The 288,358-nt window shown below is 34.6% G+C and overlaps 26 protein-coding genes and 4 long non-coding RNA genes across 31 annotated transcripts in view; 14 read left to right on the forward strand and 16 right to left on the reverse strand.

The window, feature by feature from the left end:
• Positions 1 to 56,224: 56,224 nt before the first annotated feature.
• Positions 56,225 to 57,433, reverse strand: LOC122590811 (thioredoxin domain-containing protein 2-like). Its single transcript, XM_043762980.1, has 2 exons — positions 56,823 to 57,433; positions 56,225 to 56,426 (listed from the first exon to the last, which is right to left on the reverse strand). Exons 1-2 carry the CDS (start codon positions 57,431 to 57,433, stop codon positions 56,225 to 56,227), a joined length of 813 nt encoding a protein of 270 aa, XP_043618915.1.
• A 7,819-nt stretch (positions 57,434 to 65,252) lies between these two features.
• On the forward strand, positions 65,253 to 66,706 carry LOC122590814. The gene is made up of 3 exons (XM_043762983.1): positions 65,253 to 65,684; positions 65,988 to 66,599; positions 66,647 to 66,706. Exons 1-3 carry the CDS (start codon positions 65,253 to 65,255, stop codon positions 66,704 to 66,706), a joined length of 1,104 nt encoding a protein of 367 aa, XP_043618918.1.
• A 21,681-nt stretch (positions 66,707 to 88,387) lies between these two features.
• Positions 88,388 to 89,173, forward strand: LOC122590815. Its single transcript, XM_043762984.1, has one exon. The coding sequence runs from the start codon at positions 88,388 to 88,390 to the stop codon at positions 89,171 to 89,173; it is 786 nt and encodes a 261-aa protein (XP_043618919.1).
• Positions 89,174 to 98,979: 9,806 nt separating this feature from the next.
• Positions 98,980 to 109,763, forward strand: LOC122590817. Its single transcript, XM_043762986.1, has 10 exons — positions 98,980 to 101,701; positions 101,781 to 102,203; positions 102,298 to 102,618; positions 102,783 to 103,340; positions 107,638 to 107,783; positions 107,988 to 108,510; positions 108,657 to 108,935; positions 109,088 to 109,136; positions 109,246 to 109,622; positions 109,725 to 109,763. The coding sequence occupies exons 1-10, from the start codon at positions 98,993 to 98,995 to the stop codon at positions 109,740 to 109,742; spliced, it is 5,403 nt and encodes a 1,800-aa protein (XP_043618921.1). The 5' UTR covers positions 98,980 to 98,992; the 3' UTR covers positions 109,743 to 109,763.
• A 1,556-nt stretch (positions 109,764 to 111,319) lies between these two features.
• LOC122593846 (proteasome subunit alpha type-2-A) lies at positions 111,320 to 118,250 on the reverse strand. The gene is made up of 12 exons (XM_043766294.1): positions 118,076 to 118,250; positions 117,760 to 117,825; positions 117,084 to 117,160; positions 116,787 to 116,851; positions 115,970 to 116,016; positions 115,716 to 115,791; positions 115,003 to 115,070; positions 114,639 to 114,708; positions 114,040 to 114,125; positions 113,578 to 113,640; positions 111,660 to 111,725; positions 111,320 to 111,549 (listed from the first exon to the last, which is right to left on the reverse strand). Exons 2-12 carry the CDS (start codon positions 117,798 to 117,800, stop codon positions 111,501 to 111,503), a joined length of 708 nt encoding a protein of 235 aa, XP_043622229.1. The 5' UTR covers positions 117,801 to 117,825; positions 118,076 to 118,250; the 3' UTR covers positions 111,320 to 111,500.
• A 5,254-nt stretch (positions 118,251 to 123,504) lies between these two features.
• LOC122590818 (glutathione S-transferase T3-like) lies at positions 123,505 to 124,140 on the reverse strand. Its single transcript, XM_043762987.1, has one exon. It carries the CDS (start codon positions 124,138 to 124,140, stop codon positions 123,505 to 123,507), a length of 636 nt encoding a protein of 211 aa, XP_043618922.1.
• A 599-nt stretch (positions 124,141 to 124,739) lies between these two features.
• LOC122592819 (thiosulfate/3-mercaptopyruvate sulfurtransferase 1, mitochondrial-like) lies at positions 124,740 to 130,144 on the forward strand. Its single transcript, XM_043765134.1, has 12 exons — positions 124,740 to 124,986; positions 125,488 to 125,676; positions 126,666 to 126,725; positions 126,864 to 126,926; positions 127,421 to 127,545; positions 127,625 to 127,787; positions 127,923 to 127,982; positions 128,896 to 128,954; positions 129,083 to 129,164; positions 129,343 to 129,406; positions 129,627 to 129,694; positions 129,802 to 130,144. Exons 1-12 carry the CDS (start codon positions 124,888 to 124,890, stop codon positions 129,907 to 129,909), a joined length of 1,140 nt encoding a protein of 379 aa, XP_043621069.1. The 5' UTR covers positions 124,740 to 124,887; the 3' UTR covers positions 129,910 to 130,144.
• Positions 130,145 to 132,221: 2,077 nt separating this feature from the next.
• On the reverse strand, positions 132,222 to 135,596 carry LOC122592818 (phosphoglycerate kinase, cytosolic). Its single transcript, XM_043765133.1, has 7 exons — positions 135,497 to 135,596; positions 135,181 to 135,404; positions 134,398 to 134,475; positions 134,049 to 134,309; positions 133,285 to 133,602; positions 132,763 to 132,921; positions 132,222 to 132,662 (listed from the first exon to the last, which is right to left on the reverse strand). Exons 2-7 carry the CDS (start codon positions 135,373 to 135,375, stop codon positions 132,468 to 132,470), a joined length of 1,206 nt encoding a protein of 401 aa, XP_043621068.1. The 5' UTR covers positions 135,376 to 135,404; positions 135,497 to 135,596; the 3' UTR covers positions 132,222 to 132,467.
• Positions 135,597 to 143,271: 7,675 nt separating this feature from the next.
• On the forward strand, positions 143,272 to 150,962 carry LOC122592802 (nuclear cap-binding protein subunit 1). Of its 2 annotated transcripts, XM_043765117.1 has the most exons (19): positions 143,273 to 143,452; positions 143,553 to 143,612; positions 144,067 to 144,123; positions 144,215 to 144,286; positions 144,433 to 144,495; positions 144,615 to 144,791; positions 146,294 to 146,425; positions 146,532 to 146,598; positions 146,743 to 146,942; positions 147,042 to 147,112; positions 147,205 to 147,289; positions 147,385 to 147,453; positions 147,543 to 147,661; positions 147,739 to 147,877; positions 148,248 to 148,742; positions 148,839 to 149,138; positions 150,060 to 150,229; positions 150,325 to 150,409; positions 150,560 to 150,962. In XM_043765117.1, exons 1-19 carry the CDS (start codon positions 143,369 to 143,371, stop codon positions 150,668 to 150,670), a joined length of 2,556 nt encoding a protein of 851 aa, XP_043621052.1. In that variant the 5' UTR covers positions 143,273 to 143,368; the 3' UTR covers positions 150,671 to 150,962. The 2 variants fall into 2 exon arrangements, with proteins under 2 accessions (XP_043621051.1, XP_043621052.1); XM_043765116.1 differs by having other exon boundaries at positions 143,272 to 143,452; positions 146,743 to 147,112.
• Positions 150,963 to 153,494: 2,532 nt separating this feature from the next.
• On the forward strand, positions 153,495 to 155,287 carry LOC122594101 (GRAS family protein RAD1-like). The gene has a single exon (XM_043766573.1). It carries the CDS (start codon positions 153,597 to 153,599, stop codon positions 155,190 to 155,192), a length of 1,596 nt encoding a protein of 531 aa, XP_043622508.1. The 5' UTR covers positions 153,495 to 153,596; the 3' UTR covers positions 155,193 to 155,287.
• Positions 155,288 to 156,207: 920 nt separating this feature from the next.
• LOC122590819 lies at positions 156,208 to 162,066 on the reverse strand. Its single transcript, XM_043762988.1, has 7 exons — positions 161,934 to 162,066; positions 161,576 to 161,694; positions 158,577 to 158,831; positions 157,943 to 158,088; positions 157,600 to 157,669; positions 157,051 to 157,149; positions 156,208 to 156,927 (listed from the first exon to the last, which is right to left on the reverse strand). Exons 1-7 carry the CDS (start codon positions 162,064 to 162,066, stop codon positions 156,880 to 156,882), a joined length of 870 nt encoding a protein of 289 aa, XP_043618923.1. The 3' UTR covers positions 156,208 to 156,879.
• Positions 162,067 to 164,778: 2,712 nt separating this feature from the next.
• Positions 164,779 to 165,724, reverse strand: LOC122594344. Its single transcript, XR_006322969.1, has 2 exons — positions 165,419 to 165,724; positions 164,779 to 165,251 (listed from the first exon to the last, which is right to left on the reverse strand). It is a non-coding gene; the product is annotated as an uncharacterized LOC122594344 (long non-coding RNA).
• A 17,785-nt stretch (positions 165,725 to 183,509) lies between these two features.
• On the forward strand, positions 183,510 to 185,383 carry LOC122590821 (LRR receptor-like serine/threonine-protein kinase EFR). Its single transcript, XM_043762990.1, has 2 exons — positions 183,510 to 184,225; positions 184,549 to 185,383. Exons 1-2 carry the CDS (start codon positions 183,510 to 183,512, stop codon positions 185,381 to 185,383), a joined length of 1,551 nt encoding a protein of 516 aa, XP_043618925.1.
• Positions 185,384 to 185,569: 186 nt separating this feature from the next.
• LOC122590826 (probable LRR receptor-like serine/threonine-protein kinase At3g47570) lies at positions 185,570 to 186,559 on the forward strand. The gene is made up of 2 exons (XM_043762996.1): positions 185,570 to 186,170; positions 186,321 to 186,559. The coding sequence occupies exons 1-2, from the start codon at positions 185,570 to 185,572 to the stop codon at positions 186,557 to 186,559; spliced, it is 840 nt and encodes a 279-aa protein (XP_043618931.1).
• A 1,045-nt stretch (positions 186,560 to 187,604) lies between these two features.
• On the reverse strand, positions 187,605 to 194,798 carry LOC122591025. Its single transcript, XM_043763213.1, has 9 exons — positions 194,671 to 194,798; positions 191,583 to 193,955; positions 191,125 to 191,196; positions 190,763 to 190,915; positions 189,789 to 189,952; positions 189,256 to 189,403; positions 189,045 to 189,167; positions 188,862 to 188,949; positions 187,605 to 188,007 (listed from the first exon to the last, which is right to left on the reverse strand). The coding sequence occupies exons 2-9, from the start codon at positions 193,728 to 193,730 to the stop codon at positions 187,820 to 187,822; spliced, it is 3,084 nt and encodes a 1,027-aa protein (XP_043619148.1). The 5' UTR covers positions 193,731 to 193,955; positions 194,671 to 194,798; the 3' UTR covers positions 187,605 to 187,819.
• A 16,408-nt stretch (positions 194,799 to 211,206) lies between these two features.
• LOC122592468 (glyceraldehyde-3-phosphate dehydrogenase GAPCP1, chloroplastic) lies at positions 211,207 to 216,605 on the forward strand. Its single transcript, XM_043764705.1, has 12 exons — positions 211,207 to 211,217; positions 212,707 to 212,732; positions 213,113 to 213,213; positions 214,424 to 214,536; positions 214,642 to 214,741; positions 214,837 to 214,983; positions 215,093 to 215,153; positions 215,257 to 215,354; positions 215,443 to 215,585; positions 215,671 to 215,754; positions 215,853 to 215,942; positions 216,393 to 216,605. Exons 1-12 carry the CDS (start codon positions 211,207 to 211,209, stop codon positions 216,445 to 216,447), a joined length of 1,029 nt encoding a protein of 342 aa, XP_043620640.1. The 3' UTR covers positions 216,448 to 216,605.
• Positions 216,606 to 218,919: 2,314 nt separating this feature from the next.
• LOC122592467 (glyceraldehyde-3-phosphate dehydrogenase GAPCP1, chloroplastic-like) lies at positions 218,920 to 222,910 on the forward strand. Its single transcript, XM_043764704.1, has 14 exons — positions 218,920 to 219,247; positions 219,739 to 219,797; positions 219,924 to 219,991; positions 220,107 to 220,145; positions 220,294 to 220,394; positions 220,764 to 220,876; positions 220,964 to 221,063; positions 221,150 to 221,296; positions 221,445 to 221,505; positions 221,606 to 221,703; positions 221,817 to 221,959; positions 222,050 to 222,133; positions 222,547 to 222,636; positions 222,716 to 222,910. Exons 1-14 carry the CDS (start codon positions 219,158 to 219,160, stop codon positions 222,768 to 222,770), a joined length of 1,248 nt encoding a protein of 415 aa, XP_043620639.1. The 5' UTR covers positions 218,920 to 219,157; the 3' UTR covers positions 222,771 to 222,910.
• Positions 222,911 to 223,583: 673 nt separating this feature from the next.
• Positions 223,584 to 227,883, reverse strand: LOC122592555 (DCN1-like protein 1). Its single transcript, XM_043764815.1, has 11 exons — positions 227,744 to 227,883; positions 227,010 to 227,071; positions 226,496 to 226,635; positions 226,241 to 226,299; positions 226,083 to 226,106; positions 225,662 to 225,744; positions 225,500 to 225,564; positions 225,249 to 225,298; positions 224,758 to 224,859; positions 224,604 to 224,663; positions 223,584 to 223,944 (listed from the first exon to the last, which is right to left on the reverse strand). The coding sequence occupies exons 1-11, from the start codon at positions 227,744 to 227,746 to the stop codon at positions 223,810 to 223,812; spliced, it is 783 nt and encodes a 260-aa protein (XP_043620750.1). The 5' UTR covers positions 227,747 to 227,883; the 3' UTR covers positions 223,584 to 223,809.
• A 4,691-nt stretch (positions 227,884 to 232,574) lies between these two features.
• On the forward strand, positions 232,575 to 236,309 carry LOC122590828 (metal tolerance protein 9-like). Its single transcript, XM_043762999.1, has 6 exons — positions 232,575 to 232,740; positions 233,644 to 233,756; positions 234,160 to 234,405; positions 235,158 to 235,238; positions 235,352 to 235,582; positions 235,965 to 236,309. Exons 1-6 carry the CDS (start codon positions 232,575 to 232,577, stop codon positions 236,307 to 236,309), a joined length of 1,182 nt encoding a protein of 393 aa, XP_043618934.1.
• Positions 236,310 to 241,549: 5,240 nt separating this feature from the next.
• LOC122594310 (metal tolerance protein 10-like) lies at positions 241,550 to 243,058 on the forward strand. Its single transcript, XM_043766786.1, has 5 exons — positions 241,550 to 241,612; positions 241,816 to 242,061; positions 242,199 to 242,279; positions 242,392 to 242,622; positions 242,714 to 243,058. Exons 1-5 carry the CDS (start codon positions 241,565 to 241,567, stop codon positions 243,056 to 243,058), a joined length of 951 nt encoding a protein of 316 aa, XP_043622721.1. The 5' UTR covers positions 241,550 to 241,564.
• Positions 243,059 to 245,165: 2,107 nt separating this feature from the next.
• On the forward strand, positions 245,166 to 246,642 carry LOC122592537. Its single transcript, XM_043764788.1, has 2 exons — positions 245,166 to 245,638; positions 246,026 to 246,642. The coding sequence occupies exons 1-2, from the start codon at positions 245,322 to 245,324 to the stop codon at positions 246,531 to 246,533; spliced, it is 825 nt and encodes a 274-aa protein (XP_043620723.1). The 5' UTR covers positions 245,166 to 245,321; the 3' UTR covers positions 246,534 to 246,642.
• A 1,031-nt stretch (positions 246,643 to 247,673) lies between these two features.
• Positions 247,674 to 248,234, reverse strand: LOC122590667. The gene is made up of 3 exons (XR_006322581.1): positions 248,149 to 248,234; positions 247,996 to 248,041; positions 247,674 to 247,917 (listed from the first exon to the last, which is right to left on the reverse strand). It is a non-coding gene; the product is annotated as an uncharacterized LOC122590667 (long non-coding RNA).
• Positions 248,235 to 248,538: 304 nt separating this feature from the next.
• Positions 248,539 to 249,367, reverse strand: LOC122590831. The gene is made up of 5 exons (XM_043763002.1): positions 249,284 to 249,367; positions 249,151 to 249,199; positions 248,968 to 249,061; positions 248,829 to 248,862; positions 248,539 to 248,725 (listed from the first exon to the last, which is right to left on the reverse strand). Exons 1-5 carry the CDS (start codon positions 249,365 to 249,367, stop codon positions 248,630 to 248,632), a joined length of 357 nt encoding a protein of 118 aa, XP_043618937.1. The 3' UTR covers positions 248,539 to 248,629.
• Positions 249,368 to 249,599: 232 nt separating this feature from the next.
• Positions 249,600 to 249,964, reverse strand: LOC122591039. Its single transcript, XR_006322661.1, has 3 exons — positions 249,939 to 249,964; positions 249,773 to 249,808; positions 249,600 to 249,638 (listed from the first exon to the last, which is right to left on the reverse strand). It is a non-coding gene; the product is annotated as an uncharacterized LOC122591039 (long non-coding RNA).
• Positions 249,965 to 249,992: 28 nt separating this feature from the next.
• LOC122591127 lies at positions 249,993 to 250,251 on the reverse strand. Its single transcript, XR_006322676.1, has 3 exons — positions 250,220 to 250,251; positions 250,093 to 250,138; positions 249,993 to 250,013 (listed from the first exon to the last, which is right to left on the reverse strand). It is a non-coding gene; the product is annotated as an uncharacterized LOC122591127 (long non-coding RNA).
• Positions 250,252 to 257,350: 7,099 nt separating this feature from the next.
• Positions 257,351 to 263,684, reverse strand: LOC122593920 (putative cyclin-B3-1). The gene is made up of 22 exons (XM_043766382.1): positions 263,609 to 263,684; positions 263,410 to 263,446; positions 263,277 to 263,331; positions 263,112 to 263,193; positions 262,002 to 262,056; positions 261,823 to 261,871; positions 261,651 to 261,744; positions 261,455 to 261,490; positions 261,251 to 261,328; positions 261,117 to 261,149; positions 260,999 to 261,032; positions 260,839 to 260,884; positions 260,656 to 260,749; positions 260,480 to 260,537; positions 260,126 to 260,380; positions 259,922 to 260,044; positions 259,035 to 259,124; positions 258,767 to 258,928; positions 258,378 to 258,437; positions 258,061 to 258,159; positions 257,790 to 257,968; positions 257,351 to 257,697 (listed from the first exon to the last, which is right to left on the reverse strand). Exons 2-22 carry the CDS (start codon positions 263,422 to 263,424, stop codon positions 257,559 to 257,561), a joined length of 1,836 nt encoding a protein of 611 aa, XP_043622317.1. The 5' UTR covers positions 263,425 to 263,446; positions 263,609 to 263,684; the 3' UTR covers positions 257,351 to 257,558.
• Positions 263,685 to 269,182: 5,498 nt separating this feature from the next.
• LOC122593311 (pentatricopeptide repeat-containing protein At1g79490, mitochondrial) lies at positions 269,183 to 271,776 on the reverse strand. Its single transcript, XM_043765704.1, has one exon. The coding sequence runs from the start codon at positions 271,682 to 271,684 to the stop codon at positions 269,234 to 269,236; it is 2,451 nt and encodes an 816-aa protein (XP_043621639.1). The 5' UTR covers positions 271,685 to 271,776; the 3' UTR covers positions 269,183 to 269,233.
• Positions 271,777 to 274,835: 3,059 nt separating this feature from the next.
• On the forward strand, positions 274,836 to 276,210 carry LOC122590835 (extensin). The gene is made up of 2 exons (XM_043763006.1): positions 274,836 to 275,958; positions 276,037 to 276,210. The coding sequence occupies exons 1-2, from the start codon at positions 274,836 to 274,838 to the stop codon at positions 276,066 to 276,068; spliced, it is 1,155 nt and encodes a 384-aa protein (XP_043618941.1). The 3' UTR covers positions 276,069 to 276,210.
• Positions 276,211 to 276,309: 99 nt separating this feature from the next.
• On the reverse strand, positions 276,310 to 279,112 carry LOC122594015 (ALA-interacting subunit 3-like). The gene is made up of 8 exons (XM_043766490.1): positions 278,835 to 279,112; positions 278,149 to 278,207; positions 277,983 to 278,057; positions 277,777 to 277,887; positions 277,591 to 277,661; positions 277,208 to 277,508; positions 276,798 to 277,087; positions 276,310 to 276,603 (listed from the first exon to the last, which is right to left on the reverse strand). Exons 1-8 carry the CDS (start codon positions 278,956 to 278,958, stop codon positions 276,549 to 276,551), a joined length of 1,086 nt encoding a protein of 361 aa, XP_043622425.1. The 5' UTR covers positions 278,959 to 279,112; the 3' UTR covers positions 276,310 to 276,548.
• A 7,949-nt stretch (positions 279,113 to 287,061) lies between these two features.
• The window catches only part of LOC122590836, an 11,202-nt gene continuing 9,905 nt past the window's right edge, over positions 287,062 to 288,358 (reverse strand). Inside the window, exons 2-4 of the mRNA XM_043763007.1 lie at positions 288,058 to 288,358; positions 287,586 to 287,981; positions 287,062 to 287,274 (exon numbers count right to left, since the gene is read on the reverse strand). The exon at positions 288,058 to 288,358 is cut by the window's right edge and continues 530 nt beyond it. Of these exons, the coding sequence (XP_043618942.1) occupies positions 287,062 to 287,274; positions 287,586 to 287,981; positions 288,058 to 288,358 (910 nt within the window). The remainder of the gene's footprint in view (positions 287,275 to 287,585; positions 287,982 to 288,057) is intronic.

Below are 288,358 nucleotides of genomic sequence, written 5' to 3' on the forward strand. Positions count from 1 at the left end.
CGGTTCAATGACTTAGCACCAAAATTCCACTTGAAAATCAAAGTGTTTAGAAATGTGTTTAACCAATTTTGTTAACCTTAGTATGTTAATATAAGACCAATAAACAAGTTTTGGATCATTAAAAGTCGACCGATAACCGAACGAAAAAGTTGGGGAAGGAACAGAAATACTGCGGCCGCTCGCACGGTCGGCCGTGTGAGCATCTGTATTATGGGAAAACTGCAGCCACAAGCACTGAGCGTCTGTCTGTGCGGCCGTGCTCCTACTGGCAGATTTTTGACTCCAAAATCGACTAAGGAAGCTCCAAAACACATTTTTATGCATAAATCACCATATTTTAACATCATTGAACATAACCCACATCATAATTTCAATCCATAACATCAAATCCTTGCTCAAATCCATTTTGACCCATTTCGAAACCCTAATTGAACCCTAATTCGTTTTTGAACCCGAAATTGACCAAGAACTCATGGGTTTGTTTTAGAAACATGATTATTAACATAAAATGATGAATTTGAGATGAGTTAACTTACCAAATCTTCTCCCAAGTGTCAAAAACCCGTTTTTGAGCTATGATGGAAGGTTTCTTGCACTTTAAATTCCAAATATTTTTGATATGTTGAAGAAATGATGATAATGATGATGATTCTTGTATAAATCTTGCTAAAACAACACTAATTGAAGAAGAAATTTAGAGATTGAGAGAGATGAGTATGTGTGTGTGTTCTTGGGTGTGTTTAGAGAGAAAGAGTGAAAGAGAAATGAATGGATGGGGAAAGATAAGAGTATGGTGAGTTGGGTAGGTCATGGGTTGGGTGAAACCCATGGAGGATCCATTTCAAGTTTCTAACTAGATTAAATGTCGTCTAACACCGAAAAGCCAATTAATCTAAACGTCATCTCAAGATGTAAATTTGATTAGCATGACTAATGACCTCAACTAGAACATAAGTCCCGAGTTGAACGATAAATTGATCTATATGAACACATTGCACTTAAATGAACTCCAAAAGACTTAAATTATATTACTAACTAAATTGTTAGCCAAGTTGCACAAATAGTCAACGGGTCAAAAGTCACGGTTGTTACAATACCCAAGCCAAGCCTTCATAGGAAGACTTCCTATGTACTTCCTAAGTCTTGAACCCAAGACCTCTTGCTTGTAAGGCAAGTGCTCAACCATTTGAGCTAACTAGGAAGTATTCATCCGCTTTGTTATCTAACTTCTATCTCACTTTCTTTACAAAATACAAATATTTTGTTAACTTCTAAAATTCCCCTTCTTTGAATTAGAGCCCAACCAATTCCGTGTTTGCTAATATTTACAATCATATTCTTCAACTTCTCATTCTGGTATTTTATTATTACAATTCTTGCACTCCTCTCCTTCCATATCCTTTTTATTGAAATGCATGGCTGGTGTTTGATAAAATGTTTGTGAGAAATTTCTTATTGATTTAACTGTATTTGGGTTACTGGGAAGGGCTTATAACTTTGATTGAATTACCTTTTTGCACTGATGATTGTTTTGTATATTTGTATTTTGAATCTTTATACATCTTAATGTAGGACTCATTCATTAATCCTGCAAATGTTTCTATGTGATATTTAGAAGACGTAATCGGGGAATGTATTGGAAGATTTTATATGTCTTCCATATAGTAGTCTGGATTTGTCCTCAAATCTGCAATATGAAAATCAAGGAGAGAATGAGGTATGCTTTCTTGGTCCTATTCTTAAATGAAACCAGTTACAAGAGGTGGCAAATTGGATGGATCAGATTGTTTGGTTAATGTGTAAAAATGGGCCGGATGGTTGAACCCGAATATTTTTCAAAGTAACTATAAGTAGGTAGTTTGTCAAATATGACCACAATTATTTAATTTTAACAATAGTTTTGATTTTTCTATAAAAATTTTTAGGAGATTGTATGCATTAACAGTACACCTAAGTCCTTGGTGAAAGTTCCCTTGCCACCGGATCTACGAGATTAGATAACTAATGTTTGAGTGTGGAAAATCTCAAACACTAGCAATCAACAATATTCGGTAAACCAAATACACGAACAATGAACAATATACGAATGATAAAAACGAAGCCTTGTATTAATTCGTTAATAACGATTACAATTAACACACGAGCTCACAAAATACCGAAAAACGAACTAGATAGATTAACCCTTAAGCATAAGGTTTAATCTCCTATTTATACTAATCTAATATGGACCGAACCTATACCTCAAGACACGAATCCATGAATATTTCGGCCCATTGAGGTCTAGCTAGACCTCCAAGGTCGACCTAGACCAATCCTAGATCATCCTAGACCGTTCTAGTTACCGATTACGAATAACTTGGTCGTTCATGACTTTATTACATATACAAATGACTCAAAATAAACTTCTATAATGATGTTGTCACCAGAAAATGCACCAACAAACTCCCTCTTGACATCAACATTTAGAATTTTTATCGATCTTCAAAGTCTTCACTTGTAATGCATAAGCAATAGTAACAGAAATGCACAAACGGACACCCCTTGACTATTGCCACCAATTCTGACAATCATTAGTTAAAAAATCTGCATCAACAGACTTCCATTTACCAATGATATCAGGCCTCTCTTTTTTCCGGTAGGACTTGATCTTCATGCGCTGCACACTAATCTTCAAACTGCAAAATTTTTGTATCCTTATGACAACTAACAAATCCAATACACAAATTGTAACTCTCCCCCTCAACGGTAACCTCCTCCAAATTAAGCTCCAAGCAATATTATCATGCCAAATATCATTACTTCAAAGTAATCCATAAATCATTGCTTCCAAGCAATCCAGATATCAACGATTCCCTGAGCAATAACAAATATCATGCAAGACAACATAGCTCAATCCATTTGATCTTCAAGCTTAACCGACATATGACAGAGAAGTTGAATCTCCAACAATCAGTATGGAATTTAATCAGCTCCCACAAAGATAAGAAATTTTGTAATCTGAATTTCAGATATGCAACACTCACAAGATTTGTCTTCAACCCATAGTGCCTGACTTTGTCTTGTAACTTCACGAATTCACCAATCACCTGACGTCTTTTGTATCAAATCTCCCCATCGAGGTAAGCAACTCCAAAATACATAGAGAACCACATAATCTACAACCCCTTCACTAGTTACCAGATTAATCATCTCTACATCATTGGCATAAAATAAAGGTTTGATCATCAACTACTTGGCTACATATGATTAATTTCATCCCAAAAGTTCTAAGACAAAATCCCAAACACAAGCTCAGCAAAGATCATCTACAGTTTAATCGACTTTCAACCCTAGTCTTCAATCTTCATCTGATTTGTTTGAATCACCTAATCTATAATTAGGCGCCTTTGATCCAAAAATTAGGTCAGACACAAGTAACACGAATTCAAAACAAGAAAGATATATATCATGATTGAATTCTGTCAAAACTTCATGATCTTCTTTATTTCAAGCAATGGAAGTATATAAATTTTATCCCCCTATTTTCTATACAAAATTCTTATAACAACCAGTATGTTTGTTTTTGGTTTCAGCTGATCTCTCATTCTTATCTTCCTCCCATGGTTGTTCACATATGTAATCAAGAGGTAACCCAGTAACTCCTTGTCAGAACAACCTTTTTGGCCTGATCTTGAATTTTCTCTAAGATTTCCCAGAATCTTCTATTCAAGATAGACCCCGAGCCATCAATGATTTAAAAGGATAAGTTTAGAACCTAAACTTGACCAAGCTTACAAGTCCCAAACTCGAATACAAAGTTTCAAACCAAAACTCAAATGAGTTTTCAAGTTTAAAACTCAAACAAGTTAGACCTAAGCTTAACCAAGATTACAAGTTCAATTCAAGGATAATTTCAGAACCTAATGATTGTTCAAGTTTACATGTCCAAAACTTGAAAGACACATTTCAAACCTTAACTCATGTGAGTTTACGAGTTCAAAAAAATAGTCGGAGAATTTCAGACCTAAACTTGAGCAAAACCGAAAGATTCATTAGCCAATTAAACCGATCTAGACCTTGGTCAAGCTAGACCTCGGTCTAGCTAGACCTCGGTCTAGCTAGACCTCGGTCGAATATACCATAAAAACCGAAACACAAAAAACCGTAACGTTGTAAGAACTTAAGATTGTTTAAGTACACAAGTTCAAAATTCGAAAGACGAAGCTTCAAATCCGAACTCAAGAAAGTTTCAAATTTGAAAACCAAGTCTAAGAGTTTCAAAGTTTTAACTTAAACCGAACCTTCTAAATCCTTACAAATGAGTCGAGCTAGACCTTGGTTGAGCTAGACCTAGCACGAGCTAGACCTTGGTTAAGCTAGACCTTCGTCGACCTTGACCTCGAACGAGCTAGACCTTGAACTAGCTAGACCTTGAACGAGCTGGAGCTTGAACTAGCTAGACCATGAACGAGCTAAATCGCCAAAAAAAACTTGAAGAATCGAACCCAAAAAGCGGCTTACTATTGTTGAAAACTCTAACCCTGAACCAATACACGATCCAAAGCTCTGATACCAATTGAAAGTCCCCTTGCCACCGGATCTACGAGATTAGATAACTAATGTTTGAGTGCAGAAAATCTCGAACACTAGCAATCAACAATATTCGGTAAACCGAATACACGAACAATGAACAATATACAAATGATAAAAACGAAGCCTTGTATTAATTCGGTAATAACGATTACAATTAACACACGAGCTCACAAAATACCGAAAAACGAACTAGAGAGATTAACCCTTAAGCATAAGGTTTAATCTCCTATTTATACTGTTCTAATATGGACAGAACCTATACCTCAAGACACGAATCCATGAATATTTTGGCCCATTGAGGTCTAGCTAGACCTCCAAGGTCGACCTAGACCAATCCTAGATCATCCTAGACCGATCTAGTTACCGATTACGAATAACTTGGTCGTTCATGACCTTATTACATATACAAATGACTCAAGATAAACTTCTATAATGATGTTGTCACCAGAAAATGCACCAACACTTGGGATTTAGACCAATTGGACATTTAATGCCCTTATGTTTTTCAGCCAAATGTTGGTCACGGGTTCGAAATCTTTGAAATGCATATTGGGAAGTCCTTGCCAATTAGGTGGGGCATGAGGGTTTTTTCTAACATAATGGTAAGGGACACGGGGAACCAGGTGAAATCACAAGTTTCTTCTGTTTCAGGTTTTATAACTTTTAACTAGATATAGAATTAATTAGTATTTTCCTTATATTAAAAACTAGAAGGGTACCCGCGCGATGCGGCGGTGATGGCGTGCGGCGGTAGGGGTGGCGGTGGCGGCGGCGGCGAGTAGTGTAGGGTATTGATGTAATGTGGTTTTGATGAATTCTTGAAACTTAAAATTCAACAAAAATGAGTTTTGCTTTATAATATAAGTATAGATTGCATTATTCAGAGATGATTAAGTTTCCATGTTCCTTATTGCAAGAAGTACCTTTCTTACCTTTTGGTCAATGCCTTGATTATATGGAATTATGATATAATTGCTGGAATGGTGTTAAGTGTTAATCCCTTTACTCCATTGAAGGGGATCTCTCTTCTTTCAATTCCCATTATTTCTCGGCTTATGTTTGCTGTAAGTTGAAAACATCAGTATCTCAGTAAGACATTTTCAGATTGACCACATGACGTACAATGCTACATTTTTGAAAGCATTGTGTCTCTCAAACTACTAATTTTTTGCAAAAATAAATGGACTTGTTGAATCACCATTACTGTTTCTTTAATCTCTTTGACACTTCATTTCCAGATTGAGAACATCAACATGGTTCCAAAAAGTTCCATACTGTTCCTGGATCTCATGTCTGCTGATACATCTTATGTTCTTCATTGTTTGACTGCATTTACAGGCTGGATAATGGCAACCGTATACATTTAGTCTCTTTCTGATGAACTACAAAGCTTATTTACTACTGTTTTGCTTGTCATTGATGATATGTGTATGCTTTATATGATTTTAATTGTTTATGTTATGGTATAAACGATTATCACTAAGTTATGGTATGATAGTGAACGGAATAATAATAAGAAGAATTAATCTGTTAAATGACTTCGTAAGTCAACTAGACAATTATTATTTACATAGTCAAACAAACTAATTGGTTAGGGAACTATAGGTGGATAGGGTATAAGGATGGAACCCACACTTGTAGCTAATCGGTTAGGGGATTTGGGTAGGAGACACGGATTTGTTAGAGGTAAGGGTGGTACCCACGTGACTGAGTCTAGTGACTTATTTGGATCTCAATTATTGTATTGATCAATGCAACCTAAACCTATCATGAATGATCTGATTCGAAGTAGATCTTGTCATTGTTGTGGGTATTTTAAGCGTCATATTATATCAGAAATGAAATTTACTTTCTGTTCCATTACGTGTAGAATCCATTCTATACTTTATTATGGCAGAAGGATTAGATGCTAAACATGCCTTCCTAATGAAAATCGGTGCAAGGGTTCTTGCAGCCCTTTCGATTCTCACAACTGGCTATCATCGTTATATTAGACAACACTTTACGCTTGATTGCAACGACTACCATTTGTTGGAGCTTTATTAACCGAATATGTCTGGATTTCTTGAATTCTATTCTCATTAAAGATTCTTTTCGCATCTATACAGGGCATCTTATTTTACTTGATCACCACCAACTTGTTCTCCATTGTATTTGGACTAAGTAAGTTACTCTATATATCTAAGAAATTGCTTATAATTGTTTATTTATGTTGTTTCTATGCATAACAATTTGTTTGGTTATTTTGAATGGACTTCAAGAAGTTCATATGCACACCCATCTCCAAACTTATTGTGAAAATTTGCTCATCTTTCTAGTTAACATTGATTTTCTTGCTACACGAGCTATGCAAGAAATAGCATGGGACCCAAAGCCTCGAATATGTTATACGGGAGATAGAGCTTTTTATGGAACATTTTGAAAAAAGAAATAATTTAAATCTTGAAAGGCATATCGCAACTAAACAGGACCGTGAAACTGAAATGAAGCAGATCGCAACAGCTTCAAATCAAAAACAGAGGCAACTTAACCTTCAAAAACCGAAACAAACTTTATCCAAATCCTTTCAATGGACCGAAACGAAACTCAAAACAGAACCAGACACACCACAACAACAGTTGTATCTCGTAAATCAATCTAGCAAAAAGTCGTGGAAGCAAAATACGGATTACTGCCTATATTGACCTAAACCGTACAAACCATACCTCAAAAATGGAGCACTTAAATTACTTTTTATATTACTATCTGGTAATTGTTAATCTTTGTCAGTTTTATTTTTTATTATTATTACTTGGTATTTCCATAATTTGTTACAGAGACTCAATGGTGAATCTTGCACATGTTTCAGTGTGCTTTTTGGAAGTGACATATGCGAGGAACAAATTGGGCAATTTTATGTCTTCCATATAGTAGGCCGGACTTGAAGAGAAGGGACACTTTCCTAAAATCTGTAATATGAGAATCAACGAGAGGATGAGGTATGCATTCTTACTCCTATTCTTAAACAAAAACTGTTACAAGAGGTGACATAATGGGTGGATCAGATTGTTTGGTTAATGGGTCAATCCGGTCAGGTAGAGGTGGTTGAACCAAAATGTTTTTATATAAAGTTACTATAAGTAAGTAGTCTTTCAAATATCATCACAATTATTTTAATTTCACCAATAGTTTTGATTTTTCTATAAAAATAATTAGGAGATTGTATGCATTAACGCACCTTCAGTGACTTTTGACATGTTTGACAATTCGACCTATGTGGACTGTTTCCCTGTTAGTTATATTTTCTATATTGGACAATGAACATAAAACATACCCCGAATTGACCACATCTTGTTAATTACCTATGTTACACACTATTGCCTACAATTACCTATTGTTATGTACATTAATCAAAACTGCTAATTTTTTCAAAAATAACTTCACTCCTTGAATCATCATTACCGTTTTATTAATCTCTATGACCCTTCATTTGCAGATTGAGAACATGGTGCAAAAAGTTCCGTATTGGTCCCTGGATTTGATGACTGTTGATACTTTCTATGTTCTTCCTTGCTTTACTAATTTACGCTCCAAGGTTAGCCGGATGATAACCTATGTTTTTAGTTAACACATCAATTACTTATCAATTTGGACTATAATAAGTTTGCAGTCCACCAAACCAGGCTCATATCTATTTGCACTGATGATTGTTTTGTATATTTGTATTGCGAATCTTTATAATTGCTAGGCCTCTTTCCATTGTTTTATTATATTAATAAGATTTTACGTTTGAGTTGCTTTTCCGTAGTTTGTTACAGTTTGACTCAACTATTAATTCTGCAAATGTTTCAGTGTGCTTTTTGAAAGGCGTATTAGAGGAATGTATTGGACGATTTTATATGTCTTCCATATAGTAGTGTGGAATTGAAGAGGAGGGACAGTGTCCTGAAATATGCAAATTGAAAATCGAGAGGATGAGGTATGCATTCTTTCTCCTATTCTTAAAAAGAAAACAGTTACAAGAGGTGGTAAATTGGGTGGATCAGATATATTGTTTGGTTATTGGGTCAAAATGGGCATGGTGGTTGAACCCCAATGTTTTTTCAAGTTACTATAAGTAACTAGTCCGTCATACATGCTTCATGAGTATTTAACTTTAACAATACTTTCGATTTTTCTATACAAAAATTAGGAGATTGTATGCATTGACAGCACACCTTAAGCGACTGTTGACATGTTTGAAATTTTGACCCATGTGAACTGTTTCCCTGTTAGTTATAGTATCTTAATTAGAGATAAAGTATAACCCGAATGACCATGAATAAGTACATGGGTATTACCATATCTTGTTAATTACCTGTACTACATCAGTTTATTAGCTGTTCTTTTAATGTAAGGGAATACAAAATCTCATAACAGATCTGAAAAACTGCCTCCCACAAAAATGTTATATGAAGGTCCCATTTATTATTAGCTGTTCTTTTATTGTAAACGATAAATGTATGAAGGTCCCATTTATAGTATAATGGGTAAGGGGTACAGCCATAAGCGGCAGCAGGTGAAATCACAAGTTTCTGCTGTTTCAAGTTTTATACTGTAATTTGTAACCAGATATAGAATTATTATTTTTCTTATATAAAAAGTTGTGTTACTACAAAAATGAAATTGACCATGTGAAGTTTATTGTTTATGGTTTAGATAGGTGTCATATCTTTGAAATTGAGATTTGACCCTGTGAGAAATAATTCATGTTAATATGAACACGAAAAATGAAAATAATAAATGTTATGTTTAACCATATATCTTTTCAAATGACAATCTAATCGATCTATAACCCATTTATACTATTCTTAATATTAAAGGTGCTCATTTATACCTTGCTTCCTTGTTGAAGGTGTTCTAGATCAAAGGTATGTTTAATATAAGTTAATTATATTTAGTCTTTTAATCACGCATTCATCTCCAATGGCTTTACCAAAGTATATGCGACTTCAGAAGATAAGCATTTTCCCCGCCTTCATTATTACTCTCTTTCTATATATATACTGTAAACAATTTTTACACAATTACACTCACACATTCACACGTTTACATATTCAATCAGTTGACAACATAATAAGCATTTTCTTTGTCACCTCCGGTAGCCTCAACGTTATAAGACCCACAATTTGATTATTGGACTGCAGCAAACTCCTTCCTTCCCAGCTAAGGTATTAATTCACCCCTGAATTTTCTGTTTCTCGAGGTAAATTTCGTTGTTCATATATCCAACATCATGATATATATTCTTTTTGGTTGCAAGATGTTATTTATATAAATATATATGCTGCAAATTTTTACATAGCCAATGCTTATTACTTATTTTTAGTTAGGCTTGGTTAGTGGTCCGAACCCTAGTAGTGACATCCAAGTTGTAATATGATTTATGCAATTTATATATACTCCGTAATGATCACTAGTTAAAAAGGCATGGCATATTTACTATTATTATTTATTTTTTTTGAACATTTATCAAAGAGTAAGACGACAGTCTATTAAAAAATATATATGCATTTTTGTGGTTAGGGGAAAACGGGAACTTATGAACGGAAAAATATCATACCATAAAAGTCGACATCAAGACACGAATCAATGATCATCAAAAATAAAAGAATATAGCCAAAACACGCTAAGACTTAAGTTCATGCATTGCTGAGTGAGAGTAGGAGTGACCTTAATAATTTTTTCTTTTCTTTGCCTTATTTCTCTTGAATCAAGATAGGCAGCCTGACTCTCCTCCAAGGTTTTTAATCTCTTTGTAAAGAACTGCTCCTCATCCTTTTTAAGCGCTGCCAAACCTAACCTTCGTGTTTCTTCATCAGCGCCTTGTAATTCCTCATTAACAATTTGCTCACTGATGAATTTAGCTGAAAGCTCCTCTTCTTTCTTTTTGCTCAATATATCATGTCGACGAACGACTTCTTCAGGAGAGAGTTCAGTGGAAGCAGTTGTTGATTTTGGAAAGGCTCCAATCATCAATTTGTCTTGCTGACGAGGTTTGGGTGGCTTGCTTTGAGAAACCATAACTGTTTTACCTTTATCAGTGAATCTCTTTTCAAGAGCAGCATGGAACTCAGGAGTTGGCTTGAATGTAGACACATTTATAGGCCTCACTGGCACAACCTCAGCGGGCTTTGGAACAACTCTAGTAAGACCAGCTGGCACATTCTCAGCTGTCTTCTCAGCAACTTCTTTATCAGCTTGCTCCCCCTCAACATTAGCTGTGGGTTCATCAACCTTATCAGCTTTATCATCTTGACTTTTTTTAGTTTGCGCCCCCTCAACATTAACTTCAACATTTTTGGGAGCAAGGGGAGCAGCATTTTCAACCTTTTTAGCTGGTTCATTTTCTTGTGTTTCATTTGTTGGAACCTCCTCAGCATTTTTCTCCCCCTTGGAAGTAGTTGAGGCATCAGCAACTTCCATTTTAGATTTGAGGAGGCCCAACATTTCATTCATCATTACCTTAAGATCGCCAACCTCTCTTTCAAGCTTTTGGGTCTTTTCATCAGAGGTGGCAGCAATAGCAGAAAAAGATTGTGGTTTCAACAAGGAAGAGATTTCCTTGGTAAAAGTGGTAAGAAAATCATCTTGATGTTTTGAGAAGGTGGAGACAGTGTGATTTAGTTGGTTTAGATGGGCGGTGAAGAGAATGTTCGATTGAGAGTTGTTGTAGAGATGAGACAAGACCAGACACCTCAGTGGCCAAGTTAGATTTCGAAAATTCATTCTTTAAGTGTTTGAAATACTAACCCTTTTCATGCTGGCATCCAATACGGTTTTATTTCGTCGAAGAAGGTGCTCATGGGTTAGCTCGCTTGCACGATGAGTCTTCTTGATGCCAAATATGTTATCTTTAAGTTCAGCTAGCTCATCTTGCAATGTATCGTTCCCAGCGACCAACTCGCCAAACTTTTCCCGTGCTCCCAAATTGAGCTCAGCCACTTTGTCAATCAACCATGCATATAAGTAACCATGTCTATTCCCTTGACTTTGGCATACTTGCACCCTTCTCAAGATTTTTTGCAACTGGTAGGTGATGGTCCACGAATGCACAACTTATGTTTTATTTAAATTAGACAAGAAAGTAAATAAGCAAGTAAATAACAAGAACAATATTAAGTTCAATTGTAGTACATCAATGCAAGGATTATCATATGTATCATTGATTAAACGATGAATACATGGTTGATCTTACACACTTGACTTACAAGAATACAAAAGAACAATGGTAATTGCTAAGCCTAGACACACTAAAAACTTAAACAATTACAAGTGATACACACTTTTAAGGTGACTAACACACTCGATACAATGTGGCTGTGTTGCTTTATATAGAGGAAGAATTGGGGCAACACAGCCTTCTTTGATTGTGACTTGATGGTAGTTGTCGACTTCCAATTGGCTCATGGTACTTGAATCATGTGCCCTTGTCTTCTATACCAAATCGGGTATGAGAGAGAGAACCCTTGCTTTGGTCCCAACATGTCTCTTTGCCATTCAAGGCACATTACAGTTGGTTAACCACCATGTGACTTTTTGTCTTCAGTTGATTTGAATTCTTCCCGCTATGACCAATATGTTGGAGTATTCAACTTGCTGAAGACGTTACTTCACCTGCTGATGACTTACTAAAGACTTGCTAACGACATACGTCAGCGAGCAAGTCTTCTTCAGCGAATCTCAGACTTAACAATCTCCCCCTATTTGCTGAGGAGACTTGCTGGATGAAAATTACTTAAAAGACATAGAGATAGGGGAAGAGAAAGGATCTTTATTTCATATGAAAGTAATGTTACATCATTTACAATTTACATATGAAAAGTACTCGAGGACGCCATAGCAGCTTCAATTTCAAATGCTTCTTCTTGCTTAGCTATCCTCAGCACTGGATCACTCAACCTGTGGGGCTTCATTAGCTCTTCTTCTATTCTGCTGACTACTAGTCTGGCACTTGCCATTTTCACAAATCTTTTTCTTAATCCAACCACAGATCCAGTAGAGACCCTTTCGATTTCATCAAGGCGAAAGAAGAGTTGATCATTTGCAAAATTGTTGAAGAAGATGCCAGCAGGTTGCTCCAACACCCTTCCTTCTTCAAAATAAGCTCTCGGAGGAAGCCTTAGGTTCAAGCCAGCATCGGTGGGAATTGGAGGGAGGTCAGCAGACAGAGGTCTGCTAGAGTGCTTTCTTTTTGGTGCCCTTCTGCCTGATGTCTAAGAAACAGCCGCTGGAGTACCGAAGATAGTTCTCAGAAGAGGGAGGTCTTCCTTGAATTTTGTTTCATACTCCAGTATCCTTTCAAAAAATTTCTTAAGCATGTCTTGAAGGTGATCATAGCTAGCAGCCTTCTTATCTTTAATTAACATATAGACTTCAAACCATTCAGACACCCCAAGGTTCTTTAGCTTCACATTCATTAGTTTTATTGGAGTGGCAAGACCTTCCCTTCTGAACTTTAGATTTGTTTGTGTTCCCATAGCAGCTTTTCTGACCTCCACAGCAACAATCTTTTCAGGCCTTTTCCTTTCTTCCATAATGCCCAACCATCTGGCTTTTTCCCTTTCAAAATTTTCCCTCTTTTCCTTGACCTGCTGTTCAACATCGGCTTGTTTTTGCCTGTACAAAGCCTCAGGCCCACCAGTGAGTAGTAGCATTCTCTGCTCACCATCCATCTCACCCCTTTCAGCAAGGGCCATCCTGGCAATGAGCTCCAAGTTTTTCTTCTCATTTTCTTTGTTCACCTTTCTTCTATCGAGCTCCTCCAGTGCCTCTTGTTGAGTTTTTCCCTCAGCAGTTAGAGCAAGAATGTCAATCACTTGGAATTGATTGCCTGCTGGGGAGTGGATGGAGAGATTTTCAGCATTGAGGTAATATTCTGGTCTCCTACTGGTTGGAACCCTTGTTGCTGCAGCCCCCATTCTTTCTAACATTTGTTGTCTGGCAGCTTCCTGACCTGCTGCAATTGTGCGAGGGCTGAGCATTTCTTCAGCAACTGTATCATCTTGGGGAGCATCAATCACCATTAATTGTTGCTCCCCCTCAGCACCAGCAGGGGGAACAACATCACTTTCCATCTCTTGTACAGCCACTATTGCTCTTTCATCATTGGTAGTTTCGGTGGCTGTACCAATATTGTCATCTTCATCGATGATCTTGTCAGCAGCTTCTTCAATGAAATCATTTGTAGCCTTTGTAACTGCTTCAGAGACAAGATCATAGAGAGCAGCATCAAGTTTCTCCCCCTTGGAGGTAGTATCATTGATAACTACCTCCATTACTGCTGTGGGAGCATCCTTTTTGTTAAGAAGTTGGGTCAGCAGGTTCTTTATTTCAGCAACCTCTGTTTCCAACTTTTGCTGGCACTTACGATCTTCCTCAGTGAATGATACTTGAGGAGGAGGAAGACTAGCCACATGAGTATCCAAGGCGCGGATGACCTTGGTGTTGTCTTCCACTTGGGAGATAAGTGGAGAGACCAAGTCAGCAAGCTTTTTGACTTCAGCAGCTGCTGAAGTGCTGCTTGTAGATGCCATCATTGCCAGTACCTTGGTGGCATTTCCAGATTTGCACAGCGATCGACTTGTCCCCAAAATAATCTGCTGATCTTTTTTGATAGAGGAGAGAAAAGTGCGTAGTTTTTCTTGATCAGCAGCTAGGGAGATGGATTTTTCTTTAATGCTTTCGATTCTGGCATTGTTTTCCTGCTGCCTGACATACCAGATTTTTATGTACGTACCAAGGCGTCATCTTCATGATCTTTGATTTCGATAGCTAGATGAGCAGCCTTGGATATGTCATTCAAAGTTTCTTCAATCCTGGCAAGCCTTTCAGAAGAATGGGTATTGTAAGCAAGGCCCAGTTCTTTGGCAGTCAAGGGAATATCAGCAGACTTACCAGCAGGTTGACATTCAAACATGCTGGGGAAGAAAGAGGGCATGCTGAAGGAAGGCATTCCCAGCGCAGGCACATTGTCAAGTGCAATCACTACTGGTGTTGCCCTACCAGCAGGTGCATCAACCATAACCTCTGTGCTAATTTCAGCAGCTGCTACTGTTTGAGCTTCTATAGGGGTTGTTGCATTGTTATCAGCAGCAGCCAGTTCAGAAGAGACAACTACTGCATTATCATTAGCAGCAGCAGCAGTGTCCTCATCAGCGTCCTCCTCCATGTCACTTGCAAGTTGTTCATCAGCATGGGTGGAGGAGTCCAGCTGGAATTCATCGATGGTGAACTCTTCCAGCTCGAAATCACTTTCCTCATCATCAAACATCTCATCATCTGCCACATCAAACCCAGCACCTTCTACATCAAACCCTTCACCCTCATCCATATAGTCATTGGTGCCTTCAGGGACTTCACCAGCATTAGTTTCTTCATTATTTGTACCAACAACTCCACCTTCACCTTCAACAACATTCTCAGTATGTGCTTCAACTTCAACACCACCCTCACCTTCAACCAACCTTGCTTCAATAGAGAAATTTAAGGGGTTAGGGGAAACGGGTGCCTCAGAGTCAGTGTGTTGTTGCACCAACTCATCATCGGCCGTAGAATTTGCTGACTCTAGCAACACCTGTGATCTGGCTGTTGTCAGTGACTCAGAACGTTGAGAAGAGGGAGGAATTATAGAAGTGGTTGACTCAACTCTAGTGGGTTGGGTTGACCCAATATCTACACCAACCTCGCCTATAGAAGTTTGAGGTGGCTGTTCACTGTTTCTCATATTCTCGTCAGCAGTCTGTGTCAGCAGTCTGTTGGAGACTGCTGATGTCCTTGGGCCGTGAGGACTTCCTAACCTTAGTGGTTGGGCCCTTTGGTACTCGCTGCTGCTGTGTTGGGACAGCAGCAGGAGGTGAAGTGGAAGAGAGTTTTTGCAATTTCTTTTTGGTTTTCTTGGGAGCTTTGGAGGCTGCTGGGGGGATCACCAGCACACCAGCTCCAGCAGGGTTAGGGGTATACTGCTCAGGATAGACAGTGAGTAGTACCTGATACATTGCAGGAGTGAGCTCAACATATATTGCTTCAAATAGCTCCGGGTCGCATGCTGGAGTCTTGTAAACAGTGTTGGCGATCCTTGGAGAGTTGATGCAGTTGGCTCCAGTGAGGATATATTCATTTCCCAACTCACTTTTGAAGATTAGTGAGAGAAATCGAGCAAAAGGCACTGAACTCGATCTGTTTTTGATAGTGACTTTGCCTTTTAGATCTTCAAAGATGACTGCAGCAAAGTCCAAGAAACGTCCATGTGCCAGTGCATAGATAATCTGCATCTGGTCAGCAATGGCTTGATCGAATGAGCCACTGTTCCCACCGAGACATTGTATGACATGGGTGAACAGCAACCTCCATATCCCCGGCAGAAACTTCTTTTGAGGATTGTTGTGCACAGCTTGTACTGGCTCTATATTTGTACCATATCCAATGGAGGCTAGCCAATCCTTCCACACTTGGTTTGGAACACCACCAACAAATGGACGCTCTTCAGATTGCTGAGGGAGGCGAAGAGCCCTCCTCAGTGAGTTGACAGTGATGTCAATACTGTACTTTCTCTTCAGTACAGTGCCAGTAATAGTATTATTCACCTTATCATATGTGCACGTCCACCAATACTCCCTTAAAAGATGAAGAGGCATCTCACCAGGGTCTCTGTACAGAGCCTTCCTAACATTACACCCCATGATGAAGTCCATCATAGAGTAGTACCCTTCTACGTTCTTGGGTACTCCTTGAGATCCAAGATAATTATTAGCTTTCACTGTCAACTTAGATTCTTGAAAAGAAACAAGAGGAGAAGATGAAATCCCTTCAGGATCATATACTTTTGAAGTGAGATAGGCAGGAATACTTTCAGATTCAACATTTTCAACACGTGGAGATTGTGCATATGGAGAAGCCATTTGAGATGTTACAAAAGAAGATTTGAGAAGAATGATTAATTGATATTGGAGAAGTTTGTTTGTTTTAGAGAGATTTGAAAGATTTGAAGAACTTTGAGGAGTTTAGAGAGATTTGAGAAGTTTAGAGAGAATGAAACGTAAAAGATTGGATATAGATGTGATTGGAAATATATATGGTATGGAAGTGGACCCTACGCCTGCAAAACTGAACTGTCACTTTTTCTCTCACATACGTAGTATGAGGATATTTGATGTATTAAAATATTTAAAATAAGAAATAATGCTTATATTGTACTCATGGTAGTGCACATAAACATTTTTATTTATTAAAATATTAATCAAAAATACGTACGTGAGTAACGTAAATAAGTAGTTTGATGAGACATGTACCAATACGCCGAATACACTCGAGTGTATACGGCTGTACAGTGTACAAGTAGCCCATTTGGGAGAAAATCAAGGCAACTGTTCCAAATTTAATAATAAAATATTGTTGAAGTAGGTTCAGTGGATATACACTCATAGAGATAAGAATTAGTGTAAATATCCTCTCAAGGTTTCAAAACATGAAAATTAGTAAGATAACCATCAGCGACTACATATAGCATACTTACTGATGAACCTTGGACAATTTTTGGCAAACTGTCTAGCCATCAACGGATTTTAGAAGTCTTTACCAGCAGCCGTTTGCTGCTGGACTAGATAGGGACTTTCAGCACCCTATTACTTTTGTTATGCTTTTTCCCAAAGCATCAGGGATCAACGGATTTTAGAAGTCTTTACCAGCAGCCGTTTGCTGCTAGACTAGATAGGGACTTTCAGCACCCTATTACTTTTGTTATGCTTTTTCCCAAAACATCAGGGATCAACGGATTTTATGTGTCGTTACCACAGCCGTTTGCTGTGGACTGGATGGAAACTTTTGGCTTTCCATTGCCTTTATTTTGCTTTTTCCCAAAGCAACAGGGATCAGCGAGTAAAATGGAAGAGCTCGCTGATGACTGTGACTTAAGAAGTCGCTGCTCATCTTCATAAAAGGAATATGGGCAGCAAAACATGAGTGATCATGTTGTTGAATTTGTAGAATCACCATTTAACATTCCCAACCTGCTGACGAGATCCTTGAATCTTTTTTCATCTAAAGGTTTAGTGAAGATGTCAGGAAGTTGGTCATCAGTGGGAATGAAGTAAATTTCAACATCCCCCTTCATGACATGATCACGAATGAAGTGATACCTAATGTCAATATGCTTAGTTTTGGAATGCTGAACAGGATTATGTGTGATAGCAATAGCACTAGTGTTATCACACATGATGGGGATCTTGGAAAAATTTAGGTCATAGTCAACAAGTTGGTTTTTCATCCAAAGGACTTGTGCACAACAACTTGCTGCAGACACATACTCTGCTTCAGCAGTGGAGATGGAAACTGTATGCTGTTTCTTACTAGACCAACTAGTTAGCCTTCCCCCCAACAGTTGACATCCACCACTGGTACTTTTCTTATCTAACATGCAACCAGCATAGTCAGAATCAAAGTATGCAACTAAATCAAAGTTAGAATCCTTGGGATACCAGAGACCTAGAGAGGAAGTCCCTTTGAGATATTTGAAGATACGCTTGACAGAGAGAAGGTGAGACTCCCTGGGTGATGCTTGATACCTTGCACAAAGGCAAGTAGCAAACATAATGTCAGGACGACTCGCTGTGAGATCCATCAGTGAGCCAATCATTCCACGATAGAAGGTGGGGTTCACATGCTTACCATCAGGGTCAGCATGGAGATTGTTTGGAGGAGACATGGGAGTAGGCTTTGTGGTGATATTAGACATATCAAATTTGGCCAGCATGTCTCGTATATACTTTTCTTGGTTTATAAAGATGCCATCAGTGAGCTGATGAATTTGTAGACCAAGGAAGAAGGTTAGCTCACCCATCATACTCATTTCAAAATGAGAAGACATTAGTGAGCTAAATTTATTGCAAAGTTTCTTACTGGAGGATCCAAATATGATATCATCGACATATAGATAAAGAGGGTGCTATCTGTAGATCCTCGCTGAAACTCATGAGAAAGAAGAAATTCAGAGAGAGTGTCATACCAAGCTCTGGGAGCTTGTTTAAGACCATATAATGCTTTATAAATACGATAGACTTGGTTTGGCTTGGTTAGATCTTCAAAACCAGGGGGCTGCTCCACATAAACTTCTTCTTCGAGTTTTCCATTTAGGAAAGCACTCTTGACATCCATTTGATATACAGTGAAGTTTCGATAAACAGCATGTGCCAGGAATAAGCGTATTGCTTCAAGTCTAGCCACTGGAGCAAAGGTTTCGTCATAGTCGACACCTTCTTCTTGAAGGTAGCCTTGAGCTACTAACCTAGCCTTATTGCATATAACAACACCATCTTCGTCCATCTTATTTCTATAAACCCATTTAGTTCCAATGGGTTCTTTGCCAGGAGGAAGAGGAACTAAGAACCAGACATGCTGTCTTTGGAATTGAGTTAGTTCTTCTTGCATGGCAGCAACCCACGATGGGTCAACCATGGCCACTCCAATATTTTTAGGAGTGATCATTGACAAGAAGTTAACATATAGACATGTGTTTCTAGTCGCTGATCTAGTCACAATGCCCTGCTGAGGATCACCAATAATTTGGTGAGCAGGATGACTTGAAGTCCATTTAAGTGATGGGACACTTGATGAACCTAGAGTGGCAGCGGAAGATATTTGCATGGGATAAGTAGGAGAAGAATAAGAGGAGAAATCAATGGTAATGGAAGGATCAAGAGGTGTTTGATCAGTGGAGCCATTCGACTGATTTGAGTTATCAATGATGGGGTCATCAGCAGACACCATGTCTTTAGTGTTAGCTGAAGCATCATGAAACTCATCATCAGCAAAGTCATCAACTTGCACATCATCAGCCAGTGATCTAGGTTTGGCTGATGCTGCATGGATTGACCTTAAGATAGGCTCAACTGGCTCAATGGTATAGATATGAGCAGCAACTTGCTCCAGCTCAGGGTCTGCTGAACTATCCTCAGTGAGTTGCTGATCAAGAGGAGGTGAGCAAGAAGAATCAACAAATGAGTCAGCATCCTCCATAGGAGGGTTAGTGAACTCATTGAAGATCTCTTTAGTAGAAGATGGCTGGATATCTTTAAGAGCAGATGAGCTTTCATCAAAAGTGACATGAATGGATTCATCCACTTTTTGAGGTCGAGTATTGAATACTCTAAAAGCTTTGCTAATGGAAGAGTATCTAACAAAGTAACCATCATCAGCTTTAGGATCAAATTTCCCTAAATGATCCTTATTATTAAGAATAAAGACAAGACAGCCAAATACATGAAAGTATTTGATTTGAGGTTTCTTTCCTCTTAAAACTTCATATGTTGTTTTGTCATGTCTTTTGACAATGAGACATCGATTTTGAGTGTGACAAGCAGTGTTGACTGCTTCAGCCCAAAACCTACTGTTAAGAGAGGACTCACTGAGCATAGTACGTGTTGCCTCTATAAGAGTTCTATTTCTCCTTTCAGCAACACCATTTTTCTCAGGAATTCTAGTGGAAGAGAAGTTTTGTGAGATCCCTTGATCAGCACAAAAAGTTTCAAGAGTGTGGTTTCTAAACTCAGTGCCATGATCACTTCTGAGTTCTTTGACCCTTATGCTGTTGAGATTTTCCATTTTCTTAATGAATTTGATAATTTCATCAGCAGCATCACTCTTAGAATTAAGAAAAATTGTCCAAGTATATCGTGAATATTCATCCACAATTACTAAAGTGTATCTGCTACCCTTTAGACTTTGGACATTCACTGGTCCAAAAAGGTCCATGTGTAGAAGGTGAAAGCAACCCTTAACAGAGTTGGCTTGTTTAGTTTTGAAAGTAGCTCTATGGTATTTGCCTTTTTCACAAGCACCACAAAGCCTATCTTTTTCAAAGAACAGAGGAGGAAGGCCACGAACAAGGTTCTTTTTGGCCAGTGAGTTTATGGTTTTGAAATTCACATGTGACATACGCTTGTGCCATAACCAATTCAACTCGGATGCTGACTTAGCAAAGAAACAAGTCTCACTATCAGTCTTGATAGGAGTGAAGTCTACAAGATATACATCTCTTTTTCTTGGTGCAACCAAGACGACTTCCTTGTTGATGTTCACTACAGTGCCTTGATGTTTATCAAGGATTACCTTGTAGTCAGCATCACATAGTTGACTTATGCTGATGAGATTATGCTTTAATCCATTTACATAAGCAACTTTTGAGAATTTTATGAGGCCATTAGAAAGAAGGCCATACCCTTCAGTCTATCTAGTGGAGTTATCACCAAACACCACTGTAGGACCAGGTGCCTCAGTATAGTCATCCAGCAGGGACTTAGATCCTGTCATGTGTTTTGAACAACCGCTGTCCAAATACCACACTCCTTTACCTAGCGAGCCCTGCATGGATGAAAAGAAAGGATTTAAGGTTCACTTTGTTCATCCAATTCTATGTCAGCAGGATTGTCTGAAGGTACTTCAGCGGAGGATGTTGGTTCTACAGAGAGAGCCTCCTCAAGAGTAATGTGATCTCCCACAGAGACAGGGGTAGTGTTATCTTCATTGGTGGGCAATATGCTGGTTTCATTACTATGAAGATATGCATAGCTGCACACTACATCAGGAGCGTTGTACTCAACCAGCATTGAGGGTTGTCCCCAAGCATTTGAAATAACCCTTTGAGAATGGGGAATTTCAAAGCGCTGAGCAGCAATGTATTCAGCAATGCTTGCATTTGTGACAGAGGAGGTGCCACAAATAACAGGTTCAGTAGAGAGGTTCTCACTGATCCGTGTAGAGGAGGATGTTTCAGCAGCTGTAGAGATGTTCGGTTGAAATACAACCGCTGGAGCATCTCTTGGGCTGTATAAAACACATTCAGAGGCAACATATCCTCTGCTGCTACAAAGATAGCATTTTTTGTCGGAGGTATTGCCTTGATTTTGAATAAGAAAGTCCCTCAGCTGAGAGGAAAGATCATTTACTCGCTGAGTAAGTTCATTTATTTGAGGAGTAGAGGAAGAGGAAGCTTTGCTCTTTTGCTTAGACTTGGACTTATTCCTTCGTCTAAGTTTAGGCGGGGGCAATTGAGGAACAGGACCAAGGATGGATTCACCATGATAATTTTGAGGATTCTGATGTCCTCTAATCATGGTCCATGCTTGCTTTCCAGCAGGATAAAAAGAAGAGGAACCCTGCTGAGACTGATTCTCATGGATAGGAGTTGTGGATCTGACTTCTTGTTTTGGAGTGACTGACCTCATTTGCCTATGAGTTAGATACTCCCTGTTGGACACTAAGGATTGACTGTGCTGAGAGGGCACTTGTCCTCTTTGTGGAGTAATAGGTCTCATTTGCTGATGTGGCAAATGTCCTCGCTGAGGAGTGGCAGATCTATTTTGAGAAGGCAGTCTTCCTCTTTTAGGAGTAACATGCCTTAGATTTGATTTTGAAGGCATTGATTGAGATACTGTATTAGTTTGAGCATCAGCATGTACAGCTTTTGTAGGAAGTACTTGCTGGTGTCTTACATCAGCGAACCTAACCCTTCTGTTCATTTGATGATCAGACATTGAAATTGTATGGGTAGGTTCCAGCTGAGATGAAGATTGAGCACTAGAGTGTTGCTGAACGACATGATTGACCCGCTGAGGGGTACCATAGTCATAGGGAGCAGCAATAGTGCTTCTTTTAAAAGGCTCTGCAACTTTTGTAGAAAGACGCTGAGGAGCAATGGGAACATACCCATCATTTAAGATATCCCCTTTAAAAGTTCTTGGAGGAGAATGTTAAATTCTCCCTTCATGTGGCATCATGCCAACTATGGGAAGATGGGAGAACATGTCAAAAGTACTGGTTGAGGTACTGGTACTTTTAGCATTTGAGGAAGGGGGAACACTGGTGGATGCTGTAGCCTTAGAATCCATCTCAGCATGGTAGTCATTTTGTCCCCTGACAAAATACCACTTTTTCATTTCTTCTTGAGAGATGGAAGATGAACAGGGTGGAGGAATGGAGATTTCAGGCTTTACATCATCATTAAAAGAGTCAACGATAGAGGCAGCAACATCAAAATTGCCACCAATTACTGCCTGTACTTGAGCAGGAACTTGCTCGCTCAAGCATTGATGATGAAATTTAGAAGCCTTTGACCAGGAGGTCACAATCTTCTCTAGATTAGAAACTTCAGCCTTGAGAGTTTCATTCTCAAGTTGAAGTTTCTAAGTCATCAACTCATGAGATTGAAGTTCAACATGAACATTTTTCAATTTCACAAGTTTTTTAGATTTTTCCCCTCCAGCAGAGTTAAGTTTAGATTGAAGTTCAGCACGTAGACTTTCTACGAACTGAAGATCACAAGACAAGGACTCAATAATTTTGGTCTTGTCTTGATTAGAAGAGGAAGAAAGAAGAGAGTGTACCTTTTTAACAGTGACGTTCACCCACTGACTAGAGGATACTTGATCCTTTGTTAAAGCATCACTGTCAGCAAGTGCCATAAGGCACATGGCATCAACATAATTGTCATCATCAGAATCATCTGAGTCAGCCCAATCATGTTCTTCAGCAATTAGACTTTTTGCTGGAACTTTGACATCCTCTGTTTCAGCCACCTTAGCCTTCAGTTGATAGTATTTGTTCCTATATTTATCAGCAGATTTGGAAGGATTAGTTTCGGGAGCAGCAGGATTGGGTAAGGAGACTTTGCACTCCATCTGGTAGTGGCCTTTTCTGCCACACCTCCAGCACTCTTCCTGTGATTTATCAACAGGAGGTTTGAGGGGAGTAACCGTTTTGCGATTATTCCACCTTCTGGAGTATCTTCTACCAGCAACCAGGGCAAAGCCCATGAAGTCATTAAACAAATCTTGTTTTTCTTCATCATCCAGCTCATCAATAAGGGTCTGAATGGATGCTGGAAGATTAAAGGTACTGGCACCATCATAGAGATCGATGGGCTCAATAGAAACAAGAGCGATAGGATCAGAAATAGGATGAGAGGAGATGCTGACAGAAGAAGAAGAAGAAGAAGAAGGTCCAGCATGTCTTTTGGCATCAGCAGAGGCTCGAATATTTTGAGCCAATGCTCTTTCTTCAAATTGAAGAGTGCCAAAAAGTTCTTCAAGATCAAAATCTTGGATTTTCTTCGTAGTACGAAGAGTTTGTCTTAAGTTTTGCCACTTAAAAGGAAGAGAGTCGATGAATTTATGACATACCTCAAAGTTATCATGGGTAATGCCAACATTTTTCATATCATTGAGCAACCCTTTAAAGCGAGTATAGGTGCTCTCAAGACTTTCATCAGGAAGAGAGAAGCAGTTTTCATAAGCTCTTTTCAAATCAATTTTCTTGATTTTGATGAGGTCAGCAGATCCTTCATAGGTGCTGACAAGTCTGTCTCATACTTCCTTTAAAGAGGGATACTTGATGACTAGTTTCATGATTTCAGTGGGAAGAGTAACGATAATCATGTTTTTCAATCTAGCATCAAGATTTACCAGCTTTCTTTCTTCATCTGTCTATTGAACCTCTGGTTTAACCAGGTCAGTGACTATCTCAGGAGCTTCAGGTGTAGCTCCTGGAGTCCTTTGGACATACATCGGTACGTATGGACCCTCAGTTAATATGGTCATTAAATAGGGTTCCACACCAGAGATGTGAAGAAGCATCCTCTCCTTCCAAGACCCAAAATCTTTGGGCTCGAACTTAGGAGGTGTCGACACGTAGCCAAGGTCACGTGTGTTCACTAGGCTGGGAACAGAAGACATGTTCTTGTTTTAGAAAGAGAAGGTTTCAAGAAGAATTAAAGAACAGAAGTTTTAAATATAAGGAGGCAAACAGATCTTGTTCCAATGATTTAGGAACGGTGGCTCTGATACCACATGATGGTCCACGAATGCACAACTTATGTTTTATTTAAATTAGACAAGAAAGTAAATAAGCAAGTAAATAACAAGAACACTATTAAGTTCAATTGTAGTACATCAATGCAAGGATAATCATATGTATCATTGATTAAACGATGAATACATGGTTGATCTTACACACTTGACTTACAAGAATACAAAAGAACAGTGGTAATTGCTAAGCCTAAACACACTAAAAACTTAAACAATTACAAGTGATGCACACTTTTAAGGTGACTAACACACTCGATACAATGTGGCTGTGTTGCTTTATATAGAGGAAGAATTGGGGCAACACAGCCTTCTTTGATTGTGACTTGTTGGTGGTTGTCGACTTCCAATTGGCTCATGGTACTTGAATCATGTGCCCTTGTCTTCTATACCAAATCGGGTATGAGAGAGAGAACCCTTGCTTTGGTCCCAACATGTCTCTTTGCCATTCAAGGCACATTACAGTTGGTTAACCACCATGTGACTTTTTGTCTTCATTTGATTGGAATTCTTCCCGCCATGACCAATATGTTGGAGTATTCAACTTGCTGAAGACGTTACTTCACCTGCTGATGACTTGCCAAAGACTTGCTGACGATATATGTCAGCGAGCAAGTCTTCTTCAACGAATCTCAGACTTAATAGTAGGTCTCCACATAATCCAAACCAGGCAAGTTAACAGCGGTGAAGGCAGTGGTCGCTTCTTTGGGAGAAGGCACTTTCAAGTCCTTTAGCGACACTGGGTATTTACAACATGGAAGACCAAAGAAGTCTGGATGGTGAAGTGGTGGCACTTCCATGATGATTTCATCATCTAATTCTTCAACCTCAACATAGATTGCTGGCTTTATTTTTGTCAACTTGCAAAGCATAACCCTTTTTTGAAGCTCAACATCATCTAGTTCAACTTCAAATTCTCCAAAATGGCCATCAAGCTCAAAATCAACAGTAGGCTTTGGAGAGAATCTGGGAGGAGAAGGCGTATCACCAAGAGATTCGAGGACATCATCAAATTGAGTTTGAGGATAAGAAATCAACACATATCCCAAATCTTCAGGCAAGAATCCACCAACATTCACATCTTCTTCGCTCTCTTCAGCAGCAACGAGTGTTATTACATCATCATCTTCCAAGGGGTCAAACTCGCTGCCTGCTTCTTCATCAGTTAGATTGCCAAATAAGTTTGTCTGAGTCTCTGCAAAAGCAGTTTCCAAGATAGAGATAGAAGGAGGGTTAATGGAACCTGGTGCCTCAGTCTTAGTGTGTTGTTGCACCAAGACATCATCGGCCGTAGAATGTGTTGACTCTAGCATCACTTGTGATCTGGTTGCTATCAACGACTCAGAGGGTATTTGAGAAGAAGAAGGAATATGTTGATGCACGTTGATGTGACAACAGCAACTTAGATTTGATCTGTCTTTTAGATTAAGACATTATGTTATTTTATGTCGTATCTATATATATGTAATTGATAGATTATGGACTTTATGTTTTGGTAATGATCGATTACATGTTTTGGTGTTATATATATATGTTATGTATGATGTTTGTTGTGTGTTATACAAATACAAACATAATATGTGTTAAGATTCCTTAAGATGAAACACTTAGGAATATAACCAAGTATTACATCTAACGAAGATAAGGAATATCTTCGTTAGAGGCAAACGAAGATAAACTTCGTTTGGTAGAAACGAAGATTAACTTCGTTACATGGGCTGGGCAGCTAAGTTCGTAAGAACAAAGCCCAGCAAGCCCAGTTCAATCTGAAACATATATATACGAATGAATACCCTAAATTGAGTTATCACATTCGATATACACGTACACCAGACCACTAAGTTCGTTCTATAGCTTATAGAAACGAATATAGCATCATACGGCTGATTAGTTACTTGATAATTAGCGATATACACGTTAACTAATCAAACTAGTTATCTCGTGAGGATTCCGCACTCACGACATAATAATAGACGATCTCGAGAGCGATCTGTAGCTATCGAGGGACTCACAAGTGGTATCAAAGCCAATCGATATCTTATCGAAGGTTCGAGATCGTTTGTTTGATTATTTTCTCTCAAAACAACCTCCCGATACCCTAACTGTCGCTAAGTTCGTTTTCTCAAACGAATTTAGCAAACGAACTTAACCTCATCTTCGTTTCAATCTCTTCAAATGTATTTAGCTTTATTTTCGTTAAGTTCCTTCAAACAAATTTAAAGTTATCTTCGTTCATTATCACCTTACGAATTTAGCCCTATCTTCATTTCTTTCCTTCAAACGAACTCAATTCTATTTTCGTTAAGTTGCAGCAAACGAATTTAAACAATGGCTTCCTCGTCAACCAACACTGCTGTTGCACAATACCTGAATTCTCTTGTCTATCATGATCATCTCGTTGGACGTACTAATTCTCCACCGAAGTTAGTTTCATTGGCTGACTTTTGGGCGTGGAGAGGCCGATTTGAAGATTATCTTCAACGAGAAGATTTGAACATGTGGATAATGATCACCGAAGGATATGAATGGCCAACTCTTACTGTAAACGATGTTACAACTAATTACAAGGTAGGAGAGTTAAAAGGAGAAGAAAAATCTTTGTATGCTGTTGAAGTTAAGGCTCTTTCTACTCTTCGGATGTGCATTCCTCAAGAATTAGTGCACCTGTTTCCTAAACAGGAGTACAAGACTTCAAAGCAATTGTTCGATGCTATTGAAGCTCATTGTGAAGGTGATCCATTATTGAAGCAAAATAGAATTAAGATGCTTAAGAAACAATTTGATTGCTTTAATGCTACCAAGAACGAACTAGTTGAGGATCTTATCTTGAGATTTCAACATCTTCTTGCTGAGTTAGCCTATTTGGATCTTAAGTACACTCCTACTGAGATAGTGGATAAATTCTTGGATGGTTTGCCGAAAGCTTATAAAGAGTTTCGTCATGGATTGCAAGAAAGATCTGATTATGCATCTCTTCGTATAGATGGTGTTATATCCACATTAAGAAACAGAGAAATGAAGGATAAGGCAAAGGATCTCCAAGACAACTTCACACAAGATCCATCTCTTTATCATGCCACTATGAAAAATCCAACAGCTGATGTTAATGCATTCTTTTCTGGGGTTGGTACCTCTGGCACGAAAGAGAGTTCTAATTGTGTTATGGATGGAGATGATTCTGCTGGTTTCATGGCTTCTGATGCTGGTTACAAGGCTTGAAAGACTAATGAGAGTGCAAAGCCAGGAAATATGACGTTTGGTAACATTTCATCTACTTCTGCTGGTTACAAGTCTATGCCCATGGATATGAAATCTGCTGAGGGAAGGATGAATGTATTTGCCGCAATGTGTGCTGCACATGAAGCTTTTGTTGCAGGAAGGATCACAGATCCAACACTCATTGATGAAGATTATGACCAAATAGATGCAAATGATGTTGAAGAAATGGATCTGAAATGGAATTTGGCAATGATCACTAGAAGAGTGCAAAGGTTTATGCAACGAACAGGTAGAAAGCTTATTGGGGGTACTCAGGGCTTTGACAAGTCAAAGGTTAAGTGTTACAACTGCGATGGCTTTGGACATTTTGCCAAAGAATATCAACGACCAAAGAGAGCTCTCTTGTTGACTGATGATACTACTGGAAATGGCAATGACAAGGCTATCGTAGCTGCTCAATCTGATGGTTCTTATGTTTGGAATCTTCCACAGGATGAGACCAATAATGCTTATTTGGCCGAAATAGTTGATGATATGGCTCAGATAGTAGATTCTGTTGAGGATTTCTTGGACACCACAGTTTACCACAATGATGAACATTTGTATGAAAATGTTCAAAGCTCGAACATGGAATCTTCTGCTCAGGTATATGACACTGATTCTGAGTCTGATGAAGAGGTTGAGGTTGATGATATGAAAGATTCTGGAGAGGTGAATGCTGCTGAGAACAAAGATGATTCTGCTACTGAAAAGGTTGAAAAGACAATTGAAGAGCAGATGAAGGAGTATGAAAGTCCAGCAGGCATGAGTGTGGATGACTTTGTTGCTTACATGGCAGACTGCAAAGAAGCAGATCAACAGGTATCTTACTCTCTACATACTATTGTTCATGTTTGCAACATTGTTAATCGAATGTTTGATGAAATTGAACAAAAGAATGAACAACTTAAACAATTAGAATCTGTTGTCAATGCTGCTCATGAGGAAATAGATAAGTTGATTAAAAGAGATCTAACTGTTACTGATAGAGAAAAATTCTTAAAAGATAGGATTAGATCTTTAGAGTCTGACATTAGTGCTATGAAAGACAAAGTTAAACATGTTGTGGCTGTAGAAAGAGTAGGTGGTGAAGCTTATGCATTGTTAGCTAAAAAGTGTGCTACAATTGAGAAAGAACTTGCTGATGCTAGAATAGAAATAGTGGAATTACAAGCTAAGGTTGATTCTGCTAGACATGATGATATTTTAATACATATGAAAAAGTTTGAGGATTTTCCATCTAAGAGTTCTGACATTGCTAAGGTTTCTTACAATAGCATGCGTCCTCCTTTCAATAATAACTATACTCCTGTAGAACCCAATATTCCTGAAGTCCTACTTCAACCTAGTGTTGATGTTGGAAAATCGAAAGACTCGACTCCTAAGCCTAATTTGACTAAGGAGACAGCAGAGTCTAAAGGAGTTTCTTCTCAACCTACCAAGGAAGAGAAATTGAAAGGTGTTGTCCTAGATACGTCCACTTCTTATGGTCAAAAAGACAGTATTACTCACTTTACACTTCGAAAGAGTAGTAGGGTCTACACTGAGTTAGAATTTCCATTAGCATCAATTGACCCTAAGAGGATTGATAAAGTCTGGGATGTTGATATTAAGGATATGAAGCGATTAAGTCAGTTGCGTCAAACTCCTTTACCTAAGCAGTCTAGGGATAGCAAATCTGAAGATGAATTAGTTGTTAATGTCGAAGCAACTAAGGTTTTGAAGCATATTTTAATGCATGCACGAAAGAAGTCCCCAAGTAAGTCTAGGATATCACCGACCAAACGAGACCATGAGGATTCTAGAAAAACAAGTAAGTCAGTGGACACTAGTGAATCTGTAAGTACCAATAATAAGGTAGATACAAAGAAAAAGACTAAGGTCCTCTCTTGCTTTGCTTGTCATGAAAAAGGTCATGTTTACAGTGTATGTCCTAATCGACCTCGGAGATCGGGTTCTCCTTCAAAGGTTTCCACCTCGGAAGGAAAAAGGGGGTTGGGTAATGATAAACAAGTTCATGAGACTAAAGTTCAATCTTCTACAAAACCGTTTACTATACCTCATCGACGTGAATCTCCACCAAAAGGTTCATCCCCTAAGGAACAAAGATTCACTACCCCCAGTGAGAGTTCGAGTCGGTCACAAACACCTCCAAGTCGTAATTCATTTTATGACCGAATTCACTCAAGTGTTAGACCTTCTTTTGGCCCTCATTCCCCAAGACCTTTTCCGACGAGAGGTCAGAAGTCTTCTCCAGTGAGAAGACAAGTTGAGAATCAAGTCACACCCACGGCTTCTAGCAATGGATATTGGACTGAACTGATTCTCAAGGATGAGAAGGGATGACCCAAACCTATGAAGGTTTGGGTCTCCAATGAAAACTAATTTTTCTCATTTTATGTGCAGGGAGTTCCTAGGAAACCAATTCATTTGTGGTACCTTGACAGTGGATGCTCCAGGCACATGACGGGGGACAAGAAGCTTTTGTCCAATTATACTGGTATAAATGGGTCGTATGTTAGTTTTGCTGGATCCAAGGGCGGCAACATCACCGGTCAAGGAGATGTCGTCAATGGACAACTAACTCTAGAAAGAGTTAACTATGTGGAACAACTTACTCACAATCTAATGAGTGTCTCACAAATCTGTGATAAGGGCAACAATGTTCATTTCACAGAAAAGGAGGCATACATCTTGAAGCCGGGGTTCGTTATTCCAGAAGAATGGATAATGCTCAAAGCTCCTAAGAAGAGAGACATCTATGGCTTACTTTTAGGTGTTGATAATCCAAAGGAGCCCCTTTGTTTGTTGAGCAAGGCAAATGAATCTGAATCTCTCCTATGGCATCGTAGAATGGGACATATCAACTTTCGGAAGATGAATGAACTTATTAGTCTTGGGTTAGTTGACGGTGTGCCAGTTAAGAAGTTTGGGATGGAAGATAAGTGTGTAGCGTGTTTGAAAGGAAAGCAACATAAGCATCCTCATAAATCCAAAGTACTCAACTCTATTTCCAAACCATTCGAATTACTTCATATGGATCTCTTTGGTCCTGTGAACAAAAGAAGCATTGGAGGGATGTCTTACTTTTTGGTGATCACTGATGATTACTCGAGGTACTCATGGGTATTCTTTCTGAAGACCAAGGATGAGACCGCAGAACGATTTATGGATTTTATCAAGCAAGTTGAAAATGTCCATGGAGTCAAAGTTAAGAGAATCAGGAGTGACAATGGTACTGAGTTCAAGAATAATACTATTACTGTATTTTGCTTGACCAAAGGAATTCAACATCAGTACAGTGCACCATATGAGCCACAACAGAATGGCGTGGCTGAAAGGAAGAACAGGACATTGATTGAGACAGCCAGGACGATGCTTGCTAATTCAGGGCTTCCTATTACTTTCTGGGGAGAGGCAATGAATACAGCTTGTCACATTCTGAATCGGGTTTTGACAGTTAAACGGTTTAAGAAAACTAGTTATGAACTGTTGCACAACAAAAAGCCTAATTTGCAGAATGTTGAGCCTTTCGGTGTTCCTTGCACTTTTCTTAAAACTCTTCCTCAAGGGAAATTTGAACCTAAATCTGAGGAGGGTTTCTTTCTGGGTTATGTCCCAAGTACACCGATTAGGCGTGTGTACAATCAGAAGACTGGCAAAGTAGATCTTGGTACAAATGTCGTAATTGTCAGTCATAAACCTGTTGTACACATCGGTCCTGCTAATAATTTTGATTATGATGGTGTCTTCACTTTTTTTCGTGGTCCTGTTTCTTTTGCAGGTGTTCCAACTGTGGAGGATGTCGTTACTCTCCATGATCCTCTGGATGGTGGACCGGTTTCTGGTTCTTCTTCTGTTTCCTCACCAATAGTTTAGCCTACTTCTGAATCTGGAGAATCTCGTGGGACAAAAGTAGCAGATTCTACCTTAGAGCCTGCTCCTATAGTCCCTACTGATCCTTTGCATGTACCTCTACCTGATTCTCCTTTCTATGATACTGATGACACGGAAGGTGAAACTCAGGAGGAGCCTCAAACTCCAGATTATAAAACTCCAGAGCAACATGTGTAGACAAATTTGGGAGATGATCTTTCAGTCGATAAGGTTCCTCAAACTAGGGTCAACAAGGATCATCCAGTCGAGCAAATCATTGGTGATGCTTCTGCCTCTGTTCGCACGAGGAATCAATCTAAGAAACCGTCTTGTATGTTTGCTGAAGTTAAGGATACTGGGGCAACTTCTTGGTACTTGTATTATTGCTTTATCTCTCAGGTTGAGCCTAAAAATGTTGGAATGGCTCTTAAGGAACCGTCATGGGTTGAGGCGATGCAAGAAGAATTGGCTCAGTTTCGAAAGCTTGAAGTATGGACGTTAGTTGACCTACCTCCGGGTGAATCTCCTTTAACAACGTGTTAGGTTTTTCGTTGTAAAAGAGATGACAGAGGTGTCGTCACTCGCAATAAGGCAAGATTGGTGGTTAGAGGATTTGAGCAACAAGAAGGCTTTGATTACGATGAGACATTTGCACCTGTAGCTAGACTTGAAGCTATTCGATTATTTCTGGCATATGCTAGTTATAAAGGTATTAAGGTGTATCAGCTTGATGTAAAGAGTGCCTTTTTGTATGGAGACATTAAAGAAGAAGTGTATGTAGAACAACCTGCCAGGTTTGAGATCCAGACTTTCCTAATAGAGTATATCGTCTCGATAAGGCTTTATATGGTTTACATCAGGCTCCTCGATCGTGGTATGAAAAATTGTCAACACATTTGAAGGAAAGTGGTTTTATCAGAGGTTCTATAGACAACACGTTGTTTATTAAATGGAAAGGGAAGGACTACTTGCTTGTACAGGTTTACGTCGATGACATCATTTTTGGTTCATCTGATGATAATATGTGCAAGGAATTTGAACAGAGCATGAAGGCTAAGTTTGAGATGAGTGCTATGGGGGAATTAACCTTCTTCCTTGGACTACAGGTGGATCAACTGAAAGATGGCTTCTTTATACATCAGACCAAGTATGTCAAAGATCTTCTTACTAGGTTTCGAATGTCTGATGCTAAGGATGCTGTTACTCCCATTAAGACTAATCATGGGTTGTGTCCTGATAAGCCTAATGATCCATACGTCGATGCCACTCAATATCGAGCTATCATTGGATCCTTGATGTATCTGACAGCCTCACGTCCAGATATTACCTTTGTTGTTTCTATGTGTGCTAGATATCAGGCTAATCCGAAAGAGTCTCACTTGAAAGCTGCGAAAAGGATTCTTCGTTATGTGAAAGCCAAGCCTCGTCTAGGTCTTTGGTATCCCATGTATGGTTTTTTTGACTTCGTAGCTTATACTGATTCGGATTATGGTGGTGACAATTCGGATAGGAAATCAACGTCAGGTGGATGTCAGATTTTAGGGGGGAGAATTATATCGTGGCAGTGCAAAAAGCAGACATCTGTTGCACAGTCTTCCTGTGAAGCAGAGTACATTGCTGTTGGATATTGCTGTTCTCAGGTGCTTTGGATACAGCAACAATTGCGCGATTATGGTATGAATATCTCAAATACTCCTATTTGTATTGATAATAAGTCTGCCATAGATATTACCAAGAATCCGAAAAACTTTAAAGTCACCAAGCACATAGATATAAAATATGATTTCATACGTGACTATTTTGAGAAAAAGCTTATTCATTTAGAAAAGGTTATTACTGATGATAATCTTGCTGATCTATACACTAAAGCTCTTGATGGACCTCGTCTTGAGTTGTTATTTCAACTCAATGGTATGAAGAATGCCGAGTAGTTTATCTCAAAGAACTTAAATTTATTTTTCGTGTCTTTGTAGTGTAAGTCGTACATAGATAGAGTTATAAAATACAAAAAGAGTTGTCTTAGTATAAGTTTGTATATATCTAGTGTCAGAAAAATACAAAAACATTGAAAAATCAAAAATCCAAAAAAAAAAAAAATGAATAAAGTAAGGTTACTGCGCTAAATGAAGAGAAGTGACGATACTTTAGCTTTTAAGCCTGCTTAATCGTAATATAACTGATTAGTTCAGTGATTACAATTTGGGATATATCGGTAGACACAAAGTACCAAGGTTTCCTTCAATCTAAACTTAAATTATACAATGTTCTTGTGGGAAACATATTCAGATATATGGCTGAGATTGCTTGCTTTTCAGTAATGAATTGATCTAGTCCTTAAATTTTGTGAAAGATCTAGCATTACTATAAGATTTGTTCAATGTATAGGCAAGAACCTCTACCAATCATGAGCATGAAAGTAAATGTGATACTGCTATGCAAATCAAATGAATGCAAATTAAGGGGCTAATATGGTCTTTGAGATTCGGACAAGTATGTCCTCGGGGTGTCTTTGTATACCTAGCCTACTTAAAACTTCAAACTTGGGATAGGTTGTCAGAAAGTTCGCTACATGGATCTCATAAAAAATCACGGGTTCCTTATAAATCATAAAATGCAGAAGCAAATATGTGAAATCACAAAGTAATTAAATTCAGTTATCTATAAAGTGTCTCATGATTTGGTAAGGATGTTTTTGAATATATTGAGTATTTGTTATCTTAGTGCTTGTATCGATTACGGAAGTATATCTGAATGTGGGTTACATAAGTTCGCAAACTATTCAAATGGCATATTAGGCTACTCCGGTTACATGGTGACTGTCCTTGGCCAGGGTATGTCGAAAGTGTCATAACTCAAAGGAGACTGGAAGTACCGAGTGTTTAAGAGGACAAACATACCGGTAATCGCTGTTGGGTCACGGTTCAGAACTTATAATAAGAGAATTATTTCTCACCCGCAGGCTTATGTAACATGCTAAACTGATCTAATCAGCAGTAATCAAGCATAATGTGAATAATGTATAAAGTCAAGTTAATTAGAATTTAGATTAGTTTATTTTTCTGCAATTTTTATTCTGTGTTATTTTTCTTTTTATTGAGTCAAAATAGTATTTTTATAAGTTCTTATTGCACGAGAAACCCTATTCAAATTCTGAGTATATGTTTTGCTGAATTCCTTCATGTGAATTTTTAATGAGGTTGTGTGGTTTGTTTACAAAGAAGATTTTCTAATATGGACATTAATTTGTTTAAATTTAGAAAATGATCTTTCAAGTGTTATGTGAAATGTCAAAGTTCTTTGAAATCTCACAATTTTGATTTCTAACAAGTTAAGAATTTGATTAATAACTTGGTGACATTTTAGGGTTTGACAAGAAATGACCTCCCTTGATCTTTTGTTAGATTTTAGTTATTTCATATTTGTTAACCCTGATTGAGTGTGATTGTAACTTGAATTTTTTGCATTATACTGTTTTGTTCTCAATGCGTTAATGAGTTCTGTAGTAAGTGTGCAGTGTTCAGGTTAAGAAGATAAAATTGGAGTGCTGATTTCTGTTACTACATTGTTATTTACACGGATGATATCATGACGATAAGATCCTTGGTGTGTAGTGATAATATTTGAAATGCAGATTTGAGCATGTGAAGGATGAATACATGAACTTGTTTTTGGAATAGTTATTTATTTTATGATTCATGTATTTAATGAAAATAATCAAATTTGATATTTGTTTTCTTTGAATTTCATGCTGTAATTTATGACATCTTTTTGGAAACTTTACTAAGTTCTTCAGTGAATTTTTGTTGGATAGTTCATTGTTTGTTAGTTTTGTAGACGACATCTAGTATGGGACTTAAGTGTTTCAAGATGGTTTGCCGTCACGCATATCCATGATCAAAGGAAGTTCTCGGTAATGAGGTTCATATATAAATTGATTATTTTCAGGTTTGTTGATGGTTAGTGTTTAAACCATGGGTTTTTATTCAAGATTATAATGTTCGGTTATATACTTACATTATGATGATGAATTTGGGTGATAAGCACGTTTTAGTACAAGGCATGAACAGGTTGCTTTCTAACGAGTTTTTGCTATGTACAGATTGCGATGAAGGGTCGCGTTTTGGAAGATCGCTTTGATGAAAATCTGAAAAAATTTCAGAAACTTAGCTGAAATCTGGAATATTTTCTAACTTCAATTTGTTCTTACGAAGATAACTGTTATCTTTGTTCTGATAGTTAGAAATTATTTGTCCAAACGAAGGCTATCTTCGTTTGGATAACTTCGTTCGTGGATTTTAGCCTAACCCATAGTTAGCCCATTTTTACTTCACTATATAAAGGGGTTTTTCTTCGTTTCTTTTTCACAAACGAAAATTACTCTCATTTTCAAGCAAAACCCTAAACCCCAAAAACTTTTCTTTTCTCTCTATCTACTTCGTTTTCTTGATTTGTTTTGCAAACCGTGATCTAAGTAAGTGTTTGATCTTATTTTCATCCACGAAAATGATCTAGGTTCTCTATGTATCTTCGATTTGCTTCGTTTTGATTATATATCTATATTTTTGAAATCATTAACTGGTTTATCCAAATGAAGTTAGACTTGTACAAACGAACTTAGACATTAGTTCAAACGAATTTAGATTTGTGAACATGAACTTAGCTTTTAGTTCGAACGAAGTTAAATATGGTAGAAACGAAGTTAACTTTCAATTATGCCTTACGAACTTATAATTTAGTTGATAAGGAACGAACTTAGCAAGGCTTAACAAATTTAGTTTCTTAGCAATGCTTACGAACTTAGTTTCTGTCCAAACGAATTTAGATTTCGTTTATTAGTTACGAACTTAGAATATAAGTTATAACTTACGAACTTGCATGTTCAGTTTAGACCTTACGAATTTAAATTTCGTTAGGTGAAAATTTCTGTTTAGTTCTTACGAATTTAGAATTTATCTTCGTTCCTTTATAGCTTACGAATTTAGATTCCATCTTCGTTTCTGTATACTTAATGAATTTAGTGCCTATTTTCGTACAATTTGAATAATTTTGTGCAGTTTTACTTTGCGAAATTATTGATTAGGTTTTTCAATTCTGCAATTCATTTACCGTGCTTATTTATATTTGTTTCGATATTGTGATTTGTTTTGCAGTAATGGCTCTAGCTCCTCGTCAGTTTGTGAAGAAACATAATCTTGCACTGAATCTTAATCCAAATCAGCATAATAGCGACCATTTTCATGAAATGTTTAACTACATTGCTCGCTCGAGATTATTTTTTGCTTTTTGTGATTCGCCTAGACTTGTCAGGCAGTATATCGATTCCTTTTGGTCAACTGCTCATGAAGTCATGGTTGAAGAACAGAGTTTTGTACGTGCTACTGTTGAAGGAATCACATTTGATTTCAATGCTGAATCGCTTCGTACTATTTTGCATCTAGGAGTAGAACCGGAAGTAGCAGAAGAGGAAGACGTAGAGATGACTTATGAGTTTGAACTTCTTCTTCGATGTTTTCAGAGAATGGGATTTGTTGGCCAGGTCAAACTTCCTTTTGACAAGAGTGGTTTTCAGGGAAGATGGAGATATCTGGCGTATGCATTGCTCGTTTGTTTGAGCAATCGCAAGGCTGGTTTTGATCAACTGTCTGCTCAGATTGCGTCGTAGATGGTTGCATTAGTATATAATCGACCTTATCCTTTCTCAAGATACTTTTATCAGGAGTTTATTGATCAGCTTAATGCTAGGGGGAGGAAGAGATTTCTTTTATATCCTCGGTTTGTTATGGCCATAGTTAGACACTTTTGTCCTAACTTAGTGTATGACCAAGGTCCTCACTATGTTCTTCATGCTTGGCCTTCGCGTCTTTTTGCTGATCTTGAAGCAAATACAAGTAATGTGGCTGGTCTTCATGATCCACCACTTTTTGGTCACTTGATTAATCCAAACTATCAATCTCGTCTTGAGAATGATATGTTTGTGGATGATGATGATGAAGATTCTGATTCTGATGATTCAGAAAGTTCTGTTGATGGTTCTGGTGATGCTTCAAGGGATGAGTCTGATGGTTCGGATGATGGAAATGATGGCGGTGAAGTTGATAGTTCTGACGGTTCTGCTGCTCCAAATGAGACAGACACTGATGAATCTGCTGCTGCTGAACGTCGAACTAAGTTGATTCATGATATCTCGGCTGCTTCTGAAAGCGATCATTCGCATTAGTCGTTTGATCAAGAAGGTGTTGCGTTCCATCGAGAGCGTAGAAGTAAGGCTTGTCATGCTATTCCAGCTGTTTCAGATTCAGCTAACTCCATTCCTGATGCTGCTCAGATTGATCCTGATGTTGCTGCTCAGCATGATTCTGAACTGCGTGAAATTTTTGAAGATATGGAAGATCTGGTGAACAGAGCCAGTTCGGTTAGTCCGGTAAAATGGAAAGGGAGTGTTGATCTTCAGTATACAAGAACTAAGTGTAGACGTGTTGCTGAAGCTTCTTCTGTAGCATTTCCTGATCCTCCAAGACCAACTGCTGTTGTTGTTCCTGTTGTTTCACAAGCACAAGTCTTACGTCCTCTGGTGGCTCCTTCCTTATCGTACAGACTTCCTTCCGAATCCTCGCTGGGTCGTCGTGTTGATCTTCTGGAGACTCGAGTTCGTACTTTGGAGTCTGATCTCACCGATACTCGAGTCGCCTTGACATTTTTGATCAACTGGGTCAAGAATCAAGGGGGAGAAGTTCCTGAAGAGGTTTGTAGATTGTCAGCGGTTCAACTAAGACGTCAGAATGACGATGATGATGCTGAGAATGCTGGTGATAGGAATGATTCTCGCCCAGTTGAAGATAAAGGAAAGGGTGCAGAGACTGAGGGGGAGACAGGAGGTGATTCTTCTCATGCTAGTCCTTCTGATGTTGGTGCTGGTCCTTCTGATGTTGGTGCTGGTCCTTCTGGTGGTGCTCCTCGTGATTCAGGTTTCTGATGTTTCTGATTTTGATTATGATAAAGATTTTTAGATAGAATGTATATTCGATTGTATGTAATAAGTTATGACATTTTGTGTAATGTAAATGTAATCTATCTTATTTCAATACAATTACATTTCATCTTTATTATAATTATCATGATTATTCTTTCTATTCTGGTGTTCATTTTGTGTAAATTTTAATAGATGATCCAGATAATACAGATTTATTCTTTGATGGTGATGAGCTCGAGGAAGGTGAATTTGTTCCTGAACCAAATCTAAACATATTCAAGAAGCCTTATGGGTTTGATGAAGTATGGGACTCAATTCCTGAAGATCCATCGATTGAAGAGAGTAGAGTGTTGGATCAGAAGAGATCAGATGTTCGGGAAAGAATGCTTCAAGTTCCATTCAGTAGCCAAATTTAAGTCTTACATTTTGTTGTGTATGCTAGGAATGGTGATGCATTGATTCCGTCTGATTATGAGATTAACGTGACAAGACCATTCAATCCAAATGATTTTCCAGTTTCTCTCAGAGATGATGATTCATTACATATGGTTGATCGACATGTTCCCGAGAGAAGAGTTAATGAATGGATAGTACATAGGGAAACGTGGAAACCAAATTTGTATTGGACTCATATCTCAGACAAAGATGCTGCAAAGTACAAGACAATCATCTGGAGTTGGTTTTATGATGATGAACTGAAGTTATTTGTTCTTAAAAGACCAGAAGGTTGTCAGTACTTAGCTTGGTGTGAGAGACATTTCAGGAGTTTGTGTGAAGAAGATTTACATGAACATGGAAATAATTGGATTATCAATCCAAGTGATGATGGTTTAGCTGATGTTGTCGGTAAAAATCTTCGTTATGATTTCTGGTTGAGAAAGAATATGAAAGATTCAGACAAACCAAAGTTTAAGATTGAACCAAGATCGAAGAAAAGAGTGGTCAAGCCAGATAAAACAGTTTAGTATGTTGTTTGATGCATGATCAGATTTTGAAGACTGAAGAAATCGAAGGTGCTGCTGTCAAGGGGGAGTTTGTTGATGCACGTTGATGTGACAACAGCAACTTAGATTTGATCTCGTCTTTTAGATTAAGACATTATGTTATTTTATGTCGTATCTATATATATGTAATTGATAGATTATGGACTTTATGTTTTGGTAATGATCGATTACATGTTTTGGTGTTATATATATATGTTATGTATGATGTTTGTTGTGTGTTATACAAATACAAACATAATATGTGTTAAGATTCCTTAAGATGAAACACTTAGGAATATAACCAAGTATTACATCTAACGAAGATAAGGAATATCTTCGTTAGAGGCAAACGAAGATAAACTTCGTTTGGTATAAACGAAGATTAACTTCGTTACATGGGCTGGGCAGCTAAGTTCGTAAGAACAAAGCCCAGCAAGCCCAGTTCGATCTGAAACATATATATACGAATGAATACCCTAAAATGAGTTATCACATTCGACATACACGTACACCAGACCACTAAGTTCGTTCTATAGCTTATAGAAACGAATATAGCATCATACGGCTGATTAGTTACTTGATAATTAGCGATATACACGTTAACTAATCAAACTAGTTATCTCGTGAGGATTCCGCACTCACGACATAATAATAGACGATCTCGAGAGCGATCTGTAGCTATCGAGGGACTCACAGAATATTTTCTTGGGGTGGAGTTGGACTTAGACCTCTAGTGGGTTGGGGTGACCCAATATCTTCACCAACCTCTCCTACAGAAATTTGAGGAGGCTGCATGCTGTTCCCGTTTAACTCGTCAACAACCTGTTGGGAGGTTGCTGATAGGGTGGCTTGGGTACTAATGTCCTTGGGCGTTGAGGACATCCTAACCTTTGGGTTGCCCTTTGGATTACTCCGCTTTCGTTTTGGGACGACAGCGGAGGGTGAAGATTGAATATTTTGAGTTGGGGATGCTGCCTTAGATTTTCTTTTGGCTTGTTTGGAGGCTTTGGAGGTCGCTGGGAGGTTTTCCAGCGAGCCAGCCTCTAAAGGCATTTCGGCATCCACAGCGACCGTAGCAGCCACTTCATCAGAAAGAAGTGCTGCCTCCCGGTCGCTACAACTATTTGTGTACATTATACCTAGGTATTTTGTTACACCTCTGGGACTAGGACTATACACTTTCCCATGTTGAAAAACATTGCGATTGTCGAGTGTGATAGGCTCGTGAATGTGTGGAGTCTAAAAAATGTATATCTCTAATGATTGTATCATCCATGGATTTGAAGCAGTTGAAAGTATAATGATATCTAAATGTGCCAATTTTGGAAATTTATTCACGCCTATCAAAGCCAACTTTTACTTAGAAGCACTTCAAGAAATTGATATTTTTTATTGGTCTTTTGACATCAGCCCAGTGCAACAGGTATGCTTTGTCAACCCATATTCAATAAAATAAATAAACTTGATATGATTGCAAATTAATTATGCTTGTTGTTGGCATATGTGCAGAATAACGCAATATCCAGGAATATTGCGTTCTCATCTCATCTCATTCATAAATTCCATCAACTTCGTACACTTACTTTAGGAAATGATAGAGAAGCAGTGGTGTTTGACATAGAGAGTGCAAGTAGTGGAAAATTGTCTTTGAGTTATATGCATAGCATGAGTCATGTGTGGAAGTGCAATTGGAATCAATTCTTCATATTTCAACAACCAAAGTCCTTATGTCAAAACCTCACAAATATAACTTTAAGGAATTGCAGGAGCATTAAGTATTTGTTTTCACCCCTTATGTTCAAATTTCTCTCCAGCTTAAAGCATGTCGAAATACAAAATTGTGAAGTTATGGAAGAAATTGTTTCAAATCGAGATGACAAAGATGAACAAATAAGATTTTTTCCATCTATAGTACTTGACATGCTCCAATTCGATTACCTAAAGAATTTACAACATATTGGTGGCAATGGCGATAGGTGCAGTTCCATCTATCATGAATTACAGGTAACATATATTGATTATATTCATTGTATGTTTAATTTTTTATTTACTTTATCTAGTTGGAAGTGTTCCTTCAATCCTAACCTAAATCCCAAAACTAATCTTTGTTGCCCAATTAAAAACATATTTAACTTCACTTTCGATTTCAGGATGTCATAAATACTTTTACTAAATCTTATAATAAAAGGAAAAGATATAAAATTAAAATAGATGATTCTTTTAATTTACTAAATAACCTTCTCTAATCATGTAAAATATATATCTAATCTTGAATTAAGAAATGTTAGACTTCTTTTCTTTGAACAAATGCATATTAAACTGTAAAACTTAAAAACAAGAAATTTTGATATTCCACTAGTTACGTTCTGCTAAATTTTATCAATGAATATATTGATTAATTAAATACGTCAATTGACATAGATATAGAATTTTATAAAGTTACCTCCATCCCAATTTAAATGTCATAATTTGACATTTTCGGTTTTTTATGGTTAACTTTAACCGTCTATAATTCTATTTATGTTATGTAATACTTGATGTAATATATGAATCGATTAAGTTTTCAATGTATTTTATAATGATATAACTTTCGTCAAGTATTATAAAACACAAAGAATAATATTAATGGTCAAAGTTGTGAAAGAAAGACTTTGATAGTCAAACTTAGACATTTAAATTGGGACGGAGGGAGTAATAAACATAACAGTCGTCATACATCATATATATGGGGGAAATGAAACCGTTGCTTGTCAAATAATTTATAAAAGTTAAATCATTATTTATAACTAGTTACACTATTTATAATAATAATAATAATAATAATAATAATAATAATAATAATAATACAACTAAATATTAGTATAATAAACATATAATATTCATAGAAAATAAGAATAATACAAGGGTTTGGTATAATTCCTTTTGATATATTTATAGTATTGTGCGATAAATAAAATGAATTATTGTATCTTGTAGTAGATATATTAAAGATAATGGTAGCAATATTACTAAGATATGAGATTGAGACTATTTCCTCTTCGGCTTGGCTCCGTCTTACTGTTGAGAACTTTTACAAGGGTTAAGCCCTAAGGAAGACTTCTTTCGGAAGCAGTCTCTCTACTTTCGCGTAGGGGTAAGGTTGTCTACATCATACCTCCCTCAAACCCGACTGTTGTCGGATTGAGTACCATTGTTGTTGTTGTAATATAATATCATAGTAAAAAAATTATCAGTATTTAAAAATAATTAAACATTAAACGAAGGTGTTAATGTAAGGGTTTTTTCTCCCTTTAATGCCTTATGCCTTTGTTAATGTAAAATGAAAAAAGGAAAAATACTGAGTATTTCTCTAATATAGTGTAATGGGTAAAACTAATTTAACAAATTAATATAGTTTCAAATATATTTATCATTATGGTTAAAGCCCTAATTTCACATTATATATATATTACATTTTAAAAAAGAAAAAACCTAAAAAAATAATCTTATCACATGAAGAAAGCATTAATGCGCTTGAATTTGATTTCCAACTATTAAAGACGAAAGCATTTCTTAAGAATGTCATGATAATTTTAAAAATTTACGAAATACTGCATAGAACACCCAATATCATTAATATGATTGTGCTCTAGCAAATTCTTAGTGATTTAGTTTATTTTATTTATATTTATTTTCATAAAATTTTTTTGATATCACGTTTCATCCCTATTTACAAGTAAATATTTATTAAACAACAGCCATATATTGTGCGGGTTAAAAAATCTAGTATATATATATATACACAAATTAGTTATAACATGGAAAATAAGGTACAATGAGATTATCTTTTTTGGAAAATTAATAAATATAATGTTAACAAGTATTTTTACCTCCCGCGCGTTGCCGCGGAAAACACTAATTATCATATTTAACACTATTAATGTAAGAATAAACATAAGCATAAGCTGGTTATTAGTGAGAATTACAAATTTTGCAATATAAACATATACACTCATAATACCTTAATTTTACCTATTTATCTAAAGTTAAAACTGAGTTAAAAATAATTATAAATAAAAAGGAAAAAAAATTGTAAAATAAACAATGAAACTAAAAAAAAAAAAAAAAAAAGCGATAGAGTAACGAGCACTCTACGCGCTACAGTGCCCGCTACATTGATATTTGAGTGGGGGGCACCCCACGTGTTTTGTTTCATATATGATTTAGGTTTAACGCATAATGGTAAATATTTTTAAACTTATACTAATTTGATAAATAACTATACCACCTACACTAATTTGATTAACCAACTGGTTGGAGCCTTTGCCTCTAAAGACAGAGGTTATGGCTTTGATTTTTTATGTTCAGGCTGGAAGTCTTTTTCTACCTTTGGTAGATTCGGAAGCAACCTCTCTATCCTTAAAAGGAGTAAGACGGTTTACATCTTAACTTAACCTTCCCATATTGAAACTCAAAACATTTGAGAAATTTGACTTTTGTTGACTTAACTTAACAAAACCTTCCCATACTTTTGTAACATTCGAGAAATTTGACTTTTTTTGACCCGTTAGTTTTGTGTACATTTGATTAATGATGATCATTTACTCTATATATGATCGAGTTTGGCTATGATTTAATTGTATTCAAGGTGTTTTATGAGATCGAATGGTCGTTAATGTAACGGTCGATTGCTAACTTGTGGTGTAACTAGATTGATTAAGTAAATGAACTATCCATGGGTCAACCCATATCCTAGACCCATACCCATGACCCAACAAAGTCTTACACCCCTCTCCCACTCATTCATTTATTTTCCTTATCTCTTTCTCTCTCTTAAATGCAAGAGCATTTAACTCTCTTGCACTCTCCTCTTTCTCTCTAAAATTAATACATCAAATTAAATGTTCCAAACAAGATTTTGTTAGGGTTATTCATCTATATCATCATCTTATCAACGTATCAAAAATTTGGGTTTATAAGTGCAAGAAATCATCCAATTCGGGTCAATTTCGGGTTTGACATTTTGGTGGAAGATTTGGTAAGTAAAACTATCTCATATTCACCATTTCATGTTTATAATCATGTTTCTAGTCATATTTAAGTGTTTTTGGGTCAAGAATCAAGTCAAAAATGAATTTGGGTCAAACTAGGGTTCCATTAGGGTTGAAATGGGTTAAGGATCGATTTGAGCAAGGTTTGGTGTTACCAATCGAATTTATATAGTGGGTTATGTTTGTCTATGTTCAATTTCGTCTATTCAAGCTTGAAAATCAGTTTTGGGTCAATTTTAGTGTCAAAACCCGTTTTGAGCAAGAACATGCCCAGGTGTGGCACATTGGGTATGCATGTGCCACAGTTTTTGTGTAAATTCCGAACAGGGTCAAATATGTGCCACATGCATGTGTGCATGTGCCACATAATTGACAAAAATCCGAAATAGTTAAATATGTGCCACATGCAGTAATGCATGTGCCACAATTTTTGTGTAAAGTCTCAACAGAGTCAAACATGCACCACATACATGTATGCATGTGCCACATATTTGCCCAAAATTCTGAAAAAGCCAAATATGTGCCACATGCATTTCCTGCTTGCCACATATTTGCTAATTATGGATATTTTGTGTTCTAAATCCATCTTATAAACCATTCTTGGGGTGGTGGCCTAGTGTAGGATATAATGTGACGATAAGATGTTGATGTAATAAGTTTGTGATTGTTGTGCTCCCCGCTCACCTGCTTAAGCTCATTCTAACAACTTCTAAAGCTAAGGTGAGTTCGTAGCCCCTTTTCTCTATATGATTTTGGGGTGGAAATTGTACAACGTGTTTACTCGTTTTGTTGATCGTTATGTGTTCGTTTAATTGTGAATCAAGGTTGCATGAATGATTGGCTATTTTATCAAGGTTATGTGTTTGTTTGTTTTATGAATCGAGGTTGTATGAATGTTTGGCTAGTTATCAAGGTTATGTGTTTGTTTGCTTTGTGAATCAAGGCCGTATGATTGTTTGGCTAGTTTATCAAGGTTAGGTGCTCGTTTGGATTGTGAATCAAGGTTATGTGATTGTATATGTTCGTATCAAGGTTATGAGGTTCATTAAATGATCCAATCAAGGTTTCAAGGCTTGGTGATCGTTTAACGATCCCAATTATGAGATCATTTAATGACCCAATCAAGGTTTCAAGGTGTGTGATCGTTTATCGATCCAAATCAAGGTTCCAAGGTTTTATGATCATTTAATGATCTAATTATGTTCGTATCAAGGTTAAACGGTTGTTATCCCGACACTTGGCTCTTATAATCAAAACCTACGAACTCACCAACTTTATGTTGACGCATTTTAGTACACTTTTCAGGTAATCAAGTGAATCAAAGACGTGATGGATGATTGCATTGCATGTGATAGGATTGAGCTTGGACTTTTATGGATCCGTGATTTATTGCACCCGTTCATGGGTTATGCCTAGGATCGTTAGCCATCATTGAACTATCTTTTGTAAACTATTGATGGTGTTGTGCTCCTTGTGCATTATTTGATCCGAAACTTGTAATCGTATCTGAATTATGTATGGATTGCTCTAATCCTTGAATGCATTTAGTCGTCTCTACTTAATTTCCATGTCGTGCTGAGCTTTTCTATTAATGCCCCATGTTTCCGCCTAGTTGGGGTGTTACAACTTTTTACTTTTTATTAGTTTAGAAAGAAAAAAAACTAAAAAAAAAAAAACACATCCACTTATTTTATTTAATTTTTTCCCCTAAATTATGGAGTATGATGTGATGTGTAGCAAGCTGTTGCTCTTCGGTGGTCTTTCTGCAAATACTCCAGACATATCCAGATAGTTGGTTGCGGTGGGCTCTCATGTGCGATTCCATCATATGCATTAGCCCATATGCAACATCTCCAAGAATTGGAAATATGGAGGTGTGATTCAATGAAAGATGTGTTCGAAATAAAAAGAAGAGTGGTGGTTAATGATGTCAGAACGGGGAAAGAAGTGGCGATAACAATAATAATAATAATAATAATAATAATAGTGGTGGTGGAGTCGTATCATCATCGTTAACATTAACAAATCCTACTTGTTGGGGAAATTCGAGATAACAAACAGACGGATATAAACAATCTTTGAAGGCACATGATCGCTTTCAGATTGAATCAATTTGATGGTTCACCCAAACTATTCAACCGGATACAATCAAAGATTAAAAATTTTCTGTGTGTATGTATTTGAGAGAAAGAACTAAAAAGAAGAAGAAAAAGATTGATCAATATGTGTTACGGGATTTTGTTTTATCAACAAAAACGGCAGTTATTGCAAGGTTTCGAAATTGCCATTTTTACTATAACAATTTTTACTATAGCTCGACCCCAGCCAGGGGCTCTGCCCCTTGGACCCCGCTCCCAGGGGCGCTGCCCCCGGACCCCTGTACCTTAGGGGCTTCGCCCCTAAGGTCATAATAAATTCAAATAGGCGTGCACTCCACACCACCAATCCTATATGATGTATTATTATGACAATACTGATCAAACAAATTAACCCAATTACACTAAAATATCCAACAATCCTCCCCTATTTTAGTGTAATCCATGATTAACTAACAACCTGATGGTCCACGAATGCACAACTTATGTTATATTTAAATTAGATAAGTAAATAAGCAAGTAAATAACAAGAACAATATCAAGTTCAATTGTAGTACATCAATGCAAGGATAATCATATGTATCATTGATTAAACGATGAATACATGGTTGATCTTACACACTTGACTTACAAGAATACAAAAGTACAGAGGTAATTGCTAAGTCTAGACACACTAAAAACTTACACAATTACAAGTGACACACACTTTCAAGGTGACTAACACACTTGATACAATGCGGCTGTCTTGCTTTATATAGAGGAAGAATTAAGGCAACACAACCTTCCTTTGATAGAGATAGATGGTGGTTGTCGACATTCCATTGGCTCCTTGTACTTCCAGGCAAGAGCCTTTGTCTTCTTTACCAAAATGGGTATGAAAGAGAAGACCCAAGTTTTGGTCCCAACAAGTACCTTTTCCAGTTAAGGTATGTTATAGTTGGAAGAACCACCATGTGACTCTTGTCTTCATATGGTTTGAATACTTCCCGCCATGATAAACATTTGGTCAGCATACAACCCGCTGAAGAGAGTCACTGGACTCACTGAAGACTTGCTGACTATACATGTCAGCGAGTAAGTCTTATCAACGAATCCAGGTCTCAACAATCTCCCCCTATTCGCTGAAGAGACTTGCTGAGTAAGTAAAAAGAATGTAATATGAAGAAAAGATGTCTTTTATATCATCAAAGTGAATTACAAGATGAAGCATAAAGCTTTTACAAAGTTAAGACATCTAAAAATTAGCAGCTTCTATCTCCCAAGCGTCTTCCTGCTTGGAAATTCTCAGCACTGGATCTTCTCTTCTCGCTGGCTTCATCAATTCTTCATCAATCTTGCTGATTACAGATCTAGCACTAATCATCTTTGCAAATCTTCTTCTGATGCTGATCAGGAAACTAGTAGATGCTTGTTCAATTTCTGTCATTCTAAAGAAGAGTTGATCGTTTCTGAAATTTTGGAAGAATATGCCAGCAGGGTCTTCAAGTATTCTCCCTTCTTCAAAAGAACACCTGGGAGGAAGCCTCAAATTCAATCCAGCATCACTAGAGATAGGAGGAAGGTCAGCAGGCAAGGGTTGCATAGCTCGCTTTCTTTTCAGGACACGCTTGCCTGCTAAAGAGGAGAAAGATGCTGGAGATCCAAAGACTGCCCTCAGTATGGGGAGGTCTGCCTTGAACTTAGTTTCAAACTTCAGTGCCTTTTCAAAGTAATTTTTCAGCATCCCCTGAAGTTGTTCATAGCTGGCAGCCTTTTTATCTTTGATAATCATATAGATTTCATACCACTCTGAAGCCCCCAAGTTGGTCAGCTTTACATCTTCAATTTTGGTTGGGGCGCTGTGTCCTTCCCTTAGGAACTTCATATTGGTTTTTGTCCCCATGGCAACTTTATGAGCTTCAACTGCTGTGATTCTCTCAGGCCTCTTCCTATCTTTCATGATCTTCAACCACTTGGCCTTCTCCACTTCAAATTTTTCTCTCTTTTCCTTCAGTAGCTACTCTACATCAACTTGCTTTTGCCTATAGAGAGCTTCAGGCCCACAAGTGGTCAGCAACATTCTTTGCTCTCCATCCATCTCATCTTTCTCCAAGAGGGCCAGCTGCTTGATATACTCAAGATTTTTCTTTTCATTTTCTTTATTTGCTTTCAGCCTATCCAACTCCTCCAGGGCCTCTTCTTGAGTTTTTCCCTCAGCAGTAATTGATAAGATGTCAATGACTTGGAATTGATTACCTGCTGGGGACATGATGGATACATTTTGAGCAGCCAGAGGCGAGGGTCTCTTGAAAAAGCCAGTATCAATCAGCTGCTTTCTTTGTGCTGCTGTTATCTTAGAGACTTCAGCATTTCCAACAAAGCGAGGATGGAAAATATTGAGTACTTCCCTGGATCTATCCCTAGCCATTTCTTGAGCAAATCCGGCTTCCCAAGCTACTCTGACTGCACGAGGACTCATTTCCTCTTCTTCTTCATCTCGGGGAGCTTCAACAACTATCAATTGTTGCTCCCCCTCAGCACTTGCTTCTTCAACTGTCTCCCCCTCAACACCAACTGGGGGAGCATTAGTGATCTCCCCTTCAGCACCAGCAAGGGGAGCTTCGTCAGCATTTACTACAGCCACCATTTGTATGTCTTCGTTTTCAGTTTCGGTGACTGCAGCAGTATCATCTTTTTCTTCAAGAACCAGGTCAGCAGAGGACTTGTAGATATCATCAACCACTTTGTTTACCGCCTCAGTGACAAGGTTTATTATTTCAGCATCTACTTTCTCCCCCCTTGGAGGTTGTATTATTAATAACAACCTCCACTGTTGCTGCTGGGGCTGCCTGCTGCTGAAGAAGTTGGGACAGCATCTGCTTAATGTCCCCAACTTCTTGCTTCAACTTTTGTTGGCACTTACGATCTTCTTCAGTAAATGAAACTTGAGGAGGAGGAAGACTGGCCACTGTGGTTTCTAAGGCATTGATAGCCATGGTGTTGTTTTCAACCTAGGTGGTAAGACGAGAAACCAAGTCAGCAACCCTTTTCGCTTCAGCAGCAGCAGATTCACTGCTGTTGGATGCTTTCTTTGCTGAGACCCTTACAGCAGTTCCAATTTTGCACAGCGATCGTGAGAACCTTTGAATGGCCTGCTGATCCCTTTTGATAGCATTTGTATAAGTGCGCAACTTTTCTTGATCAACAGCCATAGAAACAGATTTTTCTTTAAGAGTCTCGATGCTGGCAGTGTTTTCGTTCTGCTTGCTGTACCAGCTCTCTAAGATCTTCACCAATCTGTCATCTTCATGATTTTTAAGTTGAACAGCGAGTGTGACAGCCTTGGTGAGATCATTTAATTGGGGTTCCACTCTGGCCAACCTGTGAGAAGAGATATCCAACTCTTTGACAATTTGAGAATCGACAGGTTTGGCAGAAGGAGTCAGCACCTCAGTTTCTACAGGATTAGCTGATGCATTGTCATCACCAGCAGCTTCTTCAACATTTTCATTGTCGGCTGCTGCAATTTCATCGGCAGCAACAGCTTCAACATTTTCATTGATGGCTGCTGCATTTTCATCAGCAGTAGCAGCCTCTTCATCAACCTCCATTTCACTTGCCTCAATTTCATCAGCCTGGATGGAGGAATCCAACTGGAATTTATCAGCAACAAACTCTCCTAACTCCAGATCACTTTCCTCATCATCATCATCTTCTTCAACAACAACATTTCCTTCATTCTCAACATTTCCAACCGCAACCTCCATCCTTTCATCCATAGAGAAATTTAGAGGGGTAGGGGAACCGGGTGCCTTAGCTTCAGTGTGTTGTATCACCAAAGCATCATCGGCCGTAGACTTTGTTGTCTCTAGCATCACCTGTGATATGGCTGCTGACAATGACTCAGAGGATTGAGAAGAAGAGGAGGGAATAATTTGTTCGGTGGACTCAACTCTAATGGGCTGGGGTGGCCCTTGATCTTCACCAACCTCGCCTACAGAATTTTGAGGTGGCTGCTTGCAGTTACCCTTTTTCTCGTCAGCAGCCTCAAAAAGGCTACTGATGGGCTGGCTGGGTCTCTATTGTCCGTGGGCAGTGAGGACTTCTTAACCTTAGTAGTTATGCCCTTTGGTACTCGCTGCTGCTGTATTGGGACAGCAGCAGGAGGTGAAGTGGAAGAAGATGCAAGTGTTTTGGTTTTCTTGGGAGCTTTGGAGGTTGCTGGGGGGATTATCAGCATACCAGCTCCAGCAGGGTTAGGTCTATAGACTTCGGGATATACAGAATAAAGTACCTGTTTCATCGTTGGAGTGAGCACAACATACTTTGAATCGAACTGCTCGGGGTCGCAAGCAGGAATCTTATAAACAGAGCTTCCAACCCTTGGGAAGAGAATGAATTGAGCCCCTTTAGGGAGATATTTTTCCTTCAGCTCCTTTTTAAAGATCAATGAGAGAAAGCGTGTAAAGGGCACTGAGCTTGATCTGTTCTTTATTGTGACCTTCCCCTTCAGGTCTTCAAAAATTACGTTGGCAAAGTCAATGTTGCGACCATTTGCCAGCGCATATATCATCTGCATTTGTGCAGCAGTGGCTTGATCAAAAGAGCCTCTGTTGCCACCCAGACATTGGATTACATGGATGAACAGCAACCTCCATACTCCTGGCAGATATTTCTTCTGAGGGTTGTTGTGCACAGGTTGTGCTGGTTCCATGTTGGTCCCATACCCAATGGTTAACAACCATTCCTTCCATACTCCAATGGGGACCAACTCCACATATGGATGCTCTTTTGATTGTTTAGGAAGACGAAGAGCATCTCTCAATGAGTCTACTGAGATGGAGATAGTGTGTTCTCCTTTAAGTACAGTTCCAGTGAAGGTGCTACTGGCAACCTTATAATCACATGTCCACCAAAACTCCCTCAAGAGATGGACACACATTTCCTTGGGATCAGAATAAATAGCCTTTCTGGCAGGACATCCCATGATGAAATCTAACATAGAGAAGTATCCTTTGGTTTTAGATGGGATCTCTTCAGATCCCAGATAGTTGTTGGCCTTGATGACCAGTTTTGAAGCTTGGAAAGATACTTGATTAGAAGGATTAATGCCTTTATTATCATATACCTTAGAGTTGAGATAAGAAAGATTTTGTTGTTCAGGAGCAGATGAAGAAGCCATTTTAGATGAGAGTGGAGATAAAAGAAGATTAGAAAGATGAATGTTTTTAAGGGAATATGAAAGATTTGAGAGAATATGAGAGATTTTGGAGTTTAGAGAGAAAGAAATGAACGTAAAAGAAGGTGAAAAGGAAGAGATTTGCATATATATGGCATGGATATGGGTCCCATGAGTGCAAAAAGTGAGTCATCATGTGTACTCTCTTTCATACGTGGCAAAGAAAAAATTATATTAAATTGTGAGACACTATTTATATGTACGTATGAGAGAAGTATGATGTGACTATATGGACCACGATTTCAACTGTACTCGAGTTCATATGGCGCGTACAGTGTACAAGTTGCCCATTTGGGAGAAAATCGAGGTAACCGTTTGAGATATATATAATAAAATATTAACAAAAATACGTAGTGGAATACACTCAGATAAATTGAGGTATCCACTGAAGAGTTTATATAATTTTAAAGAAATAATGGTTACCAAGTTTTAATCAGCATCACAAAGACAGAAAGAATGGATGCTGATGAGTATCAAACAATTTTTGGCAAATTGTCAGCCATCAATGGATTTTAGAAGTCTTTACCAGCAACCGTTTGCTGCTGGACTAGATAGGGACTTTCAGCACCTTATTACTTTTGGTATGCTTTTTCCGAAAGCATCAGGGATCAACGGATTTTAGATGTCTTTACCAACAGCCGTTTGTTGCTGGATTAGATAGGAACTTTCAGCACCCTATTACTTTTGTCATGCTTTTTCCCAAACCATCAGGGATCAACGGATTTTATGTGTCGTTACCACAGCCGTTTGCTGTGGACTGGATGGAAACTTTTGGCTTTCCATTGCCTTCATTTTTCTTTTTCCCAAAGCAACAGGGATCAGCGAGTAAAAAGGAGGAGCTCGCTGATGACTTTGACTTAAAAAGTCGCTGCTCATCTTCATAAGAGGAATATGGGCAGCAAAACATGAGTGATCATGTTGCTGAACTTGTAGAATCACCATTTAACATTCCCAACCTGCTGACGAGATCCTTGAATCTTTTTTCATCTAAAGGTTTAGTGAAGATGTCAGCAAGTTGGTCATCAGTGGGAATGAAGTAAATTTCAACATCCCCCTTCATGACATGATCACGAATGAAGTGATACCTAATGTCAATATGCTTAGTTTTGGAATGCTGAACAGGATTATGTGTGATAGCTATAGCACTAGTGTTATCACACATGATGGGGATCTTTGAAAAATTTAGGTCATAGTCAGCAAGTTGGTTTTTCATCCAAAGGACTTGTGCACAACAACTTGCTGCTGACACATACTCTGCTTCAGCAGTGGAGATGGAAACTGTATGCTGTTTCTTACTAGACCAACTAGTCAGCCTTTCCCCCAACAGTTGACATCCACCACTGGTACTTTTCCTATCTAACATGCAACCAGCATAGTCAGAATCAGAGTATGCAACTAAGTCAAAGTTAGAATCCTTGGGATACCAAAGACCTAGAGAGGAAGTTCCTTTGAGATATTTAAAGATACGCTTGACAGCGAGAAGATGAGATTCCCTGGGTGATGCTTGATACCTTGCACAAAGACAAGTAGCAAACATAATGTCTAGACGACTCGCTGTGAGATACATCAGTGAGCCAATCATCCCACGATAGAAGGTTCGGTTCACATGCTTACCATCAAGGTCAGCATGGAGATTGTTTGGAGGAGACATGGGAGTAGGCTTCGTGATGATATTAGACATATCAAATTTGGCCAGCATGTCTCGTATATATTTTCTTGGTTTATAAAGATGCCATCAGTAAGCTGACGATTTTGTAGACCAAGGAAGAAGGTTAGGTCACCCATCATACTCATTTCAAAGTGAGAAGACATTAGTGAGCTAAATTTATTGCAAAGTTTCTTGCTGGAGGATCCATATATGATGTCATCGACATATATTTGCACATAGAGAACATGAGCACCCTTTCTATAGATAAAGAGGGTGCTATCTATAGATCCTCGCTGAAACTCATGAAAGAGAAGAAATTCAGAGAGAGTGTCATACCAAGCTCTAGGAACTTGTTTAAGACCATATAATGCTTTATACAGACGATAGACGTGGTTTGGCTTGGTTAGATCTTCAAAACCAGGTAGCTGCTCCACATAAACTTCTTCATCGAGTTTTCCATTTAGGAAAGCACTCTTGACATCCATTTGATATACAGTGAAGTTTCGATAAACAGCATGTGCCAGGAATAAGCGTAATGCTTCAAGTCTAGCCACTGGAGCAAAGGTTTCGTTATAGTCGACACCTTCTTCTTGAAGGTAACCTTGAGCCACTAACCTAGCCTTATTGCGTATAACAACACCATCTTCGTCCATCTTATTCCTATAAACCCATTTAGTTCCAATGGGTTCTTTGCCAGGAGGAAGAGGAACTAAGAACCAGACATGCTGTCTTTGGAATTGTGTTAGTTCTTCTTGCATGGCTGCAACCCAAGATGGGTCAACCATGGCCTCTCCAATATTCTTAGGAGTAATCATTGACAGGAAATTGACATATAGACATGTGTTTCTAGTCGTTGATCTAGTCACAATGCCCTGCTGAGGATCACCAATAATTTGGTGAGCAGGATGACTTGATGTCCATTTAAGTGATGGGACACTTGATGAACCTAGAGTGGCAGCGAAAGACAGTTGTATGGGATCAGCAGGAGACGAATAAGAGGAGAAATTATTAGTAATTGAAGGATCAAGAGGAGTTTGATCAGTGGAGCCATTTGACTGATTTGTGTTATCAATGATGGGGTCATCAGCAGACTCCATGTCTTCAGTGTTAGCAGAAGCATCATGAAACTCATCATCAGCAGAGTCATCAACTTGCACATCATCAGCCAGTGATCTAGGCTTGGCTGATGCAGCATGGATTGACCTTAAGATAGGCTCAACTGGCTCAATCGTATAGATATGAGCAGCAACTTGCTCCAGCTCAGGATCTGCTGAACTGTTCTCAGCATGTTGGGAGACGAGCAAGAAGCATCAACAAATGAGTCAGCATGTTCTGTAGGAGGATTAGTGAACTCATTGAAGATCTCCTCAGTAGAAGATGGCTAGATATCTTTAAGAACGGATGAGCTTTCATCAAAAGTGACATGAATGGATTCATCTACTTTTTGAAGTCGAGTATTAAATACTCTAAAAGCTTTGCTAATGGAAGAGTATCCAACAAAGTAACCATCATCAGCTTTAGGATCAAATTTGCCTAAATGATCCTTATTATTAAGAATAAAGACAGGACCGCCAAATACGTGGAAGTATTTGATTTGAGGTTTCTTTCCTCTTAACACTTCATCTACTGTCTTGTCATGTCTTTTAACAATGAGACATCGATTTTGAGTGTGACAAGCCGTGTTGACTGCTTCAGCCCAAAATCTACTGGGAAGAGAGGACTCACTCAGCATAATACGTGCTGCCTCTATAAGAGTTTTATTTCTCCTTTCAGCAACACCATTTTGCTCAGGAGTTCTAGTGGAAGAGAAGTTTTGTGAGATCCCTTGATCAGCACAAAAAGTTTCAAGAGTGTGGTTTCTAAACTCAGTGTCATGATCACTTCTGAGTTATTTGACCCTTATGCTGTTGAGATTTTCCATTTTCTTAATGAATTTGATAATTTCATCAACAGCATCACTCTTAGAATTAAGAAAAATTGTCCAAGTGTATCGTGAATATTCATCCACAATTACTAAAGTGTATCTGCTACCCTTTAGACTTTGGACATTCACTGGTCCAAAAAGGTCCATTTGAAGAAGGAGAAAGCAACCCTTAACAGAGTTTGCTTGTTTAGTTTTGAAAGTGGCTCTATGGCATTTGCCTTTTTCACAAGCACCACAAAGTCTATCTTTTTCAAAGGACAGAGGAGGAAGGCCACGAACAAGGTTTTTTTGGCCAGTGAGTTTATGGTTTTGAAGTTCACATGCGACATACGCTTGTGCCATAACCATCTTAACTCGGATGCTGACTTAGCAAAGAAACAAGTTTCACTATCAGTCTTGATAGGAGTAAAGTCTACAAGATATACATCTCGTTTTCTTGGTGCAACCAAAACGACTTCCTTGTTGATGTTTACTACAGTGCCTTGATGTTTATCAAGGATTACCTTGTAGTTAGCATCACATAGTTGACTTATGCTGATGAGATTATGTTTTAATCCATTTACATAAGCAACTTTTGAGAATTTTATGAGGCCATTTGAAAGAAGACCATACCCTTCAGTCTGTCCAGTGGAGTTATCACCAAACACCACTGTAGGACCAGGTGCCTCAGTATAGTTATCCAGCAGGGACTTAGAGCCTGTCATGTGTTTTGAACAACCGCTGTCCAGATACCACACTTCTTTACCTAGCGAGCCCTGCATGGATGAAAAGAAAGAATTTAGGGTTCACTTTGTTCATCCGTTGCTATGTCAGCAAGATTAACTGAAGGTACTTCAGCAATGCTTGCATTTGTGACAGAGGAGGTGTCACTGATAACAGGCTCAGTAGAGAGGTTCTCACTGATCCGTGTATAGGAAGAAGATGTTCCAGTAGCTGTAGAGATGTCTGGTTGAAATACAACCGTTGGAGCATCTCTTGGGCTGAATAAAACACATTCAGAGGCAACATGTCCTCTGCTACTACAAAGATAGCATTTTTTGTCAGAGGGGTTGCCATGATTCTGAATGAGAAAGTCCCTCAGCTGAAAGGAAAGATCATTTACTCGCTAAGTAAGTTCATTTATTTGAGGAGTAGAGGAAGACGAAGCCTTGCTCTTTTGCTTAGACTTGGACTTATTCCTTTGTCTATGTTTTGGAGGGGGTAATTGAGGAACAGGACCAAGGATGGATTCACCATGATGATTTTTGGGATTTTGATGTCCTCTAATCATGGTCTATGCTTGCTTTCCAGCAGGATAGGAAGAAGAGGAACCCTGCTGAGACTGATTCACATGGTTAGGAGTTGTGGATCTGACTTGACGTTTTGGAGTGACTGACCTCATTTGCCTAGGTAAGTACACCTTGTTGGACACTAAGGATTGACTATGCTGAGAGGGTACTTGTCCTCTTTGTGGAGTAGTAGGTCTCATTTGCTGATTTGGCAAATGTCCTCGCTGAGGAGTTATAGGCCTTACCTGATGATGAGGAAAGTGTCCTCGCTGAGGAGTGGTAGATCTGTTTTGAGAAGGTAGTCTTCCTCTTTTAGGAGTAACATGCCTTAGATTTGATTTTGAAGGCATAGATTGAGATCTGTTTTGAGAAGGTAGTCTTCCTCTTTTAGGAGTAGCATGTACAGCCTTTGAGAAAAGTACTTGCTGGTGTCTTGCATTGGCGAACCTAACCCTTCTGTTCATTAGATGATCAGACATTGAATTTGCATGGGTAGGTTCCAGCTGAGAGGAAGATTGGGCACTAGAGTGTTGCTGAACGACATGATTGACCCGCTGAGGAGTACCATAGTCATAGGGAGCAGCAATAGTGCTTCTTTTAAAGGGCTCAGCACCTTTTGCAGATAGACGCTGAGGAGCAATGGGTACATACCCATCACTTGAGATATCCCCTTTAAAGGTTCTGGGAGGAGAATGTTGTATTCTCCCTTCATGTGGCATCATGCCAACAATGGGAAGATGTGAGAACATGTCAAAAGTACTGGTTGAGGAACTGGTACTTTTAACATTTGAGGAAGAGGGCACACTGGTGGATGCTGTAGCCTTAGGATCCATCTCAGCATGGTAGTCATTTTGTCCCTTGACAAAATACCACTTTTTCATCTCTTCTTGAGAGATGTAGGATGAACAGGGTGTAGGAATAGAGATTTCAGGCTTTACATCATCATTAAAAGAGTCAGCGATAGAGGCAGCAGCATCAAAATTGCCACCAATCACTTCTTGTACTTGAGCAAGGACTTGCTCGCTCAAGCATTGATGATGAAATTTGGAAGCCTTTGACTAGGAGGTCACAATCTTCTTTAGATTAGAAACTTCAGCCTTGAGAGTTTCATTCTCAAGCTGGAGTTTCTGAGTCATCAACTCATGAGATTGAAGTTCAACATGAACATTTTTCAATTTCACAAGTTTTTCAGATTTTTCACTTAACTCTACTCCAGCAGAGTTAAGTTTGGATTGAAGTTCAACACGTAGACTTTCTACGAACTGAAGATCACAAGACAAGGACTCAATAATTTTGGTCTTGTCATGATTAGAAGAGGAAGAAAGAAGAGAGTGTACCTTTTTAACAGTGACGTTCACCCACTGACTAGAGGAGACTTGATCCTTTGTCAGAGCATCACTGTCAGCAAGTGCCATGAGGCACATGGCATCAACATAATCGTCATCATCAGAATCATCTGAGTCAGCCCAATCATGTTCTTCAGCAATTAGACCTTTTGCTGGAACTTTGGCATCCTCTGTTTCAGCCACCTTAGCCTTCAGCTGATAGTATTTGTTCCTATATTCATCAGCAGATTTGGAAGGATTAGTTTTGGGAGCAGCAGGATTGGGAATAGAGACTCTGCACTCCTTCTGGTAGTGGCCTTTTTTGCCACACTTCCAGCACTCTTTCTTGTGATTTATCAACAGAAGGTTTGAGGGGAGTAACCGTTTTGCGATTGTTCCACCTTCTAGAGTATCTTCTACCAGCAACAAGGGCAAAGCCGATGAAGTCATTGAACAAATCTTATTTTTCTTCATTATCCAGCTCATCAATGAGGGTCTGAATGGGTGCTGGAAGATTAGAAGCACTGGCACCATCATAGAGATCGATGGGCTCAGTAGAAACAAGAGCGACAGGGTCAGAAATAGGATGAGAGGAGATGCTGACAGAAGAAGAAGAAGAAGGGCCAGCATGTCTTTTGGCATCAGCAGAGGCTCGAATATTTTGAGCCAATGCTCTTTCTTCAAATTGAAGAGTGCCAAAAAGTTCTTTAAGATCAAAATCTTGGATTTTCTTCGTTGTACGAAGAGTTTGTCTTAAGTTTTGCCACTTAAGAGGAAGAGAGTCGATGAATTTATGACATACTTCAAAGTTATCATGAGTAATGCCAACATTTGTCATATCATTGAGCAAACCTTTGAAGCGAGTATAGGTGCTCTCAAGACTTTCATCAGGAAGAGAGAAGAAGTTTTCATAAGCTCTTTTCAAATCAATTTTCTTGATTTTGATGAGGTCAGCAGATCCTTCATAGGTGCTGACAAGTCTGTCCCATACTTCCCTTTGAAGAGGGATACTTAATGACTAGTTTCATGATTTCAGTGGGAAGAGTAACGATAATCATGTTTTTCAATCTAGCATCAAGATTTACCAGCTTTCTTTCTTCATCTGTCCATTGAACCTCTGGTTTAACCAGGTCAGTGACTATCTCAGGAGCTTCAGGTGTAGCTCCTGGAGTCCTTTGGACATACATCGGTACGTATGGACCCCCAGTTAATATGGTCATTAAATAGGGTTCCACACCAGAGATGTGAAGAAGCATCCTCTCCTTCCAAGACCCAAAATCTTTGGGCTCGAACTTAGGAGGTGTCGACACGTAGCCAAAGTCACGTGTGTTCACTAGGCTGGGAACAGAAAACATGTTCTTGTTTTAGAAAGAGAAGGTTTCAAGAAGAATTAAAGAACAGAAGTTTTAAATATAAGGAGGCAAACAGATCTTGTTCCAATGATTTAGGAACGGTGGCTCTGATACCACATGATGGTCCACGAATGCACAACTTATGTTATATTTAAATTAGATAAGTAAATAAGCAAGTAAATAACAAGAACAATATCAAGTTCAATTGTAGTACATCAATGCAAGGATAATCATATGTATCATTAATTAAACGATGAATACATGGTTGATCTTACACACTTGACTTACAAGAATACAAAAGAACGGAGGTAATTGCTAAGTCTAGACACACTAAAAACTTAAACAATTACAAGTGACACACACTTTCAAGGTGACTAACACACTTGATACAATGCGGCTGTGTTGCTTTATATAGAGGAAGAATTAGGGCAACACAGCCTTCCTTTGATAGAGATAGATGGTGGTTGTCGACATTCCATTGGCTCCTTGTACTTCCAGGCAAGAGCCTTTGTCTTCTTTACCAAAATGGGTATGAAAGAGAAGACCCAAGTTTTGGTCCCAACAAGTACCTTTTCCAGTTAAGGTATGTTACAGTTGGAAGAACCACCATGTGACTCTTGTCTTCATATGGTTTGAATACTTCCCGCCATGATAAACATTTGGTCAGCATACAACCCGCTGAAGAGAGTCACTGGACTCACTGAAGACTTGCTGACTATACATGTCAGCGAGTAAGTCTTATCAACGAATCCAGGTCTCATCACAACCATCTCAAACATTCAAACTTTTGCATAAATGAAATGTCGTAACGATTGAATTTCACATTAGTACATTACACATTCCAAATATTCGAATTTCATGGTGTCGTAACGATTGAACCATGGGAATTCTATTGAATACACGAAGATAATGTACACAAAAGTTTATACACATAGTAGTTCTATCTTGACATATGTTTTACTAGCCTATGTCCCTATCCTTCATAATCATGTCAAAGCCAAGTCCCAGCTTCTTGAAGCGGCTAAACTTCATGCTCACGTAGGTATCTCCTTTAATCTTGCACATACATATGTAATTTGTCAAAAGAGCTATTAAGAATATAACCATTCAACCTCCTTATCTTGTAGGTCCGAACACATACCTTGGGATGAATCTTTAAATGTGTTCCAATCTCTAAACATTAAGCCTTCCACATTGAATTCAGCATCTAGCGTCATACTAGATGGGAATTGGTATCTCAATGCTCAGAGATTTCTGACGGACTTTAATCCCACCCCTATAGTTGACTTATTCACGAGATCTCTATTCAACGCTTTGGTTAAATGGTCGGCTAGATTGTGTTGTATCTTCACAAACACCACAGATATCACACCATCAGTGATTAACTCACATACCATGCTGTGTCTAACACCTAAGTGTCTAGACTTTCCATTATATACTTGACTGTATGCCTTAGCCAACGTGGCTGCATTATCACATCTGATAGATATGGGTGATATCGGTTTAGGCCACAATGGAATTTCATATATCAAATTCCTTAGCCATTCAGCTTCTTTACCAGCTGCTGCTAATGCCACAAACTCAGATTCCATTGTCGAATTAGTGATGCAAGTTTGTTTCTTTGATGCCCAACATATAGCACCACCACCAAGAAGGAATACCCAGCCACTTGTGGAAGAGTGATCTTCCAAATTAGTAATCCAACTTGCATCTGAATAACCTTCAAGAACAGAATGAAATCCAGTATAAGTCAAACCAAAATCCTTGGTTCCTTTCATGTATCTAAATACTCGATTAATCGCTTGCCAATGAATTAAACCAGGATTGTGAGTGTACCTACTCAGCTTTCGAACAACAAAGGCTATATCAGGCCTAGTACTAACCATGGCATACATGAGAGATCCAATAGCCTTTGAATATTCAAGTGGATTCACTGCAACTCCCTTGTTAGGTACGAGTTTTAGAGTAAGATCCATAGGAGTACTCATTGGAGAACTATCTTTGTGATTGAATTTATCCAATATCTTCTCAATGTAATGAGATTGAGAGATAGTAATACCATGTTCTCCACGTATGATCTTAATTCCAAGAATCACATCAGCCTCCCCCATGTCTTTCATATCAAACTTTGATGACAGGAATTCCTTAGTTTTATCAACTTGATCTTGGTGAGTACCAAAAATCAACATGTCATCAACATACAAGCAAATGATCACTCCTTTACCAGAAGTGTCAACTTTGCTATAGACACACTTGTCTACTTGGTTTAATGCAAAACCATTAGACAACACCACCTCATCAAACTTCTGATGCCATTGCTTAGGGGCTTGCTTCAGACCATAAAGAGATTTCACTAACTTACAAACCTTATGTTCATTACAAGGCATGACAAATCCTTCAGGTTGTTTCATGTAAATCTCTTCATCCAATTCACCATTTAGAAAGGCAGTCTTAACATCCATTTGGTGAATTACAAGATTATGTATAGCAGCAAGTGCTAACAATAACCTAATGGTGGTAATCTTAGCAACAGGAGCATAGGTGTCAAAGTAATCAATACCTGCCTTTTGTCTAAAGCCTTGGATCACCAATCTAGCTTTATACTTGTCTATGCTTCCATCCACCTTCATCTTCCTTTTGAAGATCCATTTACTACCTAAAGGCTTACACCCAGGTGGTAAATCAGCCAATTTCCAAGTGTTATTGTGCATAATAGAGTCAATCTCATCTTGGATTGCCTCTTTCCAAAATGCAGCATCCCTTGAAGCCATAGCTTCACTGTAGGTCTTAGGATCATCATCAACATTAAAGCAATATTGATATTGAAAGTCAATTCCATTCCTTGATCCTTCCACCAAATACAATTGGAAATCATCCCCATATGACTTGGGTTTTCGCGCTCTTTCACTCCTCCTAGGCTCAGGAGGTGCTTCAGTCACTTGTTCATTTCCACCAGTGCCACTAGAGCTTGCCACTGTGTCTCCAGGTCTAGGTAAAGATTTGAACCTATCCTCATTCCCAAAATCAGCATCCCTTGACTCAACAATAGAGTGCACGGATACATAGTCATTAGGTTCTATGACATAGAACCTCTATGACATAGAACCTATAACAAACAGAATTTTCAGGATAACCAATGAAGATACAATCTATACCTCTTTGACCAATGGTAAGAATTTTAGGGTCAGTCAATCTCACCACTGCTCTACAGCCCCAAACTCTAAGATAACTTAGATTTAGGATCTTTTTATGCCAAAGTTCATAAGGGGTTACCTTGCTGTTCTTGTTAGGAACTTTATTCAATAAATGACAGGCTGTCAACATAGCCTCACCCCAAAAACCTTCACTAAGGCCAGAATAGCATAACATGGAGTTAACCATTTCTTTTAATGTCCTATTCTTCCTTTCGGATATACCATTTTGCTGTGGAGTGTAAGGAGCTGTGGTCTGATGTACAATTCCAGCGGACTGAAAATACACTAGATCATAGTACTTGCCTCCCTTATCAGTGCGAAGGGTTTCAATCTTCACACCATGATAAAGCTCTACCTCCTCTTTGTAAATTTTAAATTTATCAAGAGCTTCATCTTTTGAGTGACACAAATAAACATAGCAATATCTAGTAGCATCATCAATAAAAGTAACCACATACTTTTTATTACCAAGTGATGGAGTAGAATGGAAATAACACAAGTCACTATGAACGAGTTCTAATACCTTTGTATCTCTAGTGACGTTTTTAGTGAAAGTTTGTCTAGTAATCTTAGTCAACATGCAAGTTTTACACCTTTCATTATTAACATCAAAAGAAGGTATTAGACTCATTTTCGACATGTCAACTAATCTCTTGTAATGTACATGTCCAAGTCTAGCATGCCATAATTCTGATTTGCTAAAATTATTGCTAGAGATGGTAGAAGTCATGCAAATAGAATTATCAAAAGAAGAAACATCCAAATTTAATTTAAACATTCCATTCAAATATCCAAATCCAATAAAGGTTCCATGTTTTGACAAGATATACTTGTCACTTTCAATGAGCTGCTTGTATCCACAATTATTCAATACAATACCAGATACTAAGTTCTTACGAATTCCAGGTACATATAGAACATTATGTAAGAGTAAAGAGTTTCCAGAAGTAAATATTAATAGAACAGATCCTATTCCTTTAACAGGTTCAGTAGCAACATTGCCCATCTTCAATAAAGATCCATCTTCAATTGGTTTTTAAGTCCTTGAACCATCGAAGATCCTTGCACACATGACATGTTGCTCCTGAATCTGTTCACCACGAAGTGTCATCATCCTGCACATAAAATGCTTCAGATATTACAGATATATAATAAATCTGAACAGAATGATCACATGGCACCAAAAACGAACCTGCTTGTTTTTCTGGATCCTTGGATCCGCTTGAACCAGCCTCGTTTTTTCCTTTTCCTTTACCCTTACCAGACCTGCATTCACGTTTCAAGTGTCCAGGTTTCCCACACTTCCAACAGGCCAACTTTGGTTTCTCATCAGACCCTTTATTGTTATTGCCTTGAGATTTTCGTTTCCCTTTACCAGCCTTGGAGGTTTCACCCTCCTCCATCATGTTCACAGAAGAACCAGCCATGGCTTTAGTACCACCATCAGATGCCTTTTCCATATCACGTATGGATTGTTCAATTTGGAGACAACCTCCAAGTTGAACCATATTCATATCATATTTCTTATGTTTCAGATTATTTTTAAAATCTTTCCAAGAGGGGGGCAGTTTATCAATCACACTACAAACGGAAATAGATTCATCCATTTTCATACCATATAGTGCCAACTGTCCTAGCATCCTTTGCAATTCATGATATTGTTCCATGACAGGCCTAGTATCTACCATCTTATAATTAATAAAATTACTAACAATAAATTTCTTACTAGACACATCTTCTGCCATGTATTTGGCTTCAAGGGAATCCCATAATTCTTTTGCAGTCTCTACGTTTTGATAGACATCAAACAAGGAATCAGACATACCGTTAAGAATATGACCGCGACAGATGTAGTCAGAATTTTCCCACTTTGAACGAGCGCGAGTTTGTTCCAGGGTTTCATTCTCAACGGCCTCAGGGCATGGGGTACTCAGAACATATACCACTTTCAAATTCGTCAGATAGAAGTGCATCTTTTTCTGCCATTGACGAAACTCCCGCCCAGTAAACTGCTTCAACTTCTCAAAAGGTTTCATCATATCCTTCCCAGAATCATTGTTCGTCATCTTCAGAAATTGATTCAATCTTTGTTGGGGAAATTCGAGATAACAAACAGATAACCGGATATAAACAATCTTTGAAGACACGTGATCGCTTTTAGATTGAATCAATTTGGCGGTTCACCCAAACTATTCAACCGGATACAATCAAAGATTAAGAATTTTCTGTGTGTATGTATTTGAGAGAAATAACCAGAAAAGAAAAAGAATGATCAGAATGTGTTAAGGGATTTTGTTTTATCAACAAAAACGACAGTTATTGCAAGATTTTAAAATTGCCATTTTTACTATAGAAATTTTTACTATAGCTCGACCCCAGCCAGGGGCTCTGCCCCTTGGACCCCGCCAGGGGCTGCCGCCCCTTGGACCCCGCTCCTAGGGGCGCTGCCCCTGGACCCCCATACCTTAGGGGCTGGTCATAATAAATTCAAATAGGCGTACACTCCGCACTACCAATCCTATATGATGTATTATTATTACAATACTGATCAAACAAGTTAACCCAATTACACTAAAATATCCAACACTACTACTACTAGTATTAGGATTCTTCTTGATTTGCGTAATCTAAAGAGGGTGTATATCTCTGATTGTCCACTTTTGAGAGATGTATTCCCTTTTTCCACTCTTCAAAGCCTCACCAAAACTCCAACATTTAGAAATATGGTCATGTGATAGTATCGGAGTGATTGTCAAGGAGGATGAAGATGGAAACCACACATCATCATCTTCTGATCATCATCAAGTACCTGTGGTCTTCGCGTCCCTCAAGTCTGTGAAATTATCATATCTACGTAATCTTGAAGGGTTTTTCTTGGGTACGAATAACTTTCGATGGCCTGTATTGGATGATGTTGTGATACTGAAATGCCCAAAAATAAGAATGTTTACAAAAGGTCACTCAGATACTCCGTTGCTCAAATATGTAACTTCACACATAGGAGAACATAGTGTGGAATGTGGCCAAATCGACAACTTGTTCCATCATCATCCTACTACTACTACTACCACTGGTGCTTTCTTGCAACAAGAAGAAGAGGTATTTTTTTATATTTTTTTTTATGATAGTAATACTTCTTTTTTTCAAAATACTTTATTAGTAAATCTGTCAAATGTATGTGTCTTCAAAATACTGGTGCCTTTTTGCAAAATACTTTTTTTCTTTTTTTACTATTAAACTTTATTAGCAATTCTGTCAAATGTATGTGTCTTCAAAATACTGGTGCCTTTTTGCAAAATACTTTTTTTCTTTTTACTAGTAAACTTTATTAGTAATCCTGTCAAATGTGTGTCGACCTTTATGTGTTTTACTAATTTTTTTGATCATATATGTATCTTCCAGGTTCCATATGATCCAAGTTTAGATGGTTCAACCACCTCACTCCTCCCTATTTCACCAAGGAGGATGCCCTGGTTCTACAATCACTTGATCAAAGTTTATGTGACTTCAAGGCGGAATCAGAGATTTATAATTGGAAACAATGAGTTGCAGCATATGCTAAAGATTGAAAAACTAAAAATAGCATTTTGTTCAAGGGTAAAGGAGATATTCGAAACACTTGAAATGGATTATGGATTGAACCAATCAACTCACTCTGTTCTGGAAGTAAGAAAGATGGATTTCCGGCATTTGAAACATATCAAGTGTTTATGGAAGAGCAAACAGTGGGCGTTATTGAAGTTTCCAAACCTAACAAGGCTGTCTATTGACAATTGTCACTATTTAAAGCATGTATTTACTATTTCCATGGTTGGTAGTTTATTGCAACTCCAAGAGCTACATATAAGCGGGTGCCTAAGAATGGAAGTAATCGTGGTGGAAGATGAAAAAGAAGATGAAAATGAAAAAGAACAAAACGACAACATAAAAGAAGATGAAGATGATGATGAAAGAAGAGGGAACAAGGATGACGGAAAAGATAAAGAAGACGATGATGACAAAAGAGAGAACAAGGTAGAGTTTCGTTGTCTAAGATCGCTAACCCTTTCTGTTCTTGACAGTCTCAAGGGCTTTTGCTTAGGGATGGAGACTATTCATTTGCCATCGTTAGATACCCTTGAAATAAAAAAGTGTCCAAAAATAACAACTTTTACCCGTGGACAATCTACTACTCCAAAGCTTCGGTTGATAGATACAAGTTTTGGGTTGTGTGATGCAACGGAAGACGTCAACTCCTTTATACGGACAAAAATTGAAGAGGTTAGTGGTGTTCAGCTCTCTATATTGTTTTAATGTATTCTTGAAATGCTCTTAAAAGTTCGGTCTTTTTTAATGAAACAAATTCTTGAAACTTGTTACAGGGATATGAATTCGGTGAGGTGTATGAATTCGCTCGCTGGGAGGAATGAAGTCATTAGTGTGTACTTTTAAAGTCATTTCTCAATTGAATAAAGTAATTTCTGATAAAAATCTTAGACACCACATTACATCCATTCTTACAAAAAGTAAACTCTAGCACAGCAACCTGGATTTACAAATTGAGTATAGCTCTTTGGCATTACCCAGATGCTAAATCCGCTCACTTTTCTTGTGTAAAGGCTGAATTCCGATATTCACTCTCATTTTTGTTGGCTTCTCAAACCAAAAACGTTATACTCTAGATTACCATAGACAAGGATGAACTTGAATTACATATAAAGAACAGACTCGCGTGAAGATCCATCTATTTTGAAGTATTAGTTGAATCTTAAAACACATGATGATTCATCAGCTAAGGGGGCAGATCCAGATTCATTTAGGATATCAATGTGCTTGGTTGATCAGGGTCTATGCTTGTTGATGGCATGTTGTCTCAATTGTTCTTCAAATATTGAGAAAATATTTGGCTACTTGAAAAAGTATATCTTACTCGTCACTTACAACTATTCCATCATGTGAACTATTTTATCACCTAATGTAAGCATCAAAGTGGCCAAAATCATTTAACATGGGGACTAAAACCACTATCTGGATGGCAAAACACACACAAAACCACACTAAAACCGTATTGTGGTTTTAGTCCCCTTGTTAAATAATTTTGGCTACGCTTACATTATGTGAAAAAAAAAAAAGTTCACGTGAAGGAATAGTCAGTGATCGATAAATAAGATACCTTTTCGAGTAATAAACCTTAAAAAAAAAAATATGGGCTGATGTGGTTAGTTCAGAGGCTACAAATCCATTCCCTACGTAAAAGCTCGACAATCTACTCCATATGAGCTCATCTGTGTTGGACGACATCATGTATGGATTAGTTAAATTTATCGTAATTGTTACTAGAACATAAACATATATGTAGGTTGGCACAAGATGTGTAGTAGGGACTGATTTAGGTTTTTTTTTTAGAACAGCAACTGATTTAGGTTACTTGCACGAGTTCATATATATAAGTTGTCTACTTATTGTATAGTAAGCATCTTTAGATTAAACGGTATTAGGGATTCGGTTTATAAAACAGCCGTCCTTCAACCTTACTAAGGAGTAATGGAGACAGTTAACCAAGTGATTTGCAAGTCTTTTCTTAAACTTATACCTTAATGTGCAAAACAGATAATATGAGCTCATAGACAATTCTTTTAGCTCCTTCGCTCTACTTCAGTGCTAACCCATAGCCATTTTTGGCAGATTTTGCACTGGTTTGAGATTGTTTTGCTGCTTCAAGGACCAGTTTGTAAGAAACAATTGCTTTACCCAAGCACAATGTGGCTGTTGTTTGGCAGTAAAATGGCGCGTCATTTTAGTTGTTTCTGAACTTCTTGGACTAAGTTTTGATTTCCAGTAGAGGCATAAATAATGCAATAGTAGTCATTTGTATTGGGACAAAGAAATTTCTGGTTTAAAGTAATTCTAGACAGTGTATATATCTGCAAAAGTTTAATTTTAATGCAACTGATACAACTATATAGATTGTTTTCTATTCAACTGCCTTCATATTATTGTAATTGCATGCTAATCAAGAGAAAACTTCATAGACCACTAGTTTATTAGCTCTTTCAGCACATATTGGTTCATTATCTTTCCATTGTATAGTCACGTGCAACCGTGACTTAAATGTTCAGATATTCCAATCCAAGTTATGTTATTGCAATATGCAACTAACCATAACTTGTTTTTATATCCCTGCAAAGGTTTGTATGATAGTTGAAATACTTGTAAACTATTCCAAGAAGTCAAGTTCAGATTACGGATTCTTTCACACAACACATTAATACTGATTTACTAATGAAGAGATCGACTTGGGTTGTCTTTTATGCCAATCAAGGTGAAAGTCACCCAAAGTTCATTTTAACGCAACTGGCCTCCCAGATATATTCAATGTCTTCATAAATCATAACAATCCACAATACCACCTTTAGTTCCTCGCAAAGAAGCTATGCTGTGGGCCTTTGTCATCATATCCAGCAACAAGAAGAGAAGCACCAAAAGGTCTTACACCACTACACAAAGAAATGAAAGTAACGTTTATGAACAAGTCTCTTTGTTGCAAGGTGGTGGTACAAGCATAGAAAGCTAAAGAGCAAAAAAGATCAGCAAACTACACTAAAAAATCAAACCCTTAGTTATCGCTAATGAAAAAAGAACTTTGACCCGTGTTTTATTAACTGTAAATGTAATTATTATGAGCACAAGCAACTAATACTATATACAATACAATTATATAAATAACTGGGAGCAGACAACAGAAATATAAAACAATCAGCCAAAACAAAAGGGTCAACCAAAACTCTTGCATAACCAAGAAATTTATTCAGTTAAGAGCTTCTGATAAACATCAATATTCAGTCAAGAGCTTCTAATAAACTTGCCTGAACTTTCTGTCGGCTTCGATAACACCAATCTCGATGTTTTTGCCAGAAATTTGTCCTGATACACGTGATGAACATTATAGACACTCGAATTGTGCCGCGCATGTAAATTGATTCAAATTACATGGAAAAAAAAAAAAACTAAAATGCAAGATTAATCCTCATGTTGATAAAATTAGACTTATAATAGGCAGGTTAATTAAGGGTCAACAAAGGTTCATGTAGGGTTGTTTGACCCACCGATCTATTTCATTTTCTATAGAACTGCATTATAAGTTTATAACCAATATAATAGATGCAATTTTATAATTTATTATATATATATATACATGGTTACCATTACAAAGAGAAAAAAATAAATTTATCATTTAATCTTGATCATTGAAATTCAAAGTTAAATTAATCTTAACCATTAAAATTGAAGTCAAACTTTTTTTTTTAAACATGGTAACTAACTTATTTTTATTTAGTTTATAGTTTATATTAATGGTAACATAACAATTAGTCAATTTCTACGCTTGTTGTCTTCGTAAAAAGCATGCAAAGTCTTTATGTTATATGCATCTATTTTCAACCAAATTCATATATACATAAAACTTCAATTTTATCCATGTACAAAAATGAAAATAACAAAATCCCCCGAAACAACAAACGATTAATTATGAAGTTGGTGTAGTTATATCACTATCTAATAAAATTTCTTTTAACTTTTTTATTTATTATAAAAAATAAAAATTAAGTTTTAAATTTTAGTTTATAAATTAGCATTAGTTCATTAATATATAATAATAATAATAATAATAATAATAATAATAATAATAATAATAGTTTGATAATTATAGCCTTTTGCTATCGATAAGATGCAATAAAGTATGATAGTTGAAAATTTATATATTATATATCTGATACAGTTATTTTTATGTATAATATTTTACCCAGACCTATAAATAAGTTCTATTAGGATCGGGTTGACACGTTGAAAAGTTTCTGACCTGAACCAAAGTTGAGTCGGCCCAATCGTCTCGATTAATACATGGGTTGACATGTCAAACGAGTTGTTTTAGGTCAAATGAGTTATTTTCGTTGACATGTCAAATTGGTTGGTTTTGGATCCAATGAATTGTTTTGAGTAATGTGGGTTGATCGGTCGAATGTGTGATACCCATGTAAACTTTTTTTATTTGGTCATCCAATGTGTAAAAAGTGAGGTTTGCTCTTTAAGTTTAAGTCAAATGGATTGTAGGTTGTTGGATCAAATGAGTTGATGGGTCGATGTACTATCAACATTGTATAAAATTTAAATATTTTTGGGTTGACGGGTTAACTTACTGACCCAAAAGGTCAAACCGACCCAAAAAATCAAGTAGATGGGTTCACGCGTCTAGATATCACAACTCTGAACTGACTATATATATTATATTATAAAAAATTGTACAAAGTTGAAGATAATTTATTTTTTCTTTTTTGTTATGGGAACCATATATTTATATAATATACTAAAGGATTTAGTACGCGAGAATGAAACAAACTATGCCCAAAAATTTATAGCGTGCACGAACTAACGTTTTTTTTATTGTATGCATAAACTTAGTAAAATATTCAAATCATACAATGTGTATACGTGACATCTCATATAAGCTATCACGTGAAAAAAAAAAATTGAACATGCCACGTGTAAGGTTTTGATTGGTCGGTCACAAAAAGTTACATGATTTAAACTTTTTTATTAAGTTTATGCATACAATAAAAAAAACGTTAGTTCTTGTACACTATAACTTTTTGGGCATAGTTAGTTGCATTCCGGCGCACTAAACCCTATATTAAACCGACAATAAGTTATTATTTTTGGGTAAAAAACTTTTAAATTACTTGGTAACCAGTCGGTCATGCAATAATGAAAATATATATATATATATACACATTCAAGCTTTGATCTCCATTTAGGGTAAATGCCTATGAACCCTTTAGACCCATAGATAAATTTTTTCTCTTAAGCTATCTAAAGTAATACATAAAACAATCATAGCCTTTAAAATTAAAAGTCAAACTTTTGGTAAATAAGGTAATTTTTTAATGTTATATAAATACATTTTCTAATTACGACATGTATTTAATTTTTTTAATTTAAATTTAAATATTTTACATAGCCAACGAAATTAAAATGGTGTTAGACTTGAAGAACCAGTAAAAAGGAAAGAACTTAAAACAGCGTAAAGTAATTTTCATCTAAAAATCTTTGTGTCAAGTGTAAATTAGTTTTGTTGCGTGGGATGATCGGTTGAGACATATAGAAAGAAAGAAAGGCTTCATAAAATGAGGTTTTAAACTTATAATTTCAAATCAAAAGTAAAAATAGTTTAAGTCATATATGCATTGTTATTATTATACTAAAAGGGTACCCGTGCAATACAGCATAGGTGACGGGTGGCAACGGTGGCGTCGTGACGGATGGCAGCGGTGGCGATAGCGTTCTTAGGCATGAGCATGGGTCAAAACCCGACCAGATCCGTAAAAAACCCGACACCCGACAATGTAACAAAATTCAACCCGTCATTATCCTATTAGATATATGTTATGCCTTTTACTAATAAAAGTTGGATATTTACACTTTTGTTGATTTATTTAATTTTTTAATATAAAGTTCAACACGTTTCGTGTACTCTTAAATATATATATATATATATATATAGTTTTTGGGGTGGGTTATTTTAGGACCACCTCTTAGTTTAGGACCATTTAGGACATGTGTTTTTTGTAACTTATACACCACCATTATCATCTACTACGATATACAAGACTTTTTTTGTAAAAACACTAAGACTTCCCGGCGACTCTATGGTCGGAAAATCATGGTGGTCGGAGATGATCATGGTGGTATGTAAGTTACAAAAAACACATGTCTTAAGATTGGTCCTAAAATAAGCGGTCATAAAATAACTTGCATCAATAGTTTATAACATATATATATATATATATATATATAGTTTCTAACCCGGTCAACGACCGAGTATAAATCTAGTTACTAAAAGATCAGCGTATCCTATGTTCCATATATAATTCTAAACCAGACTTTTGGTGAACAACTTCAACCGGGTTTGATGGTCACATGGTCAAAATAAACTAGACTAACTTTATGTTCTTATTTACATGTTAACAAAGTCTAGCAGTAGTTTTATTATTCCGTATTTTATGTTTAGTTTTAAAGTAGTAGGATGAGTCAGTTTTGGATTTAAGTTTTTATTTCAAGTTGATGTATTATCTTTTATGAGAAGTAATATGAAAATGAAAAACCACAAAGAACCCTCTCTGTAACTTTATTTCCTGTTCTTGTTTTCTGTATTATATGGCTTGTTGTTGGTTACTAATTTATCAATTCATGAAAGTGTCGATATATGTATATAAATTAAGGGGTCTAAAGTGTCAAGAAAAAAAGTCTACAACCGAATGGTAGTCTCCAACCCGTGACCCGTGAATGCTTAAAAAATGTGACCCATGACCCGGCCCGTTAGGGCTTCGGGCGGGTCAGTTTCGAGTCAGGCACGGGTCTCCGCGTCTTTTGCTCATCCCTACTAAGGGATGTTTGGTTCACGAAATCCACATGTATTCATAGGAATTTAGATTTTAACCTTTACCATATAAGGCTGGGAGAAAGAATGAAATCGAATTGTAAACTTTTTCTCAAATTCTTTAAATTATTGTATTCAAAATTTCATCATAAAATAGATGAAAAGTTTAACATCCAATTAAATGTTTGTAAATTTACTAAAAAATCTTTAAATATATAATATATATTATTACTTATGTTAGTATTATTACTACGAGTATTATAATTAAAAATTAATATTATTATAATTATATTATTTTATATCGTTATTTATATTATATTATATTATATTTTCAATTATTATAACCTAATTAAATATATTTGGGTGAATAGTTAACTTTAAGTTTCTCATAATTTACTCATCATAGTTTTGATATTAATAATTTGGCCACTAAATAGTTTCAACAATCATCATCATAATTAACCTTTGATCATTTATAACTTGGACACCGAAGTTTGATTTTTTAAATTTTGGCCACCAAATAGTTTTATCACCAAACTTTTATCATGTTTTTATTTCCAATTTAGTCTTGGGTGTTTTATAATTTCACCACCAACTTTTACTATGTTTTGTTTTTGTTTTTAACTACTGATTTCTTGTTTCAATTATTATTAACTTTATTAACACTAGTTTAATATAGTTCTTATATTATTATTATTATTATTATTATTATTATTATTATTATTATTTATTGTTATTATATTAAGAAATATAGTTCTTATATTATTATAATTATAATTATTTATAGAATATTACTTATAATTATTATATTATTCATACTTTTGTTATTTATATGTTATTATTATTTTATATAATATTTTTATGCTTTATATTATTAAATATAATAGTTATTACTATTCATATTTATTGTTACTTATATATGTTATTATTATTATGTATATTATTATGCTTAAAAATGTCATTATCTTTCTTTGTCATTATTTGTATATTGTTATTTATATTTATTATTTTTATTAATTATAAAAGTAATTATATTAAAAATAATACAATCTGTTATTCTTAATATTATGTATATTAAAATTAATAATAATTATTGTTATTCACGTTTTTTTAGAACGACAGAATATTATTTATATTTTCATATTTTTATTATTTAAATTTTATTATGATTAAATATAATTATAACTATTTATATCTATTATTATTTATATTTGTTGTTATTATTATATATACTATATATTATTATTATTATTTTATTTGCTATTATTATTATATATATTATTATGGTTATTACTATCATTATTTTTCTTTATTATTGTTTTTATATTTTTATTATTTATAATTATTATTTTATTAATAAAAAAGTAACTTTTGTTAATAATATTTTTAGTAATAATAAAATTAATTATAGTAATAGTTTTTATTTTTATGTTTATAGTTTTATTTATTCCTATTAATTATTACTTTAATTATTTTATATTTAAGTTTATATTGATTTATTTATTACTATTTATTTGACGTTTTCCATAATTAAAGTTCAAATTTTTTTACCATCAAATTCTGTCGACAATAAACATGACAGGTTTTACAACTTTCAAATTATAATTAGTTTGACAAATTCCAATTTTTTTTAAATATATTCTGTGAACCAAACAACCTTTAAAAATAGATAAGTTAAAATTGTAATTTTAAAAGATTGAAACTCAAAACAAGCAAAAGAAAAAGAAAAAACAAGAGAGAGATAAAGAGAGAGAGAGAGCCTCAAACATAGTTCCAAAGATATCATTGGTTATGAAAGTGTGGCATATATATATATATATATATATGCGCTGTTAGTGAGCTTTTGGTATTTTTAATTACCAATTTCTGGTTATGAAAGTGTGGCATATATGGGGTAGTTATTTAATCCTAATTGTTAGTAGAGCCATTTTTGACAGATTTTGCATCGACATCAAGTGGTGTTGCAGTTCGAAACAATCGCTATCTGCAAGTTCAACGTGGTTGTTGTTTGGCAGTAAAATGGGGTGTCATTTTAGTTGTTTTGGGAAGTTCTTGGAAAACTTCGGCTTTCCTTTAGAGGTGCAAACAATGTAAATGCAATAGTTTGCAAAAGTCTAATTTTATTGCATACTGTAGAAATAATTTCATTCAATAGCCTTAATATTAATTATTGTAACATTATTGTTGTTGTAATTGCAGCCCATTCAAGAGAATTCTTGGTTTATTACCTCTTTGAGCACACATTCGAATATATCTTTCCAATATGCTGAAAAAGTAAGTTTAGGTGTTTGTATGAAAATGCTTATGATCTTTTCTAAGTAGAGAAATACTTTATCAATCTCAAACACCACATTAATCATGGACGACCAAAAACTATTCCCCAGGATGTCAACCTTTATCAGAAATGACGATCAAAAACTTTTAAACCATTTGCAAGTGCAAAAGGTGCAGATGCAAGAGCAAGTAAAAGTTCATAATCTTTGAATTAGTAAATACTAAATAGTAATGCTGATATTTTGCTACTTCATAACTTTAAAACCCAATTAAGTAGTGAAATACTGATGTTACACTCCCATATTTTAACGACAAAATAAGAAGCTAACTTTACACGTAGCTCCAACATGAGCAGAGCCCGCTTGTAGAAAGTAAAGCATATATTTCCACCAAACGCATACACATTTACGATACGCCTGTAAGTTATGACAACATTCGTCAGGTGGCATCACTTCCGGATCCACGAATGGTATTATACATGGCTCAAACAACGAGAAATCGCAGTAAGAACCCGCCCCCTCCACTGACTTTGGTTTTCCAAATAAAATTATTGCCATGATCATCATTATTGCATAGGAATTAATAGGACAAGTGATTTTGCTCATCCTTCAACACAAACCTAGCTACAAGAATGCTATGTGGAGGGCGAGTCCATGGGATCGAGGTGTGTGTATATATATATATATCATATATGGTGTGTAAAATGAAACTAATTCAGTATCATATTTTGAAAATTAATTGTGAAATCTCCTTAATTAAATTACAGTTAGTTACTTACCTTAACTATAGATTAGTTGAATTTAATGTTTAATGTAAAATGAATTTAACGATAGCCATTTCTAATTCTAGGGAGATCTCTATCGCGGACCCGGTTAAAACAACGTATGTTAGAATTCTCGCTGTCAAATCGTGACATGAAGTTTCAAGCGAATTCACCTTTCAAAAAAAATTATAATTATTACTATAGTATTTTGCTATGATGCACCGAAACTTCAAAAAAGTAGCCGTATCCGTTTCGGAAACTCTATGGAAACGTTTCCACGTACGAAACGCGTATGAAACTTTTCCTTCAATTTTCAATAGATACCGAAACATTTCTGTAAAGTTTTCATACTCTCTAATTAAAATCAGGGTTTTAATGGACTTTTTTAACTCCGGAACCGACTGACATCTTAGTGATTATACATATCCTCATATTAAGGAAGTTACTTAATATATGTTATTAGATATATATATATATATGTGTTTATCTTCTATTTATTTAATAATGTTTAGCTTGGAGAACAAGTTGTAATTGGCTATTTAAAGCCCTTATTGCATCAATAATAGATTATTAAATTCATTGTTCCATATGGTAATCAGAGCCTAAACCTGCTCCACCGAGCCGATCAAAATCCAAAAAATAAATAAATAAATAAATAAAAAACCCCAACAATACATCATTCTTTTTTTGTTTGACTATGTTCTTGCCCACATAGATAATTGAAAGAAAGCAAATTTGCTTTCATTGTTTCTTTCCTTCACTCAGATACATAAGACAAAAATCCAAAGTAAGATTTTGTTTTCCTCATTCACATATAATACTCAAATCTATATAGATTTGAGTTTCTGTTTCAGTCGATTAAAGCAACAACAACAAACCTATATACGAGAAATTTTTTTTTCCTTCTTTCCTTGTTCTTGATCCTCGGTTTCTATCATGGCTGAATCCTCCACTCCCACCATCCTTAAACTCAAAGCCACCTCACACTTTCCAATCAAACTAACATCGACGAATTTTCCGGTATGGCGAAAACAGGTTGTTTCCACACACATTCGTCTCGATCTATATAAGTTTATTGACGACACTCACCCTGCCCCATCTGAGTTTCTTACCAATGCATCTAATACCGATAAAGATAAAGCAACCGATCCACACAAAACCCCAAATCCCGAATATACCCTCTGGTTTCGTCAAGACCAGATGCTCCTCAGCGCTTTGCTTGGGAGCTGTGAAGATAAAATTCAGCCCATTGTATCTTCCGCTAGTACATCCCAGGAAGCTTGGACCAGATTATCAGCAAGCTATGCTAGTTCATCACGCTCGCGGATTATCTCGCTCAAAACGAAGTTGTCCAATAACCCCCGCGGCACTCGTAACATCACCGATTATCTACTTGACATGAGGTCGATTGCAGATGATCTCGCGTTATCCCAGAGTCCTGTTCAAGATGAAGACCTTCTGGTACATATCCTAAATCAACTCGGTGATGACTATAAATCTACCACTGCTGCTCTCAAAGCTAGGGAAACAAGCATTACGTTTCCCGAGTTATTTGATGTTCTCCTTGAGGTTGAACGCTCACTCACACCATCTGAACCAACAACAATACCTCACCTTACCACCGTAAACTACACCACCAGGACCAACAATAATTACCAAACTAATAACTCTAATCGTAACTTTAGCAACTCCAACAACAATCGCAACAGTAGTCAGTGGAATAATCGTCAACAACAATGTCCATCCAATAACTTCCAAAATCGTCAACATCAGAATCTCAACAATGCAAGGAACTCCCGTCAATCTTTATACTGTAACTATTGTCGTCTTGTAGGTCATGATACAAAAGAATGCAGAGCTCTTGCTCGTTTTCTTCGAGACAACCAGATCATGATTGCAAATTCTATGGCTAATAATACTTCAACGTCAGCAAGTTCCATGGCCAATAACACAATACATCATCGTCAGCAACCTATCGCACCATGGATTATGGACTCAGCAGCCACAAATCATTTCTCTGGGGATGGTTCGAGTTTACATCAGCTCAGTGACTATGGTGGCCCGGACAAAATCATCCTTGGTAATGATGCTACTCTCAAAATCACTCACTCTGGCACTACTATTTTATCCAACTATTTACGACCACTTACTCTTGAATCCGTCTTGTGTTCTCCTTTTTTGAAACGTAATCTTATTTCCGTTGCTAAGCTTTGTCGTACTAACTCTGTCTCTGTTGAATTCTTTCTGTTTCACTTTCTTGTTAAGGATCTTCGTACAGGGGCGCCTTTAATGCAAGGAACCAACAACAATGATGTCTATACTCTTGCTCGATCACCACCTGTTGAAGTCAATGCAAACCACATCTCCTTTAGAGCTTCATCATAAATTAGGACATCCATCTGTTTTTGTTTTGAATTCTATTATTCGCAAGTTAGGTCTTAAAGTTCATGTTAACCGTTCTACTTTTCATTGTACTTCTTGCTCCTTAAATAAAAGTCATAAACTTCCATTTAATAATACTTCTTTTCATACCACAAAACCTTTACAGCTTGTGTATACCGATGTGTGGGGGCCAACTACAAAATCCATAGATGGCTTCTCCTATTATGTTATCTTCGTTGATTATCACACCAAATTTGTATGGCTCTACCCACTCAAACGTAAGTCTGATGTATCTATTCTCTTTCCACAATTCAAAGCTTTGGTGGAAAAATATTTCCAACATCCTCTTGTCTCTATCTTTTCTGACAATGGAGGAGAATACATTGCCCTTACACCTTTACTTCAATCTCTTGGAATTTCTCACTTTACCACACCTCCTCATACGCCTGAACAAAACGGCACGGCTGAACGTCGTCACCGTCATGTGGTTGAAACTGGTCTAGCTCTCTTGCACTATTCTGGCCTCCCTACTCATTTTTGGCCACATGCCTTTCAAACTGCTGTCTATCTGATCAAACCCTTTGGCTGTGAGTGTTACCCATGGCTCAAACCTTATGCTCCGTCTAAGCTAGCACCTCGATCTATCAGGTGTGTTTTTCTAGGCTACTCCAACTCCAAATCAGCATACAAATGTCTTGATCCCACCACAAACCGTCTATATCACTCTCGTCATGTTCAGTTTATTGAACACAAATTTCCCTTCCATCACTTAACCAATAATAGCCTTCCAACCTCTTTACCCTTACTCTCAACCTCACAACAATCATCCAACTTATCTAGCCAAATGCCTACCCCTATTATTCACATTCCTAGTGTTACACCGCCTCCACCTATTCCTCCTCCATCAACCTCAACAAGCATACCTACCTCTTCTGAACCCGGTACATCACTACCGATTCATACTGCCTCTCTCCTTGGTCCTCCTTCCAACACTGAATTAGCAACTGTCCTTGTTCCTCCCCCCAACTCCGGTTCAATATCTACTACTACTGAACCTGTCACTTCTTCTCGTACCCGCAAACCAAATACTCGTTGTTACAATGAGTCTTTTGTCAACTCAACCACAACTCATCCAATCCCACCCTCCCTTGAGCCGCGTACAGTATCACAAGCTGTTCAAGATCCTTTATGGCGTCAAGCCATGGATGCTGAGTACAACGCGCTCATTGCTAATGGCACATGGGAACTTACTCCACCTTCTTCTCACCCACCTATTGGCTGCAAGTGGATCTTTCGAATTAAACGCAAACCCGATGGATCCATTGATAAATATAAAGCTCGTCTTGTTGCAAAAGGTTTTCACCAATAATATGGGAAAGATTATTTTGACACTTTTAGCCCAGTTACCAAACCCACTATCATTCGTCTCTTCTGTCTCAACACCGTCACATAGATGATCTTTTGTGTGATGTTAACATGGACGGTGCTAAGGATGTTACTACTCCACTTGGGTCCTCTGAAGTGTTATCTCCATCTGATGGTTCTCCTACGGCTGATATCACTCTATACCGCAAGATCGTGGGTTCACTTCAATATCTTGCATTTACTCGTCCCGACATCTCTTTTGCAGTCAATCGTTTGTCACAGTTCATGCATTCACCGTCTCGGAACCATTTTCAAGCTTTAAAAAGGGTTTTGCGTTACCTCAAAGGTACCATTTATCATGGTCTATTTCTCAGTCGTGGTTCATCTATGTCACTCTCTGCTTTTGCTGACTCAGACTGGGGTGGCATAACTGATGGGGGGCGATCTACCTCAGCTTACTTAGTTTATCTGGGCTCCAACATTATCTCATGGAGATCTTCTCGCCAGAGGTCAGTTTCACGGTCATCCACAGAAGCAGAGTATAAAGCTCTTGCCAATGCAGCAGCCGAAGTTACTTGGATTAAACAATTACTTACAGAACTTGCTGTGCCTCTCTCATCTGCTCCCCGACTTTTTTGTGATAATACTGGCGCCACTTACTTGTGTGCTAATCCAGTCTATCACTCTCGGATGAAACATATAGCACTTGATTATCACTTTGTGCGTGAGCAAGTAACTGCCGGTAAATTGAAAGTTCTTCACATTCACTCTGCTGATCAACCAGCTGATGCACTGACGAAACCTCTTGCCAAAGGTCCATTTCTCAAGTTTAGATCCAAGCTGGGCGTGACTGATGGGTCCGCCATCTTGCGGGAGCGTATTAAGGAAGTTACTTAATATATGTTATTAGATATATATATGTGTGTGTTTATCTTCTATTTATTTAATAATGTTTAGCTTAGAGAACAAGTTGTAATTGGCTATTTAAAGCCCTTATTGCATCAATAATAGATTATTAAATTCATTGTTCCATACCTCAAACCCAAACAGACTATATAATATATACAATTTGATCAACATTAAATTTTTTCTATTCCAAAACCAACTATTAAACACTAAACATTCGATTTCGATAAGTAATCACTGATCAAGCAATATTATACAATTATACATATACAATAATACATAATCTCTCAAGTCTCTCTCTACAAAATATCAATATAATTAATATTTTGTATTTTTTTATTGCCGTACCCGTTTCTTAAAATTTTTAGTTTGCCGTCTCCCGTTCCCGTATTGTTCCCGTACCTTTTGCCGTACCCGTTTCGGTGCTACATATTTTGATATTTTAAAAGATAAAAGCTTTATTCACTCTTCTGTATTGTAATTTTTTTTTTCCTATGCAAATAGAAGATTAGGATGGAACACTACACTTTTATATTGCTACACGTATGAATTTATTTGAAGTGCAAATGAATTTGTTTCATAAAATGTTTCAGAGAAATTTTTATTCAAGTGCATGACTGTTGTTTGATAAAATGTTTGAGAGAAAGTTTTATTGAAGTGCATGGTGTTTGATAAAATGCTTCAGAGAAATTTTTTATTGATTGATGGAGTGAATTTGGGTTAGCTGGGAAGGGCTTATAACTTTGAATCAAAATAACATTTGATGCTTGCCATATAGTATAATTTTTTAAGGCCGTCAACTTACTCATTCGTGTCCGCACATATTTTGTTTTTTACTGAATTCTTTTCATTTGATTTTTTTTAACTTCTTCTTGTTACTATCTGATGACCGCTGATACTTTCTATATATGTTCTTCCTTGTTTGACTGATTTTACGCTCCAAGGTTAGCCGAATGATAACCTATATTTTTTTAGTTTGGACTAAAATAAGTTTGCAGTCCACCAAACCAGGCTAATATCTTTTTGCACTGATGATTGTTTCGTATATTTGTATTTCGAATCTTTATACATCTTAAGTTAGGACTCATTTATTAATCCTGCAAATGTTTCAATGTGCTATTTGGAAGACGTATTAGAGGAATGTATCGGACGATTTTTTATGTCTTCCATATAGTATTGTGGAATTGAAGAGGAGGAACAGTGTCCTGAAATCTGGAAATTGGAAAATCGAGAGGATGAGGTATGCATTGTTGCTCCTATTCTTAAATGAAAACAGTTACAAGAGGTGACAAATTGGGTGGATCAGATTGTTTGGTTAATGGGTCTAAATGGGCAGGGTGGTTGAACCCCAATGTTTTCTCCAAGCTAGTTACTATAAGTAACTAGTCTGTAAGATATGATCGCAAGTATTTTTTTTATAAAAAATACTTTCGATTTTTCTATACAAAAATTAGGAGATTGTATGCATTGACAGCACACCTTAAGCGACATTTGACATGTTTGAAAGTTCGACCCAAGTGAACTGTTTCCCTGTTAGTTATAGTATCTAAACTTTTATGATATCATAAGTTAGACAAATATTTAACCAGATAAGAATTAAACCACTAAAAAACATGAAGTTTCATTAGTGATCATTTAAATTCTGGTTAACAGAGATAGTTAAAAAATAGATACATCATCTATTAGAGGTCTGCCTAAGTAAGGTTTTCATTTCTTTTGATGTCTTTCAATCATCCAGATATGTCTGCATTGTCATTGTACTTATGCTTAAACGTTTTGATCGAATAATTTAGTTATACACTAAAATTACTAAGCAATTTAATTATCAATCTATATCTCGCATGTTGTATTAATCTAACTTAAAATTATGCATAATATCACTGCAATTTTCATACAGTTATTTTTCTGATATATAATTGTGATAGCTTACTATAGACTCCATATTTATTCTTTAGTTCTTTATTAAAAAGGCCGATTGACATCCGATCCGGTTTTCAAAACATTGATTTAATAAAAACATTATATAATAAAAATCCTACACATAAACCCCTATAACCAAACTATATTCGTTATATGATAAAAAAAATCCTATTCAAAAATATAATTTAATAAAAAAGTATTACGTTAAAAAAGAAACTTTTATTGTAAATAAAGTTAAAAATAATTTTAAAGATAAAAAATAATGTAAAATATTAGTTTATATAATTATAAACATTAGTTATTAATGTCTACAAACTTAAATAAGGAAATAATAATAATTTAAATTTATTAAAATACAATTAAATCTAAAAAAGTTAAATAAGGTATATTACATCATCATTTTGATATAACGACTCTAATTACAAGTTGAAAATCATGTAAGGGTCCAAACATTCCCAATTATGAATTAAAGTTTCTCTTTATATATACTTGGAGATTAGAGATAAAGTATAACCCGAATTGACCAAGAATAAGTACCTGGGTATTACCATATCTTGTTAATTACCTATGCTAGATCAATTATTAGCTATTCTTTTATTGTAAAGGAGTACAAAAATCAACCTCATAACAGATCTGAAAATTGCCTTCCACAAAAATGTTATATGAAGGTCACATTTATTATTAGCTAAAAAACTGTCTAGTTATTAACTGTTCTTTTATTGTAAAGGATATATGTATGAAGGTCCCATTTATAGCATAATGGGTAAGGGGTACAGCCATAAGAGGCAGCAGGTGAAATCACAAGTTTCTGTTGTTTCAAGTTTTATACTATAATTTGTAACTACTGGGTTAAACCCCAGTGGTCAGGGGTGTTTTACTAAACCTGCTATGCGGGGCCCTAGGGAAGTTTACTCCAAGGTGGTCTCGAGTTCGAATCTTGGTAGGTTCTCCTCGACGGTATTTTTCAATAAAGGGGGTGGTATGGTGAGAAAGGCTATTTAAGATCCGCTTAGTGTGAGACCCTTTCGTTGTGCGATCAGCACACATCATACGCGTCTGAGGTAAAATTCACTTGTCAAAAAAAAAAAATATAGAATTATTATTTTTCTTATATAAAAAGTTGTGTTCATTACTACAAATATGAGATTGACCCTATGAAGTTTATTCTTTATGGTTTAGATATAGGTGTCATATCTTTGGTACACATACACAATGCCGATGTACAGGCTTTGGTACCGGCTCAAGCGGACGACGCTCATGGGCATCGGCATGAATTTTAAATTCCGTCTTTTAAGTATTAAGTAAAAATTTTTGTTAAAACAAGTATAAAATTAATAATGTGAACAATTTTTTCTAACAACTTGAAGTTGGTCTAATGGTTGTAAAGCATGCAAAGTACCGAAGTATACCTTATGGGCTTATAGCATTATCTTCTTTTAAGCCACAAATTTCGTTACGAACCTTTTGGCCTGCCGATTATTTTCTTCATTTTTATGGTCCTTTTACAACAAATTCTTCCTTATAGGCTTATAGCATTATCTCCTTTTAAGCAGTTAATATAGAAATCTTTCAAATCACACGCTATGACTATAAATTTTTATGTCTTGTATCTATTTATTGTTGGTTTAAATGTATAGTAAACACGCTATTATTTATTTTTAAACAATTTTTACATGTGTTGTCCTAAAAATCAAAACCATAGAAATGTGCTATTAACAAAATGTTATTTATAAATGTGATGCATGCGCGTTCATTTGTTTGAACGTGAATCAAGAACCTGGTAACATTAACATATTATTTGTATTCTAACAATGGGTAATTCATTATTTTGCCGATAGAAAAACTAGACGGGTAATCGTTAGCGGAGGTAATGGAGGTAGCGCCGATGGAGTTGACGGGTGGTGGTGGTGGTGGCATTGTCAGTGCGGTTATTAATATAAAAGTGATTGATATAAATAAAGGTAATGTAGTTTTTTTATGGGAGATGATCTGTATACCACCAAATATGCTCTAAAGTGTTATACAGTACAATGCTATATAGCATGTTTAGTGGTGTACGGTCAAAATCTAGTGGTGCACATGTTACTTCCCTTTTTTTAAGGGTTGAGTAATATATGTTGTAAATAATTTCAATACTATATTATAATTATATTAGATGGAGATATTTAAATTATTGAATATAAAAAAGGGTAAGTTAGGTACATTAAAGTTTGAAAGTTTGAAAAAAAGGAATGCTAGTTTGTTTTATATATAGACGAGATGAGTACTCGCGCAATGCAGCGGCGGTGGCGGTAACGGGTGGTGGTATTGGTGGTGGTGGTAACGATGTGGTTATTAATCAAAAAGTAATAGACGTAAATAGTAGTGTAGTTATTTCCATGTTTAGAGGATGTAAGGAAAAGAACTTTATTAAGAATATTATAGATATATTAGGTGAAAATATTTAAAGTAATTGATAAATGAGATAGATGGTTTGGATAAATATGAGTGTAAAATATTTTGAGGATATATTGGGTAGATTTAGTGTGTGAGTTAAAAATGTGTTGAAAATTAATGGTATTTTGGGTATTTTAAAGGTATATAGTTGAAAAAAGAGAGGATATTTTGTTTATTAATATAGTATAGATATAGATATAGATATATAAAAAGTAAAAATAATTCATATTAAAATAAATACGAAAAATGAAAATAATAAATGTTATGTTTAACCATATATCTTTTCAAATTACAATCTAATCTATAACCCATTTATACTTTTCTTAATATTAAAGGTGCTCATTTATACCATCCTTATTGAAGGTATTGGAATCAAGCATTCATCTCTCATGGCTTTACCAAAGTATATGTGACTTCAGAAGATACATTATTCCTTACCTCCATTATTACTCTCCATATATAGCTTAAACAATTTTTACACAATTACACTCACACATTCACACAGTTACATATTCCATCAATTGACAACATAATAAGCATTTTCTTTGTCACCTCTGGTAGCCTGAGCTCAAAGTAATAAGCAAACTCCTCCCATCCCAGCTAAGGTATTAATTCACCCCTGAATATTTTGTTTCTCTAGCTAAATTTCATTGTTCATATGTATATATCCAACATGATGATATATTCCTTTCGGTTGGAAAATGTTATTTAAATATATGTGCTGCAAATTTTTACATACCCAATACTAACTATTGTGATTTTTGTAGTATGATTTATGTAATCTATTAAAATATATATATGCATTTTTGTTATTGCATTTCAACGAAAACCAGGTTAGTGAAAAATGGGAACTTGTGAACGAACAAATATCATATCATAAAAGTCGACATCAAAAGTTCAAAATTTAACAAAGACAAATTGAACACTGACAGTTATTAAGTTATGGTGATGATGATGATGATTAGACTATACGGAATGAGACACCACCACATTGGAGCGTCTTCCGCCATGTGGTAGTGTCTGTTCCAAGGAAATGCCCCTTTTATTTTGTGGGAGTGAGACATCTTTGGTCATTTTTTGTACATACATTTATATATTTGTATATATCTATACCTATATGTGTATGTGTGTGTGTGAAGAAAGTGTTTGGACGAGCAGAAGAAATCTTCCGTGAAGGAAGAGAGAAAAAGAATTCTTAAAAGAAGATGCCCTTTGTGGCAATGTAGCTGGCGGCAAAGAGCAGTAACGGGGCATCGTCGGGGCAAAGGGAGCCTCACTCTCCTTGGTTTTAAGTATTCATCGAAAAGGTTATGGTTAAATAATAAAGCCCATAGGATAAACTGTTTTTTTTTTCTAACAACAAAATTTAAATATTATATCAATGCCATCAAAGCAACCAAAAACTAATACACAATGGCCAAAAGACGGATGTTCAACTTTAAAAGGAGACCGATAATCATAAAATGGCTTATCACTTCTAAAGTATAAAACTTGTCCTTTTTTATTTTTTATAATTCTGAACCAAAAACCGCTTAAAAGGAACTAAAAATCACCATTTGGTTTTGGCATGCGATGCATCATGCCATGTAGGTTGACGCTAGAGTGCGTTTCCTGCCTCGTTGTCACGCCACGTGGGATAAAGTGTCACATCAGCTTCCAGAAAACATCATCTTTTCTGGCAAACGTCAATATGTCATTCCATCTTTCTCGACGAACACCCTCTTTTTACGACTTTTTACCCAAAATTGTGTAAATGGAAAAGATATTTACCAAAAAAGTGTAGTCTAAACAATATTTACGGAAGTTGTGTTTTCTAAAAAAATATTTATCAAAATAGTATTTATATCATTTTTGTAGCATTTTAACTAAACATTATATTATACTTGTTAATCAAATCTACTAAATTATTAAAACAAAAGTACATTACATTTTTCGTGTCTAAAGATGACACCTTTTTCACTTCCAATATATAAATTTTAAAAATATTAATTTTTACTTTAAAGTTGGCAAAATTTTGCATCATGGTCCCTCCTTTAGACGGGTTGATTTTTGCCCGTAAATATATACATACATAGAAAGTGGGTATTATAAAATAACTATTATGGTAAAACAAATAAGATAATAATTTAGCTTTTAGATCAAGTAGATCAAGATTCTGATTAATTAATTGTTTTAAAATTAAAAAAAAATTATAACTAAGGACATATCTATCATTTGCTTCAAATTGTCTACTTTCTTTATTCCTGAACTTTTGGCCGTTTCTCTTTCGTTATTCATTTTACTATTTCTTCTCCAAGATTAAAACTGTACATAAATTTTAAAAACAACAAATGTTGGATTCACAAAAAACCAAATGATGCACAACACAATCGTTGTGATTCACATTTGTGAAATAACACAATCTTGATGCACAACACAATCGTTGATAACAAAAAAAATGATGCACAATGGAAAAAAAAATGATGACTCACTTTTATTATGAAAAACAAAATAGCAAAAAACTGATGCACATCGTTGATAACAAAACCGATGCACATCGTTGATACAATCAAATTAAACTATAAACAGATTGAAGAAGATATAATCGGTTTTCAGAGATCCATAAGTTGAAAACACCGTATCTCTACACGATGATTGGTTTTCATATCCAAGAAGAGATAGAAAGAGAATGATGCGGACCACAGGGCGGTGGCATACAACGGCCTCGGAGCAATGTCATATGGTGGTGGTGGGGCATCGGAAACGAAGAAGGGTTGGTGGCAGTGGAGATTGAGAGTGGCGTGTGGCGGTGGCTTGCAGCTTGAAAAATAGAGTCGTTTGACGATGGCTGAAGAAAAAAGGCGACGGTGGCCGGAGAAAGTGGCGGCGGCTGGAGAAGGAAAGGATTTGTTGTAGAGAGATTGTGTTTGAAGAATGGTTGTCAATGTTGGGAATGATATATGTGGGGGACAAATAAGTATAAGAGTAGTCAGACTCGTCCCTGTTCGTTCTCGAGCTCGTTCACTGATCGGGGACGAGTGCACACGATTAGGTGTGACTCGTCCTCAGCCTCGTTCTTGGTAGTCTGTTCCCACAAAGACGAGAGAGATAAGCGTTAGATATTATTATTATTTTTTTAAATGCAACGGTCAAATCCTAAAACTTTTCAAAAAATGACACAATTTATCTATATATATAACATCTTTAGATCTATAGTTTTATACACAAAAACATACTTTTATAAACATAAAAGACACACTCAATATCTAAAATCATCATATCTTTCCATTTCCGTCGAGTGCTAACACGTACACTCGACTGGAGTTGTTTGGGAATAACTCTGACGATGAAGAACTTATCACTATAATGGGTGATTTTATCGATTTGGTCAAAAATGGGGAATCTTCTACCCCTCTCACTCGTGTTCATATTCCCAGAGATCAACTTGGTGCAGGACAACAGTTGCTAAATGATTACTTTGTAGAAAACGCAAAGTATCCTCCACACTTCTTTAGGCGGCGTTTTCGAATGCGAAAACAGTTGTTCATGCGTATAGCTAACGATATAGCTTCTTTCTCCCCAGTTGGTGATGAGCCTGTTCCTCGTTATTTTGTTGAGTTCCAAAACCAGCGTGTAGATGAAAGAGGTAAACTCGGTTTTTCTACAATTCAAAAGTGTACATCCGCAATACGTCAGCTGGCGTGTGGCAACGTGGCCGATTCACTTGATGAGTATCTACAGATGGGTGAACAAACTTCTAGAGACGCGCTTGATGCTTTTTGTAAGTGTGTCTTTGACCTTTACAGAGAAGAGTACTTACGAAGACCAACAACAGATGATATACAACGTCTCTCCCAGAAACACGCACACCTTCATGGTTTTCCAGGGATACTTGGGAGCATCGACTGTATGAATTGGCCCTGGAAAAGGTATCCAAAAGCATGGCAAGGCCAGTTCACTCGAGGTAATAAAGGGGTACCAACCATCATGCTTGAAGCTGTTGCATCGTACGATTTATGGATTCGGCATGCATTTTTTTGGAATGACAGGTTCGACATAAACGTCCTTAATCAATCACATTTGTTTAGGGAAATCATTGAGGATACGGCTCCGGATACTTCATTTACGGTTACCAGAAGGAATATTATCTAGCCGACGGTTTTTATAATGAGTAGGCGACATTCGTCAAGGCTTTTTCATGCCCACAAGACCCGAAAAAAATCAAGAAGTATCAAGAAAGTGCGCACGGACCAATAAGGCGGTCCCCACATGGACCAAAAAGGAGCTTCGAGACGAGGGGTTCACCATGGTCTTCGTTACGATCTTGTCGAGCATATTTGGCGTCTCCCGTGATCCATTATTGTTTGTCTTAGTAATAATAAAATGTTTTTAATTGTGAAACTATGTAGTTGTTTTTAATTAATAATGTGTTATTTTTTTTAGTATTGTATTTTATGATTTTTTTATTTAATGGAATTTTTAAGCGTGTTTTTATTAAAAAATTGAAGTTGTATAAGTTAGAAGGGTTAAAAGTATATAATTAAATAGATGGTAGAATATTGGGTTGAAAAAGTAAACTTAAATAAATAGTGGCTCCTAACCTAGTTCGGACATTGTGGGTGTTTTGGAAGATTAGTCATTGGTTAGTCCTTGGGTTGATGTGGAGCTGGTGTCGTGCTGACAAGGACTAGTCCTTGGAGAATGAGTGTCTAGCACTGTGAGTGCTCTTATGGCTAAAACACCCTCAAACCTGAATTTTATTTTGTTAAACTCTCATGCCACATGTTAATTTTATATGGTGCCTTACCTATTTTATGTTAACGAGAATGGTACTCGCACGTTGCGGCGGCCATTGAGTTAGCGACGGTGAGATGGTGGGGTGATAATTTATAGAGTGTGATAGGTCATAGGAGGTGATACGTCATAGAGTATGATAGCAAAATGCCTTAGTCATACGGGTTCCGCCCTCAGATTTATAAATTCGTCGAAAGTATATCGAAAAACATCTCTAATAAAAGAGCATGAAATTTTAAGAACACCCATATAGTTTTTATGATTTATCGATGTACGGTTTTTGAGATAAAAGATTTTGAATGAATAAAATGATTTATATAGGAGAGAAAAAAATGAGTGGTTGAGATTTGAGGAGAGAGATGAAAATGAAAGTTGAAACTTGAAACTTGTGGGGCATTGATGTATGGTACATCATGCATTATCATGAATACATTGTTAAAATTGAAAATTGAAACCTTATTTGCTTTATAATGTATAGATACTTATTTTATTCTACCCGTAACCTACATATATAAGTAGTTTATGTGGTAAATATATACATATATAAGTAATTTATATGGATATATATATATATATGGGGATGAGAATATAAAGTTGTTAGGTACCTAAGCTAAGATGTAGGACGTTCACATATTAATTTTTTAAACCATAAAAATCACGGAGGCCCAACATTTATTCATTAAACAATATATAATAAAATATTATGTGAGGGGTTCCACACCTAAGTTTAGGTGTCGGACTGCCTTATATTCCCTTTTCCCTATATATATATATATATATATATGAGGATGAGAATATAAGACTGTTAGGTACCTAAGTTTAGGTGTGAAACACTCACATATTGTTTTTTAATCCATAAAATTCATGGGGGCTCAAACATTTATTCATTAATCAAGAAATATTAAAAAAAATTGTATGTGAGGGGTTCCACACCTAAGCTTAGGTGTCGAACAGCCTTATATTCACTTTTTCCATATATATATATATATATATATGAAAGAGTTCATGTGAGAACCATTTAAAGTGGAATAACCATGAGAACCTCTAAATTATAACTTGATGTTCATATATGAATGATGTATGTGAACAAATTTGTCACATATGAACAGATCAAATTATAATTAAAATTATCTATGTTCATATGTGAATAATATTCAAATGAACATTCCCTTATATATATATATATATATATATATATATATCGAAAATTTTTAAGAATTAAATTAAATATGTATTATCACATAACTCCTCTTTTTACATCAAGATATACATACATAAAGAAATAAGTAGCTCGTAGGGATGAGCATTTGGACCGAAACCCGTGACCCGAACCGACCCGGAATCGGTCCGACCCGACCCGTCCGAAACACTAACAAACCGGGTCGTGGGTCACATTTTTAGTGCATTCGTGGGTCACAGGTTGGACGGGTCCAGCCGGGCCAGGTTGAGTGAAGCCAAAAACCGAAAAGTTATGAAGGAACTCGTGACCCGCCCGTAACCCGACCCGAACAGAACCGACCTGGACCTTCACGGGCCGGGTGATGGATCCATTTTTCATGCTATCACCGGTCACGGATCGGGCCGGGTTTTGTCGGATCGGGCCGGGTTTCGACCCGTGCACATCTCTAGTAGCTCGCATGCTTCTCATCATAAGCTAGTTACAATTTAATTTCACCTTATAAAATCTTTATTATTATTATTTTGCTTTTAATCAATAAGCCTCTTCTTTTCTACCGAAACTCCTAGATTTTGCAAGATCATGTAATAATTACATATCTAAGTAAAAAAGCAAATCAAAAATCCACACAAAATAACAAAAGTTAAAGTTGCAACTTGCAAGCCGTTGGCATCACCAAAACTCGCCACGATATTTCTAGCAATAGACCCTGACTCCCAGATCTCACACTTATGAAAAAACAATAATAATTTGGATTGAGATAGTGAGACGGCCACCCCAAGACAGTCACCATCAATATCCGACGGTGACTAAAAACATTGAAGCTTTATTATTATGATTGATGTCTTCATCATAGTCTTCGGATTCGATACTTTGATTGATACTGGGTTGGAATTAGATCATTCACCTATCTGTTTACCTAAATTTTTATTATCGTTGATGTGCAAAATCGAGCTTTAAATTTATAAAACTAAAACTACCCAAAAACTAACTACTACGCACTCACGGGCAGTGGACCCGATCGTTTATAATATAGTTAAGAGATAAGTCTGAGTTCGTTCTCAGGGATTGGGAAATGATTAGTTGCTAGTAAAATGGTTTGGAAAACGGGTGTTGTTTCGAAAATCCTTTTGACAAATAAAGTAAGTGGGTTTGCAAAATAATTGCATAAATCTAAAAGAACACTTCAGACAATATAATTAAAAGTCATCCACCTTGACTTCCCTCGACTTCAAATGTGATTGCATTTTTAATGAAGAACAAATTCTCTGGAGTTTGAAGATAATCGTGACAAGATTAAGATACTCACGTGGTACCACCAACCGTGAACAAATTATCCAATCACCTAACTGCTAGTCGAATTACCCAAGTCGGTACCACCAAAACTGAGACAATTCTTCTATCAATCAGTTTTATTGACTATTAAATTATCAATTGAACCTATGTGACAATAGCGTGGTACCACCAACCTATATCAATCACGTTAACAAAATTAATCTTTTTTTAAAATGATATTCACTACCATACCATTAACTAGTGATAATTACTTATAGACAAGTAACCGTTTTAAAATCACATACACATTCAACTGGTACCACCAACGAAGAATCATATGCAACCAATATCAAAATTAATTAATGAAAAGTGTTAACATCATCAAGATCACAAAACAACGATAATTAAATAAACCCTTATGAATTAAAAATATTGCAATCACATTATCCGTCTAGTTTCATCAAGGTGGATGATTAAACGTTTAGCCACTCATGATCAATTCACAATAATGAATAAAATAAAGGAGAAACATGATGTACCAATCGTTTGAGGAAAATAAAATGCAAGACAATAAGTAGATACGATCTAGATGGGTGCCCGTGAATCTTCAATGAATCCGCCTAAGAAATAATCTTGATTGGAGGAAGAAGAACCCTTGTTGTAACAGCTCCTAGAAAGAATTTTGATAGCTTATTTTTGACCTAGGGTTTTGTTTTTATACCCCTCCAAAATCTGATGCAGAAACAAGGAAAGGTCTGTCCTCCCGTGCACCCACTGCGGCGCAGTGGGGTTGAGCCTTCCCTCACTGCGGCGCAGTCGCGAGCTTATACAGAACCACTTCTTTCGATCTCGATTACTCGTCAAACTTTGCCGTATCTTCCACTCAATTCAACTCTGAACATCATATTGCACTTCCAGGCCAATAATCATCCGAAAATGCACCAAATGGACGCGTAACCTGTTTAGAGTCTGTAAACACTAACAAACAGCATAAACGCGCCAAATGCATACAAAAACGGCTTAAAACATGAACTAAAATGGCCAATAACGACGTGGGTAATGGGTATAAATTAGTCACATCAATCGTTATATTCTATGGTTTATCATATTATAACTATTCAGTTTATCAAGTTAAGAATCATTGCAATATCATGATAAAAAAAAAAAAACCAACAACAACAAAGACTTAATCCCTGATTGGGGTATGGGGTAAGTAAGTTGTAAACAGTCTTAACTCTACCCAAAGGTCGAGAGACTGTTTTCATAAAGACCGCCGGCCACAAAGAGATAAAAGTCGGAATGGGTAGAGAGTTTATTTACCATACCTGTCGACCGAAAATTGATAGCATAAGAATGCAGTAGCATGATGAAAAATCAAAGAAAAAAGACATGCACCCAAAAGAACCGGTTCTTCAAGAACCGGAACCAGTTCCGAGTCAACTTTTGACCAGTTTTTTTTCGGTCTTTTTTCGTTTTTTTTTGTCCAAGAACTGATTTGAACCGATTTGAAACATGTAAGGAACCGGTTTTTGGGACCCAAAGCGGATACGATTCCGAACCGGGTTTTTTCTAATTTCGATTCCGGTTATTTGGTACCGTTTTTTGAGGAACTGGTTTTTTTTTTTGGCATGTCTAAAGGGGAATATCAGGCCCAACACCTTTAGATTTGATAAGTCCAATTCAAAGAAATCCATTAGGCTTTAGAAAATAGAAAGAAAAAAGGGACGTGATATCTCAAAAAGGAAAAAAAGAAATGTGGTTTACTGGTTGATAGCATTACTTGACAAATCACTAAGCTTTGGATGGAAGTTTGCAAGATACAACGACAACAATTTTACTTGATATTCCAACTTAAATATTTGATTATTCTATCTTGATATCGAACAAGTACTAGCTGCATCAGGTCATAATTTTAGTAATGTTATGATGTTATACCTTTTTTATAATGATTTGTTCCAAATCCTCACTTTACTTTGTTATATTGTTTGTAGTGCTGTTTTATGGCTATTTTTATTGCAGTTTTATTGTTGTTTATATGCTATTTTTAGCATGCAGTTTTTTGGTGTTGTATTGTGATGTTTTGATGTTGTCTTCAGTGTTGTTCACGAGATGTTTTTGAAATTGTTTAATTGATGTTTTTAGTGTAGTTAAAAGCTTATTTGGTTGAGAATTCGGAGCTGACTATTTTGATGTTACCACGAGGCTATTCGATCATTTAAGGTAAAAAATTTTTGCCCCCACCATCTTAATTTCCTAGATCCGCCACTGACTCCGTCGTAGATTGATGAGCTCCGCACTTAACCGTCATTCTTGTCTACAGATAGTCATTTAGTAATTTAAATGTAAAAACAAAGATCTTACACATGTGTAACTCCACAAATACAAGGAAAAAAACAAAACTAATTAAAAAGTCATCAAAAGTATATCGAGTCGCATCTCTAATGAATGAGTACAAAATTTTAAGACTATCTATACTTTTTTTTCGTCTAACGATATACTTTTGACGACTTTTTAATTTTTGTTAGGTAGATCACCCATCACCGATCACCCTTTATGACCTATCACCTTCTATGACCTATCACGCTATGACCTATTACCCCCTATGACCTATCACACCCTAGGACCTATCACCCCCACAAGCTACCCTTTATGAAATTCCTTAAGGGCGGAGCCCGTTTTGAATCACAACTTTCTTTTCACCTACTCATGTATAGGTTATGTGTAAGTATAAAAAAAATGCAAAAGAAAAGTCGTCAAAAGTATATCGAATCGCATCTCTAATGAAAGATGAACTTTTAAAACTACCCATATTATTATTTTCATCTGATAATGTATTGTTTGTGAGATAAATCTTTAACACCCCAACAAGGCGGAAACTTGGGGCATTAGTAGAAAAGCTCAGCGTGACATGGAAATTAAGTAGAGGTGCTAAATGCATTCAAGGATTGAGTAATCCATACATAATTCAAGTACAATTACAAGTTACGGATCAAATAATGCACAAGGAGCACAACATCATCAATAGTTTACAAAAGAGATAGTCCAAATGATGGCTAACGATCCTAGGCATAACCCATAAACAGGTGCAATGAATCACGGATCCACAAAGTCCAAGCTCAATCCTATCACATGCAATGCAATCATTCATCATGTCTTTGATTCACTTGATTACCTGAAAAGCGTACTAAAAAGCGTCAACATAAAGTTGGTGAGTTCGTAGGTTTTGACTATAAGAAACAAGTGTCGGGATAATAACCGTTTAACCTTGATACGAACATAATTAGATCATTAAATGCTCATAAAACCTTGAAACCTTGATTTGGATCGATAAACGATCACACAACCTTGAAACCTTGATTGGGTCATTAAATGATCTCATAATTGGGATCCTTAAACGATCACCAAGCCTTGAAACCTTGATTAGATCATTTAATGAACCCCATAACCTTGATACAAACATATACAATCACACAACCTTGATTCACAATTCAAAACAATCATATAACCTTGATTCATGATTCAAACGAGCATATAACCTTGATAAACTAGCCAAACAACCACACAACCTTGATTACATACATAAAGGAACATATAACGATCAAACTAAACTATGAACACGATGTACACTTTTCACCCCAAAATCATGTAAAGAAAGGGGCTATGAACTCACCTTGGTTTCCAAGCAACAATAACGAGTTAACAAAGAGTTATAAACGCTCACCAACCGCTATGAGTCCACAACCTATGAATGTATATCATAATATCATCAAAGTCAACTCTATAACCCTAAACAAGTTGATTTAGTAAGTTTAAACCGAGTCACAAACTCACAACGCTTAAACAACTTTTCCGAGTAAGAACAAGACACTTTGACAAGACATTTTTAGAAATGGAAATGCATTTACTTCAAAAGGATTATACCATGAGAAAGTAGACTCTCCCACGATTTCAACGATAGGTCATACGTCCAAAACGTACTTACGGATCAAAAGATATATGTATATATATGTATATAGTTTGAGTTAAAATCTCAAGTTTGGTTCCAAAACTGACTCACGACTTTGAACGAATGATTTGTCTTGTGTAGAGCACCAATAAGGTCATAAGAGGACATTTCGGAAAGGTCGGCACGATCCTAGGATAACTAAAGTCGAGCTAGGAAATGTTTCAATAAATAAAGGCACCAACTGCGCCGCAGTAACAGACTGCACAGCAGTGTTTCTTCACTGCGCCGCAGTCAAGGTTCCTGCCCAGCCACTGCGCCGCAGCCTGGAATTACTGCCCAGCAAGCCCAGGTCTGCACCTAGTCGACTAGCAGCCCCCATATGAGCCAAACACTACCCCAAGACCTTCAAAACCGACCCATGAACCCCCAAAACTGACACTTAACCTCAAATTCGACTTTGTGAAGCTCAAACACACATAAATGGACATGAGTAAACAATTCCCAACCCACAATTTCATTCCATAACATCAATTAGATGTTGATTTTCGGCCAAGACTTCACCAAGAACACCAAAACCCTAAATCGACCTAAAACCAATTTTTGAAGGGAAAAGACTCACTTAAGGTACAAGTATTCTTAGACATGGTTGGGCATAACCCACTTCATCATTTCGACCCATTATTAAATTAACAAGAAAAATTCATTTTTGACCCATTTAGCAACAAGAACCCTAATTCGACTTTTGGCTCAATTCATGACCCGAAAACACTTGAATATGATTAGAAACATGATTATAAACATGTAATGGTGAATATGAGATAGTTTTAACTTACCAAATCTTACACCAAAGTATCAAACCCGAAAATGACCCGAATAGGGAGTTTCCTTGCACTTACAAACCCAAATTTTTAATATGAAGAAAAGATGATGATATTAATGAAAAGCCCTAACAAAGTCTTGCTTGAAACATTTAATTTGATGTATTAAATTTAGAGAGGGAGAGTGAGAAGTAAGAAAAGTCTTTCAATTAAGAGTGTGAGAGAGAAAGAGAAGTGTAAGAAATGAATGGATGGTTGAGAGGATGGCAAGACTTGGGGTGGGGATAGGGTTGGGTAGATGGGCATGGGTTTGGGTTAAGGTTAACCCATGGATAATTCATTTAATTAATCAATCTAGTTACACCACAAGTTAGCAATCGACCATTACATTAACGACCATTCAATCTCATAAAACACCTTGAATATCATGCAAACACAACTTGACTAAAAACGATCATCATATATATATATATATATATATGCATATTCACCTTGAACACAATTAAATCATAGCCAAACTCGATCATATATAGAGTAAACGATCATCATTAATCAAATGTACACAAGACTAACGAGTCAACAAAAGTCAAATTTCTCGAATGTTACAAAATCATTTTAAATGATTTAGATGAATTTTTATTTTTTATTAAGTAGAAAGAAAATGGAAGAGAATATGTGGTCCGGAATGGTTCTCGCGTTCCTTATTTTTTTAGAGTTCTCAAGATAACTCGCTCATATATATATGTGTGTGTGTGTGTGTATACAAATCCGATTTTTCATGCCAAATATCTATGATAATCTATATAAAACGTGTTTAGGACTTAAATCCATTTAGATTATTACCACAATTGTGAAAAAGATGAAAGTTTTGTAGAGAGACAAAGAAAGAAAGGATGATGAGAGAAGGAGAGGGGAGAGGAGGGAAGGCAATCGTAAGAGAGAAAAGAGAGAAGAGAGAGAGGGAGAGTGAAAGTGAAAGTGGGAAAGGCAGAAGTGAAAATTAGGGGTTTGTTGCCCTTCTTAGCCTTGACCAACTTTGACCCTCATTGGGTCTAGTAAAATCTCGTATGACCAACCATTTAAGAAATCCCGAGACTCGTTAATTCATCTTTACAACATGATTGAATTTATCTTTTTAAAAGTTTCAAAATGACTATATACACGACCATATATTTATATAAACTTTAATTGATTTAGTTTTTAGTGTTTTCCATTTTACTTGGCATTTATACTAGCAATTATTACCTTGAGTCCTCGATGTCATCCTTGTTTTTTAGTTAACCGCCAAACTCTCAAGATCGATACAACCCACTTGTTTACTTAAACGCAATTGTTTTTATCATAAAGAATAACTTATTGCATGTTTCCCGATCATTAATTACATACTAAACAGAGGGCCAGATCACACTTGTTACATTTCTTTCTTTGCTTTCATGATGCACATAGATTCATTCTTAAGATTCAAGTATACAAGAGGAATATTGTGATTTTTAAACATGTCAATTTCAAAGTTTACATGTTATCGCATATAATAAATAAATGCTAATTTCCTGGGACAAAGCTTAGGTGACATACATCGTTAGAATAGAATTATCACTACAATTATAGTATAATTATAATTATTTGTTTTAAGGGTAAATTACATCTTTGGTCCCTGAGCTTGGGTGACGTACCTCGTTAGAATAGAATTATCACTACAATTATAGTATAATTATAATTATTTGTTTTAAGGGTAAATTACACCTTTGGTCCATGAATTGAAATTGGACAAAGCTTGGATGACATGTTTTGTTTCCTTACAGGTTTCACAAAAGTGTTTAAGAAACAGCTCAATAACTATCCAAAAAAATTTAGTATATATGATGATCTGACAATTCTTCTCTTAACCAATTTCAATCATATTGATTTGATTCCTTTAATTGTTCATGTAGGGGTTAAGAGAGAAATAATATCAGGCAATAATGGAATTCGTTAATCTCATTCTTCAACCTATTGTTGAGTCTCTCACGGTTCACGTCAAAAAACACATAGACTTCATGACGTCCTGCAAAAAGTATGTCAGGGATATGGGAAACAATATGAGGGAGTTGAAAGCTACAAGAGTCAATGTCGAAAAACAAATGGAAGACAACAAACGTAATAGAATTGAGATTCCAGCTCAGGTCCCAGGTTGGTTGGAAGAAGTTGTGAAGGTTGATGCAGAAGTGAATCGCATTTCTAATAGTAATGTTGGCGGTTGTTTCAGTTTCAAGACAAGGCATGGTGTCGGGAAAAAAGCCTTTGAGTTGATTCAAGTTATTAAACGCCTAACTGAAGAACACTCTAGAATCGTATGGACCCATCAGCAAATTCCTCTTGGAGAAGTTGATTCCATGACGTCTGAACCACCAGTAAGTGAATATCACAATGACTTTGGGTCCAGAGAGGAAACTTTCATGAAAGCATTGAAAGCCCTAGAACCAGACCACCAATCACACATGATGGCTCTGTGTGGGATGGGCGGGGTTGGGAAGACCACGATGATGGAAAAGCTGAAAACGGTTCTCACAGAAAAAAGAATGTTTAGTCTTATAGTTAAGGTGGTTATAGGGGAAAAGCCAAACCTCTTCGATATTCAACGCGCTGTAGCTGATTACCTCACTATAGATCTAAAAGAGAAAGATATATCTGCAAGAGCTGAGAAGCTGCGTGCATGGTTCAAGAGTTATTCTACTGAAGAAGGTAAGAAGAAGATCCTAGTGATACTTGATGACATATGGCAGTTGGTTGATTTCAAGGATATTGGTTTAAGTCCTCTTCCAGATCAGGGTGTCGACTTTAAAGTCTTGTTGACATCACGGAAAAGAGATGTTTGCACAAGGATGGGTGTTAAAGCTAATTCTATTTTCGACGTGAATGTCTTGGAAAATGCAGAAGCACAAAGATTCTTTTGGAAATTTATAAAAGATTCAGATGAAGCTGAAGCTGATTTGGATCCTGATCTTCGTAACGTAGGAGATGATATTGTAAAAAGATGTCAGGGTTTGCCCATTGCGATTAAAACCATCGCAATTACTCTTAGAGGTAAAAGCAAGAGTATCTGGGAAGATACACTTACCAAGTTACAGCACCATGACATAAACGAAATCGTGAATGAAGTTTTTGAATTAAGCTACAAGAATCTAGAAGACGAGGAGACTAAATCAGTTTTTTTGCTTTGTGGTTTATATCCCGAAGACTTTGATATTCCTACAGAGGAGTTGGTGAGGTACGGATGGGGTTTGAAACTGTTTAAAAAAGTGTATACTGTTAGACAGGCAAGAAACAGGTTGAACGCTTGCATTGAGCAACTCGTTAATGCAAATCTATTGATTGAAAGTAATCATGCCGGGAGCATCAAGATGCATGATCTCACGCGTGCTTTTGTTTTGATAATGTATTCTAAATCTGAGCATGCTTCAATAGTTAATTTTGGTAACATGTCAGAGTGGCCTGCAAATGATACACCTGACTCTTGCAAAAGAATTTCATTAGCATTTAACGGCATGAAAGAGTTTCCAACAAGCTTTGAATATCCAAACCTGTCATTTTTGAAGCTAACACATGGAGATAAGTCACTAAGGTTTCCCAAAAACTTTTATGGGTTAATGGAGAAGCTTCAGGTTATAGTGTATGAAGACATGCAGTACCCGTTGCTTCCCGGATCTTTTGAATACTCCAGCAACCTTCGAACACTTTGTCTGCATGAGTGTTCATTGATGTTTGATTGTCGTTCTATTGGAAGTCTTTTGAATCTAGAAGTGCTTAGCTTTGCTCACTGTAGAATGCGAAAATTGCCATTCACAATCGGAAATTTGAAGAAGCTCAAACTACTAGATATGACAGGTTGTGTTAATCTTCATATTGACGACGGCGTCTTAAAAGAATTGGTCAACCTTGAAGAGCTCTATATGAGGGTTGCTGGTAGAAAGGTCATTAGCTTCACAGATGGAAATTTCAATGAATTAGCTGACCGTTCAAGAAACCTTTTCGCAATAGAAATCGAGCTCTTTGGAAACAATACTCATCCCAAGAGAATGTCGTTTAACAAACTTGATAGATTCAAGATTTCCATAGGACGTTTTTTAGAAGAGAAAGATGAAAAGACAAAATCATTCGAAAACACATTGATGCTGGTCTCCAATAAGGGTGAACTTTTGGAATCTAGAATCAATGTGTTGTTTGAGAAAACAGTTGTGCTTCATTTAGAAGTGGACGATATGAATGATCTAGAAGATTTTAAAGTAAAGCCTCTACATTCTATAGAATACTCTTCGTTCTACAAGTTAAGAGTCCTAAACATTTCAAAGTGTCCACAGTTGAGGTACCTTTTCACACGTCATGTTGCAGCAACATTGTTAAAGCTTGAACATCTTGAAGTCTTGTCATGTAATATAATGAAAACACTCATACATGATGAGGATAGTGGATCAGAACCAATCAAATTTCCGAGTTTAAAGTTTTTAGCTTTGGGTGGCTTACCAAAGCTAGTAGGTTTGTGTGAAACTGGTAGTGTAATTGAGTTACCTCAGCTCATGGAGTTGCGAGTTGATGGCCCTTCGGATATCACAACCATTTTCCCCGATAATATATTGGGATCGTCATCTATATCAAGTTACACTTCCACAATGCAGCCTTTCTTGAATGAAGAAGTAAGTATGATTTGTACTAAACTTTTGTGTTTTAATTAATTCTATTTAACCGGTGAACTTTTATTGAATGATTATACAGGTTCCTTTTCGTAAGTCGGTACATTCTAATGAGTACTCTACGTGTTACACGCTAAGACTAAAGGTCCTTAAAATTTCAGAGGGTGGACATTTGAGGTACCTATTCACACATCGTGTTGCAACAACTTTGTCAAGGCTGGAACATCTTACAGTCCGGTCATGCGATATAATGCAAACACTCATACATGATGAGCATAATGGATCAGAGACAATAAGATTTCCGAGTTTAAAGTTTCTAAAATTGGATCGCTTACCAAAGCTAGCAGGTTTGTGCAATAGTGTCAATATAATTGAGTTACCTCAGCTCATGGAGGTGGAGCTTGATGGCCTTCCAAATTTCACCTGCATTTTTCCTGATGAAAACTTGGCATCAACTTCTATGTCGAGTGATACTTTTACTGCACAACCTTTCTTTTATAAAGAAGTATGCCCCTTACTAAACTTGTTAGCTTATATTGATTGATAATGTAATTATATCTAATGATGGATGAACAAGCTGTTTAACTTGTATTCCACAGGTTGCGATTCCGAAGTTGGAGACATTGCAGATTAGTAGGATGAATAAGTTGACCAATATATGGTCAATTGAAGTTACTTGCAGTAACAATGTTAGCTTTCCCATGTTGAAAAAGATTGCGATTGTCGAGTGTGATAGGCTCGTGAATGTGTGGAGTCTAAACAATGTAGATAGCTCTAATGATTGCATCATCCATGGATTTGAAGCAGTTGAAAGTATAGAGATATCTGAATGTGCCAATTTTGAAAATTTATTCACGCCTATCACCGCCAACTTTAACTTAGAAGCACTTCAAGAAATTGACATCAGCCCAGTGCAACAGGTATGCTTTGTCAACCCATTTTCATAGAAATAAATCTCGAACGTTTATACATTAGGTATTCTAAATTAGAAAAGTAGTTGAAAAGAGATATAGATGTATGTATTAATTATATTTTTTTAGTCAAGTACGATTTCAAATTACGTTTGTTGTTACGATACGTGCAGAATAACGCTATAACCAGGGATATTGTATTCTCAACTCATCTCATACATACGTTCCATCAACTTCGAACACTTACTTTGAAACACGATAGAGAATCACAAGTTGTGTTTGACATACAGAGTGCCACTAGTACTGGAGAATTAATGTCAACTTCTCAATATAATCATCAACATCAACTACTTCCCTCCCTTGAGAATTTATATTTGAGTGATATGGACAACATGAGTCATGTGTGGAAGTGCAATTGGAATCAATTCTTCATTCTTCATCCACCAAAATCCTTATGCCACAACCTCACAAACATAAGCTTAAGTGATTGCAGGAGCATCAAGTATTTGTTTTCACCCCTCATGTTCAAATTTCTCTCCAACTTAAAGTATGTCCATATAGAATATTGTGAAGTTATGGAAGAAATTGTTTCAAATAGAGATGACAAAGATGAACAAATGACATTTTTTCCATCTATAATACTTGACACGCTCCATATCGATTCCCTAAAGAGTCTACAACATATTGGTGGCAATGGCGATAGGTGCAGTTCCATCTATCATGAATTACAGGTAACATATATTGATTCATTGTATGTTTAATTTTTATTTACTTTATCTAGCTGGAAGTGTTCCTTCAATCCTAACTTAAATCCCAAAACTAATCTTTGTTGCCCAATTAAAAACATATTTAACTTGACTTTTGATTTCAGGATGTCATAAATATTTTTACTAAATCTTATAATAAAAGGAGGAAAAGATATAAAATTAAAATAGATGATTCTTTTAATTTACTAAATAACCTTCTCTAATCATGTAAAATATATATCTAATCTTGAATTAAGAAATGTTGACTTCTTTTCTTTGAACAAATGCATATTAAACTGTAAAACTTAAAAACAAGAAATTTTGATATTCCACTAGTTACGTTCCTTTTGATATATTTATAATATTGTGAGATAAATAAAATGAATTATTGTATCTTGTAGTAGATAAATTAAAAATAATGGTAGCAATATTACTAAGATCTGAGATCGAGACTATTCTCTCTTCGGCTTGACTCCGTCTTACTGTTGAGAACTTTTACAAGGGTTAAGCCCTAGGGAAGATGTCTTTCGGAAGCAGTCTCTCTACTTTCCTGTAAAGGTAAGGTTGTCTACATCATACCTCCCTCAAATCCGACTGTTGTCAGATTAAGTACCGTTGTTGTTGTTGTTGTTGTAATATAATATCATAGTAAAAAAATTATCAGTATTTAAAAATAATTAAACATTAAAAGAAGGTATTAATGTAAGGGTTTTTTTCCATTTAATGCCTTATGCCTTTGTTAATGTAAAGTGAAAAGAGGAAAAATACTAAGTATTTCTCTAATATAGTGTAATGGGTAAAACTAATTTAACAAATTAATATAGTTTCAAATATATTTATCATCGTGGTTAAAGCCCTAATTTCACATTATATATATTACATTTAAAAAAAGAAAAAAACTAAAAAAATAATCTTATCACATGAAGAAAGCATTAATGCGCTTGAATTTGATTTCCTACTCTTAAAGATGAAAGCATTTCTTAAGAATGCCATGATAATTTTAAAAATTTACGAAATACTACATAGAACACCCAATATCATTAATATGATTGTGCTCTAGCAAATTCTTAGTGACTTAGTTTATTTTATTTATATTTATTTTCATAAAATTTTTTTGATATCACGTTTCATCCCTATTTACAAGTAAATATTTATTAAGCAACAACCATTTATTGTGCGGGTTAAAAAATCTAGTATATATATATATACACAAATTAGTTATAATATGGAAAATAAGGTACAATGAGATTATCTTTTTTGGAAAATTAATAAATATAATGTTAACAAGTATTTTTACCTCCCGCGCGTTGCCGCGGAAAACACTAATTATCATATTTAACACTATTAATGTAGGAATAAACATAAGCTGGTTAGTTAGTCATCAGTGAGAATTACAAATTTTGCAATATAAACATATACACTCATAATACCTTAAATTTACCTATTTATCTAAAGTAAAAACTGAGTTAAAAATAATTATAAATAAAAAGGAAAAAAAATTATAAAATAAACAATGAAACTAAAAATAAAAAAAAAAGTGATAGAGTAACGCGCAATGTACGCGCTACAGTGCCCGCTACATTGATATGTGAGTGGGGCACCCCACGGGTTTTGTTTTATATATAACTAGGCTTTTTTCCCCGCATGATGTGCGGCTATAGTTCAAGATACAATAAAAATTCATGATTACCTCTTAAAACACATATTATAATTATGATACAATAAAAACTCATGACATTTTAGATTAATTATAATATATTAAAAAAAACATATAATTAACAAAAAAGTTATTTTGAATTAAAAATGAAAAAAACTATTATCATGTTGCAAGAATCTTAAAAACCCAAATTCACCTTAAACACATAACATTGTTAGAGAAGGTTGTAACATTCAATATGATTAGTAATATATAAATGTCAGTAATTCCGGATCAAAGAATGAGAAAAAAATATCATCACTTAAGAATGTCGTTGTCACATTTTAAACTATTTGGATAAAAAGAATTAAAGGAACACATAGACATTGTCAGAAAATTATGAATAATAGACAGAAAAAACAATTTAAAATATAAAAAAATAAAAATAAATTGATCAAAGAATGAGAAAAAAAATATCATCACTTAAGAATGTCGTTACATTTTAAACTATTTGGATAAAAAGCATTAAAGGAACACATAGACATTGTCAGAAAATTATGAATAATAGACAGAAAAAACCATTTAAAATATAAAAAAATAAAAATAAATTGAGCAAAGAATGAGAAAAAAAATATCAGCACTTAGTGAAATCACGAAAAAGAATATGTACATGCTTCTAAAACTTGTTATTATATTATATAATATATTATGTTAACAATAACAATCCTTCTATATAGACTTTGTTTTTACGGCTGGTATTACAAACCATTTGATTTGGCTTCTTTTGATTTTGATTTCGAAGGATTTTATATATTTAGGTACAGGTTAATTAACATACTATATCAATAAATATACTTGAGTATACACTGTCAAGTTTCGTAAGATACAATAATATCTTTGTCTAGATTTTCTTTGATAATTTATTTTATTTCATTATATATTATATTTATATTATTATTTTATTATATTGTATATAAATATTCAAAAAAAATATGGAGGCGACACGTAGAAAAACTCCTACGTGGCAAAGTCTAAATATATTTTTAAATTGAGTTGGATGACTTTATAAATCTAGGATTCCTACTGTTTAATTAGTGGTATAGATTTAGGTTTAACGCATAATGGTAAATATTTTTGAACTTATACTAATTTGATAAATAACTGTACCACCTACACTAATTTGATTAACCAACTGGTTGGAGCCTTTGCCTCTAAAAATAGAGGCTATGGCTTCGATTTTTTATGTCCAGGCTGAAAGTCTTTTTTTATTTTTTGTAAAACTGAAAGCAACCTCTCTATCCTTAAAAGAAGTAAGATGGTTTACATCTTAACTTAACCTTCCCATATTGAAACTCAAAACATGGCATACTTTTTACTTTTTATTAGTTTAGAAAGAAAAAAAAGCCTAAAAAAAAAAACACATCCACTTATTTTATTTAATTTTTCCCCCTAAATTATGGAGTATGTTGCTCTTCGGTAGTCTTTTGCCAATACTCCAGAGTTATAAAGATAATATGGTGCCATGAGCTCTCATGTGCGATTTCATCCTATGCATTAGCCCATATGCAACATCTCCAAGAATTGGAAATATCTTACTGTTATTCAATAATAATAATAATAATAATAATAATAATCTATTATATAAATAAAAGAAGATTGTGATTACATAAAATTTTTTAAAAATTGTGTATTCTCATACATCTTTTTAATTAATTATGACATCATCATAATTTATTGATTTAAATTTAAAAATATCCTTCCTTTTTTAAATATATCTCATTAATATAGATTTTTTTATTGAATACTCACACTATTATGTAAGATTTTAATCACCTTAATTTTCGTTATAATAGGCCGAAACTATGGTGTCTCTAGGATATGTTTTACTTTTTGTTTTTACCACTCGTATGTGTTTCAACATGTGTCCACAGATACACAAGTTTTGTTTCCGTTTAGTTACGTTATTTACATAATAATTTATCACAACTTTTCAATTTATTTAACGGGGTTATCATACATTTTAACATGATAACATATTTTAAAGTTACCCAGGTAGAATTCAGTTTATTTATTTATAAGTTAACCCGGGTTGAACCCAGGATGATTAGCTAGTATGTGAATATATCATTAAGTTTTTTTTTAAAGATATACATGAATCAATTTATTATAATGATAATTAAATTAAAATTAAAATAATATATTGGCCTACTTGTTAACCGACTTTTTCTTTTTTATTATTTTTTCATTTTTTAATTTTTTTATTATTATTTAATGATGAATAGGATAAAATATAATTTTTAAAAGAATACTTAAAATTAAGAAATTAATGTAAGTATGACAAATCATAAAAAATCCTACATGGCAATCTTCCAAAATTGCCAACTAATCAAAAAATAATCTTCTCTTAGTTATATAATAAAGAGATTTATCATATTTTAGAAAATATTTGATTAGAATTTTTAGTTAACCCGTACAATGTACTGGTTTAATTTAGTTTAGTATATATATATATAACTATATAAATATAAATATTGTAGTTTGGTAGCTTGATAAATATACTACTGGTAGATGGAGTGTGCTTTGTTTTTTGATAAATATAAATATATTAAATCATACATTGAATGATTTATTTATGATGGTGTGCAGCCTGGAGGAGAAGAAGCTGTTGCTCTTCGGTGGTCTTTGTGCCAATACTCCAGAGTTATAGAGATAGAAGACTGCAGTGCGCTCTCTAGTGCGATTCCATCCTATGCATTAGCCCATATGCAACATCTCCAAGAATTGGAAATATGGTCATGTGATTCAATGAAAGATGTGTTCGAAATAAAAAAGGTGGTTGGTGATGATGTGAGTATGGGGGAAGGAAGTGGCAACAACAACAACAATAATAATAATAATAATAATAATAATAATAATAATAATAATAATAATAATAATGGTGGTGGTGGTGGTGTCGTATCATCATCGTTAACATTAACAAATACTACTACTACTAGTATTAGGCTTCTTCCTGATTTGCGTAATCTAAGGATATTGTTTATCTCTAGTTGTCACCTTTTGAGAGATGTATTCCCTTTTTCCACTCTTCAAAGCCTCACCAAACTCCAACATTTAGAAATAAGATCGTGTCCTGGTATCCGAGTGATTGTCAAGGAGAAGGAAGAAGAGGATGGAAACCACACCACATCCTCATCATCATCATCTTCTGATCATCATCAAGTACCTGTGGTCTTCGCGTCCCTCAAGTTTGTGAAATTATCAAATCTACGCAATCTTGAAGGGTTTTTCTTGGGTACGAATAACTTTCGATGGCCTGTATTGGATAGTGTTGAGATAAAGGAATGCCCAAAAATGAGAATGTTTACAAAAGGTGACTCAGAAACTCCAATGCTGAAATACGTGGTTTCAGACATGGGAGAACATAGTGTGGAATGTGGCAAAATCAACAACTTGTTCCATCATCCTCCTCCTCCTACAACTACTGCTGCCTTCTTGCAACAACAACAAGAAGAAGTAGAGGTATGTTTTTATTTTATTTTTTATTTTTTATGATGATTAATACTTCTTTTTTTCAAAATACTTTATTAGTACGTAATTCTGTCAAATGTATGTCGACCTTTATGTGTTTTACTAATTTTTTGATCATATATGTATGTATCTTCCAGCAGAAGGTTCCATATGATCCAAGTTTGGATGGTTCAACCACCTCACTCCCCCCTATTTCACCAAGAACGAGGATGCCCTGGTTCTACAATCACTTGATCACAGTTCATGTGCGAGACAGGTGGGTGGGTAATCCGAGATTTATAATTCGACACAATGAGTTGCAGCATCTTCAGAAGATTGAAAATATCAATATATCATGGTGTTCCGCGGTAAAGGGGATATTCGAAACATTCGAAATGAGCAGTGGTTTGAACCAGCAAACACATTCTGTTCTGGAAGTAAGAGAGATGGCATTCGAGTGGTTGTCTCATATCAAGTGTTTATGGAAGACCAAACAGTGGACCGTATTGAAGTTTCCAAACCTAACTAGGCTGTCTATCAATAGTTGTTATAGTTTAAAGCATGTATTTACTATTTCCATGGTTGGTAGTTTATTGCAACTCCAAGAGCTACATATAAGCGGGTGCCGAAGAATGGAAGTAATCGTGGTGGAAGATGAAAAAGAAGATGAAGATGAAAATGATGAAGAAGATGAAGATCATGATGAAAATGATGAAGATGATGAAGATGATGAAGAAGATGAAGAAGACGAAGATGATGAAGAAGAAGACGAACAAAACAACGATAGAAAAGAAGATGAAGATGATGATGGAAGAAGACTCAACGGGGACCACAAAAAAGATGAAAGGGAACATGATGATGACAGAAGAGAGAACGAGGTGGAGTTTCCTTGTCTAAGAACGCTAACCCTTCGTAACCTTAGGAGTCTCAAGGGCTTTTGCTTAGGGATGGAGACTATTCATTGGCCATCATTAGATACCCTCCAAATAAAAAGTTGTCCAAAAATAACAACTTTTACCATTGGACAATCTACTACTCCAAAGCTTCGGTTGATAGATACAAGTTTTGGGTTGTGTGATGCAACGGAAGGGGTCAACTCCTTTATACGGACAAAAATTGAAGAGGTTACTGATGTTCAATTCTTTATTATTGTTTTAACGTATTCTTGAAATGCACTTAAAAGTTCGGTCTTTTTTAATGAAACAAATTCTTGAAAATTGTTACAGGGATACGAATTTGAGTGAGTGTAAGAAGCTGAAACAAGATGCAGTACTATTTAGTGGTATGTACTTTTAAAGCCATTTCTCAATTGCATAAAATAATTTGTGATACAAATCATAGACGCACCAACACTTCTAGTTAACAGCACCACATTACATCCATTCTTGCAAAAATTAGTGAAGTGTAGCATATCAACCTGGATTTACAAATTGAATATAGCTCTTTGGCATTGCCTAGATGCTAAATCCGCTCACTTTTGTCGGCTTGCCAAACCGAAAACGTTATACTTTAGATTACCATGGACAAGTCAAATGCTCGACAAGCCGCTATATTAGCGGCGCATAAACTATGTTCGTCAACCAAGTTTGTTCAGTGGTCGTAACTTAATTAGTTAGTGGGGAAAAAGCGGGCCGGGATCTAAAAGAATTAGGTGAAGTGGATGAACTTGATTTACATATAAATAACAGACCCGGGTGAAGATCCATCTATTTTGAATTATTAGTTGAATCTTGAAACAGAGGATGATTCATCAGCTAAGGGGGGCAGGTCCAGATTCATTTAGGATATCGATGTGCTTGGTTTGATCAGGGGCTATGCTTGTTGATGGCATGTTGTCTCAATTGTTCTCCAAATATTCATACAAAAAATGGCTACTTGAAAAGGTACATATGTAGGTTGGCACAAGATGTGGTAGTAGGGACTGATTTAGGTTACTTGCACGAGTCAATTATATTTTCACCGTTAAAAAAAAATAATAAAATAAAATTGCACTAGTCAATATATATATCAATTGTCTATTTATTTATTGTAAGCATCTTTAGATTAATGGTATCAAGGATTAGGTTTACTAAACAGACGTCATTAACCTTAGTAAGGAGTAATGGTGACAGTTAACCAAGTGATTAGCAATTCTTTTCTTAAAATTATACAATAGTTGTGAAGAGTCATTATCTAATGTGCAAAACAGAAAATCAGTGAGCAATTCTTTTAGCTCCTTGTAGCTATACTTATAGAGCTAACCCATAGCCATTTTTTTTTTTTGCAGATTTTGCACTGGTGTGTTGTTTTGCAGCTTCAAGGACCAGTTGCTTGTAAGAAACGATTGGTTTACACAAGCTCAATCTGGCTGCTGTTTGGCAGTAAAATGGTGCGGCATCTTAGTTGTTTTGGGAAGTTCTTGGACAAAGTTTTGCTCTCCAGTAGAAGCATAAATAATGTAAATTCAATTGTTTTAGCCATTTGTATTACGACAAGGAAATTTCTTGTTTAAAGTAAAATTTAGACGAGGTACATAAGCACAAAAGTTTGATTTTAATGCATACTGATACAACTATATAATATATTTTTTTTCATTCAACGGCCTTCATTTGTGGGATAATCGAGAGAAGACATTATAGAACACTTGTTTGATTCCTCTTTCAGCACATATTGGTTCAATATCTTTCCATTGTATAGTCACAACCATGATTTGTTTTTAAATCCCTGCAAAGGTTTGTATGATAGCAACTGGCAAGTTGCAAACTGTTTATCCCGATTCTGAAATACTTGAATACACCAAGGACGTCAACCTTGATAAGCAACATTGCAAATTGAAAACTAATCCAAGAAATCAAGTTCATATTCAAACAACAAATTCTTTCACCAACACATCAATTTTTTTAAACTTGTCAGGTACATAAAAGTTCCGGTTGAAATTAAAGAAACTTGGTTCATTGGATCACCACGCCTCATACTTTTTTAACGCAAGGAAATCTAAAACCACAAGAAGAAAAACCATACAACTATTCCACCTCTTGAAGATAGTCTTCAATTTGGGCTGCAGTCAAGACTCTGCAATAACAAAGTAAAACAGTCATTAAAAGTTGCTAATCAAGAAATTTATTCAGTCAAGAGCTTCTCATAAACATCCATATTCAGTCAAGAGCTTCTAATAAACTTGCCTGAACTTTCTGTCAGCTTCAATAACACCGATCTCGATGTTTTTGCCAGAAATTTGTCCTTCAAATCTGTGATCCACATTATAAACATTATAGACACTTGAATTGTGCCAAATACCGGCATAATGTGCATGTAAACTGACTTGAATTACTTGGAACAAGAAAAACTAAAATGCAAGGTTAATCCTCGTGTTAATAAAATTAAGGTTGGCATATTAGGTAGGTTAGATAAGGGTCAATAAAGGTTCATGTAGGGTTGGTTTGACCCACCAATCTATTTCATTTTCTATAGAACATTATAACCAATATAATAAATGCAATTTTATAATTTATTACTACAGCCTTTCCTAAAAGAGTATCCTGAAAAATAGATTATAAATTCAGTAGCACAATTAATTTAATCATATTAACTATCGTCAAGGACCGATATATCGGTTATATTGGTGAGATTTCGGTAAATTTTTTTATTATGCAAAATTGTCAAAAGTGTCAAATATATAATAATTAATGCCTAATACTCGATAAAATTATCAAAAGTCAAGCATAAAAGTGTCAATATTTGATAAATTAGTGATAATCCTTGTACAAATTATTGTTTATTATGTTGTGTTTAATGGAAGGTGCGAAAGCATGCGATTAGAAGAAAGGGTTGCAAAGATAGCAACGGAAAGCACAAGGTAATGGTAGTGAGCAACAAGACTGCACAATATGGACGATTCAAATAAGCTAAAGATTACGTTTAAAGATGAGTAACAATGTTGATATAGTGGTAGACAAAAGCAGGAGTTACAGGGGGGGTTTTGATCTTGGAACGGAAACCAAAATGGTTGTATGCAGTATCAGAGAGGGGAAGGTTACCAAATGAAATGGGTTTCCAAATGACTCTTATCCAACCGCATATTAAATCAACCACCTTTCCATGTTAGTAGTAACATGTTGCACCTTTGTTAGGCCAAGTGTAGAACTAGTTAGCAACTTGGTTTTAAAAAGCGCTGAGCGCACAAAACCGAAAGGGTCCATTTCCGAAGCGTAAAGCGCTAAGCGGAAAAGCGGTGAGATTTTCGTACGTGAAGCGCTCAGTTTAAATAGAAGTTTATTTATTATTTATATATATTATATATTACAAAATTAATATTTTTACATCTAAAATTTGAACATTTGTTCCATTTTTAGCAAAGAGAAGAAAAGTAAAGGGTGTTTTTCGTAATTTATGAAGTATATCATCTATTCTATGTATAAATTTATATAAATAAATATAATACCATATATAGCTGTAAACTACTTTCCAACCTCAATCAAAACACCCTCTCATCTCCATTCTTATTCTTCCCAAAAAAAAAACACACACAAAAACAAATCTGAGATCCAAACCATATTCATTGGAGCAGGAAATTCCAAATCTGATGCATAAAGAACGTACCTTTACTTATGTACAACATAAAAAGCTTTATGTACCATCATCCTCCATTTTCATCTTCTTTGTACAAAAATCTTACGCTTTTTAGCGCCTAGCGCTTAATGAAAAAGCGCTAAAAATCACAAAAATCGCTCGCGTTTTGTACGCCTTGCGCTTAATGTACAATAAAACGTTTCAACTAGAGCTTAGGAACGCTTAGCGCTTAATCGTGCTTAAAGCGCGATTTTTAAAACCAAGGTTAGCAAAGTTTAGGATATGAAAGCCATTTTTCAGCAAAAATGATTAGGTTAAAACACCTAAGTTTTTGAACCTACATTGTCCATTGGATCCCAAATCACACCCTTCTATTTTATATCATGAGAGCATTTTGCATATTTGAGAAGAAACAGACAAGTTACATGGGCCATCAAATATGAAGATTGGAATGTTACTTGTTATATGTATAGGAGGACATCAATACACATCAGAAATGACAATAAAGGACTTTAAAAGCAAACTACTTACCCTTCCTTCAATGTCAGAATGGCTGTGTGAATCGCATCCTCAAGCTCCATATCATCAGTATACCTACAAGCAACATCATTCCTATCAGAAGCTGATAGAGAGCCATACCATATGTCTATAATTGCAGCTATTAACTGAAGATCGTAATATTTTTTAGTTACGATAGAGATAAAAAGTATCACAGTTCTTAGTTACTTTATAACTACTTCCCATCTCCCAACTTTCAAATGGATACTGAACAAAAGGACAAAAGGTGGAAATGCAAGTGTAAGTTTAATGGAGGTAAAAGTTTACAAATCTTCAAATTAGTGATGGTGATATTTTGGTTAGTTTTTAGCTTTCCCCTTCTTGGAGAAGCATGGTGTCTAGCAATATAAATATGCTATTACAAACTACGCCTAACATTTATAAAAACGGAAAATTCCAGATTGCAAAGTTTCATGTCTAAAATGAATGGCATACCTCTTCTCAAGAAATGTCTTTGCATTAGACACGTTCTTCCCCATGGCTGATGCCTTCCACGAGAAATATGAACCTGAGGGATCCACCTGCTCAAATTGAAAGTGATTTTCTTTTAAAATACAGCTTTTAGAAATCTACAATGCAGTGGGGACATACACTACATAATACAAAGAAAGCACACTAATGTAAAATACAGAATATAATATAATGTAACCAACTTTAAAACCCAATCAGTGAAATACTGAAATTCACTAATACACCCTACAGGTCTCATGTAGGGTGACGCCAAGTAACTTCACAGTTTTCATCTTGTTGATCTTCAACATAACACAGAAATAAAATATGTCCAAATAATTCAGTTCCACCGATTTACTATGAGAAGATCGATTTGGGTTGTCTTTAATGCTAATCAAGTTGAAACTTGGAAGTCACCCAAAGTCCATTTTAACGCAACTGACCTTCCAAATATATTCAAATTATTACGGTGATAATACTGTCATTGTAATCAATATTAGAATGTCTTCATTGATCATAACCCACAATACCACCTTAACTCATTGCAAAGAAGCTGCTTGCACATCAGTTTCCAGATAACATACCTGATATAACTGCGGACCTTTGTCATCATATCCAGCAACAAGAAGAGAAACACCAAAAGGTCTTACACCACTACACAAAGAAATGAAAGTTACGTTCTAAACAAGTCGCTTTGTTGCAAGATGGTGGTACAAGAATAGAAAGTTGAAGAGCGAAAACGAACAGGAAGCTATACTACAAAAGTAAACCCTTAGTTGTCTCTTGAAAGTAGAAAACTTTGACCCATGTGTTATTAACTATAAATGTAATTATTATGAGCACAAGCAACTAATACTATATAGAATACAATTATACAAATAACTAGAAGCAGACAGCAGAAATATAGAACGAGCAGCCATAACTAAAGGGTCAGCAAAACAAACTCACCCCGACTGGGTAAACTCTTGCATAACAGCTGCGGTTTCCCTTACAAGTTGTGTAACGGGAATTGGTTCCTGCAAACATGATATCAAAATTTAGAGTAAGAACCTGTTGCAGATTATCTAAACACAAAATACCTTTAGTAGAATTTCGAGCTCACTGACAATGGAAACTAGTAAGCTAAATCAGAAATGCAATGTTTATAAACAGGCGACATGAGCATTGTCTAAATTGTGAGTAAGCTTGCTACAAGGATAGATTCATTCTCAATTCTAACTAAAGCAAATAAAAAAATAATGAAATTTCAATTGATCAAAAGTGCACAACTGTATGGAACGTATGTTGGACTACCTGTTAGACAATAAATATCATTTAATTGTAAAGGTATACATCAAACTAACATTCAACATATTAGCAATTTTATAGTGTTAGGGTCTTAAATAGCAGGATACCTGCAGTACGCAACAGAATACAAAATGTAATTGCAAATTTAAGCGATGAATCAGTGATGATTTTATGCCATTTTTCTTCTTCTAATATGGATTAGCTAAGGCTGTGAGTAGGTGAAGGGAGTGGGGCTAGACGTAATAGAAGAATGGGTGATTAAAAAAACCTTAAACTAGAAACTCTTAATATTAAGAGATACTAATATGTGGCAATAGTTAAAAAACTTGTAGAATAACAGTAGCAAAAAACAACAGCAGAAGGGTGAGAAATACTTTGTAGAGTAGATTGTACTGCTCTGCCTGCTTCCTGCTCTTTCTGACCAAGACTCGCGAATCGGGCCCCATCCCACTGAAAACAGAAGAAATAAACTGTGAAGAAGCACAAGACACTTTGTATAGCAGATTGTTCTGAAGATGTGAATTTCTTTTGTGTAATAGGCTAAGAGGAGGACTGGTGCACCAAAAACAAATAGAAACTTATTACTGAAACTTGCAGGCAATGTTCAGTTAGAAGTTAAGAATCTTACCTATATACTACTCCAATGTTAGGAGTCAATATCTGAATCTTTTGCACCTGACAAAAGAAAACATATTTCAGTATCAGAACGCAACTCACTAAAAAAAACAAAATTATCAATCTTCTCTACATCTGGAGCCAAAGATACAAGCTTTGTGGCAGTCGTTGATACTATCTTAGTGTTATCGAGATACAAGCCAATGTGAGGAACCCGTATAGATGAGCTAAAAAGAGTAATTAATCACAGCTATACGTCATTATCTACAATAATAACTGTTTGCTCAAAAAGGTAAGCAGTGCATGCTGCGACTTTCTGTGATGAACTTTCCTACTTTGTATATTGGCTCAAAGATAGCATGTATTCATGTATTTTCTCTACGGCCATGTGCTACTTGCAAACGAAGTCATTGATCGATATTTTATCAGCCTCGTCATAAACTTCTTTGAAGTTATCAGGCTTATTGCAAAACATATACTAAAGAAAATGAGTGAGTCGTTAAACGATAAGGCATTCTCAGCATCGCCTAATAGCTAGATTAATCGAAGAGTTCAATATATCTCAAACAAACAAGATGAATAGCCAATTCACTATCATGACACTAAAGTGCTGTGTATGTCCATAATAGTGTTCGTGACATCAACTAGACTGTGTACAACATCATTACAGAACAAGGCAATGTGAAGAACGCCATATATAACAAACCTAAGATGAGTATAAGTGTGAAAACAAAGGCCATATAATCATCGCAAGAGGTAAAAAAGAAAAAGCAGGAAGTTGATAATTTGCACAATATAGCTAAACCTTTGTACATAAAACGTGTACATACCGATGTCTCGTCGACTAAAATAGATGGAAGTTTCTTTTCCGTTGCAATTACAACCCCGTTGGAAGCTGCAATGATCATTTCAATATGTAAGAATTAAACATACAAAAAAACCAAAACATGTAACAATAACTAGACAATAAATCTATGATCAACAATGAACCAAGAAAGAGAAACCTCAATGAAGCCTACATAGGCTTACTCCTATAGTCCTGTATATATATACATGTATATATATATATATATTCATAGCCAGTACTCAAAAATTATAATTATATTCTTGAAATAAAAAAGCTATACCTTTTATTCCCAATGAAGTTTGACCAGAGCCAACAGCTGTAAGGGCATGCTCAATCTGAACAAGCTTTCCAGAGGGACTACAAATATAACAATTAACAAGTAGCACTAGATTAGCTTTCCATACATATAACTTACAAGTCGAGGGTGGTTGGGATATCCGTCTTGTTAAGTGCTTGTAGCTTATTGCATTTAAGAGAATGCAATAACCACTATCCTTAGTTTTGGGGGGCAACCCAGAAATAATTGCTTATTTATACGGATATAAACACCTTGTTAAGCACCACTTGAGGTGCTCAATTTGTAGGCGCATTCTTATCAGATTTGGAAGGCAAACCCAAACCCGGCTCATTTTTTAAACTTGTTAGTCATGTCAACACATTTTAACCCCAATCTGAACCCATTTATATCCATATCATGTTCGTGTTATGTCGTAAACTGCCATCCCTAACAAAGTGCTTATTTGCTTATTTTACACCGAAATAAGCACTTTTTACGCACCACTTGAGGTACTTATTTTTACACACTTTCAAAAATATAAGTACTTCAAAATATAAGTAATCCCAATCACCCCCACAAAAAGGAAGATCCCAAATTTCAAGATTAGGGTTCCAAACAAATACCAGATAATTACAAAAAGTAGCAATTTATTTAGCAAACGAATTAAAAAATAGTATACCTGAAAGTAGTAAGTGAGAAAGAATATTGGCTGTCACCCATGTTGTATAATTAACACAAAAAGATCCTGCAAATAATTATAAAAATTAAAAAAGAACAATCTTTAGTGATATATGATATAAACCCTAAATTAAAAATCGAAACTTTAGTCAAATAGATACATATATATATACATATATATAATGAATGACTGTATATGGGGTACATGAAAAGGAAAAACGGAAGATGGTCAATTTGATTGATTACTTGGATCGATTGATGGATTGTGTGTGTGTGTGTATATATATATATATATATATGTAAATGTAAATAGATACCTGGAAACCGTCACGCGCAGGAAGTGTGTGTCGATTGAATAATGGGGATTTGTTTGGATGGTTAAGTGAGAGGAAGAAGGGTTTGGCTTGGAGGGAAAGAAAGAAGGGAAAAGAATATCTTCAGCTACTAGGAAGGAAACTTTGTATGCTAAACTGAACGACGAGTCGACTTGTGTAGATTTGGTCTCTCGTTGGGCCATGTATGGTGCCAAAGTTACTATCGGACCAATTTCTTACCCAATTCTTTTGGACAAACTTATATATAATGAATCAAAACAAAGTTTATTTCTTATCATGATAGCCGATTACAAGTTATATATATATATATATATACCGATTCTTTTCCAGAAAAAAAAACAATGACCCAAATGAGGTTAAACGTAACCCGAACTCTAATAAATGAGGTCTTAAGTTCGATTTTCAATTAGAGCATTGTATATTTCTTTTCTAGTATATACATTCAATTTTTTTGTATCTATATGTTTCATTTTTTCCACAACAATGGCTCACATGGGCGGAACTACATACAAACTAGGGGTAGCCCGGCCACGGGTCTTTTAGATCCATGTAGTGTAACTCTTTTTTTTAAAAACGATGTTTTTTTGTTGTAGCTACGGGTCAAGTAAATATATGATACCCGTCAAATAAATATATTTTCTAGATTTTTTTTATTGTAGCTACATACAAATAAATATATGTTTTTCTAGATCCATGTGCTATTTGTCTCTTTCAATCCTGGTTCCGCCACTGATGGCTCAATTAGCAAAATGGGGTTGGGTATGGTAAAACAAGTATTAAAGTAAAACAAATAGAACAAAATCTTACCCTCAGATCATGCTTAAATTGATGCACGAAGATTCACGAAGCAATTAATACACGATAATTATTGTGATGCACGATGATTATTATCATGAACCAAAAAGAAACCTATTGTTTTATTTGTTTTAATTTAATGCTTATTTTATTTTACCTAAAACCTTAACAAGATTTGTCATAAAGCAAGAAGTTTTATCGATCAAACATTACTGGCACCATCATCTTTTTATAGGATATCGGGTCACTTTCTACAGGGGTTTGTTAATTGGAAGAGGGGGGAAAAAATGTACTCATAAATCAACTTTGAACTAACTTTTTATAATAACTGTTAATATTTACTAATTTTTTAACTCTATTATAAAAGAAAGTAATGATTATGTTTTATTTATCTTAATCAAAACTAATATTTTTATGGTTTTTTTATTTTTAAAATATGTATCAATATAAAAATGCAATGTTCTATCCTAAATCCCTAATAATAAAATAATAAGAATACAGTCAAAAACTAAAATAATTAATAACATATACTAATAACACCACTCTTATGATGACAAAGGCGTGTATATAGATCTAGACGCGAGCTATACATTATTTCTCATCTGGTTGTAGACGGTCCATAATGAAATGTCCAATACGGCGTGATAACAGGCATTGGGTACTCTGATTCTAATTCCACCATGACAAAATGGGTGTCTCCATTTACAAGGACAATTGTAGGGTTTTGTGATGTTGAATATCTTCTGGACCACTTCAAATTGGAAAAATTGTCGTACTGCCTCTCTTGTATAAAGAATGGACGATCACACCAAGCTTATAGCAATTAGAACAGTTGCATCGGGAATTTTCATCCAATGTTCCATTGGACAAGGTAAACCAAAGAAAAATACATTGTGATACAATGCATTTATATCGATAACAAAAATCCTCGAGTAGAATTCATATCGATTTTTCAACTCTTCTCTCATTTGTTGTAGTTTGTACTCATAAAAATCGTCTTCATTAAGTCTAAGACCAACACCTAATGCTCGATATCCACAGATCATTGTAAACCTTTTGTATATACGTTATTATAAATAAAATACTTGTGGAACATTGGCCATTATATCGATAATAAAAAGGCTCTTCATTGAAGTCCAACATGTGTGGACCGTGGAACTCATATGGGACCTTGTTCAAGTCAAATTCAAAGGTAATTTGTCTGGCAGGCTCCCTATCGACTCAACAAAATCGGGCATGGTTGAACAACTAAATCTGGTTGAACATAATTCGGTAAGCCTATTTTGTTGCAATTTCTTTGGTCGTCCATGAGTTTTATTTTGAACTCGAGGTTCCCAAATGTCGGTTGTATATATTCATCAACTTTAGCCATATAACACTTATCCATTCGGTGCTTGACAGTCTCCCTTCGTATTTTTTGTTCTTGTATAAGGCTCCTGTAAGTGTACTTTCAAACCTTGAATCCATTGGTAAGTCGTTGTTTTTTTTTTTTTTTTTTTTGGGGGGGGGGGGGGGGGGGTCTCTTTAGCAGATAGGAAATTCATTGGGTTTTATGGGACCATATTACTTCCCATGGTGGGCTTGGGTTGGGTTGTTTGCAAAAAAAAGAAAATCTTGCACTTTTGTCCAAATGGTAGTGGCGGTATTGTATGGAACTAGACAACTTCTTGTTCCGTTGTCATGGATATACATCTTTCCTCTCGAAACTTCTCCCCAATTCCTTACCGTAACTCTTTGGTAGGAGCTTGGAAAACTATTTCTGGCATTAGCTCTCACATGTCCAAATATGAGTTGCACTTTGTATGTTTACAAGCATTTTAGGTAACGGAAATTTGATTCGCTTTTGGATTGACAAATGGATTAGAGATGTTTCACTCTATCTATCCTACCCAGATTTATTTCATTTGGAGAAACATAAAGGTTGACTTACCAAGGAGCGCTGTATAGGAGAAGGTGCTTTCTCGTAGTGGATTTGGCGTTAGATCCATCCTACGTCCTCAACGATTGAACTATATCAACTTCAAGATATGTTGTACAAAATTCAACACATCAAGCTTTCAAGTGCTCACGATTCTTGGGAATGGGCCTTAGATACATCGCATGACTTCTCAGTCAAATCAGTGAGCTCCCGTCTTCACCAAGCTCCGTTTGGGCACAATGGGGGTTTCCATGTTACAAATTAGCACCATTAAAAGTAAATGTTCTCGGGTGGCGGGCAAAAATGAGTCGATACCCACTATCCACCGGCTGGAAAGTAGAAATGTCAAAGTTTACGTCCTCCCTACGTTCTCTCTACAGCCTCAAAGTAAAAGTGCCGAACACCTCTTTATTCACTGTCCAGTCATGGATACTTTATAGAGTTGTATTCAAACATAGTGCCATGTGGTTTCTATGAAACCACCGAACCTAAAAGACCTTATGGAACTCCACAAATCCCTCTTCATAACCAGATCCAAGCAAGCAATCGATCAACTCATCATCCTTGCTGTGAGTCCCCTCACTCGATGGTTTAACCCAAGAGTGTAGAATAACAAGTCAAGTATTGAACTAGAAAGGACTAATATCACTTTAAATATAATGCAAGTAATATAAATAAAGCAATAAAGACTTAAGCAATAAATAAATATACAAGTATGTAAATGGTGAGACACAATGTAATTTTCAAGTGTATTTTATTTATTGGTGTTAAATAAAATACAAGATTGTTGCGTAACCAAGATATTACAAGAAATGTAAATATCTTAACAATCTATGAATTACAAGTGATCTATACTTGCTAAATATTCTTAAGATCGAAACACTTAAAGTTGTGAAGTATTCCTTGTAGTAATCGAAAGTATTTAGGCAAGTTCACCAAATTGAAACAGTGATTTGGACGAGTGAAATGACTTAGTATTTATAGGCAAAATGAATTTATATTTAATTCATTTTGCCGTACAACTATGGTTGCATGCATTTAAGGAAACAACTTTAACTCCTTAAATGCATTGGTTAAAGTACAAGGATAAAGTCACATTGATGTGACGTTACAACCTTTTAACCAACGACCTTTACACGCGTGTCATACTTTTAACAAGGAACAAATGAATTTTCCGGGTAAAAACATGTAAAGGCATAAAGTCAGTTCCTCGTAATCAGTGTTCATACTTGTAAGGTCTAGAACACTGATGAGAGCTCCAGTCATCGATCTGGTAAGTCTGCCAGTGGGCTCCGCCATTTGCCAGATTTCTTTATTCAGACTTCAGTCTTCGACTTCAGTGAGAATGTATTAAGTGGAATTATCTTGACTGGAGTGAAGTCCAGTGAGCATATCTGTATAAGTTAGTTGCTCACTGGTCTTCTCATAATTTCTAGACAAATCTTCAGAGGGCTCCATTTTTCAAGTTGCCAATTCCACAAATTAAATTTATTACCACATTCATTTTCACGTATAAAACTTCAAATTCTCTCTCATTCTCTTGTTCTACATTTGCCCAAAATTCAGTCATTCAACATCCACCTTCATCTTATTTTGTTCATCCATTCAAGAATCAAGTGTATTTTGGTTCGTCTTGATGTTTGAAATTTTTTTTAAATGGACGTATTTGGTGGGTTCGGGCTACTTTTTTGAACCCGGTTTTGCCACTACCAATTTACCCACTTCCATAAAAAAAAAAAAGTTGCAAAATTTGTTTGACAAAACCCAACCAATATGTCTGTTTCAAAATAAAAAAATTCTTGATGTTTTGTTCTTATTCTACACACCTTCTTACATGAAATCATGAATAATCTTCTAAGGCCTCTCCCTAAGCATATCTCATCCTTCCCTCTTCCACACCTCTTTCACACTGCCACATCAGCTTTTCTTTCTCTCCATCCACCTCTTCCACAATCACTCTCTATAACCCTTCTTCCACACCTCTTCCACACTTTATTTTTTTTTAATTTATATTTACACAAAATTAAAACTAAACTTAATTTTATTAATAATAAAACATTACAACTAAATTAAAAAAAAACATTACAATTAAACTTTGAGACTAAAAATAAAAACACATAACACACATAAAAATAAAACATTACAAGGAAAAATAAAACATTACGATAATTAAAAAGTAAACTACCTGTCGGCGGCGGTCTGGTCGTTCTCGTCCTCCTCCGGGTCGTGGCTAAGACCCGGTTGTGGCGCCGGTGCATAAAATGAGCTACCGAAGTTCTCTTGCAAGTATTGACGATACTCATATGTGCTTCAAAGTCGTTTTGCGACAAGCCCGTCGGAATTGGTCTCGCCAAAAACTTCATGGAATCTCTAATCTTGGCACGTCGCAAAGCATCTTGTTGCATTTGAAGATAAGAACTAATATGTTGAGCCGTTTCAGAACCCGAAGATCGACCCGATGTGGCATCGGATGAACTAGACAACCCGTGGCTTACATTACCACCCGGTGGTCGCCTAATGGGGTCTGACCCAAATAAGGCCTCAAATGGGGCCGGGGTGGGGGTGGGAATGGGGTCCCGCCTAATGGAATATCATCGGCGGTCAAATCTACCGCCAGAGGTTGTCGACTACTCGTGGCCTCGTTTTCATTCCAAAAGTTGGACAAGGTTTTAAGAAGGTCATAACAACTTTGGTAATGCTAATATTTCTCCTCTGTTTGTTTCTTGTATAGTTTCACAGCCGCATCCACCACCTGTTGCTCATCCGCCCCACTTTGTCGGTCATGCTCACTAACCTTCTTCAACGCCGCACCAAATGCCTTAACACCTTTTTTAATCTTGTTCCATTTGCCATGTATTTGGCTCTTCGTACGTGGTGGGTATTGTGTTTCGTTGTTAAACATCTCCACCACTTTTTTCCAAAAAATACCCTCCGTCTGACTATTACCCACCACCGGGTCCTGTGACCAATGCACCCAACACCGTGCTAACAACAGTGTATCATCATCCTCCCAGTTCCTTTTCTCTTTCAGTTTTGTGACGCGTCTCTTTCCACGACCCACCTCCACAACTTCATCATCGGCAGACGCGACACTATCTTTGTCCGGGACATTTTCATTGATAATCAATGACGGTTGTGAGGTTCTTGGTCTTTGTTGTTGGTGGTGGTGAAAGTCAAACGCCATTTGAGCTTGCATTTGAGCTTGAATTTGGGCTTGGACTAACGCCAAACGTTGAGACTCAGTCCAAGTTCGATCCATAACTGGATTGTAACCAATTTGATTGTAATACGCTTGAGAATATAGGTTAACGAGGCAAGGGGGTGAAGGACCCATTGGGGACGGGTTGGAAGAGGTTGAAGCATGGCTTTTTTAGCCTTGGTTAGTTGACGGCATAGCGGGCATAGCCGGCATCGGGTTTTCTAGAAAGTGATTCCAAATGTCATTAATTTGGTTTTCGTTGTTTGACATGGTTTAGAGATGGAGTGGGAGTGAAAGATTTTGTTGATATTGTGAAGAAAATGAAAAGAGTTGTGAAGAAAATGGAATAAGTGGTAAAGAAGGAGATGTGAGAAGGTAGTATATATAGATGAAAAGTGGGGGAAAAAAACAAACTAGCCGTTTGTTTTGAAAAGAACTTCAAGAAAACTTTTTTTTTTTTGTTTACGTTGGAATGGTCCCACAAAACGCTCCTCTCCCCGTCGTCAAATAGCATCCGTCGATTAAAGTGTGTTGAAGGAAGAAGTTGTCGAAGAACCCTTAGTGAGGGGCCTAACCCATTTACTTACTCAAGCATAAAAATACTCGGTGAAATATATAAAAACTACAAGGGCTCAATTGCACCTGCATGAAACTTAAAGGATATAATAGTAAACTAGTTCCAGAATAAGAAAACCCCTTTTATTTCTTCGTCGTCCTCATCATACTGAACTCAGCTTTGGATATATGAAGTAGAAAAAAAAATAATTTCTTTAATCAATCAATAATAATTACCAAAAAGATTTAGAATTGCTCAATCCCCACTTTATATATATGGTTTCTAGAATCATATATATTATTATTACATAGATATAGAATAATAAAATGGCATCAGCCTTTATATCAAGAACAATTTTTTCACATCGTTTCATTTCATCTTTTACTGTTATTCCTACCCCACTCAAATTTACCTCTCTCTTATCTGTAAGTAATAATTTCCTTTTTTTTTACTAATTTGTTTTTTAAATCTCATTATTTTGATAATTAGTTTACTTTCTGTTAATATTTTTATTATTATGTTAATGTAATTTTTAGCTGATTTGATCTAAAAAATTAGGTAAAAACTAATTAAGCTCTATGTAATAATTTTAAATTATTGTTATTAGTTGTGTTTATTAATATCTTTTATGTTATGTGATTTATATAATGATCGTTTTGAAAACGCACATCGAAAGCGTTTAAAATATGTTTCGGGCTCGTAAAGAAAACCTAATATGTGATTGTAGTTAAGCGCGAAAATATTACGAGTAGTATTTAGCCGTAGGCAACATTTGTAACGGTTATCAGTATAGTAGTATTTAGCCGTTTTACGAGAAAGAAAAAACTAAAGAGGATTGATAGTTGAAGTAGGGAAGTGGTATTTCGTTTAGTTGAAGTTGGTTGATAAGATTTTTTATTTTTAACTCGTGATTTTATGATCTTCAGAAGAAACCCTTTCAATCGTGGGCTTTAGCGACCCCTGCAGCATATAGAAGGTCTACCTTAGTTCGTAGTAATATGGCATCAAGTGTGGTGGGATCTACAGCTTCTTTTTCGACACAGTCTGTGTCAACTGGCGAGCCTGTTGTTTCGGTTGACTGGCTCCATGCCAATCTGCGTGAGCCTGATTTGAAGGTACTAGTTTAACTCACTAATGTTGTTTTGCGTATGGAGTTAGGATGATATATTTTGTGTTCGGTTAGCGATATGCTGATAGTGTAAAGGCGGCTACTTTTTGGCTCTATGCTAATCATTCTGATTAAAGATTATGCATGCTCTACAGAAGATGTATTTATGTGGTTATGCTCGTTTTATGAAAAAAAATCATTTATGAACTATCCATTTTATAACTAAAGTGTTAAGTATTATGAATGATATTATTATAGTGTTATTATTCTTATTTACTTTTGGGAAAATCATAATGATCAGATACTTCCATTTAGCAAATTCAATCTTGCATAAAACTTGAATACATCAGCATTTAGATGTGACCTCAAAAAATTCAGGCTTATATAGTTTTGGGATAAGTGTGTCATAAACTCATAATGTAACTAACTATGCACAAAAAGTTAGTGTGCACAAACTATCGAATACCTTTAGTGTATGCACTAACTTAGCAAAAATGTTCAAATCATGTAACTAGCTATGGTTGACCAATCAAAGACTTTATTGTATGGGTTGCCACGTATACCATGTTACATGATATGAACATTTTTACTAAGTTTGTGCGTACAATAGAGGTGTTAGATAGTTTGTGCACACTATAACTTTTTGTGCATAGTTAGTTACATTATGGCACACTTAACCCTATAGTTTCAACCCACTGATACAAAGATTTACAACTTTTGTAAGAGGTTATGTGATTTTACAAGAAAAATAAACAAACAAACTTTCATAGAAATCCTCTTTGAGTTAGTATTATAGCCAATTGCAGATGTTTGGAGTAGGCAATTCAAGTTTAATTTTCAGTTTTGCATGGAAGGAGCATATTGTCATGGAAATCTTGGATAACCAATAATTATGAATCGTTTTTGAAATAGATAACCTGTATTACTGACTCTTCTTTATACTGTAAATATTCTATGATGATTGTTCCTATATTAATCATATGATTATTCTTGCAGGTGTTGGATGCATCTTGGTACATGCCTGATGAACAGAGAAATCCGCTCCAAGAGTATCAGGTATGTTTATGATCTGTGAAGTTACATTCTGAAATTTTATGGTTCTTTCTTTGGTTTGCTTATTCCTAAAATTCTGAGTTCCGCTATTTTATACTGCTCTTATGGATTCTCATTTCGTTTTGATGGATGTTTCAACAGGTTGCCCACATTCCTGGTGCCCTTTTCTTTGACGTAGATGGGATATCAGATCGAACGACTAATGTGAGATGCTATTTTCCGCTTCTGTTTTTGCTCTCTTATGAAGTAAAACTTGTTTTTAGACCGAAGATAGGAAACCGTATATTGATAATCTCACATAATGCCATGTTTTTTGGCATCATGCCATCTATTGTTGTCTAGTTCATCTCTGGTTGATATTACAAAGTCAATATGACACATTTCTTTGTACTTCTCGAAATTCCCATGTCCGAATGACCCATCAAAACTTTCTTGTTTTACTTGTTTACTTTTTTAGACGAGTAACATGCTAACTATGATTATAAGAATATTTCGGTGGCTGTTAGCATATAATTACGATTCTTGCAACTTTTAGCCACCGTTTCTTTTTTAAGCTATATATTTTTTAATATCCATTTGACTCGTTAAAAATGTTGTATAGCCCAAATCAACTATTTTTGAGTAAATGGTGGAAATTGCCACCTATAAATTTTGGTCACTGTATATTCTATAACATGTGTTTCTCTTGAGTGTCTCAGCTGCCGCACATGTTGCCATCTGAAGAAGCATTTGCTGCTGCTGTTTCTGCTCTTGGTATTGAAAACAAAGATGGAGTCATCGTTTATGATGGTAAAGGGATCTTTAGTGCAGCTCGTGTCTGGTGGTGAGTTACAACTCCTGGACTGCTATATGTGAATTTTAAAAAGAAATGCATTAGCTGATTTAGAAAATCTTTCTTATAGGATGTTTCGAGTTTTTGGACATGATAGAGTATGGGTATTAGATGGAGGTCTCCCGGCATGGCGTGCTTCTGGATTTGATGTTGAATCTAGTGCTTCTAGTGATGCAATTTTGAAAGCCAGTGCTGCCAGTGAGGCGATAGAAAAAGTATACCAGGGCCAAGCTGTAAGTAGATTACTTTGTTACATACGTGCTGATATGTAAATTAGGAAAGATGGTTTTCTTTGACTTTATTTCATCTCAACTTTTGATCTGTAAATCAGACCTATGGGAGCTGATGAAAGTGTTTTCCTTTCGCAGGTTGGTCCTGTTACATTTCAAACAAAATATCAACCCCATCTTGTATGGACACTAGAACAGGTTTGTGGTCTTTAAAGAGAAATATCAAATTATCTGTACGGTTATATAAGGCATCTATCTTGCGGGTGCTCCCAAGTTTCAAATAATGGTCTTAAAGTGAAGGAGATGGGACATTAATCTTGAATCCTATATTGCGTTTATCTCAACCCTTGAAATACTAATCCTACAACCAAACACTTTGGTTTTCTTGCTCTTATTATATAAATAGAACCTTAAGCAACTTATTTCCTCTTTACTACCGCACTGCACTGTGTATGTACATCGCTAGTACATACATATTTGCACAAGAGTTATTTGGATGTGCATGTGTTGTTTCTCGCTTAAAATTATATGTATGAGTGTTTGGCAGAGTAATTTAATTATACCCTTGAAGAATCATTTTGTTACAGCTAATTGCGCTTTAATTACCAGATAACCAAGAGCATAATTTTGTTGACTAAGATATCGAAAACTTATTATTCCGAATTGAAGTCGCGATAAGAAAATAACTTGTTTGAAAACACAAATCCAAATGCCCCATAAGGCCATAAGATTATCTAAAACCTTCCACGCAAGAATAAATTAACTTAAGAAAGCCTCGAGCCACCACATAACCCTTTCGAATTGCTTTTAAGCCTTTAACTCTTCAAGGTCAACCTGAGAGTTTTATAGCTGTATTACGTGATGGACGTAATAGAAATTGAATGAATTTAAACAATCTTGATTTAGAATGACTAGATTATACTTGAAGATACATTTACTGATCTAGATGGAGTTATAGTGGTTCAAACAAACCGTGGGTATCCAAAAAGAATCAAAACTGGCCTAAACAGAATTCTGATGGAAATTGAAAACCCAAATCAATATATTATGATTATTGGAAAATATAGCCCCTTGCGGACATTTTATGATACCTCTTCTGTGGTTGTTACAGGTTAAAAAGAATGTGGAGGAACAAACATATCAGCATATAGATGCTCGGTCTAAAGCTAGGTATAAGAAATCAGATTTAAATTCATTGTTACGATTAGATTTAAAGACCTTGTTGCACTGGGATGACATGCTTTTAAGTATACCAGTAAGTTTGGTGGACATTTTGAATTTTTTTTTTACGATTTCAGGTATGATGGTGTTGCAGCTGAGCCTCGAAAAGGAATTAGAAGTGGTCATGTGCCTGGGAGTAAGTGCATTCCTTTTAACCAGGTAAACAAGTCAATATCATTAAAAATGTATACATAGTTTCAAAATGGTTATTTAGTTGAATCTAGTATTTCTGCACTATGCTGATTCCAATTGTGTTTTTTTTCTGATATATTGATAAAATCAATCAGTAGCCTAAAGTACAACATATCATTTTTGATGTTTTTCTTGGTCTCTATAGATGTTAGATGGCTCACAGACACTACTATCAGCAGAACAGCTTAAGAAAAAGTTTGACCTAGAAGGTAATTTCAGCAACTTGTATTATCATTATTTTTTGCAACAGTTGTGATATAAAACGTGGGTTCATATCTTCTTATTGAATGTATTGGATATTTTAATTTGGAAAAGTAAAGTGAATGTTGCAGAATTTTTAGGATGTAGGGAACATCGATTATCTGCTTAAAATAGAGTTGCTAAAATATTCTCTGTATGATTTGTTATTACTGGAAAAACTTTTTGCAGGAATCTCATTGGAGAACCCTGTTATGACTTCTTGCGGGACTGGAGTTACTGCATGCATTCTTGCATTGGTGATACTCTCTTTTCTTTATTACTCGAAACAATAATGGTATTTACTAGAGTCTGGAGAGTATTTCTGTAAGAGACCATTGTTAAAGCGATAGGTATATTTTTGTAGGGACTCCATCGACTTGGGAAGACTGATGTTCCAGTTTATGATGGATCCTGGACAGAATGGGGAGCACAAGAGGATACTCCCGTCTCAACTTCAGCTTCAACGTCTTGAGGTTAACTGGTCATAAACATGCCGGAGCTTTCCTCTGTTGGGTGTTTTTTATTCAACTATAACAAATACTCCTTGGGCTAAACATTGCAAAAGGAAAAAATTGTTTTTGTACGTTGTAACTATGAATTTGGTGTCCATTAACTTACTGTGATTATCGTCGTGTTCAGTTTTTGGATGTTAGTGGGGATGGATTAGGGGAATCATATTAAGGTTTAATTTACATCAAATTTTCAAAGGTGCTTCTCTTTGGTGGATTCTAATAAGACATCTACTTGTTTAATCCACAATTTAGATCCCAATATACTAAAGTAATTGAAGTGAGGGTTCAAAGATCTCTAAGTTCCTAATTTGTGATGCAGATCTCAATTGTAACTAACCTAAATAATGTTTGGATTCTAAAAATAACCAACGAAAGGAAACACAAAAAGGAGGTAATCGTAAATTGGTTGACGAGAAATTGGTCAATGAAGACTTTTCTGGTAATAGGTCAGGATGAATATTGTATATTTGTATGGGGTTGGTCTTTTGTGGGGGGCCCAGTTTGGTTCACAAGGTCGGGTTCTCTGTCGCCATAGTTCTTATTCAGGAAATAGTCTCATTTGAAGCACTGATTTCCCTGTCCAAACCAAGAAATTAGAGGGCCTAGGATTCATTACTTGTATCTGCGGTGTCCAAAGTAATCTTTAAATATTGTGTTTTGTTGAGTTGGGACTGTAGCCAAGAGGTCTGAACGGCAGCCACAGGCCAAGGATACCCATTCAAGCAGTCACAGACCGAGGATACCCATTCAAGAATGGTGAATCAAATATATAAGCCAGTTTGTTAAGATTTGTTTTTTATAGACGGTATGCTAAAATCTATGGTTAGCAAATTATACTAGATTATACAGGATGTTGCAGCAAGTAGAGCAGGAAGAAGTCACATGCAGAGGATTTTATGTTTGCGACGTTGTTGGTTAGATGCGAACTCTTCTAACTTTAAGCTATTTATGTAACTGAGACAAACTTGATCCAAATATTAAATTACAATATGTATTTATTTTACATTCTTTTTTTACAGCAAGTTCTGTAATTAAAAAATGAAAAAAAAAAAAAGTGGTAGTTCTCTGCATCCGTTACAGTCTAAAACTAATGAAATAATGGAAGCTGAGGTGGCGCTAAAGTGGCGTTCTGGATGGTTCTGGATACCTAAACCATACCTGATGCTCTGTGTTATGTTATGTCTCTTACTCTTTTTGTATATTAAACTTCAATTCTAAAAGAAACCTTTTTAGTAATAACCCATCTCCATTTTAGAAGCATATCAAATTTCAAATACCAAAAAAAACTCATTTTATGGGGAAAAAAAAACCATACACACAACAACTCTATCTCTACTTTTAGAATTGAGTATTTTAGAATTGTACTCAAGACCTCGATGTCTCAAATCTCCTAAATATTGATGCCTCTATTTATCTATATTATGTCAGAAATAGTCTTTATTAAAACAACACACTCTAAATACAATACACCCCACCTTAAATGAAACAAATACACCATCGATCCCTCAACTTTCAAAGTAATTATTTTGATTATTATATTAATTACATTTAAATCAATAGTCTGCACTACTACTTGTCACCACCATCCGTTGTCGCCGCCACTTGTCACCACCGCATTGCTGCCACCGCTGCCGAATTGTGCGGACACCATGCTAGTTTTAATAAAAAGTTTGCTTTGAATTACACACTTTCACATGTATTAATGGATAATGATAAATATATCTAAAATGTAGCTGTCAAAAGTTTAATTTTTTTCAAGTTAAAAACAATGGTACTATACCAGCTTGTCGTAACTCATAATATTTGGATTTGAAGCCTTGTTTTACTTAGATAACTTTATAGGTAAAGTTGAGAGGATCTCAACCTTTGGATTGAAATCAAAGGTTAAGATACAAAAATCAATTTTTAATCTTGACTTTTGATTTTAATTCAAAGGTTAGTATCCTCTCAACTCTACCTATAAAGTTGTCATAACTTTAGAGGATCTTAATCCTGTTTTACTAGGGCTGATACGCTATGATTAAATCAACTCTAGTGCACTATGATAGTGTCAACTCTAGTGAGCTCAATTAAAAGCTAAGATGAAACACGAAATTAAACAATGAACTTGGGAGTGTTAAATGTAGAATAGACTGAACACAAATTTATGGTTCAAGAATGTTTCTAGCATCTGTGAACACAACTTTATGATTCAAAATCATTGATACCGGTTTTTACCAAGTCCGCTTTGACATAAATCTGCAATTATGCAATCTCACAAAACACCACCACATTACGTGTTAAAAAGTTCCATTAATGAACATAAAGCAACAGAGCTATATCAACCAAAAATGTTAACAGGGATATGATTACACAAGCACTACTGTTCCAATTCAAGAACCATTAATGGTCGGTCACAATATCACAGGACCTTTTATTAACTTCTAGTCTGAACTAGAACCGTGAAAACAAAAACACCACCAGTCCATTCTATTATGATAAACATATCTCACTCTTGGCAAAAAGGTCAAAGAGAGGTTCAAGCTTCATTCAAGGCAAGCACGCCAGGAAGGGTCTTCCCCTCGAGTAGCTCCAAGCTAGCACCGCCACCTGTAGAGATGTGGCTCATCTTGTCAGCAAGTCCAGCCTTCTCCACAGCTGCAACTGAATCACCTCCCCCAATGATGGTTGTAACTCCCTTCCCACTGAGCTCTGCCAATTTCTTGGCAATTGCCTGAGATCATAATATAATATAATTTAAGGTATTTTAGACATTTAGATAACAGACCAAAACTTCCATTATTATATTTAAGATATTTTGTCAAAATGTGTACCGTTGTTCCTGCAGCGAATTTCTCGAACTCAAACACACCCATTGGCCCATTCCAGATAATAGTTTTGGTAGTATCCAAGGTTTCACTGAATGACTTGATGGAATCTGGTCCAATGTCCAATCCCATCCAACCATCAGGAATTTCATTGGCTGGAACAGTCTGAAGTCAGGGAAAAGAACAAACAAGTCAGGTAACAGATTGTAAACGGATAAAACTTTTTTGACATGAGTCCAAATGGCCCCCCATAAGGTTCAGCTAAACTGTAGACACTTTCTAGTCCATTTCTTTTACTAACTAGTGGATAAACTATGAATAAAAAAGATACAATTACACTAATAATCTAGATATTTGCATAAAGCAATTTAAGAGGTTGTATACATTTACCAAAAAAAACTTAGGGCAACTTTTGATACCTTTGACCCGTTTGAAAATAAAATGGACATTTATAATATACTAATATGTAAAAAAGCATGAAAAATATGGAATATGGAGTGGCAAATAGAGATGCGTAAAGAAAAAAACCTTGCTGTTGGCATCGGCAGCAAACTTGTCAGCAATTACAACATCAGTTGGGAGTAGAAGAGACACCCCCTTTGACTTAGCTTTTTCAAGAAGTGATGTGGCAAGGTCAAGTTTATCTTCTTCCACAAGGGACGACCCAACTTTGTATCCTTGGGCTTTATAGAAAGTGAAGATCATACCTCCACCAAGCACAAGGATGTCGACCTTCTCTAACAATGACTCAATCACACCAATTTTACTTGATACCTTCGACCCGCCAACAATGGCAGCAAATGGCTTCTTGGGATTTGATACAGCTCCAACAAGGTAGTCAAGCTCCTGAAAACATAATGTGTAAATAGACCACCAAAAAAAATACATTACAATCTAGTAAATTGACTATTTATAACCATATACTAGAAATTATGCGTCCAGCATTGAAACAATGTAGGTGGCAATTTGTGAAATGAAAATAGGAGACTCTCAAACTAGATTTAAAGGATGCAAATATGTTTTAAAAATATTAGCCTTCGATAACATATTTTGTTGTAGCTAATATACAAATTGATGAGCCAAAACTTTTCTTTTTTTAGCCTTAAAAACTGAATCAATTACTTTCTATGTCCATTAAAATACCATCAGAGTGGTAAACTGTGAATTTAAGTCAGCATAATCAGATGATCAGTGTAAAAATGCAAGTCCAAACACCGTTCCTCATTTTCGTTCATCTTAGACAACCCATAAGTAAAGAGTTTCGTGCTATTGTTGGTAATTGAAGAACAAACCTTCTGCATGAGGTACCCAGCAACAGCAGGCTTCAAGTACTTTGCAACACCTTCGGTGGATGCATGTGCCCTATGTGCGGTGCCAAAAGCATCATTAACATACAAGTCTGCTAGTGATGCAAGTTTCTTTGCAAACTCAGGATCATTCTTCTCTTCCTCCTTATAGAACCTGACATTTTCAAGAAGCAAGACACCACCTTCTGGGATCTCAGCAACCAGTTTCTCAACATCAGGACCAATGCAATCGTCTGCCATCTTGACCTGTTAAAAGTTAATGTGCACATTAGTTAATAGTTAAATAACAGATCCAAGTAAATTAAAATAAGAGAATATGAACCAAAATACAAACCTCAACTCCAAGAACCTCAGAGAGTCTACCAACAAGTGGCTTCAGACTGTATTTTGGTGTAACGCCCTTTGGTCGTCCCTATAAACAAAGATAGAAGATATTAAAATTTCTTTCCAACTGAACTTATCGTTATTCCATTGAACACATAGCTCCAATACAGAACAAAATGTATAAAATACTTATGAGGTCCGTATGGAAAGTGATAGTGCAAGTTAATAACATCATGTCAAAACAGTTTTGATATAAAAAATGATGTACGTCATATGTACCCAATACCATAAAATGACCATTAAAAACCACACAGTAATGCCCACTAATTAAGCTCGCACACACCAAACCCTCAATTCCTTTTTTCTTCACAGCATCCAGTGCCACTACCAACACACTAGAACGCCACCACACACATTAACCACTGGCCGCTCTCAGTAGCTTCTACCACCACATAAACCCTAATCCTGAAATATTTCAACTTCCAAACTCTAATGCTAAACAGAATCTAGTATCACTATCGAAAAACTAACCACCCTAAACTTCCACACCTCTTGAATACAGATCCAAAAACCAAAGAAAACCGATTCTAAATCAACATCTTATTCACATAATCTAATAAAAATCAAACAAATCTATACATACATAAAACAATATATGCATATATAAATCACAAATATATGATCTGATATATGAAACGAACACACATACGCATACAATTAACTACGGATACAGAGATATACATATACATATAACAATATTCGGATAGATACAGATATAAATATATATATATACCAGATGAGAAGAAAGGATGACTCGAGCGCCATTAGACATCAAGTATTTAATAGTAGGTACGGCGGCGCGTATGCGCGTGTCATCGGTGATCTTAAAGGAATCATCCAAAGGTACGTTCAGATCTGCCCTTACAAACACTCTTTTTCCTTTCAGATCTCCTTCCTTCAAGCTACTTACACTCTTTTTTGTCGCCATTTTTTTTTTAACAAATTAAATTATAAACCCTGACAAAATCAAAACAAATATTAATTATTAAAATAAGAAATTATGTATATCGATAAATAAAAATAATTATTATCATGGAACAAAAACTTACGGAGATTTTGAGGGGTGAGAGAAATAGGATCACAATGGAATGATGCTTTCTTTTCTGTGTTTGATTTTTATGGCATTTGGTGTTGTATATATAAAGGTCGGTTTTGTGGTTCCAATTTTCTTTTCTTTTTTTTACTTTTTAAATTAAATTATTTCTTAATAATAAAATAAGTAAGTATTAAATTATTAGTTATTAAATATTAGTTAAACGAAAATAAATATCATTACCATGAGCCATGAATCATGTGATGGTTGTAAATAAAGTAAATAGTAGTATTATTTTGGCATCTTAGCATGCTTGTGTGTCATTTATTTAATGAAAGTATTTTTAATGAATATTTTTTTAAATTATAAATTATTTGTTCGACATTATTTTTAGGGCATTTTGTCTTTGGCTTGGAAAAAAAGAAAAGAAGAAACTTTCATTTTAGTCCTTTTTCATTTTAACATTGACAAACTAGCTTTTATGTATGTGTAATATTGTGTATATAAAACTTTCATTGACCCGATGGACTTCTAAAAAAAACAGTTGGCTTGATTCCCATAGATTTTTGTGAAAACATCAACTTTCAAGTTGTGGACTTAGAATTTAGATTTACCGAGACGTACAATGATGTAAATAACAAAAGATTAACACGTTACCCGCGCAATGTGGCAGCGACGATGTGGTGGTGGGGAAGACTGTTGTTGGCAGATGAAACGTCAAATGGTGTAAATAATTGTTGTACAGTAGTTGACGTAAAGGGTTAATGGAGATATTTTAAAAAATAAAAGATTGATAATTTAATTTAATCATTAATGTTAAGGGGTTAATGTAAGTAAAATTATTTTAAAGGGTACTAAGTGAAATTATTATATATTTTTTAACACCTCCAAAAATAAAGTGTTTTTTTTATATTATAGTATAAAGTATAAAAGTATAGATAATAACTTTACTAGTAGGGAGGACCTATAAACAAAATTGGGTATGCATTTGCACACCATGTGGCTACTATTAAATAAGTTTCAGAAATTTTTTTAGTCTAATTTCTTAAGAGTGTATAACCTAAGAAATTGAGGTGCATACCTATTAAAGAAGACAAGAAAAAAAAAGTACAAAAGTGGTATCTGGGTGGACGGCGTGGACACCCAACCACCCCGGTGTTGTGGGGTGGATCATTACCTGAATGGTGTCGTTGTGGTGTGTAAGACCTGACGTTGATGTATCGACCTTGGAGGAACTTTGGGGTGGTGGTGTCCTTGGAATAATAAATATTTTTCTCTTTTTTTTATTTCCTTTAAACTTGAAGCCTTGAAAGAAATCATGAAATCAGGGCTTTTTTTTTTGTTTATGTTCTTTATACTTTTCAGCTATGATAGTTGTGGACTTGTGGGTGGTGGTTTCTTTTGATGTTAAAATATGAATTCTATGAGTTCGCCGGTGATATTAGAGTGAAAGTGATGATAAGATTTCATTTTTTTCTTTAATATATAAACTTATGTTTACGATTTAAACCATGAAGTTTCATATGTTTACAAATTATCAAAACACTTTATAATATAGTTTATAACTTAATAAATAAATATATTGAAGGATAGATTTGTTGTTTATAAAACTTTTAACTAAAACTATATTTTTGTTAGTAAATTTAAAAGGTTTTTATGTATATAAATAATTGTTTTATGTTTTTAATATAAAAAATATATAAATAATGTATGATATGGTGTGGTTGTTAGGTGGTTGTGGTGTGATATGACGTGACAATGATGTGGCACACCACCTTGGTGTGGTGATGTGACCATTACAAATGCTCTAACAATGGAGAAATAATTTTGATATATTAAGAGTAATGGTAATGGAGTAACATGTGGACGCCGTTATTGACAAGACTTCGACCACACCATGTAGAACCATTGCAAGTTCAAAGTTTTTTTGGTGTGAAAGGTTGAAGGTGGATGGATCCACGTTGAACTTATGTAGCCTTCTTTCCTTTTTCTTGTTTTTTAATTGTTTTCTATTTCATTAAATGGTTGATGAGTGGTATAAAGTTAGTTACAAGTGTTATATTTTAACATAAAATTATGATGTGGTATGGTTATTGTCATGGATTTGGTGTGGTTGATGGGTGGTATTGTGTGACACTGGTGGTGTTGATGTGTCATATCACCTGGTGTGGTGGTGTGAATCATTACAAACACTCTAATACATAAGAAGATTGGAAAGAACATAAATAACAAAATTTGTTTGTTGGCCTTTACGCCACATGTTATGGTAGTTTGTAGTGTGTATACAGATTTTTGGGGTTGATCCAACTTTATATGTAAAGTTAGATCAAATTTAATAATTAAATTAAATCTAATGACTAAAGTTAATTCAATTTTTATCCTAAATTTTTACTTGTTGGGAGTTCCAATGGACCTTTTTTTTCTTTTTTTTTTTTTTATATCTTTTACCCTTAAATTATTACTTAAGTTACACATATAACAAGTACTTTCAATATAAATATAGAGAAGATAATATGACTTTGTTTACATATATTATTATTATTTTGAAGCGCATATATTTAAAATAAAAGAAGTTGATTTTTAAATTCGATTGAACCAGTCAAACTTTGAACCATTTTCATCTCTAGTTTCTGAAAATTTAAGTACATTACTAGATAATATATTTTTGTAAGATTTTTTACATCTTTAGGTGTGAAATTTTTTAGATATATTAAAATACAAGCAAATGATGTGATTTTATTATTTGTATAGCATGTTTATCTAAAAAGAGCAAAAACTAACTCAAAAACCCGACCCAAACACACAAAAAACCCAAAAAATATTTGTCGGAGTTTACCTAGATGTAGAAAATATCATTTAATTTTGCATACCCTCGATTAAATTTTTAAATCTGTCATTGAACAATGTGTCTAATATTGATATTGATATGAGATAAGACATTAAAGTTTCATAGGGGCAAGGGTGCAGTCGACACACATGATCAGCAAGTAGCATCGGCAAGAATTGAAAATTTGGCTCCGTTAAGTATTTGGCAAGTAGCATTGGCTCCTTTTGGCAAGCAACATTGACCGATTGTAGTGTATGTTAGGAGCTTTTTGGCAAGTATTCATCCCCTTTTCTCTTTGAAATTCTCAAAATTAACATTGGCTCTCTTTGACAAGAATTGACACTACACCTTATAAATTGACAAGAATTGATAAGTTTTTGACTTGACACATGGCGGACATTTATTGGCTAAAAAAACAAGCCAAAACTTGCAAATTTATCAAATATTGGTACTGCACCCTTGCCCCTTATAAGTTTAACGTGATGGGCTACTGGTATTTTTATTTATCATGATTTTAGTTGAATTTGAGAGGAAATTTATAGTGCAATTTTAGGGATGTTAATATGCATAGTAAACTAGGTGATTACCCGCATTGTGCGAGAGTTATCAAAAGAATAAATTACATCCTTAGGCTTCGAGTTTAAAAGCAACAATGATATAGATGTAGATGTGGCATAAAAAAGAAGACAAAAGATGATCCATCGAATTATTTGTAAACTTAGGTAGCTTATAATCTAACAAAATAATTTGTTGAAGCTCTACTTAATGTCAAACAAGTTCATGTACATATTAGAGTATTATGGTAGTAACAAACTCCATCATTTATAAACTTAGATAGCTTATAATCTAACACACTAATTTGTTCAAGCTCTACTTAATGTCAACAATGTCATGTACATATTAGAGGATTATGGTAGTAACAAACTCCATTTATAAACTTAGATAGCTTATAATCTAACACAATAATTTCTTCAAGCTCTACTTAATGTCAACAGGTTCATGTACATACCATTAGAGTATTATGTGTAGTAACAAACTCTAAGGGTGGACGGAGTGGGTGAGGCACCGGACCGGTACCGGGCCGGTACCGGATGGCACACCACCTCGACCCCCCGGTACCGGTTGAGTGGGGAGCGGACTGGGCACCGTGGTGCCCGATCTCCTGCCTATCCTTTTTTGTCTTTTTCTTCCTTTTTATTCTTTGTCTTTTCTTCCTAAATAAATAGAAAGGGTGGGGAGGGGAGGGGAGGGGAGAGGTGGGGAGACATTCCTAGCATTAGGCAGCGAGCGGGGAGGAGAAACAAAATCGGGGAGGGGAGGGGTGGTAAAGCCCTCCGTCCACCCTAATAGTAACCGCTATAAACTACCATCTACCACTTAGAAGCTTGATCCAGAAACATTTGGAAAGAAAGTGTTATAGATAACAATTACAACCCTACAATTCTACAAATACAAACAACTAATGAAATTTAGTTGTTATCCAAATATAAAACTGGTAATGAAAAAAAAAATAGATAAAAATACTAATACGTCGGGTTAGTGGCTCCTAATTCTTCAAAGATAAAAAAAAACTATTGTGAACCAATTGCAATTTGATTGTTATCCAAAACCGCCCATTATGCTAAATATCTAGAATATGCAATTTGGAGAAGCCGAAGTATCACTAGCTTTTAGTTTAATACATCTCTATTTTGATGTCTAAATCAATATGTAAATATGAGTATTATTGGATATACAAATACATTCACCAAAAAGGGAAATGGACCTAAGTAGTCAAGGACATAAATTTCGGTGTTTTGGCCACAGATTGGTATACGAAATATCGTTTTTTTGTGGTATTTCGGTAATTCTAATATTATGTATATATATTTATATATATACATATTATATATACATATATAAGAGTAAAAGATAAAACCTGGAAGTGCTGAAACAGAATTCACTGAAATTTCATAAATTTCGGTCAAATTTTGGAAATTTCGGTGGTATTTCGGTCAATACCACCGAAAATTTCAGAAACGATATCAAAACTGAAATTATGTCCCACCATGGAAAACCGGTATACCACCAAAATTTCACCGAAATTGATAACATAGAAATGGACTAGCTGTGAATGTTGATACTTGATACTTGTCAAGTTAAAAAAAAATTAAGCTAAAGATCTTGTAAAGTTAAAATGCTTGATACTTGATTATTCAATGAAGTAGGAAACTTTATGGGAGGACAAAATAATGTGATAGTTTTAATTGTAAGTTCTTTATTTTTTTATTATTTTTTTAAAAATTATTTTCACAAAGTTTTCAAGAGTTATATATACTACCTAATAACACAAAAGGCCCTTTTTCAAAGTTGTATGCATTGAAGTATGGTGCATCATGCATTAATATGTGTATATTGTTGAAATTGAATGTTGAAAGTTAAAAAGTGAATTTGCTTTATAATATAGTATAGATAAGCGATTCTGTATTTGAAATGTCAAATTTACCCTTAGACATTTTGACATCTATACAATCCAGTTACTGCCCATTAAAATACCTAAAAGGCTTATCCTATAAAAAAAAAAAAACCCACCAATTGCCCCAAACCACCATCTCTTCTCTCCGCTATCATCTGCCGCCGTGAACCGTTTCAATAATCATCACTACCCCCAAATCGCCATCAATCAATCCATTAATCTATTTATTTTTTGATCTGCTACCGCCAGTAACCACCTCGCCGGAATTATGGGTTTCTTTTATTTCCAATCGCCGCCCAATTTATCATCACCACCCCTATACCCGCCGGAAAGCATCGACGGATTCTTCATCATCAACACTACATGGTTGCGGCCATCTGGTGGGTTTTTAAGGTTCATCTGGTGTTGTGCCTAATTTAATTTTTTCTTCCTTTTTTATTTGTTATAAGTGAAGCACTATATAGTTATTGATATTTTTTTGTCAGTATTTGTAGTTCTGATTCAAAAAGTTATAGGTTTAATTGGTTAATAGTTCATTTTACCCATTTCGTTACATACCTTCGTTCTATATACACTTCAGAATGCTTTACATGGTACAAAACAAATATATATTACATGGTACAGTATTATACATCAATTAGTATCTTCAAAAAAATTTATTTTATTTGTTTAATTTTTTCAAATGTATGTGTCTGATTTGTATATGTATATATGGCTCTATTTGATTTTTGAGAATATTTTTTTTGATTTAAGAATCATGTCCTCATTATTATTTGATACAAGTTAATGTTAGTTTAGTGTGGTTATAATATAATCTACGTTATAAGTTTTAGGTGGCTATTGATGCCGTTCATGTTTACCCGGCTTAAGATGTATGTTTTCAACTTTTAAGTTTAGATACATCAATCATTGTACATTTTCAACTTCCAAGTATAATTTGTGCAATGCAGCTCCAATGTTTGGAAGAATTAAGCTGCAATGACGATAAGGGAGAGAGGTCGTAAGGATCATTTGGTTGATTGGATGATGGACTTGGTACGCAAGCGTGATCTAGTTGCTCCAGGCAGGCTCTCTTGTTGTTCTGCTAGGTAACTATACTTAACCTTTTCTTTTTGGAATGTCATAACTATACTTAACCTTTTCGTGCTGAAACGTCTGCTAACTGTGAAGGTCGGGTTGCTTAATAGGTCGGAATATTCTTATCTTTTCATTACTATTAGAGATGCAAGAATGGGTCGGTGGGATAACAGGTTAAAAGTAGTACATTGTTTAAGCCATACTTTTCTTCATGTAAATTTACTTATGATATCGTATACCTTTATCAATGGAAGTCTGTAGTATATAGTTATACAAATTCTCAACGATGTCGCCTTATAATCCTGATGTGGAGTCTCATGTAAGTAAAACAATTATTATTCATCTTGATATATGTCATGCCACTAATTAAGCTCAACTTGGTTACTATAATTAATGTCTTTGTAAAGAGGATTTGTTGTAGAAATTAAGCCTACCACCAAACTTTTGCATATTTATCAATTAAAATGCTATGTGAAATATGGACGTTTGAAATGATTCCATTCTTGCAGATTTATGGGTTTCGTCTACACTTCAAGTTGAGGTGTGGAGCATGGAAATAAGCTTTTATGCAGATGGATGGAGAACCATGGAAATAACACACGAACAAGGAGTCCTCAACATTTGTGGGTATCAAAGTGGTGTCATTTGAGTCCATTATGGTCTGCGAATGAGCTATGTCAAGTAAACTGTGTTAATCAAATAAAAAATAGTTGTTTAAATGTGTTTGTTTATCAAGTTGATAAGTTGTATGATTTTTTAATAAACATGAGTAGGAGTTCAAGAGTTGCAGACTTTAATTCGAGACTAAGCATTGATTCAACGATTGCTTTGGTTGGTAGTTATTGTAAATTACAACTGTTTCATGTAATTATTGTAAATTACGGTTTGAAAGTTTTCTCAGCCGATGTCAAACAATGACGCAACCATGGTTTTTGTTGGTAACCGTGAAGCTTAAGAACACACAATATTAAATCTATAAAAGTAGTTGATAAACTAACATCAAACTAACAACAATGTTTTGATTTGTCAACACCGCTGCAACGCGCGGGTTTCCTTCTAGTAACTTATAACAATCTTCATCTGTTTAATGTTGGGAGAATAAAGGGTCGGGGATGGACATGTATTAGGTAATCCCGGACTATGATGCGATTAAAAATCTTCATGTCAAACTTGGGCTCGGATCCTACAAATCACCATTAATTTACTAATAGTCGGATAACCGGTTTTCCATTGGTAATTCAGGACCAATAATTTATTTATTTTTTTGAAATTTGTTTACATACTACAAATATTTATTTGATTTTTTTTTTACTTTTGCACCTATTAGGCCACTTAGCATTTTATACTTTTTAATACTCATTAAAAATAGGATTTTTTTTTTACTATGATACAAGTCGATTAGCAATAGCAGAGCTAGTAGGTCATGTCGTAAAAACCCAAAACCCCTCCGGGATAACAATACATACAAAAATCTATATATCTACACATCTTCTTCATTCTAATATCTTTCATAAGAATCAACAACAGATATGAGTAGCTGGCGGTCTTTCATTCTAAGAATCGGCGAGAAATCATCTGAATATGGCGGAACTATTGATTTCAAAGATCACATTGTTGGTTTTAAACCCTAATTATTCTTATCTTATTTAATTTTTTTATTTTTTATTTTTACAGTGAACCCTAACCCTAATTTTATATCTGTATTAATTACAGGATGCTTGCTTTGGCGCTGTTCGGCGTGAATTAGAACAGTCTCAAGATGAAATCATAACTGTAATCTATTTTTTCACATGCATATTATATGTATATATATATATTGTAATTGTATTATGTATATATATGTATATATTTGTATATTTATAGGGCTAGGATAAAATAAAAAAGGACCAAATTTGAGAGTAGAGTGAAAGGAAAATTAATTTTTTTCCCCAGCTATGTATTGTTGTTGCCAAATCTGTTTTTCCAAAAAGTAATAATAATTTACGGTGCGTTTATTCACATTTGGGCCCCAAAGCTTGAAATGCACAAACAAATTGTAATAAAAATGTGAATTTTGACATGGAAACTGATTTTTACGATGCACGATTCTGATTTCGATGAATTTTTTAGGTCTGCTTTATCCTTCTTTCAATTTGGATCCTTTTTTCTTAGATCAACTGGCCGTATTTATTGTGTATGTATTGAGACTTCTATAGTTAATTAAAATATACATGTTTTTGTTGGACAGTTTCTTCTAGAGTGTGCAGAGCAATTGCCTCACAAGGTTCCGCTGTATGGGACTTTGGTATGTTCTGATTATATTTGATTTTTTTTTAATAAAAAAGGAGATATTTTTATGCTTTTCTATAAGATATTATATTTATATGTGTGGTTAGATTGGGTTATTGAACTTGGACAATGAGGATTTTGTCAAGAAAATATTGGAGAGGACTCAAAAGAATTTGCAGGTGAGTAATACTGAATTTTGTTTATGCCGACTTATTTATGCCCATTAAATTATCAGTATTCTGTCATTTAGTATCTCCTTTTGAAGATATTATTGTCCTTTTTTTTCCCTGACTTGCTTGTTATAAATCTTGTTGGTAAATTGTAGGATGCGCTTGACTCTGAAGATTGCAACAAGATTCGTGTATCGTTGCGATTCCTAACTGCTTTGGTATGTTTTTTTCCAATTAAATATATGTTGAGAGGACGAAATGATATTATATATTGTTTTAAGATATCAGGACTAGATGGATATTATAGTGATTTCTGAATTGTATATGTACTCTGTAGATGTGTAGCAAAGTCATCCAACCAAGTTCACTAGTGGTGGTTTTTGAAACATTATTATCGTCTGCTGCAACTATTGTGGACGATGAGAAGGGGAACCCTGCCTGGCAAGCCCGTGCCGATTTCTACATAACTTGTATTCTTTCCTGCCTTCCGTGGGGTGGATCTGAACTTGGCGAGGTACATATTCTAAATTTTGCCTTTTACAACTATTATGTGATGGATGTGCGATCAATAGTGTGAACAAACTCATGTTGCTGGAAAACAGTGCATGTTCCCCCAGATTATGAACTACTATACCCATCCATCATTTTTTGGGTTTATGGCACTTGACTTTAGAAAGAACTTTTGGTTGTTATTGGTTATGCTTTTCTTTGTATTATCCCTATATAGATGTATAAGTTCACTTCTATATAAATTTGTATTATCCCTATGTAAATATGGAAATACAGTGACTGTCCAAGTGATTTTTATGCTCTAAAGTCGTGCAAAGTCCAAACAATGCCAAAGAGTGCTTATTATGCATTTATGCTACTACGGATCCTTTACTCATAGTATAGTGCAAGTTAAGTTTTTTGTATAACCAGATGACAAATCAAAAAATTGGCACAAGAAAAACCAATTAATGTTTTGGAGAATCTCACTTACGCTGATTAAGCAGTTCCTTAGGCAACAGGCAAAGTAATTATTGTATTAAGCATTTGAAATAAATGACACGTCATATTTGGATACATCAATTGTCTTGACATGAATCTCACCTTTTCGGTCTGTTTTGCTATTACTGTTTAAGCAGCATTTAGAGTAGTCATTTAGAAGGTAAGTTTACCAAACATTTTGACATTTTGTATCAGCTTGCCAGAACATAGTTAAATAATTATATATTACACATTTTGTGAACTGCTTAGGCAGTTATGTGCCTGCTAAATATGTGTGTAAGTTATCTTAATATCTTGATACTTAGTTCATTCCTATGTTATCAATGACTGAAATTATGGTGTTTCGTTCAAGGACCGGTATTGGTGTGATCTGGGATTTCGGTAACTCTAATATTATGCAATATCTATATATATAAATAATGGAACCATAAATAAATAATTCTTAATATTTAATAGAAATGTCAAAAGTCAAGCTTATAAGTGTCAATATTTGATAGATTAGTGATAATACTTGTAAAAATTAGTGTTTAGTAAGTTGTGTTTAAGTTTGGACCCAAAATTTGTTTATATATTTTTTATTTTTAAAACTAAGCCGAAATCCCACCGAAATTTGGACCAAAATCAGTGGGATATTGGAATTTGTCCTAAAATTTGACGAAATGTTGACCAGAATTTGGACTGAGATCCCACCTTAGGAACGAAAACCGATATCCCACTGGGATCCCACCGAAATTGATAACATAGGTTCTTTCTAAAAAGACATCCTGCGTAATACACATAGAAGTTAATTTGATACCTAGCCTTTCTTAAGAAGACATGTTTCTTTCGTGAACCTTAATTTCTAATCTTGTTTTTGCATGGTCGAATTTCGATTCAAAAAACCTAGAAGATAGACTTGCAAACTCATATTTTTTAACTGTTTTCAATGCTATTGGTTTTTTAGTCTTTTGATATATGTATTCTTATTGTAGTGGAAGCAATTACTTTCAGACATTCTTTTTGCTGATAGATTCATGATTTTTGCAGCAAATTCCTGAAGAGATTGAAAGAGTTATGGTGGGGATAGAAGCTTATTTAAGTATCAGACGACATGTTTCTGATGTGGGTCTATCTGTGTTTGAGGATATGAACAAAAGTGACAAACTTCACGTTGAAAAGGTATTTATCAAGTGATCTACTCTTTTTTTCTTTTGTTTTGCTGAGATCATTTTTTCTGCATTGTTTGATGGGTATCCAACTATAATAAATTAATAATGCTGTTTAGGATTTTGTGGAAGACTTGTGGGGTCGAATTCAAGATCTATCCAAGAACAGCTGGAAACTTGAGAGTGGTATTTCTTTGCCCTTGTTTAATGTGCCACTTTTTTAAATTTCTTTGATAGCTTCATCAAGTTGCTTCAAATGATTTCTGAAATGGTGTAATTGATTCACTTTATTTTCTCTAAAGTATTGTTCATTGTCTGATTTTAAACTAGTTCCGAGGCCACATCTATTGTATGAAGCACAATTAGTTGCTGGGAAGTCTCATGATTTTGGACCCATAAGCTGCCCCGAGCATCCAGATGCACCTGAAGAACTTTCTGAAATCAGTTTTGGTAGACAAAAACATGAAGCAGAGTTGAAATATCCTCAGAGGATTCGTAGGCTTAATATATTTTCTGCTAGCAAAACTGAGGTAGCTAAACTTGATATACGTAGGCTTAATATATATGCACAATCATCTGTTCTCTTTTCTATTGCTATGTTGATTCTCTTCATAACCTTTTGGCGGCAGGATCTACAACCTATAGACCGATTTGTTGTTGAAGAGTATTTATTGGATGTGCTCTTCTATTTAAATGGATGGTTTGTAACTTCTTTACACTCTTTATTGTTTGGATTTTGCCTTTATGTTTCAAAACCATTGTATTTATATTTCTGGGTGTGCGCAATGCTAGTCGAAAGGAATGTGCCGCATGCATGGTTGGTCTCCCCGTTCCTTTCAGATACGAGTATCTCATGGCCGAGACAATTTTTTCTCAGGTAGAAACTTGTGATTTCTTTTGTTTCGTAATGGGTACATGTTTATGTTAATTGTGCATGAATAACTATGGAGGGTTTTTTTCATTTTTTGTCAGTTGCTTTTATTGCCCCAGCCACCATTCAAGCCCATATATTACACGCTCGTCATAATAGACCTTTGCAAGGTAAAACAGCTATTCTTCCACTTGTATGGTTTCGGTTTGGGGTGGAGTTGAAAGTTATTTTTACTTATCTATCTACAATGTTCTGGTAGTCCCTTCCAGGTGCCTTCCCTGCAGTTGTAGCAGGGGCTGTCCGTGCTCTTTTTGATAGAATTAGTGAGTTAGATATGGAATGTAGGACTCGCCTTATTCTTTGGTTCTCACACCATTTGTAAGTTTCCTTCTTTATTTTACCAAATTGCATATCTTCCTTAATGGATTTTCTTATGCTTTTTTATGGTGTTGCAGATCAAACTTTCAGTTTATCTGGCCATGGGAAGAATGGGCTTATGTCTTGGAGCTTCCAAAATGGGCCCCACAACGGGTATTTGTCCAGGAGGTCTTGGATAGAGAAGTCCGTCTATCTTACTGGGATAAAGTGAAGCAGGTAAACATATAAGCAGCTTTACTAATCCATTCTTTTAGGCTCTATCTCATTTGTTGGGTTCTCTGTGAATTACTTCTTTATGGTCAAAACAACTCAAAATTGGGCAATTTTGTATGGGTCAAAACAGGTCAGGTTGGGTTGTCCCTTAATACTTCTTTTTTGGTAATTATTGATTTTTTTATGGACAATTTAGTTCGTCAAATATGAAAGAGATTTTTAAATTTTATTATTTTTATTTATTATTTTTATAATATAATCTTGGAGGTTTGACCCTTTCTTACCTATTAACTTTCTGGTTTGACCTGTTCACTAGTAACTGATTGAAGGTTGCCACAATTATCCTTTCCCTTGACCTCTTTTTGTTATGTAGAGCATTGAAAGCACTCCAGCTTTAGAGGAGTTGCTTCCTCCAAAAGGAGGGCCAGACTTCAGATACGGTTCGGAAGATGATGATAAAACTGAATACGCGCTTTCAGTAGAACTTAATGGTATGGTGAAAGGAAGAAAAACAGCACGTGATGTTATTATCTGGTTGCAAGATAGTGTAATACCAGTCAATGGACTAGATGTTGCTCTTAGAGTTGTTGTTCATACCCTTTTGGACATTGGATCAAAGAGTTTTACTCATCTGATTACCGTGTTAGAAAGATATGGACAAGTTATTGCTAAAATTTGTCCAAGTGAAGAAACACATATTATGTTAATTGAGGAAGTCAGTTCATTTTGGAAGAATAGTGCTCAGACTACTGCCATAACAATTGATAGAATGATGGGTTATCGGCTAATTTCCAATTTAGCTATTGTCAAATGGGTCTTCTCTTCATCAAACATCAAATTGTTTCACACAAGTGATCGTTTGTGGGAGGTATGCTGATACCTAATAGCATAATTGGTTGTTTAGTTTTTGTGAACGCGTAATTTTTTGGTGCTTCACTATAAAGTTTGTTTATCGTGTCAACAGATTCTCAGAAATGCACTTAACAAGACATACAACCGTATTTCAGATCTGAGGAAAGAGATAAATAACTTAAAAAAGAGTGTTAAACAAGCCGAGGAAAGTGTGGCCAGGGCCAAATCTGAGTTGGATGCTGCCGAAACAAAGCTTATGCTTGTTGACGGTGAGCCTGTTGTTGGGGAGAATCCTGCTAAGATGAAACGCTTGAATTTAAATGTTGAAAAGACAAGAGATGAGGAAGTGTCTGTCCGTGAGTCTTTAGAGTCAAAGGAAGCTCTTCTTGCACGCGCCCTTGAAGAAAATAAGGTATTCACTACATATTGGCTTTTTATATATCAAGAATGTTTTACATCCGTAGCGCTGTATTTTAATTACAATCAAGATGCCGTTTAAACATAAATGACAAACAGGAGGTGTTCCTTTTCGTGCTTTCATTGTAATGTATTGGAAGTCTGTAACAGAGATCTACTCGTTTTACTCATTGAATATGTTACTCTTTATGAGTTTAAAGCTCATCACAAATAGTGCTTGCAATATGTACAGGTTGGGAAAACAGGCCAAAAATCAAAGCAAGAAATTTTTTGTACAGGCTGGTCCGTGTTTGGGTTTCTATCTTAAGTATTTTTTGTCCTACTGTATGTTTTGTAATTTTTTTTTTTTTTTGACGATTAAGTAGTGTGTCAAGTATAATTTAAAAAGGGGGATTAGTTTCTTGGAATGTAACTATCTTTGACAGAATGTCTATAGTAGGAAAAAACTAAAGTTATGTGTATTGTATGTAAGCAACTTGAAAAAATGTTTATTGTATGTAAGAAAACATATGTGGCAACCATATACAGGTGCCACTTGTCAGATTGTAATTGGTTGAAACGAAATTCTTAAATACAATAAAAATTATTTCAAAGTTGTTTACATACAATACACACAGCTTTAGTTATTTCCTACTATAGACATTCGTTCAAAGTTTCTTACATTCGAGGGAACTAATCCCTTAAAAAGGCTATTTCTTATTTTTATGTCACTTCCAAAATATTTTAAGAGGTTTTATTTATTCAAAACTCTTTGGGTAACTTCTGTTTTGTGTCTTTATAATCTGTATTTTATTTGCATGTTGACTTATCAAAGATTAAGCTTAAGGCAGAAACCCCTTAGAAGTATATGGGTCAGAATCGTCTCCCCTGACTAAACGTATATAGTCTGAGACCAACTATATGTTTGCATGTGCAGGCCTTGTTCCTCTCACTATACAAAAATTTCTCCAGTGTTTTGATGGAACGCCTCCATGAGACATTCGGAGAGAGAGGCTTGGAGTCGACTGCTGATTTAGAAGCAATGGCAGTGGATGAAGAAGATACACCTGCAATGGATATGGATAAAGAAAATGGTAGTTCCAAAAGGTACTATTAGGATCCTTACTCTTACTTTTTGCAGGTAATCAGTATTTTATAAATATTTGCATGTTCATATGGTTATTTTGCGTAAATGTTTGCAGTGGATATGCCATCGGAGAGAAAGAACAATGGTGTTTGTCAACTTTGGCATATCTCAAGGCTTTTTCAAGACAGTATGCTTCTGAGGTTGGTTCCATGTTGGCTTTTTAGTTCTCAATGGTTTATCCTAATATTTAATTCAATGTGCACTTGCATCGTAACATTTTTTAAAACTATTAAAACACTTGCATTTCGACTATTTTTACAAGTAATCTGAAGTATTTATTTGCTGATCAGATATGGCCACACATGGATTTGTTAGAAGTGGAAGTGTTAACAGAAAGTGTTCATCCTCTATTCAGAAAAGCTGTTTATTCTGGTTTGCGTCTGCAGCTCACCGATCAATGATTCTGACTATTTTCTAAATTTTTGGTCGATACATAAGTTAAATGTTGGAGAAGAGTTGCAAGTTCAGCAGTCTAGGTTGGTTGTACCATATTTGATTGTAATGTACTAGTTATATAACATGTTGGATAGTTGCTGCAACAACCATGTGGGTAGAGCAGAGTAGCAAGTGGAAATGTCCATTTTCTATAAACCAGGTCAGTGTTTTTTATGTTATGGTAGATGATTTAATTTCTGACTTTATAAGTACATTTTGATATTAGAAACATCAACCACTTACAACCTACTTGAACAATGACATATGTGCTCCCTGACATCAGTAAATATTTATGCTCTCGAAGACACTTTTTTTTTTTTATATATAATTCTTGGTAAGGCAGTATTTTGTCTATTGGCACATTTAGGGGGAGTAAGTAAACAAAGGCACAAAGCTACTTGTGTGCTGTTTAATTTTGATTCGTTAAAAGCTCAACTTGAGCCGAGTTTGAGTATAATTTGGAGCTCGATTAATGAGTTTGATTTTGAGCTTTGAACATTAGACTTGAGTAGGCTCGTGAGCCTAAATGATCATCTTATTATAACATGCAACCTTGTATGACATAATTTACACGACTAAAAATTTATTAAAAGTTAATGATTTATAAATTTAATATAACAATAAAAAAGTATTTGAGTTTGAGCTTTTGACTTGTAAGGCTAGGAATGAGACGATCTCAAAGTTGCTAGTTTATATTTTATGGCCATACCACATCTGCTCTGCAGAACTGAAATGTTGCATTGGCATGAATCTTTTGATACATTTTTTGGAAAGATTTTGATTGACATAGCTCGAATTTCTTGCATTAGGTTAACCCGACACACTTCATTGTTGTCTCCAGCTGATGGTACCATTACCCATTGTTGATTCATTCCAACTTTACAAACTTTTGTAACTGCAAAGATTGCTTAATAAATTAATAGAATGATGATAAGAGGAAAACAACAAACACAAAAGGCAAAGTTATTTGGGTCCCAAGTTATTACTATTGGACAATGATACATTGGGAAACCCACCCTAGCAACAAATGAAACTTGTGTGAAAGAATCTCATATCTTAATATCATTCGTACTTGGAGGAGGTATTTACACACCAAAGTTTGTTCACATAAAACACATACAATCATTAAACTAGGTAATGCATGACAATATTGCATTGTGTATGTATCAATTCCATTCATATATCCTTGAAGCTCAAGACTATGTTTTTTAATTTTTGTAAAACATCGTAAATTCATAGAATGAAGAGCATTACTTTCCATTTGTGAAGGTTTATCTTCACTCAAAATGAGGAAATAGTATTCGAATCAGGATACAAAATAGTATTCGCTAAAACTCGGATCTGAACTCATTTGTCAGTGTAAAGTTTTAACTTAACCAAACTAGGCCTAAATCTATAATGATCAGAAACATTTTTTTCCCCTCTTTTAGAATATACTCTTGTGCTAAAAGTATATAACCAATCCCAAATGTTTGTATAATAAATAAAAATAAATCATAAAGGAAAGAAAGAACCAAAACCACAAGGCTACTAGTCAACAAGAATGAACTGGATTAGGCCTTTCTAGTTCAAATTACCCGAAAAACCAAGTTTTTGACTCAGATGTATGCAATCTAATTAAAGTATTCACGTGACCATTTTTCTTGCCATTCTAAGATATTGACCTTATGAAGTTTCGAATCTGAGATCACATATGAGTTATGAGAAAATAATATACTTAACCATGAGAAGTTAATATACTTAACCATTAGGCCATCTTGATAGTGGTTGCAAATAGGAATCATTATTACTTTTATTTAATTATTAGCTTAGAGAAATAAAGCATAGGCCACCTAATAATGTCTCATTGCTTGTTGGCCGACTCACCCAATGCTATGACTTTTATTACACATCTCTGTCAAATACATACAATCACAGGATCTGCTTGCATTTTCCCTCAGCTTTGGACTCATAAACTATTCAACCTCTGCATTATTTATCTTTAACAACATATATGATTTTGTATAGTTTTGCAAAGCAACTATAATGATTTCGGTTTAAAGCATTTTCTGACATTTCTTTGTTTTATACAGCCAAAACTAAAATCGACGATATGAAAACACCAAGTAGATTAAAACGTACACAAGTTTCTACTAATTGAACAAACAGTCGCATGCTACAAGACAATGTAGCACTAATAATCCATTGTTTGCATAAAGATTGAACATTTAGTGCACAATTATACCACATTCAGCCATTTGGGCTAGATAAAAGTCTTGATAACCACTGTTCAAAAATAAAATATAATACAAAGTCTTGATAACCATATGACTTTTTGGCAGAGCATTTATCTAGGTAACTTATCAACCAATAATGGTGGTGTATAAATGTCTCTAGAAAAAAAGTTTTGATAGCCTTGGCCTTAACCTTGTCCATGGACTTACAACCCTCAACATTTATATAAAATTTGTCAACAAAGTTACACATTTTTTTGGCTCAAAGCATTTTTTTAAAGCATTTTTCGTTCTATAGGTCTCGATACAAATATATGAACCCGCGAATGAGAAGTACCAAATGGTCTAAAACGAAAGGCTAGACAAAAGTTTCTACTAGCTGAACAAACAAACACGCACAACACGACGATTCAACATTAAAGTAATCTTTTTCGCATAAAGATCTAACCTTTAGTGCATGGTTACACTAGATTCGACTATTCTAGCCACATAAAGTCTTAACCTAAACCTTAGCTTGCTTACCTTATATATGGAGTGGGTGTTGACATTATTAAAATTATCAGTTTGCCTACCTGCCTGCAAATCTTAAATCAATTTATAAGCCTACCTATCTCTCTTGTTCCATTGCATTAAAACCAAATCACAAGCATTATACAGTCCCAAAAAAGGAAAAATCTTTATGGACCCAATTAATCATTTTGGGTTCTTTGACAACAATAGTCATCACCACCTACCGATTCGCAGGTTTTCACAGGCAGCTCGTGTTGAAGAACAACACCAGTTCCTGTCTGATGATCACTCATCATGGCAGTTCCTGCAGCACCTTGATGATCAAACTTATCCTTCTGCAGATACAATGGAGTACCAATTTGTTGATACATTCTTCAACAATGATCATTATCATAGTAACATAAGTGGGGATTCTTTATCTTCACCCGCCGAGAACAACCTGCAGCCATTTGATTCGTTCTTGAATGATGAAGATTTGGGCTTTGACATTGACATTGATCCTGACATTTTCTTGATGCCTGATGAGAACACAGATGTTCCTATGATGATTCAGGAGGAAGAACAGGATCAAGACCAAACAAAAGTGAATGATGTCGACGATGGGCTTCAGCTGGTACACTTGCTATTGGCGTGTGCAGAGGCTGTGGGTTGCAGGGACACCCAGTTAGCAGATTCAATTCTCTCCCAAATTTGGTACTCTGCCAACCCTTTAGGAGATTCTTTGCAACGAGTATCATATTGTTTCGCTATGGGGTTAAAAGCAAGATTAACCCTTTTGCAAACGAACATCAATGCAAACGGTACTGTTTGGGGAGGAGTGACCCTTGAAACAGATGTCACCAGGGAAGAAAAGATTGAAGCTTTTCACTTACTGCATAAAAACACACCATACATTGAATTCGGATTCATGGCTGCAAATGAGGCTATATATCAGGCAGCCCAGGGGAAGGACAGGTTGCACATTATCGATTTGGGCATGGAACACACACTGCAGTGGCCATCCCTAATAAGGACCCTAGCTTCAACTAAGAGTCAAGAAGTCTTGCCAAAACTGATCAGGATCACCGGGATTTTAGGAGATCGAGGTGACATGATGGAGTTAGAAACCGCCATGGAATCCGTGGTGGCTGAAGCTAATTCTCTTGGAACTGAACTAGGATTCCACTTGATTCCCGGGCCAGCAACCCCAGAAATGTTAACAAGAGAAAACTTAAGATTGAAAGAAGGAGAAGTGTTGATAGTAAACAGCATGCTTCACTTGCATACATATGTTAAGGAAAGCAGAGGATCACTAAAAACGATACTCCAGTCGATCAAGAAGCTAGGACCTACATTGCTAACAGTAGCAGAACAAGATGCAAACCATAACGGGCCGTTTTTTCTTGGCAGGTTTCTAGAATCGTTACATTACTACTCGGCTATATTTGATTCACTGGAGGCTACTTTGGGGAGAAACTGTATTGAAAGAATGAAAATAGAAAGAAACCACTTTGCTGAGGAAATAAGGAACATAGTGGCATATGAGGGATCCGAGAGGGTGGAGCGGCATGAGAGGGCAGACCAATGGCGGCGGCAGTTAGGGAGAGCAGGTTTTCAGGTGGTGGCTGGAAAGAAAGACCGACAAGAAACTGCGCTCAAGGGTTTGAATAGTGGTGATGGATATACTGTTGGAATTGATCAGAAAGGGTATGCATTGCTTGGCTGGAAAGGGAGACCCATCATGCTTGCCGCCGCTTGGCAACCTAGCTCCCCGCCATCTTCCTAGAAACACATTATTCATGTTTCTTGCAGTAAACAAATTTCTACATTTTTATGTACCAAAAATTAATTTATTTGTTAATAAAGGCAGGGGATTCTTAACTGATTGTCCCTATACTATACAAACAATAAGAATTGGTCAGGGTCCATGATTGCACAAAATCTAATGCATTTCCAAGATTCAAGTTCTTGGTATCGTTTAGTTATATATTCATGATAACATTTTACATGGAAAAGGCAACCTTGCAACATGCTGCACCGGCTAAACTAACAGGTTATTGAATATGTTGGATACTACATCTCAGGAGAGTTGGTCTACCTCTGGAAGTATACCATTATCTTGGAGGGTTAACTCGGCTCTCGAATATAGGCCCTGAGTACTGTACACCAAACTCTCATGAGGGTTAATTTCAAAGTACAACAGATTACTTTATTGCTAATTTAGGGAACCAACTACTTTTTTGGCTATGTAGGTCAATGGGCTATTATTGCCATCAAGTCCACATGCTGCCAGTCGACAGCAGAAAGATCAATTTTTTTTAACTACACAAGACTGTACGTTTTGTGATTATCAAGCAATAAAATGGGACGGATATTCCATTTGCATTATAGCTTGGTAGATTCTGTATAATCCTTACCATTATCTTAAACGTTGCTTGATAATTAACGATTTAATCAATAATGTTTTACTTTATTTTTAAGGAAAAGAGGATGGCACCTCCCTTTATTTTATTACCCAGCAAACTTTATTTAAATAATATAACGTCAACCTTTCAATGACGGACATGCCCAAACACCTACTAACCTTGAGCGACAATTTAAAACCATACTGTTACTAAATCCTATTATGAAAAATGGTTTCAATTATCTGCTCCAGCAATACATATTCATTGCATAATCCAATTTTACATTTTTAAGGCAAAAAGAATTAATTAATTCATTAGTAAATTGAAAAAGAAAATAACTTTTAACTAGTCTCTTGGTGATTTCAACCACAAAATGATAGCAGAGCAAGGTAGAAATGGTAGAAAATCAAGGTTATAGATTCAAAATACCCAAACAACATTTGTAGTAGTACTTAGAAAACATATAACAATGTTATAACTAGCAAAACCACCAAGAGTCTTTTATACCAAAACAACATAAAATTAAAATACTACTCATGAACTAGATTTGTGAATGTAAGAACCCCACAACATAGGCTTTCCTCAAATACGATGGCAAAGTAAACAAGGTTTCATTTTAGTCATTGAAGCCAGCCTCAACAACCTTGCCAACATCCAAGCGGGAAATACCAATGTTGAGAAGTTCGTTCGTTACCCCTTGCATCTTCTCTTTACCCACACAAGCAGATTTATTACAAGCAATGGTCAAAGCATTAGCACCAACACCAATCTTGTCTACCATTTCACAGCATTAAGACTTATAATCAAAAGCAAATGAATCTAACTTTGTATCCATAGTTTCTTAAAGTGTCAATGGTTTCTTGGTTTCTTTTCCATGTGAGAACTTTCTATTGGAGTTGATACCTTTTTTCCATCTCTTTAAGCTTGTAACGGTTTGTGTATATGTCACTTTGACGACTTCATCTTCACTATCAGATGAAGAGTATATCACTACATCAGTTTTGTTATATATCTTCAATGCTTGGTAGTCAGCAGGTGATACTGATACCAACTCTCTTAATCTTTTTTTTATTCAGTTGCACTGTCCTCTTCAAGCATCCGTTGCTGTTTAGGACCCTAAAACCAAAAAATTATACAAATGAGATTAGATGTTTTTAGTAAAGGGCCATCAATTTTAGTTCTATCACGTTTTGGCCAAGTTGGGCCCTTAATGTTAAAAACTGGCATTGGAATAAGTACCTTTCCTTGACGAATAACTTTTGGGGGTATCCGCATCATGTCCACTACAGTAGACGGGTCAGACACTCTATCACCAGCATCGATGACAAGATTAAGTCCCTGGAATAAGTACCGTTAAAAAAATTAAATTCTCTTAACAACCATGTATACTGAAAGAAATGTAGACAAGATGGGCAGGGCTCGTAGCAGGACAAAATCAACTTATAATTAGTTAATGCGTTAATTATCACTACAAAATCAAGTTTATTACAATGATAATGAAGCTTATTAAATAGAACAGGTTAGGAAGCTAAACTTATTAGCTATAGACTTGGACTAAAAGCCCATTAGATGATTTTACCTGTTCCTGCTCGAGCTCAGATTTAACTTTTTCTAACCGCCAAAGTGCCAAAGTCATTAAAACACGACTTTGGCAATTTTCAGCCCATTAGATCCATTTGACCCCCTCCTTTAGCTCAAGTTTTTATTTGACCAAATTGAGAATAGATACCAGACCTATTTGGCCTTATCGTAAGTAGTTAATATTATAAACTGGGATATTTAGGGTACCACTGGTCCATATGTATCAGCTATTAGAACTGGATCAAGTATCCCTTGATTTTCCACTAGTGACCTGACACTGAAACAAAAAAGTGCAAGTATTAAACCATATCATCAACCTAAACTAAAAAGCTATATAGTAATTTACATAGAAATAGAAGGCAAACGGGCAACAAGCTGCACCGCCACTCCTTTTTGTATAGCAAAACTAAGACGTTTAAAAACTACATTCATCAATCGTGGCGTCATAACATTACAATGCACAGATGCAACTAAAAATCACCACAGATGCAACTAAAATTCTAATTATACATTAAGGAACGATGAGTACACTTTGATCCATAAACAGTACCTTGTGGAAATCAGAGATGCACCCATCTTGTCCAATACTGCTTGGCATACAACATCATCAGGTATGTGAACACCCAACGTTTTCTTTTTGGGTAAAAGGACACACTGTATTGGTAACGCTTTGCTTGCAGTTAAGATGAAAGTGTACTGTTTCACAAACCACCAAATAAAAGAAGAAAAAGAAACAAGAAATTATCAGAAGAGCTGTCAAACTAACAGAGGCCCCAAAATTGGACCAAATATATATTGAAAGAGGTGAACAAAAAACTATTTCTACTTTAAACTTAGAGGTGGTTTTTATGACTCATTTACTTAAGAATAGCTTGATATAAATCGTGTTTTGTCTCAAATGGGTTACATATTAAGATTAACTAAAATGAAGATACTTCAAATAAGCACATGGTAGCCCAAAGTTCTTTGTTATTGCATACGACCTCCTAAAATGTCTTATTCAAAGATTCAGATTATCATTGTAACAGTATTGTTTTTGTAATTCAAATTTACAGATTTAGTGTTTATGAGAATGAGCAAAAAATATATTTGTGAGTCAAAACAGCCTTATTTCAGTAGTTACCAAACCTGCCCCTCTTGCCACTCCAAATCTAACAGGATCAGGATAGTCAATATACACTTACGGGTCCTGGCACACAATGCTTCACAGCCAGGAAATAGTCAGAAAAGCCATAGCTGTTCCCACAAGGGAACCCAGTTGTATAGATATCTATGTCATGAAAAGAACGGCATAAAATGCTAAAGGGCTGCAAGAGCGATATAATTATATCCCACAAACATAAAATGGAAAGGCAAGCATTAATTATATCCACAGCTGCATCCAATTTCCACGAGTCTGCTCCCTCTGGATCAACTTCAATATAGAGCAAACCATGCTCCTAATATTTTTAATATGTGAGTGCCATACTAGTTTCATATTTAATTATAATAACATTTTACATAGATATAGAAGGCAAACGAGAAACATGCTACGCCTCTAATGCTTTTTGTATTACAAACCCGAGACGTTTCAAAACTACATTTATAGACCTTGACAATCATAAATATTAAATGGCCAGTAAGTATCTAACCATGTTGGAACCACACATATAATAACTGCCAATAATTGAAATCCCTATATCTAGTAAATATATAATGGACGTATTTACTCTTAAAGACATATAATAGGGTTTCCCATTAGATGATTGGAACTATGAGGACTAATGTTACACACATTTTTCACCAGAGGGTTGAAGATGAAAATACTCTCATTATAAATTGAGTGTCATTAACCCTAACTTAAGGTTAATCACATCTTAATACCTCACTAAATTCGTGTGTGTCATCCTCTCTTATTCGTGCATAACTCCAGCCGAATCTTCATCCCATTGTACTACAATCATCTTGTTTTGGGAACCCGAAAGCAATAACGATCATGCTTAATGCTCTTACAGGTTCCACAAGACGATATGAAATGTTTTATCACTCGAATCGAATCAATTTATTCCAACAAGCCAAACTAGAAACTACTGCATAAGAATTAAGTTTCGATACACATCATAGACGATAACCATATATGTATGTATGTATGTATATATATATATATATATAGGTGAAAGTTATTTTAGGACCACTCCTTATTTTAGGACCAATTAGGACATGTGTTTTTTGTAACTTCCACACCACCATCATCATCTCCGACTGCCACCATGATTTTCCGGCGACGGAAACCACCGGAAAATCATGTGTAAGTTATATACAACTTACATAACTTACACATGTGTAAGTTAACTGAAACATGATTTTCCGGCAACGGCGGTGGTCGCCGGAGCTGGAGGACCATGTTTTTGGTCGGAGATGATCATGGTGGTGGTGGTGGTGGTCGGTGATGATGATTATGATGTGATACTAAAACAACCCACCCCTATATATATATATATATATATATATATATGGTGGGGAAGTTATCTTTTTATAGTATATCTATATCTACTATCTTATAAACATTTTGCCCTTTTTTAAAATTTCAAACGATGATTTAAACTACCTAAATTACCCCTCACCTTTTTTTCATTAATTTAAACATCTCTACCTAATATACCTATAATACCCTTAAATCTCAACCACTCATTTTCTTCTCTTTCCTCAAATCATAACCACTCATGTTTTTCTCTCTCATCCATTATCATCTATTCCTATAATTCATTCAAAATCGTTTATCTCAAAAACCGTTTATTCGATAAATTATAAAAATTGTATGGGTGTTCTTAAAATTTCACGTTTTTTCATTAGAGATGTCGTTTGATATACTTTCGACGAATTTTTAAATCTGAGACTAAAGTATCTGGCTATTACACTTTATGACTTATCACCTCCTATGACCTATCACCCCACCATCTCACCGCCGCAACGTGCGGACACTTTCCCTCGTTATCTTATAAAGCATTTTGCCCTTTTTGAAAATCTCAATTCATGATTTGAGCTACCTAAAATACCCCTCTTATTTATTCACTAATTTAAACATCCTTAGCTAATATACCTATAATACCCTTAAATCTCAACCACTCATTTTCTTCTCTCTCCTCAAATCTCAACAACTCATTTTTTTTCTCTCTCCTGCATAAATCATTTTATTCATCTAATTCATTTAAAATCTTTTATCTGAAAAATCGTATATCAATAAATTATAAAAATTGTATGGGTGTTCTTAAAATTTCATGTTCTTTCTTTAGAGATGTCATTCGATATACTTTCGACGAATTTTTAAATACGAGGGCGGAGCCCATACGGATAAAGCATTTGGCTATCACACTCTATGACTTATCACCTCATATGACCTATCAACCCTACTATCTCACCGTCGCAATGCGCGGGTACTTTCCCTCGTAAAAGAAAATGATTTTTTGTTACACATTGTATCACCAAAAGAGTGAAACCATACCGCCACCAAGTGATCACATGGGTCGTCAGATGAAGACGTCAGGTCACCAAAGAAGTTTAAGAGTATTACCCATACACCCGGAAGCCTCATATATATTTGACTGCTGAATTGATAATGCTTCAACCAATTTCGATATCGAATCTATAGTAAAACAAACTTAACCAAATTAGGAGGTGATAATAAATATAAAAAACAAATAAAAACAAATATGGCTTAATAATAATGATAATAATGACAATACCTTTGATCATCTAAATTTAAGCTAATGTTGATGAAATGATTAATACTTGCATTTTTTCAATGTGGAAAATTAATGATACTTAGATATATTAGTTTTTTATTAACTTTTTTAAATGTTAGAATTAATTGCGAATGTGTGAAATTTAATGTCGTCGTCAGTTGTTGAAAAAGAAGTAATTACCTTGGGAAGACGAGGGGAAGCGTAGAAAAGACGCTTGTATTCTTGAGTTTTTTTTTTTAAAAGAAAAGAAAGGGGAAGATTGGATAGGGGAAGAAAGGATAGAAGATTATATTTATAAAAGCCATTCTTGAGTTTGAAAGGAAAGTGAAAGAAAAATAATTGGAACAATCGCCGAAAACCTGCAACCACCGCCGGAAACTTGCAACCACCGCCGGAAACCTCCAACCACCGCCGGAAACCACCCTTTCCACCTGCAACCACCCCTTCCACGCAACCACCACCGGAAACCTGCAACCACCATCTGCAACAACCGGAAACCTGCAACCACCGCCTGCAACCACCCCCTGCAACGCAACCACCCCCTGCAACGCAACCACCACGGGAAACCTGCAACTACTACCTGCAACCACCACTTCCACGAGTTTCCTTACAAATCAGGCCAAAATGGCCAGAAAACTTTTGGGGGAAAAAACCTTGATTTTTCCTTCCCTTCACTTTCTTTTCTTTTGGAAAAAAAACTCAAGAATGCAAAAAGGTGATTTTTCTTATCTTTCCCTTTCTTTTCCTTTAGAAAAAAAACTCAAGAATGCAGCCTAGGGCTTTTCTTAATAAATATTACTAGTGATTTGAAACGATCACCAGGTTGTTTTCGTGATGGCTGGAAAGACATGAGGTTATTGTTGTTGGAGATAAAAGGAGTTCCTGACAGCCGGAATGATAGCGATGTTGCGGCGGCAAAGTAGCAGCAGCTGTTGCTCATTTGCAGCGCCATAGACGAACTTAAAAGTTACTTTACGAGGACTTTATGAAGTATCTCATATTTCTGTAGTAGTGTACAATTATGTCATGACCCCTGGTTTATAAGCGTTTAGGGTGTTGTGTTTTTTCGACGGAGGAGAATTCTCTAAAGTTATTTATAACTTTATTGGTAAAGTTGGTGATCCTAACCCTTGATTTAAAATTAAGGATCAAGATTTAATTATGATCTTTGAATCTTGACCTTTGATTTCAAGATTCAAGGGTCCTCATCCTTTTTAGACTTGGGCAAGTCTAAGAGGAGCGATGTGACGGAAGGAAGGAGGGGCGAAAAGTTGTCTTTTAAAAAAAAAAAAAATAGAAATGGGTGAATTTTGGAGAGTAGGCTGTGCATGTGGCATGTGGGGTAAGAAAAGTTGTCTATCAAAAAAAGTAGAAATGGGTGAATTTTGGAGAGTATGGCGATTTGCATCATATGATGTGTGTGGAGTAGGGAAAGTATTTTAAAAAACACTTAAAAAACTAGCTGGTATCCTCTTCTCCCTCCCTCCAACATTCACTTTTCAGTGCTTTTCGTGCGTTGTCAGAAGGGCATGGGCGACCTGTGTGGTTCGCCAAGGGGGCAGTTCACCCAAGAGTGTAATGTTGGGGGCGACTTTGGGTGAAAAAGGTGGGTTTTTTTATAGTGATGATTTTTTAAACGTCTGTTTTTTCTTTTCATATAAATAGATAATATTATTTCAATATAGAGTATTAAACTATCACTTTTACAAGTGTAAGATATAGACACAATTTTCTTCATATATTATTTCTTTGTATAAAGTTATCTTTGAGTTATGGAGTCAACGATAAACATCAAACTCAAATGGACTTGGTTGACTAGCTTGAGAAAATGTTTGATCATTGTTACTGACATCACCATCTTTTAGTCGGGTCAAATAGTTATGATCCTGCATACCAAAAAACTTAAAATCATATAGAAGTCTCTATTTCTCACACATGTTCAAAATATACGGATATACCGATCATCTAAACCAGCAGACATGGCCAAACAATGTGTTGTATCATATATAATACTTTAGATCATTGCTATTATGTGGTTTCGGACCTTCCAATGAATGCAAACAATTTGACAGCTTAACTATGATACAAATATGTTCATCAAGTAGAACAACATTTTCTTTTGAACAACGAACACAGAAAGGGCCTTTGATAGTAGCATGGATTTCGTCTCGTTACACTTATTATCAATTTAGAAATTACTCACATAGATCACAATCATAATAATAGGAATAGAAAAATACCTTGGCATTCGAAGATGTCGATGACCCGACTCTTACCCTCGAGGCCAATATGGCTTGTTGATTCAAATTTTATTTAAGGAGCTCTGAGTGGAAAATTGGATTATACTTGTTGAGTTGTTTATAAGATATTGGATTGTAGAGTCGATATGACGAATAACATCTTTATCAAAATTTGGAATCCCTGCCTACTTCAACCATGTAGTTATTTTTAAATCCTCCATCTACTTTCCCTGCCTACACTATATTATTGAGTTTTACATGTAAAATTAAAAAAAAAAAACAAAAAGTTAACATTACGTTTATTGGAAATGAAGGCTCATATTTAACCTACTATATAAAAATCGAGAAAATGATTTGTACTGCAGACTTTATCTAAGATTAGGTACAACCTCTTTTAAAAAAGTTACAAGTTAAACCTTTGAATTTAATAAACATATATAATCCCTCTGAATTTTATATAACCTCCCCTCAATTTTACATAATCCCCCCTACTTTACCTAAGATAAGTACTGCATGTTTTACCTAACATTTTCCCATAAAAATTATAACCCACATGTTGAAAGTATAGAAAAAGTGGGACAACGAATCGACCAAAATACACTTAATGAATTAAATTACTATCGACTCTTAATATTAAATTGCACCATTAGTCCATTATATTATAAAACATCTCTACTAACCCCGTTTAAATCAAATTACTTCACCTACACCAATTGATGTTGCCACTACCGTCACCATCCGTCGCCGCCATCATATCACCGTCATCGCCAACTTGCAACCGCATTGCACGATTACCATGCTCGTCTATGTATATAATTAGGCTTTAACAGTAAATCTAGATGTGGCCTAACCACAATCGATCACAAGCTTTGGTTTAAAATTTTTAATAACATTGAATATTTAAGTGATCTAAATATAAGATCTTGCAAAAACGGAAATAAGAACAAACAAGTATATTGTTGGAATCGTTAAGCCTGATGGCTTTGGCTGGGTTCGAAACACTTCATACACAACATTTTGCGTTTTTTTTAATTATTTTTTGTCAAATAAAAACAAAGCATTCATTTAAATGAAGGATAAGATGAAGTAACAATCAATTAGCCAGCTGGCAACTGCTTTTCACTAGCCATTCATTTCTCTTTACTCCATAAAAATATCCCCACCAAGTTCCAAAATCCTTATTGGTCATGGAGGGGTACCCTCGCGGCAACGTATAGCGGTGGTAGTGTAATAACAACAATGGCGGTGGTTGGTGGAAACTGTAGCATGTGGCGGTGACAATCAGGATATTAATTTAAATATAATTAACCTAAAATGAAGAAGTTTAATTATTTTAAAAGTTAAATAATTTATATTATTAAAAGTATTATAGATATGTTAGATGTTATAAATAATAAAAATAATAGCAATAAAGTCGTCTTTCATAAGAAGAACTGATAGTGGTAGTGGTTTGATTCGAATCCAAAGGGATATTAACCTAAATAGACAAAATAAGAAGTGTATTTTATGAATTGTACAGGCTTTTTAAAACTCTCCAATCTAGACAAATCAACCGTGCTATAGTCCCAAAAATCACACGGAAATCTTTATCCAATAAAAAGTTGGCACTTGTCTTTCCCTCTAAACACCTCGTTATTCTATTTCTTCTTCATTCGTGAATCGTGAGCAGACCCTTCATTTTTTTTAGCCAAAACCAGTTTTTTATTCCCTTTCCTCCCTAAAACACCACCATCTCCTTCAATAACTAGGTGTTCAGCCCTCTGAATTCACCACGAGTCCAGCCTTGAAGTAACGAGTTACACCAGATGACGTTGTGTATCATTGTGTAACAAGATGAATTAACGGCAGTGGTACAGTTTACGTGACAATTTCAGAGGTCACCGTTCAGGTGTATCCACTGAATGATTGACAAATGTAATGCAAGAACAGATGAAATCAGATTTTGAAGACCCCTTTGGTTAGGTAAAAACCGTTTATATGTAGTATAGATGTGGTAGTGTGATCCAACCATCGTAAAATAAACTTGGTATATATTTATCTTGGTAATGATTTAAGGTACGTTACCATGACTAGCGAGACCAAAAATTAATGTTGAACTCACACGAGTAACTCCAAAACCAAAGTACTCTTAATAGCGCCTTTCTTCGGATCCACCAATTATGTGAGGCCGAACTAGTGTATATCCCCAGTTGTATCAGTGTCTTCATCCAAACGAATAGCAGCCAATACAAAAGAAAGATACAATTGAGTGAGAATGCTTATAGGCCACATGTTTAAAGACTCACAAAATTGAGATGATGGTGGTATTCTTGTTGTTTACTTGATTGAAGGAGGTGATCTTTTGGGAGAAAACCGGAAAAGAGAGAAAAAAAAAACTGATGTTTTGGGTACACAAACAAAGAAGAAAGAAAAAGATGAGGTGTTTAGAGAAGACCACGTGTCACATTTTTGTTGGATGAAAACTTCCGTGTGATATTAAGGGTTGTAGCACGGATGTTTGGTCTAAATTGAGAATTTTTCAAAAACGTGCCCATTTTATAAAATACCCATTTTTATTTGTTTATTTACGTAAATATCGCGAATCCAAAAGTGAAAAACAAATTATTTAATTATGTGAATTTCTAACTTCTTCATATTTAACCCGAGGTAAATAATAAATTATGTTTCTTTTTAAATATAACTAAAAAATTTCAAACTAATAATATCTTTATCTTTATATTTACTCTTATATAAAGGAAACGACCTTTTTTTTTTTAGTTAATTTTATTTTTGAATTATCAGAATTACTCTTGACTTTTTATGTTTTATAATTTACACTCTAAACCTTTATTTTAATAATTAACACTTTAAGTTCTTATTTTCTAAATTTTCCATTATCATAATTACATCATGTTACACCATTTGACATCGCTACAACCATCAATAGTATCATCAACGACACCACTATACCATCTTTCACTACCGCCGCTATATTGCGCAGGTACCAAGCTCGTTATTGAATTGAATTCTATCATAGCCTTTTTAGTGTAGAAATTGATAGGGTGATGTTATAGACATCAAACCATCTCCATCGGTAACATGATACATTGATACTCGATCGGTCGGATATAAAGTTGGTAAACAAATATTAAACAAAGCCAAATGCGGATTATACCGGTCAGCCAACGTATAGTTGGTCAAAGCTCTTGCAAACATTCCATAATCTTTATTTGTTTCTTTCCTTTATTTTTTTATTTAACACTTTGTTTTTACTTTTTATATTCCTAGCATGGTACCCGTGTAATGCGACGGTGATGTTAGTGACGACGGTCTAATGGTGACGGCGATTGGTAGTGATGGTGGTGACGGTTGAGGCGACGTCGAATGATATACACTGATTTAAATGTAATTTATGTAAAAGTGATAGTGGAGATATTTTAGAAGATAAGATTTAAGGTGTAATTTAAGTAATTTGTTATAAGTAGTAAAGAAGGAGGAATTAAGGGTAAATTGGTCATTTCCAAACTCTTATTTTTATAACTTTTTTAACATGATAACATAATTTTTATAATGGAATTAAGGGATTGGGTCTTGTTCTTGTCGTGATCATCATGTTTCTTCTTTATCTCTTCAACTAACAATTGCTACTACTTTGAAGAGGAAGGAGTCCAACTAACAATGAGATATTTTCTTTTCCCCTAATGGCCCCAAAGTCACGTGATATCTCGATTCACGATTAGAAATATATTTTCTTTTCCAATGAAACCAACTTCCATCCATCTTCATCCTCTTATTGTAAATAACGATCATCATCATCATCCTCTGGCTACTATTGTAACCAACTCATGTGTATTGGTTGTTTCAGGTCTGGCTACTGCATTGTCATCTTAGAAACATGATGGTTGCTTTCGTATTTGTATTTAAATTGTCAAACATGTTTCTAAGATATCGGTAGGGCGCATGGTTGATACTCATTCGACCCGCATAGTAGCCAGACCTAACAGACATGTATTTCTTTTTTTCAGATTCTCGGCAGACAGGTATGATTTTCTAAACATTTCTCATTTTCCGTCTTGCAATCCTTTGTGCCCAGAGGTCCCTATGGAAACAGTCTTTCTACCTTTGTGTAGAGGTAAGACTGTCTACAGCTTACCTCCTCAATACCTCGCGTAGAGATTGGATCTTGTGATCATCATGTTTTTCTTTATCTCTTCAACTAACAATTGCTACTACTTTGAAGAGGAAGGAGTCCAACTAACAATGAAATATTTTCTTTTCCCCTAATGGCCCCAAAGTCACGTGATATCTCGATTAGAAATATATTTTCTCTTTCAAAAAAAAATCTTCATTCATCAATAATACTCCTGGTCATGACTCGCGTTTACACTTTACACAACTGATGCTTTTCCCCCTTAAAAATATTTGGTTTACACGAGTGATGGTTGGATGATCCGCCCCTTGACGGTTGAATTTCCGGCGAGGGGTCTTGTTTTCCGGCGAACTTTATTTCAGATTTCTTTCACTTAGGGTTTGTGCGGAATCATGTTTTGAACAGTTTGGTTGTGGTTTCATGCATTAATTCAAAGATACAAGTGAGTTATCGGCATATTAAGTTTTCTGGCGAGGGTTTCACATTTTCCGGCGAGTGTCTTGGTACCATAGATCGGTTTAATTGTTGGTCAAGGTTTGTTCGGAATTCTTTTGTGAGTGTTTTGGTACCATTTTCGTGACTTAATTCGAAGAATTGAAGGTTTTCTGGTGAAAATTTACCAGTTTCCGGCCTCCGTGTTCTGCAAATCACATTTTCCGACCTGCTGTGTTTTGTTGTTGAAATTTGTTTCCTGAAAATACTCATTTGCAGAAGACGATTTCACTCGCATTTGCCGAAATGGAGTGTTTTGTGAATTTATCAAAGATATAGGGGTTTTTTTTTAAATATTTTTGGAGAAGATGAAATATAGATATGGAGGCTTTGATAGGGAATTGGGCGAAGCCACATTCGTCGGCATCACAAGCAAAGAACCATTGAAAGAAACTCCATAAGAAGCCGAAGGAGAAAAACTTCCCTAATGCACTCACTTGTTTCCTACATATATATCACAGTGTGAAAATTATTTAAAAAAATATATTTGTGAACATAAATGCATAAAATCGGATAGGCATTCAAAGAGACAGTTGGCAAGTTTGGCACCGGAAGGGGTATGGAAGCTGTTAATGAGATGGGCGGTTGCAGTTCCACTCGGGTATATGAGCTTAAAGTCAACGACCATGATCTGTATATCAAACCCGTCATCAAATATGTTTAAAATTTCGTTACTAACTTATACTCGTAATAGTGTTGGATTCCTTATTAAAATCTTATAAAAAGTATGTATTTTGATTTTGTATTTACCAGAGGATGTTTTTTTGGGTTGTTGTTTATAATATAACTTATAAAATAAATTAAAATGAAAATAAAATTAAAAATTGACTGGCAACTTGATGGAAGACCCGATAAAAATGTTTTAGCCGATTTTTTTTTAGGACGGAATTTTGTTTTGACCTCAATAAAGTAAAAAAGTGACAAATTGATGTACTTTCTAAGTAAAAAGCCCTAAAAAAAACTATCCCATTGCTACTCATAAACTAGTTTAAATTCTTAAAATGAAACTTAAACTTCATGAAATATTTTGTAACTAGTTTTATACTCAGGGCGTTACTCTGAAAAACGTAACGATAATCTGCGAAGTATATAAGACCGGCGATCCATACATAATGATAAACACACATTACAAAAGCGTATCATAAAGGTAAAAAAGTCTTGTATAAAGTATTTTAAAAGATAACGTTTTTGGCATAGCATAAATATTACACTATATGTTATACTCATCTCTTGGTCTATGATTAACCGGTCGTTGACCATAGGTTTGCAACACCCTACTTACTATGCTATAGAGTTTGCTTACATTTGTTAGTTTTGGTTCAAGTGTTGGCTTATAAAAAGTATACAATGACATGAAGTTGTTGGTGATCAAACAAAAGAAGATAATATAGCATGAGGAAGTAAAGGATCCAAGATAAAGAAGATGTTTTGGTGACAAAATGTAAGGAATACCAAAATTTATGGGCGAAGCCAAGAAATTTAAAAGTTTAAGGAGCAAAACATAAATAAATCAAAGTTTGTTATCAAAGCTAAAAAAATCAATAGTTTAAAAGAAAAGATATAAAATATTAACCTTTGTGGTCAAAACATAAAAAAATAAAAGTTCGATATTAAAGTTTAAAAAAAAAAATTACTGTAGCTAACTCTTCTTTAATTGTTATATATAATAATTTATGATTTTATTTTTCTCTATGGTCATAGATAAATTTTTTAGCATAATAGTATTTTAATTAATGTAAATAAAAGAAATGTTAATTATAAAAGATTATTAAAAAGTAATTTGGCTGGATTGTTAATGAGAATGAGAAAATTAGATTTAGTTGGGTTAGATAGGTATAAGAGTGAGAGATTAATTTTTTAATGAATAATATGAGTTAGTTAATCTGTAAATGAGGATGGTGTCATAAGCTCCTAAGAAATAACCGAATTTATCAATCTTGTTAGTGTTTGGCAAATGTCAAATTTTCTTATCATCGATTAGTGGGTGAAAATGGTTGACTGATCTAAGTCAACAATGTTAATGGAATGAGATATATCCAAATCTAGATAACTAGAAAATTAAAAGTTAATGATATTATTGAATTGAATTTTAGCCTTTTTAGTGTGGAAATTGATAGAGCGATGTTATAGACCTTATAAGCTCCTAAAAAATAAACCTATTTATTAATCTTGTTAGTGTATTTGGCAAATGTCAATTTTTTTTTTTTTTATCATGGATTAGTGGGTGAAAGTGGTTGACTTAACTAAGTCAACAATGTTAATGGAATGAGATATCCATAACTAGATAAGTGAAAATAATGCAAACAAAAGTTCGATATGAGCCAAGTGGTGAAGTGGAGGAGAGGCCTGAATTTTTTCTTAACATTATATTTTGATATAATTTTTCAAACGAATACAAATAAAATAACATTACTAAACAAGAAATCGAGGGTGGCCCGGACCCCAATGGACCCTAAAATAAATCTGCCATTGAGCCAAACACAATGATAAGTTGATATAAATGGGCTTAAATCAGTAGGAGTGAGAAAAACCGAACCAAAAATCGAAAAAACCATGAAAACTGAACCGAAAAAACAAAAATCCAAAAACCATTGGTTTTGGTTTTTTAAAAACCGAAAGTAATGGTTTGGTTTTTATTTTTATTGAAAAATCGAACCATAAAAATCGAACCGAACCAAAAATATATATTGTTTACTTTATTTTATATTTATATCATATTATTATTATTAATTTTTGGTAAATATGTTAATATATTTGTAACTTTAGGTGTATATAATAATATCATCTATATGTTTTAAGTGAAAATATACAAAAAGATTGATTTGTTTTAATAATTGTATAATCAAACAACGCATAAAACATATAAACAGTTATATATAAAATTTGTTTGAAGTTTATACAACTTACTTTAATTAGATTTCTTGTCATTGTTTACTAATATTGTTTTGAAAACTTGTTGAAATTAATTATGGTGTAATTATAGGTGATAAACTTATAAACTTTTCAAACTCAATTAGACTCAAACCACAAGTGGTTAAAAACCGACTAAAACTGAACCGAAATATCTTCAAACCGAAAAAACTAAAACCCAATGGTTTTAGTTTTCAAAAACCGAATTGAAACGGTTCGGTTTCAATTTTAGTCAAAAACTAACCGAAACCGAACCGTACTCACCCCTATAAATCAGTATAATTTTGAGTGCCAATGAAGGAGATATCAACTGACAATTTATATAAGGGGACTATGACAAGGTATTCTCGATTTTATCCACACGTCTTGGATTCAATTATTTGAAGTGAGTTTGTAAGGTTTTTCGTGGATTCTCTATGATCCTACCTATATTGGCTGGAGTCCACACTCTGATAATCGAACATTTATAAAAAACTGTAATTATGAGTGCAATGACTTTATGTGATTCTGACTATTTATGATAGGTGCAAGTGAAAAAGGATAAACATTTTGGATTAACTCTGAGTCCACCTACACAAGATGTACAACGAAAACAAAATATAACAAGATATAAAATAGGTTAACAATAAACACAAGTATATCAAGTAACCCGACTGGCAAGTGGTTCAAATCTAGATAAAGACTAGTTATGAACCACGATTCAGATATGGATATGAACAATAAAGAACAAGTGCTAGAAACTATATAAATACTAATTATATTCAAGTATTATGGCAATGAGTCGAGATGTATTTTTTAATGTATTTTATTTATTTCTATAAACAAAATACAAGAGTTGTTGCGGAACAAAGATAATCACACTTGTGAAAATATCTAAACAACCCTAGAAATACAAATGATCTATGCAACAAGGAATTACTCGTAAGAATACTTAGAGTAATATCACACGTTGCAATTGCCAAAGTTCCCAGCATTTTTGAAAGTGTGAGAAGTCTTATATTTATAGGCAAACATGTCTTGATGACATGGCAATATGCCGTAAAAATATGGTTGGATGCATTTATGGATTTGTGGGACATGTTTGTTTAAGGTAAAGTATGTAAGTTTCTTTGATGTGACTTGACATACTTTATTCCCAACCTTTTGCTAAAACTTTTCCAATCCCAGGTATAAAGTAATTAACCGGGTAAAGGTAGTTAAAGCTGCAAAAAGACTTTCCTCGTAATCAGTGAAAAAGTGTTGTAAATACTTTTTCACTGAGCCTCTTCAAATTCTTCAATCAGGTAAGATCTTCTCTGAGCTCTGCTTCTGAGATGATCTTCTTCTCCAGTCTTCAGTCTTTGACTTAGTCTGAACGTCTTCAGTGTTGGTTGATTCTGAATCTGAAGTGAAGCTTCAGTAAGCTTTATTCTGAATGTCTTCAGAATCCTGAGCAAGCTTTCTTCACTGAACTTGGTCGATTTTTGAACAAATCATACTTGGTCGATTTTTGACCTAACAAATTCCCCCTATTTGTTCTAAAATAGTTCATGTATTTTAGACTTCTATCTATACAGGTTTGTAAGTCTAAAAATACAAGTTTTTGTTTAAGTTGTAATAATATTTCTAAGGACATCTCATAGATCATGATGCCTTAAGAAAATTTTCTTGTTTATTTTTCTAACTTAAACTATTTCCCAATAACATGATGTAACTTGCAACTATATAAAAGATACTGAGATGATTGTTCGGTTACAAGTACAGAAATGAAAATGGAAAATATTTACAGGTACAAATATTTACAAAAAGATATGACTACTTCTTCGCAGGCCTTGAGCCAGAAGGTGCGCCAGTAGCCTTTCTTTTCGGAGAACTGATCTTCCCAAATAATCTTTCCTCCATCTCAACTTTGGCCTTCATTTTCTGTTGGATCTTCAGCATCCAGGCGCCAGTTAGATGAGACTTCAGTTTTCCTTTTAGAACAGTGATTATCTCCTTGTGCTCAGAATACCCAAACTTATGCACTGAAACCTGCTCATATTCTTCTTCTGCTCTACCTTCTTTCTTCACAATCAGATTGAACAATTTTAGACCATCTTCCTTCAGAATTTGTACGTCAAGGATCTTTGCAGGGTGGCACCTGTGTTTCATATAATAATCATACTGATCCTTTTCATGTTTATCCTTCACTTGAGCAACTTCTTTAGAAATAGGTATGAATGTAGAGAGGTTAGAATCTCGAGCATGTTTTCTTGTAGACCTTGGGCCAGTTTGTTTGGGCTTCAGAGGTGGCCTACAAATTTCCTTCTCAACCTTCAGAACGCTGGCCATAATTTCTTTTCTTTTAATCTCCATCTCTTTCTTCCTGTTCTTCACCAGATCTTCAATAGATAATTTGAAGGTGAGATGGTCCAGCTTTTGTTCTTAGGGAGAATACTTCACCCCATATTCATACTCGGCCATTTCTTCCAAGGCCTTCTGCACTCTTGCATCATGTTTGATCTTCTGATATCGTTCCACAGTGAGACCAAGAGCTGCAGCATCTACCAATACAATGGTACCCATTGCCAAGTGTTGGGCCATTTCCTTTTCTTTAGGTTCTCTCCACATAATAAACTGGTTGGAGACTTGTCTTTGAAGGGCTTCCAACTTTTTCTGATCAGCATCCAAATCTGGCAATGGATAACCATGCTCATCAACATTCTCACCTACCACAAAACCAGAATCCTTAGTACCCTTCTTCTTTGGTTCCTCAACCATCTGAGCTTTACCTTTGTCTTTCTTATCTTGTTCGGATGGTTGGGGTTCAGATTGTTTCTTCAGTTGTTGTTCCCCCTCAGATTGTTTCAAGGTTGCTTCCTTCATTTCTTGTGCACTGGACAACAAACCAATTGGCAATTCACTTCCCCCTTTGGGGACCTCGACAGGCAGTTGTGCATATAATTCAATGGCCTTTTGCATGCCTTTAAGAGGTTCCCAACTCTGCTGCAAAACGCTATCCGAAAAACCCTTTGCCATTGAGGCAAATTGAGACCTCAATATGAAAGAGGAGTTCAGATTTAGCTTTTCATGTTCAAAGACTTCCTTCAGTAATCCCCTTTCTTCTTCAGATAATGCACCAGAGGGGGGAGGAGCAACAACTCCTGACTGCTTTTTGAACAAGGCCAGGATCTCATCTAGTTGCTTCGACTGGTTCTGAACTTGTTGATCAAGAGTTGACACATAATTTTTCATTTCATTAACAGCTTTGTCAACCTTGTCATTTGTTGCCTTGGAGACTTCAGAAACCATCGACCTGACCTTCTCTTCAACCTTCTCTGCCACTGACACTGAAATCTGAGAAATAAGATCTTCAGAGAATACAGACTTCAATGTCTCAGAAACCTTTTCACCAACAGAATCACCAAGGGACTTCTTATCAACACTTGGCTTCTTTCCCAACTCACCAACTTGTTTTTCAACTGCCAAGAAAGAGTTTTGAATCATAAGTACCCAGGATTGCAGATTCGCAACAACTGAAGTCTGCACATCCCTCTTGGTCAGCTTGAAGGCTTCACCAATTGCCCTACTCAATCCATTGCATGCCACAACCAATTCTTGCAACTTCCCAACCACCAAGCCCTCATTAACTGCAATTTTAGTAAATTCAGTGCCCATAACATCCTAGGCACCCTTCAGATCGGCCAGAGACTTGGTGTTGGCAGTCAGAGATTTAGATAAGCCCTCAACCTGAATAAGTAGGTTGTGGACTTCGGTTTGTGATTTCTCTAACTGAGCTTTCATACTGAGATGTGGAGCAAATGAAGTGGAAGCTGAAGCAACACACATGTATTGCATTAAAAACGGTTGATGTGGAGCAGATGGGTCTTTCGAAACAAAGTTGATGAAGATGGTCATGTAATCAGAAACAAGGCCAGACTTGTTGCAAAGGGTAATGCACAAGAAGAAGGAGTTGATTTCGATGAGACTTTTGCACCAGTTGCCAGACTTGAAGCTATCAGAATATTTATTTAAAATTAATAATACTAGAATATTGTAACAACCGTTTGAAGTATAAGACTAGAATATTGTAACAACCATGTATTTAAATGTAACTTACTTTTTTAAACAGTTACATCGTAAACGAATATATGTTAATACTAATCGGTAGACTTGTTTTGTTAATAATGTCTAGACCATACAAATATAACAACAAATGAAATCAAAGAATAAAATACATAAACTATACTTCATAAATAAATTGTCAATATAAGTTCAATTTCAATGTATACAACATATATTGAAAGTGCTAACTTCCAAAAAATGATTAATTTATTGAATCTAAGTATTAAATTGGATTTTCAGTTAATAACAAAAAGTAAAATAAAATTTTTTAAAACTCAAAAGATTAAAAAAAATGCACTATATCATATTTAATTAAATGCTAAAATAATTCAATATAGATAATATTTAAATATTACTCTAGATAAAATAAATACACGACTAAGTTCAAAAATTCAAAAGTTTTTATTCATGTATAATCCTTAAATGATATAACTAAATATTTCTTTTAAATAAAATCACAAAATACTAAAAATAGAAAGAAAAAATATTAACCCTAAATACTCCACATTAAATATAATATGATTAATGAAATAAAATATAATAATTAAAAGATTAGATAAATTGAAAGGTTAAAAAGAAATAAGTAAAAAATTTGCTTTAATAATTAAAATTCTACATAGCATGCAAAAAATAAAAAAATTTGAAAAAATTACAACCATGCAAAAAGCTTATTTGCCATTTAGATAAATATGTTACATAAGATTTTATATCCCTTTTTAGTTATATATAAACTTTTAAAGAACTGAAGGTCAGGAAATAACAAAATAACATCATTGTAGTATAAATATTTATAAATAAACAAAACAAATATGTTTATATAGAGAGAAAATAACCTAGATAGCCAAAATTCCTGTTAAATATATCAAAATACCTATGTTTTTTCAAGTTCACTAAAAATAACCTAAAAAATCGTAAGACCGCAAGGAGGAGATGCAGATCGCAAGCAGTGCTTGTGTGTGCAACTTGCAAAAAGGCCTTGCGATCCGTAAACACTACTTTCGATCCCCAAGACGTCTTTGTGATCCGCAAGAAACCCAATGATGAGTGATATGTGAGGTTTTTCCCCATCTACTTTGGATGTGTTTAATGCAAATACGAGTTGAAATGTAACATCCTGAATATTTTATGTTTGACTATTTGACTTTTTGTTAGTTAACGTTGAGGTCCGTTATGTTTATGTGCCCTATAAGGGATTATGTGAATAAATGTAGATGTGCTTATTATGATATGATTAATAAGATGATTAATGAAAGTAATTGAAGTAAAGTTAAGTAATTAAGTGCTTGTTAGGATGTTAAGACTCCCGATAGAAGTTTAAGCTAAGAAAGTCTAGTTTATAAGTTGAGGGGTAGTAAGTGTAACTGAAAGGGTTGGTGGCCAGGGGTTAAAGACAATTAGGCTGCCCTAATTGTCACAAATTCTGTGCTTTTGTGCGTGAGAAAACCCTAAGCCGATCCCTCCCTCTCCAAAGTAAGGTTCCCTCCAAGATTTCATCGTTTTGTCACATGATGGTACGACAAAACACGTTTTCATAAGTTAATCCTTCCAATTGAATATGTATGCACGTTTTATATTTATGGGTGACTATGGGAGGTTGATAAGGGATATTATACTTACCATTTATGATGTATGACATGCTTATGCAGGTTGCAAAGTTGTGAGGTAAGTATACATGTTATGAAAAGATGAAATGTTTATGTTATGTGATCATGAAAAGATGAAATGATTATGTTATATGTTTGTATACATGGCTTGAACACCTAGTCACTAGACTTATGATAGGATTGCCATGTTCACGTGCACATTAAGGGCCCTAAAGTAAAAGATGATATGTGATTAGCTTAGGTGAAAGTGTAACCTAAACTAATATAAAAATTAAAAAGTCTCGAGCAATATGTAAAGTTTCGTGTTAAGCTTAGACCGTGTTAGCTCCTCGGAGTTGGTGCGTACGTGGTCACTTGGGTTGCTCCTTGTGGCATAGTTACGTTTGAGTATTCCGGGTGGAGTAACTAACCACCATTGCATAAAGGCATAAATGGTTTATTCAGTTGGATTGACTTTGTCATTCCTTAACAACGCCGATGGACCACCTTATGGTTTACTCATCATGTCGGGTGTGAGGACTGCATGTATGGTCTATGACCGCCTACACACAACCCCACATCCCTATGTTAGTGGCGTAAGTCACTTAGCCTACGTCTTGGCAAAGAAACAAAGATTGAAAGTGTAGGCACATTTTAGGATATGATGAACCTAAAATGTTTGATATGTTGTTATGAATGTATATGATATTAACTTAAAACGGAGATTTCATTAATACATTGAATTGGCAATGTTTTCAAATCTATGTTATCTTACTTAGCTAATTTTATAAGATAACGCTTGTTCTATGAAAATGTTGTGCCTTCAGGAAATTCAAGGTTGAGCTAGGCGAAAGTTAGTTGGTGAGATATGGGTAGAAAGAATAAAGAAGCTTAGCAAAGGCATTTAATGCATAGACTTCCTTATAGCCTTATGTTTCGGCTACTTTGTTTATGTTAAAGACTTGTAATAACGACCATTTATGTTGGTGCCATACTAGGATTTACTTTTATTATTTTGATGATGCTTATTAGTAACACCGAATTTTAAAGATACCATCCGTTACGGATGGAGCAGATTTCAAAAGTGATCCTTTCCGCTTATTTTAAACGTCGTTTGGCAAAGTTTTTAAAAATCCAAGTTTTTAAACGACGGGTGTTACGAATAAGTGAACTTTGGGTACTTAATGGAATCAAATATTGTTACAGGTTTACGGAAAATACAAATGAAGGTAAACGCCATCAACCAACTCAACTAGGATGCCAAAGGACTTTAGAATTCACAAGATGGTGAAACGAAAGAAAAATACGAAAATCAAACTCCTCGGAGGAACGAGCTCCGCTCCCAATCACCTGCGAGCTCCGCTCATGCTGCTTAGAAAGTTCACGAGCGTCGCTCATCGGCCCAACGTCAGAACCGAATTTGCTCTTTATAAAGAGAATAACAAAACTTCATAATCCAGAGAGAGCACACACAATTTACTAGACAAAAAACCCGAACCCTAGATAGGTCAAAAAAACAACAGCTGCTAAGGGAATTTTGGAGTTTCAAACAACTCTAGATCTACAATTTGTCAATCGTTTTTACTTTATGTTGGTAAAACTATGTCTTTTTACTTTTCGAATTTTGTTATTCCTTTGATAATGTATGGCTAGTACTTGTTTGGATTGATGCGATCATGCAGACTATTATTTACTCTATTTAATGTTAGATTTCTTGGATTATATTTATGTTTATCGATGATTCATGTTTTTCATATTGCATGCGGTTCTATATCTAGAGTTTATTACTTTATTTTTGGCTTGATGTGTCTATAGTCGGTCAATGGGATTTAAAAAAATTTGTATGGAAAACACTAATTGGTCAATGATCAGATGTAAAAAGTGAATCGACTCTAACAAGCGAAATCAAAATAAACTCAATTATAACTAGAGGAACATGATGTTTATAATCTCTATGGAGATTTAATGACACAGAACCGAACTCTAGACCACCATTGATAAATAATACAAAGTGATTGGCTTAAGACCTGGGTATACATATAGGTAAATCATCAACACAAGCTTGAACTAAATAATGCTTAACGGTTAATATAAAGAGGAACTAGTTAAAGGGTAGATGTGATCTAACAACGATCTTTACTAATTTCTTTTAGTGTATCTGACCAGAAACTAAATCATGAAAAAGCTTTGTGACAATTTAATACAGTCAGGTAAAGTGGTAATTCTCATATGCATGTGATCTGATTTTCCAAACAAGTATTCTTTTAATATTATTATTCTCGAATTTTTAAGACCTAAAACAAGTCTTCTCACTAGGTCAAGTGGTTGTCACCTTTTTAATTTGCTTTTATTAGGTTAATTTGAAAATACAACCCACAAACTAGAATTACAAAAATTATTAGATTAGGTATTGCAAGCGTTCCTGGGAACGATCCTAGACTTAGCACATCCCTAGCTACACTTGATCGGGTCCACTCGCCGTTAATGCGTATTAGTTTTGAAGTATTTCTTTGAACTCTATAAATTCAAAACATGACCTGATTTTATTTTATCTTAAAACCGCACGCATCTCCGACCCGGTTGAATTTAATCCATATACATGGTTGCATTTTAAAGCCCTAAAACCGCAAATCGCAAGCCCCTTTTCTCTACCACCCCAAATCGCCACCTAGTTCGGCACCAATCCCCACACATGTCCGCCACCATCACCAACCACATAGGCCACCACTTTTGTCCCACCCCAAATAGCTACCATCATCACCACCTAGGTTGGTTACAGTCACACCCTCGTCTACCACCATCACCACCCACGTCCGCCACCACTCTCCCCTACCCCAAATCATTTCCTGGTATGTTTCTCTTCTTTGATTCTTCTTATCAATCGCCTATTGTGTATCTAACTGTTTTTTCAAATCCTGATTAATTACGTGTTGTATTGAACAAATTGTATGTTGAGTTCGACTGGTGATAAAGTGTAATTCACTATGTGATCTATTCGTGAGGATTGGATTCAACAAATAATATAAACTCGGCCAAAAATCCATCCAACAACTTTGTATTTGCCTGTCTATCAATAGGATAACGTTGGGTTATTGAACAAGTATGTTGATCGATAAAAGTAGTGACTTTGAAACATTTCACAATCTTTTATCCTCTTTGACATCTTACGTCACGTACAACTTTTTTGATCAATTTAACACTTTGTTTCAATATGACTTTTATCTAATCCTAAAACAACTAGTTGATCGCCATCTTTCACACATTTTGTATACAAAGCTATCTTCGGGTCTTCTTTTATATTGAAACAATCACCTTTCTTGATACGAAACAATCAATAGGTATAGCCATCTTTCACACTATGTTTTAATATACTCATCAGGGTAATACAACCCTTTACCCCAAAAAAAGTTAACTTTTTAACGAGTAATTTTAGTGAACAATTAATAAGTAGTGGTGTACACTATAAAGTGTAAACTACCATTTATATTCTCTCTGAACCCTCTGATGAGTTTATAATTATACATATTTCCACATCGTTAATAAGCCGTTTTTAGAGTTAATGCGCGAATATTCGATACTTTCATAGTGTTTGTGTGATTTCAGGTTCCAGGAGTGCAAATTGGTTAGAAATGGATTTTAGATGACTTATGGATGCATACAGAAGGTTCGAATTAAGATGAGTTCGTGTGAAGACGAAACGGAAAATACAAGTTTTGAAGATTCTGAAGTTGCATGTGGCGCATGGGAGCTGGGTGCGGCGCACAGATTGAAGGATTTCGAGGCAGTAGCTACTGGACAGTTCTATGCGGCGCATGGGAGAACCATGCAGCGCATATCGGGCAACCAAAAATTCAGAAAAGTCATTCTATGCGGCACATGGATATTCCATGCGGCATATAGGTTAGATCGGCAGAATGAAGACTTTCCAAAACCTTATCAATAGAAGACTAAAACCCTACTATTCGAGATCTTATCACTTATTTACGAAATTAGGGTTATTTAGAGGGTTTTGAAGCAGCTTTCACGTCCTCAAAGGCTAAGGAGTTGTTCGTGAGATCCAAGACTTTCGATTACATTTTCTTTGCTTTCTAGTTAGATCAAAGACATTGGTACACTATGTTTCTCTTTTCAATTACTCTTTGTGTTCTGTTTTTGACTATGAGTAGCTAAATACTTCATCATCTACTGAGATGAAGTGATATTATTGAATGATGGTTGCATGATTTATAGTATTCAAGACGATTTGATTTAACGTAATGTCGTGATCTTAGCTTATTAATTATTTATCGTTTATCTTTTGATTTCGGGTAGATCTTGTTAAATCTCAGTGGTAACTTAGGTTGGGTAAGAGATATTTTGATTGCTTAGATATAAGTAATTGCTTTTATGACGAGTACGGTAAAAGGGAATCAATCGGTAATAAGAATTAACAGGTTAATGGTTGGGTACAATCAATAGGCATAAGTGTTATCTTTATAATCAAAACAAATAGTTAAAAAGTGAATTTATAAGAGGCGTCACGGGGTACCGGTCTTAAGTAATGGATCTAGTTGATTAAGGGGATTAGATAAAGTAACGAACTTGATGGGTATGGAGTGAGTCTTTGTTTGATTCTCGATTATAAGTCGTCATATTTGAATTTGTCTTTCAATTAAAGTGCAACTTGAATTTGGTATATCATGGAGTCGAAGTAGATGACCTTTTAATATTATTGTTTCTGATAAATCTTTTAAAGTTTATTTAGTTTTCATTTTCGCTTCATTTTAAAAATCAACTAACGATGGTCATTAAACCTACTGGCATTTTGAACTACTTAAAGTTCGCTTATTTCTTATACGTTCCTTGTGGTTTGACCTGGACTTACCCTTAAACTATACTTCAAACGAACGGGTACACTGCCTGAGAGTGTGTGATAATCAGTTAATCGGTATTTCTTGTTTGTAAATTTTAAAACTAGATTTCACACATCACCCTCCATAACACAAATATATCCAAATCATTGGTTGATACAATTACTAAATAAAAACGAATTGAAATACTATATAATCCTACAAAACATACCTTTTATTTTGCATACTGCAAGAAAACTAAATTATGGTGTCGTTATGGATGGAAAGTGTTTATGGTTTATCTATTACGTATTTTGCAATCTGGATTGCTTTTGTATCTCCTAAAGTAAAGAATATCTCACAAAAATATTCTCTATAAAGGAAAAAAAAAAAGTACAATCCATACAAATATATAACTCACATAACCAGTAAATTTATCAAAAATTCTAGTACTACATAATATTGTATAATTATATATGTGTGTGTGTGAGACGTATTTATAAACAAAATATAAGTTGATTATCTTAATACATTACTAAAATATTACATATTCCATATTTTTAAATCATAAACTTACAATTAATCTACAAATTCGTACTAAAAAGATAAAAAATACATGTATAACATACAAAATAATGTACCGTAAATATGATATATATATATAATACTAGTGTTCATGTTCGTCCAATGGACGGGTAGTCTCAAAATTTATTAATCAAAGTAAAAAAAAAATTTGGAATTCAAATATATTAAATAGATATACCGAAATCAACTTAGAAATTTGCTAGCTGAGTAGCCACTCCATCAGTCAAAATACTCCTAAAATTTTCCGCCCATTCACAAAGGTTATAGAAAGATATAATCATAAATCCTAGGAGTTAATATAGGTTACAAAAACAAAATTTAATATGTAATATTTATATTAGTTAAGTTATATATCACAACTTAATCAATACGAAAGCTAAAGAAGAAACATACGAAAATTAACTCCATATGAATATTGATTCCAGTTTACCCCTTTTTTTTCAACTTTAGCTAAATAAAAAATTTACAGTTTCTTATATTCTAAAGCTATAAACTATATAATTTGAAAATACATACCAATTCATCAACAAAGACCATCTTGTATGTTTTGATTTTCTTCGAGTTGTTCAACTCCGAAACAGTCCATACATGTACAACACGGAGTCTTAAATGATGGTCAACATATGTTGGCTTAAGATCTTCAAGATGAACCAATGTGGTCATATTTTTTGTTGTTGAAGAAAAAGCCATAATGAATCTATAAAGGACAACAAATTAAATTAAAATAAATAATAATAACAATAACATAAGAATTCAATGTTAAAAAATAATAATAATGATTAATTATGTGCAAAGTATATAAAAAGAAAAACCCTTTTATAGTTGATCGTAGCTTCTTTTTTTGTTGTCGTACGTGAGTTATATTATAGATTATCAATAAAAACGAAAAGTGTAAATTAATTATTTTTAAATTTGATGAAATTGTAAATTGGTGATGGAAAACAGAAAAAGTGTAAATTAATTATTTTTAAGTGTAAAGTGGTGATAGAAAACCAAAAAGTATAATTAATTATTTTTAAATTGGATTAAAGTGTAAATTGTTGATGGGAAACCAAAAAGTGTAAATTAATTGTTTTAGATGGGAAACCAAAAAGGATGGAGGATTAGGCTAAAGGAGGAGGATTAAGGGTGCCAAGTGTACCCCCAACCCCATCTTTTAGTTATATTATAAATAGATAGATATAACTATATTGTCGAACTACGACAATCATTAGTTTGCGACTCGTATTGACTCGTTCCAAATTTACACCGTGACTCAGGTGGGAAAAAAAAAGTCACTCAACGAGTCGTCTCGTTTCTGGTATAAATTGAATCGACTCTGAAGAATCAACTCGTGAGTCATGGAGTCGACTCGTGATTCAATCTAACAACTATGCTATCATCCACCTTACTACATACTAATTTATGAGGGTATATGTTCCTATAAATAGATAGAGTTTCTAGCCAACTTGAGCAAGCTTAGCTAGCTCTCTTTCAATCAAAGTCTTCGGAAGCTAGCTCTTCCTATTTTTCCTTCTTAAATATTCAACATTTGTGGTATAGTAATGTCTTTCTCATTTTTTTCTTCTAAAAAAGCACACCTCATAGTAATTGTTGCTCTTATCATACATATAAATGGGGTCGTCGTCTTTGGTTCTAGTGCCGCTTTAGATCGTCAGTCGTTATTAGAATTCAAATCAAAATTTACAAACGACCCTCATGGTGTTTTCCTGTCTTGGAATGACTCTGTTCCTATGTGCGAGTGGAAAGGAGTGACATGTGGTCGTCGCCACCAAAGAGTTACAATTTTGAATCTACAAGGCAACGGTTTAGTTGGTTCTTTATCTCCTTATCTTGGTAACCTTAGCTTTCTCGGTTACATTACCCTTGGCAGCAACCAACTTCAAGGAAGTATACCTCCCGAGTTTAGTAATTTATATCGATTGAAGGTATTATCCCTTTCCAATAATTCTTTGACAGGGGAAATCCCGGCTAACATGTCAAGCTGGCCTAACCTATGGCACCTTAACTTGGCATTCAATAAGCTATCTGGAAAAATTCCAAATACTTTTAGTTCTCATTCAATTCTACGTGAACTATACCTTGCCAAAAATGACCTCACGGGCGGGATTCCACCATCCATTGGCAATCTCACATCTCTGCAAGAACTCGCTCTTAGTTATTGTCCATTAGGAGGGAGCATTCCGGATTCCTTAAATCAATTAAAAAACCTGCGAAAAATAGGCATTGGAGAAAATGACCTTTTTGGTGCATTTCCTTTGTTTATAACCTTTCAATGCTAGAACTTCTAAGTTTTCCAGAAAATCAACTTCGTGGCAGTCTACCGTCAAACTTATGTTCGAGTCTGCCCCATCTCAAGCACCTAGGATTAGATTTCAATAACTTCAATGGAGTCCTTCCACCCGCAATATCAAATTGTTCAGAGTTGGAAATCTTTGATGTTTCCCAAAACAATTTTACAGGGAAAATAGACATTGATTTTGGAAAACTCCAGTATCTTAGGATAGTAATTCTTGCTTCGAACAGTTTTCAAAGACAGGATTTTGATGGCATGAAATTTTTTGACTCTTTTTCCAATTGCAGCAATTTGGAGATTTTGGAGCTTCTCGAAATCCAATTAAGTGGAGTATTACCAAATTCGCTTGGGAACTTCTCATCTAAATTGCATTACCTTGGGATGGGTTTCAACTATATTTCAGGAATTATTCCTTCATCTATAGGCAATTTGTTAAGGCTTACTACTGTTTCTCTTAGAGTAAATAGTTTCACAGGCATAATTCCTGAAAGCATCGGCAAACTTCAAAGCTTGCAAATCCTATATCTTGACGGTAACTATTTCTCCGGGGTTATTCCAACATCTATAGGAAACCTGTCACGTGTAACTAAAATGGATTTAAGTGGAAACAAATTGGAAGGCACAATACCCTCAACCATAGGGAGTTGCAAAAGTCTGATAGCTTTGGACCTTTATGCAAATAACCTTAGCGGAAGTGTACCCAAAGAACTATTTCAACTGTATTCACTCTCTATAGGACTAGATCTGAGCCAAAACAATCTATCTGGACTTGTTCCACAAGAGATTGGAAACTTGAAAGTCATAGGATTACTTGATTTTTCTAAGAATCGTTTCTCAGGTGAAATTCCAAGTACTGTTAGTGGCTGTATCAGCCTTGAAGCCCTAAATCTTTCAAGTAATCTATTTTATGGATCAATCCCTGAAGCATTTAGTCCATTAAAAGGCCTTGAATATGTTGACATTTCACGAAATAACTTCTCTGGAAGCATTCCAAGATACTTGCAACGAATTCCATTAAAACGTTTAGATCTTGCTTATAATAACTTTGAGGGAGAGGTACCTATTATAGGTGTCTTTGCCAACACAAGTGCAATATCCATTACTGGGAACACTAGACTTTGAGGGGGAAAACCTGAGCTTCACCTCACCAAATGCACAAGTAGCTACTCCAAACCAAGTAAAAAGCCGCTTTCTGTTCGTGTTATCCTAGCAATCTCATTGCCAATCATCATTTTAGGTATAGCCGTGGTGTCATTTGTTTTGTTTAACCGGTGTATAAAAGGGAAGAGAGATAAACGATCTGATCTAATGTTAAATAGATCTTTCGAGAAGATATCATACGGAAGACTTTTCAAAGCAACGGAAGGGTTCTTTTCAGAAAATCTGATTGGTATAGGTAGCTTTGCTTCAGTTTACAAAGGAATTATCGATGAAAATGGCTTGATTGTGGCGATCAAAGTACTAAACCTTCAACGCCGAGGAGGTTCCAAGAGTTTTACGGCCGAGTGTGATGCCTTGAGAAACATTCGCCATCGCAACCTTGTGAAGGTCATAACTTCTTGCTCGAGTCTCGATTTCAAAGGCAATGATTTCAAATCTTTGGTGTACGAATTCATGCCAAAGGGGAGTCTCGAGAGTTGGTTGTATTCAATACATCAAATGCTAAATCTTGTTCAAAGAATTAGCATAATCAAAGATGTGGCATGTGCGCTTGATTATCTACATTGCCGTTGTGGGTCTATTGTTGTTCATTGCGATTTGAAACCAAGCAACATTTTGTTGGATGCTGATATGGTTGCTCATGTTGGGGATTTTGGGCTCGCGAAAATTCTCTCTCTTGAAGAAGTTTCTAGTACAAATGAGAGTAGCACAAGTGTTATCAGAGGAACAGTGGGATATGCACCTCCAGGTAAACTGATGATGACTATATATATCTTTGTTAATCTGCCTTGATAGTTAATTCTACACCTAATTAAGTGCAGAATACGGGCTTGGAAATGAAGTCTCGACCAGTGGCGACATTTATAGCTTTGGGATCTATTATTAGAGATGCTGACAGGAAAGAAACATGTTGATCCAATGTTTCAAGAAGGGCTAGGACTACATTTCTCCGCTAGGAGCGCCTTGAATGATGGTTTTGTGCTTCAGATCCTTGATCCAATGCTTCTAAAGGAAGATGTACATGAAGAGAGTTTGATTTCATTAGTAAAAATTGGAGTAAAATGCTCTTCCGAGTCTCCACAAGATCGAATGGAGATTGGGACCGTTGTTCACGAGCTCTGCTCGATCGATATATGATTTCTACCACTAGATCTTGATTTAGTATTTTATGTCTACAACACAACTGCCACCGCACCCATAAGGATGATTTGTGATTTTGGTAATAATTATTGAAGGACTTGTGTGTATGTTATCAACATAAAACACTCAGACATAATTTTGAAGCTGTAGATCTTATAATCAAAAGTAGTCACGAACTATATAATAACAGCCGCGAGGGATTCATACACCTTGATTCCTTGAGACTGTATCTCGAAGCACGCAACCATCATGTGTCGAGCCTTCCCAACCTCGCAAAACATATATGAATTGCATGTTTGGACAACAAACACCTAAAACATTAGTTGAAATGCAACCCTGTCTTGTCCGGTACTTCTCAATTCTCATCACTAAAGTCTAAAGATGCAACTTTAATCAAAGTTCCATCTCCTAAACAACCCTACAAGTTAATACAATATGTAAATATTGAAAAAGATTATTTCTTATCTTATGTTTAATTAATCCCGTGTATTAACTTAGTAAATGAGCTCTTAACTCTCTTCATGTACATCCTCCTTTAGAACATTGGGTATTAAGGGCGGGTGGGTTTCTTTAGTAATATAGGATATATATATAGGATGTAATCTTAAAAGAAATTGAAAAGCTTTTCCCTACTACGTAAAAAAAAATCCAATTGACCTACTATTTTTGTGGGGAAGCCAAAGTATACAAGAACATTGCTACTGCCTATTCTGATTTAAAAACAAAAAGGTAGATTGATGAGAACTCTAAATCTCATGTACCGCATTGATACCTACACATGCCCCTTCAAGCCTCTGTGCATCACTTTTACGAGTACCACCACATGGGATCGGTTAAAGCAAGCCACGAACCAGCATCCCTCTTTTATTTAGGACTCCTCCACACATGGGGCCCCCTTACAGTAGAAAGCTGGCCATCTCAGCTAACTCTAAGTCGAGTGGTTTGCTACTACCTATTATGTGAATGTGTTTTTAGTAGGCTTCAAACAACCGGTGTCTTACCATATCACATTCATTTCCATCACATGGCCCCATTCACATTCTTACACCAATAATAATCATTAATATATAGGGATTAAAAACAAGCTGAGGATAGCAATTTTACATTTCTCCGATGTATGTTATCGAATATTCAAATATTCTTTTGAATCGGAAACAATTACAATAAGAACTTGGGGTTTATGCATGATAAAAGATTACCATGTTCGTATATATGACCATTTGACAAGAAACAATAAAGGAAGAAGGCAAAGCAGATCTAGGAAGCCTTGTGAGCATGGGCTTTACTTTGGCAGGCTGCAGACATTATGCGTAACTGATTAGTTATTTCCGTGAAGGATGGTCTCACCGCTGGATCAGGAGACCAACACTGCTCCATGAGCCTTCTCCAATCAGGATCACAATCACTTGGAACTGAGGGTCTGAGGGTATTATTCACAATGCCTCCTGCAATTACATATCAAATAAAAAGATTCAGCAATGAAGCATAAAAATAAATCCATTCATGTATGTAAAGATGTGTAAGTAGCTCAAATCTGGAAGCCGTTGTAATCACATGCTTCAACCTTGAAATGTCATAATTTCACAATTTTTTTTTCTATGGAAGCAGGGAAATTTCTATACCATGACAAATAGCTGCATTCCGATGAGCCGCTTGAAAATTACAAACAACTTGTTGGTTGTGTGGTATTATTTGATAGTAGACCTATCATGACACCTAAGCTAATACATGATAGTGAGGGTGGCAAAATTAATGCGCCAGGTAACGGGTCAAATGGGGTGGATATAAGATCACATTGGACCGATGCCTGTTGGTCCGGCCAACAAAGAACAAGGCTCTCCTGATAGAAAGATTTGCATGTTACAGAGATCCCAATTCCGTGTATCCGGTTTTGGGGATAACCTTAAATCAACTACGATTACAAAATAGTAACTTGAATCTTCAAATAGTAAAAAAGAAAAGAAAAAAAAAGGAAAAAAAGGAACGCATAATAAGAAGACTTTCTTCAACTTTCACCTCGTCTGATATGTTCCACTTCCACACACCAGTATGGTAGGGAGTTCGGCGCCGGGCCACCACGTGGGCAACGTCGGATATCGCCGACCCCCATACCATCTGCTCTAAGAAGTTTCTTTTAGCTAAGTTTTCTTGATTGAGCAATTTGAGTTATATTATAAAAAAAAAAAAAAACTCAGGTCGACCCATTCGTATGTAAATGGGCAGAAACAGATATTAAGTTAGACAAATAGAAGACTCGAGCTCAAAAGGCTAAAAGAAAAAGAAATCACAGATAGCGCACCTATGATTGCACCATAATGCATGTTTGCATACGGTTCCTCACGTGTAAGAATCTCCCATAACACGATCCCAAAAGAAAAAACATCAACCTGTGACATTGCAAAAATAGTAAAACAGATAAATAAACAATAGGTGTTAAATACCATACACAGACAAAGCTAGGAGTCTAGAGGGACGTCTTTACCTTCTCAGAAACTTTGTTGCTGCCGCCATTCAGTAGCTCTGGAGCCATCCATGGAAGGGTTCCCCGTACTCCGCCTGAAACCAAAGTGTTCCGCTTGATTTTGGACAGACCAAAATCTCCTACCTGCATAAGAATTGACTTGAATCAGTTTCAAAAAATAAAGTTATAATGTGCTGAGTAACAAATAACGCATGATATTTCATGTAATAACCTTGCATATAGGGCGTGAAGAATCTTTCATGTTCACCAAAAGATTGTCACATTTCAGGTCAAAATGGACAATATTCTTTGAGTGTAAATATTCCATTCCAAAGGCCGCGTCCATTGCAATTATAAGCCTCTTGCGGTGATCAAGATGCCTATAAAATACATAGAGAAGAAAGAATAAGTCATCACACAACAATGTCTATGCTGAAGTTGATAACATACCTGTCAAAATATCTTTATATTTTTTATTAGATACCATGTTGCATGTAAAGCTAACCAACTTTCACGGTTTTTGCTTTGGTTAACGCTTTACTTGCAACCATAAAGAAGTTTGAACTTTAAGGATTTTCACTCACGACGGAAATAGACAGCATTTGTTACCTTTCTGCAATTTTAACCATGAAAATTACAGAACTTACCGTACAAAAAGATCACCTTTTTGCAATTTTACCCATAAAAATTATAAAACTTTCCACACTAGAAGATCCCATTTAAATGTATTGCATCAGTATTGCAATAGAATAATGGAAGTAGTACCTATCTTTACGAAGCAAGACATGTCTTAGTGAGCCATCCACCATGAACTCTGTGACAGTAGCTAACGTTCCATCAGGCCCATCTTGTACTACGCCATAAAATGCCATTACATTTGGATGATGAAGCTTTGAGAGAATAACAGCTTCACGCCAGAACTCTACAGTCTATAACAATTGAAATATAAACGTAAGATGAAAACTAGACTCATCTGATTGAAGGGAGATAAAAGGTCAAGGCTAAAAGTAAAAAAAAAAAAATCAGTATAATAACAGGTATGTGACTTGAGCCATCACAAATAGCTGCTATGATCCACTTCCTTTAAAACTAAAAGGGGTGTTTATGTTGATTTTGTCATGATATTATATTATAATCACAAACATAATCAAATAATTAGTTTGAATAGACCAAACTGTAGGAGATAGTGGTTGAATGAGCATTTGTAGTTTGAAGTAGTATAATCAGATAATCACTTGTGTTATGAGTTTGATACATTATAACTATGGAAGTTCAAGGGAGTAAAGTGTAACATCCGGAAGTTGATTACTAGCCGTTGGAGTTTGTGGAGGTCAAACTTAGTCAAAGGCGGTTTAATGCCTTGTATAAATACCCAATTATAGTAATGAAATAATACAATTTGAGTTTTGAAAATATCTTCTCTTCTATAATTTCTCTCTATCAAACCGAGAAAATGTTCAAGAGATTATATGACCAAAAAAACATTGTTGTAAGAAAAGATATGTCTTGTTAGAAGAGAGTCAAAATATCTCCAATTGCATTAAAAGAAAAGGTAATCTTTTTATATTTTTTAAATGTATCATTTAATAGTTAGAAGCAGAATTTTCATACACTTAAAGCTAATTATTGTGACTTGTAGTCATTTAATAGATGATGATCAATTTCAAAACTCAAATCCAAACACTTGTAGTCAACTGATAGATGATGATCAATTGTGTTAAGATGTAAATGATGCTTACTAATCTTTCTTGCTCAGATGATCGGCCTGCAAAGCAGCTTTTCTTAATACGCTTAATTGCAACATCTGTCCCCCTCCATTTTCCATGGTACACGGTACCAAAAGTACCAGAGCCAAGTTCCCTTAATTCTTCAAGATCTTCATTTCTGATAATCTGCAGCATTATCCCCATAAAACGACATTAATCTTTCATAACATTGAGTTTGTTGATATTAGAGGCTTAGAGCTGATTTTATTGAACTGCCTTCAATGTGCACAAGCCAGTAATGGTCAGAATGCAAAAGCTAAAGATTAACATGCAATCATATATTGAACGATGCTACACATAGGACTTTTGCCATAAGCTCAACAGTATTGTTATACCTGTAACGAACTGATATCAAGATCGGCAAGAGAAGGGTCGATAGAAGATAGTGCATCGTTCCTCGTCTCGGCCTACACACATCAATTCAGCAACAAGGAATAATCATACAGTAATATAGGTTCAATATATACTAGCAACTATAGGCATCAAAATTCAGCCCATTTACTTGCATAAGCTTTGCTTATGTTATTCTGAATCACCAAAGGGTCAAATGTAGCTAAAACAGAAACAGGTCATATACAAACAGGCAGAAAGTTGCCGGAAATGTATATTTGATTCATAAAGCCTCCTAAATCTTTATTCAGATATTTAGATCATTATTATAACATTATTTTTTCCAATCATATTTAACGCATTAATAGTAAATTCAATTGATAAAAAAAAAAAACTTTACCCAAATCTACAAGTAGAAAAACATAACCCATTTTGACCTAGTTACCAGAGATAAATAAAGTACCGTATACTCCGAGTCTGGCATTCTCATGTTATCTGCTAAATCATCAAACTGCATGCCTTCACTGCTTTTCATCTCTGAAGGATTATAATGAGGTTGCATAGATGTCGATGCGGAACCCGCTATTTCTCTTTCACCATCTTCAACAAAAGCATTTCGCAAACCCACCTGGGTTCCAGAAACATTATAAACTGAAGAAAGTTCTTCTTCAACTTTCGGAAGTCCAGATAAGAACGCAAGATGATCCTGATCAATAAGAGACACGTCCTTCTGCCTGAACTCTTCTCTTTCACCATTCGCTAGTTTCTGAAAATAAGACCAATGTTTCGGGTCATGATTTTCAATGTTCATGCTCATCCCTACTCCATCTTGTGGCAGAACACTGATACCATGTGATTCTTCAGAAATCGCTCGTGCAAATACATCAGAAAGAAAATCACGGGGAAACCGGTCATTGATATCAATTAGAATGTCTCCGCCACCGCTAGCGACTACACCACTAGGCGCATGAGTATTAGGTGCAGGATAACCTTGGTGCCCTGGTTGTGATCCAGCATCTGCTGGTTTATCAAACTTAATTTTTTTATCATTAGCCGTTGTAGCATCTGCTACATTAACAGGATCAGAAACCTGGTTGTTATTGACAGCCATACGATCTTCAATAGGTTCATGTGATGCCTCTGATTCTGAGATGAAACCCTGGGTGTCAGCATCAGATTGTAAATGAGTAGCAAGTAACTGAGACCCAAGTGAATCATCTGACTTGGTCAACCTATTCATCTCTGCTGGTCCACGTGGAATCCTCTCTGAATGATAAACCCTTGAAGGTGGTACAACAGGAGGCTCGAGATAACTCAAATCAATAAGATCAGAACGTAAGTTATCAGGTCCCAAAGCACTATTTGATGTGCACGTATCATTGTCATTAGACCTGGCAACTTTTGGCATGTTAGGAACATTTACAGGCCTCTCTTCATTCATTTTAGGCTTTGGGGGAAGCTTTCCCTCTGCTACATCATCTCTTGGGGATCTAATTTTAGCTTGTTTAATTTCTTGTTTAACAACACTTTCACCCTTTGGCTTTTCCTCCAATTGTGGCTGCCGGGTTTGCATAAGCCCTTCGGTATTCAGTGGAACAGAAGTTTCCACAGGCGAGAAATTTAAATTAGCTTCTCCATGATGCATCTGGTTACGGTTTTCATATACATTTGAAAAGTTAGGGGGCATGGCAGGAGAAGACACCGGCACTGAAGTCAATGGTGATGTGTTGCTCCTAATGTAGTCACCATTTTGACCATCAAGCTCACTTAAATTATTGGTTGACGAACTCATCAAACCATTCATACCCGACTCCCTTCGTGACCCCACATCCATCCCATTTACAGCCACCACAAACTGAAATTCATGATCACCACCAGAATTAGCATGACTGAAATTGGTATCATCTAAATCACCTACAGAGAATAAAAACAATCTAAGCTTTTGTGACCCTTCTCCTATGCCTAACATGTTACATTCCTCCATCATATTCAGCAAATCTTCATCAGAAGAAACCGAAACTAAAGCATCAAGATCCTCGCCAGGAAGCTGATATTTGACTGCATAAGTTTCAATATAAACTTCTATCAGTTTTTGGCGTAACTCTTGCCAATATATATCTTTTCTTATGCGGATAATTCGTGTGCTTCCTCCAACATATCTGAGCTTTCCGTCACTTGGGCGAGGTAATATTTTACCACCAAAACTACAGAGGATTTTAATCTTTGGTGAACTATCTGACGCATTAGAAGAAGCTAGAGAAGAATTGTTCTCAAGATGGTTTCTTTCAACCATATTAATCATGGATATATCCGACCCGCTTTCAGATCCTGTATGACTAATACCCAAAATGCCTTTTAGTTCCAAGTAGCCAGGCGTATGACTAGGATCAACTGCAGCATACTGGACAAATGGCACCTTAGGGTTAGCCCGATCCCGCATAAATTCTAGAGAGAACTCTTCACCAGTTCGAATGGAATAGTTTAACACAGGTTTTACTGAAGAGTGTCTAGGAATTGCATTTTGGAAACTCTGAGCCGAAGGCATAGGGTCGGTATTCTCGGGCTGAACAGGGTTATATTGAATATGGCTGTCACTTTTTGATTGTTCCATTGTACAAACTATCTACTTTACCACTCTCAAGTCTCAAAAGTCAAAACTAATGGCGCAAAATCCTGATTTCAATATACAATAACTCATTCTAAAGCTACATGATCAAGGCAGAGCAATTCGACTATAGATAACCATGGGGCCAACTATACAGTACCTAAACAAGCAAAGATTCCAACTACACTGATTTGATGTACAACGTTCAGGGTGCTATAATGATCTCAGAACCTTCAAAAAGACAGCAAAGCAGCAACAAATTAACATTCATCTAAGCACCAGGCCAGACATGTGACAGCCAAAAAAAAGTCCACACATTTCAAATTCAAATATAAGGGTACTTGTTAATTGCTCCTATTATCACAAAGTTTGCATTTTTAATCAGCATATATAAAATGTGATCTAGACTTGATGCATCACAACAATTTTAAGCGCCTAAATTTGTCAAAATGCTTCCAAATAAAAATTCAACCACACCCTTAGAATGAAAACTCACATAATAATATGAGTAGCCATTAAACATTGGTTTTTTTTTAAGAAAATTTCCTTATTTTACCAAAAAATATATACATAAAATCTATCAACTTCGACCCATTAACATAACTGGTATGAAAATTGGTACCCAATAAAAAAGTTTGATTCTTTTTAATAAATGGATTGGGTATCGTTGACATTTACACTTTTAGTTAATGGTTAATTTGTGTTTCTTGAACTAAATATAAATACAAAAAAAAAAAACAAAGCAGTTAACGTGATACACAAACAGTCTACAAAAATGCAAGTAACATTATCAAGATCAAATCTTTTCAAAAACCCAGATCTGAAAATGATATAATTCACATACTTATTGAATAAATAAAGTATAAGATATAATAATTTAATAAAAATAGTAGTCAATAAAATAAAAATGGTAAATAAATCACAAACCAAAATTAAAGAAACATACCTGGGAGTGGTTTCTTGATTGATGTAACTGAAATCTTTTAAGTTTAATTTTACAAATAATTTTTATTTTAGTTTTCAGGGGTAACTTAAAAATGGGGATTTATTTGAGGTTTTCTGTTTTTGTTATTGTTTTTGTTCATTCAATACAATCCAAGTCAAAGGATCAAGTCTTTGCTGGTATGACATGTTACTATATTGTTTTTTGGTGTTATCACACAGTTTATTTTTTAATCAGATTCAGATTATTATATAGCTATGGTTAAGAATAAAGCTTTAAAAAGTCTTGTTTTTTATTTTGCTGGATGTAGATGTAATCGACATTAGATATTGTAGGTTATGTTTAGCATCATTTCTTAGATATTTTGATAATAATTTCAGGATTTTGTTGTGGTTGATACATAGAAAGGTTAAAAATTAACTTTGAAAAGCGAATATTTTTTATATGTAATTATTTGTTTTGATATATGGAATGATTATACGTGCGTATGATTATTGTTTTATATTTAATAATTCGAAAAAAAATAGAAAATAATAGTAAGTTATAACTTTTTTTTTTTACAACGACATTCTAATTTTACACATACTCCTAAATTACACGTATGTCTGGAATGAAACACATGGCTCTCGAAAAACCCCTATTAATCTATCCCCACAAAAATGAGAAATGGGACTCGAACCCCGGTGATTCCCCCAAGGTCAAAGACCTTAACAACGGGTCACCAACTCCATTGATGTAAGTTAACCTTTTGAATACATTTTTTAAATATACAACTTAATTATATCTATTGTTTTTTATTAGTAGTGTATATTTCATTATCATCTAGCTAAAATGTTTTTTCTTTATAAGTTTCCACATTAAGATTATTATTTTCAACTAATTAACATTAATAAACTGTTACGAGCATAGTATTCGCACAAAGTGGCGGCGGTAATGACAACGATGGTTTCGTGGTGTTGGTGACGAGTGGTGATAACATCGACAATTGGTGTCGAGAGTGTAAGTTGATGTAAAGGTAATAGTGAAAATATTTTATAAGATACAAATTAGCAAGGTAAGGATTTAAAGTGTAAAATAATTCATTAGGAGCAAATTTGGTAATCTCTAATAACTCTTTCCATATGGGGTGTTTAGTAAGGGCAATTTCGTACTTTCATATATAACTATTGTGTAACACTTTTTATTTTTGAGGGGTGGATAATCTTTATAAATAAGTAGCACAGTGCCCGCATGATGCAGCGGGAGTGACGCTAATGCGATGGTTACGGGTGGCGGCGACGATTGATGGTAGTGACGACGAATAATGTAAGCTACTGATGTAAATGTAATTAATATTGTGGTTAGTGTAATTATTTTAAGATTTGAGGACTAATGCTGTATAATAGATATATTAGTGGAAATAATTATATTAGTGAATAAGTAAGATAATGATGTAGAAAAAATATAAGGGCATTATAGTCATATTGCGTAGAGTAATTTCAACATTTCCATAAATAAAGGGGTTATTCTTTTTATAATATAGTATAGATAAATAAAGTATAGATAAATTTAAAACTTTAAAATTTATTATAATAATTTCCAAATATCATTTAGATTAATAAGCCAATTTTAATATATTATTACCTTTCAAACAACTAATCTTCTTATAAAATTTACATCGCATCACTATTTTTATGATCAATTGAAAATTAAAATTTTATAAAAACTAAAAAATTGACCAAACAAATTGTGATTTGAAATTTAACATAATGTATTTATAGTTGTCTACCACCAACACCATTACTGGAATTGTAATACGGTATGGACGAAACCCTTAATCGAACAGATGTGCCATTCGGGGGGTTTCACCTTTATCGGTAGCCTACCTCGAAGCATTTATAAAGGGTTTGGAAGTCATACGCATATGATAATTGTGTGAATTTAATTGGCGGCGATGCAAGAGGTAGTGTGGTGATTTAATACGGTACAAGTTTTACCCTTACTGCCATGGCATGTGTTTGGTCAATATTTTAGTTATCACACAAATTTTAGTTTTAAATGAACATTTCACATTAATACAAAATATGTGTTTAATTTAATTTGAATATTTTAAAAAAATTAATTGTGTTAAATTACTTATTGTTAATTACGAGAGATTATAGAATAAAGGGATAAGTGAAACTCGATAAAGATTAACCGAATGTCACTAGGGGCACTAGTTAGCAAATCCCGGGATTTGTTAACTAGTGCCCCTAGTGCACTAGTTAACAAGCATTTAATGAACTTGTTATTTCCTTATTAATCAAAAATTTTATTTAATGTGTATTAATTTAACTCAACAATTTCTATTTTTTAGTTCAATAATTTATACATATTTCTATATTTTAAGAAAGTTAGACTTCAATAAATACTTCATTAAATGTTTCTTAACTAGTGCACTTATAACAACCGTCTTAGGAATGTTTTAAATAATTCCTCGAATCGTACTTTCGCCATTAGAACGGCTAGACATTTCAATTTATCTAAGTTCTTGACGTGCTTTAGACTTAAAATATGTGCTTATATGAAGGTCATTTTGATCTTAAATCTGATTTATTAGACGAGTTCATGATCAAGTCCAATGAAACATTAAAGTTCTAGTTCAAAATGTTCGCAAATGGCCCTTGCATTTATTGAGTTCATTTATTATGGGAAAGGTATATAAAGAAAAGATTGGAAACCACTATTCACTCACCTTCTCCTCCATCTTTCTTTTCTCTCTCTCTAAAAACACACACAAAAATCATCTTTTGATTTTGGGTTGTTAAACCAAAATCGTTTGTACTTTTAGCATCCTTGTGATAATCAAAACATATTTCTGGAATCAAATCTCAGGTAACAACAATAAATTTTAAGTTTTTGATCAAATTAAAAGTGTACTTTTTCAAGTTTATGTTCTTGATGATTTGGTCCAATTTTTGAATGAAAATCGTGTTAATAGTTAATGGGTTTGTGTCTAAATGTGTTTAGTAACATTTTTATAAACAAATTTGGGTCATAACATACTTTAATCTACAAAACCCATTTTTGAAAGTAAGGGAAAACTTGTTCTTGATGTGTCACACCTTGTTCATGTTATAGATGGTCTTGAAATCGTTAAAAGTGTTAATGGTAGATATTATTGTGCATATATGTACTAGTTTTATGTTCTGACAAGTCCTGGAATCGATCTAGACCTTCATTTTGTTTGTGGCACTTGTTCAGCCCGTTCTGGATGATGGGACGGTCTTGGTGGGATGATCTTGGTCCCCAAGATCGTCCTAGGCAGCTCCTTGGTACATAGTTTTTGTTCGTTCGATCTTGTGTGGTGTTGTGATGTGTTGGTACGTTTAATGGGTAACTGATCCTCTGGATTGGTTTAGCTCAAACACTTGTTCTTGAAATGATCATGAGTCTTGTTCTTGTCCATGAGATCATTGGGACGATCTTATTCATGTCCATTAGGACGACCTTGAAGCCTTGTGTACCTAAAACGATCTTGAACCTTAACTTTTGAATCGATCCTGATTGTTGTCATGTAAAACAACTTTGAGCCCCCATCCTTAGGATGATCTTGGTCCCAGGTCAGAGGGACGATCTTGGGTCCTGTCAGCTAGGACGATCTTGTGGCAGCTTTGACGATCTGGAGCCACTGAAACCCTAGAATGACTTCGTGCAATCATAAAACAACATGTACATGCTCTATAACACACCATACTTGATCATTTAACACCAAACCAAGTTCATAACATCATTACCATTCGATTAAACACATTAAAGGCTACTCATTAACATCGAGCTAGTCCATGAGTCGATCTAAAACAACGAACAAAGTGCAAACCCTAATTGAGTACACATAAGTCATGTGCTATCTAAATTACTAAAGTACGAGTTCTATGGACAGTTAAATTGAGTTCTCAAGGCTAAAGTTCATTCTTAAAGACACGTTCAACTCATTAACACGATAAGTACTTATGTGTGAGTTCTAAGACGTTCAGTTTGAGTCCAGTTCACGTACTTAAAGTTCATTGAAACTCTTTTGAGTCAAAACGTTTAAAGATCTTCAAATGACCAAATCATCAGTTCATCAAGGATATTTCAGTGAATAATTAATCACAAGAACTAATACATGTATTCATCTATGATCAATGACTTGTGATTAGGTTGACATCAAGACGTACTTGGATTCAAATAGATATACCCCATTTGTATCTGTGCTTGTTCACTATGCTTGTAAACTACGCTTGTGGCAGATCACTGTGAGTCTTCGTAGCCCCTTTTTCTTGACTTATGTTTTGGGGTGAAAGGAATACAAAATATGCTTTTATATATGCCGTAACTGCTTTCATTGTTATTCTATGGCTGTTAGACTACTTTGTGATATACTAGCCATGTCATGTTATGACTGTGAGTGCACGATTGATACATACTAGCCATGTCATGTTTATGACTGTGAGTGCACGATTGATTTATTCTAGCCAAGTACTGTAAGTGCACGATTATACACATACTCATACTTATGTGCAAAGTTGGTCTCTAGCCACATCATACTAAGTCATCCTCGTGTTCTATTGTCAGCATAAATCATACTTATACAACTTATTGATGCTCTCAAACCTACGAACTCACCAACCTTTGTGTTGACCCGTTTACGTATTCCTTTCATGTAATTAAGCAAATCGTGGCTAGGATTAGTAGCATGGGACTCTTAGCAGACTGCAGGCTAGGTTTTGGAGTTTGCATGCTTTTGCTTATGTTTGTTGGAAATATGCCTAACCGTTTCCCTTGCGTGAGAACTTAACATACATTTATTTGAATGCTTGGTTGGACCTATGTGTGATGACTACTCTTATGCTTATTTGATTATGTAATCGACTATTTATGCTTATTCTATGCACTCATTTAGTTGTTCCTATGTAACATCCATGTGCGTGTGTGCTTTATCTTACATCCCGAGTTTTCCGCCGTTGTCAGGGTGTTACAGCACTAGGGGCACTAGTTAGCAAATCCCCAATAATATATTAATTATTGTTCTAATTACTTAGAAAAATTGATATTGTATTTAAATTTATCTTAATCTTAATCTTAATATATACTATAAGACAATTGAACTAATGACTTATTAATCAATCAGATAGCTCAATTTCATCAAATTGACTCTTGCTTATGTCATCATTTAGATTAGCTATAAATTAAAAACTCTAACAATCATTATCCAATTATATTATTATATTAGTATTTATTTTAATTTGTAAAAAAAATCTCATTAATTTACACTTTTTTGTTTTCCATCAATAATTTACACCTTTTAGCCCTCAATACTTAATTTATATTTATTTTTAGCACCAACTTGGGAAAATTTTTTAAAAATTTACAAAAGGTATTTATATTTAATTTTTTAAAGTTTCAATTGTCAATCAAATCAAGAATCCTAATTGTTATCAAAGAGTATGAAAACAATCTTAATTGTTATCTAACTATCATAAAACATGTAATTGAAAGGAAACCTATTCGTGTTATGAGTCCGCATCATGATCAAATACATAAACTTGAATGTCAAGTACAGGATTACAAATATGTTTATATTTTAATTCCTAATTATCTTTAATAATAATATCAAATTATGAGTACAACTGGTTTCAAAAATTCTATAATAGATAAATTATTGTAGCATGTGCCAACATTGGTAATATAGAAATTATTTGCAAATTATAACACTTAGAACTGTATACGTTCAAAATTATAAGTTTTTATGAATTAAATGTATGAACATTTAATATTGATAATATCGTAAACCTCGTGTCTAGTGTTGGACACGTGTCTAAAATCTAGTATATACTATAAGACAGTTGAACTAATGACTAATTAACCAATCACATCGTTCGATTTCGTCAAATTGACTTTTGATGATGTCATCATTTAGATAAACTACAAATTAAAAATCCTAATAATCATTATCCAAATATATTATTATATTAATATTTGTATTAACTTGTAGAAAAAGTCTCATTAATTTACAAATTTTTGTTTTCCATCAATAATTTACACTTTTTAGCCCTGAATACTTGTAACACCCCAATAATTTTAAGGTAATAAAATAACCCTTTTTGTAGTTTTGACATTAAAATAAGTTCCTAATATTTTATTTTTGATTATGGGGTTAATTTAGTTGGAACGTTAACGGATAGCGGGTGTTTTATCATCAGAAATTCTAAATGGGTCGTGGCATCCATATGGAGTGCCAGCCACATTGTTGTGGGTTATTCATATTTCCACTAGCTCATCCTTTCTTCTTCATCTCCATATTTCTTCTTAATTCAAAGAAAACCTCAACTAAATCCTTCATGCAATACTTCTAATTTATCCAAGAATCATCATAACAATAACCTTATATGATCAAGAAATTGAAAAGTTAGGGTTTAAGTTGGAGTAGTGGTGGTGGCCGAATTAGTTAAAGAAAAAGGGAAGAGTTTTTGATTTGAAAACCCAAATCTTTATCTTCCATCATTGAGGTATAGAATTCTTAACCTAATTTCTTTTCCTTTCTTTGAATTAGGGTTCTTATAAGGTGAAATTGGGGATTTTGCTAGTAATGGGTGTCTATGTGAGTTTTTCCCCAAAATTCTTGTATATTATGATTGTGTCATTGAGTTGCATGTTGAAATCTTTAATAATGAGAATGTTAGTAGTGAAACTCTAAATATGGAAATGGTGACTTTGTTAGCTATATGATGATGATGAATTCTTGGGTTGATATGAGATTTTTGTTAAGTAAGCAACTCAATGACTTAATGGGAAGGGTTAAGGTTAAGAATGCTAGTGAAAGGTTGGTTTAGCTATAGTGAAATAGCTAGGAAATGTGAATGATGTCTTATATGTGCATTATGATATGTTGATAGGTTGAAAGCTTGGTTTTGTGCATTTACGGTTATCTTGATTATTTGTTGTGTCGCGAAGAAGGTGAGTATACTTGCATAAATTGTATATCCGTCGGGTCAATTACCAATCATGTTGAGTGAGTCCATGGTGGCAATTGATTTGGCGTTAAGTCCCATGTTTATGGTTGAGTTTGATTACAGGCCTAATTGGTGGCCATAGGCTCATGTGGAGCATTTGTTATTGTTTTAATTGTGTGATTGTAATCATTTGCTTATATGGATCCATGTAAAGCCTAGCCCAAGGGTGAGTATTATGGATATGACACGACGGTGTCATAGTCCATATGCAACAGTCCCTTGAGCATTGCCCTCCTTCGTTTATATGATATTATGCAAGCATATTCACTAAGCATTCGCTTACCTTTCAGATGTTTACCCTTTTGATTATAGGTGGTTCCGGAAGAAGGAACTAGGTTTGCTTGTCTCGAAGAATAGAGAACGAAGTTGCTAGGGATTGTAGATAGTTGGAAGGTATCTTAGCTATTCTCGGAAGAATAGCATGATTTGGTTAGAAACCTAGTTGTCCCTCTTGACATTGGCTCATGGTACATTTTGGTTGTTATTGGCCATATTTTGATATGTTTTGTAACTGGTCATGTTCATGTCTTTTGGAGTTGATAAGGATAGTTGGTTTGGTTGTAGCATGTCAAATGGGTAATCGACCCATATAGTTGCGCGGTCGATCATGGATCAAACTAAATTGACAAATATGAATGTTTTCGGGTTAACTCTCTTACTTTCAATCCTGGAATGTAACTTTCTTATAACTTTGGTTGTGGTTCAAAGGTTTTGGTTAAGTCTTAACGTGGGCAAAATTTGATGTTGATTGGGTTGTGGGCCACTACGCCGCAGTGGGAGCCTGCCGAGCCCACTGCGGCGCAGTGGAATCCCACTGCCCAAATTTCTTTTCTTCCCACTGCGGCGCAGTGGGAGCGGGCCTAGCCCACTGCGGCGCAGTGGAGGTTCTTCTAGTTTTGGTCCGAGAATTTCCACTGCGGCGCAGTGGGAGTACTCGACCTCACTGCGGCGCAGTGGGGACATTTTAAAAAAAAAAAAAAACTTTTGTGTTTTCGAGTCGTGTCGTTTCAATACTTAATTTATATTTATTTTTAGTTATCAACTTAAGAGAATTTTTTTAAATTTACAATCATTTAATTAAATAAAAAAAATTAACATATGAAATATATTTTACAAAAAATTATTTGAAAACCTAATGACTTATTAACAAATATTAGAAGAGTCCTAATTGTTATCAAAAAATATAAAAACAATCCTAATTGTTATCATATTATCATAGAACAAGTGATTGAAAATAAACATATGCGTGTTATGAAACGCGCATCATGATTAAATACATATACTTGAATGTCAAGTTCGGGATCACAAATATGTTTATATTTTAATTCTTAATTATTTTTTCTAATAATATCATATTATGAGTACATGTATTTCAAAATATATTATAATGGAGAAATTATTATATATAGCATGTGCCTTGCGAAATGACTACGACAAACAATTCCATCAATATGTCTAGGCTAATGATGACATTGAGGAACCTATGATTATTGTATTACAACTTGCAAAATATAACACTTAAAACCGTGTTTTTTTAAAGTTGTAAGCATTTATGACTTAAATGTATGAAGATCTAATATTGTTAATATTGTAAATCCCGTGTCCAGTGTTGGACACGGGTCTAAAATCTAGTTAAAGTGCTAAACATAAGAGTAAAATTAAAATATACATAAAAAATTCAATTAAATAATACATTTCTCTTTCGTAATGTAAAACATTATTAAATTCGATATTTTGGATCCACAATGATTTTTAATATATATATATATATAAGGAGATGGTTATATACGAATGTTAGTTATCTAAGGTTGGGTATAGAACACTCACATATTAATTTTTTTAATTCATAAAATTCATGGGGTTCAAGCATTTATTCATTAAACAAGATGTATTAAAAAATTAGTATGTGAGAATTCTACACTTAAGTTCAGGTGTGAAACGAATAGACCCAAAATAAGAGACATTTTTTTATTATTATTATTAATCTTAAAAATCGGGACTTGACCACTTCATTTGAACCAAATTTTGGATAACTCAAGTCTTGTTCCATCTTTAAAGAACCTTACCATTATAAAGTAGACTCCAACACGTTTTCATGAATAACTTGAATGTTAAAAACGGAAGTACGGTTTGAAAGTTACAATCGTTTCAAAATTTGAGTTTTTACTGAACAAGAAAAAGTTGCGTCACACCCCCCCAAAAGTTGCGGCACAACTTTCAAGTCGGGGAACTTAGGGGTTTCACAGTTGCGTCACACCCTCCAAAAGTTGCGACGCAACTTTGCACCTGACAGCAAGAACTTCATTTTTGACACTCCAAATGACTTGCAACTCATTCATCTGATTTCCAACTTTCAAAACAGTTTACTAACATCCAAAATGACCCAAAAACACTGGATACAACATCAAATGAGTTACCAACCTTTACTTGAACATATGTCACACCCCACCTTAGGCGGAATCGTAGGATATGACGAAAAGATATAGCAATAGCACATGGACTTTATAATAGAGTCATACTAAATGAAATCAAAATAAATGTAATTTCCACAAGCGGGATAAGTCTAGGCAACACACCTCAAATATCAAAAGATGTAACAAATAGCAAATAGAGTTCAATGATTAAATGCAACTAGGAGTCCATGAAGGATCTCTTTATTAGTCTTCCTAAAGTCCTTATGCTCAATCTCCTTAAGCATTGTTATTACCTGAAAATGAATGCTCGAAAATGTCAACATAATGTTGGTGAGTTCGTAGGTTTAAAGTAATACAAATGAATTTGCTGTGCATGATATATATGAGGTTTGGACAATAGTGTAAATATAAACATGTAGCAGCCTGTATGCAATCCAAATACTGATCAATGCCATCATAGTTATCCAACAACACAATCCCCATCACTCCTGCCCACAACTCAATCATGCTTTAAATACCAACAACTACCAGCTGGAGTATAAAGTTGGTCGATAGTTTTCCAATAGTCTTCAATAGATATCAAAAGACATCTATTGCATCAAAGAAATCAATACAAGTAAGCTAGCATACACAATTTCATAATTACACGTATTTGTCCATGAAAACAAACAAGTTTTGGCACAGCTAGTAAAGAAATTAAAAGTGTTTTGAGCATCATTTTCTCCCAAAGAAATAATATAAAAAGGGGCCACGAAACTCACCTCAACAAGCAAGTAGTTATGCAAAGTCCAACAAGGTCGCTAGAATCTACACAACATATATATGAACAAGTTACAATTATGGACATGGTCAAGAACCATCCATTTTAACCCGTATTTGATGATATATACATATATGGCTACTTTCAAAATATTCCCAACTGATTTGTCATCTATTATTAAGTTACAAGTCACATAACTTAATATAGAGTATTTGTTTTAATGATTTATGATTTAGTTCTACAAGCTCTTATTCGCTGAAATTTTTGGTAACTTTATCAATTTTTATTCTAGATCACCCGAACTAACCAAGTCCTTAAATTTTTACCACAGTAACTTTTATGTGTTAGATACTTAAATAAATTTTTACAGAATTTATTTTGTTATTGAACTATTTTTAAAAATTTGATAATTACAGACTAGTTAATAAATTCACTGTTTGCGCACAGAAAGTTTTATAAAAGATAAGGGCCTTCGAAGCTTCAAAAAAAATCCAAATTTTTACTGTACACTCTTAACATCTTAAAAAGGTTTATGGAAAAAAATAATCTTCCAGTTCATAAAATCGACCAAGATATGACTATTTGAAGTCGACCTAAATCTGTTCTGAAAACTCAGCTTTGCGCAGTTTTGTTATAAAATTCGTTTGACAACCTTAAACTTCATATTTTGACACGAAACCACTTCCACCAGAAAGTAGACTTCCTGAAATTAATTTTAGACACCAAAAACGTGACTTAACCATCTTCCATGACCAAGATACGACATTTCAAAGTTAACAAACAGAATCTGTCCAGATTCTGAAATAACCCAAACTTACTGTTTTAAAGACTACTACAACTAATATTCATATATAATCTTTCAAATCTTTCCAACACCTATTTACATCTGTTATTATGATTTTCATGCCTTCATAATTGAATTTCTCTAATTACATTAATTATTATAATACAATAAATACATAAACTTTTAACATTAATATAATTTATACTTCAAGCTTTTGATTTAACCTTAAAAAAAAACCCCTTTCATTCATTATTATAAATTTGCCATAATATATATTCATCAAATAGGTTACTTATAAATAAAAATTAATAAAAAAAAAATATATGCTTATATATATATATATTTAATAAATAAAAAGACTAATATATATGAAAAGAGAATACAAGTGATTTTACCCCAAGATTGATGATCTTCTTCTTAGATACCTTAAAAAAAGAATAGAATATAATCTTAAGAATTTTATTATTAATTGTAATTTAAATCAAGATTCAATAGAATTATAATTAAACTTACCAAAGTTTGCTTTGACAATGAGATGATTAATAAAAAAAATATATATATATATATATTTAATGTTGTGGTGCTTTGGTGTTGATCGACCAAAGAGAAGAAAAGAATCAAAAAAAAGTTTTGGTTTTTTTTTTTTATTATTATTTAGGGTATAATTATTATATATATATATATATATATATAGATAAGTGTTTTAGTTAGTTTATGATTAGACTTAATGCAACATAAGAATTCTAATGGAATTAAAATTCCTTGCTCACCATAAATTGTTGTAATATATATATGACTAAAATTTTTTTACTAAACATATGATATTTTACTATTACTATTACCATTTTACTAGTTATACTAATTATATATTATTTTCATAATTATTGATTTCGTTCACCACTAAATAGCGTATACTAATTTATCAATGTCTAGAAATAAATATGACTAACAACTACAAGTCTAGAAATTACGGGGATAGTTATAGTCATCTATGTTTAGGAAGATCAAATATTTCAATCCTAAACTTTTGAAATTCAAGTAATAGAAATCCAATATTGGAAATGATCACCACATTTCTATGCTTGTTATACTATATAAACATATTGACTAGTCAAGAAATTTGGAATGTAAGTTAGAGACTATAATAAATTACCAGTTTTGGTGACGGATATCACAACATATCCATAGTTTACCGAACCAAATGGGTCACTTGCCCGAATTACTCAAGTTGACAAAGTACCCATTTGACACAATGTCAACTACAAACTTACAAATTCAGGATCACAAGACTCAAAATGATGACATTACAACACTTTCATACAAAAGAACACAAAATGTACCAAGAGCCATATGAGGTGGGATGAACTAGGTTTCTAACAAGCACCATTCTTTCGAGAATGGTCAAAATACCTTCAAAGTCCTAGCAGCTTCAATATGTCAACAACTTCAAATCACAAGAACTAGTTCTTTCTTCCGGAACCACCTATCAAAATGGTAAATAACTAAAAAGTAAGCAAATGCTTAGTGAATAAACTTGCATACAGTTATATATACGAAGGAGGGCAAAAACATAATAGACTATCGCATGTAGCCAATGGTATCGTCATACCATCACTTGCATACTCACTTTTGCGCTAACAAACACATACATGGATCCATATACGCTAACAATAATCAAAGAGGTTCTTAGGCCTCATCTCAATACAACTATGGGGTTCTTAGGCCCCAGCCTCAAAATCAGGCCCTAAAGCTGAATCGATTACCACACACGGAATCCACCATCGTATTGTAATCGACCCAGCGCAAATGTAAGAGTATGCAAATTTACTCACCTCCTCCGCGACTAACAACAATCAAGATTGCCACAACAATTGCAAAGCTTTCAACCTAACAAATCAACAAAATATGCATATAAGACTTTATTCACAAACTTGGCCAACTCACTTAGCCATACTATCAATTCACTAGCATTCCTATTCACCCAAACTCATTCTCTTTGAATTGGCTCAATTCCAAATCTCATTTAACAAAATTCAATCTTTCAAAATCATCAATCTCAACTATCTATGATTTTGCTAAAATCTCTTTTGTCATCACCATATGGCCATTTCATATCATATTTACCAAATTCTCAATTTTTCCATGATGGTCACTAACAAACTCAAATCAACATATTCATGCAACACGATGTTCATATAATAAGAAGTATTTACAATTTGGGAAAATAATAACAAAATTATCTTGCAACCCAAAAATCCCCAAATTGGATTTCTCATGAACCCTAATTCTTAATAAAAATCAAAACTAGGTTATGAGAGTTTTACCTTAAGGAAATGGAAGAATAAAAGTAAGGATTCAAGTCACAATTTTTTTTCCTTCTCCTTCCTAATTTTCAGCCACCACCACTACAATCAAACCCTCAATTTTCAATTTCTTAGATGATAGGGATTATTATTATGATTAATCTTTTAAGAATTTCTTGAATTGTTTAAAGAATTAGATATTAGTTAGAATGGATTGAAGAAGTTTGAAGAAGATTTGAGAAAGAATAGGAAGTAATAGTGGAAGAATGACTAAGGGGAAAAATAGGAGGCTGACACTCTCCTGAGATGCCACGCCCATATCAACTTTTGTTGGTAATTTTACCCGCTATCCGCTAAAGTTCCAACTAAATTAACCCCATATCCAAAAATAAAATACTAGGAAATTAATTTAATGTCAAAACTATAAAAGAGGTTAATTTATTTATCTTAAAAAAATCTTGGGGTGTTACAAGGTGTCAGACAATTTTATATTCACTTTTCTCTGTATATAATTAACATACAAGGGGATAGTGTAGATATTTTAAGGATTTGGATGCATGTTGTAAATAATATCATTAAGCGTATTATAGATATTTTGTGTAGAGATATTTAAATTAGTTAATAAACGCTAGGATTAGTTTGGATAGTTCAGTAGTCTTTTTGTTAAAAAGAAAATGAGGTTTCTTTTTATTAAGAGATATTGGGCGCATGTCCGCGCGATAGTGGCGGTGTGGTGGTGGTGACAGGTGGTGGTGTTGGCAGCGACAGTGTGTGGTGATGGCGACAGATAGTAAGGATGATGGTGGTGGTGGTGGTAATGGTGGTGGCGGCGGGCCGACAGTGGTAGTGTGATTATTAATTAAAAAGTAATTGATATAACATGAGTAATGTATTTGTTTCAAGGGTTAAATGAATTTATATTGTAAATTATTTCATTAATAATATTATACAATAACAAGAAAAAATGTTTAATGGAGTAAATGAAGGATAAAGGTAAAATAGATACATTATTAGGTTTTCTGAAACGAATCTATTTTTTCCAACAAGTCACCTTGGACAAGGTTTACTGTTAAGAAAATCAAGACGACGAGCTTTTTCTAGATGACAAACAGATCAACAAAACACCTAATAGAATGGAACTTTTAATTTTTAGTTTCTATATGAATTGTTAATTCCATATTTCGTGTTTGTAATGCATAGCATTTCGCTAGTTTTTGCTTGAATAAATAAAAATTTGAATGTTAAAAAAAAAATAGTTTTTAGATGTATGAAAAACAGCTCTTTTTATTAAGAAGCATTAATTTAGATAGGTATAATTTAAATATGTTGTATCACTTCTCGTTTTATAGTAAAAACACAAATAATAATTCAATCAAAAGAAAAACCTAAAAGGAAGGTTATCACGTGATACGGCCCGGATGACATGCAATGAAGCACATGACAGATTGTTGTTCCTACCCACAGATTCCATAGTACCACACCATAATCCATTGCATAAATAACGAATAAATAACGAATGGAATTTTCTTTTTAAGTTTTCAACGTGACAAAGTTTGTAAAAGAAATTGGTTAGTAGCATTACGTCTATCTGCCTTCCTGTGATCAAGTGTTTTTTAAGCTTATAAAGTCTTTGGAAATATTTATTTGGGTAGGCGTTTATTTACCGCAAAAGAATTATACAAGGACATCTTTATTAAAGAAGTGTTTATTCATTATAAAAGAAACAAATAGACTATTTTTGGAAAAAATTCTCTCAAATTCATGTTAAAAGAATCTTGATCATTAAGTTAAAATCAAATGTCAAATTCAAAAATCATATTTGCATTTTAACCATTGATTTAAGAGCTTAAGATGTTTCCAACTTAACTCTTCAAGCGGATCTCGTCATTTAGAGTGCACGGTGTACCCCGAGGACCAAGCAAGTACCATTCGATCACCGACGTTATCTCGTACGAAAAACATCATCCTCAAGCATCGGCTCATCCACAAAGCATATGGACATCAATCTTTCATGAGCCGAGTGCCGATCTCCCCAAAAATATCTTCGTGTGTGTGCAGAAGAAGATGTAGTGTCTTCTTCTAAGGTTGTAAAAGCAACAGAAGCCAAAAACTCGAAGCCGCCAGAAGACGATGACGACGACGACGATGAGAATTCAAGGATTATATACACGGATAGTTTATCGTCAGACATTTTGCCTTATGAAATTTGATAGTTTGGTGTGTGATTGTATGTGATAGTATAGTTGTTTGGTGTTTGATTGTACTTGAGATGGTAAATACGTGATAAATATGTGTATGTATATATAAAAGTTGGAAAAAGAAAAAAAAACAAGTCAAACGCTCCTAACGTTCTAAATCACTAAAAACAAAAAAAAAAGTCACTTTCATACACTCCCAACGTTCATTTGCATCGACCAAAACTAGCCGATCTTACTTGCCAAAACTTGCCAATGTTGCTTGCCAAAACTTGCCAATTCACGTGCTATAGTGTTGCCCATGTACTGATTTAGCCGATGGTTTTTGCCAACTATACATTTGCCCCTTATATAATATAAACTACATTTTCCAAATGTATGAAAGTACGAACTCTCCGATAGCAAGTAATCAGTTCAACTCAGCTAATGAGACTACTTGTTTGACAATATATATATTTTTTTGGATTTTGCTAAACAAAGACCTAAAGGCTTTCGTTAAGGTGTATTAATTAGTTGTACACTTAACATAAAATTCAGGGGGTGAGCTTTTAATATGAAAATGTACAATCTTTTTATGCACGTTAAGTAAAGCCTTAAGGGCTTTGTTTAACATTTTCCCTTTTTTTTATGTATATATATATTTTGTTATTATCATTTTGTTTTATAGCTTTCGTTTTTTTGGATTCTAGATTTTTATGACCGCTTTTTTATATGTTTGTATTTTACTATTATTTTTATTATTGCTATATATTATATATTGGTATGTCATTATTTTGAAATGTTATTATTTGTATTCATAAAACTTATAATATGTTATGTTTGAATCTCATTTACGATATTATTTCTTTTATTCATTAGTAGAAGTTCTTTGATACCAACTAGTAGAAAAAACTAAACAAAAGGGTTATGGATTTGACAAAGTGATATTAGTACCATAACGATTGATTTATTTGTCATGTAATATAACTTTTATAGCATACTATACAGATAGGTAACACACTAAAAGATAAAAAAGGCTAGTTTAGATCCAAGAAAACACGTATTTGTATATTTTTGTATATCCTTACAAAATGTCGAACGGGTTGCTTACCCCAACAATAGTCAATAGGAACAGTCCCATTTTTGGCCCAATCATGAAGACGTAGCCCAATTCTGTTCGTAGTCTAAACCCAACCGCTCACTCCAGGCCCAATTTCTGAAACTGAACCGTTCTATTCGGTTCGGTCTTGGATTCCACTTTTCTTCATAATCGGGTCTTCTTTTTTTCTTTTTCTTTTTTAAAGGCTATCCTTAGTACGTTACTCCAGATATTACTCATTAGTATCAAGGTATTTAAGTCGGGTTGAGTTAACCCGAGTTTTGGGCTTTTTGGCCCATGTTTATTCCTAGTTAGAGAATATCCATTTTGCCATCTTTGAAGAAGAAAAAAAAAAGGGCGAGGTCTACAAGGGGGATCAGAAAATAGTTAGTGATATAACATTTGACAAAAAGACACTTTTGACATCACAAACAAAGTTCCAATAATCCAGGAGACGACAAAATTAAACCAAACATTAGAGTTTTATTTTTGTTCATAAAAAACCAGCTGTTTTTATTTACAAAAACACACCCACATTACATTACCCTTCACTTGACAATCTCCGCCAACTTTCACCTTTTAAATACTATAAAACTCTAATTACATAATTGAGAATTTATTGTTGTAAATTGCAAACCATTTACATTCATTTCAATGGCATTCTCATGTAGTATTGTTAGACCAAATAATCCACCTGTTGTTGATTCCATGATCTCATCAACCTCTTTATTTGCTACTACTAGTACTACTAGACCATCATCATCTTCATTAAAAATTCATTCCAATACCACCTTATTTGGCGGTTCTCCGGTTCCTTTGGAACTTTGTTCTTCTTTAAGGTTGGGGGCTCTCTTTTTTTCTTTTTTGTGTGTTTTTGTCAATGTCTGTATATTTATGATTTTGTGCAAGTCATTTTTTCGCATATTGGTTGTTATTTATGTTTGTGTAATCACTTGACAGGGTAGTTAATGCTAGAAGGATTAATCCGATCAAAGCAACCGCTACTCAGACACCACCAATTGTTTCAAGTAAGACGTTTTTTATAATCTTATTTGTTAGATATCATGGATCGTTGATAATTTATGTATGACGTGTTGGCGGGTTCAAATATACTAGCTCTAAATCAACTCATTAATTTAGTTGAAAAGTTGAAAAATACCCCAAATACAGTTATTAAATTGGTTATTCATCGACCTGTGTGGGACCCCGATTAGAATAAAAAGGGTACACGATAAGAGTAGAAGTTAAAGAATTGAATATATGAATGTACACTATAAATATATTGGTATAAGTATAGCAAACCGTAAAGGACTTAGAAGAAGGTACCGGAAATAGTCATGTATGATATTTTATATATGGATTGACCTGTTTACATGTATAACCCATATATTTTTGTGTCGGGTTAATGGAATGTCTGGAATTGCCATGCTGATATTCTTAAGCTCAATTGACAAATTGTAACCTACTCGGAATTTGCAGAGTCTGGTGGCAGTGTAAAGACCAAGGTTGGAATCAATGGTATGGTTTCTTAGTGTTACTATTATTTTGTTGTTCTCTTAATCGTTGAGGTATTGTGTTATCTTATATGTGCTAATTTTACTTATACGTATGGAATATGAATTGGTGCTTCAGTTTATGTTTCTATATCCCTGGTGTATTATGTGTGCAAAATGATTTTTCAAAATTCTGTAATCTCTCTAAGAAAACAAGGAAAGTCAGATTTTTCAGATGATTTGTAAAAGATGATTTTTGGTTATCTGTGTTCTGCAAATAGCACATATGATCATCATCCCCAATATGTAATTCCATGCCCTCACTCAGATAAAAATCACAATGCAGTCATATCACATTTTGTCATTATTGTTTAAAGATGATAGAGATTACTTTAAATGTTGCAGGTTTTGGAAGAATTGGAAGGTTGGTGTTGAGAATAGCATCATTTAGAGATGATATTGAGGTTGTTGCTGTCAATGATCCTTTTATTAATTCTGATTACATGGTAAGGATGAGATTTAATGTAAATATGTAATTGTGTCTTGGTTTGGCTTGATGATTTATTTTGATTAGTCTAATCTAATTGTCTTTTTTAAGTTCAAAGTATGTATCACTTGAAGGGTGCACATATTAGGGCCTTTTAGATATCATGCAGCAGTACATAAGACTATACTTAGTTTCGACATACTATTTGTTGTAAAGGCAATGCCAATCATTGAACCATCTATTAGATTTACAAACATATATATATCGTTATGTGAGATGGTAGAAAACCAGAATTAGAAAGAGCAAACAACGGCGATTGCATCTCTAGTATTATAGATTGACTAAGTGGTCATGAAAGTTCTATAAAATGCACATTGTTCAATTTATGTGCCCTTTACGTTATATGTACACATATTTTTTACTCCCCCAAGCAATTATATAACATGAGTTACTTTTGTTAGTATTTATTGTGTTTGGAGGTATAGTTTAGACCAGTCCAGTTGATCTATAATGATGAGAACTTGCATGTTTTAGCATATGATCGCTTGGTAAAGGCTTACACCTGTGGCAAAATGGGCGGGTTGGGTAACATGTCAAAATTGGTACTTATGAATGCAGGTCAAACGAGCTGAGATGACTGTTAATTGTTCGTTTGAACTTTAAAGACCCAGTATATTAAACATGATTATCAAAACGATCACGTATGAATAAAATTTATAATTTAAATTACAATTATTTAGACAATTTAAATTTTAGTAATTATGTCAAAAAAATTGTGTTATCAAAATTTTGTTCATTAATAATGAATAAAAATAAACAAAGGTGATATGTTTCCATGAACATAATTTGAACATATATATATATATATATTATAGAATGAAAAGAAAAAATAGTTGTGGAAAATTAATTTTAGAATTATGGCTTCATAACAACTTTGGTTTTTTTCTTTTCAAATGTGATATACTATCAAGTAGGAGACAGGAGGCCCACTACTTTAGCCATATCCTCTTCCAACCACCCAAATGACCCTTTTCTAATCCATATGAATCTATTTGATATATGATCTAATATATAAGTTCTTAACACTGTAAGATCGTTTTATGTCCCAAGCGGCTACACGGAACGGCTTACTTGGGGCGTTTTTATTGTGTTTGGGTCGGTTTTGCCTGGTCAAGTCCACAGAATGTATCTGATTTTGATGCATATTATGTAATGAATGCCTTTTTCAGGCTTACATGTTGAAGTATGATTCTACTCATGGTGTATTTAAAGGAACCATCAATGTTGTTGATGAGTCCACTTTGGAAATCAATGGAAAGCATATAAAAGTGACTAGCCAAAGGTATCAATATGGTCATGCATTGGTAATTAGCTTTACGTTTTCGTTATCTGTGAAATGAGTTTCCTTGTTTATTTTATCCTGAATATCACTTTCATTTGTGCTCAGAGACCCTGCAACAATTCCTTGGGGTGATTTTGGAGCTGACTATGTTGTTGAATCATCTGGGGTTTTTACAACACTTGATACAGCTTCAGCACATAAGAAGGTAAACCATTGGTTTAGGTTTACTTAAGGTTCCAAATGACATGTATTGATAATATATATTATCTTAAGTTGATCTTTTTTGGCTGCAATGTGCAGGGTGGCGCCAAAAAGGTGGTGATTTCCGCTCCGTCAGCTGATGCACCTATGTTTGTTGTAGGAGTAAATGAGACCACATACAAGCCACACATGGATATTGTATCTAACGCAAGCTGCACCACTAACTGCTTGGCACCTTTGGCCAAGGTACGCTTTTTTGCAGTTTCCCGTTTTATTTTCTTATATAGAAGACGTTTCCGTATCGAAATAGGTTTTTTTTTATTATTATTATCTTATCTTATCATCGGTTGTATAGGTGGTTCATGAGGAGTTTGGTATTGTCGAAGGTTTGATGACGACTGTTCATGCAACAACAGGTCAGTCTCCCTTTTTATTGTGCATATGATTGCATATAAACTCCCATATTGCATTCTTCACATTTTGTTTCTAACTATGATTATATTGTCTATACTTGAACAGCTACACAAAAAACTGTTGATGGACCTTCAATGAAGGATTGGCGTGGAGGTCGTGGTGCGGCCCAAAACATCATCCCTAGTTCAACTGGCGCCGCCAAGGTACAAGGGTCTTCACACTTCTGATATACTGAAGCTTGCTATATCTGTGGGACTGCCTAAAGATGTATTGTTCATGTTAATATTTCAGGCTGTAGGGAAGGTGTTACCAGAACTAAACGGAAAACTCACGGGTATGGCCTTTAGGGTCCCAACAGCAAATGTTTCTGTTGTGGATCTAACTTGTCGACTTGAGAAAAGTGCTTCATATGAAGATGTTAAAGCTTCTATAAAGTATGCAACCTTAGTCTTCGCATCTTTAAATCCTCTATATTCTGTAAGTGGATGTTAACTAAAACTCTGTTTCTTTAAATTGAAGATATGCTTCTGAGGGTCCCATGAAAGGAATTCTCGGGTACACTGATGAGGATGTTGTCTCCAATGATTTTGTTGGTGATTCCAGGTTATTTAACTTGACTTTTTATATCTGAAATTGTAAGCAAAAAGCCAGATATAATCTGTTATTTTTTAGTTTTTTAATATGTGATATGCTTTTCTCAGGTCAAGTATTTTTGATGCGAAAGCCGGAATTGGGCTAAGTGCATCATTTGTGAAGCTGGTGTCATGGTACGACAACGAGTGGGGTTACAGGTACATATTTCTATTTCCCTCACCTTGGAAAATTGTGTTTCAGGTCCGTGCGGGCTAAATATGGCTTTTTTGACCCGTTTGCTTAAAATGGATCAATGCGGGTTGCATTCTATATCTAGTGGGCCAAATAGCTAAAGTTAAAGATTTGTCTATAATGAACATGGGTCAAATCTGTCGAAAATCATTTAAGGTATTTTCAAGTGATTAAAAGTAATTTAAAACCATGAAAAACGACTAGTATTTTTTCAACAATATAGTCCAATAATCTTCTTTAATATATTAATTGTTTATAGTATAAGTAAAAACAAAAAAAAGTTGGTAAAATGGTCCAGCCCAGCCCGTTTGGGCACATACTGGAATTTACATAGTTGACTCGTTACTCGCCCATCATAGCCCCACCCATCTTGCCACCTGTAGTATGCATTAATTAACAAGTTTGATTGTGTGCAGCAACCGGGTGTTGGACCTCATAGAGCATATGGCGTTGGTGGCAGCTGCCAACTAAAAGAGCATCACCGTGCTGATTGTTGGAAGGGCAACATGTTTCATGTTTTTTGTTGTTGCCATCTTCCTGAAAGTGAGAGTGTAGATTATGATTGGATGTTTCAACTAATGTCACTTGGATATAGACTTGGAAATAAAGAATATCTTGTGCTTTTGGTATACAATGATGGTTTTGTCATGATTTGCATTTGATGTTGAACTCCAACACTTGATATAGACATGGAACTAAACAATGGCATTTGATATTAACATAGGAAATAAAGGATAGCTTGTTGGCACTTGCCATGTTTTTGTCATGGTGTGCATTTTAGTTTAACTCCAAACCTCTAAAACTAATCTTCACCATTAATGGCAATGAGATTCACATTTCAATCACGAAAAATGTACGTGTTCATCAACGATCTCAATTTGGTTAGAGCGTAAATTTGATAATTTGCGTCACGTCTCAACCAGGGTCTCTTGGTCAAATCCCAGATAATCTAACCACGGACCACGCCATTCAAAATTGTAAACACAAGACCTTGCTATGTAGGTAACAAAAAAGTAAGTAATAAACTACGAATTACATATTTTGCTTTAAAAAAATGTTATGTTGGACAACTATTATACATAAAATATAAGATCCACGTTACAATTGATTTGCAACTTGCCCGGATTTTTTTAAGATGTCAAAGAAAGTTCAAACATGTCATCTTTCAAGCAAGTTCGTGTTTCAAGCGAGTTCACGATGAGTAAATGAGTATCATCCATTAAGGAGACTGTGATCATAAACTTTCGTCATATTTTAAGATCAAACTTGAGTTTCGACAAAGTCAAACGTGAGTTTGCACATGAGTATTTTCACAATCAACGCGTCATGCATCACGCCAAGCGACTGCACAGTTAAACTATGTGACAAGAACCTGTGTTTACACAAGGTCAAATTGTCTGGTTTAAGATCGTTTTTCATCCCGTTTCAGAGTTCAGAGTCGTTAACAATATTCTTTTTCTTGTCGTGATTATAAGCCTAGGTGTAGTGCTCTTAGGTCAGCTCATCGTAGTTATTAAGATTTGGTGTGGCATGTTTAAGAGATGATCACATTGATCTAGTCTTTTCGTGACATAAGTTGTTCGGTATTTAATCTACTTAATAAGTCCACGACAGGGGAGACACTATTGGACTAATTATTTTCCAATTTTTTTTATAAATTTTTATAATATAATAAGCCCACAAAAAAGGAAACCATGTTAGATCTGGGGAAACTTTCTCCTCCATATTTAAGTGTTGGGATTTCTCATCGAGAGATCTAAATTGGAGATTTATTTGGAGATGAGGCTCTCTAGCATGGACCTAGTTAAGGCAACATATGCTAGACCTCTTGATATTTGCGAGTAATTCACACCTTTCAAATAAAGAATCCACACCTGCATGTTTCCCTCCCCTTCATCCAAAGACCAAAATATCAGTCGGTCTAAATATCTTCCTTATAAAGTCACTCAAAAAGTTCACCGACGCTTGTTTCTTAGAAAAAATCTCTACACGCGTCAAAATATCAAAAAGAACAACCATGACCAAATTATGTCGGTGTTGACACCGTCCCCTGCCCCCCGGGAGGTCTCTACAATGTACAACATGCTTCTCCACATAATCTAAACATGCACTGCGACAAATAAGGCATATCCCCATCATTTAAAATAAGGGGATCACGAGGCGGTATTTGAGAATGGTACGAGATTCCACCGAAGACATATGTAGCCTTAACTCATTAATAAGGATAGCAAGGAGAGGGTCCTAAGTATTGGTGCATGCCTTTAAACAGCTAACTATAGCTATTTGTCTAATGGTTATGTCAAAATGTACCTCTATATTTTAAACAATTTTCTAAATAAGATAACTTGGAGGGTTTTTTTTTGTGTGTGCTGAGGAGGTTGGGGGTTCCCCTATTGGTGAAATTGTCAAAGTAAAACCTTAGAAATGTTTCATGAAGCCAAACTAAAGCACATGTATAATAAAAATCCATACTACATATACCATTATCTTGTAAAATATTACATGAGTCGGGGTTGCAAATTACTTTTAGACTAAATAACTATACATAAATAGTATTAAAAATATAGAGTTTCATTGTGATTTGTCATGGTCACTACATAGTTCTCCTCCTGGGAATGCCATTGAGTTACTTGACAGAGTATACAGTAATGCACATTATTGATGTCATGCCAAAATATATCAATGTAGTTTCTAAATGTATTAGTTTTGATAAAAAAAAAAAAAAAAATAGAAGCGCAATTTTATTGTCTGTTATTTATTTTTACATAAAATTTATAAAGAATCAATATTAATAAGCATAACTATTTTGGTCAAATTTAATCAACTTTTGTGGAAATAAAATTTAAACTTTTTAAAACTTTAATAAAAATAAAAAACACATGACTTATTCCATGACCAAATGTTGCAAGTTTTAAACACGCCTTTCTTCTTTGTGGTTTGATAAACAGTGAAGCAGGTCTTCCATTGCCAGCCGCCTGCCCCTTTCCTCCATTTCTATTTAAAAAATAGACCTTCTCTTTCACTCCAAAAGCCATTTTTATTCTTTTTAAACATACAATATAATATTATATATAAAAAAATCTGTATCTATATCTATATATCTAGGGTTTTAGTCTTCACATACATACCAACCTCCAACAAGCAACAAGATCTCTCTCTCTACCAACCCACATTTTTAGGCATGGCTTTTTCATCTATTCTTAGATCCCCAAATCCATCACCTCTTGTTCAATCTTCACATCAATCTATTTCCACCCCTACAAGATTGCAGGTTCAAAAATTTCTTAACTTTTTCATACCCATATTCTTATTCTTATTTCTTGATGAAATTTTTTGCCTTTATTTTCTGTAAAGTTTAATCTTTTTTACATTTTTCACTTTCTTGTTTATAAAAATTAAATCTTTTATATATTTCTCATTTTCTTGTTTGTAAAAATTAAACCTTTTTATATATTGATATGTTTAGTTTTTTTTTGCATGTAAGAATTTATCAAATTTCTTTTCCCTATCCACCACCTAAATCTTAAATATTTTGTTTTATGCACCATTTTCACCTTTTTTTTCTGAGTAAAAAAATTAATCTTTTTTCATACCCACCACATAAATCTTGAATTTTTTGTATTATGCTCCATTTTCACTTTTTTCTGAGTAGAAAAGTTTAATCTTTTTTCATACCCACCACCTTAATTTAGTTTCTAAGTTTTATGCTTCATTTTTCATCTTTTTATGTTTAAATTTTTAATCTTTTGTATATTTTTTCAGGTATCTTCTTTGAAGCTTCCATCTACTGCTTCTGTTTCTGGGGAATCTTTATCTTTGAGGTTCTAATTTTACTATTTTTTTTCTGTTTGTAGTTTTTACTGTAAATATAACTATAGATATAGATGTAGATGTATATATTGCTATTGAATAATTGACTTATATTGTATTGCTAATTAATTACATAGAAAGTCCAATGCATGCCGCACCAATATAATTAAAGCTACTGCTACCCAAACACCAACTAGTGTTCCAAGTAAGAAAATTTATAAGCTTTCATAGCATGCTCTTTAAATTTTCGATAGAAAAATGCTTGACCGTTTCTTCGAATGTGTATTCCTGACAAATTATACATTTTTCGGTATTTTTAGAGTCGCACACTAGTGGGAAGACCAGAGTTGGAATCAATGGTATGCTTTCTTACTGTTTTGTTGTTTTTGTGTATTACCTTTTGGGATAATATGTAGGGTAGGCGTGGACTTAAAAATTTATGCTTTGGTAAAGGAATTGGATTTATAGTACTTATGAACATATAATTGAATTATTGAAATTTTGCAGGTTTTGGAAGAATCGGAAGGTTGGTTTTGAGAATAGCAACATTTCGAGATGATATTGAGGTTGTTGCTGTCAACGACCCTTTTATTGATGCCAAGTACATGGTAAGGATGAGCTTATGTAATAACTTTCTACTTCATGACGAGTAGCCTAGCCAAAGTCTTTTTGTTCTCATTTAATGCAATAAACCTTTTTTTTATATCAAGCCAAGTAGATGACAAGGTTGATTTCATTTTCTTCCAAAGTGATGAACTTGTTTAATAGCGGGTCATTTTGGAATCTAATTTTACAATTGTTCTATATATGCACAAAAGAATTATGCATATAGCATGGGCATGTAGAGGGTGGTTTCAGGATTTGATGTGTTTAAGATGACTAGTTGTGGTGGGTTGTGACTTGCAGAATCAGATGATCATATGGATATTTCATTTTACATGTATCATTAATAACCATGTGATGAATCCCTTTTCCAGGCTTACATGTTGAAGTATGATTCTACTCATGGCCTATTTAAAGGAACCATCAAGGTTGTTGATGAAACTACTTTGGAAATCAATGGGAGGCTAATAAAAGTTACTAGCCAAAGGTAATTTAGAGGATTTTCTGTCGGTAAATAGCATTAATATAAATGAGTTTTGTTTAGCTGCTCCTAAACATTATAAGTTGTGCTTAGAGACCCAGCGGCGATTCCTTGGGGTGATTTTGGAGCTGACTATGTTGTAGAATCTTCTGGAGTTTTTACAACACTTGACAAGGCCTCTGCACACAAAAAGGTAAGTAAATCATGGATTTGGTTTACCTAAAGTTCTGTAAATATTCTTCTACCTCTCCGTTGATCTTTATTGGCTATAATGTGTAGGGTGGTGCCAAGAAAGTGGTCATATCCGCTCCATCAGCTGATGCACCCATGTTTGTTGTAGGAGTGAACGAAACTACATACAAGCCAACCATGGATATTGTGTCCAATGCTAGCTGTACCACTAACTGCTTAGCTCCTCTTGCCAAGGTACAATCCTGAAATGGATTACCTAACATTCTGATGTTTATCTTTCTGTTTTGTTATATTATAGAGCAATATTTCAATATCAAAAATGTACACTTTTATGGTTGGGAAACTCTTTGGGGAGTCTTGCTGAAATGCTACATGTATACAGGTGGTTCATGAGGAGTTTGGTATTGTTGAAGGGTTGATGACAACTGTGCATGCAACCACAGGTCTGTCCATTTCTTTATTATATGAATGCATATAAGTCCAATGTGCATTCTCTACGTTCTCTATTTTTGCGATCATAATGTGATGCCTTTGCCTGTTTAGCTACACAAAAAACTGTTGATGGACCTTCAATGAAGGATTGGCGTGGAGGTCGTGGTGCTGCACAAAACATCATCCCTAGTTCTACTGGTGCTGCCAAGGTACAAAGATATCCCAGCTTGACATGAAGTTATATATATAATTGGTTAAAACATGAAGACATTGTCCACATGGAAGGTATATAGTTAGCAATGGTTTTTTGGTTAAATTCCAGGCCGTAGGGAAGGTGCTACCAGAATTAAATGGAAAACTTACTGGTATGGCCTTTAGAGTCCCAACAGCAAATGTTTCTGTTGTGGATTTAACTTGTCGACTTGAGAAGAAAGCTTCTTATGAAGATGTTAAAGCTGCAATCAAGTAAGCCTCCCCAATATCTTTTATCGTTTTTCTACCATCATTTAGTTGATTGTTGACCGTTAACATGAATGATCATTCTTGTAATTAAAGGTATGCTTCTGAGGGTCCCATGCAAGGAATTCTTGGGTATACTGATGAAGATGTCGTCTCCAATGATTTTGTTGGTGATTCAAGGTATCTATACTCATGTCCTATGTATCTTTTGGTTTGATGAACTTAGATAAGAAATGAATGGTCCACTTCACTGGAACAAAAAAGGGGTTTTGTTTCATCTATAATGGATGGAGTGGTCCATTTGTAATGGAATGCGACATCTTTTATTTTGCTGACTATTATTATTGTCCTGGGGTTTTCCATTCTATCACGGACTGCATGAAATATTATAAGGTTTCCCAACTTTACTTATGTTATTCTTATTTTTAATAACATTATTACATTAATTTTCCTAAAATTTAAAAATTATGACACAGTAATATCTACTTACATTCAGGCTTCTTTTCAATCCTAGTTGTTCATTTAGGTTTGATTGTCATATCTGGTAATTCTTGATAACATCAAGTATTTTCGTGTATATGTTATGTTCACAGGTCGAGTATTTTTGATGCAAAAGCGGGCATTGGGCTAAGTGCATCGTTTGTGAAGCTAGTGTCGTGGTATGACAATGAGTGGGGTTACAGGTACACATCTGAATAACTTCTGCTTTTCATTTCTCGTTCTTTTGTATTAGAGCTGATGTATGGGTTGTGATTTGTGCAGCAACCGTGTGTTGGATCTGATAGAGCATATGGCATTGGTCGCAGCTTCCAACTGAGGATTTTTTCTTGCTATTCTCATAAAAGAGATGGTATAGAATCTTGTTTTGACATGATGTATGAATTGGATGGCAGCAAATTTGCCATGACTTGATACAAATTTAGGAAATAAAGGATATGTGGTTGTCATTTGGTACCAGATTCTGCTTTTTTTATTAGTGTTATTTTGCGTTTTAGTTGTGGTTGCTTTCCATCATTAACACTATGTACACTCATACTAAAGTTTGCATCACACATGGAACGGATATCTTTACATGTTTTCAACTTCTAGTATGTAATACATTAAAAAGTGAATTTTGGACCAATTTATTGGACGGTTTGATTTTGGTTATTGCTGTTACTGTTAAATGGTTGCATTGAAAAATTCACTGAAGTCACTTGGATTAAATGACTAAATAAAATGACTAAAAATTATTAAAACTCTTCACCTTTATAAAACTTTTGAAATCACTTTATTAGATATAGTCATATAGTTTGCTCAACTTGACGCAACCTTACATCAGTGTGACGATCAAAGTACTTGTAAAAATCTAGAAGACTTTTAAGTGAGTTCAGGAAATCAGGATTATAACATTGTTTTCAACAGTTCGTATGGCCAATAAATAATTATTTTCATTGTATGCTCAGACCATGTTTATTACAACAAGAGCTAACATATCACATGATCGATCATTTAGTTCCACGGAACCAATGGGTAGCTAGTCAAAAAACTAGATATACCAGAACATACAAGAATACAAGAGAACAATCAAAAGACATTCCCAGCAGGACATAGAATCTACAAAGTAAATTACAAGCTCCAACAAGTCTAATAAGTTAACTTGTGCAATTCACATATATATAACACACCATCCCTTAGGCAATATTGCAATAAAAGATTCTATTTCCTTTGTGTTCGACACATATATCTTGTTTTTGAAATGACATATCAATGTGCTTAAATGGTCGAAGCAAATCTAGCATCAGACCAAATGAAAGTCACCGAATAATTTAACCTGTTTTTCCCGACTGCTAGAATTTCTGGCCCAAATCATCCAATTAGATGCGTCCAAGTAAATCAAGAACACGACCCTTCTGAACTATGCCGTTCTCTGTTAGGTACTCGACAAATTCATCGATTAGATACGGCCAAGCCCCTTCAGCGTCATAATTCGATAGTGTAGGATCTACACTCTACACAAATTATATATTAGACATAGTTTAGCCAAAACATCTTCAAGATTAACAGAGAAAAAGAATGCAAGATTTTGTGCAATGCTAAAGCTTGAGAATATTCATGTTACGGTTGACCAATTATAATGCATATGTTTTCCAAATCTAACCTCAGTATGGTACCATATTCTTCATATTGGAAACCCAAGCTAGACTTAAAAAATCAACATATAGGCATCTAGTGTAGAAAGTTTAGACGGGAATAGGAAAATATGAGATCTTGTTATACAAAACGAGCTTAAAGGCATCTCAAGTTAAAGTTTAATCTTTCTTGGATCAGATGGGTTTATTATCTAAAAATCTATAAGGATCCTATAAGTGTAATCTAGTGCATAAAAATAAGAGATCTTTTCATTTACAAAACTAGAGTACTATCGAAAAGATATAATTTTGTAACCATATGTCACATAAATTACATATAGAATAATAAATATAGTAAGGCAAAATGTTCTGGGTCAACTCAACCCAGTCCTTAAAGAAATATTTTATTTTTTACCCATTCCTTTATCACCTCTATCTTACATGGTAACTTAGAGATAAGAGAACAGCATAATAGTAGGGCAAGATCTAAGCAAGTATGCATGAACGGTAAAGATGGGATAAAAGGCCTTCGATCTTACTCTTGCAAACTCCAGTAGTTGAGACCATGTGTCTCGAGAAATAGCTTTATTATGTCGTGCCTGAAAAAATAAACACAAAAAATAATTATTCAATCACAAAGGTGATAACAGGATACCTGTATGTTACGTGCTCATATTACAAATCTTATGCCACCTGTAAGAACTGGCACCAATGATCAACCAACGGCCACTGTTTTTCTTCAAACAACAATTGCCACATCCCAATTGCCGTATCCAATGCCAAAGACTTCTGACCCTAAAATCAGAAATTAATACACGCTCAGAAATTGCTCGAATTAGAAGCAGAACCTCAGTAGCAGTATGAGATACCGCTCTAAAAGGAGTAACATGTTGCAGATCCAAAACCATTTCTACAGCAACTTGCATTAATTTTTAATCTCACAAGATTGGAAGGATAGTAGTATTAACTATTAAGGCAGGTGGATTATACCATATAAGCATAATTACAAACGGATATATATATATATATATGTGCATGAAGAGATGCATAGATATATAGATGCATGGATGTACATATAGGCATACATGTAGTATGTGTCTGTAAGTAAACTAAGCAAATATTCAGCCGACAATATTAACTGATGCAGGTCATGTTAACTCGCAAAAATATGCTACATAAAGTACCTTCTCTTTTGCCCAGCCAAATGCAAAAATGTAAATCTCCTTGAACTTTTCTGAAGTAACAAAAAACAATATTAAGAAACAAAATCGAACAATTTGCTTCATTCTAGTCTCATGCTCAACTCTTTCATAGAACCAAAACGGTGGAAAAGTATATTGACTAATAGCACCGAATTAAAGATGACCTATGGAGCAACAACTACAGTCAGGCTAATTTTGTTATAAAGACTGAAAATGCTGAGCATAAAACATACGATCATCTTTCAGCTCTGAACGCATAAATGGTATCTTTTCACGGAACTTCTCCAATGAATCTACCCTGTAATTAAAGACGATCAGTAAAATTCAGAAAACTTTATAACATATCACTTCCAATCTAGCAAAAAATTAGAGTTGTAAATCAAACAGGTATTCACCCAAGAGACTGCAAGCCACCAACAAATTCCTGCTTTGAAAACTCACACATGGTAGCAGCCTTCATGTACCACGAAACCACTAGCTGAAATAGCATAAGCAAACTGTGTCAGACAACTTACCATGTAAGTCTGCTATTACAGGTTTATTATCCAACAAATAACATCATAAAAAAACTTTCCAAGACCATTTCATTTTAAAGAGCAACATATTAATTTTATTTGCTGAAAGTTACTATGAAAACATGATGCTTTCGCTCTCTAAATAGCTCAACTTATGAGAACAGATCAGACATCGAAACTTTTCAATATTGTAAAGCCATTTACGCATTTTGCACTGTAATTTGAAATATTTGAGGTTGGAATTTCAATGTACAGAAAGATGGAACCTGGTCTTTTGATACAAATATATATCTTGACATACCATAACAATATCTTGAGGATCCACCTGTTAGAAAGAATGAAATAGATTAGGTATCAGTATATCATTTGTGAAGACTTAATTAATAGTCGATTAGTAGTCAAGCATGAACTGGCACTTGTTCCTTAATGTAGATTCAAGTATATGTATTTTGGCTTTACCTGAAGGTCATTGCAGAGGGTACTAATACCATCAGCCATAATCATATCAGCATAAGGATCTGCAAAGCAAGATAAAATACACTGATTAAGAAATTCTTCCTAAATAGTTCCTTTAGAAACCTAAAGATACACACAATGTTATTGTTCTAAATAAGAATAATTTGGATGTAATACATACAAACTATCAACGTTTTGGAAAACAGCTTGGACGCAAGATGTACAAAATACGAATCATCAATGAATCGAAAAACTTACCTTTGTATCTATTGTAAAGTTCCTCTAGATGTCTCGTGTCTGTATATGATGATTTAGCATGAGGCTGACTGTAGAAAATATCAAAAGCTCCATCCAGATGCCAATCACTGGCTTTCAAGGTATGGAGAGCACTCTTTTCACTGCATACAGATATAACGGGAACAAGCTATAAGTAATGAGGCAATCAACACTAGGAAATGTAGGCAGGAGGAGAATCAAGTATAGTCCATTTAAAAATGCTATGCTTTCAGTTCCGTAACTGTAACACACTCCTCGGTCAGAAAACAAAAACCCATCTTCGTCTGACTGTATCCAAAAACCATAGAATTCATATATCTAATATTAACGGAACATTCGAAAATCTTGAGTTGGCTGCTAATGAAACTTTATCAAAATTATCAAAAAAGTGAACTATATGAAAATTTATAACATGCTAAAAGGTGCTGGCTTTGCATAAATCACACACATATAGACTATAAGAAAGGTCAACCAACTAATAAGAAAAGCGGGTAACCTGGCGCCGGTAATAGTAATGAATTGCTGAACCTTATCGCGATGCCCTCTTCCTAATTTGTTCTGTCAGTAACAATAAGCATAAATGGTGAAAACATGATTAACATTTAATGTCGTTTATATTAATGCTGGAATTTTACGTAAGCATCACCCTAGTCATTTCGTAATTCAGAAACTTTATACATATACACATGTAACCATTTAACACAATACTTAAGCCAATACTCAACTTTTCCCGGGTCATCAACACTTCCAAAAATCACAAAAAAAAACTTCTTCTGTACTTCAAATCCAGTCTAAATTAAGTAACTTTTTACATAAAACTCCTCGAATACGAGAAAAAAAAAGTTGCTTACTTTGAGGTCCAGACAAAGAAATGTGAAGACTTTTTTGAAATCAAAAACATAAATGTATACATAATATTCAAAAAAAATAAAATAAAATTCAAATGGGTATACAAAAGCACAATATATCTATGACCTTTCCAATCAAATAAAAAGATATAACAAACAAAAAACTAATTTACACATTATTAATCTCTATTATAAAAAGGGCAACTTTTTTTTTTCCTCTTGGAAACAAATGTGCAAAATATGTTATAAATAGTCTAAATATAAATAAGAATACTAATTAAACCTAAAATCATATCAATAAACATCAATTATGATCAAACTCTTTGCAATAAATCAATTGAATTGGAATAAAACAAAATGAAATTGGAAATGATGAAAATACCATGTTGGATATTGGTGATGAAACCCTAATTAGGAGAGAATGGCTTGAAGTATTTAGTGATGACAGAAATTAGGGTTTTGTAATTTGGGGATTTTGATTTATGAGTGTTTTCCCCCAATTTATTTTTTAAAGTATAAAACAAAATGTTTTCTCATGTAACCGGTTTAATATTAAAAAAAGGATAATCCATATCCGTATTACTCTATAAAAAATTAAAAATTATACATTTTACTCTATGTTAAAAACTCACATTTCTTTAAATATACAAAATCACCAATACCTCTCTCTTATCTATCTACATTAGTACATTATTTATATCTAATTATTATACACTATTCTATTTATATCAATGATGTATTTTACTCGTCATCGTTGTCACTATTATTATCGCAACATTACACAAATATCACAGTATTATTTTGTAATTTTTGTGTTAAGCATTACAGTAATATTCTATTACTACTTTTTTTTTTTTTTTAAATTTCATAAAAAAACTAAAAGTTAGTTTGATTGTAGAAAAGAAACCCTTTGTTTTTTAAGGAAAAATTAGAAATTGAAAATGCTTTCTAATTATAGTTTTTTAAGGAAATTTTACAAAAAAAAAGAAAAAATAATATTTTTAACTCTTTGAAAGAAATTTAAAAACACTTTTATTTATTGTTTTTCGTTTTCATTTTTCATCTCTCTCATTCCCTTAATATTTTAACATATTTTATAATTTTTTAAAATCTGATTATTTTCCAATTAAAATGCGTTTGCAAAAAAAATTCATTTGTTTTTAAAAACTAAACGCGCCTAATAACTTTTATTTCCAATTTTTCATTTTCACTTTTCATTTTTATTTTTTTTTAAATGAAGGTTTTCTTTTATTACCATAATATATTTGAAAGTTTTAGTTATTGAAGAAATGTTTTACTTTTGATTGAAAAATATTTATAAAATTATAATAATAAATATCTTAGTCTATAGTTATAAATTGGAAATAAATTGGAAAACAAGGTTTTTATTTTTCATGAATTTTTTTTGAAATAATCATATTTTAATATATTTATGTTGTGGTTGATTTTTATTTTTGTGAAAAAAAAGACAATTATAGATGTTTTTAACATGATAAGGTATTTATTGATATTGATCATCGGATTACCTCTTAAAAAAACATGTATATGGTGTAATTTTATAGACTTTAACATTGCATTATTAGTTTAGAATAAAAGGGGGAAAAAAAGTAAAATATTGGATAGGAAACAAGAAGAGAAAAAATTGTATATATAATTCTCGAGTTGAATGGAAAATCAAAGAAAAGAAAACAAAATAACTAATTAATTATATTCTTGAGTTATGGTTTTGGAGAAGTCATTCATGACTTGCCATTTTTGGAGCAACTCAGTTACCACTGCTGGCGGAACATTTATGTCTCTCAACACACACCTACTTCCACACAGGGTGTTGGTTGGTGCACAAAAGGAGCATCAGTTCGTATTCATTTTGATTTGAAAGTTAGGGTTTTAGGTTTGAGAGGAAGACGTTAAGGGTTTTAGTTTGAGAGGAAGACTAACTCTCACTCTCTTTTATGTTTATGATTTCTGAAGTAAACAGAAAGGAAAAAGAAAAAAAATATACATGTAATTTTACAATTATATCCTTACATAAATTTTCAATGAAACCATACATACTTGTATCAGTTTACCTTTGTCTTATTTTTCTATCAGATAGTAGAAGCAAAAAGCTGTTCATTAAAGCATTAAAAATTGACGGTTGCAAATATGTGACTTTCAGTAGAATTGTAGCAGTATTCATATGATGAGGTTCATGACTCAAATTAAAATACCGTAAATAGATAAATACCCTAAGCATGATACGAATTAGTAAACAAAACAATGCTAAACATCTTTTATGTTTTTCATTTGATTCATTATTTTAAAATCATGGATGGAGAACATTAAGTAAACAATGATTCTAGTGGTGTTAGACGTTGAGTAAAGCAACCAATCAACCACTGAATTAGGTTGAGAGAGGGTAGAGCAGTAATTTCATAAAGGATGTAATACATGGAAGGTTCCAAGTTCAGAATTTATCTGTGGTAGGTGTTTCGCCGTCCTGGTTGGCACGATGAGCTTGATCGTGACCTTGGACACCTTCCTGCATTTGTTGTTGCTTCTGCTGCCCTTAATCTTGCTCTTTGTGCCTCCATCCATCTCAGATAGTCATCGTTAGAGTAGTAGTGAAAACCGTTTTCTGTGAAATCAGAATGGTTATTCATTGACTTGATTGTGACAAGTTTCTTACACGCTTGAGGGCTTTTAGAATGGTCATCCTGTAGAAGGATGAGATTCTTTTCAAACCAGAGAATCCATGAAGGTTCATTTAAGTATTGATTAAGATAAAAAAAAAGCCTGTTTCTTAGAGTAAACTTACCATTTCCCATTGGTGAAAATGGTGACGTCCATATTCTTTATACATGTCATATATTGTTTTGTCACCTGCTAAGACCATTGTAAAGTCATCAAACACCCATAGGTTTCTAGATGTTTCAGCCAGGAACATGATGAGGATCTCAATGCAGGATTTCAAATATGGACTTTCAGGAAGAACATAGAGATTCTGCGGACATAATTGAAAGCAGAGAAGACGCGATCTCTATGTACATTGGTTAATAAGTCGTAGGCTTCGTACTTGGATCCATGACACTCCCCTCATTCGTTCTGACCCGCCTAGTATCAGAAAACATATCGGTTAGCCTTCCTGTTTTTGCGTACGGCCAAACCAATAAAGTATATAATATCGTTTCGTATGAAACCTAGCTAATTGTTAGGGACGGCCAGGTGTACTTAAGTATAGAAGTGTGAATTCCTCTCGAGTTAGGTATCTACGACGACCACGACCTATGCTGTTGAACCGCCTGAGATTTCTAAGTCTCTCACGAAGAGGTTTCAAATCCTCTCCCAAAGTGTAATAGATATGTTCACTCATATCTAAAGACATAAACAAAATTCAGTTCTGTTCTAAGTGAATGACTAAAAACTAACACAAACATTCTTATTATACTCTTTCTACCATTACCGGATTTTGATTTGAAATTTAGGGTTTGCTAACTAGATTTGATTCCCATAGAATAAAAATCTGATTTTACAATTAAATAGAAATAGAAAACAAAAAAAAAAAGATAGAACAAGAAATCATACCTCTTGTTGAACTGAATTACAGCGCCGACAATGATATTTTCTTTTGTTGAACTGGATTATACAGACTAAACTAGTACACTACTTATACTATTACTTTTTTTTGGTGTTTTTGAATGGAAATGGCAGACTAGGAGGAAAGCTTTCTTTCTATTTTTTTTTTTCCATTTTATCTATCCTATTTAATAAAGAGAAAGATCGTTTTTTTTTTCCTTTAAATAATTCAACCTCTTGAGTTATTTTTTTTACCCCTAATCTTTTAACACATATATCCTAAACCCTAAAACACCCTTACATAGAATCAAACATCTTCATACATATCTCATATTTCACAAGTGTCGTTTTTCAAAAACCAAAAGGAAAAAAAACTCTGGAAAAAAAAAAACCAAGAAAACCGGGGAAGAAACCCAAACAGGATCTGATATGACAAATTGCAAATAGTGATTTAGGTATGAGATTAGCAAAGAGAAGCGTACACATAAACAAAACACAAAAAAGAATTTTGCAAAAAACCATTAAAAACCAAAAACAAAAGGAAAAAAAACTCAAATAATATCCGATATGACAAAATCAGAATAATGATGCGGTGTTAAGTGGCCCAACAAAACAGTGCCATACGGACGAATGATACACTGCCACATGGAATGTCCCTATTCATAAGCTACATCTTTAACTTGTAGTATATATACAATATAATATGATGTGAATGGAATTAAAAGTGTGAATGCTACAAGTACGGAAAATTGTCCTGAAATTGATGACCAAATAAAAGTAGAAAAACAAACATGCGTCGATAAGCACGACATTTTTGTAGAGTTTTGAAAATAAAACGGTGTGGTGGCATTTCAAATAAAGAAATATTGTTTTTTCAATGATGTTGGAAGTTTTCGGTTAGTTTTATCTTGGTATCTTTATGATATTTTTGAACATTTACAACATATAGTTTGTTTTTATATTCTTCTTGGCTTTAGCGATGTATGAAATACGCTTGCGTTTATTTTAACATAGAGGTGAAATGAATTTCATTTGTTCGTATATCGATTTACCTAGCCTTGCTTGTCTAACGATCGACTTTTGCTAGTTTCTCGACATTCTTTCGATAACTTTTGATTATATATTTTAGTTGTAGTGTATATAATTAAGCATGACTGGTGTTAAGATGTCAATGTCAATTTACTCTTAAAAATATATATACTTTATAGATAATACAACATAAACCAGATCACTGTGAAACATTATATTATTGAGGTGATTAGTTGAAAACATAATATCATATTATATATACTACTATTGTATATGCTTTTCACTTAATTGGATGAACTTCTTATAATAAATCAGTAAAAAAAGAAAAACAAAAACTTAAAAGAATGAAAGATCGAAAGATGCATGATAAATGTTGTCTCGGATGACGTATGCCAGCCAAAAGTCTATTGAATATATGTATCAACCTTCCCTAGACTAGTCTTGTTCTAAACCTTAATAATTTTATATATCGAGTATTAGCAATAACATTAGTATATATATAGCATCATAAAAAGATGGCTAATTTAATTTCATTGAAGTATCATAGTCCCCAAATCAATCACCTGCTAAGATAGCTTTATCGATCTTTTCCTTATATTAACGTACACCTTTTATTTCGTGTGATCTCGATGGATGAGCATTGCGGTAATGGTGCTAGTGATCAACACTCTCCTTCCACGGTTAATAGACATGATTCTCCTTCGTGGAAGCTTGACATCAACCATTTCCGGCCATCAAAATGTTCTTCTACCGATAGTGAATCGTCTACTCTACGTCGCTTACTCCCAACTTCAAGTATATAACTCATGCTATTTCTCATTATATTATTAAGTTTATTTCATATAAAACTAACTTGCGCTTTAGGGTGTTTTACATGTAGTTGTACGGATAAAACTGGTTATGTACGTATGATAACCCTTATATACGTACTACGTTAATATATCTATGGTATGCTGTGCTTTTTAAAAGTGGTAGTTGTTACTAGAAACATAAGTATAGTATAAGAAAAATTATGGATGACATTCCTATATTATATGCCTATATTAATCTTTGGGCCTTTTTAGTTTTTGGAAGTTTCTAGCCCAAAAACTAATTTCATTCTTTTGGGCTCTTTGTTTCTTTTAGGCTTACTGGTTTTCTCTTAGACCCTTTGTTCTCTGAAGACCCCAAAGTTTTGACTATGGTTGTAATATTGTCTTCAAATAATACGCAGATAGGACCTAAACTTTTGAACAAAAATATTAATGCAAGTACAATAGTACATCATCATAACAAAACCATATCAACACGGTAAATGAGGTCCCATCCAAACCCACTAGTTAATTATCGATATGAGATGTCATAAACTTGTGAGTTATATAGAATAGAGGCTACAACTAGTGGTAAGTGTTTTTTTGGATAATTTATTAATTGTTCTTTATTTAAGATGCGTCAACAAAACTTTTAAATGCTTTATAAGACACATATATATGATTAAGTCATTCAGGCTAAAGTTGGATGGTAGAGGTTTTAGTCTTTTAGAAATAAGACTAGTAGGAGTAAAATTAATGTAACATTCGACATTCAAAACAAAGACACATATACTTGATGAGTGGGGTTTCCAAGACACAATAATTTCTCGTAATTGTATATTTATCTTATTTTGTTGTTGTATGTATGTGTTAAAAAACATATGTTTTAATGTATCGATTCTTTCAGAAAAACAAGGAAAAGTTCAAGCATACTACAAAAAACAAGAAAGTCTCTTTGAAGGGTTCAGTGAGGTGGAAACAATGAGCAATTCAGGTTTTTTACCTGGAGCCTTAACTGAGGTAAGTCATTCCCTCATTTCGAGTTTTTTACTTAAAATGAAAATACAACTTGTACGGGAATATATAACACAACTAAACTATAACCCACAACCTTGGCAAGGATCTAATACTCTAATAGCATATGGGCAGAGACGGAGCCAAAATATTTATCTCTAGGGGGCAAATTTAGAACATTAGTCTTACATTTAATTTGTATTGATTCACTATATTCACTTTTTTTTCTACAAGTAATTAAAACTCAAAATATATCTTTAAAATTAAAAAAATTACATTGTACAAAGATAGGGAGGCCCACACTGTTCCCCAAGCTAGCTCCGTCCCTGAATATGGGATTACCATGATATATATATATATATATATATAGATTGTTAGACTACTATATATACTTCTTCACTATTTACAGGATGAGATGGAGAACCTTGCTCGAAATGAGAGAATGGCTATATATGTGTCGAATGTAGCTAATTTGGTGCTTTTCATTGCTAAAGTCTACGCCTCTATTGAGAGCAGATCGTTGGCGGTTATGGCATCAACGTTGGATTCGTTTATGGACCTGTTATCTGGATTTATATTATGGTTTACTTCGGCTGCTATGAGAAAACCTAACCAATATCGCTATCCGATCGGCAAGAATCGTATGCAACCCGTTGTAAGCTCGTCATCAGAACCTTTAATTTATTGCTTTTCTTTTTTCTTTCTTTCTTTGTGAAATAAACTAGCAATTAAAGTCTAATCATGGTTTTCATTTTTTTTTCAAAGTTCAATACCTATTTTAAGTCTAAGGATTCAAATTTCGCCTCATGTCTTTTATCTGTTTTGATCAAGGTTTAGAAAATCTGACTGAATGTCGAACAAGCAGCCTTACTAATTCAACAGAACCAGATTAAAAAACTGAGCAATGTTACAAATGTATATATATAATGTACTGCCTGTTAAACCCAAATTAGGTGTTGACAGCCCATATTCACTTCCACATATATAGATATATAACTTATAAAACAATACATGGATCTTAAAAAATATAACCACCATTATTGAATAATGAACCAAAACATTTTCACATACTATGTCTAGATCATCATCTAAACATTAATTAAAAAAGGTACTAAAAATCATTCTTAAGAGTGGCTACATGATTTCTATTGTAATCATACTCTACTTCAACACTTTTTTGCTACAACTTGAAAAATGACAACATAACCGGTTCCATGTAAAACCAGTCGTTAAATTTGAGGCGGTTTAACCTGTTTGACCCAACCGGTTACATAGCTGATTTCCAGTAGTCGACTAGTCAAACCTGCTGGTTTGGTCCGGTTTTTAAAACAATGGTTTTGATTTAGATATGCAATTCATTTTATTTTAGTTTAAAATATGTTTAGGTAGTCACTATTTGATTTTCAGGGTATCGTTGTCTTCGCTTCAGTAATGGCAACTCTCGGTTTTCAAATAATGCTAGAGTCTGCTAGGGAACTCATAGCACAGGTATGAAGCCCTCTTATATATACACAAATTATTGTTAATTGACATTTTTGTTTCATGTCATTTTTTTTTTTTAATTTCCCAAACATGTGAATGTTTAATCGCGTTAAATGCAGACTCACCCTAGCAAGAATCATGATAATGAAATGTGGGTGATCGGAATCATGGTATTTGTCACAGTCGTGAAATTTGTTCTCATGGTTTATTGCCGAAGATTTGAAAATGAAATAGTGAGAGCCTACGCTCAAGATCATTTCTTCGATGTCATCACAAATTCCATCGGGCTAGCAGCTACTGTTTTGGCCATACAATACAAATGGTGGATCGATCCTGTTGGAGCAATAATTGTAAGTACACGACTACGTGCACTAAGACTATCTCTAATGAGGGTATTCATGGTTGCCTTTAGGTGTCCTTAGTTATCCATGGATATTTTTTGTCATTAAATCTTGTGCAAAACTAAAGATTTTTTTATGTATGTACATGCCCTTAGGCCCTTAGAATTAGAGATAGCCTAAGTTTCAAAGAAGATTTTTCAAGGTGTAGGCCCTTAGAAATTCCTTCATATCCGATCTTTGAAAATGTGTTGGAAATATTAGGGAATTTCTTGAAACTTTTAAAAAAAATATTCTGTCTTAGTTTTAAAAGAGCTATAAATGAAAAACCTTTTTGTAAATTTTATTTTTCTAGTATCATATTAAGTGTATTAATATTTTCATTTGCTTGTAGATTGCGTTGTATACCATTAATACGTGGGCAAAGACCGTAATAGAGAATGTATGGATGCTAATAGGAAGAACGGCTCCTCCCGAGCTTTTGGCAAAATTGACATATTTGGTTTGGAACCATCACAAACAAATACAATATATTGATACAGTTCGAGCATACACATTCGGGAGTCATTACTTTGTGGAGGTAGATATAGTGTTGCACGCGGATATGGTACTAAGTGAGGCACACAATATTGGCGAAATGTTGCAAGAAAAAATAGAGCAATTGTCAGAAGTAGAACGAGCTTTTGTTCATGTCGATTTTGAGTACACTCATAGACCTGAACATAAAGGAAAGGTTTGAAGCCAAACGAAGATAGGTTGTCATAAGAGAACTGTCAATAAAACATTCACAAATATACTTTTGCATTCGGAAGACAAGATTGTATTGTAATTCATTTGTTTAGTTACTAGATAGCAATTTGGTGATTCTGACTATACATACAACTTATTTTAATGGGAGGGATTCCTTCAAGTTGGCTAGTTATGTTAGCTAAATCTTGGCCCCGAAATCAATGGTTAAAATTGAAAAATCATCTTTCAAGCTTTTGAAGTCAACTTGAAGAAATCTCTTCCCGTGATGTAATATGGTTAGAGTGAGATATATGGTTACAATTTAGCTTTCTTTTCTTATTGATATGGAAATGAGTTGATAAAACGATATATAGTAAGGAGTGAAGGGTGTGACCGGCATCCAGAGATAGCTCAACAGTACTATGAGACTAGACGATCGCTTTAGGCCCCAAAATTCCAAGGCTTCAATATTCTGTATATTAGACTTGATGTTTGGATTTAATACTAAGTATCATTATATAACTTTACATTTCAGTAACACTTTTTTGATTTTTGTATTAACATCTACATCTTTTTTATTACTAGTAATTGAATAATAAGAGTCAAGCTATTTTTATTTTTTTACTTTAGTTTATGTGGTAAGAGATATGCTAGAATGACTAACAATTTTATAAAATATTTTATACTAACTTACATGTCACATGATGTGACCATCCATGTCATACAACTAATATTAATTTAACCATAGTTAAATAACTGCTCTATGGCTTTAATTTTTTTTTTTAACGGCATCTCATGCCCTATTGATTAACAGATTAACTTCTTTTTTCTTCTTGTGTGTGTTTTCTACTTCCAAATATAATAAAATTTTCTAAACCCAATAACTTCTTCCATATCAAAAACTTTATTTGTACAAACATATCCAGACAATCTCAATATTACCCATCACTGTTACAGTTTAATATAAATGAAAAGAAAAGTAATATTAATTATCAGGATGCAATGTCAATCGTAGATCCCAACAAAATGAAGAAATTAGATTCATTAAAATTACAGATTATAAGCAAAAATGAAAACCTAAGAAATAAAAAACTTAAATATGACAACAATCAACTGATTCAAATAAGTTATATTTTGGGATGTAAATGTTTCGGTTTTTGGTGAATGAAAAGAATAATTTTAATTAAAGAAGAGAAAGATTAATAGGTTGATGTATCTCCGATAGTCATTACAAATAAGAATTTCACATGGTTTAATCTGATTGTGTTTAATTGATGGAGTTATGAAGGTGTTAGAGGCTACGAAATTACGAATGGCTTAATGGAGATATGAGGGGAGTTAGGTTGAACGGAGAAGAAATAGTTGAATGTTAAATTGGGTTAAATAGGAATAACCGATCCTGAAAAGGAAGTTAGTGTGAAGAGATAAATGAATTAATTATGGTTAATTAATAATATTAGTTATTATATGACACGGAGCCCACCTATTTTGCCAAATCAGTTAGTATATAAATTTTTGTAAAACTGTTAGTAATTCTAACATTTTTCATGTGGTAATCCCAAAATTGATTTTCTTTGAAGCATCCAAAAACCTTAAACCGCCCCTATCATCATCCTCTATTAATTGGTGACGATTGGACATGAGACATCTTAACCCTTTATAAATCGGCAAGTAATGACATGCGATATCCGTAAGACCGTGAGCAAAAATCGGAATACCTATGCCGATTAAAAAAGACGTTGGTAGGCATCATGGGGTGTACATTTGTATTTGTTTTTGTTTTTATGAACTCTTATCCACCATTATCATCATCTCCACTCCCAAACTATTTGGTGTGTTTTGACATAAATTGGTATATATTTTTTTAAGCTATCTACCAATAAGATAAAACAAGATTGAGATGTTATTAAAATAATACGTGACGTAATCCTTGATCGACACGTATCCTTTTAATTTATCTATTTTATTAAATTAGCATTTTTAATTGTATAAAAATTAATTCAATTTCCTTATTAGACTTATAATTAAATTCTAACTTTTAGCTTATAGATACAAACACATTATAACCTTATTTGATTGATCGTTTTCTCATTAATATAATAAAGTTGTCTTTTTTCCCCTTAATTCTTCAGCTTCCATTACTTATATACTTATAATAAGTTAATAATATGAATACTTCAAAAAATCGAGTTTACGATCTGAAATCACAAAGCTATTTGCTGTCATTCTTTACAATTTCTAATTTTGATGTGATTTTAAAATTTAAAGGTAAATCCAAAACTTTAACCAAACATATATTATATTTATTATTACTGTTTATTATAACTTAGTTTCGATCATTACTTTATTTTAACCAAAATTTATTTCATACTCACAAATCATGTATGAGACATATTCAAATTTTTTTATGATACAATTTATATAACTACCGTATATCATATGGGTATTAGGACTAGTGTGTCATATATAATACGATATAATCACCCTTGACCCTAAAATTTCATTTATGATTAACAAGTATTTACTTGTTTTTTTTAAAGACAGAGCGGATAAATGGCTAACATCCCTAACTTTGATGTGCCCACGCCGGGTTCAAATCTTGGCAATGCCCTAAAGGGTTTGCTCTCCATTGTGTAGATGAATATAGCATTGCTAAGGCCCCTCACCACATTTGCATGTGGCAAGATTTAAACCCATGAACCCTTAGAAAGAAACCACAAAGTGGAAAACTCCCTAACCACTAAGCTATCAACCTAATGGAAAGCATTTACTTATTGATGTGTTCAAATTGTTTGTCATACCATGGAAAAATTCATTTAGCTTAATGGATAACTTTTAACTATAAAATATACATACTATTTATTAAAGAAAATACCTCCATGTTGAAAGTTACATGGGGAATGTTTAAAATGCCCTTCATGTAATATTTTTGACTTACCATCTTTAAAATATTTTTACATACTCTATTCTCTTAACATTAATAATTAAATTACATCATCAATCATTTATCTTAATTTTAAAATATCTCAATTCACCTTTTAAATCAATTACTTTTATATGAATTATATACACCACTCGACGTCGCATCCACTATCAACACTCGCCCTCACCACCATAACGTCGTCGCCACGACCACCGCTGCATTGCGCGGGTACCGTACTAGTGCGTTATAATAAATTGAGTTAGTGAATAAATAAGGTAATTATTTTATGAGTTTTGTTAATGACAACTCTTAGGGCTGTCAGTATTAGTTAATTTGATGCATTAAAATTTGTACTTTGTCTTGCGAAAATTCAGGGGACGGTTATTGATATATAAAATACTACTTTTTATGCATGTAATAAGCTGTTAATGACAACCCTTAGGGCTGTCATTATCATTTTTCTTATTTTATTAATACTAAAACTTGACTCTATGTTTAAAAAATATATAAATGAATTTTTACGGGATAGAAGTAAATTAATAATTTTATATTTCGAAACCTAAAAGCGTGAAACTAACAACATGCGTGATAAATGTCAATATAAAGTCTAGACGTAGACCTTCCCCAAATGCACCGTATTATGAAGTTTCTATTATTATTATTATAAGAATGTAATGTAATAAGTCAAAAGGAATTTCAAGAAAAGAAACAAAAATAAATCACATAAATGTAAATTGATAAAGAGTATATATGTGAATGGGTTCTTACATAAAATTTATCCTATATATATTGTCTGATTAAATAAATATTCTTATCTAGTTATCTTCTCAAGAGAAGTTTCAATCGAACTTCCGGTTAAACAACATAAATTTGAGTTAAAAAATGGGTTAAGTACGTGAGAGTATAAGTAACTTTTACACTTTTCTTATTGTGTGAATGTAACTTTTATTTGGTTTATTGTATAGTAAAATTTTTACGTTGACCAATCAAAAACTTTTACGTGACACTTATATGATGTGTCACGTATACACTTTTACATTAATCGTTCAATTTAACGAGTAAGTTACATACAATGAACCAAATGAAAGTTACATTCATACAATAATAAAAATGTAAAATTTACTTGCTTCTCCATATACTAAACCCTTAAAAAATCGTGCTCCCTAACTAACTTTAACTTATAAATTCTTACACGGATTGAAAAGTTGAACTTTGTTTGTTGCTTGACTACTAATTACTGTCCAACTGATTTGTGTTTATTTTATAGTTGACGCGTGGGAGTTGCAAGCCATTTTCTCCAAAATGAACTTGTGGAAGTTGCAAGCCAATTTCTTCAAAATAAACTATACTAAAAAAAACAAAAATAGACTTTGATAAGTAGCAAACTCTATTAGCTAGGTTATATCTAAGACTCCAAAGGGTGTGTCTCTATTATAAACTCACCCATTTCCTAGACTAGCCTTGTTCAACAATCTTATATAGCAATAACATTTTTAATGTCTATATATATAGCATCATACAAAGATGGCTAATTTCATAGAAGTATCATTAGTCCCTTAATGAAATCGCCTACTAGCTAGTTCTTGCTTTTCTTGTGTATAATGATGCCCTGCCGTGATTTTAATTAACTTCAATCACTATATATAAATGCACAAATCCTCATATAGTATAACATTGGTTCAAAATATAAAATTAACTTGGACCTAACTAACTATATATATATATACAAGTACCTTTATAATTTCGGGTGATCTCGATGGAGGAGCATTGCGGTAATGGTGCTACTGAGCGACACTCTCCTTCCACGGTTAATGGACACGATTCTCCTTCGTGGAAACTTGACATCAACCATTTCCGGCCATCACAATGTTCCTCCACCAATAGTGAATCTTCTACTCTTCGCCGCTTGCTCCCAACTCCAAGTAATTGCATAAATTTATGCTATTTCTCATTATATCTTTATTATATGTATGTTTCATATATTATTAACTTGTGCTTAATTTAAGGCATTTTACATTTAGTGATGTACGTACGGATATAACACTGATTGTGTAATATATTGAGGTAAATTAAGAATAGGGGTAGAAATTGTGGACCATTCACCATAAATAAAAGAACACTATACTTGATAAATGATAAGTAAGAGTTGATAATATTCGGTTTCGTAGACACAACAATTTCTCATATTGTATACTACTATTTTATCTTATATATATTGTTATTGTTACATAGTCTAGCTATTAAAAATAATAAGTTTTAATGTATGGATTCTCTTAGAAAAACAAGGAAAGGTTCAAGCATACTACAAAAAACAAGAAAGGCTCTTTGAAGGGTTCAGTGAGATGGAAACAATGAGCAAATCAGGTTTTTTACCTGGAGCTCTAACTGAGGTAGTTCAATTCATTCTCTCATTGCGATTTCTTATTATTTTCAAAAGAAAATAATAGTGGAGTAACAACAAATTAGTCTAAAATTTTGTTGTCCTTAATTAGCGTAACATTAGCATTTCGTAGCATGTTATTAGGATCAATATATGATATAGATTGTTTAACTACGTACTCGTATTATATATACTTCCTCATTATTTTTACAGGATGAGATGGAGAACCTTGCTCGGAATGAGAGAATGGCTATATATGTGTCGAATGTAGCTAATTTGGTGCTTTTCCTTGCTAAACTCTACGCCTCCTTCGAGAGTAGATCATTGGCAGTTATTGCATCAACTTTGGATTCATTTTTGGACTTGTTATCTGGATTCATTTTATGGTTTACTTCAGCTGCTATGAGAAATCCTAACCAATATCACTATCCGATTGGGAAGAATCGTATGCAACCTGTTGTAAGCTTGTCATCATAACCTCTTCTTTTTTCTTTTTTTTTTTTCATTCTGACATGAAGCAATCAAAGTTGTAATCAAATTTTAAAATTTTTCATTCTAGTTTAAAGTATGTTAAGTAGTCACTATTTGATTTTCAGGGTATCATCGTTTTCGCATCAGTAATGGCAACTCTTGGTTTCCAAATATTGTTAGAGTCTGCCAGGGAACTCATTGCACATGTATGAAGCCATCTTATGCAGAGTATTTTTTTAGTGACATTTTTGTTTCATGTTATTACTTTAATTTCCCCAAACATGAGAATGTTTAGTCACTTAATCGCGCTGATTGCAGACTCACCCTAGCAAGGATCATGACGATGAAATGTGGGTGATCGCTATCATGGTGTTTGTTACAGTCGTGAAGTTCATACTCATGGTTTATTGCCGAAGATTTGAAAATGAAATAGTGAGAGCCTACGCTCAAGATCATTTCTTCGATGTCATCACAAATTCCATTGGGTTAGCCGCTACTGTGTTGGCCATACGATACAAATGGTGGATCGATCCTATTGGAGCAATAATTGTAAGTACATGAATACCATCATTTGTTTGGTCTAATAACCAAAAACAACCATGCTAAGCATGTTGATCGATGATGTTTTTGTTACGTGTAGATTGCGTTCTATACCATCAATACATGGACAAAGACCGTAATAGAGAACGTATGGATGTTAATAGGAAGAACGGCTCCTCCCGAGTTTTTGGCAAAATTGACATATTTGGTTTGGAACCATCACAAAGAAATACAACACATTGATACAGTACGATCATACACATTTGGGAGTCATTACTTTGTGGAGGTAGATATAGTGTTGCCTGCGGATATGGTACTAAGTGAGGCACACGATATCGGTGAAATGTTACAAGAAAAGCTAGAGCGATTGCCAGAAGTAGAACGAGCTTTTGTTCATATTGACTTTGAGTATACTCATGTACCTGAACATAAAGGAAAGGCTTGAAACCAATTAACCAAACAAAGATAGATTGTCTTAAGAAAATTTTAATAGAACTTATATATATATATATAAATTATAGTAACAAATAATACTAATTGCATTCCTAAGATTGTACTGTAATTCATTTGCTTAGATGATAGATAGCATTATACATTTGATGATTCTGTCTATACATATAATTACTAATTGTAATATGGTCAAAGTGAGATACATGGTTACAATTTCTCTTTGTTTTCTTATCATTATAAGATAAGTAATAAAATGATATGGCAAAGATAATTTTAAAAACAAGTATCTTTATTCCTCCATACATCATCATTTCATTATATGCATAAAAAGTTCCATCAATTCATTCTTCCATCCAATTCATGTTGATTCTAATACGCTGGGCTAGGTGTTAATTGTAAGAGGCCCAAACGGAGATGGGTTAGGAAGAGTCATTTTGGGTTTCGTTAATGGTTAATGGCTAGGTGTTAATTGTAAGAGGCCCAAACGGAGAAGGGTACAACTATAAATTTCTACATATCGTTATCCTCGTTATCCTATAAATTAAAAGGATTTCTTATGAATTAGAAAGATTAATTATTCCTCTCTAATTTGGGGTGAGGATTTTTTTGTTTATGTTATTAAATTTATCACATTTATTGCTATTCTTCCCGAATTGAAAAAGCATTTAAGTTTTTTTTTCTCAAGATATTTAGTTAGACATACAACATTTGAAAACCCTCACTCACATCAGGGAAACTATAAGTCCCAACTCAATAGATGGCCGGTACTACCTAAACACACCTCTATGTCGATGGTGATAATTCTTTGCAATATAAACATTGAACTGGAGACGACCAGTTGCAGTGAATGTATACCAAGTTCTTGGTTAGATTACTTAAAGGTGGCAATAAGTAAATGGCAATGCAATAAGTAATTACAATAGAGTAAAAATTGTGAGAACAAGTTGTAATTTTCAAATGTATTTTATTTATTAACGTTAAATAAAATACAAAGTTGTTGCGGAACCAAGATAATACATAAATGTAAATATCCTAACAACTTATGAAATACAATTGATCTAAACTTGGAAATTCTCTTTTACAATCGAAACACTTAAAATTGTGAAGTGTTCCCTTTTACAATTGAGAGAATATTGCACAAGTACACCAATATTGCAAAAGTCTGAATATGCAAAGTTATATTCTTGTTGTGCAAAGGCCTCTATTTATAGACAAAGTTGGCATTGGGATTCCAACTTTGTTGTATAGATATGGTTGACAACATTTAAGGAAGCTAGATGAGTTTCTTTGAAATGCTTGATAAGGTAAGTCAAGATGTTACTTTATCCAACATGATTTATGCACTTTTGTACTTTAATCATAGACAAATGATATTGTATGTATAAATCTGCATAAAGCAAAAAGGTCTTCCTTGTATATAGTGTAAAGCATTGTAAAGGCTTTAAACTGATTCTCTCCAGTTACTATCTAAGTAGAATGCTAACTGGGCTTCGCTGCTATTGTCATTTTTTATCTTCCACTTGTTGTCTTTGATTTTAATTAGAATGTCTTCAGTTCTGATCAGATCTCAACTGGAGGAAATCTTTAGTTGCATTAACTGTACGCTGCAACTGGACTTCAAAAAATTTCTGGACAAATCTTCTTGTCTCCAGATGTAACCGGAGACAAGTCAGTTTAAACCAAAATTGGACCTAACAGAAACCTCGGTGAAGCCTTGCACGTAACTTAAACAATGAGATGTTGATTATGTGCCGTTACAAATATCTAGAGGGAAAAACCTCAAAACTTACCATCCATAAGAATTGAACTCAACACCTTATGTAAAACTAAAAGAGTCTCTCAACAGTTGGGTTGACCATCATTGACGTTATATAAACTATCAGATAACATCAGACTAAATATGAAAATTATAGATTAATATACAAAAGTTTCGTATGAGATTCTATATATTTTTATTTGACCAATTGGTTGAATGGTTCCAAATAAAATCATCTTTTTTCTACATTAATAGGCTAAATTGTTAGAAAAAAAATCATGTGTTTAAAAGGCTCTCTAAAGTCTAAACACTTCTAAAATCCACAAAATTATCAGGAAAACAAAATGGAAAAAAGAAAACACACACGTGTCTCCACAAACACTTTGAGATAAACTCGGACGGACAAACAAATCTGTGTTTGAAGACATCCATTCAATATTTCATTTTACTGGTTCACATTAAAAACACAAAACAAACCCAAAAACCAAAAGAAAAGAAAGATATGGTTTTTTCAGTGATCCCCAATCTTTCAACTCCATCTTTTACTCGCCTTGTTAATCTCAATAGTAATAATAATATCCAATCTTCTGCTTCTTCTTCTTATTATTATTCACATAATAATAATAATAAATGTTTATCTCATGGTGGTGGTGGTCTTGGTGTGCAATCAGCTGTCGAACCGCCTCCGGTTCGGGTTCGGGTTACACCCCCACCCGACCCACGACAGGACTTTTATGTCAATCTTGGCTTAGCTGTTCGGACTCTCCGTCATGATTTGCCCCTTATCTTTACTTCAGATCTCAATTATGAAATCTATAGGCATACCCTTCTCTCTCTCCCTCTCTCTCTATATATATATATATATATATCATAATTCGTAGAAATGCATCCGTAGCGTAGTAAAACACAAACGCCGGTGGACACGGTGTACATGTGTTTAGTTATGCTTTTTGTGTTTACTATTCAGCATAGTAAACACAAAAAGCGAAAAACATAGTTTTTAGTGTTTTTGTGCTATTTACTAAAAAGATAATGGATATCATTTGTTATAAATATATTGTGTCCATCAAGTGTTATAAATGTTGCGTTGGCAATGCTCAATAAATATGGGGTTATATGGATGTTGTGTGATTTGTTGTTTGTTTAATTGAATATGATTTAGTGAAATAATTGGATAATAATTGTTGACTTTTGTGTAATTAACAGGGATGATATTACTTTTGTTGATCCGTTGAACAAATTTACTGGTATAGACAATTACAAGATCATCTTTAGAGCTTTACGATTCCATGGGCGGATTCTATTTAAAGAAATATCGTTGGAAGTTATCAAGGTTTGGCAGCCATCAGAAAATCTAATTTTGATCCGTTGGAACCTCAAGGGGGTCCCTCGAGTGCCATGGGAAGCAAAGGGAGAATTCCAGGGTACTTCACGTTACAAATTGGACCGAAATGGGAAGATCTACGAGCATAAAGTTGATAACTTGGCTTTCAATTTTCCACACCAGTTTAAACCGGCTGTATCTGTTCTTGATATGGTGGTAGCTACAAGACCCCCTGCAACTCCTAACCCTACATTCTCGTGGGGAGCACTGGATTCAGCCTACTCGTCATCGTGGCTAGACTTTTATCGTGCAGTTAAGAACACATTGGATCCTGGTCAAGATTTTCCGGTTTTACAAGATTGTCAATTAGTTGCTGCTACTTGTATATAGTGAGTGCTTAGTTATACTACTCTTTTACCTACTGTTATGTATATGCATACTTACTATGCTGCACATACTCTACATATACGATATGACAAACATTCCATCTTGATAGCCATTGCAAGAGCGTAAGCAATATCAGGTAATATAGTTGGATAGAGTGCACACGAAATTGTCTGTTTTTTGCTTTTACTTAATGGATAGTTGGATCAAGCTTAAAATACATTATGTAACATGTATGCAATAGCCACCAGTTCTATTACAGATTTAGTTAAATTACAGGACTTGATCATCTAACAATTGTCATACAGCCAACAGATTGAAAGGTAATAAACCAACAATGTTTCATCAAAACTCTCCTTTTTTATGAAGCTGACTGTAAGTTTCACCGTTCTACCCCAACCAAGTGTTGGTTCCAAAACCAAATAGATGTTGTCAGGTGATTATAATTCTTCTGATTTAGAAAGGACAATAACTCTGCATGATTCTTATTGTCTTCTTTTGCTAATTGTGACGGTAGATGGCTAGACAACGATTGGGAAACCGAGTGTTTATATTGCTGTTGATTACCCAACGATTGGGAAACCGAGTGTTTATATTGCTGTTGATCATCCTCAGTCAGCCGAACTGATGTTTGGTCAGAATTATTATCAACACCTTCGTTACCAACTTCTTGAATCTTACCGTCCTTAAAAGATGCATTACCTTCGATTATTTCGTCAAGACTTGTTTTGAAATCAAACACCAAATCCCTTATGAAAAATGAAGACTTAGGATCAAACGGAGAAAAGGAATCTTGCAGTTCATTAGCATCTAATTTTAAGGCTAAGGGAATCACAGCTTCAACCATGTGACAACCATATTGATGCCATGTGATGGATATATCTCTAAGTTTTGGTTCAAGACTGGCCACGAAGAGATATATCGCACCATACTCACTCAATTCTTCAGAAATTTTTACCCGATTCGTGCCTCTTCCTCAAATCTGATTTTGTTGATGTCTTCTTACAGCCCCAAATCAAAAACCACAGTGAATAGTAACCCAATTGATACGAACTCATCCCATAACAGGCTCGTATCATGCCATAAGCTAGGTGTAGAACTGACTCCCTAAAGCTAGCTCAAAGGAGGAGGGGACACCTAGGCTTATAAACCACCAACCAATCCCATACTTGGCTGATGTGGGATCATATCAAATTTCAAACCATAATATATTATAGGTAGAGATAGCTTTATAAGATAGCAAGATCGGAATAATTAGATAACCGATTAGATAGAAAAAAGCTCAATGTCACTTACCCAGGTCGGGAGCCATCAGAAGTTTCATTCTTTTGAAAAACTCGACAAGAATTGGTGATATCCGCCAATGCTTTTCTTCCTACATTAGTTTGAACTGGAAAGTATAGACTTGTTACAGGTTGCACTGAATTTACAATTTATTCTACAGAAAGTTAAGAAGCTTGATGCCTACCAAAGCTAACGGTCTTCCTTTGAATCATCTCTGATTTGTGGAGGGCCTATGATGATCACAATACACACAGGTTAATGGTTATAAAACAATATACGCTTTGTGTCAATATAATATATACAGAAGATCTGTAAGAATTAGGGAAGTAGTATCAACCTTTTGACAAAGACCGGTTTCAGCTTTGAATGGAACAAATTTCTTTCTACAAAAAGAAAAAGATTGGATACAGTCATATCGACAACTGATATTAGGGAAGTAATATCCATCTTAAAAATCACTATAATCAAAGTGCTATAATATACATGAAAAATAAAATGAAGTGATATTATAACCCACTTACTTTCAGCATAATTGGTTTAGTAACAAACAAATCATGTAAATCAAATTTTGTCTTCTTGAAAAATATGGAGATAATGAAAAAAGATAATACCTTACTAGCCAAAACCTAACAGGCAATCATTTAGTTCTGATATTGAAGTCAAAACCGGATAATTTGCCGTATCATCTACGTACACTAATGTTACTAAAACTCGGAAAAAAACTTACAAAGTATGACTATGGTAAAACTGCACTGCGGGTCAATCATTAACGAAAAACCAACAAGAAATACCATTGCAGAACCAAAACTTACTTAGTTTCACCCGCCTTCTTGGACAAAGCAGATTTCTTCCCTTTGGCAAATATTTGATGCCTTTTGAGTTTTGGGAATACCAATGATAGTTTTCATGGTTGGCTGGCAATCATAAATACATTACAAACAAGAATTTAGAAACTAAATAAACAATCCAGTTTCAGAAAGAAAAGCTAAATTGGCATTAAGACATTTTTCAGCATACCTTCACTGATATCCCAGGCTGAGCTTTTGACAACCTAGCAACGAATTAAAAAAATAAACATACCACATAAGAGTAAATAACTCATAAGTAACTAGAGTTCATTTTCAAGTAACACTAGATTTGGACACGGTGTACTCACATTTGCTTAGATCCATCACTAGCTTTATTCGTCCAACGGTAGCCCGGGGTATTGCTTACTTGAGGTACAACTCTAGTGCCAGCTTTAGGTTTAACTGAAAAGTCAATAACAGACAAAGAGTGAACAGGCTGAATATGTTAATAAAATCAGAATGATTCACTTTTAGATAGGAAAATCGATCACCAGAAAAGCTAAACACTTCTTTCCCCTTCAATTTATGTTCCAAATTTCTCTACGATTAAAAAATAATGAAGATTCATTAGACTACAGAGAAACTTAACAGAGAAAAATAAAATAGAAAAGAACTTAATCATACTATTTCGAGATCAGCTTTTTTTACATTGTCTCCATGCTTTGGAACTAGAAAAGGTTGCCTTCCAAAAGAAAAGATTGGAACCATTAATTCAAGTAAAAGAGCAGATTAACATAGAGTTTAGGGAGAAATAGATAAAACGGAAACCTTTTTGGTGGGTGATTTTTCTTTGGAAAGTTCCTAAAGAAATAAAAAAAGAAAGATAGCTATCAGTAATCACAATAACAACCTGTGAACCTGGGCAAAAAGAAACAGAAAAGTTCATTGACTACTATTTTACCGTTTCACATCATTGACCACCTTCAGGTCCTTGCCTGATATAGCAGTTGCATTACTTACTTTCATACCAACTAAGGGCCTACGCATTCACATGAGACTGAAGATAAATTTAACACATTTTATCAAAGGGTTACTGTCTGCTATCACAAATTATTTTAAACAACTAGAGTAACAAAAGAAGTCTATTAATAATGGAAATAGTAGAGCACATACCTTTACGAATTTGCCATATTGTGAACACTAGCTTTCCTGCAATGTTTAATTCCAAGAGAGTTAACACAATCAAAACTGAAGAATTAGGTAGAGAAAGCTTTATAAGATAGCAAGATCGGGATAATTAGATAACCAATTAGATAGAAAGAAGATATATGTAACTCACACAGGTCGGGAGCCATCAGACGTGTCATTCATTTTAAAAATGCAGCGAGAATTAGTGATATCCGCCAACGCTTAACTGGGAAGTATAGACTTGTTACAGGTTGCATAGAAGTCACAATCTTATTCTACTGAAAATTAAGATCCTTGATGCTTACCAGAGCTAGCATTCTTCCTTTGAATCATCTCCGATTTGTTGAGGGTCTATGATGATCACAATATACGCTTTATGTGTCAATATGATATATACAGAAGATCTGTAAGAATTAGGGAAGTAGTATCAACCTTTTGACAAAGACCAATTTCAGCTTTGAATTGAACAGATTTCTTTCTACAAAAAGAACAAGATTGGATACAGTCATATCGACAACTGATATAAGGGGAAAAAACAGCCATCTTAAAAATCACTAAAACCAGAGTGCTAAACTGCTAATATATGAAAAGAAAAATAAAATGAAGTGATATTATAAGTCTTACTTACTTTCAGCATAATTGGTTTAGTAAAAGACATATAATACTTTACTAGCCAAAACCTAACGGGCAATAGTACAATATCTTATCTAAATCAAAACTGGATAACTTGCTGGGAAAAAACCTTACAAAGTATGACAACGGTAAAACTGCAATGCCGATCAATCATTAACGAAAAACCAACAAGAAACAGCATTACAAAACTAAAACTTACTTAGTTTCACCCACAACACAATCCTCACTCCAAATCTTTAACTTCTCATCATCAGAATACACCTTCAACCTTCTGACTCCACCTGTTTATTTCTCAAACCAATTACAACAAAAAATCGCAATGCGCAAACATTACAAACTAGAAACAGTCATAATAAGTATAAATCAAAATTACCGATTCTCTTGGTCTGTCATTCAGCTGAAATTCTACTCAAACCCTACAATATATATTTTTTTTGAACGGCAAATTTGGGCTCAGCGGCATGCCTCTTCATATACCCAACTCCAATTCGAGATGAAACCCATACTGGGAAAACCCCTGTCTCCATTCCTGGGAGCATTTTGCTCACACCAGAATTTGAACCCAAGACCTCTCAGTCTCTCAGGCTCCACCATATACCAATCCATCTATTGATGATTGGTAACCCTACAATATTACTTCCAAAACTAGTGTTTCGAATTTAAACAATAACCAATCAAATAACAATAATAATAATTAGAGTTTCAAAATAGTACCTTTGCAACCACCATTTTTTAGAAAAGAATTATAATACAAAATAATTCACTAATTTGCTTGTGATTTTTTTTTTTTTCGTTGTGTTTTCTGTAATTACAAAGAGTTCGAATTTATAGAGCAAGAAAGGAACTGATGTGGTTAATTGCTCTTTAATTAAGTCATTAAACTCAGAATTAACAAGAAATCAAAACTGCTTTTTCTTTAAAAAAAAATCTGTCATTAAATTAGTACATCAGTTACACAATTTGAACATAAAAAATTGGTAACGGTTAAAAAAAATGGAGCAGAAAATCTGGAGGCTACTGCATTCGTGTTCGCGGGTCGCGTGTTGTTTCGGAAAATTTTTGGCCACTGAACCCATTTTCAAGAGATTGACCAGATTTGGTTTTGAATTTTGGGGCGGTTTTTTGGTTATATGTCCGTTGATTTTGAAGGTATGAAATGGATTTGTGATTTTTTACACTATATTTGGCGTTACTTTTCTCTTTTCCTACATGGACGGTGCACCCATTTTCAACCCGGGCTTATTAATAAAATTTTTGTAATATTAAGTTAGGTCTATGTTTAAGAACTATGAGATAGTTCAATCATCCTCATAATCTTAGATTACTATATCTTATATTTCGAATATATATTAGTTTATTAACCCACATAACATGCAGATAAATTAAAATTTTATTATGATTAAATTATGTAGATGATGAAAATCTAAAAGACCATATATAAAATATTAGAGTTTTCAAAAAACAAAAAACCTATTTTTTTAATAAAGAAAGAAATCATAAATAACAAATATCAAAATGAAATAAACTTAAAGAAGGAAAATGCTTATAATATCATAAGACATAAGTAAATTAAAAATAAAAACCCTAAATAGGATGATTTCATAAATCTAAAAAATAAAAAAAATAATAATTCATATAAATAAATCTAATAATGACAAATAAGCATTATCTATAAAATAATGATGTCATAAGAATCTTGTTTTATTAATATATAAGATTTGGCATTACTTTTCTCTTTTATTACATGGACGGTGGACCCATTAATTTTGAATTACTTTCTTTAATAAAGGAAGTTGACGTGAACTGTAAAAATGTTACAAAATAACCCAGAATAAATAGTTAATAAAAAAAGAAATAAACATGAAACCATTTAGAAAGGATGGTGTTGGTCTTATTCTTTGGTGGAATAGGCACAAGTTCAACACCTGCACAACCTAGCTATTATATTTTTTTTTATTGATATATTAGTTTACTCTCAATTTTTTTTTTGTTATGTTTTATTTTTTAATTTAATATAAGATGTTTTATGTTCTACATTTGGTTTTATATAAAATTTTAGTTAGAAGCTTTTCTTCTTAGTTTACACTCCCATTTTTGTTAGAAGCTTTTCTTGCAAGTAGAGGTTGATGTACAAAATGTTGCAAGAAGGCTTTATATAGAAAATGAATGCACGTGGTATGCACATGTAACTACGACGTTATGCAGCATTTATGTCATGCGGTACTTATCAATTTACGTTTCATAATTTACTATGCTATATTGATTTGAAACTTAAATCATAAATTCAATAAAACTTACTGATATATATGTTACAAGTCAAAATTTCACAAAACTCTTGAATACATTTTGACCAGCCATTTGACGTCAATGATATCAAATTAATAAAGTTGAGTATCCGTTAAATGATGTTTCGATTATAAATACTTATGAAAGTCAAACGTATATAAAATTTTATTTATTACTTTTAATTTTTTTTTATAGTTGTTGGATTGCCTCTATATATAATAATGTATTTGGACGCTATGTTTTTTGTGATTTTTGAAAATAAACGCATATAGTACTTTTTCTCACTCACAACGATGACGTACGAAGGGCTTTGAACCACCTAGTTACAAAATGTTTGAACTCGAAATGAAATAAAATTGAACGATAAAAGTGAACATCAAATAATGAATATCATGAAAATTTTATTTAGTTAAAGACAATTTTTTCTTGTAGAAAAATAACAAAAAAATGGAAACGAAAATAGTAAATAAAATGATAGAAAAAAGATTAGATTATATTATATTTGATATAAACAATAGATTTATTTGTTAAAAAGGTTAAGAGCACAAAAGAATAACAAATATATAACATAGAAAGCACACATAGCACGCTAATATGTTTTGTAATGACAAGTCCCCGGGACCTGATGGTTTTTCTTTTGGTTTTTTGAAGGAGTTCTGGGACATTTTTAAGGACGATGTGTTTGCTTTTGTGATCAGATTTTTTCAGACTGGGTATTTCCCTCCTGGATGTAATTCTTCGTTTATCACTTTGATTCCGAAAGTACCTAGTCCGATTACTGTGGATGATTTTCGACCGATAAGCTTGATTGGGTTACAATATAAAATAATTTCAAAAATTTTGGCGAATAGATTGTCTAAAGAGTTGGATTTTGTAGTGAGCTCATCTCAAACGGCGTTTATTAAAGGGAGAAATATTCTTGATGGTCCGCTAATTTTAAATGAGATCGTGGATTATTACAAAAGGAAGAAGAAGAAAGCGCTCTTGTTAAAACTTGACATTGCTAAGGCCTATGATTCTCTTAATTGGAGTTATCTTTTGAATATTCTGTCTTTCATGGGATTTGGCCATCGGTGGATTCTTTGGATTTCTGGTTGTCTTCATTCTTCTAGGTCTTCAATCCTTACTAATGGGAGTCCTACTACTGAGTTCGCTTTTGAAAGAGGCATTCGCCAAGGAGACCCAATGGCTCCCTTTCTTTTTATTTTGGCTATGGAATGTCTTCATGTTGCTTTGGAAGATTTGAAAGCGACAGGTGCTATCCGTGGTATCCAGGTTGGTGATATTTCCATTTCCTACTTAGTTTATGCAGATGATGTTCTTTTTATGGGGGAGTGGGCTGAGGAAAATTTGTTAAATGTTTTATCTGCTTTTTCGTGTTTCCAATTGGCCTCGGGGTTAAAAATTAATCTTCGGAAGTCCAAGTTGTATGGTTTAGGGGTGAGGGGGACGGAAATTGATCATTTTGCTAGAATCGCTCGGTGCTCCAAAGATTCCTTTCCTTTTGTTTACCTGGGTGTTCCTATCGGGGCAAATATGTCAAGATTGGAATCTTGGAAACCAATTATTGATAAGTTTTGCTCAAGATTATCTAAATGGAAGGTCAATTTGCTTTCCATTGGTGGTCGGTCGGTTCTCGTTTCATCGGTGCTTGGCTCGTTAGGTACGTATTATTTATCTCTTTTTCGATTGCCTTTGGTGTTTAAAAAGAAACTTAAATCTTTACGTGCGAAATTTTTTTGGGGTGGTCATGAGGATTTAAAAAAAATGCATTGGATTAAATGGGAGCGAGTTATTGCTAGCAAACATTGTGGTGGTCTTGGAATTGGTTCTCTTGACGCTCTAAATAAAGGGCTTCTTCTAAAATGGAGATGGAGATATGTTAATGAGTCGAATTCTCTTTGGGTTAAAGTGTTAAAGAATCTTTATAATCCAACCTCTTTTTGGTCTTGGACTAATGGGGAATGCAATCATCGTGGTATTTGGCATAATATTTCGAAAGTAGCTAGTGATTTAAATCAACAGAATATAATTCCATTTCATGCAATGTCCATCAAACTTGGGAATGGAAGATTCGTATCTTTTTGGAGGGACATTTGGACTGGTCATGTCCCATTTCAGGTTCGCTTTCCCCGTCTATTTCATTTGGAACAAGTAAAAGACTGTAAAGTGGCCGATCGTTGGGTGAATGGGTCTTTTGTCTCTTCATGGCGAAGACCCATTAGGGGGGGTGCCGAAGATGGTGAATGGCAGGAATTGTTCTCGGTTGTAAATCAATGTGTTTTAGTTGACAGCGAAGATAAATGGCTTTGGTCGTTGGATAATTCTATTGATTTTACTGTCAAGGATACCCGGTGTTTCATTGATGATAATTCATTGGCGGATAATGACTCTGTTACGAGATGGTCTCGACTTGTGCCTAGGAAGGTTAATATATTTGTTTGGAGAGCTTTACTTGATCGTCTTCTTACTCGCATTAACCTTGCTTCTAAAGATATTGACATACCTTCTGTTTTGTGCCCACTTTGCATGCATGAAAATGAGACTACGAAGCATCTTTTGTCAAATTGTGGAATAGCTTTTAAATTGTGGAATTCACTTTCAAAATGGATGGATTTGCGTTTTATGAATTCCGATAATTTATGGGATGCGGTTCACGAATTGGAACATCTTATCATTAAATCTACTAAGAAAGTGGTGATTGAAAGTATCCTTTTTTGTACGTTGTGGGCTATTTGGAAATACCGGAATGATGAAGTATTCTCCTCTGGCAAGAAGCAATCGGATTTATTGTTTGATTTCATTGTGTCTCAATCGTACTTGTGGGCTACGAGTCGATGTAATAAGCTTATTATCTCTCGGGATGAGTGGTTTATGAACCCTCTTCTTTATTTGTAAGTCTGGTTTTTTCGTTCATTGGGGCTCATATGGGATCACATTAAAAACACCACAGAGTGAAAACCGGTGGCACGGCCTCTGTGGGTGAGGATTTCTTTTAACCCTTTTTGTGTTCCTCTCAGTTCGAGCTTCAAGATGTGTCTAGGTTTTGTTGGTATCGTGTTGCTTTCCTAGATATTGTATTTGTAATTGTAACTTTTGTTTGGTGTTTAGCAATTTGCTAGACATTTTATTTATAATATTTGCCGTTCTAAAAAAAAAAAATATGTTTTGTATGTTTGTTATTATTTTCTGCTTTTAATGTAAAGCATAAAATGAACAGCAATATTCAGTTCATGTAAGCGAATATTTTTAGCCATTTAACTCCAACGTGTAACTTGCCAGTTTTAATAAATAAGAAAAATTAATAAAAATACTAATATGGCTTCGAACAGCGCCTCTTAATTAATCTTAGAAATATGCATCCAAAAACAAGTTATCCAGATAATATCTCGTGATATATGAGCGTCATAGTGATACATACACATGAAACAAAGTATGTAAGTAGTTTAGCACAAAACAAAATATGGTGAAAATCCCTCATGATATATCAATTTTAATCACGTGGTTTTAAAATGTACGAAGTTATTTTTTTACTCTAGTTTTTCCTTATTTACAAATAAAACCTCTTGGTAGAAACAAAACTATTTACATGTCACCTTCTCATACCTCACGTGCAAAGATTGATACATAGTTCGTAATTAATTCTAATTGATATATGAATCAACTGGTATAAAAGAAAAACACATAATCATGTTGGTTAATTTTACAAGCGAAACATACCTGCTGTTCAACCCATTTGTTGTTTGTGTAACAATTACGACGAAACAGCACAACACTTATTCCTGCATTCCTCTTTCGCTGATCATCTTTGGAGTTACTTACTGTCTTGGACCAAACTCCCACTAGCGAAACCCAACATCAGAGGACTTTTCGAGCTACATGAAGACCCCTGCATAGATCCTCGGAAGAGAAAATCTCTCAACCTGGTTATTCTCACCTTCTGCTGGATAATATGGAATTCTAGAAATGAACTCATCTTCTGGAACAAGACTCCATCCCCCCACTACTCCGCCAAAGAACTTAAGACTCTTAGCTTCTTATGGCTTTCAACTAGAGGTCCAACACTCGGAATAGATTGGATAAAGTGGAGTTTCTTCAACTTTTAACCTTCTACTGTGTATCTTAATCTGTACTTGTTTTCTTTTTCCATCTTTGTACTCCTAGCTTCTCGTTAGTTCTTCCTTTAATATATAAAAGCTGAAAATTCAAAAAAATAAAATAAAATGTTGGTTAATTTTTCATTTGTTTTTTTCTTTCTACCATTAATAACTGTATAAAGCTATTGCATTTTCATTTGTGTTTTTTTTTTTTATCTTTCTACACCTAATCGTGAAGTCAAGAACACGTTGGATCCTAGTCAAGATTTTTAGGTTTTACAAGATTGTCAATTAGTTGCTACTACTCATTTATAGTGAGTTCTTAGTTAAAATCTTGCACTACTCTACGTATACGATATGACAAACATTCCAATTCCGTCTTGATAGCCACTGGCCACTGCAAAAGAGTAATTAATATCAAATAATATTGTTTGATAAAGTGCAAATGGATGTTTGCAGTGTTCACATATATATACACAGTTCTTAGTGTGATCTTTGTTTTGACTTCTTCGATCAAGCAATAATACCATATGTAACACATATCACGTATTCAATATGCACCAATTCTTCTATTACAGGTTTAGTTAAAGTACAACACTTGATCATCTAAATCACTACCATACAGTCAACATATTCAAAGGTGCATCTAAACACTCGGTTTTTAAGAAGCCGGCTGTAAGTTTCACCGTTCTACCCCAACTACGTGTTGGTTCTATAATCAATTAGATGTTACCAGGTTGCTTGGTTAAAAAAGACTATAGAGGCGGAAGCTTGTCCAGATGTTTAATAGACGCAACTTTGCAGTTATCAGTGCTCATGAACTTGTCATAAGTGACTCTTAACACTGATTTTCTTGCGGCCTGGTGCAATCTTAAGATCATCTCAGCACAATCCCTGTATAGAATGTGTCATTACAATCATGTGTATTAGCATATTTGATGAAAAAATCTGTAAAAATAGGAGAAATCTGGTCTTAAAAAGAGTACCTTAATTGAAATTCTTGATAGTGAGAATGCCTGCATAGGAGTGGAGTCCATGATGGAGACAAATGAATAGTACATCTAGCAACATATATAGCTGACGCGCATAGCAGTGATGGCTTGAAATTTAAAGCTTCATATTCTACCAAACACAGCTCAATGAGGTAGAATGCTAGGTTTTCAAACTGGAAGATAGTGATTCTCAATATCAGTATTCGTTTAATTGAGATCAATTGCATCTATTCTGAAACTGTCTAGCAGTACAAACTGTAAATACCTTTTTGCCCTCCTGAGCTGCTTTAAGAAATCGTAACATGAAAACATAAGGTGTAGGCAAATTAAGACGAAAGTTCAGCTTCTGTAAAATCGTTGTCTCCTGATAATCATAGTTAAAAAGGAAATTAAAAAAAAATGAAGAGAATACAAGACTAACAGAGAACTAGAACATGACTTGCAACTATTTTGTATATAATCTTAATGTTTAATTTACACAAAGAAATGGTATCCTCTCTTCTAATTGTTCATCTAAAGTGGATATGTTGTCCAAAGACTCTAGAAATAAAGCAACCTAAGATAGATAAATAGTAGGCATACCATTTCAAGCATTTGATCTCTCGTGTATAACTCTGCCGAGATGCCAATCAATTGCATAACCTGTTGATGATATAGACAATATAAGCATGCAAAGAATGATATCTTGTTGGAGTGACAAATAAAATAAAATCAACTGCTAAAAATAATTGGGTCAAATGGGTTGGAAACATTTAGATTATTCTATTAACAATGTAGTTTTTGTATTTGTGTTATACACATCATTTAATTACAAAAGAATTTACAGAGGTACTGAGAGTACATGTGGATCAATTAAATAAAAAGTTCACCCTTTTCAACCCATGATTCTGACCCACCCACTTTGTCCCCTCTACAAGCCTCGTTTCTTTATTAAAGACTATACACCATTGCTTATAAGAGAAAACACTTACCTTTGGATGCCAAAAGTCCTCATATTTTGACGCTAGCAATAAAGATGTGAGACCAACTAACTGCATTTCACTTCTCTTACAAGTAACAGCGGACAAGTAATAGTCTAATAGTGTGACCATCAGATAAAGCGTCTCTTGCATTAGATCAAACTTCAAATGTACCTGTAGAGTGATGTCATGCAGATTAGAAACACCAAAGAAGCAGAACCTAGTCCTAACTTTTGCATGAAAAGAACCAAAAGAAGAATATATACAGTATATAACGTACTTCTATGAGCCAATTGATCAGTATGCTCCTCATTTGAGGAGTGATGTCTGTCTGGATCTTCATATAGTTTTTCAGTGATGGATTATGTGCCTGCAGTTATAAGCTATTTGATTAAACCCAGTCAACCAAATTATAGCTACAAATGAATGAGGAATGGTCAATTAAAGTTATGTTTTATATTAAGGATTAAATAGATAAACTCGCTAAAAAGGATTTGAACCTAAACTCCAAAAGGTTTAAAAAGGTAGACACAGATGTCCAAACCTTCAAATTCAGAAATCAGATTAATATTTCAAGTGATATTGTTGGGTTATTCCACTTGGTAGACGCTCTTGCGTCTTAGGGATGAAGTACATGATTCTATCCCTAGCATGCGTGTAGTTAGGTTTTGGGGGTAGGTTTAGGATTAGGTGTGGCTTTTCCGTTCAAAGAATAAAGATTAACAAGTTAACATTTCAAGTTTAAAGCTTGTATACTGCAAAAGCACATGCCCAAAACTCAGAAAAGGGTAGACACATGCTCAAATTAGAAACAGCAATTAGTCGTAAAAACTTTGAACAAATCAGATTAACCCTAACACTTTCGAGCTGTATGGCTGTACCACTATACCAGGAAAACTTACTGTTTACCCAAGTACCCAACCCATCAGGCCCAACCCATAATGCATCCTCCATTAATAGCGTAACAAAAGCATGAGGATTGCAAAACTCAGAGCTTTTATAGGCCTCAACCAGATCTATTACAGAATTATGTATCAAACATTGAGCTTGCTCATGTGCATAAGACAACATAAAACTTGATGGACAACATTCAGTTTAACTTCATAAATATACAATGTCAATAAAAAAGGTAAATGAAACCATAGCAAGAAAACACAGGAAACTCACTTCTGTAACCCAATAATGTTGATAGATCTCATCAACATACTCTGCAACTTCAAGTTGATTGCAATCATCATAAATCTCAGGCAAGATCTCCTCGTTCATGAAATTCCCATGATCCTTAAACAGCTGGCAGACAACATATTATAGTTGTTAAGACTATCACTTACACTGAGGAATTTAAAAGATCATCTCGTAAGTTTTAACGACCTTTGTACTTTCAATTAGCAATGATGTGTAGGATCTTCGCCGACCAGATTTCTTCCCTTTAGCAGTGATATTTGATGTACCTACTTCTAAGTTTTGCTCACAAGAAATAGATTCAGTATGCTTATTAGCCGATGATCTTGATGTTGCCTCCTTCTTGGACAAAACAGAATTCGCAGATGATGGTTTGGTAAAAACTGAGGTGCTTCTTGATGCCCTTTGAGCTCTGGGAATACTGATGGTAGTTTTAATGGTTGGCTGGCAATAAAAAAACATATCACATTACCATAATTTATAAACTAATTAATTTACCAATCCAGCTTTAGAAAAATAACTTTAAGATATTTTTCAGCATACCTTCATTGATATCTTAGACAATCTTTTTGCATCTCCTATTGGCTGGGCTTCTGACAACCTAGCAATAGATTAAAAGGCATAAACATACCACATAGAGAAAAGTAATCTACTCACTTGTTACTTCTTATAATAGAGTTCATCGACAAGTAAACACTAGATTTTGATAGTGTACTCACATTTGTATTGATCCATCACTAGCTCTGTTCCTCCAACGGTAGTCCCGGACATTGCTTACTTGAGGTATAACTGTAGTGCCAACTTTAGGTTTAACTGAAAAGTCAATAACAGAAAACGAGTGAACAGGCTGAATATGTAAGTGTTATCAAAACGATGCAATTTTATATCGGAAAACTGCTCACCAGAAAAGCTATACACTTTGTTCTTCACTTTATATTCCAAATTTCTCTACAAGTAAAGAATAATGAAGATTCATAACTCATAAGACTATGAAGAAACTTAATAGAGAAGAATAGAATAGACAGAACATAATCATACTTTCTCGAGATCAAGTTTTTTTACCTTGTCAACATTCTTCGGAACTGGAAAAGATTGCCTTCCAAAAGAAATAATTGAACCAATAAGCTAAAGGAAAGTAGCAGATTAACGTAGTGTATAGAGAAATAGATAAAACAGAAACCTTTGAGAAGGTTGATTATTCCTTGGAAAGTTCCTAAATAAATAAAAAAGAAAGATAACAATCAGTACAATCACAATCACAACCTGGGCAAAGAGAATATCCAAAAACAGAAAGCAAATTGTCTACCAATCTACCTTTTCACATCATTGAAGACCTTCAGGTCCTTGCCTGACGAAGAAGTTGTATTACTTACTCTCGTACCAACTGAGGCCCTACATATTGACATGATACTAACTATAAATTTAACACATTTTATCGATAGTCTTCTATCACAAATTATTTGAGAAACTAGAGTAACCAAAGGAGTAAATTAATAACAGAAATAGTGGTGTACATACCGTGTTAAATTTGTCATCCTTTGCATGCTACCTTTCCTGCAATGTTTAGCACCAAGCGAGTTTGTTCAAGTTAACAAAGCGAAAACTGAATAATTTCAAACCACAATTTTATAATCGGTAGAGAAAGCTTTAAAAGACAACAAGATCAGGATAATTTAATAACCGATTAGACAGGAAGAAGCTTAATGTCACTCACCCAGGTCTGGAGCCATTGAAAGTGTCATTCTTCTGAAAAACGCCCCGAACATTGCTAATATCCGCCAACACTTTTCTTCCAACGTTAGTTTGAACTGAGAAGGATAAACTTGTAAAAGGTTGCACAAAAATTACTACTTATTCTACTGAATGTTAAGATGCTTGATGCTTACCAGAGCTAATGTTTTTCCTTTTAATCATCTCCAATTTGTTGAGGGCCTCCTTCATGATGGTCAAATTAAATACAGGTTAATGGTTACCAAATAATATATGCTTTCTGTGTCAAAAGACCCAACTCTTAATTCACCAGTATATAACCGAGCTCTGTAAGAATCAGGGAAGTTGTATTAACCTTTTGACAATTGGCATTAATGAGACCGGTTTCAGCTTTAACTTGAATAGATTTCCTTCAACAAAAAGAACAAGATTGGATATAGTCATATCGACAACTGTTAGAAGGAAAATAACATCCATCTTAAAAAACACTACTATAGTCAAAGTGCTAATATATGCGGGTCGAGGTCACAAGGAAGTATGAAGCAGCCAATATTTCTTCAGCTCATGTTCTCTTCCCATTTATGTCTACTCGTTACTCATTATATTATCCTAACTTGGCCAAAGTTCGACTCTACAAATACTAATTCATGTTGTGTCAACTTCACAACATACGCAGAACACCACTGGATATTCTCTCACAGTAAGAACAAGTTCTCCAGTATTGGGCTTTTCACCACTAGTAAATGCAAGTAGGTGCGTATCTTTTATTTTTTTTCTTTTCTGCCATTTTGAAAATCACTTAAAATTTAATATGGCTGTTGTTATTGAATCTTATATCACTCTTTTGTCTAACCTCAACTTGTTTTTTCGGTACACCTTTATCTATATCACATTTCTACCCCTCTTCTGTCCTGTTCTTTTTACCGTGTACCACAAACCAATTTTCCCATTCTGTTTATATCGACCCATTCGTTCCCTTGATTTATTTTTCTGACATATCACATATGTACTAGCTACAGTTAATCCAACCCTGCATTGTACTAACTTGCCAAACCTTGCAGCAGTCCACTAAAGAAAGACCCTTACACGATACTCATCACAATCAACACGAATTTAGCAGTCCCTTACTTGGTTAGGTTACAAACAAATCTTGTGAATCAAATCTTGCTTCTTGAAACAAATGGAGATAACGAAAAAGAACATAATACCTTACTAGCCAAAACCTAACGGGCAATAGTCCAATAACTTATTCAAGTCCAGTTAGTTCTGATATTGAAGCCAAAACCGGATACCGTGTGTTATCATCTACGTACACTAATGTTTGTTTCATTAATTCTACAGTAGTTCCAACAGACAAACATTCACTAAAAAAACCTTACAAAGTATAAAAACGATAAAACTCCACTGCCGATCAATCATTACTTAAAAACCCAACAAGAAATTACATTACAGAACCAAAACTTACTTTGTTTCACCCACAACACGTTCCCCATTCCGAATCTTTAACTTCTCATCGTCCGTATACACCTTCAAACTTCTGACTGCACCTGTTTATATCCAAACCAATTACAACGAGAAATCGCAAACAATACAATACAGAAAGCGTCACAATAAGTATAAATCAAAATACCGATCTTCTTGGTCTCTCGCTCCCCTGAAACCCTAGTCTTCAACGTACTCAAACCCTACAAAATTACTTCCGAAATTAGGATTTCAAATTCTAAAAAAAAATAATAATAATAATTAGGGTTTCAGAATAGTACCTTTACAACCACCATTGTTATTTCAAATGCTACACATCTGTACAGTATATATACATATATATATTAAGGGAAAAAAAAAATCATCAGTGTATTTAAAAATCTGGGTATTGATTAATTTGTGAAATTAAACAATAAAAAGATGTTAAAGAAATGATTAGTTATTGAAAAAAAAAAGAAGATGAATTTCAAGAAAATAAACCTGGCAGAAAAGATTTGATTTTGAGATTGGGGGGATTTTTTTTGTTATATGGCCGTTGGTTTTGAAGATTTGAAATGGGTTGTGATTTTTCACATAATTTGGCTTTATTTTACTTTTATACTATATTTGGACCCACTAATTTTAAGCCACAAGATGTTTCGAACGTGAAATGTAATGAAATCGAAGAGGAATAGAAAATATCAATATCGCGACACTTTATTAGTTAAGGCAATACATTGGTGTTTTGTATACGAAATCAAAAATAATGAAAATGTAATAATGAATTAAAATCGTGAGAAAAAAATACTAAATATTTGAAGAGTATAATTTTATTGTTTTATATATAAAGGTGATTGTAACACCCCAACAAGGCGGAAACTTGAGGCATTAGTAGAAAAGCTCAGCGTGACATGGAAATTAAGTAGAGGTGCTAAATGCATTCAAGGATTGAGTAATCCATACATAATTCAAGTACAATTACAAGTTACAGATCAAATAATGCACAAGGAGCACAACACCATCAATAGTTTACAAAAGAGATAGTCCAAATGATGGCTAACGATCCTAGGCATAACCCATAAACGGGTGCAATGAATCACGGATCCACAAAGTCCAAGCTCAATCCTATCACATGCAATTCAATCATCCATCACGTCTTTGATTCACTTGATTACCTGAAAAGCGTACCAAAAAGCGTCAACATAAAGTTGGTGAGTTCGTAGGTTTTGACTATAAGAAACAAGTGTTGGGATAATAACCGTTTAACCTTGATATGAACATAATTATATCATTAAATGATCATAAAACCTTGAAACCTTGATTTGGATCGATAAACGATCACACAACCTTGAAACTTTAATTGGGTCATTAAATGATCTCATGATTGGGATCGTTAAACGATCACCAAGCCTTGAAACCTTGATTGGATTATTTAATGAACCCCATAACCTTGATACAAACATATACAATCACACAACCTTGATTCACAATTCAAACGAACACATAACCTTGATACACTAGCCAAACAATCATATAACCTTGATTCATGATTCAAACGAGCATATAACCTTGATAAACTAGCCAAACAACCACACAACCTTGATGACATACATAAAGGAACATATAACGATCAAACTAAACTATGAACACGATGTACACTTTTCACCCCAAAATCATGTAAAGAAAGGGGCTATGAACTCACCTTGGTTTCCAAGCAACAATAACGAGTTAACAAAGGGTTATTAACGCTCACCGACCGCTACGAGTCCACAACCTATGAATGTATATCATAATATCATCAAAGTCAACTCTATAACCCTAAACAAGTTGATTTAGTAAGTTTAAACCGAGTCACAAACCCACAAACGCTTAAACAACTTTTCCGAGTAAGAACAAGACACTTTGACAAGACATTTTTAGAAATGGAAATGGATTTACTTCAAAAGGATTATACCATGAGAAAGTAGACTCTCCCACGATTTCAACGATAGGTCATACGTCCAAAACGGACTTACGGATCAAAAGATATATGTATATAGTTTGAGTTAAAATCTCAAATTTTGGTTCCAAAACTGACTCACGACTTTGAACGAATGGTTTGTCTTGTGTAGAGCACCAATAAGGTCATAAGAGGACATTTCGGAAAGGTCGGGACGATCCTGGGATAACTAAAGTCGAGCTAGGAAATGTTTCAATAAATAAAGGCACCAACTGCGCCGCAGTAACAGACTGCGCAGCAGTGTTTCTTCACTGCGCCGCAGTCAAGGATCCTGCCCAACCACTGCGCCGCAGCCTGGAATTACTGCCCAACAAGCCCAGGTCTGCACCTGGTCGACCAGCAGCCCCCAAATGAGCCAAACACTACCCCAAGACCTTCAAAACCGACCCATGAACCCCCAAAACTAACACTCAACCTCAAATTCGACTTTGTGAAGCTCAAACACACATAAATGGACGTGGGTAAACAATTCCCAACCCACAATTTCATTCCATAACATCAATTAGATGTTGATTTTCGGCCAAGACTTCACCAAGAACACCAAAACCCTAAATCGACCTAAACCAATTTTTGAAGGGAAAAAGACTCACTTAAGGTATACACAAGTATTCTTAGACATGGTTGGGCATAACCCACTTCATCATTTCGACCCATTATCAAATTAACAAGAAAAATTTGTTTTTGACCCATTTATCAACAAGAACCCTAATTTGACTTTTGGCTCAATTCGTGACCCGGAAACACTTGAATATGATTAGAAACATAATTATAAACATGTAATGGTGAATATGAGATAGTTTTAACTTACCAAATCTTCTACCAAAGTGTCAAACCCGAAAATGACCCGAATTGGATGATTTCTTGCATTTATAAACCCAAATTTTGATATGTTGATAAGATGATGATATAGATGAATAACCCTAACAAAATCTTGTTTGAAACATTTAATTTGATGTATTAATTTTAGAGAGAAGGAGGAGAGTGCAAGAGAGTTAAATGCTCTTGCATTTAATAGAGAGAAAGAGATAAGGAAAATGAATGAATGAGAGGGAGAGAGGTGTAAGACTTTGGTTGGGTCATGGGTATGGGTCTAGGATATGGGTTGACCCATTGATAGTTCATTTACTTAATCAATCTAGTTACACCACAAGTTAGCAATCGACCGTTACATTAACGACCATTCGATCTCATAAAACACCTTGAATATTATGTAAACACAACTTGATTAAAAATGATCATTATATATATATAAAATGTATATTCACCTTGAACACAATTAAATCATAGCCAAACTCGATCATATATAGAGTAAATGATCATTATTAATCAAATGTACACAAAACTAACGGGTCAACAAAAGTCAAATTTCTCGAATGTTACAGTGATATACATGAAAAAAAATAGAGGTGATAAACATAAAAATAAACACAAAAGATAAATAAAAATAATAAGTAAAAGAAGTACACAAGTTAATTACTTTATGCTCTTTTAAATAACTAAAATTAATAAAATTATATCAAAACTATAAAAATCAAGTAAATTTAAAGGTTTAAATTAGGAAGAGAGCTCTAGCATGGACCAGTTAAAACAACGTATATTAGACTTCTCGATATTCACGAATAATTTACATATTTCTGGAAAAAAATATATGAAGTTTCTGACTTCTACCCCTCTATTTTAATTCTTTCATAGTTTATAATTCTAATTGAAATATGAATCAAATGCTAGTAATACAATATCAATAATGATTTCGAGCAAAATATCAACTTAATAATTCACAAGTAATAACAATCATAGTATCACGTTTCATCATGCACTTTTCAACTAATATAACTGGCGGATCCAGTTAACTAGAGAGGGAGTGGGATAATGAACTCAGACTACTCAGCCCAAAACCACTAATTTTCATACAGTGTTTGGTTAGAATGAACCCAACACCACTAAAATATCCCAACCCAAATTTTTTAATGAACCCAGTCCATAAAACCCAAAAATTAAAATGCACCTACGGCCTAAGCTTTGAAAGCTTTTTATGTGTATCTTTTTGATGGAAGCTTTTAAAAAGATACAACTAACAAGTAGATTATCCGCAATTTTAAATGGGTATTTCATATCCCTAATTTTACTCGGTATTAGGTATAATTTTATAAATGTCATAACTATGAACTTTGTAACAAGGGAACCTCAACAAAAATCAACTTATTCTTTGAGATGTATAATTTTTCAGTTATGAATTTTTTTTATTGTTTAATTCTTGTTAGCAATATGTTCTTGAATTCATATTAAATTGTTGTGTAAATCTCACGAATGAAAATATCATTAAAAACTTTCTTAAAAATGAGTCTCTTTAAAAAAAATAAATTGTAATATATAATAAGGTTCTCTTCGTTGAATTAAACTTCACTTTGCTAGTAGTTTTTATGTTGATTTTATGCTCTTTTAGCTTGCTTTAGGCTGTTTTTCTGCTTCATTTGTATTGATTGTTTGTTTGTTGTTTTCTAGTGTTGGTCAATAATTTTTTCTTTCCCCGTCATCTTAATTTCTTGGATCCGTCACTCACCAATATTACATGATAATGTAATTATAACACTCTGCCTTACATAAGTACCACGAACCATCGCACAAAGTTAGTATTCATGGCATTGTCACCCGAACTCTTTAATCGTGTATCATCGTTGAACAACTTAAAACATAAAGCTACTGCGTCACTTGGACAAACTTTTAGTTAACTATTAATATTAAGGATTATAGAATACTTTAAAGAAAAATAGCCTAGATAACCAAAAATCATCTTAAATATACCAGAATACTCAGGTTTTTTAAGTTTACAAAAATTCCATATATTCAAAAGACTGCAAGGAGGAGTAAAAGACTGCAAGGAGGAGTTGTGAAAGGAAAATAATTTTTCGATTTGCAAAATAAAAATATGTTTTTCTTAATTTGAAAAATAATTTTCACCATAAATAATTTTTCTGTCAATACAAAATAAACAATATGTTTTTCTTCATTATAAGTATTTAGTTTTTATTTTAGTTTATGGTGAAAGGGAAACATACCTGATTGTTTTTTATATGTCTTACATATTGCAAGTATAGGAAATATGACAACTCTTTGTAGTTTTGCGATTTTCTGTGTATTTTTTTTAAAACTAAAAAAAAAATGAGTATTTTGGTATATTTAAGATAGTTTTTGGTTATCTAAGCTATTTTTCTCTCTTTTAAATGTGCAGTGTTCATCCCATCTTTTAATTTCACTTCACCACGTAACTTTGAGCAATACAACACCTTCAGCCAAGGGACATCTCAAGCAAGCTTGTTAAAATGCCTAACTGGATCATACAGATACATGATGCATCCGTCTATGATCAGTAAACTAACCTTCAAACATAAACCACGGTACCCTATCAGCAGATGCACCACCAACCAACACTCCATATAAATAATGCTTAGCAACAACGATTCCTGCTACACATGAGCAGTCCCAGTTATTCACGACTAACTGCCAAGTGCCAACGACGAAGAAACCAGTAAGATGATCTTCGCAAATACCCATCCTCAGGCCCTCATCATTACAACAACCCAACTCTGACATAACAGGATACGGACCCTGATGCTGTTAATTTGGGCAAAAATTTGATTAAACCAGCAAACCAAAAATCCTCAAGGTTGCAAATTAAAGCTACAGCAAATGACATGAGAACCCTTGGTACTCAAGGTAACCCAACTACTAATAGGTTATGGGTTAGAAAACTCTCCGCGTGGGGGGCAGGGAACAGAAATAAGACTACGAAGCATATAAACTGGGTAAATAACTACTTGGCATCAATGCCGGTAAAAACATTCTACACAAACCAACCTGATTCTAAGTTATTGAAATTAGAAACTTAGTGAAATTAATGTTAAAAGAAGAAACTTAATCTGTTTGATCAAAAATTCTAACGAATGACTACTTACAAACGATACCCATCAAAAGCTACATCGTCGTAATAAAAAATTTTAGGATACTTTCCTGGTAGAAAAAAGAAATACAGAAAACAATATATTGCAGCAACATCATGGATTCATGGCCAAAATAAATATAAAAAAAATGCATACAATATGTACAACTTTATAAGTGTAGCATTCTTATTACATTGTCCTTCCACTAACAAGGGGTTTAGGTAAATTTAAGGACCTAATTTCGGGAGCAGAACTGGGAAAAAGTATATTAAGCTTGTGCATCAGAATATCACTTCTTGATGGTATCTCATTCAAAAGAAACTGTTGAACTATTGGCTTCTTGAACCATTCTGATACAGAGTCCCCGGGTGCCCTTAGAACCACCTTGCTAACCTCAAATGGCGATTCAACCGAGCTCAGCATCTGTGCAACGGCAATCTTTAAGGTAGGGCCTGTCACCAACTTGATCCGTCTAGGAACCACACCATAATACAGCATTCTTTTCCTAAATCTATGGAGAGTGTGAACCACTGCAATAAGAGCTGCACCAACCGATAAGTTTCTAACATCAAGCGACCAAGCAATGTGCTGATCAAACACAATCGCCTTCGGGAAAAGCTTGTTTTCATACGAAACTTTCCACACACAACGGGCTCGATTAATCTGACCTATTAGAACAAGATAGTTTAAAAGTACATTTACAAAGTACCTAGCGGCTCCTTCTTCCGATTCATAATCAATGTTTTGAAAAAACTCCCGGACAAAGGCTAGAACCGGTTTACTCCTCTGTTCTGGTCCCATGAAAAGCCCACTCATAAAGGCATGTGCTTTATGTTTTGTAGCACTTAAGATTGACATCAACTGTCTTTCGTGTTCTTCTTCTTGACATCTTACCAGATGGGCAAGAATCGACGTGTAGAGTATGAGGTCAACTTTAGCTGCAGATTCGACATAGTTATCAAGAAGTGGCTTTGCAGACTCGTAGAGCCCGTTTTTCATGCAAGACTCGAATAACTGTCTTATAATAAAGTTATTTGTCCGAATCCCAGAAGAACCTATGAATCTTAACCATCTTAATGCAAGATCAACAGAAGCATCTTTAATAAAAACCATAAGAATATCACTAGCAGTCACGTCTACAGAATATCCCATTGCCTTCATTTCAAGAAGAATCTTTGCAGCTATGTCAACAAGTTTCTTTTTCGCTAAGAGTGTAAGTAGGGCATTATAAGTGCTCAAACCGGGCCTTACACCTGCATGACTCATTGAATTATACAGCTTCATGGCAGCATCAACTTGACCAGAGCCAGCATGCATCTCCAACAAGCAAGAATACGTGCTCGGGGTGGGTAAGAAACCAGCTTTCTCCATATCAGAGAAGATAGACATTGCAGTCTCAAGCTTTCCTGATTTAGCATGGGATTCCACAACCATAGTGTAGAGGCCATAATTAGGTCTAAATCGAGCTTTCTTCATCTGGTCCCATATCTTTAGAGCAGCATCTAGCTTCCCGGCCTTGATATATGACTCAATCATGGATACAAATATGGATGCAGATGGTTTGAGCCCGAACCCTTGCATTTCCATGTAAACTTTCATCGATGTATCCAACCTACCTGCTTTCCCCAATGAATCAACAAGTGATGCAAAGATTGCAAACCCGGGTTGAATATTTTTCTCCTTCATCTGTTGAAAGAGCTTCAAAGCTGCGTCAATCCGACCCGATCGGGCTAAATTTGGTATCATCAACTCATAGGTTGCCAAATCCAAAGTACAACCCACTCCTTCCATGTTTTCATATATCTCAAACGCCTTAAAAGGCAAACCCTTATCCAGAAATAAATTTATAAGTGAGTTATACGTCTTAGTATCAACCTTACAACCCGATTCTTGAATTTTCTTAAAACAACAAAACGAAACCTCCAACTTCTCAGCTTTTGCAAGATACTGAACAACCCTACTAAACGCACTGAACTCATTAACCATCTCTTTACCCGAATCCCCAACAAGATCATCAAAAACCGACTGAATACCATCAAAATTCCTACTCTGATTCAACCTATCAATCAACACAATATAACACTCATCACTTGGCGAATACCAAGATTGCCTTTTAGCCCACTTAAACAAACTTAACGAACCATCACCATCTATATTCATCTTCAAAGCTTGAGTAACATGAACCATATTCGGAACAAATTGCAACTTATCCAACTGGGTCTCCATTTCTGGACCCCATTTCCATCTTTTCACAATTTCAACAATCTTAGCAACAGCAGACGCGTTTGAAAACGGCTGCTTTAAACCGCCTACCATAATATGACCATCTAAACCCGGTTCAACAGACCGAATACCCTTCCCTGTATAAATCACACTCCCTGATTCATCTAAGTACTCTATATCATCAGTCCATTCATTATTTCCTCTAGGGGTTTTCTCGGAACAATAATTTCGATACAAAAGATTACAGTTTGGACTAAATGGTGCATTAAAATTATGAAATTTAGCTGGGATTGATATAAAACTAAGGTTTAAATGCTTAATGAATAAAGGGTTTTCATAAAGTATGGAACTTGATGAACGTAATAGAAGATTCTTGAAAATGTACCTGGAGATTAAACGGCTGCGGCTGATCATCATATATGGATATAGATATAGAGATATACAGCTGGGGAATTAGGGTTTAAGGGTTTAACTGACTGTTGGATGAAAACCCCAAAATGTTTGAAGCTATAAACCCTAGTTTGCTTAATCCTTTACTCTCTCTCTTTTTTTTTTTTCTTATAACTTTTTTGTATTTATTTTGTTGAATTTATTCCTATATCTAAAAACATTTTATAAACCAAATAAATCCTAAAATTATGATATAAGTTTTAAAATTTTGCTATTCATATATCTCCTAAGTAACTATTAATAACAATTGATTATTTTATAATATATTTATATAAATTATATTAAGGTTAATCTCTTTTAAATATGTTAACCATGACTTTAGACTATCTATCTTAATCTTAATCTTAATCTTAATATATAATATAAGACAGTTGAACTAATAACTTATTAACCAATCAAATCATTCAATTTTATCAAATTGACTTTTGATTATGTCATCATTTAGATTAACTATAAGTTAAAAGTTCTAATAATCATTATCTAAATATATTATTATATTAGTATTTATATTATTTTGTTAAAAAGTCTCATTAATTTACAATTTTTTGTTCCATCAATAATTTACACTTTTTAGCCCTGAACACTTAATTTATATTTATTTTTAGCCATCAACTTGAGAAGATTTTTTAAAATTTACAATCATTTAATTAGTTAAAAAAAATTCCAAAATATTAAATATTGTCACCAAAAAATTATTTTAAAACATGATGACTTATTAACAAAAATTAGATTAGATTTTTATAAAGTATAAATATTAATATTTAGTTTAATATTTAATATAAAACACAATTTGAACCCAGATACATATCCCAAACATAATAATAGATGACGATATACAACATCCTTATCATAAACACAATAGGAATCACAAAATATGAGACGGTCACAGAACGAAATACGATTTACAACGTATGGTTACTTGAATACTAAATTGAAGTTAATATGAACTCCATTCATGAATACGACAAACAATTTCATTAATATGTCTCAGCTAATAATGACAAGGACGAACATATGATTATTGTACTACAACTTACAAAGTATAATACTTAGAACCCTATATCTTCAAAATTAAAAGCTTTTATGACTTAAATGTATGAAGATCTAATATTAATAATATCGTAAACCTCGTGTCCAATCCAGTGTTGGACACGGGTCTAAAATCTAGTATCTATACTATAACTAAAAGAGGATGTTATAAGTACATTAGGTATTCTTTTTTTTAGGCGTAAAACTTATTCTTAATTACTCTTGAGCTCTCTCTTTTCCTTTTTCTATATTTTTTTATATTTTTTATTTGTATATTAAATAGATAGTTATATTTAAAACTCTATCATAAATATCAAAACAAATCTTTTTAAATTTTAAAAATATATAATATCCTTAAAATTCTCCCAATAAATTATTATATATACAATCGAAATTTTCATTAATCATTCTCATTCATATTATTCCTCTCCTTTCTATCTTTAATAAACAAATCAAGTTAAGTAAGTTTCTCCATAAAAGAAAAAAAAAACATACGGTTTTTTATATCATTTAATTTTATTTTTGGTAATTTATTCGTGTTTGTTTATTTTTTTATACTTAATTGTTATATTATTGTTATTTTTCATCTATTCTAATTTAGTTTGTTGTCAATTGTAGTTTGATTATGATTTCTTTTACTACAAAAGTGTTTATTCTTTTAAATCTGTTTTGTTATTTTTCATACGTTTTTTTATTTATAATTTTGATATTTACCTTTGATATATATATTTTGAGACTATCCGTTCATCAGACAGGCCTGAAAACTAGTGTGCATTGTATATGTTTATACAACGTAAAATTTAGTTGAAATTTTTATAAGCATTTAAAATGGTTGGATATCATTTGATTATTAGGTTGAGAAACTTCAAGCAGCTTTTGAGTAAAAGATTTTTTTTTATCTTAGTCTTAACAAATAAATTTAAAAATTTTCTTATATAGTAAAAGCTTTTTAATATCTTAAAGTTAGTGGAATACTTATGTGTGTTAAAAAAAAATTATAAAGACTTAATAACCTTGTAGATACTCTAATGGTAAAAAAATATGGTGCAACGCTATTAAATCCATCATTTTACATAACATATGGTGTTACACTATTAATCACATCAATTTTACATAATTATTAGTTTGGTATATAATTAACATATAACTGAAAAGTAATTTATAAAAATTATATCATTTAAGCAAGCTTAGTAAGATCTTTAGTTTGTACGATATTAATGTAATGTAATGTAATAGTTTCATGTATATATCAAAAATTGTATTGCGGACATATGTGCAATTTGGGGATATTTGTAAATTTCTTCCGTATAATAATAAAGTTTGCTAAATAGTTGTTATTGTAATAATGTTTTTTTGGAAAGGCAGGTATAGTGTGTATGAAAAATAAAATAATAAGATAATGATGTTTTATGCATTTGACGTTTAGACCATTCTTGACTCATGAAATGACATCAAATGTGATTGTTTATATGGATGTTATCATAATATTACAGTATAAATACTCAAAATTAGAAATACATAAGTAGTTATCTAAAATTGGACACATATAATAACTTTCGAGCAGTACTTTAATACATTTCCACACAACCATTTTCAGACAATTATGTCTTTTACTTCTCGTTAACTTTACATTTCTCAAAAAGAAAAGGTTAGAAAAAAGATTAATCTAGATGATAAACTATATATATTAAACATAACAGTATAGCTTTTTGGTAGATTAATTATATATAATATCATAGATAAGAACCTTAACCACCTGAACAAGTGATTAATGATTCCAAAACCATTCTTTGACATTTATGTTAAGGTGGTTATGTAGGAGACTTTTAGCCAAATATATATAGTTCTTATTACTACTGGCATACTGTATATTTCATAGCTTTGAGTAGAAAGCAAGCAAAATTAAAGCTCCTACTTTCCATTTGATTGTTCATGGTTCTTTTATCCATTCTTAAGCCAAGAATCTCTTACATGTCCATTTCCATCACCATCTTCTAAGTATCGAAAGCCCGGTCTCACATGCTTCCACTCTCGCCCCGAACTTGTTTCTAAGTAGTATAAATATAAACACAAACACTTGTTACTTAATATGTGTATATATGCAGATACCGTTACTGAACACGAGCTTGAACATGAAGATCGAGAACTGCACGTTACTAATGTTTCTCTATGCATTTGTCATTTCTTCTTATCATGCCTTCGCCTCACCATCATGCACGTACCTGAACTAACACTGTCGTTTTTATGCATCCAAATTAGTTCTAACGTTGATAATGATGATGTGTATGTGTGTGCAGATGTAAGATTACATGGAGCATCAACTTTGCTGTTGACTTCAACACGGAAATATCATGTTGTTAATCGTCTTGCAGATGATATACTTTTGCCTCCTGTTGATCCTCTTACTCCTGTTTTACCTGAAGCTTATTGTGCAAATCCTCCAGGTTATCCTCCGCCTTCCTCCACAACTCTACCGCCACCTGTATCGGGACCACCTTCTACTGGATCTTACTTCCCGTCACCGCCTGCATCATCTTCCTCCAACCCTACACCACCAGCGTCATCTTCTTCCTCCTACCCTACATACCCTACACCACCGGCATCGTCTTCTTCCTCCTACCCTACACCACCGGCATCTTCTTCCTCTTATCCTACACCCCCGGCATCTTCTTCCTCCTACCCTACACCACCCGCATCGTCTTCCTCCTACCCAACACCACCTTTCTCTTCTTCTATACCTACCACACCACCGTCAGATACAATTCCAGACTCACCTGCAGTATATGAACCTGGCTCGCCCGCCATCTATCAACCTGGTCCGGGTTTTAGCCCTCCTTATAATGATGGACCAAGTCCACCAACATTCTCATTTCCTTCACCAACAGGTTTCATACCAGCCCCACCTCTATTTGAACCGCCAGTTGTATACCCTCCTCCAAATGGACCACCACCGGCTCACACTGAGCCAGAGTCTGCATTGTGGTGTGTTGCAAAACCTTCTGTTCCAGATCCGATTATTCAAGAAGCCATGAACTATGCTTGTGGTTCAGGGGCTGACTGTGAATCACTACAGCCAAATGGAGAATGCTTCCAGCCTGACACATTATTTGCACATGCTTCTTACGCTTTCAATAGCTACTGGCAAAGAACCAAAGTGGCCGGCGGCACTTGTGAATTTGGTGGTTCCGCCATGCTCGTTACTGTTGACCCAAGTAAGTGCATCAATTGCTACCTAACTCCCTACATCAACTTTCACTTTCTTGACTAATAATCTTGATTTCTGCTAACAGGTTACGATGGGTGCCATTTCATCTACTTCTAAACCAGACTTTCTTTTACACGAATCATGAACAAGTTTTTGTTAGTAACTAACTGAATTACAGATAGAATGTTCATATCTCAAAATTATGATTTGGGCTATTGAGTACACATTTACTCTATTACTGTGTCGTCAAAATAAATGCAAACAGAAGTTATGAGAAGTGAGCCTTGTCTAGCAGTGTAAAGTGTAAACGTTCTTTTATACTTTTCACACGTCCAACAAACTAATTAAGTCACAGCAGTAAAACATAACTGTAACATTCATTCTATACTCAATAATATCAATAGTTACATTGTCACCAGCATTACGTATTCAAGAAACGGATAACCGTAAATTCAGTACTGAATAATACAGAAGTCTTGTCAACAAACAATTAATAAACGATTTTACTAAATCTACAAAGTGTTGGCATAATAGATGTAATACATACACGATCAAAAGGATCTCCTTTGACCCGCCTCATAACTGCACAATCACACATCAGTGACCACCTGGGTTCCGATTCCATGACAGATAAGTAGGATCTCCAAGATGCCTGTAATAGGTATACCAACAAATTAGTTTGCCATTTATTACCTAATATGCAATGTCATGATTCTATGTAATTATGAGAGAATATTTGCAATTTAATTCATGATAACTCGCGTATGTTACAAGCTTGTAGGGTCTAAAACTCCAACATCAATAATAGTATCTAGGTAAACACAGCAATCGGCAAACTCAAAATACCTTGGTTTAACTAGATATATGAGAGTGAAAGTTGTGGCAAGCAAGAAGCACAAGCCGCCAACAGAAAGATAAGCAATGCCTATGAAGTTATTCTTTCCTCCAAGCCAGCTGGTAGTTGATAGCACAAGTTTCTTCTTGCCACTGAAGCTGTAAGTGTTGTACCTGTTCTGCAGTACCACATTTATCGTCTCACCTGCCTCAATATCCACCTCTATCTTCCCGTACAACTTCCTAAAAGTTGGAAGGGCCGCAGTTCGCATCCACACAATAAGGTCTTCCTGTTCACTTAGCTGTTCACTCACATCAAAGACCACCAACCAAAGTTATAATTATGGTGCTTTCACCTACTAGAGAAAACAAAACACATAAAGAAACTTGATGTAAATTTAATGGTGTTTTATGAGACTTACTGGCACAGACTCATTCAGACTGCCGCCACCAATGAGAGTTCCATTTTGAAAATTTTTCGGGTAGACGTCACTACCAAACTTGTCTTCTCTGTCACTCTTCCATGAAATATGCCTCTTGTTTACAGGTAAAGCGCTGTTATTTCCTAAAGAGAAGCTATAGGTGTCATTGAACAAACTCCATGCTACAAGACCACAAGGCACTATTGCCATCCCATTTGCATCATGTTCCGGCTTACAGCTGCTGGTGTCATTCTCATCACCACGGTTTCTCAATTGCTGATCACTTCGGCTCTTGACATACCTGTAAAAGTGGGAATTACATGCTAAGTATTAAGTTAAGAGGGTAATCGTCAGATTTAATCAGTGCACAAGAAAGTTGTGACCTGCGGTGATTCTGATAATAATTGTCGAGCTGATAATAGACGTAAATAGGCTGCTTCATACGCTTATGGACCTAAAATTCGAACATTTGTGAAAATGTTAACAAAGATAGCCACTAACTAATGATTTTGATTGAATGTATCTCTAATCAGATGCAAATGATCAGAAAGCGATGAATTTAAACTCACTGTCAAGTTTCTGGTACAAGTTTTATCACCATCAGACTGTATAAATTGGACCTTTTCACTTTTTGTGCCTTGTATGCAGGCATTATCATACCGATCAATAATTTCAACTACCTGATCAAATAAACACAAATCCAAAATCAAGAACCATCACAAGCAAGAAAACAGATATTCATGAACTCAATCTATCAAGACAGTTTTAATCATACATCACGAGATGCAAAGAGAGAAGCAAGTCCTATTGGGATGAAAACAATCGTAACAAGCATGAATGCTGAAATCACCTGCAGTAGAATCCATACAAAAAAATTTAGAACGTATCGCTTTCTGATACGCTAATGAATGACAACTATGGAGAAAGACATGGATACTTACCCATTTCGGTGTAAGTATTGGCTTGCATGCTGGAAGTTCCTGCTGTGTAAACCTAGAATCTATATTCCATAAAAAAAAAGGAAGCATAATTAGTATATATGCCCGAAAAAATAAGCCATACAGATGCCTTTTCCCTAATTAAGACACAAGCCAAACCATAAATAATCAATCCTAGACAAGGAGTTACTCTCGTAACTACTTAACGACACAAAGTTCTTGTAAAACAAAAACTTAACATAAAAACCGTAGAAAGGACTCCGGTGCTGACACGCGTCCTGTTGCACTATTTTTCCCAAACAGATACAAAAACTATAGTTTTGGTGTATCAAAACGGTGTACCAAATCACACGTATCGGCACCAAAATCCTCGAAAACACCTCTTACGTTAAACGCTCTTTTGTTCATATTCGCGAAACCGAAAAAACGTAACATCTATATTCTATAGTTTTGATTATCTTAATTCTTAACCTCTACTTTATCAACATAAAGAATCATATATATTCACCAGATCAGCATATATACTAACATATCCACAACTTTATAATCATAAAATTTCAGATCATAAATATACACACATATATATACATACATATCTATATCTATAATACACACACACACACATATATATATATAAAGTATTAAAAAGAAACTGATCTATAAAATATAAAGAATCAAAGAAAACATACACTTAGGTCGCTTAGAGTTTCTTGCCGGAGTACGGGAATCCGGTGATCCGGCACCGCCGGAGCTAGACGACGGCGCGTTAGCGTTCATCGGCGTAGCTGGATTACTACTATTATTATTATTCATAGTAACTTTTTAACAATAAAAACTAATCAAAACAATATTATGATAATGAAATTGAAGATTTTTTTAATTAATTTTGATGAATGAATTAATATGAATCAAAAAAAGGAAAAAGGGATTATTGATGAGAATTGAGGAGTTACAAATGGAAAGAATTAAAGTACGAGTTTTTTGAGTTTTGAAGGAGGGAGTAAGTTGTAGATCTTTGACTTTTTACTCTGCTTTGACTTTGAAAATTCTTGGACTATCATATAGGAACTGGTCCATTGTTATTCAAATAATTTGTGATATAAGTTGTTTGTCATGATTAGTCCCTATTTAGTGAAAAATTAATACATATATGTAAAGAAAAAGAAAGATGATATTCTCCAATAAAATTTCCTTTTAAAAGTGTTTAATTTCGTGTTTTTCTTTTCATCTTTGCTCATCTTGTAAATTGTATCAATTGTATTAATTTTTTTTAGTCGGAATCTTCAAAATAATATGTCAAAAAGTTATATTATTACTCAGTCGATCCTCAGTGTTCAAAATTTATACTTGACTAACCACTAACATAGCTTAGTATGATTTCGTAATTCTAGATATTTAAACACGAAATAACACGCTTAATGACGATATGAGTTTAATTTCGACAATCATCGCATCTTCTGAATATAACATTCAAACCTAACAAACTCTTTGCGAGCCTAAGGTGGCGATGATCGTCCAAAAGTGGGATAGATGTGTTCGTGTGCTCTAAAAGATGAAGAGAGAGTGATATTGGCTCACTTCTTGTAGTATGTAGAGAGACGGAATGTATATGATTTTGTAATATGTATCAAGTAGGCAATCTCCCTTGTAGCGAAATAAAAAGGGTTTCAGTTATGTGTAGGGAAATATGAGATAAATCACTCGTATTTTTGTAAAAAGTGTGATGAAATGTGAGATATAGGAAAGAGATGTTTATAATGAAGTGAATATGATTTTGTATATGATTTTGTAATATGTATCAAGTAGGCAATCTCCCTTGTAGCGAAATAAAAAGGGTTTCAGTTATGTGTGGGGAAATATGAGATAAATCACTCGTATTTTTGTAAAAAGTGTGATGAAATGTGAGATATAGGAAAGAGATGTTTATAATGAAGTGAATATGATTTAACTCTAATGTTGTGTACCTCTTGTGTGGTAAGAAATGTTTTCTTGTTTACTAGCATCTGAGCAATGTGGTGGTGGTAATGGCCATGAGTTGTGATGACTGTATTGAGTGGTTTGGTTGATGTAAATGTAACTCATATAAAGGTGTTCGTTGAAATATTTTAGAAGATAAAAACTTAGAGTGTAAATTAGTTAATAAAGGTTTAGGATGTAAGTAAATTCATTAAAAAAGATTGGATAACTTTTTAAACATCTTCTATATAAAGTGTGATAGCCAAATGACTTAACCGTACGGGTTCTACCCTTGGATTTAAATTTTTTTCGAAAGTATATCGAATGACATCTCTAATGAAAGATCATAAAATTTTAAGTTCACCCATATAATTTTTATAATTTATCGATGTACGGTTTTTGAGATAAAAGATTTTGAATGAATTAGAGGAAAAAATGATTTATGGAGAAGAGAGACAAAAAATGATTGATTGAGATTTGAGGAGAGCAAAAGTATTATAGTTATTTTAGGTAAATATAGAATAGATAGAGAGACATTTTGGAAAAGTAAATGTTGAAACTTAAAATGTTAGATATGGACTTTTTGCTTTATAATATAGTATAGATAAAAGGAGTTCATTATGGGTAATTGAGTCATTTTCGAACTAATTTTCTTATAATACTTTGTAAAATAAAAGGGGCTAGAATTTTTATAGAAAAGTATTAAGTATGTCTTTCCCACAACATCTATTACCCACTTTCTTGTAGCAATCTAGTATGTACACAAGTGTGTGCGCACACACATAAGAGTTTTGACGTGCCTTTAAACCTTGTTAACATGTATAAACTTAACTATAAATTCAATATCTAAAAATTCCATCAATGCATAGAAATCAAAACACATTTATTTTTTTGAATGAGAAGTGTTCGAAGTTAATGATTCAAATCTCAACGGTGACATCTAAAGTGGATAGTATGTTGGAAATAGGAACCTGTGCACTCATGCGGAACATAAGTGATAACACATATGTCATGCACTCAAGAGGTAAATACCCAAAACCATGGGGATTAAGATTCGATCTAGGTCTCCAAGCTAACATCCGCTTTACCAGTTCCCTCAAAGAGGACTCCAGCTGGTCACTTGATCTAAGATATGATTATCACAACAAAAATCAACCGAAAATCAAACACAAACCCAAAAATCAACTAAAAGAAGAGGCATGCTTGAAACCTATAATTTAACATTCATCAAATTTTGAAAAGAAAAAAGAAGTTAAACACATATATTAGAACCAAGAAAATATTGAAGTAATATTTGACTTAAGTTGAGACTCTTATATATTATCTATAGTTATGGTTATTTTACATGATTCATATATATATGTTGAAGTTATACAATTTGAAATAACAAAAAAAAAATTTGATAAATAAATGTATAGGTTTAGGTAAATGAAAACAAGTATTAAAGTAAAACATATAAAATAATAGATTTCTCTTTAGTGAAAATAATCGTGAATCATGAAAATCATTGTGCATTAATTGTTTCGTAAATCGTTGTGCATTATATTAACCATGATTTAAAAGTCAATAACTTGTCTTATTTGTTTTAATTTAATACTTATTTTACAATACCTAACCATATGAAGTATTTGGATATATTTTGATTTTTGAAATTATCATACTAGACAAAATTTAAAATCATTAAAATATAAATCGGTTTAACATGCATACTTTGAAACACATTAAAATCACTATTTGTTACACATTACATAAACCTTTTTCTTGACTAGAAGGCAAGTAATTTAGAGTTTACGTTCGATCTACAATATGCTCTACTCATCATCCATACATTTTCTCTTTTTCTGAAAGTTAGTCATCATCAATACATGAAATGGGGTAAATTTTACAAAGCCCTCACAAACAAATATTAACGACAAATAAATTAGAAGACCATTTATGTATTATCTTATATTTGAAGGGTCCAATTATAAATTCAGAAGTTGGTGTATTTTCAGTTTTGCCAGCCATGAAAATTAATTCTACATGTGGCCACCACGTTTTACGTACTTCTAGAATCAAAACCATATTCTAGAAATTATAGTTCGTTTTATTTCTGTTTAGAAACAACTTCTATATACGTCCAAACACAAACTAAAAAAATAAAACAAATTGCAAACGTTCTCTAGGAATCCAAAATCTAGCCAAAAGCTGCTGCAAGTTCGTTGCCTTTAATTTCTTTGCCAGTAAATCCCAGCATTCATCACCTTAATTTGAACACTGATGAAAATCCGCAATCAAAACAAATTTGTTGAATTATGAAAGAAATGTACGTAGTGGCCTAGTGGGTTTGATGTAACTTTGTAACACTCGTCGAATTTTGGTGTTAGTTTTTAACTTGTCATCAAAAAGTTGCGATGTACCTTCGCTGCGATAATGTATGGAAATGGTTTACCGTTTATTAACGACTCGATGAGTCTACTTTGGTTCTAAAATGCTAGTTGACCAAATAAACTTCAGTTAAATGGTCAAATTAAAAATGACATGCTAAATATAATTCTTGTAATCTTTAACGCCGTTAAGTTTAAAAATAATTTAAGCGTTAGAAATGTTTTAGTGTCGAGTTATCGTCCAAAAATAAACTTTTTTGTCTTACCGTGAATTATTTCCATTGAGATTTTTATTAGTAAATAGAAGAATTTAATTTATACTTAGACAAATAAAAATATAAAGACATTTTAAGAATAATGTGACATATTAAAAAACTTAATTAGGTGGTGGTACACTGGTACTAGAGTAACCAAGTATATATAAGGGGTCATATATAGACTCATTTTCTCCGCTCTTTCACTTATTTTGCAAGAAACACACATTCTCCCTTACCATTCTCTCTATTTCCTACACTTTTCTCCATCAAAAACACCTGTATATCAATTCACAAAATCATTTTCTAAAACATCTTCTAGCAAGAAAACCCTTGTACCTTTGTTTCAGGATTTAAGGAATCGGTTTTTGGTCCTTGTTGTGCTCGTGATCAGCCCCATTTTCTTGTTCTTCCATCATTAAGTTCCAATACATGTTATGATTTCATGCCTTCCTTGATAGTCATCTTAGTTCTTGCATTTTATCTAAGTTTTCGTAAATTTAAAAATTAAAGAACTTAATGATAAAAGATATTATTCATCTCCATGAATTAAAAATTAAGACAGGCAATGGAAATATGACGGATTTTTGGCATGACATCTGGTATGGCAATACACCATTTCAGGTACGCTTTCCCCGCCTTTTTCGTCTTGAACAATCTAAGAATGCCCGTGTTTCTCAGAGATGGAATGGCTCTTTATTTACCCATTCATGGCGTAGACCTGTTAGAGGGGGGGGGGGGGGGGTGGAGGAAACGGAATGGATGAGTCTTCAAGCACTCCTTAATGATGTTACTTTGAGTGATACAGTTGATAGGTGGAAATGGGGAGAGTCGAAACCTTTTGATTTTTCGGTCAAGGAGACCAGATTAAGCATTGATGATAAATTGCTAAGTGATTCTTCCTTGATTACTAGATGGAATAATGTCGTCCCTAAAAAGGTTCGGTATTATGTCCATTGTGCTCCAGCGGGGAAGAAACTAGGACGCACCTTTTTATTAAATGTGGAGTGGCAAAGAAGCTTTTGGGAATTAATAATGTCTTGGCTTGATCTCCCACACATATTGCTGAACGATTTGTGTAGTATACTAAAAAATATCGATGACATGCATATCAAAAACTCCAAGAAATTGTGTATTGAAGCAATCATCTTTTGCATGGTTTGGGCGATTTGGCGGTATCGAAATGACAAGGTTTTTTCTCCGGCATCTCAAAGAAACGAGTTCCTATTTGATTTCATTGTTTCACAATCATTTTTGTGGGTGTCTACTAGATGCAGAATATTGCATGTCTCGCGGGATGATTGGTTCCTTAACCCTCTTCTTGTTTTATAATCGAGGGTGTGCTTTATTTGGTTTTGAAAGTTTTTCAAAATATTGATGTTATTCTAGGCGATGTAATTATATTCGTTTATGTACCGTTGTATTATTTATGGTGTCTAGTGCTTTGCTAGATACCGTATTTTTTTAATATATTGCTGTTTAAAAAAAAACAAAAAAAAGTTTTCGTAAATTTTGTGATTATCTTAAGTAGAACTTCTACAAGTAGGGTGGGCCAAAGTTAACCACATGGGCTTGTGTATATACATAAACAATATGTAAATATTTCAAGAAATTTCGGGGTGGGTCTCGGCCCATCGAACACCTAATGTGGCCTGCATAAGACTCTAATCAAGATTAGCTAATATACATAATATCTATAGTTGGATTTACTACTAAATAATTTTCTTCACATATGTGGTAAGAACTGATTTGTACTTAAACTGGAAGTGGCAAGACGGTTGGTCAGATAGATAATTACAAAATTATTATATTTAAAGTCTATGTCTCTGAACATGTGCTAAAAGAGGTAATAGACTACAAGTTTCATATGAAGTTTTTTCTTGAATACTCAGCAATTACAATAATTATGTTACAATAATATTAAAGCTGTTGAATGAGAAAAATATCTATACAAAATTAGACTTATGCAAACACATACAGGTTCTTAGAATTATTTCACACCAGAAACTTTGTTGTCTTAATACAAAAGGCTTAAACTGTTACAATTACGTTATTTGTACCTCTAACAAAGAGCGGAACATTGTCCAATAACTTCCCAACATAGCTCAAATGATGCCCCAATCCACTGCCAAACGACAGCCACATCGAACTTGTGTAAATCAACCATTTCTTTGAAGCAACTGTTGCTTGAAGCTGCAAACAACCTGAAACTAGTGCGAAATCTGCCAAAAATGGCTGTTGGTTAGCACTGATGTAGAGCTACAAGGAGCTAATATAAAAACAGTTGTATATGCGTATAAATGATGACCCTTCACAACTATAATCTTAAAGGAAAAACACAGTTGTATGAATGACGACATACGACTGTTTTAAAAACTTCATCTCTAATTCTAGGGATTTGGTACCATTTAATTTACAGTGAGTAGATACATATAGACTCATTCTTTTTGGGAGTGTAACTAATTTGGGCCGCCCTACATATATTGACATTCTAACAATTCTGATCAGTTTACTTGCCCATATATGATAACGTCCAACACATGTATGCTCTAATGGGTTCTATTCTACAACTAAATGGTGATAGAGGGAAGTAGCTTGTCGAGCTTGCATGTAGCCAATGGCTTTCTTACCTCTGAGCTAACTACATCAGCCCATACCCGAAATACCCCTCCCCTTGACACACACATGGTCTGAAGAGTATATATATATATATATTTTAGAATATTTGAAGATCAATTGGGATGCTCATTTGGGGTGGTGTTGTGATAACATGTCATCAACAAACAAAGCCCCTGATCAAATGAAGCACATTGATATCGATAGACATGTTATCAAAAGAAATGTCAGATAGGGAAAAAAATGCAGTTCAAATCGATCCATCTTGACTCAACTAATCAAATCTGGCTCTGCCCGATTAAGTGATGGATCTTCCTCTGTTCCAAGATCCAACTAACAGTTCAAATCGATGGATCTTTACCCGGGTCTGCTATATATATGTAAATCAAAATTATTGTGAATGTTATTTGGGATAGGGTAGTAGCATCACTCAACATAGAACAATCATGTAAGAGGTAATTAAGCTCACCAAATGACGACATAAACCAACTAATCCATCTCTCCCAAAACTTTTCCCTTTCTAATAAATCAACATCCTTGTCTCTGGTGGGAATTAAATACACCAAACGCTCATCTAACGACATGTTCAATCATGCTAAAAATGCTGTATATATTTGTGAGTAGATAAGTTGCAAAAACAACCCGAAGGCTGAAACCGGTGCAAAATCTGCCAAAAATGGCTATTGGCAAAAAGAGCTACAAGCTAGGAGCTAAAAAGAGTGGTCTGTGTGCTCACTGATTGCGTTTTGTGCACATTAAATGATGACTCTTCACAACCATAACTTTAAAAAAAAGAATAGGAGATCATTTGGTTTAACTGTTAGCAATACTCCTCACCAAGGTTGAATGACGACTGTTTTATAAGAATAATCCATAATTATACAGATTCGATACCATTTTACCTAAAGATGGTTACTACTAGAAACTAATATATTGATTGTATGTTTACAGTAAGTATGCACAAATAATATATATGGACTCGTGCAAGTAACCGAAATCAGTGCCTACTACCACAACTTGGGCCGACGGATAAGCTCACATGGGGTTCCATTCTAAAACTCAATGGTTCCATTCTAAATACAACATACTTTCATAACCCCGACTTTCGGAATTTAATATACCAAAAGCTCACCTAAAGACGTGTTCGACCGCCGAAACCAATGATATCTTTTTGGAACTAACTTGGCTGCATCTTTTTAGGCTAAAGAAATACCGTATATTTGTGAGGAAGAAATAATTTGAAATTTTAGGTCCATAAGAAGTCGATGCTAATCTACACTATAACTTTTTCGGTTTGGCAAGCCACTAAAAGTGCGAGTGAATGTCGGAAATCAGTCTTTACACAAGAAAAGTGAGCGGATTTAGCATCTGGTTAATGCCAAAAAGCTAGATTCAGTTTGTTACCAGATTTGGTTAGAAAAATCCAGGTCCTCGTGCTGTTAACTAGAAGTGTTGGTGTGTCTAAGATTCTCATCAGAAATTAGTTTATTCGATTGAGAAATGGCTTCAAAAGTACATACCACTAAATAGTACTGCATCTTGTTTCGGCTTCTTACACCCCACCAAATTCATATCCCTGTGACAAGTTTCAAGAATTTGCTTCATTAAAAAAGACCGAACTTTTAAGAGCATTTCAAGAATACGTTAAAACAATAATAAAGAATTGAACATCAGTAACCTCTTCAATTTTTGTCCGTATAAAGGAGTTGACGTCTTCCGTTGCATCACACAACCCAAAACTTGTATCTATCAACCGAAGCTTTGGAGTAGTAGATTGTCCATTGGTAAAAGTTGTTATTTTTGGACAATCTCTTATTTTGAGGGTATCTAATGATGGCCAATGAATAGTCTCCATCCCTAAGCAAAAGCCCTTGAGACTCCAAAGGTAGCGAAGGGTTAGCGATCTTAGACAAGGAAACTCCACCTCGTTCTCTCTTCTGTCATCATCATGTTCCCTTTCATCTTTTTTGTGGTCCCCGTTGAGTCTTCTTCCATCATCATCTTCATCTTCTTTTCTATCGTTGTTTTGTTTGTCTTCTTCTTCATCATCTTCGTCTTCTTCATCTTCTTCATCATCTTCATGATCTTCATCATCTTCATCATTTTCATCATGATCTTCATCTTCTTCATCATTTTCATCTTCATCTTCTTTTTCATCTTCCACCACGATTGCTTCCATTTCTGGGCAGTAGCTTATAACTAGCTCTTGGAGTTGCAATAAACTACCAACCATGGAAATAGTAAATACATGCTTTAAACTATAACAAGTATGGATAGACAGCCTAGTTAGGTTTGGAAACTTCAATACTGTCCACTGTTTGGTCTTCCATAAACACTTGATATCAGACAAGTAATAGAATTCCATCTCTCTTACTTCCAGAACAGAATGTGTTTGCTGGTTCAAACCACTGCTCATTTCGAATGTTTTGAATACCCCCCCCTCCCCTGAACACCATGATATTTCTATCTTTTCAATCTTCCGAAGATGCTGCAACTCATTGTGTCCAATTATAAATCTCCGATTCCATCTTCCACTTACATGAACATTGATCAAGTGATTGTAGAACCAGGGCATCCTCGTTCTTGGTGAAATAGGGGGGAGTGAGGTGGTTGAACCATCCAAACTTGGATCATATGGAACCTTCTGCTGGAAGATACATACATTTGACAGGATTACGTACTAATCATCATAAAAAATAAAAAATAAAATAAAAACATACCTCTACTTCTTCTTGTTGTTGTTGCAAGAAGGCAGCAGTAGTTGTAGGAGGAGGATGATGGAACAAGTTGTTGATTTTGCCCCATTCCACACTATTTTCTCCCATGTCTGATTCCACGTATTTGAGCATCGGAGTATTCGAGTGACCTTCTGTAAACATTCTCATTTTTGGGCATTTCAGTATCACAACTCTATCCAATACAGGCCATCGAAAGTCATTCGTACCCAAGAAAAAACCCTCAAGATTAGGTAGACTATGTAATTTGATAGACTTGAGGGACCGGAATACATCAGAAGATGAT

The sequence above is a fragment of the Erigeron canadensis genome, chromosome 3 (assembly GCF_010389155.1).
Source record: "Erigeron canadensis isolate Cc75 chromosome 3, C_canadensis_v1, whole genome shotgun sequence".
In the NCBI taxonomy this organism is placed as follows: Eukaryota; Viridiplantae; Streptophyta; class Magnoliopsida; order Asterales; family Asteraceae; genus Erigeron; species Erigeron canadensis.

Bases quoted from the DNA above. Each gene is read 5' to 3' on its own strand.
- LOC122590811 (XM_043762980.1), bottom strand. From the start codon at position 57,433: ATGCCACATGAAGGGAGAATACAACATTCTCCTCCCAGAACCTTTAAA. The intron at 56,427-56,822 runs GTCAGTCACTCC...TGTTTTATTCAG, and splicing joins TACTTACCTAGGCAAATGAG to CCCAAGAGATGCTCCAACGG.
- LOC122590814 (XM_043762983.1), top strand. From the start codon at position 65,253: ATGTATTCCCTTTTTCCACTCTTCAAAGCCTCACCAAAACTCCAACAT. The intron at 65,685-65,987 runs GTATTTTTTTAT...TGTATCTTCCAG, and splicing joins TCTTGCAACAAGAAGAAGAG to GTTCCATATGATCCAAGTTT. The intron at 66,600-66,646 runs GTAGAGTTTCGT...TGTTCTTGACAG, and splicing joins ATGACAAAAGAGAGAACAAG to TCTCAAGGGCTTTTGCTTAG.
- LOC122590815 (XM_043762984.1), top strand. From the start codon at position 88,388: ATGGGTGATTTTATCGATTTGGTCAAAAATGGGGAATCTTCTACCCCT.
- LOC122590817 (XM_043762986.1), top strand. From the start codon at position 98,993: ATGGAATTCGTTAATCTCATTCTTCAACCTATTGTTGAGTCTCTCACG. The intron at 108,511-108,656 runs GTATGTTTTTAT...TGTATCTTCCAG, and splicing joins AACAACAAGAAGAAGTAGAG to CAGAAGGTTCCATATGATCC. The intron at 109,137-109,245 runs GTAATCGTGGTG...AAGATGAAGAAG, and splicing joins GCGGGTGCCGAAGAATGGAA to ACGAAGATGATGAAGAAGAA.
- LOC122593846 (XM_043766294.1), bottom strand. From the start codon at position 117,800: ATGGGTGACAGCCAATATTCTTTCTCACTTACTACTTTCAG. The intron at 115,071-115,715 runs GTATTTCTCACC...TCATGTTTGCAG, and splicing joins AGTACAATCTACTCTACAAA to GAACCAATTCCCGTTACACA. The intron at 114,126-114,638 runs GTATGTTATCTG...CAATTTGAGCAG, and splicing joins AAGGTCCGCAGTTATATCAG to GTGGATCCCTCAGGTTCATA.
- LOC122590818 (XM_043762987.1), bottom strand. From the start codon at position 124,140: ATGGGTCCTTCACCCCCTTGCCTCGTTAACCTATATTCTCAAGCGTAT.
- LOC122592819 (XM_043765134.1), top strand. From the start codon at position 124,888: ATGGCATCAGCCTTTATATCAAGAACAATTTTTTCACATCGTTTCATT. The intron at 126,927-127,420 runs GTGAGATGCTAT...TGAGTGTCTCAG, and splicing joins TATCAGATCGAACGACTAAT to CTGCCGCACATGTTGCCATC. The intron at 127,546-127,624 runs GTGAGTTACAAC...TCTTTCTTATAG, and splicing joins AGTGCAGCTCGTGTCTGGTG to GATGTTTCGAGTTTTTGGAC.
- LOC122592818 (XM_043765133.1), bottom strand. From the start codon at position 135,375: ATGGCGACAAAAAAGAGTGTAAGTAGCTTGAAGGAAGGAGATCTGAAA. The intron at 134,476-135,180 runs GTATATATATAT...CTTTGTTTATAG, and splicing joins TCATCCTTTCTTCTCATCTG to GGACGACCAAAGGGCGTTAC. The intron at 134,310-134,397 runs GTTTGTATTTTG...AACTTTTAACAG, and splicing joins CTGAGGTTCTTGGAGTTGAG to GTCAAGATGGCAGACGATTG.
- LOC122592802 (XM_043765116.1), top strand. From the start codon at position 143,369: ATGAGTAGCTGGCGGTCTTTCATTCTAAGAATCGGCGAGAAATCATCT. The intron at 143,613-144,066 runs GTAATCTATTTT...TTTGTTGGACAG, and splicing joins CTCAAGATGAAATCATAACT to TTTCTTCTAGAGTGTGCAGA. The intron at 144,287-144,432 runs GTGAGTAATACT...GGTAAATTGTAG, and splicing joins GGACTCAAAAGAATTTGCAG to GATGCGCTTGACTCTGAAGA.
- LOC122594101 (XM_043766573.1), top strand. From the start codon at position 153,597: ATGGACCCAATTAATCATTTTGGGTTCTTTGACAACAATAGTCATCAC.
- LOC122590819 (XM_043762988.1), bottom strand. From the start codon at position 162,066: ATGGCGCTGCAAATGAGCAACAGCTGCTGCTACTTTGCCGCCGCAACA. The intron at 161,695-161,933 runs GTGATCGTTTCA...TGGTGGTTGCAG, and splicing joins GCCATCACGAAAACAACCTG to GTAGTAGTTGCAGGTTTCCC. The intron at 158,832-161,575 runs GTGGTGGTTGCG...TAAAAATATTAG, and splicing joins ATGGTGGTTGCAGGTTTCCG to GAGCATGGTTTGCTCTATAT.
- LOC122590821 (XM_043762990.1), top strand. From the start codon at position 183,510: ATGTCTTTCTCATTTTTTTCTTCTAAAAAAGCACACCTCATAGTAATT. The intron at 184,226-184,548 runs GTTTATAACCTT...TTCCAATTGCAG, and splicing joins CTTTTTGGTGCATTTCCTTT to CAATTTGGAGATTTTGGAGC.
- LOC122590826 (XM_043762996.1), top strand. From the start codon at position 185,570: ATGTTAAATAGATCTTTCGAGAAGATATCATACGGAAGACTTTTCAAA. The intron at 186,171-186,320 runs GTAAACTGATGA...AGATGCTGACAG, and splicing joins AGTGGGATATGCACCTCCAG to GAAAGAAACATGTTGATCCA.
- LOC122591025 (XM_043763213.1), bottom strand. From the start codon at position 193,730: ATGGAACAATCAAAAAGTGACAGCCATATTCAATATAACCCTGTTCAG. The intron at 189,168-189,255 runs GTTATTACATGA...ATTCTTATGCAG, and splicing joins CTTCACGCCCTATATGCAAG to GTAGGAGATTTTGGTCTGTC. The intron at 188,008-188,861 runs GTGCGCTATCTG...ATGTAATTGCAG, and splicing joins GCATTATGGTGCAATCATAG to GAGGCATTGTGAATAATACC.
- LOC122592468 (XM_043764705.1), top strand. The intron at 212,733-213,112 runs GTATGGTTTCTT...TAAATGTTGCAG, and splicing joins GACCAAGGTTGGAATCAATG to GTTTTGGAAGAATTGGAAGG. The intron at 214,537-214,641 runs GTATCAATATGG...ATTTGTGCTCAG, and splicing joins ATAAAAGTGACTAGCCAAAG to AGACCCTGCAACAATTCCTT.
- LOC122592467 (XM_043764704.1), top strand. From the start codon at position 219,158: ATGGCTTTTTCATCTATTCTTAGATCCCCAAATCCATCACCTCTTGTT. The intron at 219,992-220,106 runs GTAAGAAAATTT...CGGTATTTTTAG, and splicing joins AACACCAACTAGTGTTCCAA to AGTCGCACACTAGTGGGAAG. The intron at 221,506-221,605 runs GTCTGTCCATTT...TTGCCTGTTTAG, and splicing joins AACTGTGCATGCAACCACAG to CTACACAAAAAACTGTTGAT.
- LOC122592555 (XM_043764815.1), bottom strand. The intron at 226,107-226,240 runs GTAAAGCCAAAA...TCTTTCTAACAG, and splicing joins CCCTCTGCAATGACCTTCAG to GTGGATCCTCAAGATATTGT. The intron at 223,945-224,603 runs GTAAGATCGAAG...TAATTTGTGTAG, and splicing joins AACTACTGGAGTTTGCAAGA to AGTGTAGATCCTACACTATC.
- LOC122590828 (XM_043762999.1), top strand. From the start codon at position 232,575: ATGGATGAGCATTGCGGTAATGGTGCTAGTGATCAACACTCTCCTTCC. The intron at 234,406-235,157 runs GTAAGCTCGTCA...TTTGATTTTCAG, and splicing joins AGAATCGTATGCAACCCGTT to GGTATCGTTGTCTTCGCTTC. The intron at 235,583-235,964 runs GTAAGTACACGA...ATTTGCTTGTAG, and splicing joins ATCCTGTTGGAGCAATAATT to ATTGCGTTGTATACCATTAA.
- LOC122594310 (XM_043766786.1), top strand. From the start codon at position 241,565: ATGGAAACAATGAGCAAATCAGGTTTTTTACCTGGAGCTCTAACTGAG. The intron at 241,613-241,815 runs GTAGTTCAATTC...TTATTTTTACAG, and splicing joins TACCTGGAGCTCTAACTGAG to GATGAGATGGAGAACCTTGC. The intron at 242,062-242,198 runs GTAAGCTTGTCA...TTTGATTTTCAG, and splicing joins AGAATCGTATGCAACCTGTT to GGTATCATCGTTTTCGCATC.
- LOC122592537 (XM_043764788.1), top strand. From the start codon at position 245,322: ATGGTTTTTTCAGTGATCCCCAATCTTTCAACTCCATCTTTTACTCGC. The intron at 245,639-246,025 runs GCATACCCTTCT...TGTAATTAACAG, and splicing joins CTCAATTATGAAATCTATAG to GGATGATATTACTTTTGTTG.
- LOC122590831 (XM_043763002.1), bottom strand. From the start codon at position 249,367: ATGGTTCCAATCTTTTCTTTTGGAAGGCAACCTTTTCTAGTTCCAAAG. The intron at 249,200-249,283 runs GTATGATTAAGT...TTTTAATCGTAG, and splicing joins AAAAAGCTGATCTCGAAATA to AGAAATTTGGAACATAAATT. The intron at 249,062-249,150 runs GTGATCGATTTT...TTGACTTTTCAG, and splicing joins AGAAGTGTTTAGCTTTTCTG to TTAAACCTAAAGCTGGCACT.
- LOC122593920 (XM_043766382.1), bottom strand. The intron at 260,045-260,125 runs GTCGTTAAAACT...GTTGTCTGCCAG, and splicing joins TGCTAATTGAAAGTACAAAG to CTGTTTAAGGATCATGGGAA. The intron at 258,438-258,766 runs GTAAGTGTTTTC...TATCATCAACAG, and splicing joins AGGACTTTTGGCATCCAAAG to GTTATGCAATTGATTGGCAT.
- LOC122593311 (XM_043765704.1), bottom strand. From the start codon at position 271,684: ATGATGATCAGCCGCAGCCGTTTAATCTCCAGGTACATTTTCAAGAAT.
- LOC122590835 (XM_043763006.1), top strand. From the start codon at position 274,836: ATGTGTATATATGCAGATACCGTTACTGAACACGAGCTTGAACATGAA. The intron at 275,959-276,036 runs GTAAGTGCATCA...TTCTGCTAACAG, and splicing joins GCTCGTTACTGTTGACCCAA to GTTACGATGGGTGCCATTTC.
- LOC122594015 (XM_043766490.1), bottom strand. From the start codon at position 278,958: ATGAATAATAATAATAGTAGTAATCCAGCTACGCCGATGAACGCTAAC. The intron at 278,208-278,834 runs GTATGTTTTCTT...TATGGAATATAG, and splicing joins AAACTCTAAGCGACCTAAGT to ATTCTAGGTTTACACAGCAG. The intron at 277,888-277,982 runs GTATGATTAAAA...TTATTTGATCAG, and splicing joins CTCTCTTTGCATCTCGTGAT to GTAGTTGAAATTATTGATCG.